Genomic DNA, 216,417 nt, shown 5'->3' with positions numbered 1-216,417 from the left:
TCGCAACTGTCATAACTCCCGACCGAAACGTCCCAGCTTGTTACCATCGCGGCACATGTTGTCGGACCGTCCCAGAGATTCCTTACCATAGCCCCGAACCATATCCTCCCGGGGCGTCGTGGGAAGATTCAATAGGCCACTGGCCCGAAGAGCAATTCTCGTCACCCAGCTGGTCTCATTGAGGGAGGTGGATGCCGTTCCCCGTCGTATTCAGAATCCCGATGAACAAAAGATAGAGCCAATTATGGCATCCAGATCCAATACTTGGTCGCGGACGACTCTCGCTGCCTAATTACAATGTCGGATGCGACATGCGCGGCCACGGATGGACATGCTTCAGTGGGCCAGACCCGAGCTGCTGCTATGGATGAATCCGAAGCGCCGAGAGGTCGAGGGTCCCCATCTAGAAGATCTCTTGGGCGTCATATGCGCGTACGCTCTCCAAATAGGCTTTGACTTGACCGTAATCCTTGCATACTGGATAGATGAGTGTCAGCCTATCGAGGGTGGAGGAGTGGTGAGGAGGGAGAACGGGGTTATAACGAACCATGCTTTGAGTCCCAACCGTCTGAGCCGCCGTTGTGGTCGGGGAACGTCGTCTCGAGACCTTCGATGGCGGTGTCGGCGCAGCACATGATGGTCTGGCGCAGGTAGCTAAAGCAGTGGATCATGTGCCAGTGGTGGTCGTCGGGTAATGTGTGGTTAGACTTCAACCCCGAGTATGTTTGTACGATGGCCCACTGTGTAGCTCAGCCATTAGTTGTTGATGAGAATGGGAGCACCTTGATTCTGACATACCAAGCAATGCAACTGGTGGGTGACCGACGTGGTGAACACGGTCGTACCTTCGTCCCAAATGATCGGAGTGGGCAGGTCGTGGTACTTTTCGGGCTCCTGGACTAGCTGGAATCCCATTCCCTCTGTTGGCCCGTTAGTGGTGCGTTGTTTCGCGAGGGAAAACACGGGATCGTACTAGGGAGGATCTCGTTCCACTTATCCAAAGTCTCATTGGTGAAAAATTCCGAGACGTTCTGCGGTGCGAAGTCGTAGTCAGGCTTGAATGTCTTTATTTGTTGAGAAACTGCAACATGTCAGCATCGTCGCAACCGTATAACCCTACGCAGCAGTAACACCCACATCTCGGCCCGACACCCGTCAGATCGCCGTTGAAGTCAAATGGGCTCAGTGGGGTTTCCCTTAGTTGCCCTCGAACGACGAGGCCGAGGATGAGGAGCAGCAAGAACGTGTCGATCATCCACCGATACGAATTCAGGGTAGCACATATCCGGGTTCTTCTTGAGTTCCCTGCTGACCTTGGAAGCCCCTCGAGTTGCCACTGCTTCTCTCTACCCATTAATGAATCCTCCACCTCTGTGCTGGATCTGTCGTCCGGGTCATCCAGAGCCATGTTTTCGAACTTGTGTTGTTTCGACGTCATCATGGTATACAGATCAATCAATGAATGGTATATAGCGCATGTAATAGATTGGCTTCGCACAGCTCTGCTAACGAATGGAATGGAAGTGGTTGTGCATAGGTCAAGTGTCGAGGACAACCAACATACATTCCTGGCCGTGAATCATGATTTATTCTGACCTTGGGGTTGAGCAGCTAGTCCGACCGTTTCGTCCCATGTTCGCCAGAGTGTGGCCCCTCGACATCTCTAGGAAGACTGGTGATGTTGCAACTGCAGGTGTTTGAGGCGAAACCTGAGACTAAGCGGCTGGGGTACCTGAGCTTTGGGCTGGAACTTGGCGGGGTACTTCCCGGGCATGGGTTTGGAGGCGATTGTCTCAGGAGTTAATCGCGGAGTGCAGATCGATCAGCGATGATCCGGGCGATCAACTCCAGGTCTTATTGACTCCACATGGTAAACTAAATTGATCGTCTGTCAATCTCACCGGTATCGTTCTTGAATATACGTGAACACAATAGGCATATCCCACCTGGGGGTCAATTGGGGAGAAATTAGTATACTTCGGAGTAGGTCCAGTCAGGTCTTGAAACTAGAGGCGTGGGGGGTGATTCAGCGCCAGTGGCCCTACTCGGACGCGGTTTTCAGTAGTGTTTCAAGCCCGCGCTTTAGACTTTCAGACAACAAAGCAGCCTCGCGAATCTTCAGGGCACCCCCTTGAAAGACTCGATTACACAAGCTGCACACTCTATACAGTGTCTGCCTTGCAACCTAGGTTAAGGGGATTGACATGGAGGTCTCAAACCGGCCATTGTTAGCTCACCCGTTAGCGGCATTACATGAACAGGCATGGGTATACACCGGGTTATCGCAGAAGGTCTTCAAATTGCTCTTTCTATAATCTCTAGGAGGTCCCGACGACGTGAAACATGGCCGGCGGCAACCACAAGAAGATCGGACGGTCCAAGACACTTCTACGAGTCTTCCTCGTTAGGAAGGTGGATTCGTCTATACATGCACTTCATGCTGAACCATGACGCATGCCGGAGAGCTGTCAGCTGCCTTGTCTGATCATTCAAAGTAGAGCCATGTGTCCCAATACAGTCAAACTCAGCAGATAATTGTCCATATGCATCCAGTGGACTCGTATACAGTTGCAGACATCTTTCGTTGTTCAAGATTCGGGGAGCACATTTGTAGGCACACAGCTTCAGGCCTAGCCCGGATACGATGCTAATATTTTAGGCTAGGGGATCTAGCGCCGGATGTGCCAAGAGAATTCTGGAAGAGGTGGTTTGAAGGACAACAGAAGGAAGTTCTTGTGGAATTTTCGTTCTCACCACGGACAACCGCGTCGCGTTTTTCTGGCTTCTACGGGTAGTATTCGAAGCCAAAGGTGGGAATACAGTCAAGATGTATGTTTTTCTTGGGTTGGTCAACTGCCTGGCTAAATCGGCGAAGTGCGGGGTTTTGTCGTGCACTCCGTCATACCTTCCACCTCGAAGATGGTATTATAGGAGTTGTCGCCAGTAGTCTCCTGGACGCGCATACTACGATCTGTTTCAGCAGCTGGAGAGTATGCTTCATAGCATCTGCTATTTCCGACCGACCACATGGTGAACAACATGCCCATCCCCCGATGATCCTGTTTGATCTGAACACAGTGCAAACAGCCGTACCACAGTAAACATGTTGCTACATGTCCTATTTACCGACTGTATCGCAGTTTGGCGAAGGATCTCGGAGGTTCTGGCAGCTTGGATCAGGACATGTCGCAATGCCTAATCCATGTGTACATACCACTACAAAAACTCCGCGCGTCACAAAGCATCTGCAACGGGACATCAGTCTTTTATGCTTTCAATTGCTAAACTAGGGCGCCTGTGACTAAACAACCAGGATAAGATTACTCTGCCGTCGTTCCGGTAGTAGCACTCTCAAGCTGGAACATGGTAAGTCGTAGACAGGGATGGAATTACACACAAGCGTAATTGCACTAAATATTCTTACTGGGATAGCCCAAGAAATATCGCAAGTAGCGTTGAAGGAGAATTGTTGGCTTCAGAATTATATCCACCATTGCGGAAAATAACATGGGACTAGTGATGATTTCTTTGATTGGCTGTATTTGATGGTGCTTTTGTCTATAGCTGTATCCCACTAAGCTTTGAAGTACTCATCGTTTTTCAAGTCGCTCTTCTACGCCGGCAAGTCTATGCTTGCAGTGTTGGTAACCTTGTCAGCAGTCACACTCTGGTAGCTCCATGAAATCACGCCGTATCCTCTTTATATTCCATTTCTACCGCGCTTCGAGGCTTTTGCGTCGATGTAGCGTCTGCGAAGTTATTTCCGCCGCGACTCCCAACCCGAGCAACGGCCAAGTCTGAAGTGTAGTTAGCCATGATAAGCCGTCCTGAGCGCAGATGTTTCGGTGGCAATGATGTACATGAGCCAAAGAATTGTAGAAGTCGAGACCTGATGCCTCTGGCGGGCTTATTTCCGCTTTGTTGCACGTGATGACACTACCATGCCGTTGGACACGGGTGGACTGGGGTGGACTGCATGGTTACGTATATAAGCTGTGGGCTGGCTATCTTATCACAGAGATCGACAGGTGGAACGAGCCATTTCCGTCTACATGCATGTGTCAAGTCTGCCACTGCCTCTTCTATCCATTTTCTGTTCCCTTTTCAGATTTCATGCGTGGACGAGCCATGGTGGAATGGGAGGACTTCTGACAAGACGCAGGATGCGCGATTATTGGCCACCCCACTGTCAGACGCTGGTTATAGTCCCCATAGCGGGTAACATCGGGGTCCTGGGTACGCTTGCTCGGGAGAAGATTGTATCAGGTGCCCGAAATGCAGGGTCGAGTAGAATTAAACGGACAAGCAGCGCCCTCTTCTACGTCCATTAATCTACAGACGCATCTGTAGCTCAATGTATGTCTCCTCTCTGAATGTGCGTGTACGAGCACCGTTGGCTTGGCTTTTTATGGGGTCATATCACAGCTTCCATAGTCATAATCCCCACCGGCTGATTGATTTATGGCTCTTATGTATGAGCTTTTCTCGAGGTATAAGTCGGTGCTACGCGTGTAGTAGTAGATAGGCACCGAGTTTACTTTCGTGCCGTATTGGGCTGAAACCACCCGCATCTCGTCCAAGTCCCGGACTTTTGCTCCCGACGAGGAGATTGGGTGTCCAATTGGAGACACCCCTTTATACCAGAAGCGTATAGGTGCAGATTGCCCAGGTATTAAAACAGGCTCTGGGCGCATGGTTGCTTTTGTTTCAGTGCGTAGTATGCAATGCGGCTTGCATACTTTAGATATCTTCCTCGACGACGTGTACGGCCCCTTGGCCAATGACCACGACCTACCAATGGGGAATAATTCACTGCTTGCTTTGTAATTCATATCATAGACTGGGAAAACCCTCATGCATGTATTTTTGCCGTGGGTCATTGGTGGTTGAAAAAGATGGTAGAGCTGCGGTGTTGATGCCGATACAGACAGGTCGTTTCGCATCGCAATATCCCCGTCGTGGAATCCTCACGTTTCTCCCTCCATCTGCCATATAAATACGTTATTTGAGCCTATTATTTACTCCTATCCACATTGGGCAATACCCCTGATAAGCATTCGGGTCCTTACCCTAAAATGCAAGCAGCCGCAAACGTGAAAATTCGAGTGAATGGAAACGCCGTGACGACCCATCACCGCCGTTGACACCATCTGCGGAAACATAGATCTAAAATATGACAGCTTGCCCGACCCGAACCTGCACATCACCAGCTTCTCCGTGCATAAGTACCGGCTGTGCGAATTCTCCACGGATGGTGACGGTTATGGATCATCTGGCTCATCGTGGTGACACGGCCCAATATATCGCCATCGCCGCCGAGCTCAAATTTCTCGTCCCTTTATTGCCACGGAACGCAAGGAGTCTCAAACACCATGCAAGCCCCCCTCTGGAAGTAGTAGACTTCATCAAGGACGCAGAAAGCCTCGATGATCGAGACCGCCTAAAACTCTGGCACCACGTCTGGCGCAAGATCGCCAACCTCATCACCGAAATCCCCGGCCAGAACGCCATCAGCAGCAGCGACGTCAAGAGACTCCGCAGCCAAGAGCGTGAATTCTGGGCCACGCACTGGATCGTCAAGAAAGCCAACTCGGCCGAGCCTGACAACAGCCACCCCCCCAACCTCCTGTGGGTCCCCGTGGAGATCAACTCCCCCAAACTGTCCTGGAAAGACCGCAACACCCTTCCTGCCATACAAGCCGTGCTGGAAGCTTTGCGGAAGCGGTACCACATCGTACTGAACCACACGTGCGAAGTGCACGTCCACGTCGGCCGGTTGGATGGGCAGCCCTTCTCTCTCCCCAGCTTAAAGCGCATAGCTGCTTTGCTCTGGCTCGCTGAGCCGGCACTGCGTCTTGTCAAGGATCCGAGGTCGCCTAATTACGAGCATGTCTATACCTGGAGCTCTCCCGCACGGCAACATAGCAGGCTTGCAAGAGAGCTGGATAACACGAACTGTGCCCCTGTGCCGTGCCTGCGCGATCTTCTCGAGGAAGATGGTCTTGATCCTGCCGTGGCTCGCTACCTGTCTTCGAGCGGAGAAGTCCAATGCTCAAAGCACAAGCAGGCCCTCCGCCTCATCTGGGCATGCCCCTCGCACCTCAAATTGGGTCGACTCATGTCAGGCGAGGGCAAGGCCTACCGCCGGCTGGGGTTCAACTTCAGCGCCTTTGGCGAGGAAGACGAAAGGGCGAGGACGAATCCCAGGACTGTGGAGTGTCGGTTTCTCGAGGGGACCATGGCGGATGATGTCGTGCTGGCTTGGATTCGTATCTTTGGGGCTATGGTGGAGGTTGCGCTGGATGCAAATGGTGGTGGGGATGCCTCGACAGAGCGGCGGTTTGCTAGGACGGTGTTGAGACTTGTTGATGAGAACGAGGCAGCGACGCCCATGGGCGAAGAGTCATTTGGGGAGCTGATGCAGGATTTGGGGGTTGAGGAGCGGGTTTATCGGCCTGTGCAGAAGATGATTCGGAGGATTCATGTGGGTTTGGTGGGTGGCGATGAGCAAGGAGAAAAACCATGAAGGTATCTGTCTCGGGATGATATTTAGTGTCTAGATGGAAGGTAATCAGCAACAATGGAGCGTGACAAGTTCGTTTGACCCGGTGACCAATGAGGGGAGGCAAGTCCCTGGAAAGGATACGGCACCAGGGTACTGTAATAATCATTTAATACAGCAATTCTTGATCCTACGTCCTACCACACAATCCTAATTACAGTCGTGTACTCGGGATCCTAATGTCTTACCAACGTTGCGGAATACAAGAAAAGGGGTATCTCGACAAAAGGGGACCAAGTTGTCAACCGATCGCCAACGCAGACGACCATCACGAACATGCTGGATCCCGTGTACTCCAACAACTGTGCTTCTCTGTACCTTATAGTAGCTATAGCCTTGGCCCTAGATGTCTCACTACCAAGGCACCTTGCCAGTAAGTCATATCCTCAATTCCGTGCACATCGGGAATTCCTAGAGGGGTTGGTCGATGGGTAAGTGCTCTTGAACTCGGGAAGCTCACCCCAAGTGCGTACCATGTCCACAAGTTTCAGGGTCTCGATGCATCTCAAACATGATGTGTCTTCCCTGGTAGAGCCAGGTCTGTAGCAGGTCTGGCTATTCTCGCCCTCGAGTGTTTGCAGCAGCCTCTTAAGCATTGGCCAGAGGGTGGTGGGTGGTCTCTGTTCGTGAGAGCCGTGAATATCAATTGAAAACGGCAACTTCAGCTTTCCTAGCAATTGTCCGATTTCATCGCCGTGCGATCGGAGAGCATTGATAGACTCCTCAGCGATGCCATCGCGCATAGCTCCGCTGCGGGCCTCGTAGTCGATGAGACTGTCAGCCACGATACAGTCCACGAGCATCTGGCGGCCAAGCTCGCTTTCGTGCAGTTTGGCCTTGATGGCCGACTCAAAAAGTTGGTGGATTTTTAAGAAGGCATCATCACCCTTTTCAGAACGCTGTTGCACGAACTCATTAAGCTTCGTCGTTTGCTTCTCGGGTGTTGTGTGAGGGTTGAAGAATGATACATCCACTGGAACGTTCCCAAAAGTCTTCAGGGACTTTTCAACCATGGCGAGAGCAGATGGTTGTCGACTTCCACTGGTCATTGCATCTTGGGCTTCATGTGTCTTGGCCACTTTGCCGCCATTAGTTGATTTGCCCTGCGTTGCGTTCTTGGCGTGTTGGAAAGCAATTAAGAGACTGTGGTGATGATAGACAGCAGTTTCAAGACGTTTCACCAGCATTTCGAGGCGTGCATTCATGTAGTGCAGACATGCACCAATCTAGGGCCGGTCAGCAGGTACAATAAACTCGAAGCCACCAGGATAGGAACCCACGTAGACCGAGACAATTCCCTGGAAGGTTATCGCTCTCTCTGTTGTGACATCTATTCGTCTCAGGATTGGCTCTAACAATTGCTTTTCCACCGCCATATGAGCGACTGGGACGACTTCATCCCACAGCGACTGGATCTCTCCGATGATGGCGATCATCTCAGCTTCTACAGCACGCTTGTACCCAGAAACGGCGGGTGAAGTGTCGGCGTATGTGGTCGTGGCCTCGCGGAATGCAGAATCCAGCGAGGCTCTGCATCCTTGCACAAGCATGTACACCTCCCTGCATGTTGTCAGTTCGTTTTCACAGACACTAAACTACAGACACGTACTCGTTGGCGTAGCGGCGTGCAATTGTAACGATTATATCGTTCTTTTTATGCTGATCGTCGAACGAGAGCTCCCAACCAAGAGCCTGAAGTTTTTCCAGCAGGTGATCATACTCCCAAGGTTCTTCCCGACCTTCAGAGTCACCAGAGTCTTCGAATTTCAAGTCCTTGGGTACTGGGAGCATGTGACCGATATGTTGGATGAACCTTAGAGCATCTTGAGCCTGATCCTTAATCATAGCATCGAGTTGCTGAATCTATTGTTATCTATGTCAGGAAGGGCTTGTGGGTGTTGACTGATTTTGAACGGTTGGGGCGAGTGACGCACCCCTTCATCAAGCTCTGCCTTGGTCTCCAACAAGCCTTGCTCTTTGGCTCGTTGTGCGGTGCCTTGTTCGTCGGTCCAAGCGTCGCGGGCGTGGGTTGAAGCCGAAAGCCGTGCCATATGGGTGCGTAGGGCCTCTGAGTGCTGCTGGATTGCATCCGTGTACGTATCCATGGATTCGATTGCGTCACGAACTTTCTCTGAATGGATGGTGGTACTGCCGTCGGACACCTCATTTGATGCTCGTATCTTGTGAAACTCTCCCTTCTTCTTCAGCTCCTCATAGCTGGACTCGTGTCAGCTACAGCGCATACGGATGGCCATTAACACTCACAATGCTATCTCATCTGCATCTAGCTGCTTGGAGGCAGATTCCCGAGATTTGATCGCAGAACGCATTTTGTAATCAGCGAACTTGTTCAAGATCTCCTCGTCCTTGAGGGCGAGCTGAACCAGTTCAGTCTTCCAGCCTGGATATTCCTTGCCCATCTGCTTCTCACAAAGAGACTCGAAATCACTGCCCGATATCGCGGCAATCAGGTCATCTGGAAGAGCTTCCTCATCTTGCTGAGGACGCTTCTTGTGCTTCGGGTGCAGAGGCATGTTGGCAATAGTCATGCAACTCTCCTTCAAGTGGACAGGATACCCCGGTCAGTAAAGAGTCTGTTGTCATCGGCAAATCACTAGTTGTGATTACCAAGAACAGAGATACTTACAAAAGAAACGAAAACAACAACGACAGCTGAAGAGCTATGAGGTGGTGCAGCAGTGTCGATCAATGACCTTAATCATGGAACAATTCATGCGACGATGGAAACCATGAGTGTCAGTCTGTTGGGATGGCAGCGGGTCTGTCCGAAGCCGCGTGCCAGGGGCGCAAAGTAACCTAGTATATTTGATCAGTTCCACATCTTGCTCCTGATTGAACTGTTGATGGCTTACCAAATCGAAGAAAGCCCGAGCGATTGCTCAAGAGAATGCTAACTGCAAATGGTCCGAAATGTTACTTGAGGGCTGATGAGTACTTGGAAAGCGAAGGGAAAGCGCTAGTGGATAATTATCGGCTGCGCTAACCGTCAGGTACTTCGTCGTATGTACAGCCACAGAGCAGCCACAGTGGCTCCGGGATATTGTTTTGATCGGGGGGGACTGCCCGGACCTTAGAGAGCAGAGCACAGAGTGTATTAGAGAGTTGAGACAACACATTTCTTAACTCGTTCCTTCAGGTGAGTCAAGTCATCTGCGCTGGGAGACACTGGATACCCCTCGGCCGCACTTAATGAAGCTTGGATCGCTGCAATCAAATACTCCCAAGTAGTATTGGATGGTACTGCTTCTTCTTCTTTTCCCAAGCCATGTTACTGGTAGCTGTTTGATCATTTTTCCCAGTCATATATCACACTGAATCGATCGGTCATATTGAAGACGTCTCCGTTGTGTACGCCTTCTTGATTGGTTTACTTTCATGAATTATTTGTCCACTCTGGCCCCGCGCACTCGGGTTTGAGCCGCCGTTTGTTCTCTGGCCGAGACGACAAGAAACGACTGATCAACCATTACCTCTAAATAACGGACGTCCACTTCGACCCTTGATGGGCCGAAAGTGACAAGTTGACCCAGACCGCTACAAGGCAAACGTGGCAGACGCTCTCTCTCTCTCTCTCTCTCTCTCTCTCAGATTGGCACCGCCTTTTCCCTCATGTCCCGGCCAGAGTAGGCGACCGTGTCGGACCAGGAATTTAAGGTTGTTGGTTCCTATAAAGGCAGCCCGTCTCCGCCTCGTGCAACAGAATGCGACTTGCCTCGTAGACCAAAGGAGCTTCCACGGTCGTCTATGGCATCAAAGTGAGACTCGGCCAGTGCAGGTGCACGCGAGCTACACAGCATATCTTCTTGCTGGTTGCGACAAGTAGCATCCAGTCCCATGTCGTGGTTCGCGGGTAACAAGCACAAGCTTGATCCAGGTCGTGTCGGGCCAGGGACGGCATTCCGCGTCAAAGTGGCATCTCGTCTGCCGGACCAACCAAGCCGCTCCCCATGTGCCAGGGCAGCACGGGTCACATGCCATGAAAACCAACGATGCACCCTGCTGTGATTCTTGATAGCCAGGTGCGTTTAAATGCGTCAAGATGATGACAGATTGGTTCTAGTTGGTGTTCCTAAATTGGATGCCCGTGGCTTGGAGCCGCAAGCATCCGTAGGATTGCAGGTGAAAGCCTCGCTCAATCTATGCCGTCGCCGCAATTTGCTCCATTGGTACCATCATCGGGTGGCTGGCGGCAATTGTAGCTGCAGCTGGCAGACAACGCCCCGGACTTGACAAGCCTGCTAGAGTCCCTCCTATTTTGCTATTGGTCTGGTAGCCGAGTTCACGCTAGCTATCGGCCTGTGAATTTTAGACTGTAAAGACGCAAGTGCCTGGAATGCTGTCCCCAACTCCGATCCACCAAGACCACTAACAAGTATCCGTCCCACCTTGCCTCATGTTTGTGGCTCCAAGGCTTTCTGGATTTTCAGCTTTAATTGCCTCGAATCTCTCTCAATTTCAACCCTGGAATCAAAGCCCAACCAGCAGTTCATGTAGGGGGTAGACCCTGTTGGTTCCCACTCTGTCCGCTGTCCCACGTTCTGTTTGCAGCAATCGTCGCTGAATGGCCAGCAGTTTCGAATATGTGCCACTGTAACGTGCAGCGGTCGACGTACTTCCTCTTGTGCCTCGATATTCCTTTTTTCCTTCTTGAAATGGAACACGAAAAGGTCTCGTGCTTCTTGATGGTCCCGATCTTGGACCCTTCTCGCAGATTCGGCGCTGTTTTACTGACGTAGCTTGTGGCCGAGTGGTTCGCACCTGAGTATACATGTTACCAGGGGTCCTTTTGTCGTCCGCAAGTAGCATTGGCAAGGTTAGTGTCTGTCCTGCCCAGTGCGGCATCACTATATACACCCAGCATTCCTGTCATAACAACCCTGTTTGGGGGCAAAGGGCCAAGGGGGGCCGCCGAGCCTCTAGATTTGATGACGGCCGTTAGATTCGGAGTATGCAAGTGCATTACTATGCGCAGACCCGCATCCGCCATGCTCCCCGAAGGCTCTGTCAGAAGTGACCAGTAGCCGAGCACGCCGGGCCTTGACGACTACCTGTGGGGCGAGTATATTGGGATGGCATGTCGTGGCAAGTGCGAGTGTTCCGTTTGTACGCCGAGCCCTATTACCGTCTTTGTTGTGGTTCCACGCCCGACCTGGCACGCCCGGACGCCTACTTCTGCCAGATGCGATGCGTGAGACGCAATGCTTCCGTCCTCTCTCTTGTCGTCCCAACATGATCGATCTTGTATCTCGATTCGTCGAGGCATCGGGTAGGTTTTCGTGCTTTTCAGGGGGCTTGTACATCCATTCATGGGTCCTCATCTGCCTTCATCCGCGGCACTGGCGGGTCAGATGTACCGCAGTTTATCAAAGGCAGATGGCAGGTTATGTTGGGTGAACTTGTGTATATTATTTGGAAACGGTTGGCCGTCCATAAATTCCAACGGCTTTCCGGGAAACTGTCTCAGTCTTCTGATTACTTCAAGACAACACCTTCCGCTTCCAGATAGCCATCCCCATCCACCTCACTCCAGCATACCCGTGCTCCCTCATTGGCTCCTTCTACCACCTCTACCCCTGATAAAACACCATGACTATGACCTGGGTGTCTCAACTATGCCGGAGCCTTAGGGCTCCCGGCACGGGCAAACGATACAGGAATGCCTTGATTGGAATCCTGTTCGTTCCGCTGAACCAACTAATCGTTGTACCTATACAACTCACCTTCGACAACCACCAGATAAACCTTCCCGCTTCCATTATAGTGATGCTGTTGGTATTGACCGTGATGCTCTTTGCCAACTTCATCCACGGAGGCACGGGTGATTGCTACAGCAGACACTTGAAAGGTCCAGTGAGTATACACCTCCACCAAAGCCGGTTATAGCCATCCAAATCTGACGGAGCAATCTATCCAGACCGACTTTCTCGGCCGCCACATGTCTTTTGGCTTCGTTGCATCATTCATCATGCTGAGCAAGGAGCACATCGAGACCGGTACCGATGTCCCAAAGATTGCATGTGCTTTCAGTAAGTTGGCCTGTACTCACATAATAACGAAGCGTGTTGGTTCGGTCGAACTTACGCACATGTGCCAGTCATAACCAGCCTCATCAGCTACATCGGTTGCTTTCTCTTTGCTATTGGGAGTTTCCGAATCGAGGAGTGCCTGAGAAGCCTGCGCAAGCGAGCCAATGACTTCGACACTGAGGAGAACCATAAGCCATCCCCAGGACCAGCGCCGCTCCCTTCTAAATATGCAAGTGGTAGACGCATCTCTCAGGTCTCGCAGCTCACTACGGTCCTCATGAACAATGCGTCGTTGTCCTCGCTCGAGACACTCAGCACAGCCCCCGGGGCGATGGAGTTCCTCGCCAGTACGACACCGCTCTGGATCTCGCTCTTCCTGCTCTGCATTATCGGCCTGCCTGTGTATTGTGCTGCCGAGTACGACATGCCCCTTGAGGTCTTTAGTTTCACCAGCTTCTGGATCATCACCGTCCTGTTCCAACGCTCGCTCAAGACGTGCAAAACCCTGGAGCTGCGTCCCCGACTCCGGTCTACCTTGGTCATCCTCTTCAACCCCGTCCTCCTGACCTCCATGCTCGGTACCGCCTTCTTCTGGATCAAAGCCGCCATAACCCATCGCTCCCTGCGCGAAATCCTCTCTGCCTTCCGCCGCGAGCGCTCCTGGGCCAGCATCGTGTCCAAGATCGCGGCGGACCACAACCCCCAAATTCACATTGGTGCGGGCGACCTGGCCCAAGCCCTCCTGGACGCGGGCATCGTGTCTCTGGGGCTGAAGATGTTCGAGTATCGACGGGAGCTGTGGAACAGCTTCACGACCGTCTTCTCAACGTCCATGGTTTTTGCCACCATTAACTTATTCTTAAACGTCATCTTCGCGCACGCCATGGGCCTCGCCCAGCCCGATGCCCTCGCCTTCGCCGCCCGCAACGTCACCATCGCGCTCGGTGTCCCCGCCGTACAGAACCTGAACGGAAGTACCACGCTCATGAGCGCGCTCGTCGTGTTCAGTGGCATGCTATTCCAGATGACGGGAGACTTCCTCTTCGCTTGGCTCGGCATTCGAGATCGACCCCAACAGCTACAGCAGCCCGCCATGACCGTCTGCGCAAGCGATGAGGAAAAAGGGGCGAACGACGATGCTGCTGCAGCGGGACACGGCAGCAATTGCAAGGTGGTAGCTGCGGGTATCGCGGTGGGCATCAATGCTGCGGCCATGGGCACGGCGCACCTGATTGAGCGGGACTCGAGCGCCACGGCGTACTCAGCGCTGTCCATGACGATCTTTGGGGCAATCACCGTGGCACTTACTGCCGTGCCGGCTATCGCGGATTGTTTGATTTCTTTGGCGTCTCGATGAAACGTCGTTCATGTCATGATTGGTTATCTACTTGGCTTTGCGTTTCTTTTGCATTTCTCTTTGAAAAGCAGGCGAATAGGATGAGATACCGGTGATACCCAAAGCGAATAGCGTGGAGTTCAGTTCTACAGGGTTTTCTGCATACAAGTGCAAAATTATTTGCTTTTGGGACGATAGACATTGGTCGAATGGTTGGTTGGTTGACGGGTTGCCTGTCATGTCACATTTCAGGCATCATATAGAGCAACGAACGAGTACGACTATCACTCTGGCCCGTGGTCGGGAGGTTTTTTCGTGCTCATGTGACTTCGTCTCAGTTTGGTATGATGTCCAAATACAAACGTGAGAACGGAGAAATGGCGATCCCAGAGATGGGCAGTGCGACATGAGAATGCTACGCCAAACCTGGGAGAGTATTGCAAGTCGCCAGCAGTATGTCAGACACAAGATCCGAAATCATTGGTCATCTCTCAAGTTGGAATTTGTTTTTCTCGGCATGGGAAGCAGTACGCTAAGACTTTCCCGCGTGTAGACTTACTCCAGCCTAGAAGTGAAGGTTAGCAAGTCCTTTCAAGCTTGACACAACGTTCGCGTAATTTCCTTTCGCACAAGGCGGTCGGTTCCCGTCTGATTTGCCTGGTTCCAGACCCTCTTGCCACTACCATCCAAGCCGCACCCGTAGAACCCCGGCTAGACTTTCAATATGCGAGAATAGTCAGGCTAAGAAAATACAGACCACTTACCTCTCAATCAGATGCAGACCACTGGCCGTCGAGACGACTCCGCTCATTTGCCCTGGCTGGAGCGCGAACGCGGCGTCCTCAAACTCCTTCTGCATGTCGCCTTTTCCAAAATAGCCCAGGTCCCCCCTCTTCCTCGCACTGCTGCAATCACTCTCGGTGGTAGCCAGCTCGCCCAGCGTCGTCTCGCCCCGCTTGATGCGCGCCTCGTACCCCTTGATGATGTCCTCGGCCTCCTGCTTGCTCCGCGTGATGTCGGCCTGGCGCCACGACGACTTGCGCCGGCTCTCGTTGTGCTTGACCAGCAGGTGCGCGGCCCGGATCTTGTCTGCCGGTTTGCCAGCCGCGGGTGCCGTTGCAGACGAGTGGTGCAGGGCCATGTATCGCTTCAGCTTCTCCGTATCTGTGCCTGGCGGCGGCTCCCAGCGAGAGACTTTATCTGTCGCGTTGAAGTAGTAGGGCAGATTCTTGGAGTTGCTGTGCCGAACTTCCCAGCTTGGGGGTAGACCGGTGTCATCCTAGTTCACATCAAAGCTGGTAAGCGATTGTGCCTCCAGAAAACAAGAGGATGACGATATGCACATGCGAAAAGGGTCGAAACTAGGGCAAAAGCTCGGAGCTGTTGCATGCCCTGCAGACGCAGTTGATTCTGCAACTTACCATATTGGTTGGATGTGGGAGTAATGGTCGATGTAGGTCGTATGATGTCGATGTTGATATCGATGTCGGTCTGCAGACGTCTTGTTGCTTGCAATTGCTCGAGGGTTTACAGCGTTGCTTTACGACGAGAGACAATGATGGTCAGACGCAAGGCCGGATATGCGTTTAGTTATTGGAGACAAACCCGGGCCTTTTTCGGAATTCAGCTTTTGAATCAAATCTCGACCGAGGAGTGGAAGAATCCTGCTTTGCGCTAACTCGGCCTGATGAACCAAATAAGCGGGAAGCGGGGCAACGAGGGGGAAGGGAAGACCTGCACATCAGCAGCCCATCTAAATTCTACCATCTGCTAGCTTGCTTCCTTTGGGTCTATTTGGGGATTTGGGCTAGTTAGCCTATCGGCTCAGATTGGGAGCTGGATATTGTTGCACCGAGCAACGATCACGAGGTTTTCGAGGCGGGGCAAGGATGACGATGAAACGCGGGGCTGTCGAGAGCTCAATCGCCGGGTCGTCTAGGGTGCGTTTTTACTGACACCGTGTGAAGTGCGAGCATAAGGTCTACTCGAGGGAAACAAAGCTTCACTCGTCATGGACGTTATTCAGATAAAATAATTGCTTAATCATAAGGAATGATAAAAGTATTTTTCAATTGGGCTTCTTTCAAATAGAACTAATTAATTATCAAACATCAAATGTTTAGACAAGCTGCATAGATCTATGTCTGCTATACACAGTCTCTATACTGTCCGAAAACGGGGGGAGGCCTTCTTGTTCCCTTGATCATTTCATTGGTTAGAATTTATCCGATTATCCGAAGTTGGTCCGTCTTTGACTTCAACATGGGAACCTTCAAAATCCGGCGCATTCTTGAAGGCACCGCGACGCCAGGAATCTTCATCCCATATCAACAGCTTCGCCGATTATTTTTCTCTTAAATAATTGCCGTGTTTTTGCCTTTTGGTAATTTCAGCGGTCAACAGCAAGCATACTCACACCTCACCTCACAAAGTCACCAACAACTCACCCCAGCAGAAGCGCAAACGGCCCATCATGGCGTCGCCGCAGTCCACCACCTCAAACGACGGGGCCAACAAGAACAAGCTCGAGCAAATCACTTTTAGATTCTGCTCCGAATGTTCCAACATGCTGTATCCCAAGGAGGATGAGGACTCTCACAAGCTGCAGTTTACCTGCCGTACCTGCCAGTACACCGAGGAGGCCACTTCGACGTGTGTTTTCCGCAATGTCATGAATAATGCTGTCGGCGAGACAGCTGGAGTCACTCAGGACGTTGGATCGGATCTTACGGTCAGTAGCGTCTCCATTCTCCTATTGCTCCCAATGCTGCTGCTCCTACTTGTGAGTCTTCGCCATCTGACGGTCCGGATTCCGCTTTCTGCTTTCGATGTGGTTTCACTTTGCTCCAGTGCGATACTTGCGGCAAAGTTGCTATTGATGAGTACAACCATTTCGTCCGTTCGAGCCACGATTGCGCCTGTGACTGAGTTCAGTCACTTGCGCATGCTGCTGGCCTCTACAAACTGCTGGACGCCGAACAGCAGGCGGCTGGCAACGCCAAGTTCACCTCTTACCAGATATCAAGCATGGCTATGTCGCATGTACATGATGCTATCGCGCAGTATCTACCATATAATATTGCGGCAAACCCTGAGGTAGACCCCCCGGAAGCCTTGCGCATTGGCCGTGAGGTTGAGGGCATGGCTTTGCTTTCTTAATCTCACCACATCCCCGACTTGTCGCCTTGTACGATTTATGTGTTCGAAGTATCACCGGCTCAGCGAATTCAAGAAAACGCCACTGCCCCTTTACCTCGCCTTCGGCCCGACTTCACCTTTGATATCAATCACAACCGGTCCATCGGAGATTCAGCAAGGACTCTCGGATACAGGCATAATAAGTACTAGTGCCAACTGTCAAATCCAGGCTAGTCTGCGTTACTTGACGTCACTTCACCTGAAGCCATCAGTGCGCGCAGGGTAGGCCACACCAATTACGGCGTTATTCACCCTCTTCTGGAACTCAGCAACACGTGGCAGACGTGAAGAGGAATATGGCGGCTCGGAATTTTTTTTCCTCTCATCGGTCCTTGGCGTCCTCGGCGAAGCCTGTCGGAACTGAGCATCATTTGAAGTAACGCACGATTGTCTACAGCATCGGAAACTACGCCAAACCCGCCCTCGATATTCCAAAAATCGTGCATCATGGTGCGTCTCCATGTCATTTCAAGTCTTCAAGACATTGCAACAACTCCACGACGTCGCAATTCCGGGACAAAAGAATGCAACGTGTCATTTTTAACCGAGGAGCTTCATACGGGTTCCCTCAAGTAGTCATCTTGCAGATGGATCTCCGACCTAAGTCCAAGTGAACATCGGACCAGCTTTGCACTGTTTTGTAGGAGTCAGCACGGTGTTCACTCTCTCCATTCCCTAGTATCACGGGGACATCGTGATTATGAAACGAGCTAGAGATCATAATGCGGGACTCTGCGGCAGAAACGTTCGGAGCTCTATCTAGCCACTAGGCTGGTGTACCCAAGCTGATTAGCACCTGATAAGCACCTGATTCGCCTGCACCGACGAAGAAATCGCATGCTAGAGCGAGTCATCATTCCACGAGAAGGCCGTCATATCGTTCGTCCATCATGACACGCAATTTCAAGGATGCGACGGCAAAGGACGAACCGCTCTTCATACGGCCGCAGTCGCGGGAAAGGCAAAATCCTGAATCTTCTTGCTGGTCGTTGACTCCATTCTTGGCGAAGACTTCGTTGACATGAACATAAACACCCTCGTGTTTTCTGTGACGCCGAGTCATACGAGCTGCGTTGTAATTGGAGACATCCACCTGGACCACTGGGCACCAAAATGGTCTTGCTGTACAGTCGACTGAGTTGACGAACCATGCCAGCTGGCTCCAGGCTGGTCGAGACCTGTTCAGGAAGTATGTGGAGGGCTCTGGGTTGAATAAACGGATTCCATGTCAAGCAGAGAAGCAGGGGGGGTCACCAAAGTGACCGCACGTGGCACTGCAGTACTTTCTGGCCGTCACCTTCGCAGGTAAGGCGCCATCCAAAGATGTCAGCTTAAGCCTGCTTGAGGATCGTGTCCGGAACTTTGGGATTTCAGTAAAAAGGGAAAACGGCTGCACAGTTCGAGGATGGCATGCATTGGACTCAAAGACTCTTCGCTGCGCCCTTATAGCGATACCCACCCCTAACCGAAGTGCGACAACATTGAGTGCATCACACCTCACTGCCAGTCCCAAGTTATTAGGATGTTTGGCATCCATCAGAGACTCGTCACGGACGAGCCATGTCATATAACCTTGGATTCCTCGCCGGATTGGTGTAGACTACTTGTCAGGCGCTACAAGCCAACTGCTCACCATCGATGGATCGTACAAACGCTGTCGAAGGAAGCAATGTCTCCGAAGTGGGATGCATTGAAAGCACAAGGGTCACACTACTATGTGCCACTACACGAAGACCCGAGGTGACGGTGATGACGTTGAAGTTGGAGATGCCATCTGTAAGAGGCCACACAGAAATATGCCCCAGTCACGCAAAGTGCCTAGCTCTGGCAGTCAATGTTGGTGGTTGATCTGTATCTCAGCCCACAGTAAATCAATCTGTGGATGGACGGCAATCAGCAACGCTAGCAGCTAAAGAGAGGGCTCACGAAAATTCGACCGAGATTCGATTGAGGCGAGCCATCCATTGGTGTACTACCAGTCTATTACTGGATGCCCATATAGTCGTTAGGCAACTCTAGTTACCCTTGCTAGGCACGACGATGGTGAACGAGTCTGATATCCGCATCCTATCAAAGATCACGATCAGACGGGAACCCTATCTGGCCCTCCCCACACCATTACCTCGTGTGATGGCCTGAATGGGGTCAGATCACGATCAAACGCCAGGAACATCATTGGTTGGGAAAATCATCACGTCGGCCACTCTGTTTCTGCACTGTGATGAAATGCTCCACACCACTTCTCTGATGGCTAGCTCTATCAAGTTCTTATCTCTGCATTGTCTCAGAGTTCAACCTCTACCCACACTCTGCACTGCGTGGTCGACGACTGGACATGGCATTCACATTCGCAAGGACACCATGCTGGTTTGGCTCTGGATCCTCCGATCCCGGCCTGGAGTGAGCAACGTTGAAAACCTTTGGCTCCGTTGCCCCATAGTAGTTGAGCACTCTTGCGCATCCTTCATTTTCCAACAGCCCCAGTACAGCTTCCAACTCATTCAGCCTAGCGGAGTTGTCAAAGTGTTGACATCGAGTCTTTGTTCATCAAGTGCTGGTTGTTGAAAATCGGAAGGGCCTGTACTTCCTACTCGGCTCCTCGAGGATTGAGTGGATGCTAAACAAGCTACGTGGTCATTACCAGCAAGCTTTGCTCCTTCAATGGTGACGAATGCTTTAATGAGATGCTGCGTACGGCCGGCTTTATACTAACAACATCCTCAAAGCCCATGGATAAAAGTGCAATACGACGACGCTAGTACCAATGGAGAACTAGTCACTCGTGATATGCAGCTTGGGGAGCATGCTTGATACGTTTTACGATTCTTTGACCTAATGCTAACATCACTTATTCTCCTAGCTTCCGCGCTCGAACAAGACTTGCCCGGTGTGCAAGCACGAGGAAGCTGTCTTCTTCCAGTCCCAACAACGAAGCGCTGAGACCGGCATGGTAAGCTCAAAGTACCTGGAATATCAGGATTGATTGTACTAACTTCCAATGCCTAGAAACTCTTCTACGTATGCTGCGAGTGCGGTAATATCTTCCAGTAGCGACGAGGACGTAGACTTTGGAAAGGGGATGTGGAGTCTTTAATACCAATTTGATAAAGTAATGCATGGGCAGGCGTTAGGAGTCTGCTGGCACGAACGCCACCTTTCAGACACGAAAACTTAGATTTGATTCTTCCAGCGGAGTGGATATTCAACCCAAAGAGTGCCATACTGTTCTCCGAGATGTGATATGAGTGTATTGGGAGTGGGAATATGTCTTCCAAATATAGATCCCCTATAACAGACGTTTTGCCTACAATACCAGTTTCCACTCGAACGCCAGCCAAATGCTTATACATGTATAGTACACATGTCTACTCGAACCGCGCCATCCACTCAGGCGCCTCCTTTTATCTCGATGTAATCCAACAGTGCACCTATGCATGCATGGGGGCCATGCTCAAGATCTTGCTCCACTTCTTGCGTCGCAGCTCGGCACCAACAACACCGTTTACTCGTGTTCCAATGGGGTCGCCAGCTTTGCTGATCAAGACGCAGGCATTGTCATCGAATCGAACGACGCTACCGTCGGGGCGCTGAACCTTCTTCTTGGTACGGACGACGATGGCGTGTCGGATATCGCCTCGCTTGACTTTGTTGGCAGCAGACGCGACACCCATTCCCGCATCGGTGGCACCTCTTTGCTTCTGGACAATGGCGACAAAACGGTCGCCTGATATGTGGAATCAGTCGACAACTTATTCCAGCAGGGCAATTGGAGCGGAGCAAATACCGATTGATGCATGTCTTTTCTGGCCAACGACAAGGGCACACTCGACAATGGCGGCGCCCGAGTTGTCGATGCAATTCAGCATCGTCTGAGGGAAGAAAGAGTCAGCACTCTCGCTGTCCCAAAACTCGACGCAACAACTGCCGCACCTTTAATTGGATCATCTTGGCCGATTCAGCCTGCTGCGGGGGCCGATGAAGCTCTGTAAGACGATTCCACGGTTGTTGGCGGGTCGGCCTCGCGGATGGGGAGGCTCTCGTCAAATTCAAATTTTGGCGTTGGTCGTTGGCCGTTCGAGGCTGAAAGACGGCGCGCCTCTGTCATTGGCCAATCTTCGGGATCGACCCTGTAACCAAGTACATCGTACCAACCCTGGTTCAATATCGGGGGTCAATTAGTACATACATGACATGGTCTAATGCTCTCCACGCACACGAGGGCCGCTATCTGGCATTGGCGCGTTGACCTGCCACCCTCTTTTCCCGTACCTCTGTGTCTGTGTGGACTTGAGGGGCCGCACCAGGTTCGGGTGTCAAGTTGAAGTCTCGTGAATTGCTTGCATAGCATTTCCGAATTTTCGATAAGGAGGGAGATCTGTCCCTCCCTCATGTTCACCTCTCCTTTACTTTGTTAGACCCGCAGCAGAATATACTTTTATATCTTTTCCTCCCGGCAATTGCGTGCATAATACCCATCCATCATCCATGAGAGCTGCCTTCGTGACTAGCGACTGCTGCATCCTGTTTCCTTGTTGGCGCTCTTTGGTTCAAGGTCCTTTCCATCCCAACTTCGTTGCGTTCATACCTTACTTCGCACCCTCTTGCCGCATGGACTTCATGTAACGACGCATTTGCAACAGTTGATATCCAATTGGCCCCGGCTCGCCTTTCCACCACTGCGCCTTGCCAACTGCATTCGTTTCCCCAATATATCAGCACATGAGGACCAATTGCAGCTAGTCACGACCGGTTCACCTCCCTCTCTCTACCTCCAATTCTCATTGGGGCGCACGAAGGGGCCTCCGTCCAACAGTTCCTTCGAGCCATTCTTTGGTCAACCCACCCCAACACTGGAGAATTCACCATACTCCCCACCCCTTCTCAAGCGAAATCTAGGAATCCAGCGAACTCGGAGTATTTGCGCATAGCGATTGCGATAATGCCTTTCCCAGCTTCAGCCAAGAAGCAGCCGCTGACGTTGGCTCAAATATCGGCTTACGACGACATACTCACAGATGCGCTCGTGGATCACGTATGTCGAGTCCCGACAGCTTGATACTGAGATGAACAGAGACTGACGGACTGGGCTTAGGCTTACTACTGGACGACGATCCCCAAGAATCGAACCACGTACCACCCCTCCAGAGGAGTGAAAGAGGAGGAGGTCACCAAGATCATTCAGGCGCATCTCATCGTCGACCCGGACCTGGAAGTGGCCGAGTCCAAGTTGCTTGGTCTGGATGGAATGCGCCGTTTCTACAATGGGCTCAAGACACCCAAGGAGAAGGACGACTTCCGCCGACACCTGCGTCGCTACATGCAGATCTACCTCCCCGACTGCCCCTTCGAAGTGAGCACGACGAACCGGTACACCATCAACACCCACGAAGCTGCCGTGACTGCGCGCCGCTTCGTCAAAAAGGGGGGATCGGTGAAATACCTGTCGGGCATCCAGGTCTTGATAACCCCTAAGGAGGAGAATGAGATCTCGGAGCGCAAGAAAGACTTCAGCATTGTGGTCAGCTCGCGCAACAAGTGTGCAAGCCTGTTCATGGGTCCTGCGCGATTCGCAAATCACGACTGCGGTGCCAATGCCCGGCTCGTTATCACCAGCCAGTCAGGCATCGAGATATTTGCGACACGGGACATCGAAGTCGGAGATGAGATCACTGTCACCTACGGCGAGAACTACTTTGGCGAAGACAATTGTGAGTGTTTGTGCCAAACATGCGAGGTCAATCTGGCCAACGGGTGGGAACAACCCGATGGCACTGTGCCCGTCAAGCAGAGCATTGAGCAGGTGAACGAAGAGGGATATTCGCTCCGTCGCAGACGTCGCGACGACAGCTTGGCCCGTTCCTCGAGGACGCCCTCTGTGACTCCTGATATTCGGCCGCGGGTTCCCAAGTCCAGGTCGAAGACGCTGATGATGAGTTCGGGCCGGGCGTCTATGACCAGTTCTCCTACGCCCGAGACGCTGCTACGTCAGAAGCGGAAACGCGAGTTTGACTTACTGAGTTCACCGCCCGCCACGCCGCACAAGAAGATGAAGACTCTTCATAGCGACGAGTTGGCCGTTTCGACGTCCATGTTGTCTAGACAGAACAGCGATGAAGAATCGAACGGCAGCGCATCGGCTTCTGCTTCCGATTCGGATAGTGCCGAGACCCTTCTCACCGGAGTTACGACCCCCGAGGAAGATGTCAAGGAGGCAGAAGCGACGAAGCCTGTGCTCAAGCTGGAGGACTTGGAGACGTCTTCGCTATCCGACGTCGCAATGGCCCCGTTCCCAGCAATTGCTCCGTCACCAATGGCCCGAGATGTGACCGCGAATGAAACATTGTCCACAATCGAGGCAGTCGCACCTGCGCCTGCGACTGGCATTCCGGTCATTTTCACTTCGACTCCTCCCGACGACAGTGAGAAGGCTGTCGAATCAGCTGACCTCATTGTCATACCTCCTCCGCTGACACCCGCTTCCAAGACGATAGAGCAGAGTCTACCAACCCCAACTACAGACCATGCGCCGCTGGCGGAGGAGGAAGAAGAAGCGCCCAAGCGGGGTCGAGGCCGGCCACGCGGCAGCGGAAAGTCGAAATGCAAGTCGAAAGAAGCGACAGTGACGACTCCCTCGAAAGCGCCAGTCAAGCCCCGAGCTTCTACCCCCACGCGCACCGAAAGCGTCGACGAATCCACGTCGCCCATTACGGCGAAGCCTAGTCGTATCCGCATCCCGGGCGATTACTCGCTGACGCCTGTCCTTCTCTCGGAGCCGGAGGCCGCTTGGGTGCGCTGCACAAACTGCACCGACCCCTTTGTGCAAAGGGATGCATACTACACGCGCAGCTCCTGCCCCCGCTGCGAGCGCCACTCCAAGCTCTACGGATTTCAATGGCCCAAAACAGAACGCGAGGGCAAGCACGACAAAGAAGAGCGGATTTTGGATCACCGCATGGTCCACCGGTTCCTCGATCGGGCGCATGAGGCGAAAATCAGGGGTAAGAAGAGTGGCAGTTCCATGGCGGAAACGCCTGCCGCGGAAGTCACGGGTAATATAAGGAAGCAGGGGGAGATGCGGGGAGCTGACGACGAAGACGAGCTGTCGAAGGTTAGGCGGAGTGGCAGGAGAAGACACCCCAGCCTCAAGGCCGCTGCCCTGTAGGAAGGTATCTGGAGAGGCATTGGGGGAGTGTTACGGAAGGCAGGGGTGTGGAGCCATGGTCGGGCGCTTTGGGCTTCGGAGAGAACGAGGTTTCATCTCTGAAGCTCTGCAAAACATATTCGCTTTCTCCCGAGGATGTGCGTGACCACAATCGGGCTTTTTCGACCTCAGGAGAAGAAATTTTTATCGCTAAGATTCTAGAACTCGCCCCGAGAATCACCCCCCATGTAGCGGCAGAAGACCGTGAAGACATGGCGAGAGATGGGGGGGGGGTATGAGGGACAACTTGCATCTATCATCTTGGTGTCCGGTTTCAACATCATGTAGCGTTTGCATTCTTGGCGTTTCTACCATGTTGTATACTAGCACGATACCGCACTGCGTACATCGCATTGCCTTTACCAACAATTATTTCAATATTTCCCACCTTATCCGAACTATCATGTCCCTTTGTTTTATCCAATCTGGGGATGTCAAGACTGGAATGGTCGAGGGTTGAGGCACTTTTGAGCCTGTCCCGGAGAACTGCATTCCTGCGTCCATAATGAGACCGAGTTTTGACACCTGCATGCGGAAATCGTGACGAGAGACGACACAATATCTCTGGCGGCTTTGTTTCCCAACTCTGGTTGCGAAAAGCATGGCCCATCAAGCTTTGTGGTTCGAGATGCCAAACTGGGCAAGATTCGATGATCCCGGTAACATCAAGCTTCTTTTTTTGGACGTCAAAATGGCCTAGCTCTCATCTTGTGATCTGTTTTAAATTAGAACTAGAGATATTTTGAAAGTTGCGGCTGGAGAATAGTCCCAAAATGAGGTGACTCTGCTGGATTTAGTAACCCTATAATTACTCATATTGAGACTTGGAGAAACCCTGATGCTGATGTTTCCTTCTGGATACTGTGAGATGCCAGCCAGCATTCCAATTTTTTGCACCTGCAGCTCAGGTAATGACTTAGTAGGGGACTATTGAGTATTCCATCATCAAGGGCCTCTGACGATGTTTACTGACCAAATGTGGTCAGTAGCGCGAACACTTGACTATGACATGGCACTGGAACTCTATAGATACTTGTATCCCCTAGTAATAAAGTCAGTTCTGGACCCTCCAGTTCTCAATCCTTTGTTGCTTCATTTGCAAAGCTCTAAATACGGCGCGAGAAAATTTACGCAATACGTTTGGACGACGGTCCAGAGTTCTGAGGACCACATGTGTATAGTTTACCTCGCTGTTGGCTTCTCAGGTACATTCATCTAGCAGCTATCATTTCGAGATCATTTTTGCATGCGGTGCTGTTCAAGAATAGGCTGAGACAGTTCATTGTGTCTATATAATACCCCTACCCCTTCGTTTTGTTTGAGGATTAGCTGGATCAGGGAACCGAGTCGATGGGTTCTGGAACCTAGGATTCCGAAGTAATTAACTATACCTAGTTGGCCTACCACCGCATTCGTTCTTCATACCATGACGCCTTACGTGATGTCACCTAAATTCATAGCCTTTCATATCCTGGCATTTACGGGGCAAATTAAATTACACTGCAGATATGTCCTTCATATGAAATTTTCAAACTGAAATCGTCTAATTCCATCGACCATGGGAAACAACACATCTGGTTCGTGGATAGACAACCTTTCGAAAAGATAATGGAGGTCAGCAAGTGCGATGCCCAACCAACGCTTCCAGACCTGCCCTGGCTAGCATTAACCCACAAGAGCTCCCCAGACGTATCAACTTGCATGCTAGGCTTGGTTTGTTGCGGGTAAAATTTATTGTGTGATGCAAAGAATCTAGTTCCTGAATACTGTTGATTGCGGGTTGAAAAGGGACACGATTTGAGTGCTGAGGCTTCACTACCCTTACTCAACCTGGTATCATCGGATTCTCTTCACATGGCCTGCATTAAACAGTAGCTGATTGGGATTTCACAATTTTCGGATTCGGAAGGGTATGCGAGACATGCCTAAAGTTGCAGATCCTTTGTGTCTTGGTAATATTTCACAAGGGGCACTACACGGAAGCATCACCACATTTCAGTGCTTTATTTCCGATCAATGCATGATTATGAGAATTTCTTTCTCCCTCTCTTTCATCTGTCTTTCTTCACACAATTGTCGTCTATCGCCGTCCCCACGGCTCAAGCCCTCAGGAAGTGATGGGCTACAGGCAGATAAGTAAGCATGATCCTCCTTGAGCAAAAACAGCATGGCATACGGCAACACGATGCGGGAAATCATCAACAAACCCATTGCAAAAACCGGCGCGCAAGTCGAGCAAGACACGGCCGACACGGCAGACGTTATCAACGCTGTCGCATCATGGGCTAACCACATCCACCAGTCGGTCCGTCGGGATCGAAACTCACCCAGAGTATCTTACCGGGTCATCCTGAGAATACTGTAGTCTTCCGACATCCAGAAAAACACCAGCCAATTCTTCTTCTGAACCTCAATCGCAACCGTAACCGTGATGGAACTCTTCCTGCTGCAGACCCTGAACGCCGTATGGATGCCCCTCATCGAACTTAACCAGCCCCAGAAAACGTACCAGCAGATGTGGGTCGCGGGGATGGAACGACAAAGTGAGGAGACGGAAGAACGTACCCTAGCCGACGAGAGACGTAGAATATAAATCGCTCCAGAGTTTCTAGGGCAGCGGAGACACCCTTGACAGGTATACGAAGAAAACCTTGCACCAGCCGAGAACTTCAACGTCCCACTAGGGCTTGAAGACCGAGAACATCCCGGGTAAAGACGCAAACGAAGATGCATACGAGGCCTACGATCAGGCCAAGGCCTTCCTGACGGTGAACAAGAAGAGCAGGCTCCCGAAACGGGATACGGACCGTGAGGCGTGGCAGAGTCTAGAAATAATCGGCCTGTACATGACGACGCGACATGGCGATAGAGGTATCGAGCTTCTGGGTCAACCTTTGCTCATGGCGGATATACCATCGTTCGTAGAGGACTTTGATGAAGCGATGGGTTGACTTGAATGCAATGATTATTCATCAGTCTTTTGATATTCACTTCCGGCGTCGTGGGAGGCGTGCAGCGTGGGGCCCCCGCGGGCGATGGGCTTCGGTGCGGATGACAGCACTAATGGATGCGCTGACGTGGATATCCATGACCGGAAGCGTGTAACGTTGAAGCTTGTGTGGACATCAGTCGAACAGAGGTTGTCAGTTTGGGTTACCTCGATTGTTCAAATAGCAACATGTTTTTACCTGCGGTTAGGAAAGAAGCAGCCGGACTTCTGGCTCTGTAGTGACACTTCCATATACAGTTGACATCATCTCACAACCAATGGTCGCGACACCACGACGCCCAGTAACGATTGAGAGTCTTCGTGGTCGAAGAGTATCAAAATAAAAATTCCCAAGTCAAAGGCTGTCAAGAAAATATTGAAGCAGGTTGGCCTACTGCGTGTCATAGTGCTTGAGTTCTCGAGGACGAATGCGGTCATTTGCTCAATTCATTGAGCCCACCAACTCCAGCCTGACATAAAAGGTAATCAGTCTGTTATCCTGTGCAGTGGCACCAGCACGGTCTAACCGTGTTCGTCTAGTCTGAGAACTATGGTAGTATGGGGAAATTGTGACGCTGATCTCAATGCGGGGGCTCTGTGTCCTTTCATCCTCACCGACTTCAGGTGATTGAGTTTGGGTCTGGACCCCTAAACTGATATGCCATCTGAAGTTTGAAGGCACCGAGGTTTCTAATTCACCTTGCCAACGGCGCTGTTGATTCTTGACAGCAGCCGCAGCTCGCAACCCGAGTTTCAATTTCTATAACGGCAAGCCATGACTCAACTATCTTTTACCAAGCCCGCCAAGTCACATCTCATCTTTTAGGCCGCGCTGCCCAGCGTCTTATCCGAGATGACCCATCTGGCTACACTGTTAACGGCTTCTGGACCCCCTGGATTCTGCTTTTGGGGGATCTATGTAGCGCCACCAAATCTCTTGGAGGCCATCTCCTCGGATTTTTGCCAAAGCGGGCACCGCACACCTGGGAACTTCGTATTTCTGGGCTGGACTGAGGGCCGAAAGGGGCATTAGTGTGCCTGCGAGACTTCGCCCGTGATGCCAGTGATTCGCATGGCGTCCAGCCATGCGACTTCTCGTGGTTGATAAAATCGCTCTCCGTCCCCAGTCTCCTCAGGATGTGGACGAGGAACGATAAAGATCGTGATCTTTTTCATACCCAGGCAATTGGGTCCGCTTCACCCTAATCAAGTCACTCGTTACTTTGGACATACACTGTCCTTTACCATTCGTTTTCGCCATGCGCGTTCATGCATTCGTTTCGCTTTCTTTCTTCGCTTCGGTGACTCTTGCTCATGTCAACCATGTCTTGAGACACCATCATAACTCGACCCTCTCCAATACGACTTCATATGATGCTGGTGATGATGGATATGCCGACCAAGCCCTGACCGCGTCGCCTAGCGTCACGACGAATTGTGAGGGGGAGCCACATTCACCAGTCTCGAAGAATAAGGGAGAGGAACCCCACGGAGATGATTGGTATCCGACCGGAGTATCCACTTGGATGCCCTCGCATACCGACGATGGCGGCTATCCCGCATCTTCGAGTTCCCCCAGTGGGTCGGTGACCTTCTCCGTGGCTGCTACGGGCAATGACTATGTTTCCGACGGCGCCAGTGCCTCCCAGAGTGCCTCTCGGCATGCTTCTTATGGCGTACAAAGTGCTTCTCGGAATGGATCGTACGCCACTGCTTATCCGACTGCGTCCCGGAATGGCACCTATACCACTTCTTCGTCTGCTATCATTTCTTCTGCTCCGTACTCGAGAAACGTGAGCTCGTGGTCCTCCTTCAGCTCCGTCTCCCGCTCGACATCAGTGTCGTTTAGCAGCTCGACCGCAACTAGCTCAACGTCATCAACTCCATCAGCCTGCGCATACTGGCTTGAGGATATGAAAGCAGAAGGGATTGCATCCTTCAACGCGGACCCCAATGGCTACAAGGTTTTCCGAAATGTCAAGGACTTTGGTGCTAAAGGTAACGTCCTGAATACCTCAGCAGCATAGATCTGTCTGAACTGGCCTTCACTGACATACTCAAAAGGAGACGGAATGACAGATGACACAGCGGCTATCAACGCTGCTATTAGCTCCGGTGATCGATGTGGACCGGGTACCTGCGCATCTTCAACCACCACTCCAGCCCTTGTTTATTTCCCCAATGGCACGTATCTTATTTCCGATTCCATTGTCGATTATTACTACACCCAAATCGTCGGTAACCCCAACTGCATGCCTGTCATTAAGGCCAGCTCAGGCTTCTCCGCTCGTTGGGTGATTGATGGAAATAAGGTAGGTCAATTAGAGAGGCTGCCCGCACGAATCGAATGGCTAACAAAGCTGGTAGTATGGGGCGAATGGACTTGGTTGGGGTGCAACTAACGTTAGTGAATACCCCTTCCCGTTTTTTGGTGAATTTCTACTCACTATTGCAGGTATTCTGGCGTCAAATTCGTAACTTGGTCATCGACATGACCTCAGTATCACCATCACTCTTGGTATCAGGAATCCACTGGCCCACTGCTCAAGCAACATCATTGGAAAACATTGTTGTCAAAATGTCAACCGTGAAGGGAACCCAACACGAGGGCTTGTTTGTCGAGGAGGGCTCTGGCGGTTTCATGAACGATCTAGTATTCGATGGTGGTCTGCATGGAATGACCGTGGGCAACCAGCAATTTACCATGCGTAACTTGACGTTCAACAACGCCGTCACCGCTATTCAACAGGTGAGAACCTCTCCCCGTAAAACACGCCGGATTCAAGAATGACACGCACTTAGCTTTGGGACTGGGGTTGGACGTATAAAGGAGTCAAGATTAACAACTGCGAAACCGGCTTGAATATGTCTGGTCTTACCGCAGCAGGGGCTCAGAATGTCGGATCTGTTGTCTTTATTGACAGCGAGATTAGCAACACACCTGTAGGCATCTCCATGTCTCGCAATACCACCTCCACACCGGCATCGGGCGGAAGCCTTATTCTAGAAAACGTTGTTCTCAACAAGGTTCCTGTCGCTGTACAGGGCCCAGGCAACACCATTGTGCTGGCTGGATCGTCTGGAGCGAGCAGGATTGATGGGTGGGGTCAAGGTCGAGGATATACGCCTGAGGGACCGAACGTGTTCCAAGGCCCGATCGTCGGGAACGACAGACCAGCAAGGCTGACGACGGGAAGCGAGTTCTACGAGCGCTCGAAGCCCAGGTACGAGCAGGTGCCATCATCGCAGTTCGTAAGTATTCGCGCAGCTGGTGCAAAGGGTGATGGGAAGACGGATGATACGGATGCTATCAACAGTGCCTTGGCTCTCGCGGCGGCTGCTGGCAAGATCGTCTTCTTCAACGCCGGATATTACAAAGTGACCAAGACTATCGTCGTGCCACCAGGATCCAAGGTAAATTCGTTTGACGCTGGTGGTGATGCACACAATATGCTGACTGCAGATGTCAGGCTGTTGGAGAAGCTTTCCCGGTCATCATGTCTTCGGGACCGTACTTCGCCGACATGGCCCATCCCCAAGTTGTGGTTCAGTTTGGCTTGCCAGGCCAAAGTGGTGTCATCGAATGGTCTGACATGGTGATAAGTTCCCAAGGAGCCCAAGCCGGAGCCATACTCATTGAATGGAACCTGGCGTCACACGGAGGTGCACCTTCGGGCATGTGGGATGTTCATACTCGGGTGGGCGGCTTCACGGGAAGCAAGCTTCAAGTCGCCGAATGCCTCAAGACGCCCAACACCACAATCACCCCTTCCAATATTGCCAAGGATTGTATCGCTGCTTTCATGAGCATGCACATCACCAAGTCAGCGTCGGGTCTCTACATGGAAAACTGCTGGTTGTGGGTTGCGGACCATGACATCGACGATGCGAAGCTCACGCAGATCACCATATATGCTGGGCGCGGTCTGCTCATCGAGAGCATTGCGGGAGGGATCTGGCTGTATGGCACGGGAGTTGAGCACCACGTGTTGTACGAGTACCAGTTGGTGAACACCAAGGACGTGGTGATGGGCCAGATACAGACTGAGACGGCATATTACCAGCCCAATCCTGACGCGACAAATCCCTTCCCGGTCGTCTCCACCCTCCATGATCCAGTCATCGCGAAGGGGGCGAGTGGATGGGGCCTTCGCGTTGTGGACAGCAGCGATGTGCTCGTGTACGGCGCCGGTCTGTACAGCTTCTTCACAAACAACAACGTGGAGTGCTCTAACCAAGGAAACGCATCCAAGTGCCAGTCGCAGATCCTATCGTTCGAGAAGAGTAAGGTATCGGTGTACAATCTAAATACGGTGGGGGCGACGTCAATGGCCACGATCGATGGACATGAGGTGGCAAGTTGGGCCGACAACCAGAATGGGTTTGTCTCGACCGTGGCTCTCTTGAGAATTTGAACCTACGACTCATCAGCACGCCTGGAGAGCTGGTCTGGTTTCACATTTAGGGACACCACGAGTAGCTTTGAAATGCAATTGAGACTCAGCTGCAATTAATTGCGTCCAGCATAACGAGCTTTCCCCAATAGGAATACGAGCTTGCCACTGCTTAAGCTGCATCCTGCGGTTCTCCACTGTTTCTTCGCTTCGATTCTGTGAACGGTCCGAAACTTCGATGCGCCGGAAGTTATGGAAGTAGATGCACACCCTAACCTTGCAATCAGCGTTTGAAATTCGAATCGATCCGTAACTGCAAGTTTGATCCGCCCGAACTGGCCTCGGCCACTCCAGACAGACAGATGCAGGAATGACGACACGGAGGGAAGTTTGGAAGCTTGCGCATGGTTTGCGCATAACCACGAAAGGGCTTTGGTGTATACTCTCCGGCTGTATCTGTGGTTGCATGATCTCCTGCCAAGACGTTTCCCACGTTCCATGATCTGTCGGGAAGTCCAGATGATCTGCCCTTGCATCAAATGCTTGCTGCAGGTCACATTTAGCCTGTGCAATTATTCGCAATGTTCCGAACGAAACAGCGCTGCGGAGGACAGATGAGTTTAATTTGAGGCAGTAGGGTTGGTGGGAAGCAGGACTAGTTGTGTCTTGGAAACGTTGGAAATGGTCGTGCAGTGCAGGGTATTCTGCTAAAATGTGCAAGACCGACCCCCTGAGAGCGCCTTCTTTTTCCTGTTTCAGAAGGTGCGATTGCCGACACTCGCGAGTCTGAAGGGGCCAGGGCTGTGCACACTTACGACGACCTGTAGTTCGTACTCTTTTGGTCAGAAACATCCAATTCCTGCGGATTCGGGCTTGAGGGCAGCGGGCATCGAATAAGGGTGTGGCAGGCGTTCCGAAGATCTTCAAACATTGCCAAGCAAAACGCTGCCAAGATTGATCTTCGACAGCGTTCTTGCGAATCCTCCACAGCGGGCCCCACGCGGCATGACCCCGTCGGTTTGCCATGATGCGATTCGCTGCGCAGCCGTGTCCTAGCCGTTTCCTAGCCGTTTGTGTGTCGTCTCAAGGATTTGAGAAACTTCAGGTGGTGATGGTGGATCGCCAGCGCAAATCGTGTGCCGCATTGTGGGAACTACGGCGCACATCTGATGATAGGCGTCATCCTATGTATGAAGGGCTCTTCATCGCTGGCTCGAGATGGGTATAAGAAGAAGGGTTCGTCGTAGCATGTAACTCTTTTTTTTTACCTATCATCATCATCAGCAGCTTCTTCCAGTCCCTTTCGACTTAGTAGTTTCTTTTCTTTTATTCTTAAATCTTTATTCCTTTCAACAATACAGCCCGGGTGGCTTTTTATATTTTATTACACATCTACGTTCACTTTTCACCACTTGACAATTTCCCCTTCTCTCACCACTCATCTATCCATCTAATCCATCAAGATGCGTTACTCCATGATCCTCGCTGCCAGCGGCCTCCTGGCCACCGTTTCCGGCCACGGCACAGTCACTAAAGTTGTTGGCGCCAACGGCGTCGAGATGCCCGGTCTTTCCATCGCCGATGGTACTCCCCGCGACTGCTCCAGCAACGGCTGCGGCTCGCAAGCAGATACGGCCATTATTCGGGACCGCGAGATCCAGAGCGGCAAGACGGGCCCTCTCGGCCGCACCCAGGGCAACGGCAACATCGACGCCTCGACCATGATCAACTCCTTCATGGGCGCTGGCTCTGCCCCCACCAACAACGGCACTGGTGTCGGTGAAGAGGACAACATCCCCGACAGCGCGAAGGCTCCCGCCAAGCGCTCCAGCAAGTTCTGGCCCCGTCAGTTCAGCCTTGCCGGCCTTCTTGGTGGCGGCGGTGCCGACAATGCCGCCCAGGGCACCAAGTCCACCGCTGCCGCTGAGACCATGGTCAAGGCCACCGCCGGAACAGGCGCTACATCAGGCATGCCAACCTGTGCCGACGATGGCACCATCTCCATGCAATTCCGTCAAATCAACCAGGATGGCGCTGGCCCCCTAGAGGCGGCCGTTGACGGGACCTCGGGCGGCACCGACGCAGCAGCCTTCAAGGAGGCCGAGGTGACACAGGATGTTCCCGGCCTGGGCATTCAGGGGTTGTCGCTCGCCACCAACACCGACTTCGACGTCAAGGTCGCCATGCCTGCGGGTATGACGTGTGATGCCACCGTCGGCCAGGCTCAGAACGTTTGCGTAGCGCGCGTGCGCAACGGGGCGGGAGCCGGACCTTTCGGTGGATCCGTTGCTTTCACACAGACGCCTGCTGCCCGCAAGCGTGCGATTGCGTACCGCATCAAGAAGCGTGCTGAGGACAACCGCCGCAAGGTGAGGTCGTTCAAGGCATAGATTGATCTTGCCTTGAGATATTGCACCGGCATGGGATGGAATACAATACATCCATGAGAGATTACATTTCCTTTTTTGTTTCTCACGTACTTCACCTCTTTAGAACTGGGTTCTGGTGATACACATACCTTACTTGGTTATTTTTGATGGCTGAATGATGCTTGATGATCATTTAAAACGTGGGTTTATCTTATTTAGTTTATTATATAGTCTAAATTGGAGAAGCTTTCGTCAAAATTCCCTTGTCCCTTCTTGATGCTATGTGTTTTCCCGTCAGTGCGTTCTTAGGTAACTTGGCGGATAACTGACTCCTGGGAAACTTGATTGGACAAGTTGCCCATCTTTCAGATGACAGATGACACTAACAATTCATAATGCGCTAATTCATCAATCTCGTCCAAGATTGCGATGCGAATTTATGGTTTTCCGGTATTGAATGTCGACATGCAGCGTCCGTTGTCTGCTTTAGCTACAGTGATATCGAACGTGTGTCAGTGGTGGATCCTATTATTACGGAAATTGTCCATCTGTTAGGGTTTCATGCCTGTCATGTGCGCATACAACATCGTACGTTGCGCGCATTGATTGGTGGCTCGTGGGTACCATATTCCGCAGTCTGTTTCCGAGCGTGTCATTGACCAGTATCTCTATCCGTTGGGTTAATCAGAACCTGAGGTGAAGTATTGCGTGCTCTTGTGTTACTTTTCACATATGTCCCAGGGTCTCTCCCATAACTTAGACCTCAATAATGTGGCAGATGCCCCAAGAAACTACCGCTTCCGTGATGAAGTGCATGATCAAGCCTACCTCTTTTGCCATCACGGCCGGCATACACATATCCCTGGAATCTTGCTGAAGCCATCCCCTTTTCGAACCTAAATCAACCCTTAGCAAACGCCCAAACCTCCCTCTCAATGATCCCCAAACAATCCAAATCTCTGTTCTCCCTCCTGACCCTCTCGGTCCTCTCCTTAAAACCACTGTCCCTCAAAACCCTCCCCACCGCCTCCCCAATCGACGCCTCCGTGGGCCTTTGCGTCCTCAAGTTCACGGCCAACCCGGCCCACTCCGCCCTTGCCGAAACCTCGGCCTTGTCCTCCGTCACTCCGGCCATGACCATTGGCACGCCGTTATTCACGCCGTGCATGAGCGAGCCGTACCCACCATTCGTGACGAATACGTTGGCGTGCTCGAGCGCTGCGTCGTAGGGGAGGTAGTCCACCACGAAAGTGTTTTCCGGGATGACAAAATCGGGGGGTAGACTAGCACCGCGGATGCCGAGCATGGCGATAAGGAGGACGTCCTGCCGGGGGGAAAGGGCGTTGATAGCGGGGATGATGAGCTCTGTGTAGTCCGTTGCTATGGTTCCCTGGGCGATGGGGATGACTTTCTTTCGATCTGCAGAGTTGGGTGGGAGGGCAGAGTTGGAAGTGATTATGGACCACCAGGCTGGATAGGGGTATGTCGGGTCGATGCCCTTCTTGGGCAGGGCGCCGGCGAAGCGGATGGAGGGGTGGAGGTCGGAGCGTGGGTATTCGAGGCTCGGACTGCACAGTTGGAAGGTGGTGTCGTACGATTCGACCCATTTGTCGAACATGTGGCCTGCCGTCAAGTCTTTGCAGCCGAGGGAGTCAAGGACGTGCTTGTGGTGCTCTATGGCACCCTTGAAGGGGCCCTGCTCCATTAACTGGGCAATGAGCTTGTTTCTCGCTCGTCCGCTTTCTGTGGAGTCGGGGGGTAGGCCGGGGCCAAAAGGCCCTGTGTCGATACTGCCGACTGGCAGCGGGATTACGTTGATGTTGATGACCTTAGGAAACTTGGTATATCCCTTCGGTAGAGGAGCACCGTACATGAAAGGGAGCACAGCCATGGAGCACGTCTCGGCCACCATGATTATCTGGCGAGACGGGTCTCTTTGCTTAACCATCTCGAGAAGGGACCGCAGATTGGCCGACCGAGAAGGCAGTCGGTCGGTGAAAATCTTCTCAAGGTCAAACACCAGTCTGGGGAATCCGACTGGAAACTTCTCTCGCTCTTCCAAAGTCCCTTCGGGCCAAAGCGACGACATCTCGTAGAATTCGGCCCCCACCTTGATAATACTGTCTTTGAACTCCAAAGCCGACATAAAAATAACTTCGAATCCGCGTTTCACCATCTCTCGGGCGACGTGGACAGCTGGGGCTGTATGTCCCGTCGCTGGAGCGGCCGTCATGACCAGTAAAGGTGACTTCTTCCGGCCATTGACCAGGCTGGAAACAGTACTCTTTTGACCATTCTGGGTCTCCTGGTCATGGTTTATCGTCATCTTGACAGTTGGTACGGAGCAGAGTGGATGGAAGCTGGGGAGAAACCGTTGGAGTGCCCTTCAAATGCAGATACTGATGGGGCACACAGAGAGATATAAGTGTGATATATTCAGGTAAACTAGGCTAGTGCTGGTGGGCTAGAACCGAGGAGTAGTGGTGGCCACGTAGGAACCAGCGCTGACAGTTCCTGCTCCTATCACATTGTCGTCTATCAACCAGGCCCAACGGATCAAAATGTGGATTACACCGCGTAGAGATTTCCAGCCACTCCAACAGTGCATGGTGCCGCTGGAACCCGCGCTAGCTCTATCACAGCATAATCTGTCAAACGGGTCGGTCAGATAGTGGAGTCTGGCTACTCCACTTGGCGGGTAGCTACTCTCACTGTCAGATGGTTCGTGCAGGGCCGCTACTAACACTTCGTTTCAGCCCATCAGCACTGGCCTAGCCTACCTGAATACAACACAGTTTTAGAATCCCCGACGGTCGAAACTCTATTCAGTGGAACGGCTGCGATGGGTCTCTTATAGACTGATCCTTCTACGCATCGTGTTACTCTGGCGGGTGCAAGTGGAATAGGGGAGCTATGCCATCAGCCGGAGTAAGCTGATCAGCGCAAGGTGCGGTGTGGTAAGCTTTGGGCACCTCAGGATTAGGAAGATGATGAATCGGGTACCGAAAGTCCGTACTACGGCCGAAGTTCGTGTCGTATAAGGTAACGCTGGTTGGCTTATGAGGACTGAAGGCCGAGGATGACCGGGTGCACAATTACATTGCTGGCTGGATAAGACAGCCAACATCTTTTAGGTTAGTAATGACAGGACCAAGACACACAGGAAGAAACCCCCTTTTTGAGCAGCATATTCGTGGAGAAGACCTTGCAAATCGACAGTGGAAGTTTTGTTCCTGATACATCCGAAGACAAGGGAGACCGTCAGATTTTCGAAGACATACCGGTTTTCGTCAGACTCTAGTCCGTCCGCCGATAGATGCTGATACAGTAGACGAATCCATATATCAAAGTTCGCATACTACTAGGAGTATAACGGCGAGGTTTCCTATATGTGTATGAGTAATAAATTAACGGTCGTCGAAATGAATGCTGTTATTTGTAGCAAAATCAGCAATTCGAACTTTTTATACTCATTTACGTACCTTATATTTACATAGCACAACTTCGATGGTACTGAAGACTTGGCGATGATGTCCACGAAACCCTTCGCAATGACTGTGGCCTTTAATCAAGTTGCATTCAGCATATATATTCACATGGTGAAGTAAGGGATCACATAGTTAACTTTCCAGAGCACCCATCGATAGACAGTCGTTCATATTCATTATAACATATTCTAATAAACAACAATCTATCAACGATTAATATGCAACCTGGCTGCTCAAACCATCTAGCTCACGAGCCCAGCATCGATGTTGCGAAATCTGGAACCAGAATTTCTCCAGAAAATTAGCACCCTCCTTAGCGATCTGGACCATCTCCGAAAAGCCACTAGAATCGACCTTATTTTGCGTCACCACACCGTATGACTCGACGGCACTGGTATCCTGGGATATGCTGATTCCCGGAAGGGCGAACGCCAACTTGAAGAGCTCGACAGCTTCACCAGTTCCACCGATGGGTTTGAGATGGCCAAAAGCTTCACGCATCCAGTGAAGGGCACGCCCATTCTTTGAGAGAGTCTCGATGGACTTAGAGCCTCCTGGTACGAAGATCGCGTCAAACATGGTTGATCGCATGCCCTCGAGATGGTGGTCGGCACGAACTCCACTGCCGGGGTTATTGTCACTGCCCGCCGGGAAGATTTCGTGTCGGCGGGGGGCAATGGTGAAAGGTAGAGCACCGGACGCTGTAATGGCGGCCTTGACGCCGTTGTAGGTAACAGAATCGTAGCCATCGGCAATGATGATTGCAATGCGACGAGTGGCAATTGTCGGCTTAGTTGGCGCAAACTCCGTTTGACTCAACTTCGGTGCCTTCTTGCCGTGATTGGGCCTGCTAGCCTTATCAGGAACAGGCCCACCAACCATCGCGGCAACACTTTGTGCAAGCTCAAGATCGATGTCGGCCAGGCGAAGCGACATGCGCTCATACACAATAGGATCATCACAGTGGTCCAGTTCGAATCCAAACGCACTAGTAATGTGAGCTCTCTCCGGCGGGGACAGACTGTTGAGAAATAGCTGGGCTTGGTTGAAGTGTTCCTTGAACTTAGGACTCTTAGCTCGTGCCTTGATGCCAGCAACTTTCTCGGGATAATCAAGATATGCACCCTCGTTGGCCGTTGCTGGAGGCTGGATTCCGTGACGGTTTGGGTAGTAGTTGATCGGGCCCTTAGTTATGCGGTGACGACCTTGGCCGTCTCGATTGAAGTTCATGACAGGGCACACAGGTCGATTGATGGGAAGCTCCTGCCAGTTGATCCCAAGTCGAGACAGCTGGGTGTCGAAATAACTGAAGCTACGACCCTGCAACAAAGGGTCATTGGAGTGGGCGATTCCAGGAACCATGTGAGCAGTGCAAAAAGCTACTTGCTCGGTCTGAGGGAAGTACTCGTCCACCACCTTATTTAATTCCATCTCTCCAATGTTACGCACAGGAATGAGATCCTCGGGCCAGATCTTGGTAGCGTCAAGGATGTCAAAGTCAAAGTCGTGCTCTTGACCTTCTGGAATAACTTGGATGCCCAACGTCCACTTTGGGTACGCCCCATTCTCGATTGCTTCGTTGAGGTCCTTGCGGTGGAAGTCGGGGTCTTGCCCGGCAAGCTTCAAGGCCTCATCCCAGACAAAGGAGTGAACCCCGAGCTCTGGGGTCCAATGGAACTTGCAAAAATGTCGCTCTCCCTTGGCATTGATCAAGACAAAAGTGTTCACACCGAAGCCTTGCATCATACGATATGAGCGCGGAATGGCTCGATCTGACATGGCCCACATATACATATGTGTAGCTTCAGTGTGCAAGTTGACGAAATCCCAGAAGTTGTTGTGAGCCGACTGCGCTTGCGGTACCTCATTATGCGGCTCCGGCTTCACGGCATGAACGAAGTCGGGAAACTTGATAGAATCCTGAATGAAAAAGACGGCTGCTTAAGTGTTAGTGCCCACGTTCATGGAGATAGGAGTCGAGAAGGGTTGAGACATACGAATATTGTTCCCAACAATGTCCCAGTTTCCTTCTTGCGTGTAAAACTTGACTGCGAACCCTCGTACATCGCGAACGGTGTCGGCACTGCCTCGACTGCCCTGGACAGTCGAAAAGCGTACGAAAACGGGCGTCTCTCTCGTAGTGTCATTCAATACAGCAGCACACGTTACATCGGCAGCACTCTCGAGTAATTTGAAGGTACCGAAGGCTCCAGCTCCTCGGGCGTGTACGACACGTTCTGGAATTCGCTCATGGTCGAAACGATGAATCTTTCACTGATAAGCGGGTGCGTTGGATGCTTGCTGGCATGCCACGTACCTTTTCCCTTGCAAAGGAATCTTCGAGAAGCTGAGGGCCGGTGCTCTGGTCATTGACAATCTTTAGAGTGTCATCTGTGTTACTTTGTCTAACACCGTAATCTGTTGTGATGCGGTCATCCTTCCCAGGTTCTTGAATGTCCGGCTGCAACTGAGTAGCTTTTGCGCCCTTTTCGCCAGACATAATGTTCTTTACTGTGCTTGGAATTATATTGGAGGCCATTTGAAGTTGTCGATGGCACTTTGCGGTGGACAGAGTAAAGGTTGGGGGCTCAATGGATCTTTATCAAGTCAAGAAGTGAGGAGTGGCAGTAGCGACAAGAGCAAGGGTTACTGTGGTTTTATCAAATAAATCAAGGAAGGGCAGGCACGAGTAACATCACGGCTACAAGGCCGCTGCTTCCCAATTGTTTGCAGTTGACGTGTCCACGCTGTTGTCAACACCAGTGTACGCATCATTGACGTCAACGTGCTCTCACGATAACAGGGTCGATCCATCTTGCGTTTCCGACGCTGCAATAGGGCAAGACCAAGGAATGTGTTCGGCGGCACAATGGGGGTAGGCAAGCCATGGTATGCGGATTGAGCGGCTCTCGAGCGTGCGTAGGGCCAGATAGATTCGATGTCCTGACCTTTCACCGATCGAATATTGACAAAGTCCATGTCATTGATAGGCAGTCCAAGCAAAGTGTTGATGTAATTATGCGGAGCTTTGCTCCACTGCCAAACCAGGGGCGATGGCGGACTACGACCCCACCAACCCAGCATGATCTAGCGTCGATGTCACGTACGGCTCAATGCCGACAAAGGGAACCCAATCAAAGCCCGTGAATTAGCATTGCGGCTACGAACGCTCTAAGCTCAGAGAGTTCGTGTTAAGTACTTGTCATATACTTGCCAAGCCATCAATCAGCCTACAAGTCTGATTTTTATTGTCAGGTTGCAACACGAGACGGTTTCGAGATTGGCTGCAAAGTTTCATTCTTTGGTGCTGAGTCACTCAGTACCGAGTTGCGGGGACCAATTCCTCGGACCACCACCGATAGGAATGCTTCTCACATTGAATCGTTTGGGAACCCCGCACCAGCGATCGAGACAAAACAACTTTGTTGCATCAATCAGTCAGTCGTGCTGTTCTCTATGTTCTCTAAGTGGGCAACTCGTGCAACTGGGTCGGGCTGGCTGTTAAAGTAAATGTCAGTCTGAGAAAGTAACAACAGGCCTGGTTTTGTGTCTCACGACAATTTTGCCCATCTCAAGGTTGTTCGCTCTATTAGAACCTGTGTCAAAAACGACGGGTCACATGGTATTGGAGCATAGAAGCACCATATCGTTAGTTCTAGCTTTGTCTAGACTGTTGTTTCATATTAAATGTGGGATTGAGCACCACAGTGATTCCTAAGGTTGAAAGGCGCTTTATGTTTAGAATAAAAGCGCTTTGTGCTTCAGGATCAAGGCGGGATAGAGGTAGCCTAGTAAGGCTGGACCCTTCAGATTACTTAAAGACAATGCACACAGCCAACAGAACAGATAGAGGGGATCGAGCATGGAAAAAACGGTGACCTAACCATAACCACCGAATTATTCTTTTCATATAACCGTCATATCACGGTCATACTGCAAGATACGTGAATATCTAACAACCTGTATATCACTAAAACCATGATAGTTCATGATAGAAACATCAAGAGGTACGTATTCAGTGATTACACATAATGCGCCGGAAACTCATCAGAGTATATCTCTAATATAAGCTGCGTTATCTGCCTCTACTTAAGAACACTTCTGGCCCCCGTAATGTATTTCAAACTGGTCGTTACCATGTTTCTGTTGGTTTTCAGCAATGAATTTACACCGACGGGCTATGGTAGCATCTAAACTTGAGTTTCTCGTTTCGGACCGTCCTGGAAACGCATACCTTCCCTTGATATCTGTCTGGTCGTATGATATTTACCTCGAGAATACCATCGGCCTGGCTTATATGGAGAATGGAATCACGATACGTCAAACGAGAAAAAATAACAACGAAGAGGGCTCCATCGCCCTTTCACTGATGGGGCAGTGGGAGCGAAGTTTCGTCAGTTATCCGCTTTCCCCATCTTGGCAACCTACCAGCAGAAACACACCTTGAAATCTGTGAGCATTTTTACGAGCATTTCATCATCGACTCACGCGTGGTCGAACTCGAAATTGTCACAACTCGTTGGAGAACGTACACCTCGCCCAAGTCAGAGCTAGCGCCAGAAACGAGACACAGAAGAGCCATGTTCGGCGCCGGGTCAGTTCGATATAACAGAGAGGAGGATGTGGTTTTCCTATGGTCCACCTCGTCGGCCCAGAATTCAGCTGGGTCAAATCCATCTGGCAATTGGGGTTAAGTGGGATCATTGCAAGTCGGAAGACCGGGGCTCAGATCCTTAATTTTGTTTTGAATAATCTCACTCATGCCTTGAAGGACGACGTAGATTCACGTCTCAGGCTGATATACTGAGATATGCCGATGATGTGATCCGTTCAAGGGGCTAGGAATCCAGCTAGGCAACGAGACTTCGATTGCCTCGCGATTGATCCTGTGCATCTGGATGGCGTCGCCCAGAGTATCCGCTGAGCAGAAGAACTGGGATCCGGGACTGAATGCTGTACCGTAGACGGCGTAGGGAAGTGGGGGCCTACGACCATGGAAATGCTTACTCCGGTCCAATCGGTGGATGTGTCGATGATAAAGGAGGGCGAGATGCTGGTTGTGATACTGTTAGTGTTGACAATGGAGTAGCTGATGAAATTGGCGTCCGTTACTTGTCTTGAGTTATCGAACGCCCAAATTGTGCCGTAAAGGGTGGTCTTGTTGTGCTGTTGGCCATTCGCTCACTACTTGTTTAAACTATCTCGTTTTTCAGCTATTTGCATCGGAGGCTATCCATGAGGGTGCTGCGCCAGGAGTATCTTTTGTGTCTACAAGCTCTAAGGTACGGGATTTTCCATCAAAAGCTACCGTGCATAGCACATACTAAAAGTACCAACGATCAGCTAGTGGGTTGCCGCATTGGCGAGATTAAAGAAACTCGACAGAGCCAACGGAACCAACATGATGGACTAAGCAACCGAGCAGTGTTACATTGATGACCTCTGACGTACAAATGACCTCTTCGTTGGCCTAATATATGTCGTGCCACTCGGATATGACTCGATCAGTCATTGGTCATATCAGCAAGGACCGGTCTGTCCATATCCAGATGACTTGGATCATTTCTTGCCTTCCGGCTGGCATATGCATATTCGATTTTGTTTGGAAAAGATCTGCCCCGATACACATGGTTCCCCACATGTTAACTATCCTAACCACTTACCCGGTGCAACATCCGATGGTGCTGGAAGCATATTTGTGGGTCTCTATGATGGCTGAAGATTGGATAATGAATTGATAATTCAACCCAAACGTAATGAATTTGCCCCTCTCTTACAAAAGTGAAGCACTTATGTTTTCGCATTTCACCTGCATGATGTGGCATAGGAACCTCAGTTTTGGTGTGATAAGTGTAAGGCTTGCATCCGAACAGTTTCCTCCTGCAAGAGAACCTGCCGGTTATTGATCGAAGTTCACACGGGAAGAGCATTTCAACGGGGTTATTCGTTTTCCGTATACGAAAGTGGATCACCATATTTCAAACCGGTCAGGATGTAGTGAGCAGGAATCAGATTCGATGGGTTGGGGGACAAGTTAAGATTGATGTAACAGACGAGGTTGAATGCAGATTCTGAGTCTTGGATATTGACTGGAGTATTGCTACGTCGTCTCGCTGCATTTTGAACTTGCTGAGTGTCGGCCCAAAAGCTTGAAGGCTATACACTACAGGACCCCCTTCCCCTCCCCCTCCCCCCTTTCGCTAAGCTAATTGAATTTTCAACCATGGAAAACAGTACTACTTTAATTACACACTACTTGGTAGCTATTAGGCGTAGAAACAAAATGAATATACTGTTTGGTAGCTAACTAGTAAGAGATCCTGCATAAGCCATGACATTTTGATTGCACACCCCAATTTTGTAGTCTTGCGCCGTGGCTCTAGCTCCAAATCGTGCCCTTCTTCATCGCTGGCCTCACTACCCCTTTCTTCAATAATCGGCACTCCACGGCCCTGTGGGGATATTGAAGCTTGTATAGTGTTGGGAGTTATATTGCCCATAAATCGGCTATTCGGAGTCGGCATTGCCTTGCGCCGTGAAACTGTCGAATTCCTAGTAGTTAGGCAGCCGGATTTTATGGCATCTACATTTATAGCCTTGCGTGCTTCTTAATGAGCTCTGATAAAGGTGTCATTATCAACTTGGCTACAGCATGTACGCTTAATGACATTAAATTGGATACTATCCGCGGTTTGCAAACTGTGGGAGCAGTGTTCTGGTGAATAACCACACTATACGTTGTGTAGAAAGCAGAATAACATCCACTCGTCCTACCAATCAAAATAGTGGGTAAGTAAGAGGTAAGTATTGAAGTTCTACGGCGGGCATGTCCTCTTGAAATTTTCAATAAACCACAGATTTTGCTGCTCTTTACCCTTAAATGTAATTCCAGACTAAAGGAGTCGTCCGTCGGCCGTCATAGCTTCGACAAATGAGGTCCATTGCCGGTCCTAAGAGCTCTCAAAGAAGGACTTCTTCGTCGAAGCGGCAGAGCCGATTACAAGCGAATCAAGCTCTGCATAACGTGTTAGTAAATAAGCAATGACCACTATAATCGAGGATAACTTACCAAAACCCACCACCCTGCCGCCCTTATTGACACCCACAGTTTTCTCTGATTCAATCCACCCGTACTGCTTCTCTCATATATTAAATCAGCAATTGACGGCTTTGGGGGTAACTCCATTGAATCTGACGGCTTCCTAGCGTCTGTCTGCTGGTCCGCTTTTGATTTTGCTGTGCCGTGAGATAAAACTGTTAAGTCAGTTACCCCCTAATAGACTTTGACGCCTTTGCTATTGTGACATGACCGTTGAGTTGACAAGGCGAAATTATGGCGGTATCTGCTCATAGTATGACATACTGATACCGTTGAGACGGTCTGCCAGGGTTCTCTGTGGCACTCAAATTTCTGGACCAATTTGTTCTGTGACATGCCATTCTCAGTGACAACAAGGATGGAATTTACCAACTGTGCCTACTTACAGGCGTACCGATTATTTGGGGCTATAATAACGCTGTTTATGGGTTAGCCTAGTAGAAAGAGGTAGAGGAGCCATCTAAGCAGAGTATCACGGATATCCCCTTGTACCCCAGTTTACTTTGAGAGGCCGGGTAACTTCGAAGCACCAAAGATTGCAAAATAACCTAGATTAACTATGTATTTACCTACTGACCAATTATGGATGTTGTGAAAGCTTGAAAATTAGCTTCAATAACTTATACAAAAGTTGTTGACTTTGGGTGGAAGTTATGTGATTTGGCTTAGCGAAAGGGTAGGGTCCCATGGTATAGTACCAACCTGAATTTAACTGTTGCACTATTGCTAATTTGTGGCAAATTAAGTGCTTAATTGATATATTTGCCACTGCTACACAAGAATCATACCGAATCGTAAACCAATGGAGACAACCTCGTATAATAGGACCAACATCTTATGCCCAAAATGCTAGTTATCTTCAGCTAACATTACGGTGAAGTACCTAGCGCTTCCCAGCGTTCACTGTCACATCCCCTCTCCTTGCCTCCCTCTCCTCAATCACGCCAAGCATCCTCCTTTACCCCTTTCTTCATCCTTAAGACTGCACATGAAGGTTGCTACCACCAACTGAACAACCTTATAGGACTCTGTATTGATATTTCAAATTTACATTTTGAGCAAGATGCATCTTACCACCATCCTCATATTATCCCTCGCCATTCTCGGCATTCTCGGCGCAAATGCCCGCAACCGAATAATTCCCAACCCGAACACAGCACTACCGACCAAGGTGGAACGATATCCCATCTGCCTCGAGGACTACGATACACACTGCTGCATGACGGCCGAACCAATCTCCAACGGCTGCAAACGCGGCAAGTGTACCAACAAGCCCGGCTGGACGTATGCCTCTGGACTGGGCAAGGTCGAGTCAATCAAGTACTGCCTCACAGAAGTCGGAGGAAATGACAGCTCATTCTGCAAGAAGCCTGGGTACAAGTAAGTAGTCCTTGTCGCTTTGTTTGTCGGGTTGCCCCTGGGGAAGACTCATGTATCTTTGGTGCATCTGACTATCGTGATTTGCACGGGCTGATGAAGGGTCAAACAGGAACGTCGGGTCCATTATCCGCTGGACGGGCCAATCCTTCGACCCCATGCTTAGATCGCCGAATTACCGTCGGTATTTGAGGCCGGGTATGTGACAGCCTTGGGTGCATCTCCGGCTTTGATCCGATGGGAAGAGGAAGTCGAGGTCGCCGAATTCCGACAGGTTGGAGGACTGCGGAAGCGGGAGTCAGGTTTTGGGGACTCCGATATGGCTTAGGTGATTGAGCTGGACTGGTAGGGGGATGTGTTTGCTGACCGGGTTGAGATGGGAACTACGAATAATGGTTGTGCGGAGCTTTCGGTCCTGGATAAGCATGATTTTTAGTGATCTACTCGTTTTTAATGTTTTAATAAATGAAAGCTCCTTCTTTGCGTTGAAATATCACTATTTGTGAGCACACGAGATAACTCTATAAACCTGGATGAGATGTAGCTCAATATCTGAACAACACAACACCTGCACGGTCAGCATCGAAAGCGTCAGAAACAGACCCCAGAGTCGAGGGCATGTTCTTGATGCCTTCCAGTATTCGTCTCACCGAATCTGCGAGCTCCATCTGCCATTCATCTACAAGACGCCCGTTGACCAGACTCGTTTCTACAATGGTCTCCAGGTATCGCACAATGTCATTTGCATGCGTGCCTGCATCATAAGCATCCCGCCCAGAAATAATCTGTCCCATTGTCCAAGGGCTCCATGCACAAACCGGAGCTGTCGGTTTCACGGGCAGCACAATTGCTGGTATATAGGTGAGGAGATGAAACCGAAGTCTTGCCTCGCTTGGGATTCTGGCCTGCGACCATGCTGATGCAGTCCTGTAGGGAGAGATGCCGAGGAAAAATAGCGCTGCTCGTTGATAATTGCCATCCTCACTTTGATAGTTGGGGCCATCCAGGTGACACACTGGTGCATCCTCCTGAGTGATACAAGACAGCAGAGTAGGTGCCAAGGCCGCGTCCGCTGTGTAGGTCTTCAGCATACCTCAAATTGTTCATCAAGAAAGAGCGACTCACCCATTAGACCCGGCCCCAAGAATTCCGCAAAAGTAAACTCCTTCATCCTCGACAACATCAATGCCCGGCCACTCGCATACAAGTAAGGACAAAACCACCCCTTGGCACAACTTAACTTACGCTCCGCCTCTCTCTCCTCAAACAACCTAACCTCCGCTTGCTCTCCAATCAACTTATGCTTGATCCTAATCTCGACATTCGTAATCCCGGCTGTCCTCACCACCCTATGCGGCGTCGCCGCTTTTACCTTCTCCAATCCCTGATCAACACCTTGCTCCACCGTCCACGAAGCACCATGCTGCACAATCTTCTCGACGGCCGTGAGGGAGCTCCCGATCAGAGCATCGGCGCCGAAGTGCATGACGCCTGCGAGGGCGAGGTCGCGTTTCCGCAGGTTGGGAAGCGTGAAGGGGTTGTTGTCGCCCCAGGGGGATAAGTATATAGGCAGTTTGACCGTGGAGGCCACGGATTGTACGCCGGCGCGGCCGAGGCGGGTCACGAGCATGTTACCTACGAAGCGTTTGGCAAAGCCGCTTTCTTTTTCGTCTTCCTGAGAGCGGTGGGATGAGGTGGATGCTGAACTTGTTGGTCTGTTTAGAGGCGATAGTTGACTCGGTGGAGTAACTAGATCGTCTTTGTTTTCCGTGGACTGGCGGGGCTTCTGATCTAGCAGGCCAATATGTGGCACGGGTGCTGAAGGGGCTGATAAGGGTCGCGTTAAAGTTTCTGGTGGAGATAGTGTCGTAGGTTCCTCGTGTAAGCCGGATGGGAAATCGTCCAAGTGACCATTGACAAGACCATGTGGTGGTGGCTCCAACGGACTCTTGTTTTGAACATCGACCTGATTGGGTGGATTAATCGACATCTTGAGCGCCGATTTGAACATGGAGCGGAGAGGGCATGGAACCGGAATCTGTCTTGGTCTCAAGCTGATATAGTTCAGGCTGTTGAGGCTATAGGGATGAAGCCAAGAAAAGCCCAGAAGGAGAAGTCACTTCTCAGAAAGGCCTTTGGTAGATTGACATCGATTCGTGTAACTATCACACCGCAAGTTTATCCTTTCAGCCACACTACGCCACAGTTGAAATTCACCGTTATTGTGACTGACTTATATGACTTCCAGCTAGTTCGAAGGTCAATTCGATTCACATTCAGTCCGTCAAACTGGCAAATATTATAAACAGGAGGACACTTGTTAAGTTTTAAAGATATGATCATGAATGTTCTATTTGGATTCATGGAAGATGGGAACTACACAAAACGGCACGTATGCCACAACTCGCCTCGACTAATTCTTTTGGTGAGACTGACTCAGAGGCGGTTAACTTAACTCAACATAACAGATCCAAGGAGAACCTCTATTTGTGTTCATCCCCTTTTCTCCAAGTTGTTATTCTTATTGATACCACGGGCCTTAGATATTTCTGGTTGATAATATCCTTCGTTCCAGCAAATGTAATCCCTGATATCAGCCCTAATAGGATACACCATATTACTCTATCCATGTCTCATACGACAGCCAATTATGTAGATGATGTCACTTCACAACCCCGAATTACTCCTGAGCCTTCACAGTCCTCTGTCCGTTATTCCAAGCCACCTTTCCCTCTTTAAACTCCCTCTCCTCCAGAAAATCCAACGTTTCCCCCCTCTTCACAATAGGCGACATCAGCAACCTCAACGCCATAACATCCCCATTAACATGCGGCAGCACATGCTGATCTGCAAACTTCCAAACCGGGTTGTTCCATGCCACAAGCCTAGTGTATAATCCCGAGCAATACACTATGTCCTTGGTTTCCTTCATCCTGTCCGTCTGGTAGTCCTCAAACACGCGCGTCAGCTCCGCCGCATCCGGTGCTGGCGAGATCTGTAGTAGTGCCCGCAGTCTGTTCACAAGCTGCACGACCCCTTGCATCCCACTATTCATGCCAAATCCCGCATTCGGCGTCATTTTGTGCGCCGCATCCCCAACGAGCACGGCGCGGCCGCCGTGCCACGTCTCCACGACGCCTTCTTCCAGATAGTTCATGGAGCTCCATCGCTTTGCGGCCCAGATATCTCCCATGGTGACAGAGTCGGAGAACCGGACGTCGGCATACTTCTTGGCGAAGGAGTCCTGGTCCTCTGCGGAAAACCGAGCTCGTTCCTTCGTCGGCTTTGCAAGCCGCTCATAAGCGGCGAAGTGGAGACTTTTCTCTCCCACGATGACCTGGATGGTCATTTTATCGCTATGTGTTTCGTAAAGGACCGTGGGGAGGAGGGAGTCCATCTTATCGGCATATCCGTATAGAGCCCGGTATGAGGTCAAGAAGGGGTCTTGCTGCTTTGACGTGAGCTTGGCACCGGTGCTGGTGGCTTGCTCATTGATGAGGCGACGGACAGCGCTGTGCACGCCATCGGCACCCAAGACCATGGAGCCGGAATAAGTGGTCTTGTCGGCGCAGGTCACTGTGACGCCAGTCTCTGTCGTTTCGATGGCAACCACCTCCTTATTCGTGAAAACCTTGGTTTCCTTGTTTGGCATCGTCTCGTATAACATGGTCATCAACTTCGCCCTGTGGAAACACATCCATTTGTGGCCATGACTGTTACATGTCTGAAGTAAGCATATAGAACTCGATCTTGACTGAGAGCTCGGGGCTCTTCTCATGATAGCAAATATGTGTATGTTACACGACGGAAAAGATAAACCCACTTGATCTCAATGGCCTCAAACATATTGCTCCTGGAGATTTCTGAGCCATCTCGTCGAAGATTGTGCTTCTTCAACACCGGCAGGTAAATACTCTCGGCCTCCTGAAGCAAACCCAGTTGATCCAGGATGCGCACATTGTGTGGCCATACTGCAAGTGAAGCTCCTGAAAGGACATCCAAAGCGTTCCGTTTCTCCAGGATAATCGAATCGATGCCCGCCTTGTTGAGTGCATGCATAGCCACGAGGGCGACGGGGCCGCCGCCCGCGATGATAACGCGAAACTCGTTATTATTAGCCATTCTCGCAGTGGGAATCATAAAATCCGGAAAGGGAGCAACTACGTACTATGTAGAACGGGAGAAAGGATTGAAAAAAAACACCGCACTCGTCTAGATCTGGACCCAATTTCATCACGTCGGCTGTGCCATAGTAATCCACCCAGAAGTGGGCCACAGCTCTGGGAGAGCCACTATTTTTGGCACTCTTAGGCGATGATCAGCAACAGCACTATAAGCAAATTTGACGCTATTCATAACATGTCAGATATTCATGTATATTTCTGTGTGACCGCTCTGTGACGACGACGTAACCTCGAGGCGATCGGTCCAATTGGTTGCTGTTGTTGTGTGCTCTGTTGCTAGTAATCTTAACCCCCCGTTACTGATCAGTCACGTGTCCTTTCTCTGACCCAATAAGCAAGTTGAAGCTATCCACAACGCACTTTTGTAAGGCTAGATTATCTACTAAAGCCTTTAGGTAAGTCACTTTAATAAAAATACCTTACGCTATAATAAGCTTTTTTTTGCAACCTTGGTGGGCTTTGCTAAGTCCACAAAAGTTACCAACAAGAAGACTCTCAGTAAGACCCTCAACAAGACCTTACTGTCTGGGAGATGGAAAGAATAACAAGACAGAAGATTTCTTGCTCCGATCAGAACAACAAGTACCTCAACAGGTACTAACAAGTAGAGCCTCAGCAGGCTGGAGGAGATAAGGGCCTCAACAGGTCCTTGAGCGATCACCTCAATAGGTACTTAAAACAAGACAAGACCTTAGCAGGTCATCAAAACAACAAGTGCCTCCATAGGCGAAGAGAATTGAATCCAATTTATATAGAATAGGCCCCTTGATTCTCTCTTTTTCTTTTCAAGAGAGTGACTACATACACAGGTCCTTAAATACAGTCAAGAACACGCTTACATAATTCGTCTGAAAACCGAAAAACAACAACCCAAAACCCTATCCCTAAGTCACTATAAGTCACATTAGCCATGCATGAAGCCAAATTCATAGCGACTAACTCGAGATTTCCCTTTTTCTGTCATCGGTGTAAACGATTGTATGCTCTACTATCTCTGAGATTCTCCTCTTGTTCAACGTTTGCTTGTATCTTATATATCATAAAAAGTCTTTTGGTGAAAATCTTAACATGGTTGGGTTTCACGATCATTGGCGTAACAGCCGCTGTATAAGAACATGATTAGTCTAGAGATTACTAACAGCCAATAATCCATGGCTCCACTCACCCGCTCACACATTAGCCTTGTAATACTGTGATACCAAACTATCTTCAGCACATCTATATTGAGGGGTGCTCAATGCCACCATATACACCCGCCGCAGGGGAAGCGGGCAGCAGGTAGCGGAATAATATTTTCTAGTCCTTCGTAGGGTGAAGCATAATCCATAGGGAACATATATGATGATACGGTTTCCCGGTCCCAGTCTGTAAATTATGAATATTTTATTGATAAATCCTACCTGGTGTAACGTTGCGGTTCAAGAACCATCGGCCGCAGCGGTGCATCACCAACCTCATCTTGCTGATATTGCGCATATAACAGTCGTATCAGAGCATCTCCGGAGGCATTTTTGTCTTTTTTTTATTTTGCAAGTTTCTTTTTCAAATAATCTATGTAAAACACTTGGAACGAACCTCTGCATGACTGACGGGGAATCACCAAGACCCGCCGCCCCTGCTACCTCCAGAGGTCGCTGCCGTCCATCCCAACCAGCTTGAGCCCGGTAGCGATGATGGCGTTCCCAAATTCCTCAGTTACGATCCTATGGACTGAAAGGATCGTTGGTTGTTTCATGCCGGCCAAGTCCAAATGAGGCAGAAGCCGCCTATGCAGCTATCCTAGCCCAGGACTGATCCGTTCTGACCCCGCCAATTTCATGTGCAGTCGCCACGAGCTGTTTCCACTGTCTATTGGCTGAATAATCAATGATATCCGGAGATTGACGTCTCTGAAATGTACATATCGCCTTTCGGCAATATGTGTTCAGGCGCTGCTGGGTGGGCAGGCGGCAAACCGCGCCAATATAGTCCTCGTCATTGAAGCCAATGATAGGGCGACAAAGCGTTAGCGCCAGCGATATAGTGAACAGACCAAGGCCTGTGGATCGGCATGATATTAGATATCGTGATATCGTGTGGCATATCTTTCAGGCTCTTGTGGGAAGGCGCCTGTCACGTTTTCGTATCAGGACGAGTTGGCGACGCTGTCATCGGCGGTGCAGGTGACTTCTCGGACAACTAAAGTGGAGCTGGAGGGTTGATGATAAGCGTAGGCGTAGTAGAAGACTCGTCAGGACCGGATGATACCACAATGGCAGGTGTTCCCGACGTTTCGGGACTGGCAACGAATGATGTGGCGGACGAAGACGTTGGATTGTTCCGTGTAGAACCATGGTAGACTGGCGAAGGTACCTCAAGTGTAGACCTCCGCGGTAGTAAGCCACTTTCGGCCGGATCATCGGACGACGGTGGGTGCGGGTTGTATGTGTCGAAGGAGTTGCGTTCACATGGAAACGTGTTGGAATGTGGCCTTCGGGTTGTAGCGGGCGACGGGAACATTGGATGAGATGGGGACTGAGGGGAATGTGGGTCTGTCGAATCTTCACCATCGACTACCGAGACAAAGCTGCCAGTGAAGCTACCCGCCCTTGAAGGTCGCTTTCGAAGGGCGGGCGTGGCGTGGCCCTCAGCATCCCGGGGCTGATTGTAACGCTCCCTAATCTGACGTAGCGCACGATTGCGCTGTTCCTCCCCCGGAATTTCGGGAAAGTCGTTGGCTTTCCCGAGCTTGAACTCCGAGTCATCAAAACGACCAGGCGCTGCAGTGCCTAGAAAATCGCCAATAGCCGTCAATGTCTCGGCGGCTTTGCGTCTGCCCGCATCGGCTGTCCAGGTTCGTTTGATGTGGTGGCTTTGCCCAGATCGACTCGTTGTGGGCGCCAGTTCGCTTTCGTTTGAAAAGCTACGACGAATGTCGTCATGTTCGGACAAGAATGTAGACAGACCGGCATCGACCTCCTGCATCATCAGCGAATCGGTATGACCTCGGGGTGAGGTTTCGAAGACGCCGCCATGCATACTTCGAGCATATCTGCTACCTGGTCGGTACCCTTCACTCATCTGCCGTTCGTCGCTGTGGTGGTGATGGGAGCAATTGCAGAAATGCGTGGTAGAATCAGGGTTTATATTCCCTTTCCTACCCTTTGGATCCTTCGCTAGGAGAAGGTATAAAGAACCAAATGCAGCAAGCCCAGTTCCAACCATTGGGGCCCATTGGCCTATGAGCAGCACGCGATATGTCAGCTACAGCAATGTGTATCTTCAAGAATAAAGGGGAACACCTACCTATACTGGCCATAGGCTCCGTCTGGAAATAAACTTGGTAACTGAAAAAATTGCGCTCCCCAAACACTACAATTGCAAGTACTGCAGAACCGATGACAGGAATCTCCACGACAGTACTGAGGAACCTCCTGATCTTGGTGTCGAACCTCCTCACCTCTCCCAGAGTGGCTCCGTTAGTGCCCTCAATGGGCTCGTCAATTCGCTCATCTTTGGTTCCATAAGCGAAGCGCGTGGTTCTCCAGTTGATTTCGAGAATCTTGTTCCACATAGATACGAGCGACAAGATAGCAGGTATGCAGCACGCAGCTGAAACGAGCATGCCGGCCCCAAACGTAAGCTTGTCCGGTGCCGGTATCACATAGATGTCGATTGCGGCGCCGCGTCGCATTCGAGAGAACGGACCATCATCTATGGAGCAGATAAGATCACAAGTAGCCTGCTCGTATGGGAAGTGCCTCACATCTCGGGGTATAGGATTGCCATTGTCATCATGCGTGCACTTGGACGTCGTGATCCGGTAGAACTCGACTGTCAAGCTTAGCAGTCCTTTAGGTGTAGGGTTAACATTCATAGTTTATTCCACAGACGACGAAGAATGCTGCTTACCGGCAAGGATAAGTAGGGTCCACAAGAAGATGGCGTTCCGACCGGGATCATAGAAGTACGTCTTGGACCTCCTAACTGTGACTGGACCGGCCAGGATGCCTATTGAGCAGAGCTGAAAGGCTCCGAACACATCCATATCGACAGCACCTAGAGCGATGGAGAAAGTCAACCATGTTGTCCGAGTTGGGAGAGGCTTATGAGGGGCGCACCGTTGACATGAAGTACAGCGAGGACGATGCCGTGGATAGCAGCGACGGCTGGGAACAGCAACGCTGCTGCCAAACAAGCGTTCCTAAGCCATTCTGCTTTTCGAGCGAGCACGCAGGTTGCTACGAGGACATAGTATCTACACTGAAGTGTCAGTTCTGAAGGCCCTGTGGATCTATGATAGGGGGACTTACAAGACCCTCGAGCCCGGACCATACTGGCCAGATACGGGCCAAGCGCACACTACTTGCAATGCATTGCTCGTAACATTCGTGGCAAAAGAAGATGTAGTAGAGTTGGAGATGGCGTTGCGAGCGACAGGATTAGTCAGAAGCGAGGACGAGGAAAGAAGTGCCGGCATGATCACCCGTCTGTCCCTGAAGAGAAGACTGATTTGACACGAAATACAGGACGTGTAGATACCGCGCGCACATGTATTATAAGCAAAATACGACTAATATCGTTAGCTGGTCATTTTTATTCCGTACCCGCAGAATATCGTCTGTAGAGGTTGCGAAGCGACAAACTCCTAGGACACCTCATTGACCGATATATGGCTGGCGGGGAATTAGGCATCGGCATTTGCCCCAGGACATAAGTCAGAACATATTGGACAATGCATTCGGATCCTATTGGTGGTGGCACAGCAGTGACAGCATTTACTCCTTTCACAGTGGCTTGCAGGTTCATGTTCTTGGCTCAAGTGTCAGCCAATACATGAGCTATTTCCGGCCGTTGCGTGATACTCGGTCGAAGCGGCTCTAGGGTTGTGATTTCCCAGGGCCGAGAGAACGTGATCGCAAACCTGCACCTCGGTAGACTCTGATTCACTCCCGTGCCGTGGAGTATGCTTACAGGGGCGAGTTGAATGTCTACCAGCCGCCATTCAATATTTTTGCAGGGATGTGAACTGCGCCCGCGGTGAAGAAAGTGGTTAAGTCCGAATCCATTGCGGAAGGCACTTGGCGTGCCGGGGGACGGACCTCCCGGTCAGTGGCCAGGGCTTATGGAGCTGAAAGATCTTTACTATTTCAAGTCCAACTGCCCATGGTCACATGGCATTCCTTTTGCTGACCGGCCTGCACGCAAAGAAGAAATGGTTAGAATTTCCAGAAGGTTACTATAGTAGACTCATCGTCTCAGATAAGCCATTTCTGCCCAACGACTAGGGTGTGGTAGACTCTTAATACATGCAGCTTACCTAGACCTGTCATTCATTTGGTCAATATTACTGGATCGAGCGAGCAAAATTTGCCAGCAAACCATACATCTACAGGTGTCAGTGGCGCTCATAAGAATTGCATGCGACGTAGCTTGTGCGACATTCAGAAGACTGACAATTGAGGTACTTGAGCCTTATCCGCACGGAAACATGCAACGGTTGCTGGTCCCGGAACGCGCCTGATCGGATCCGGATCCTTGCTCTTCTCCCATCTCCCAAATGAAGCATCCTTGATTTCTATCGCGGGCAAGCAGGATCGTCAGCCTGCCCAGTGCCCAGAGAAGACTTTTTAGGGCTTTCAAGACCGCCTGCCGTTTTAGCGTCGTGAATAACCGTGATGCATCCAGATATCACATAAGCGACGACAGCAGAGCAGTTGACCAAATCTTGTCGCCTAAATGCCGCAAGCACACCACTGTCGATCGCACCGAGATATCCCTCCTCCTGCTTAAGAGCTCATCACCCTCGTTGGAGAGCTGTTCAATCGACAAAGGCCTCAATGGGTAGTCGGTGCTTTGCTATTGGGAAACGTTGTTCATAGATGGGCTTTGTCACCGGCAGAGCGCCTGTCATAATAGGTGAAGTCGTTGTTGATAATAGCGCATTCTCCCCAAGTCGCCCGCTGCGCGAATTTTTCTGCCAAAAGTTGCTTCGGAATCAATCTTGAAGACGACTACGACCAGGAAATACTCGTCAAAATGTCAGCAGGTGATAGAGACACTGACACCAGTCTAATCAACAGCTGGCGATCAATTGTCACACTACTCGTTTTCGTTCTTACAAGTAAGTGCAGCATATCTTAGGCGAATGATGACCCGTGCGATTAGCTACTTCTAATGCAATGTGCAGACGTCGTTGTCCTTTTCCCCTTTCACATATCCATATACATCCCGCGGTTATTTTTGGACGTAGTACTCGTTGCCTTGAGCTACTTGCGAGTTATATTGCCCAGGCATGACCGCACCCATCATGGATCTCAAGGTACAACTCATGGAAATGGTGATAATGGCGAAGTCAAGCGCTTCTGGGTGCCCCTGAGATTACCTATGAACTTTGTGACGGCCCCATTGATAGCAGATCTCTTCCTGCTTGCCATCAGGGCTATCGGTCGAAAGGAAGTCCACGACGGCACCATAGGGACCGAAGGCATCTCCCCGCTCGATATCATGGCATTCTTCATCACTCTGGCATATATCGCTATTTCGATTGATGCATCTGGTCTCATCAGGTACCTAGCATTCAAGGTATTGCAGAAAGGAGGTAAATTTGGGCGTAGACTGTTCTTGTACCTCTGTATCTTCTTCTTCAGCCTGGGCAGTTTCATCGGCAACGACCCCATCATCCTGTCCGGCACAGCATTCCTCGCCTACATGACACGAGTATCGAGCAACATCATCCACCCAAGGGCGTGGATATACTCGCAATTCGCTGTGGCCAATATTGCATCGGCGATCCTCGTCTCCTCCAACCCGACCAACCTCGTCCTCGCTGGTGCCTTCAACATCAAGTTCATCGACTACACCGCAAATATGATTGTACCCGTCATCATCACCGCCATTGTGCTGTTCCCCGTTTTGTTGTTCATTGTCTTTGCAGATGAGTCTCTGATCCCTCGCGTGATCAAGATGCACGAGCTGTCTGATGAAGCGAAGGCTAAGGAGCCCGTAAACCCCAACATCCCCCACGGCCGAGGAAATGACGCAGAACTGGAGAAGGAAATGGCAAACAACGAACAGGGCAAGCTCCTCTCCCTTGAGGAAATCATGAATCCCTTTCTGGACAAAGGAGGTGCTATTTTTGGCGCCGTTATCATGGCTGCGACACTCATCACGCTTCTCGCGCTCAACGCCGCTAGCCAAGCGACCGGGGAGCACCCCGTCTTCTACGTTACCTTGCCAGCCGCCTTCGTTATGTTCTGCTGGGATGTTGCATTCGGATGGCACAATCGGCGTAAGACGCGCGGTATTGCTCGCAAGGGCCGACAGGAGGTTGAAAATGCTCGAGCCGAACGAGCGATGCGAGAGGAGGAGCAAGCAAAGCGCGCGGCCCTAGAGCAAGTGAAAGCATACGATCCCGATCTGATGCGAACGCATTCTCCGAAAATTCCATCGCCAAACCAAGACGGTACCAATGGAGGTCACGACAACAGCCTTGAGCTATTTGTGGTAAACGCCAATGAGGGAATTCCGTCAAGTGGAGAGGTGGAAGAAAAACAGCGAATGTCCTATGGGCAAGAGACAGATGTTGAGAGTCCGCAGGAGCGTCCACGGGCAACGCTTGTATCGCTCTTCGCGGATGCGTACAGATGGTCACAAGAGACGTTCCCAACTGTTACGGCAGTGGTGGCTCATCTACCATTCGCTCTTGTCCCGTTTGCCTTTGCCATGTTCGTCCTGGTGCAAGCCTTAGTGACTAAGGGCTGGGTGCCGGTATTCGCTTACGGCTGGGATCATTGGGTGACCAAGACAGGAACAATCGGGGCTGTTGGTGGTATGGGGTTCCTCTCTGTGGTTCTTTGCAATGTGAGTTCTGCATTTGGGTGCCTTTCTGTGATGCCAACTAATGTTGTACACTTCATGGCTAGTTCGCAGGTACCAACATTGGAACCACCATCCTCCTCTGTCGTGTGATACAAGCATGGACCGATATTCATGCCGAAAACCAGATCCCCATCTCCGATCGGACATTCTGGGCGACAGTGTACGGCATGGCGCTCGGTGTCAACTACGGTGCCTTCAGTGCGGCCTTCTCGGCGTCACTGGCCGGTCTACTATGGCGTGATATCCTGTCCAGGAAGCACATTCACGTCAAGAGACTCGACTTTGTGCGAGTAAACCTTCCTATCATTGCTATTGCCATGACAGTCGGCTGTGCGGCCCTCGTTGGCGAGGTGTATATTATCAGAGACAATAGCCCTTTCCATCTATGACGGCTCCAACCTCACCGAAAGGAAGCAGACCTTGTTACATTAGCACCGGCTAATCAATCATCAGTTATTCAACTTTGATGGCATTAGCTTCGGTGTGCTGCCAAGTTCGACAAGTGACCGCGAGAAGTGGATATCCGCCCCTATTATTCCACCTCACGTGAAGGATCGCGGAAAGTAAACGCTGCTCTTGTATCTTGGGCTTCGTTACTTCCAATTGAATTCTCAACGACCCGGTAGATGAACTTCTCGCCACTCACGCCTACCCTCATTTCGACCAGTGTCTTGGTCGATCTCTCCAGCAACGTGTCACCGGCAACGACTCAATATCTCTGAGGCGTCACGAAACCCTGAGACAACATGGCCGGCATACTCTCGGGCGGGAGCTTCTCTTTGAAGAACTCACTCTGCTGGCAGGATTTCAACATATCATTTCCATCGTTGGCGGGGGGTTGCCTGCCTACCTGGTAGACGAACATCCGAACACCACGAACATCCACCCCGTCGGCCCATGGAACAACAGACAACGCATCCATAAAGTACTCTGGCGCTTCTTCTTTCGAAGCAACCTTCACGATAACGGAAAAAATAGCCGCAACGGTGCTACCGCTCTCGGCAATCCGGGAGAGGGGCTCCAGTGTTCCTGCTTGCGAGCCGATGCAGTCGATGATCATAGGCACGACCGGCTTGGCTGTGCCTTGGTTCTTGGCAGCGCTCTCCAGCACGGCGGTCGTGACGTTGGGTCCTCGGTAGTCGAAACACGACTTGCGCCGAGCTTCATCAGGTACTCATGGTGATGAGGGGAGGCTGTGCCGATGAGGTGGCGGTACCCGTAGAACATGAGGGTTTCCAGCGCGAATTGGCTGACGGAGGAACCTGCACCCCAGATTAGGATGGGTTCGTCAGCTCGGGAAGGGGTGTAGTTGGCAGGTTTGGGCCGGGGGGGGGGGTTGTAGGTTCAGGTCGGCGGCCATGGCGTGAAAGATGGAGATAAAATTCTCTGGGACCTTCTACCAATACATCAATGTCAGCGTTTGAGTCCACCGCGAGTTTTCGAAGGCGATTGTAAAGAGCGAAAGTCAAAAGAGTTGCACCAATGGGATGGAGTTTACGTACCACGGCCTGCTCCATGGAAATCCCTTCAGGTATCTACAAACACAACAGAATTTCTTCAACTCCAAAACCTATCATGCCATCAAGATGACAAACCTTGGAGAACATCTACTCCGCCGCGCCAGAAGACCAACCAAAGATCTCGTCCCCTTTCTTAAACCTGCTGGCTTTCGGCTCAACGGCTTCAACCACTCCAGCGATCGTAGCTCCCATAATCTGGGGATACTGAGCGCCGATTCCACCATCAGCCTGGTGAAGATTGAAAGGCATCGAGGATGTGAATTTGGACTGGATAAGCAGCTCGTTGTCCTTGGACACGGGCGTTGGATATTGCTCTTGAGGCAACTGATACTACGGCGGAATAGGTTTTGGTAGACATGGCGGCTGATGGCGAGGTGGAGTGAAGGGGGGAGCCACTTGGAAAGTAGTTCAAAAAGGTAATCCGATGTGCCAGAAGCGACTCCACTGTATGCACACCGGCAGTATATATACACGAGGCAGCGAGGCCTAGGTAACTATCAAACCCATGACGTATTTCCAATTATGCCAGTGCCCAGACGTGAGGGTTGCGGATTGGTAGCACGCTGGGTTTGTCATATGAGCCTCTACGACTTGCGTTAGCTGATCTGCTGGATACTAAAGAACTAGATCTGCATAGCGAAGCTTGAGAGTTGTTGACACTTTTGAGCGCCGTTGTCGCTCCTGTTCACCATCAATGCTGGGGCACCCAGATTTACATAGCTTCGTATCTTTTCTGCGTACTTTAACGTCTCGGATACTTGATAGAGCGTAGCCTATCCCGGAAGTAGGTGGCCGCGGAAGGAAGAGGATTATATGTAATGATACACGTAGATGGTGTCACTGTCGAATATCACGTGTGTCCAATCGAGTGGTCAGAAGTGCGTAAGATTGTATATGAATGAGGTATATTGTTCTCTGTGTTCTGTTCTCGCGAACTCCCGTTGCTCTCCTTTTATAGATTCTTTAGAAAATGTCGGAGGTGCATTGTTCAGGTGTCTGACCCCTAAGTGGACCGTGACTTTGGAGTTACTTTCGCGAAGAGGGGTTCATTTCGCCGTCTGAACTTTAAGTGACACTAGTCTTCTCTAGTGCCATATTATTTCTGAACCTAGGAACCAGGTGTCCTATCTGACAGTCATAACGTGGTACCAGGGCTGTAACAAACTGTCACACTGGAATATTGAGGTGATTTCAAATTATCCCGCCTGCTACATCGTTGTTTCATCGGCTTGTTAGACTTCTGAAAAGTAAGTGAATACCAATGCGATGCTTGCATAGAGTGAAGCGTGTAGCCAGGCCCCTTGTTGTGTTCAAGATACAATCCATACTGAGACAACCCCACAAACTGACTATTGCGTGGTGGTGAACTCACTCTTTGGGTGACCTACCTAATGCGGCCACTTCACCCGGATGCGGGACCAGCCTCATGACGCTTCCTGTGGTTGGAACACCATGGCGTTGTCTATTGCGAGGAACCGAACGGAAGTGAGAGCTGTCTGGGTAGGAATTGCTTAGCTATGGCTTCTCAACTCTCTGCCCTATCTATCTGTCTTTGGAAATTGCGCGCGGAACTGCAAGGCAACTTTAGTGGACGGGGCAGGGTTCCAGGTTGTAAATGCAAAATAACAGTGTCAGACTCTGGAGATCTTGATGTAATTATCTCATCTCTATTGACCAATTCTATCTGTCTAGTCTATGAGACTACTCTCTACTCGGTTGAGCATTGCTATATTGCTCGGATATCTAACGCGAAAAGTCCAAAAAGTTGAAACCGTCTATCTCGTAAGATGATAAAAAAACATAAAGCCCTTGGGCTTCAGTGCGACCTTCTAATTGAACCAGTCAAGGTCAATAAGCAAAGATACCGAGAAAACGAAGAGTCGACACTGAGCTCTGTTGGCTGGGTACACGCTAGCGGACCTCTAACCCCTTTTTATGTTGCAGCCAGCTTTAGCCCCTCGAGACGCCGTTCCCACGGCCAGACTCCAACATATTCTCGGACACCTCGTCCGCCTTCTCATCGCTGCGCTCGCTCTTCTCACTGTATCCACGGGCGCGAGTGACCGTGGCACCCCGCGCGAAGGCAGCGTCCTGGGTGACGTCGTCAATGAGTCCATAACGGCGGGCCTCCTGCTCAACTTGGGCATCGGTTAGGAAAGGCAGCTCTTGGGCCGCTTTGACGTAGGACATGCGCCCTCCCTTCTCGTGGCCGGCTGCGAAGATGATGTCGATTTCCTCGAGTGAACGGTTGGCCGTCTCGGGGTAGAAGAAGTAGATGACGGGGATAAAGGTGGCGTTCATGACGGCGAAGAAGAGGTAAGTCCCCCAGCCGATGTTGGCCACCATAATCGGTGTCACCATAACGATTAAGAAGTTAAAAAGCCAGTTAGATATGGTGCTCGCCGCGTTGGCCTTCGCGCGTGTTTTGATCGGGTTGATCTCGGCTGGGTAGAGCCAGGGGAGCGGCAGCCAGGTCGCACCGAAGGAGGCAATGTACGTGAACAAGCCCACGGCAGCACCCTTGGCTGCGGCCTTGGTTCCGGGAATGAGACAGGCGAACGTCAAAACCATGGAAAGACACTGGCCGACAGTCCCGTACATGAAGAGCTTGCGCCGGCCCACTCGCTCGATAATGAACCACGACGTGGTCGCGAAGATGCTGTACACGATCATGTTGACTCCTCCCATGAGCAGGGCCATGTGGTGGTCTCCCGGCGTGATGGACGTCTCGAAAAGAATGGGGAAGTAGTAGATGACAGCGTTGCAACCTCCGACCTGCTGCATCAGTTGGCTGCTGGCACCAAGCAGCATGCGGCGGAAATGCTGCGTCTTGCCGCCGGTAAAGAGGGCCTTCATCGGTGTCGACTTCTGGCCCGAGAAGCCGGACGCTCGGATAGAGTCCATGATGACTTCGCGCTCGAGGACGGCCTCCTCGCTTCCCGGCTCGTAGCCACGGAGAGCTGCAATGACCTTGTCGGCATCTTCGTATCGCTCGTGGGTGAGGAGCCAGCGAGGGGACTCGGGCAGGAAGACCATGCAAATGGAAACGACCAATCCGAAGATGCACTGGAGTGCGATGGGAAACCTCCAGACGAGATCATCGGACCCATAGGAAGCGCCGTAGTCGACCCAATATGCGATTAACGTACCGAACGCAATAACGCCGCCTTCGATACAGATGAGGAGACCACGGTTCGAAGTCTTGCTACATTCGGCTTGAGGACTGTTAGGGACCAAATTGACAAATCCGGGGGAGAACGAGCTACCGACCTTGATAAGTGGGGATAGTGGATGTGTTGATTCCGTTGCCAACGCCAGTAATGACCCGGCCAATGATGAATTGTGCCAACTCGTTGTTGTTGTGCACGGCAGAGACCTGGATAATAACACCCAGAATCATGACGATTCCGCCAAGGATCATGGCCTTCCGTCGTCCAAGCAAGTCACCCACGCCCAAAATGAGAACAGCGCCGAAGAGGCAACCAATCTCGTAGATGGCCGTCACCAAACCCTGCATGGTCGAATTGTTTCTGGTGGCCGTGAACATGTCGTTGAAGCCCTTAGCACTGATGATACCGCTCATAACACCCTGATCGTATCCGAAAAGGAGGAAGCCCGTCGTGGCGACCGTCGAGACGGCCAGCGACAGTGGCCGCCCCGTAAGGCCCATGAACTTGGGAGGAGCCATCTTGAGAGGGTTGGCTTAAGCCAGGCGAGCACTGCTTGCCAAAATGGAGGAGGCGGCAGTACTGTTGCAAGGGGAGAGAGAGTAAAAAATAAAAATAAAAGGGGGGGCTCAAGCACGACGGGGTATCAACGATAGCACCGGGCACGGATGGGGAGAGAGGGTTCAAGTTCTTCCCCATCCCGCACACACGCGGGGAGAGACTTTATATCTTTACATACCAATCGTCCCTCCCATCCCGCATAACCGCTTCTTCTGTGCTTTTGCTGCTACAGCTCGTAACTGGGAAGGAGCCGGGGCAAGGTGCTACCACCTCCTTGCTCGTCGTCGCGAGTCATCGCGCAACACCGAAACTGGAGATTCGGGAGTAAGGCAGTTCCCAGGTATATGATTGCGGATCACAGGGCACAAAGGGCTCTGATAGGCCGGCGCGGCAACGCTGAACCCTAGCTTATCCTTGAAGGCAGACATGTGCCTCAGCGGCTGGGTGGAACCAATGAGGTCATCGCCGAACCGTCGGTGCCAAGCTTGCGAGGGGGTGTGTCCACGGCAATCGGCAACGGCGGCCAAGCACGGTGCGGCGGCGCAACGGGAGGGAGGGACGAGAACGAGGCTGGGCGGTGAGGAAAGGCTTTTTGCTCCAGGTTTATTCAACAAGAACTAGCCAATCAGAAGAGGGGAATTCGGGCAGGCTGGGGTCAAATGTGCCAAGGATGAATCTATGGCTCTCTAATCCACTCTTCTGACTCCATCTTAAAGCGGGCGGATGGAAGCCTTTTCATATCAAGCCATACCAAGCAAGTCAAGATGTCTTGATCGTCCTAATCCATACTCAACGGCAGCATAAGTGCCCTGTTTATATGGGGATCCGATGGAGCCGCTAGTCAGAGGCGGGTCCAGAGTTATGGGGTTCTTCCGGGCCTGACTCGGCGCTTTTGCTCTGACGATGACGGAATCGTACTCCATCCATTCGGAGGCCTGCAACTCAAATGTGAAAAAAATGCGGGTGTCGCTTCAGAAACGAGATAAATGAGGAGATCACAACCGCCTGGGGAAATTTCGAGGGGAAGTGCGTGTGGGAGGGACAAACCAAGCAGGGCCGACACGAGTTTTTGCGGACGTTGGGGCGGAGGAAATTTAGCAGCCTGGGGTATGGTCCGCTTTGAGAGAGAGCGTCGATTTCTCTGTGTCGGTGTGGTAGAGGTTCCTGGATAAAAACGACCTGTACGATCTCAACGCAACCGACGCGGGCTGGCGTCGTCACAAAACTGTGGAATCGGTTGGCGTGGCACATCTTGCATAAGTCGTTATCGTTTGATTCTTCGGACGATTTCCGTATCAACTGCATGTCCACTGCACGAAAGGCCCCAAGGGACCTTTCTCCAGTTTCCAATTCTGGCAAAGTTAAGAGGTACATATCAAGGTCCCTAATCAGCGGGAAAATGCAGGTTGTTGGGTGGAGTTTGGATTATTAGTGTTGCAATTTGTGGCCTATAATGGTTGAGAGATTCAGAGGGTCCGTCGTACGATGCATAGCAGTTTCCCCAGCTGGAGACATCCTGCTTTGGTCGCTAGCTCCAAACTTTCATTGCTGGACTTGGGTTGTTGGTCTTTGTCTTTGTCGCATTGACGAGCCAAACCACTTTTACGAAACGGAAAGTCGATTAGAGTTGATTGCTGTACTTACGGTTGACTGCTGTCCTTGCCACGATCGAACCCTTGACAATGATCTCCATCGGGCTTATCCAGGAGCAACTATTGCTGACTGATGCGCAACTGAGGCATATCGGCTGGCCACGCCAGTCTCTACAATCAGCCCATTCCATAGTACAAACAACACAACACCAAATACTGAGCCGACTTCCCTCCTGCCTGTGGGAAAATAAACAGTTGGTCTGAGCCTTGCATCGGCCCACCTTAACTCAATCTTGGCTTGCTTGGAATCGTTTGTAAGTAATTGAACCCACAATGTAGATGGGGCTGCAAACCCTGTGCGTCAAAAGTACACGCACCGTAAGTAAGTAATAAACGAAAACGATGACGTATAAAATACTGGAGGCCGGGTTAATGGGGGCAGTGTCTGTTCTCCTCGGCTCCTAACCCAACCAACCGCCGGTTTCTCGAGGTTGCGCTAGAGTCGGCTGGATGTCGGAAGTTCTCGGCCAGAGACGCGTCCGTGTTGTACGAAGTGCGAACGGTGTATAATAGGACCCACTTGGGAGGATATTGTGCAAGCTTCATGGTTCTACTGAACGGATTGCGATGCCTTGGCTGCATATGGCGGTGATTTCATCATCTTGAAGGAAAGTGGCTGGTAGCGATGCGGGTAAGAGTTACTCCCCTAGGATAGAGTTATTACCAGTTTATTCTAGCGACAGGTATCGGCAATGGTCAATCCGTTCATGACGATCACCACTCGGAAACCCCTCTAATACGCTGGTGACGGTTTTTGCTTTCAAACCTCGGAGTAGTGAGGTTGAGACTATTTAGGTGTGGTTCTCCATGTGCAGACAAGTCACACAGCATCCATGACTCGCAGTAGTCACTGCAGTTAAGAGGATCAGCCTCAAGTGGAGTTCGGATGATTTGGCAGTTATTGCGTATACTGGCGCTTGTAGAGGGGATGCGAGGCACTGGGGATTGTCGATCGGCGACCGCTACTTGATTATTCTCGCTCAGCTGGCCGGCTTATTTTCACAGCTGCTTTCGTCAGCAGAAGTGTTCTTGTAGATCTGCGCCCGGACGAACCCTATCAAAAGCGTATAAGATAGTCAATCTTATGAAAACCGGGATGGGACTCATAGGGGCTTTGTCAGGTTTCCAAGCATAGCTTATGAGAAGGAGACCTACACGAAGCTGGGACACTTAAACGAACAAAATACCAAGGGAAAAAGAAGTAAGGAGAATGAAAACTTATGGAGACAATGTACATGGTTTGATTTCAATAAGGCTCACTGTAACCCGGTCATAATAAAGATCCTTCCCCAGGCATTTCGTTGGGAGGATTTGAATACTAGCAATGTATGTGATGGAGGCAAAGCTAATTCTCCTTTGACCGGAGTCATCACTCTCAAACACGTGTTGAATTTCGCGACCTGCTTTGTGGGATATCAAGTTGTGAGTTTTCTGTGAGGATGGCAACCGTCCTTGATCTGTGATGCAGCAGAAATTAGAGCACTGGAGAGACCTCCACCCCTCCCCTCCCCCCCTAACAGGGAGATACGCACATGAAGCCGGCCCGTCATTGAACTTAACATGGAACAAGTCCTCCAGAGTATCCTGCCCCAAGCAAGTGATCTGCGAGTAAGGTGGAATTCGCAGCGGGTAATTCACGCGACTGTGTTGATCACATTATCAATTGTAGTATGGTCGCACTAGGGCACTTGAACTACATGCATGCACCCCAATGCGGACTTGACTTGATTCCAACATGTTTTAGCAAAAGGAGAAAATTAGAAATAACCTACAATCCTAAGCACTCGGTCATCTGTCAAAACTTTATCCCAGCTCCTCAGCCCAAAACGCCTTCCAGGCATTCGGCCACCTCACATCCTTGAGCTCCTTCAGCCAATCCTTGAAGGAAATCTTCTCCTCCCCCATCGTGATGACACCGTTATTAACTCCGCCCCATCCCTCAATCAGCGCCTTGGTTTGCTTGCGTCCCCTTGGACACACCGTCCTCCAGGCCACTTCCAGCTCGCCCTTCTGCCGCCGGGCCCTCTTGTCAAAGCACTCGCCCCAGAGGTCCGCCTCGATACAGTAGAGGCAGATATACGTGCTATCCTGCTTCCCGCTGGACACAACTTTATCGCACTCAGAGCAGATAATACTCGTGTCAGTATCCTCGTCTCGCTCTTGGTTCAATTCTGCTTGTGAGTCCCTGACAGAGAATGCTACGGACTCAGGCGATGACGCCCGAGTGGATTCTCCTTCAACCTTCCAGATCCGGCTCTGTCACTGTAGCATCGCCGTCATCATATGCTTCGAGTTCAGCGACCTTGTCCCCCCTTCTTTCGCGTCAGGGGCCTGTGTGACAATGGTGCGGTCTGACTCGGTCAGCCCTGTAGCCAACAGTTGGTCAGCTACCCTATTCCCCTTTTGCGGACTCAGAAGTTTTTTATGTCAGTTGCACTCGGCTCGGTATGTGACTGATTAATTTCCTGCGCGGACGGCGCAGACGGCGACTTAGCTTCTCCGTTGTTGGAGGTAGTGTCTTCAGAAAGAGAAGCGCCGGATGTCGTAGTCTTGGTGCTGATGAAGGGGACCGTCTGCTCGCTCTTCGGGATGCAGTGAGGCATTTCATTCGAGTCAACCGTCTCTCCATTCTCCGTAGCACTGTCAAGGTCCGGGGCTAGGGTATTTCCGCGCTTGTAGATTTCTATATCCACAACATTGATCTTTCAAGCGATTGGTCAGCTCCCGATTTGATGACATACGTGTGTACCGGCGCGGCAGAGCGGCATAGCATCAGTTGATCCAATACTACAGGTCCGGAGACTGGGGTACGTGTAGTTCCGCCTACCTTTGATGATGCCCACGGTTTGGCTCCAACACTTGGGTGAAAGGGGCGTGTACTCACCTGCATGCAGGCTGCCATCTGAGCTTCGCTTCCAAGGCTCCCAACGCTAAAAAGCACCTTGGCCAGTGTACGAAAGCTCATGCAGTCATTCCATCCCGTGCTGTCGCTCAAGTTAGCAATACAACCATCAAAGATAGTCGTGAGAATCTCCTGAAACTGGACAATCGGCTCAAGCTTGCGTGTCGTAAGTGCCAAAGGCGTCGCCATCTGCGACCGTGACGTGTTGAAGTCGAGCGCCTGGTACAGGAGCTCCTTGGCGCTAAGCTCACCTCGTACTTTGCTGTGGAAACCAGCCCAACACAGTCGAAGGCTGGGTGCGGCACCACCTTGATTTAGGAACTTAATGGCCTCTGAGTACATAGCAATGAGTTCGTCGCCACGCGGAGCTCAACAGCTGTATTCTGGATCAACATTTGATCATCGTCGAAAGCGATACTTGATAAACCACGCGCGATCCCCTTTCTTGAGTTTTAAGCACTGTAAGCGCGGCCTACCATGCGTTGGCGTCGCCGATGGTAGTCATCAGGGGGCCGATATCCAGAGACGCGTCGGGCACTTTGACGACTTCCGCCACAAGCATTTCCATCTTTCCATGTCATTTCGCATAATCTCAGCCGCGGCATAATTCAAGTTAAGGGTCGTGCACATGTTCTTGGTATCGCGATCATTCTGGATAGGAATCGAGTCCGGCCTACACATCAATGTGGCCTTGGAAAACATATCGCAATCCTGATCTACATGCGAGGCCTTCTCGTCTTCATTCTTGTTTCGGGCTAGTTGCAAAACTATCTCAGCCATGCATGTGTACACGTACAGTCTTTCGCCGTCGTCGGCTAGGTCTAGTCCTATCTTGATCTGCTCCAATGCAGGTTCGAACTGTGAGATAGCCATCAGCGACTGCACATTTTGGAGCCAGTCACAGCTGGCTTACATTGTAATCAAAATTCATCGCCATGGCAATGGCCCAAAACGCCCTCGGCGATTGGGGCACGCCGCAAAGAGCGTTGGCCACCGTCAGAAGGTCTTTTCCGTGAAAAAATGGGACGGCCAGTCGATAGCGGCGACGAACTTCTCAAAGTGCTTGTTAAGCTCCGCGTTTTGTCGTAACTCGGGTGGCCTCTCGGCATGTGCCATCTGCAGTGCTTCATGAGCGTGCCTAAAGGTCTACAAAGCGTTCTGATATGTGCTCTGGCGTTGCCCATGAATATACGAGCGGGATTTCTCACCAGAGGCCTGAACCACTCCTGGATTGCAGAGAACTATTCGCGAGTGGAAGCCAATTGAGCGGTGTGATCAACTCCTCGCTGAATGACTTCCAGTGGCGCTTCAGCCGTCTCTTTGTCTTGCCCAATGATGGAAGGGTCTCCATAACCCAACGACTGGATCTTTTTGAATAGGTTCTTTTTGCTATCTAGGACCCCACTGCTATAAAACAGTCAGTAACTACAACTTGCATAAATTTAAGCGATGAACAAACCAAGCTGTATGTCGAGAGAAACGACTCACAAACGTGGATCCGTTAGGTAGTTATTATTCCTAGGATGGACAGTGAAGGGGAAAGCTATTCTCAAGAGGACCTAACGTACCCCACGGTCCGATTAAACACTTCTCAAGACCTCGTATAATAAGATATAAGTTAGTTCAACTATAAAGTTAAAAATCAATTAAAACTACTCGGAACTATCTTCTTCAGATATTTCTTTACTATTCTGATAAGTACGTGTATTATGACCGGGCTCTCCGTACGTCTTATAGCGTCACTGAAGTATCTCTGGCCTCCTCGTACGATTACGACTCTAGCGCGATTTATTATGTAACTCTCCGTTAACTAGCTTCTAAGACTATAAATCTTCTCAAGCTTATATACGAAGTAATCCTCTATACTGTAAACGTTTTCTTTTCGTATAACGCCGCCGGCTAAGTGTCTTATTTGCCTTTCGAAGCGCGGCGTTCTCACCCTCTAAAAGAGCAAGCCGGTTTATAACCTGCGTCGTACCCTTCGTAACGAGAGGTTGGAGCTTATACGAGGAATATCCAGGTATAAAGAGTTCGATAATAGAGTTCTCTTTATAGTAGAGCTCGAAAGCGGTCGAGTAGTGGCTCTCGTAGCCGTCGAGAATTAAGAGGCGATAAACACCTTTCGTACGAAGCTTTGTATTGACGACAGGCAGTGAAACCACCCGCAGGTTTAAGGTGTGAAGATGATGGCAACGGACAACAAGATCCTCAACAAGCCCTTACTATCCGGGAGGTGGAAAGAATTAACAAGATCAAGAGCTCTTGCCCTGATCAGAACAACAAGTACCTCAACAGGTACGAACAACTGGAGCCTCAGCAGGCTAGAGAAGAAAAGGAGCCTCAACAGGCACAATCAAATCTATAGGGGAACAGAAAGTACCTCAACAGGTACGTCAGACATTGAATGCCTGTCCAAGTAAAGAGAAATTGGTTCAGATTACTGTGGAAAAGGCCGCTTGAATTCCTATCTTTTTCTCAAGAGAGTGACTATGTACATAAGGTCTTAAATACCCTTCAAGAACGCTACATAACTCATCTGAAACCGGAAAAAACGAAAACAAGCACCCAAAAACCCTAACCCCACATCAGTATGTTGATCGAATTGTCGAATCCAGTCCTCGCCTCTTTTATTTATAGTCTAGCTATTTTTTGTAACCGCGATAACCTAATCCTTTGGTAGTAGGCTATTTTCGTACTACGAAGATAGGTGAGTTTTACCGGCAAAGATAATATACGGAGGGATAGTATAGCCGTCCGATCCGACGCCCTGGATAACTATAACCTATTCCCTATTCCCTTGCTGTACTGCTCTAGGTCTTCTACGTCGATCAGAGGTTGTTATAACTATCTCGGATAAGATTTAACCTATAAGAAACCTAGTCTCGTTAAAATTATAGATATCCTCCTCTTGAATTCTATACTTATTAATTATATTCCGTACGAGATAAAACTACGCGCGGTACGCCTCGGAATTTTTGTAGAGGACTCTCTAGTAGTCGATTCTTCGATTAAAACGCGTCCGGAGGTCTAGTTATTGTCGTACGAAGCTCGAAGCCTAGTTAATACCGACGCGTCCTACGTCGCCTTAGTAGAGCAGTCGATTCGCTATATCTTTAACACTACTTATCCGAGGAGGAAATAATCGTGAATCTAGGTCGACTATTGACGTGGGGTTAAGGTTTTTGGGTGCTCGTTTTCGTTTTTTCCGGTTTCAGATGAGTTATGTAAGCGCATTCTTGAAGGGTATTTAAGACCTTATGTACATAGTCACTCTCTTGAGAAAAATATAGGAATTCAAGCGGCCTTTTCCACAGTAATCTGAACCAATTTCTCTTTACTTGGACAGGCATTCAATGTCTGACGTACCTGTTGAGGTACTTTCTGTTCCCCTATAGATCTGATTGTGCCTGTTGAGGCCATTGTTCCCATCTTTCACCTGTTGAGGTGATTGTTCAAGGGCCTGTTGAGGTTACTTTTCTTCCCCAGCCTGCTGAGGCTCCAGTTGTTAGTACCTGTTGAGGTACTTGTCGTTCCGATCAGGGCAAAGAGCTCTTGATCTTGTCATTTCTTTCCACCTCCCTGATAGTAAAGTCTTGTTGAGGATCTTGTTGTCCGTTGCCATCATCATAACACCTTGAACCTGCCGGTGGTTTCACTGCCCGTTGTCACTATATATCGTAAGATCGCGTCTTCTTCGGAATAGGTAAGCTTTTACGTTAGTGATCGTATATCCTGTCGTGAAGTACCGCCGCGATATCGGTGACGTAAGGTTATATAAGGGATATTGTAGATCCGTGCTACGGATTGTACGCTTAATTTAGGGTTATTTTGAAGCGCTTGAAGCGCTAATTGAATATCACTTTCTTCCTAATTACGTGCTATTGTAGAAGGTGGAAAATAAGGGATAAAACCTAGGTTATGTGGAAATGTGCGAAAGTGTTCAATTGGACTGTGGGGTACGTTACTAGATGTTTGCGATCACCGTTTTGACCCAGTCGGTATTCAGGTCGTCCATATTAACAAATGAGATCTCCAGTACTAAGAACCGTGCGTGAGAAGATTCTACTCAGCTTCCAGCCGTGGGTCACAAGGCTATGAAGATCTGGCATATAGTCTCGAGAATCGTTATGTGCATACTTAACAAAGAAGAGCGAAGATCGCTCTTTTTATGATCGGCCCTTTGGAAGTAAGCCTATAGTGACCTTTCCTAGAAGCCTAATAGCACGGAAAGGCCCTCCTGTATCGTAATCTCTTTGGCTTTCTCTTCATCTTCTTTCAACTTTATGTCCAAGTTACTAGATCCGGAATCTTGTTCTCCCAAGGCTTCCGAGTTCGCTAGTCGCAATCGCCTAGAGGATATAAATGAGCAATATAAATTGAGTACGGGCTCAAGTAGGTACCTTGATGACTTTCCGTCGAGCTCTTCGTCGATACTAATACCACTATCCGCGGCGATAATTTACCCCAGCCTGTTTGCCTCACCAAGGCTGATCTATAGCCTTGTCCGGTTCATGCAGCCAGTTATTTTCTATAGCCGGATCAGCCGTTACAGTCCTCAAGCAGAGTATATAACCGCGCACATTCAGCTAACATCGCCTGTATTGTAAGGAAACCCAGTGCTATTAATGGAAGCCGTAGGTACTTTAACCGGCGGTCATGCTAGTAGTCAATAGGGTCACATATATCCGTACTGATATTATGGTTACTAGGCTAGGGGCCCTTAAATTGGTACAGCGTTGATGTACCCACCACCGTCCACCGTTATTCTGCATATCATAGCTATAGACCTAAGCCTAGACAACTCTACAGCGCTTAGTCAAGGTATAGCCTCGAAATCACAGAAAAAGGCACTAGGGTAGCCTTAGGCGAGGTCTAGCAAGATGTCGGTCCCACCGGGGTCAGCGTTATAGGGGCGATTAGACTTTCTATAGTATGAGGGTAGCAAGCGCTACAAGAACCGATTTCTTGTATATATTTTCAGGCTAATAATAACTCCTATAGAGGGTCCCACAGGGCTGTTAGGGACTCTCTATCACTACTAAAATACTTAAAATAGCCACTATGGGCTTAGCAACCCTAAGACAACCAATGCAACCAACCAGGCCTCCATAATGGTTAGCCTTAGCAACTCATATCCGGAGAACGGCTGGGATCGGGTTGTTCGTGCACGACAACCCAACCAACCCGGTTGACTTGGTTTGGTTTATCCGACCCTTGTCCGGCATTCTTCAAGAACTTCATACAGCTTCTGAGTACTTTCTGGGAGGTGCTCCAACTTTCCGAGCATAGGAACCTCTCTTGCACTTAAGGCATTAAGCCTGCTTACCATGTGCTCGATGTATCGAAGGTCTGGCCTATCAGCACTTCCTGTCCTCCGGAATGTTCATGCCCGGATGGACTTACTGTCAGCCTTTTGTCTAGACGCTTGGCGATCGCCTTCCTAACTTTTGGTCGCAGTTTCCTTAAGACGGATAACGTCTTCGTCCGTGTAATAGCAATCTTCCAGATGTATTAATAAATCTTGTCCTGGGACAACTCGATGCGCTTCGGTTGCACGTGAGGATTCTCTGGGCACTTGTGAAGGTTAGCTGAATGTTGGCGTCGGGCTTCGAGACATGCTTTATGATTGCCTTCGCGGCAGTCACGTCGAGCTCGGTCAGTTCATCCATACCATCCAGAATGACGGCCCTCCGCTCCGTGCCTTCGAAGTTTTGGAAGTGAACAAGCGCTCAAACATCTTGAGGCGATCATCATGATCATGCTCGGCACGCTGGAAACCTCCCAGGACGTGATCCCGATACTTGGTAGCCTTCAGAGGCAGACTGATGTCGATGAGTCGTCACGGAACCTCGTTTCCAGTTTTTCGGCGATACTGAGGGAAATGGTGGACTTTCCATGCCCGCCTGACCAGCGATCCATAACACACGTGTTATCTTCGAGAATATCCTGATAGGACTTTTCGTCCTTGATTCACTCGAACGTTACTTTGACCAAAGCCACTCTCAGGTCGATTTCCTGATCGCGCAGGGAGTTTACGTAGGCTTGACAGTCCAATTTGCCCCTAAGACTGGCGAACGCGGCTGCCTTCTTCGTGCCCGAGCCGAGGTGATTAGGCCCAGGGTTCATGGTGGCAGAGCCTGCCCCTGCTGGGCGCTCATCTTTTCGGCTGATGTTTTCCTGCTCAGATCGCTTGGCGAAGATTTTGAAGTAGCCATTTCCCTCTTTAATCGCTAGAAGGACTTCTTCGCTGAGCTACTTCTTGGCCAGAGCGGCTAATAGAGCTTTGTTGGCTTAATTAATAGGGTCCAGACCCACGCTCATGTCAACTTTGGTCCCCAGCTTGTTTACCGCAGTACCCAGAGTTATTACGTTTTTGGTACAGGACCAACGTCTGCTTAAAGGTGGTCGTCAGGGTCATAGACCCTAAGCGTGACAGGTACTTCTGCAGCACATTGTAGGCTCCTTTCAGCTTGGGATCTTGGTGGTCGACTAGACTCTTGGCCCATTTGGAGAACCGTCCAGCCTTCCTACAGCTTCCGGCGATAGCTGAGATATGGAGGATGGCGGAGAAGACTTTCAGAAGCATAAATATGTAGACCTTCTCAGGGGGAACTTGTCTTCCAGCAACGAAAGTCGCTGGACGAAGCCATGCATGACATCGAAGGCGGACTCAATCATATCGTAATTATCTGAGACGTTTTTGAATGCGTTCCGCACTGGCTGCGTCTGCAACATGCTAGCGATGATGGAGATGATGTCGGCATTCCTAACGAACATAGTTCGGATCTTGTCGACTGAGATAGTGTCAGTGGACAGGCACACCTCGAAGCTCGGACGCATTTTACCTCTGCTCTGGTTGTGCCGATACTTTCTAAACGCCGTCACCTCCTTTTCTTGGTCGTTCTTGATAGCGTCAATACTCCACTGAATCTGTGTTGTGTTGCGCATGCCGAGTCCTGATTCTGACTGGTAATTGTCGAGCGCCTGTCTCCACAGCGCGCCAACATCAGAGGTGTCGCCATCGCAGGTTACCTCCATGGCGGATTCAGCAACGTTCGGCTTGCAACTGCAAATGCTCAACTCACGTAAGAGCCAAAAACCGTTAAGCTCAGTGAGGCTTGCCAGGCTCGGGGATTGCCGGTCGTGAGATATGCGTCATCATGCTGATCCAGTTGCGAAAGATGGAGCGTAGGAATGCCCTCCCAGCAACTTCGGCCCAATCTCATCACCTGGCCCTACTTTGGCCCCCAGTTGCCCCATACCCATGGATCATGTCAGCAACACAAAGTGCACTCACTGCATTAGCCGACTGGGGCCTCCATTCACATCTGCCAATCACCATTGAACTGCTGCTGCGCCTTAGTATCCTTCAGTTGCAAACAACCATTGAATTTTGATGCAACTTTGTCGATATCGTATGTTAGAAACGCTCTCCACCCTAATTGCTCCGATTTTACGACAAGACAGGAGGACACACCAATTGGAAAGCTAAGTCAACACGACAACATCGTTGTATCTATTCAGTGTTACTTACGAGCTAGATGACGACGCTTAGACATCCATTTCAAATTTTGCAACGCAAATTTTAGCAGCAAGGTACATGGTGAGTCCATACGCCTCGCACCGAAGGTGTGAAGGTATTCTAAACCGAAATTTCAGAGTAACATGATTGCTAATATAGGGTACAGTCTCAGACTATCCTCTTGTCTCCACCTTGGATCGAGACTGGGAAATAGGCAGCGAAGAAACCTCGAATAAGTACGCGGTAGTTCCGTTGCTGGGGGAGGGATATACACCGTCCGCGTTTATGAATTGGGTTGAGATTAGTAATACAAACACTGAACCGGCGTTAGGACGTAATTTTACTTACTACGCCTCTTATGTCGGCTTTTACTATGCATTTTTTTTCATCTGCATGCCGAGTCATCATGCGAACGCTCTCATGCAGCTCGGGCTATCAGGTTGGGAATCTCGATTATGTCATTGCAAACTTGAAGCAATTTCACGGTTTACTTCATGGGAGCAAGGAAATAATCGCCTAAAATTGTGTGAAATATTGACCCATACGACATGCCACAACCTTCCATCCTTGTCAAAAAGACGGGATTTGAATCTTCTATATAAGAAGATGGAATAACACCGCAACACAAGTGTCTCGAGAATTTCAAGCGCATTAAACATACCCTGTCCCCAATTACTTTGACAGTTGTACACTCTCATTATGTCGCAGCTCGTGTGGGCGCAAAGTGATTGCCACAGGTCACACACTAGAAGACCCAGCACACCTAGAGCGCGCCGGGGCCGCAATCCCGCAGTTCGACACGGCCGACGGGTAAGAAATTATATGAGGAAAAATGGCAAAGGATATGGGTATCTACGAAAGGATAGGTGAAAAATGCGTCGTACATCGCCACCGGCTCTCGGGAAGACTTTATGTATTTTGCCCCTGAACCCTCCGGAAGTCATTCAGAGTACGAATACTCGCATCAAGACAGGATGCAGATTGGCTTGCGCAACTCAACAAGCATTTGGTCGGCACGATGAAAGTGATTCGGACCCTCCTGCCACCTTTCCGACAGCGAAGCCCCGGGAGGATGGTCTTCAGTAGCTCCCGGTCAGGTTGGATCGGACACGCATTTGATAGTGCCTGGCTCAAGTTTGCACTTGAGGGTAAGAATCGCAACGGCGCCCAAATCTACCTCATAATGATCTGCATACTGAAAACCGTGGTGTCAGGAATCATCGGAGGTCGCTGGAGGGAAACCACGGCTTAGGAATCAAGACTTTGTTGATCAAACCGAGCAGATTCCGCACCAAGCTTCTGTCCAGCGGCAACATGAAGGCTGCCGCTTGCGACATTCCAGATAGTGTAGGGTATAGTTGGTTCAACACTCTACCTCCACATTTGGGTTTGCAATCTGGTTGCGTGGCCATCCAGGCAGACACCAGTGGTGACATGCAGGAAAGATCAATTCTGGGTCAGATAGGTGTGGTGTATTCGTCAAGGTTCTGATTAAAAGGCACACTGCTGGTAGATGTGTAAAAATGACTGAAAGCTACCCCATTGTTATGTACACACCCTGCCGATTCCCTATAAATCTACTACCAGAAGCAAGCGCGCCACCCACAGCAGGGAGCTAGCTGGATTGTGATCCTCGGGCATGCTCGGCGTGGGTTAGGTGTTTAAGCATTGACTGTCGCCTAAATCAATCCTTGGCAAGCAAAACGCAAAAGCCGTTGGTTGGCCGGTGCCTCAAGAACTTGTCCGGCCAATTAGTGTGGTGTGTGTCTAGAACTTGCCAATTCATGCCTGTGTGTGTCAAGTTCCGGGTCTAGCAAGACGACTACAACCTTTCCGGGAGTCTTGCCGGGGATAGCAAGGAAATGATTCGACGTGAATACTCGTGAGACAGGCAGCAATTCCGAATTGAGCCGTCTGCCAGGGTCCTTCCGATTAGCCAATCAATGTCCTCGCGCCCCGCGCCCGCGCGAGGTCCTTCTTCGATGAGATGGCATTGATGAGCAAGACTGGACCACATTCTTGGACCTGCATGGAGGGGTAATAAAGAGAAGGTCGAGGGATTGACGACTCGGACGATTTTCGCCACTACCACGGCGCGGAAACTGATGGTCAGATATTCAGAAGGAAATCATTCAGCGCACTCCCGTCAAGACTTGGATCATCCACTTTGCGACTTATGATACGGGAATAAGAGTCATGGACATATTGAATTGAGGTAAAACAGGAACTATCTAGGTAAATTAGCTACGCTGTAAGAGAAAAAGCCCCTGAGAAAAAAACCAGCCCTGCCACTCAAATTGTCCTCGGCGAGTTTCACAACACCTGGCCATCTGTACAAAAGCTTGCGACAACGTAAATTAGTAGCGATAGACTGTGTTGTAAGGCCCAACTGTTGCACTACGCCGCAGCCCGTCTGTAGGCCGCGGTGCCCTGGACATTCTCCTCACCAACCGTCTTCGCTGCGCCTCTTCTTCCTGCTGCTCTTGCAGCTCTCGGTCGTGCTTCAGCTGACGTCTGCGCTCCCTCTCAACCTCCTCTATGGTGTTTTGGCTCACGTGAAGCGTGCGCATCGCATCGACTATATCTGGCTGCTTTATCGATACCGAGGGGCGACGGTATCGTCGTGCATTCAGTGACTGAGGTGAAACTGGGGCAGCTGGTCGACTTGGCCGGCTTGCGATCGCCTCATTTTGGCGTTCAATCTCGGACTGTATTTTTTGGGAGTGCACTGCCTCTGTCTTTCTGATCTCGTATTTTACTTTGCGCGGTCGGCGTTCCTCGTCAGACAAGCTAGATCCACCCTGAGAGGGGGATCGATGATGGGACTCGTAGTGGCGGCTCGTGCGATGCGATCGGTGAGACTCGTTGACCTCGACTCTTACCGCAGGGCGAGCGGTCTGGACGTATTGTCCCGGTTCAGAATTGTAGATGTGCGCATGTCGGGTCGGAAAGACTGGAACTGCATGGTTGCGCAACGGAGAGCGCGGAGGAGTGATGGGTGACGCAGGTCTGCTACCGACAATGAAATGCTCATTTGCACGTTTCTCGCGGTGGGATAGCTTGCGTTTTATGCCAAATCCTTCGTGTCCATTGCCGTATACGGCAGAATGTCTCTTGCGGGACTCGTTGCCTGAGTGGGAGAGGTCGGATGTAGGTGGCGATGGAGGCATGTAAGACGTCTGAGCGCCCAGGTGATGGTTTGTGATGGGAGGACGCTCGCCAAAAGGATGCTGGAATTCTTTTGTCTTTGTGCATACATGATTGTATGTTGACTTGTTGCAGTGTATGATCCGTTCTGTACTTTTCACACTACCGTCACGGCGGTAGTATGAGTAAAGGTGCTGTTCGCACATGGTTGCCGATGGTAACGCAGATGATCGTTGAAAGCGTGGAGGATCTGGTTGAATAACACGAGGCCTGGGGCGCGAAGATCGAGTGTTGCGTGGGCTACACAAGAAAGGGACTTCGAGAAGTTCGGAGTCTTGCTGTTGCTGGTGAACGGTTGAGTATGCTTCGCGCTTCTGTTTTTTGGAGATGGTGTTGTTGATGATGACCTGCGGTGTAGTAGAGGCCACGGTTGCGTCGTCAGTCTGCAGTGTCGAGAATGAAATAATTGGATTCTTGGCTTGGCTTCAGAGATATGAGTATATTGGCGAAGTGAGGTGTGAGGAAAGGTAGTGGCCGAGGGAGCTTTTATAGGCGTGGGTCAGGAGGAGCCTGGCAAAGCCTTTCAAGTACCACTTAGTAATTGTCGAGAGGAAATTAATTGGTCAGCTAGAGAAGTTTCAAAGACTTGACCGAATGTTTGCTGAATAGGACTTGGAATGGAGTGGGAGCTTGGTTGTTTAAGTATCTGACGGTCGGGGAGAGCTTCAAACAAGCGACTTTCAACTTTTGTGTGGAAGTAGCATGCAGGGAAAACGCGATCTTACGGGCATCCTTGTAGACTTGCCCGATTAGACCAAGGAGGGTGCCTTGGGGCTGGTGGTTCACCCCCCTGCCAGACTAAAGCCAATAGAACGAGTTGCAGCCTGAGGCTGAGTTGTCAGTCTGATCAGTAGTTCGGGAGCAATGGCCTGTAACGGACAGCGGTGCATCAAGAGGAAGAGGTAGCCAAGCTGCGAATTGTAAAATCCAAAGCCCTCGTTGATCTTGCCGCAGTTCTTTTGGCGAACAAAAAATATTGCTTGAAACGGCGACCTTCAGAGGCAGCTCGAGCTCTCATCCTGGCAACCCGACTGAATCAATCTCGTTGACTTCAAAAATAGCATGCTCGGAGGACTTTGGCCCTGACTGGAGCGACCCGCTGGGCGCATGATGAGACAAGCGCCAACACTGGGGTTGAACCAAGCAAAGAACGCAAAACGAGGTATACTGTAGTCGTGACAGGCGCAATACAATGCAAAGCAAAAGAGCACGAGTTCTGCCGAGATGCTATGCGCGATGCTCACTTGAGTCATTGACCGCGCCTTTGCATGTGGCTTTTCGTGCTTCAGGTCGAGCAGTAGTTTAACGTGGCCAATGACCATACCCCACAGAAACCATCTCGGCGAAGCAATCAGCTTCCACCAGCTCCTCCTGACTGATGCCTGGAGCTTTGCCCTCGTGATTCGTGCTCTAGGCAGTTATGGATGCACCCAACCCCCGTCTGGAACAAGTCTGTAAGTACGTCGAGGGTTCTGGACACTGGCTGCATGTAGAATCCGATTGCGTGCCACAACCACAGACTGGCAATGCCTACGACGTCAGCGTCATTTGGGTAAAGACAGGGAGCAGGGGATTAGAAAACGAAACGCGAGGTCTGGATTCCAGGAGTCGCATTCAATGATGCAAACGGCAAACATCTCCACTACTAAGGCTGATAGTGATCGATCTTATTAGGGTAACTTAATCTGTCTCTTTTTGCAGCTGCCTGTGCGGAAATGGATTTTCGCGGTGCAATTGATTTTCACGGTAAGCTCCACCCCTACCATTTACGCTGTCTTGGAGGGTCACTGTCCTAGAATTGAAATGCAGCAGAAATAATACTCGCGCATTACACTTATGTTTACACCTTGTTCGAAGATAGGTTTTTTTCCTATAATTATGACGCTTAAATATTATAGTCATAGAAATATAATATTACGGTTCTATCCGCACTGCTATAAGTCTAATATTATTTCTATACTAGACTAGCTATCGTGATTATCGGACGAAATGACTCTTGCCAAGGCTCGGACTACCTAGGCAACCGATTGCACCCGCAATTCTTGTTCCCTAGCTCGGTAGAGCTAGGTACCTTGAGTCACACGGCTACTTGCAATTGGAAATATGTTCGTTAATTAGCAGTTCAGCTAGCCAAGGTGTCCCTTTGGACACGCAGGATTCAATGCCGAAACTGCCCCACGTCATGAGATGGCAAAACTGCCTCTCTCTTCTCTTGCATTGCGCAAGTGCGAATAGCGGAGCAATCTCAAGTCATACAGACAACGACTGCCCGCCACAACTTGCTTGGCAGTGCGCCCTCTGAAGTCCTTGAAAATTCACAAGTCGCATTCGCAACGTCAGCGATTCTCGGCTGGTCGTGATGTGTCTCTTGGCAAGTGAGGGGCTTTATCAGTGCCCTCTCACTGTCCGAAGCAATTTATCTCGATATCACCTCGTGATGGCCTGGGATCGTGGTGGCGTTGGATCATGAACCTCTCTGTCCCCAAACTCATCGTCAGCAGGAGCCCTTGCGCCAGCTGGTTGTCCCTGCTGGTTGCCAATATATTCATTTGCCGCGGCTGCTTATGGAATCTGCCTTGAAGGCAGGTTGATGAAAAATCCATGTTTTGGGGTGTTACGGGGGAATGTGGAGTGACGGCGAATCGAAGCTCATTTCATCGAAACAGCTTTCAAGGCCATAACATGGCGGGAAACCATCCAGATTCAGCCCTACCCCAGGGTAATCGGACCCAAGGCCAAGGCAGATTTCCAGCATTGTGAGAACTGTGGCGCATTGCCTCGATAAACAATAGTTGGTCCGTGGTGGCGGTGGGTACATTGCAGCACCATTCAAACCCTTGCTATGTTAGAACCTTTGCGGTTAAGCGCCCAGATGTCATTCATTCCAACCGGAGTTCGCCGGGGCGCGTAGGCGCCATAGTTCCCGCGCTTGAACTTCAACCTCACAGGACGACCCGGGACTCCACGTCGTCGTGATAGACGCTGGCCATCAGGTCGATTCAGCGGCCGCACCCTTTCTCATGCAAATTGGAGGACGGATCAAACGAATACAGTTTCACGACTTGACGGCTGGGGCACACTTCCTAGATGCATTGGATTATGCAAACTGCCTCGATGAAAAGCCGGCCCACCCCGGTCAGGAACCGCCTCCGCCACCCAACTGCTTATCAAGAGTTAACATGAACGCCGCGGACTCCTTCCAACTTGCCAGCCGTCAGGGGTTCTGGTTTGGAAGAGAAGATCCTTTTTCAGGTCTTCTCGCCTCTAATGTCATAAGGCGAGTTTCCAAGCATAACCCGTTTCCACCACCAACACCTAGGCTTGGACGTACTACCAGTGCCCGGGTTTCTAATTATATCTCCGTAGGTAAATCTGCTTCCAAAACACCCCGTACATAGGTGGAGTAACCTATAGTAACATCTCCGCGAATAGTCTCAAGCAGCTGGACCGCTGTCTGCGTCATTTTTTTCACTTGCCAACCCGGCACTCATTCGCTAAGTCCCCGTCGAGGTCAGCTGCTGCTCCTTCGGTAGCCACCCCTTCGTCTTGCGTGCTGGGTGTAAGCATATCGCCGTCGTTTACTCGCCTTTTCTGCCTTCGGAATCCACTTGTGACGCGGCGCCCAGGCGAACACGGCGAGAAAATCAACCCACAATAAGAACCCGGCAATACTGTCACCCATACGTTCCAGTCTATCTCTCACAGCTCATCAACGGGGTGTTGAAATAACATCGCGAGTCTTTCCCAGGCTATTTAGAGAGGTCACAGACCAACTTTGGTTTCAAGCATGTCCGCCGCGATCAACCACAGAAGGCTAGTTGGGGAGCACTTAGCTGTGATTACCTACCTGACGGCAAGCTACCCGGGAGATCATCTTCTGTGTTACGAGTTGCATACCAGAGCAGTTCTCCCCCCCTGCTACGGGGACGTGGCAACATCTGGCATGGGTCCATCTCATTGCGTCCATTGCCTAAAGCGATGTGAGAGTCATAGTGTGAGGCACTCCAGACTCAAACGCCAAGCAAGCAATTTTCCACTTCGTTTTCGACGAGGGGGGTATCAAAAACGAAGTGGATCACCGCTTCTGGCAGAGTCTCCTGGTTTCTACCCTTTTTCCAGTGGGTAATGTCGCCCTGCAGGAGTGCCTCTCGCCACCAAAGCAGTCATTGATTCCAGCAGGGACTTCTGGTTGCCTACTCAGCGGGTTAGGCCGGTTCATTATGAGTACAGCTGCTTCTGGACCCGCTCGCATTCGCTTGGCGATTCCCACCGCGAAGACGCCGGCCCTGGAGGTTTCTGCCTTGAGCATCACGAAGCCTGACCTGTCTGCGTCGAAGTCACTCCCTTGCGACCGATCGAGCTTCGAAGGTAGACTTTGAGCGTCTGTCCCTTGATCTGCTCGAGTCGGGTGAATGTGTGGACGACTTTCCCCCCAGTTCCCCCTTTCAACTGCTACCTGTCTGACCGTCACGGCTCGTTTGTTCTCCATCAAGTGTCTCTGTGGCTCGAAGTGCTCCAGGGACATATGGAAAACGTGCCACGAGCCATACAGAAGCGTCAAGGCGACGAGGTCATTCCATGCATCGTACCTCTGTTTAGAAGTGAAGAAAAGCGTGCTCATTTCATCCTGCTAAAATCTCCTTCCAGCCCCTTCTCCTCACATCATGGTCCAAAAATGCTCATAACACCCTCCCCAAAGCCTTCCTCCACGGCCTCATACTCCCGTCGTCTTCTTTCCCCCTCAATGGCACAAGTCGCAACGATCTCCTCAAGCTGTTTCTGCATCACGAAGCCCTTGAAGATGGTCAGATATCCATCACCATGGTTATCCCACCTTTGTCGAACCCCTGATATATCGTAATCATCTGATGTGAGTCCCCATTCTCCAGCTTCAGCGCCTTCTTATCTTCCTTCCCCCACATGACTCTCCCCCGCCCTGTGCCGCTTTCAAACTCCTTTTTGAACCGAACTTGCCGGCCGCGGATATTGGTGTCTGTTTTGGATGGCATCCGTTGATGGAACGTTGCGGTGGCCACCTGATTGCCGGTCGCGTTACCTCGAAGCATTACCATGTGGGGAGTGCCTGCTTCTGGGTCGGCTGATGATTGTGTTATGGTAAATAACGTCTGCGCTCGATCCGGCGTCACAACGCAAATGTTATTTCCACTGCCGGCGAAAAGCAGCTCGTTGGAAATTCCAGCTTTTCGGAGCTGGGCATTGGCACGTCAGATGGCGATACGCCGTGTTGCTGATTCGGCATCATGGGATGAACCCGCTGCAGAGGCGGTGATGGGTATTCATGGACTGATGGTGGCTCGGACTTGGATACGACCGTGGGGTGCCGTAGCCTTGTTGATGATTGTGTACATGAGCCGATACTTGGAGCTAGCAGTGGATATTGATTTTCTTGACCCTGTTGCGGGTGGACGGTCTGTGGACAATGCGAATAGACCGTAGGCGCGTCCAGATACTGCCCTGTTAAACTGTTTTCTGTCATCTTTTGGTGTCTCTCGACTGCGAATCTCCGTCCTTATTTATAGACCTAGTCGCTCAGTGAAAAAGAGCGGCGCCTTTATCTGTAGCTAACGTTTATGTGTACCACGGTAAGGCGAGATCAACAGACTAGCGTATTTAACATTCCTAGGCCGCCGATCAGACTAGAGCGTTTACCACTACAAGTCACTGGAGTCTTTTACCCTAGTTCGGAAAGATTGTGCTATGTGATTGAGCACCGGTATATCGAACCCTCTGAACAGGCGTCCATGGGTACCGTTGCTCGCGCATTACATCATACGAGCAAGTACTTCCATTTGTGCTCATGATAACTGACATCAATACCACTAATTCCAATACGATGATTCGTCCTTCATCATCCCGTTGGCGCCCCTTCCCATCTGGCCAGTCAGCAGAGTTGACTTGCCTCTCTTCAAAAACATTCCATCGCCTTTACACCCTGCCACACCACCATTACCCCGGTCCCATACCAACTTGCCCCTGAGAAATACCCAACGCGGCCAATTGCGCACCTCGATTCCCTCAAAAGGCGTGTAGTCAATCCGATGGTGGAGCATACTGTTAGTAATTGTGATCTTCCCCTTCCTCTTGCCCGCATCCTCCTGACTCCCGCTCACCGGCCCATCCGCCTCTGATCGCGAAACCAGCGGTCCATCTTCAGGGTACCAAATCACGATATCCGCGTCGAACCCCGGCAGCAAACTCCCCTTCCTGCCCCCAAGTCCATACAACTTCGCCGGATTCGTCGACGTCAGCTCCACGAACCTGGGGAGCGAGATCCGGATCCGATCATCCTCGAACCCACCACTCGGGCGCCCCGGGTCAAACGTCCGGTCGAACAACAGCGGAAGCCGGGTTTCCATCCCCGGAAGCCCGTTTGGCACATTGCGGAAGTCCTTACAGACCTTCCCGTTCTCATCCGTCGTCATCCCCTTCATCTTCCCACACGCATGATCATGCATCGCAGGCGCATGGTCCGACGAAACAACGGTGAACGTTCCATTTGCGAGCCCCATCCAGATCTGCTCGAGATCCTTCGGGCTGTGTCGTAGGGGAGGGGCGCAGATACTCTTCGCGCCTTCGAAGTCGTCGGGCCCGGAACGCAGGCGGTGGCTCAGGAGGTAGAGATAGTGGGGGCAGGTTTCTGCATGGATGGGGAGGAGGCGCTGCTGAGCCGAGCTGACGTGTTGCACGGCGACAGGAGAGGACATGTGCACGAGGAGGATGGGGGTGTTTGTCACTTCGGCTAGGCTGATGGCGCGGTAGGTGGCTTCGGATTCGGCGATTTGGGGGCGGGCTATGGAGTGGAAGAAGCTGTCGGTGTTGTTGTGCTTGGCGAGACGTCTAAGGGATGAGAAATTGAGTCAGTGTTGATGAAGTTGTGCACGGGGATGAGTTGTGATGGGGACTTACTTGGTGATGGCTTGGATCATGTCGTTGTTTTCGGCGTGGATCATGGTGGTGATACCCAGACTGCGAGCCCGCATCATGATCTCGAAGATGTCTCCGTCTCCTAGTTTCATGGGTTCATCTATGGAATAGTGGTGTTAATCCTCAAAATCAGGCGTGACGTGGATGCATTGGAGTTTATAGGGGACTGACATGTCATGTAAATCTTGACGCTCGAAATCCCTTCTTTACTGACGAGTTGGGGGAGCTCTTCTTGCAAGACCGACTCCGTTGGGTTGGTGAGGATGACATGAAAACCATAGTCGCAGTACGAGTTGCCCGTGGCTTTCTCATGGTAAGCATGCAGAGCCGGCCAGATGCTCGCTTCCTGCCGATTTTGGGTCGCGAAAGCGATGACGGTGGTGTTTCCGCCGGCAATGGCAGAACGGCTGCCAGTTTCCCACGTATCTCCTGTTGGAGAGTTGTCTTGTTGGATATGAACATGCGAGTCAACACCGCTGTCTAATATTCAGCTACTCGTTCAAGTAAGCCAGGGATCATTTTGCTCACCCCGGGGTTATGTACGCCCCTTCGGCGTCAACAACTTGGGTTTCAGGTCCCGCTTGAAGATGTTTACTGAGGCATCGTATTTTGCCATCTTTGACACCTATCTCAACGCCTGCAGGGAGGATCTCAGCTGCCGTGACCTATACTCATTAGTATTGTGTCGGAGGGCAAGATCATCCGCAACGCTTACAATTCGCCCATTTCTGATAATGACGTCAAGGTCGTCCATATCTTGACGTGCTTCCATCATGTTATTGTCCGATGTAATTATTGCTGTACGAAGCCATTAAAAATACCGTGGCGGTAGAAATCAGTCACATCCTTCTTGTGAGGAGGATCGGAGGATGCCGATGTGCTGCGCCATGCTATCTCGAAATTGGCGGGGTTTCCAGACCGGAGGCGTTATCTTTCTCGGAGCCGTAGCCGGCTGAGTGGGGACGAAGCTGGCATCGCAGACATCGTGCGCCGTCGGAGTCTAACAAATGATTTTATGCATGAGCTTGTTGCTTTTTACTGACATATCATAAGGAGCCAGTCGGGTTTTCGGCACATGTCTAAGTTCTACCTCTGATCGCTGAGACTTCAAATAAAAACAATATGCCACCCAAGCCGGAACCTAGACTGCTGACAGTGGCCGCAGCGCAGCTTGGGCCAAACCAGAAAGCCACTCCGAGAGCTGAGATATTGGATCGTATGCTCAAACTCGTGGACGAAGCAGCCGCCGCGGGTGTCAAACTCATCGCATTCCCCGAACTCGCACTCACAACTTTCTTCCCCACTCAGCTGATGTCAAACCCAGATGAGATCGCGAGCTACTTCGAGCCCGCTTCACCCGCAGATCCCTATGGCGTGTTGTCCACACCCCATGCAAAGCCACTGGTTGACAAGGCCAACTCTCTCGGAATAGATTTCTACTTGGGCTATGCAGAGCGGTGGACTGCGGATGGCAAGACGACGGATTACAATGCCACGCTGTACTATTCTTCTAGTGCGAAGAAGGCCATCGCCAAGTACCGAAAAGTGCATCTGCCCGGGACGAAGGAGCCGATTGATGGGCCTGAGGTCTTTCAGCAGCTGGAGAAGAGGTACTTTACCCCTGGTAATCTCGGGTTCGAGGCCTTTCGCGCACCGGGATTAGTAGAAGGTGCACTCAAGGCCGAGGACGTATCTGAGGAGAAACTCACGGCCATCGATGGCAAGGGAGATCCTATTCTGGGCATGCTGATTTGCAACGATCGCCGATGGCCGGAGGCATGGCGTCCGTACGGACTTCAGGTGTGTGATACCAGCACTACCCCCACAATCCTCGTTCGTCAAACTGATAGCATTGCAGGGTGTCGAATTAGTCATCGAAGGCTACAACACCACCGCCTGGGCTCCCCAGCACTCTGGTACCCCGGAGGAGCAACAAGCCCTTGCCGAGTTCCACCACAAGCTCTCGTGCCAGGCGGGGAGCTACCAGAACGCCTGTTGGTCCCTCCACGTCGCCAAATGCGGAGTTGAGGATGGCATCGGGATGATTGCCGGGAGCATGATCGTGGATCCGAATGGGAGAGTTGTGGCAGAGTCCAAGACTATGGGAGATGAGCTTGTCGTGGCGACTATCGACTTGGCTATGTGTCGGTCCCAGAAAGAGAGGGTGTTTAACTTTGAGAGGCATAGACGGGTTGAGAACTATGGCATTATACTGGCGCAGGTGGGGGCGAAGGAGATCCCGTTGTTGAGTCGGGCATGAACGGATTGCCAATACCTTGCGTAGCTAGGGTGGATGTGGCTTCTATGATTTTCGTTGTTTAAGATGCCCATTTCCGGCTGCAACGAAAGTTACGTATGTGCCTTGCCTTATCAAGTGTTTTCAGTTTGATCCAGAACCGCCAGCAATTGTATTTTTCACTGGTTTTCCGTGTCTTTGTTGTTTCTTGAATTTGCATAGGGCAGAGTATTGTTATGTTTCTAAAAGTCTGCTTGATTTTGCCACCTACGTGTTGAACAAAGTCTTCCACAATATTGGGGGCTTTGGGAGCAAAGGCTACATCGGCTTTCTATAATCAAGTTTTCATGAACCAATCTGCATAGTCCGGCGAAATGCTAGAGCCTGTCCTCCAATTGTTTACACTTTGAACTAACGTACCCCACGGTCCAATTGAACACTTCTTAAGACCTCGTACAATAAGATATAAGTTAATTCAACTATAACGTAAAAAAATAATTAAAACTACTCGGAACTATCTTCTTTAGATATCTCTTTACTATTCTGATAAGTACGCATATTATGACCGGGCTCTCCGCACGTCCTACAGCGTTGCTGAAGTATCTCTGGCCTCCTCGTACGACTATGACTCCAGCGCGATTTATTATGTAACTCTCCGTTAACTAGCTTCTGAGACTGTAAATCTTCTCCAGCTTGTATACGAAGTGATCCTCCATACTGTAAACGTTTTTTTCTCGTATAACGCCGCCGGCTAAGTGTCTCATTTGCCTTTCGAAGCGCGGCGTTCTCACCCTCTAAAAGAGCAAGCCGGTGCATAACCTGCGTCGTACCCTTCGCAAACTGGTCAAGTGCAGTAAGTGTAGCTGTCGGAGAGCTACTTTGATGTCGTATAAGTCGGTTTTTCACGTATTCGGTCTGGGATTGTGCCTCAATTGGGTTATTTGGGGTCTTCGACTCTCAGATAATAGGAAGGCCAGACGAGGTACCCGGAGGTGTTGGAGTATGTAACTTCACATCTAACTGCGAAATCACATATTCCGGATCGTACGGTACGAGTTCTGCCCCTCGGAAACCTCCCTGGATATTTGATATCGTAAAAGTTGCCTGGAACGCTTTTAAGAACGCGGGGAGGAAGTCCTCCTTCGAGATATGGGTAATATGTGCCCGCATAAGATCCTCAATTTCTTTACCGTACGCTCTTTTCAGTGCACGAAAACAGCCGATATTGAGAGGTTGGAGCTTATGCGACGAATGAGCAGGCATACGGAGTGTGATAATAGAGTTCTCTTTACAGTAAAGCTCGAAAGCGGTCGAGTGGTAGCTCTCGTGGCCGTCGAGAATTAAGAGGCGATAAAGACCTTTCGTATGAAGCTTTGTATGTTGATCTAAATGTCGAATCCAGTCCTCGCCTCTTTCATTTGTAGTCCAGCCATTTTTCGTAACCGCGATAACCCAATCCTTTGGTAGTAGGCTATTTTCGTACCACGAAGATAGATGAGTTTTACCAGCAAAGATGATATACGGAGGGATAGTATAGCCGTCCGATCCGACGCCCTGGATAACTGTAACCCATTCCCTATTCCCTTGCTGTACTGCTCTAGGTCTTCCACGTCGATCAGAGGTCGTTACAACTATCTCGGATGAGATTTGACCCATAAGAAACCCAGTCTCGTCAAAATTATAGATATCCTCCTCTTGAATTCCATACTTATTAATTGTATTCCGTACGAGATAAAACCACGCGCGGTACGCGTCGGGATCTTCGCAGAGGACTCTCTGGTAGTCGATTCTTCGATTAAAACGCGTCCGAGGTCTGGTTGTCGTCGTACGAAGCTCGAAGCCCAGTTAATACCGACGCGTCCTGCGTCGCGTTGGTGGAGTAGTCGATTCGCCATATCTTCAACACTACTTATTCGAGGAGGAAATGATCGTGAATCTAGGTCTACTATGTAGCGTACGATCGCGTCTTCTTCGGAATAGGTAAGCTTTTGCGTTGGTGATCGTATATCCTGTCGTGAAGTACCGCCGCGATATCGGTGACGTAAGGTTGTATGAGGGATATTATAGATCCGTGCTACGGATCGTACACTTGGTTTGGGGTTATTTTGAAGCGCTTGAAGCGCTAATTGAATATCGTTTTCTTCCCAATTACGTGCCATTGTAGAAGGTGGAAAATAAGGGATAAAACCTAGGTTGTACGGAAATGCGCGAAAGTGTTCAATTGGACCGTGGGGTACGTTATACAGGCATAGAGTAGCTGCAGGACCGCACATGACCGAAACCCCGACGCCTGAATCCAATAATTCAAATATCTCTCATGGTTGGTACAACGTCACTCCACCGTCTAGTGGACGATCATATAAGCCGCCGCACCCGCGTCCTGGAATCATCCACAAATCAATAAACCAGATGGTGTTATTACCATTAGAATGGTATGGAATCTCGGCAAGTTCAATGCAAAGTTCAACATACAGTGGCCCGGCAAATTCTGTTGCACATTCAAGCCTTTAGTCTCTCCTGGGAATATTCGACGCCGCGCAAGCCATGTGCGCCAAGAGTTGAAATTGCTTCGAATTGATGATTTTCCAATTTCGGGAAGTGGAGAGATATTTGCGTGTTGGCAAAATCGACACCATTGTGAACAAACTGAAGGAATCCATAAGATGCAACGATCACTTAAGTGAGAAAGTGAAGGACGGTTCCCCCACATCCGGGAAGTGGTGAGTTTTGCCGTTGTGATTGAGATCGTCGATGTTGCCAATTAATCGCGAACTTTGGGGTTCCCTGTTCTTGAATGAATGAAACTCACAAGTCCAATAGGCCACTTAATTAAGTAAGCAAGTAGGGTTACTCGGGTTAGAATGGCCGGCTACTTGACTATTCTTTGGCGCATCGATAGGCAGGAGTGCAAATGAACAGTGTATGGGTGAGATAGCAGGTCGTGTATATACACTCGCTCCCAATGTTGGACGCCTATAGCGCTAGCTAGTTTGTGTCTCTATTTTGGTCCCATGTGCCGCAAGGCATCAACATGACTAGGGTACCCACGAAAAACTGCTTGCTAACCTTGCGGGAAAAGCACACAGACAGAGATTTAGTTTTAAGCATGGACATAGGGGTGGAGTGTTATGCAGCACACATCTGCATGACTTATAACTGTCGTTCCACCATCAACCGCGTTAAGAATGACACAACGGCCCTCAGGTGGCAGCTAGGGCCCCATCGACAGCCACCTGCCCAACTCTTCATAGAGAGTCAAGCTGTAGTAACATCATAATCACGCCATTAATCTTACTGGGGTTGCAGCAGGGCAAAATGGGTCAAAAGTTAGGGAACCTGCTTGTCCAATACGAAAATCAATAGCGCTCACATGGCTGATATCTATCTATAATTCCACGTTATTCGTGTACCGTCCACCCACCCGTGATGCAGTGTACGAACCCATCCTCATCGAGTCCACATCACACAATTAGGTGCACGAGCCCTTGACGTCATCAACCGAGGCCTATTCCAGATACGTTAGTAATGCTGTCAACAATCAGAATATGGGTGTAAAACACGTACGTAGCAGGTTCCGACTCCGTCGGCGCAGGCGTAGCCCGCCTTGGCTACCTCCTGGCAGGCAGATTGCCATTGGTCTCCGGCAATGTTGGAGCCCGAGTCGGCGACACACTAAAAACATGGTTAGCACCTATGAATGCTTTGCTGGGAAGGGGAAGCATCAAACTTACTTCGCTTGACGCCTCGTCATAGGTGGCAGTGCCCCACTATGGTTGAAGTTCAGTTAGCCTACAAGTTCTCATGTCGAGAAAGAGGGGAGGATCCCCAGTGGTTTGCCATATCTGTGGGGGTTGGGAAGGTGGCCCTGTAGCATTCATCACCAATGTGCGTGCGTACCTGGTAAGCAGCCGCTGTGTAGGCGGTCTGCAATGGACGGATTAGCATTTGCAAGTCTCGGAGAATTCTTGGAATAGCTGCAGAGATGGAAGGATGCAACTAATCGATCAGGGTAAAGACTTACACATGCGTCCGTTGTGATGCGTGCGATGGCACTGTCACCGTTCATGCTATAACGCAGGAATTAACAACTGGCTCTATGGTGCACATAGGCTCCTCAAGGAGCGGTCGGGAACAACGAACCATGTGCATTGGCTGTGAAGGTCACCGAGCACGGAGCCGGCGAAGAGGGCCAAGGCCGAGAGGGTGATGCTGACGGAGAACTGCATTGTGAGGAGATGTGTATATTTTGGGCGGTTGAATTGTGGAGTGAACGACAAGGTCAAATGAATGGACAATTGTATACACAACTTGGTTTTATTTGGAAAGAACGACTAGAAGCTGGATTGGTGGTGATGGTGTAGGAGCCCTTTCTTCCTTCACGCTTCCACGGAGCATTTATATCAGATGGCGGCAGAACGGCAGTCGTGAAAGCCCCTGTCAGGATCGCGGCCGAAAGCGCGAGTCAAGACCCCTGTCAGGCTCCAGGAGCCTCATGGCTGCTCAGCCCAGCAATGGCAATCTAAAGAGGAGCATTCGTCTCAAGGCATAACACGCCAACCCACTTGCCGGGAACGGTGGAACGGTGGGGTAGAGGGGGGTTCCTTCGAACCTAATTAGTACAACGCCTTACGCCCCATTGTTACTGTTCCTGCATTTCCATCATTGGCGCATTTCTCGGCGTGTCCCAGCTGAGCAGGTAGACATTGGACGCAACAAGGAAACCCTTCGTCGTAACGGCCCATCCAGTTTCGCGTATCCCAAAATGGTATGTGACATAGTAGTTCTTCCCCGCAACAATCAAGTTCGATAGCATCTGTCGATGGGGAACGAGTCATGGGGTTCTTTGGACGAAACGAAGCTGCCCGGGGATAGTTTGCATGTCGCACATCATCCCAGCGTCATCGGTCGGAATAGCCGCCGGGAATCGAATACAGCACGCGCTTTTCTTGAACCGCCCATAGAATAGATTAATGCGAAGATGAGAAGGACTGTTGTTTGGCCCTGGTTCAGGTGAAGATGACTCGGCCAAGTGACGGTGATTCATTGCCATTCCATAACTTACGACTTGCCACTCGCGACTCACATCTCGTTGCCCGACTGCTGTTCTATTTTAGTCCTACCTGGGCTCGGTCTCAACTCGCATGAAATCCTTGTTAGACATACTTTGTGGTTCTAAAGTGATCGGCAGTCGGTACCGACTCCACGGAGGGCATTGACAAGCACTGGGACGAATGATCCCAATGGTCAGGAGCAGTTCCATCGAGATATTTCTAAAACCCAACTTTGCATGGCAGCGCCATAAGTTGCGATTAATCCATGAAATAGGGACAATTATAGAATCCGAGTAACCGAAGAGATCCACAAGGCAGGTCCCAAGGGCTGACTATTCCCACTAGAATCAACCGTCCATGGGGCGGATCAGGGGTCACCGATGTTTAGAGGTCAGGCCCCTGAATTTACGCTAATGAAACATGGAGCCCTACCTGACTCGATCCCGCAACGGTCGACGGGGGTACTATTTCCATCTTGGAATCGCGAAGAGCAGAGCAGAGTCTCATCATGAATATATAGAGATGTTGGTTTACTCCAACAAGTGGTTCCAGCTCTTCAGCCAACGCTTCCCAACCACAGTCATTCATTCAATCCAACCAAGGCACAATCATTCACTTCAGTCATTCATTTTTGCCGAAGTACCATCATCACCAACCGCTTCCACCTCAACCCGCCCAAATAAATAATCCACCATGCAACTCACCCATCTCACCGGATTTCTCGCCGCCGTCGGTGTGGCCGTAGCCCTGCCCTCGCCCGCAGCCCCCCTTAGCTTCGACGATGTCGTCCTCATCAACGCCGATGGCTCGTCTAACGTGATCAAGGAGTCCGAGTACAACTCTCTCATCGCTCGTGGTATCCTCGAGAGCCCTGCTGCGGCGGCTGCCGCCCCGGCCCCCGCCAAGAAGGAGCGCCGTGCATGCGCCTCGTCGGCCGAGACCCAAGTCACCTCCGACACCAGCTTCATCAACTGGGACGTCGCCATGAGCCCCGTTGTCTCCGCTGCCGGTGGTGGCGTCTCCGTCGGTGTCACCTCCGGATACAGTATCGCCAACAGTCTGAGTGTCAGTGAGACCGTCGGCGCCAGCATCGAGAGTGTGCTCTCCGTTTCGCTCTCTTTGTCTTACACCGAGACCTGGACCACCAGCGAGTCCACCAGTTTGACGTGAGTTTCCTTCCCTCCCCTGGCTTCGACCTTTGAAAAAGAAAGACGTGTCTGACTCTGGTTACAACAGCTATACCGTTCCCGATGGTCAGTACGGCCTGATTGTCAGCCAGCCTAAAGTGAGACGCATCGAAGGCGTAAGTCAAATGCTCAAACCTTGCAAAGCTTCACAGCGACAATGATTAACACGGATACTACAGAACTACCTTTCCGGTTGCACCGACTCCCCCAGCTCCGAGGCCTTCGTCTCAGACACATACACCAGCCAGGTAAGCATCGTTCACCTCATACTATCGCAGGAGCATACACTAACCAAACGGCGAAATTTAGAGCTACGGCAACCTACAGTGGGTCACTGGTGTCATTCGTCTTTGCAACAGCACCGAGTACCCCGTTCCTTTGTAGGTGCTCCCCGACTTACCATCATCAAGGCATTCAATACTAATATTTACTCGCAGCTGTGTCGGAACTGGTAGCCACTCTTAGAGTCTCCCAGCACGTGTGCAAACAAATCGACCAAACTGCGGTTGGATTGCGCATTATGGGCCTCGAATAGTAATCCCGGGGACGGGTCAAGGAGGCAAACTGTTTACGATATGATATGGTCAAAGACATAGCTCGTCATCGAGTTCAAGGGGCGTTGGAGTATCATGATGTTTATCGAGTTAAAATTGCGAACGAGTTTTTTTTCGTGCCGTTGGCACACTGCATTCTTCGATTTTTTCTGTTTGGCTTCCACATGTGAATGGCAGAGGGATCCTCGCCCTTACGACTTTACCGAAGCTATTTCGGAAATAGGACACCCCACTGAGACTCATGGTTTATATGGGATTGATGTGCTACTAGGGGAAAGAAACCCTGCTGCAGAAGTGGTATGGTCGACTTGAGCCAGGCCAAGTGCCGCAGGGAACTGACAAACTCTGTGGATGAGGATTGATGCAACTTTTCTGAGCTCAAACACGCAATAGTTTCATAGAATTACGTTGAATTTATTATGAAGTGGCGTTTTCAGTGTATAAAGGTATTCGATACAGTCTTCGGTATTTTCCATCATTTGTCATCCACTTCGGCTCCTATTATCGGCTAGAAAACAGCAAACAGCCCGATTCATGAGCTATTAATTGGGCAAAAGTATGTTATCTCAAAGCATTACCTCGGCAGCTATAATACTATTATTTTCAAAGGATAATCCGGCTGTTCGCGGCCCTCTGAATCAAGTAAAAGACTCGAGAATATCAGTCTAAATGCTGTATATCATTGTCCTGCCATACCCCGGTTGACCACCTCTCAGCCGAATGTGGAATATATAAGCTCCGACATCAGCTTCCTCTGTGCATCCATCAAGCACACACTGCCACCAGACACCCGCAGCTTAACGTGCGGTATATTACCCGCCTCCCCATTCCCGATACCGGCAGCCTCCTGCAACCCAATCTTGTGCGTCTTCCCCATGTAATCCACCAAAGTCCATCCTTACATATCCTACTTCAGCTCCGCATCCTGCACCGTGACATGACTCGGTGCACGCACCCCTCCATGCGAAGCCGTCCCCAACGACAGCGGCGACACCACCTTTGCCGCCTCACCATTACTCTTCCACTACCTTATCTGCCGGTCAACAACTGCGCAAACGTATCCGCCCCCTTCTCCGGCTGTCCCTCATCGTCCGTCTCAGTATACTGCGACGCAAACGCAATGAACACCGCCTCCCAATGCCCATCCGGGTACTTCAACATGAACGATCCATCCTGGTAGATACCGTTCTCCTTCGTCCACGACGCTTCTCCATAGTTTCCCTGATTCATGTGAATATCGTGAATCCCATCAGGGGTCGGACTGTACTGCTCGCCCCAAAGGTACACAGTTGCTTTGGCGTCAACGGCTCTAGAGAATATATCCGTCAGTTTGTCGACGATATCGTTGTCTGCGCCGTCAACGTTAGTCGAGAGGACTGTGCCCTGCTTAAGATCGACGAGATTGCCGCGGAGGAGGTCCAAGGCAAATCCGTTAGGACCTTGGTCGGAGCCGGTGATGGCGTGAAAGCCCTTTGCGAGGTCCTGGAGTTTGGCGGTGATGGGGTGCTGGAAGGATATGTTGCTCCAGTAGACGAGTTGTGTGTCCGAGCTGAGAGATTTCACATTGATGGCGGCGGAGAGACGTTTGTACTTGCCCAGCCCGTCATCAAAGATCAGGCTACCGTGGGGGCTTTTGCCGGTGCGTTCGGAGGTGAAGGCGGTTGGGGTGGCTACCCAGATGCCATAGGCGTGTTCGAGAGGCATGGCTAGTATAATACAGCGTAATGTGAGGACAGGTAGATGCAGATTTGTGTGGAATGATTTTGCGGGACTGTGAGAAAGCAAGATAGAATAAAGATCAGCAAGGAAAACATGTCTGCACAGCATACACGGATCCTTTAATATAAGCCATGCTTATACAAGAGAGAAGGGGTACAAACAGGGAAACTAAGAATATGCAAGACGTGACAGAAAGCTTGTTTCAAGTCCTACTACCAGAGTCGAAACATGTGCATTGGTTGCCGTCACTCGGTTACACTGTAGCACATGTGGACCCCCAGTTCTGGATCCCTGACGCAGATTTGTCTGGCTTGTGACCCAATGGAATCAGTAGTTGAATCATCATGTTGATAACAACCCTTCGGCTAGCGACTGCCCTAGACAGGCTCGGGGGTAGGGTGCCACTCTGCCGCGCGTACGACAGTAGTTTGCGGAGCTCTTGAACAAGGCCTCCCGGAATCCCCAAGTCGTCAGCTTTCGACAATACGTCATTTAAATAGCAAACGGATTGTAGCATAGGCAACTCAAACCAGGTGTAATAGTGCGGGAACATCCGATTTCCCATCGTGCAGCCAGGCATAAATGTTGATAACTTGATAGTTGTCTTATAACTGTACTTTCTCTCTGGTCAACTTCTCCCTGGTTTACATGTCATTTGCAAAGTATGGTATTGTCTCCCAGTCCCGAACTACATGAGTACACACAGCATGCAACCTCGTCTTGGCGATGCGGAACCCTGTGTCCCGAGACTCAGGTTCCCTGACTCTCCAGCTTCGACTGGACACACCATCACATGCATCCCTTCCGCTATTCAGCTATCACATAGATTAAGTAGCTGACCAACGGTTTTATTGGCTCACAATTATACCAAGCCGGCCATGAGGGCTACCCAGGTTAAAGGTCTCAATAGCGACAAAGGATGCATCGATACTCAAGAATACCAATCGTGAACCATACACCTCAACAAAACTACATGTATTATGCGTACAGCTTGTATCTAGACCGTTCCACGAATCCATACACCACTTCCAATAAACCCTGGTCGTGGCGCCAACCCACAGCCAGCGTTACCAGGCATCGCTTGATGGCGACCGTAATGGCATACCGAAACCCGGCTTGAATCATAAAACAAGCTCATGCTGTAATTACTTATTTATCCTGTCAACCACTAGGGATCCCAGTTCAAGTTTGCGGCAAGTTCATCTGGTCACATTAGAGTGTCATGCAGCCAAGCATGCCGAGACCACTTGCATCGAGAGGGTAGCATCGAACTTCTATTTCCGATCTGAATGTCATGTAGGGAGATTCAGTGCGTAAAACCTGACATTTCCATTCTTTCCATTGGTATATACTAATCAACCCTACTGTCCATGTGGTTATTGCAACCCTAGCTTTCCCCCAAGCAAATCTATGATCGAATGCCCTGACCCCCCATAACCCATATGCCTTACCTACCTCCAGTCTTTTTTCTCCTGTCCCTTAATTCCCATATCCCTCATCGCACTTTTCACAATTCCCACCGCCTCCGCGACAACATCGTCGCCGCGCCTCCACGTATACAGCGCCACGCCCTCCTTGTCCAGCGTGTCCTGCGCCCTCTCCAGCCTGAGCCGCCACAGGTCCAACTTCTTGTTCACCGGCGCTTGGTTGGGGCTGTTTCTGCCGGATGCCGTATTGGAGTTCCAGGTCGTATTTTGCGATTTGGATGAAGTAGGTGGCAAGGGCTCCCAGTCAACCTCCGAGTTGGCCGTACTCCGCTGCTTGGCCGCCGCCAGGCGCGGACTTAATGACCTGCTACTGGAAGGTGTGCCGCGGCGACGAGGTGGGGGAGGTGGGGGCGCATGTGTCTTTGAGGAAAACGAGTTCGAGGACGAGGAAGTTATCGAGCTGCGTTGGTCGTTGTTTCTTGGTTGATCGAAGCTCTGTTGACTAACATCAAACGTGGACTCCCGAGACAAGGTGTGCGTCTGTGCAAGAGGGTGAGAAGCAGAAGCTCTCGCTGCCTGTCCACTCGATACAAGGGGCTTGCGAGGTTGTGGTGGAGGTGGTGGTTTCTTGAGGTCAGTGGTATTTCCAGATTCCAAAGACTTGCCCGTGGGGATGGCTGGCGAGCTCTTCAAAGATATCGGCTTGGCTGGCCGTGGTGGTGGTGGTTTTCGAATTGGCTGATTATGGTTCGATGCCGACAGAGCCCGAGGATCACCTGGGCTGATCGTCTCGGGCTCCTCAGATAAGTTGATCAGATCTCCCGTCGCAGTGTTGTCTGCTTCGGGAGGTTCCGTCAACATTCGAGCCGGCATTGCCGATCTGCTCGACCCATCATCACCGGAGCCGCCCCTGGACCTCTGATCAATTCGAACGCTCGGGGCCTTCCCCTTATTCCGACCATTGCCAGTGTCAAACGCCGAGTCAAAATAGCCAGTTTGCTCTGGCGTAGTGACGTCGCGTATGAAGATGGCGATGATGCGGCCTGGATTAGAGACGGCAATTTCAGTGTAGACTTCTAGATCCGCTTCGCCGCTATCTCCGACTAAGAGAAACTTCCTGTCTGGGAAATCCATCATGATCTTCTCCAGTGTACCCTTCTTCCTTTCTGCGACAGGCTCGAAGATACCCTGAAGCATACCGCTATACTTCTTGAGATGTATCGATCCTGGGGGCAACCCGGCGAGCTTGAAATAGCTCGCAATGACGGGAAACAGTTGCCAAGGGCTGTTTGAGCAGTAGTGCAAGCACACGCCTAAGTCATGCAATGTACTGTACCATTCTTGCACACCATCTACTGTCAGGTCGCTAAGATCGCGGATGAAGGTGTTGCGAAAAATTTCCTTTGCCCCGAGACTGATATTGGAATGCTTGATTGTATCGTCAATGTCGCTGATCAGACTTACACCCTTAGGCTCGATGATCTGCACAGGTTCCGTCACCGAGAGGTCCTCGTTGGCCAGAACGCGCACATGCGTTGGGACGAAATCTAGAGCTGCTCTCATGATAAAATGGCCAGAATCGTTCGTTTCGATGGTTCGCGACTGGGATTGAGTGTCGTTATAGAAAAAGAAAGTGACAGACCTCTCCACAAGAGGCGTTGTCAAAAATGGTCCTAGCCGAGCCATGAGGTTTGCGTTCGCAACCGCCAACTCGGCGTCGCTGAGCTCCCCTGATACCGTGCTCGTCCTACCTATGCTAGGGGTTGGGGAGCCCGGCGCCGAAGCGAGAGTGGAAGTAACGCTACCGCTTCTGGGATACAGGAAACGGTCGTCTCCCTCCTCTTCGGAATCCAATTGCTTGGGAGCTTCGCTGTATCCTCCGACCTGGGCAGCTTCTTTCTCGGCCTGGCCCCTACGCTCTATTTCTTTCGCCTTCTTCGTAATTCTCATATGCTCTCTTTCCTCTTCGTGTTGCCGATGTATCGCACCCAGAGATGGTTCCGGATCCTGTTGCTGAGCTCGAGGCGCAGGGATCCCGCTAAGTTGTCTCGCCAATCCAATCAGAACTCTATTCCTTCTCGTCATCGGCCCCTTATGTGGATTGTAAATCCAGCCTCGCACATCAACATCGACGATGGCCTTCTCATCCTCGTGCCGCGCCCACTCCTGACTCCAATATTCTTGCTCGTTCATGTCCATACTTGCCGGGTGAGGTGGGCCGCCGGGATTCGCATACTGACGTTGCGAGTTCTTGACATGTCTCTTTGCGTATGACGGGAAAAGCACCATCTGTTCGTTGCCCCGCGTGACAATGGCGACATCAGGGAAGGAGCCGGGTATCGTCATTTTGATTGATTCGGGGGTGTCGATCTGCCCTGACCTGGTTTGGTTATATGACTCCTTGATCTCGCTCATAGCCGATGCTCCGGCACTGTATACCCTGCCCGCCACCGCGGCCAACCTCTTTCTCCGTGCGCCTCGTTCCCTTCCTCCGTCTGAGCCGTAGCCCCCATTCCCACCAACGCCATAGCCGGATCCATTACCTGGTAGGTACGATGCCATACTGTTCTTACTTCCAGCTGTGATGGCCTTGGTCGCATCCCTCTTCCGCTGAGTCTTTGGAAATGCGAGCTTGGGCGGCCCGAGCAGCAGGCGTCGTGCCTGATCGACGAGCCGCGACTGCTCGCGACGTCGGCGCTGACGCTCGAGGATGAAGCGATAGATGCGACTCTGCAGGCTATGCTTGTAATATGGAAGAGTGTCAAGGTGGAAGCCTATGAGGCGCTCACGGTAACGGTCTCGGATCGAGCGCGGGAAGAGAAAGCGCAGAAGCGAAAGCTTGTTGTGGGGGCGTAGATGAGGAGGGAGGATTCGGCGAGGGGGAGCCAGTTTCGCGAGTCGATTCGATGCAACCAACAGGCAGAAGGTTGGTCCTCGTATTTGCGCACAAAGACCGGCTACGTAATGTCGAAATATCGGCGCGGTGTCGGTAACTTAGAGAGGTAGTACTGGACATTTGAGTCTTTCAACTATTTCGAGGCAATGGTGAGGCGGCCGCCGGTTTTGTTCTTGTTGGAAAGGTGATTGTCGGGGCTTGTCCTGTCGTGGACTTGTATTAAAGGAATCTCGATGTTAGTTGCAGACGATGCAGCGCGAACAAAAACTAGTTTGAATGAAATCGGCGTCAGATTTAGGGCAGCAATATCGAATAGCTCGCGTTTACTACGGGTGCTCAATTCCAAGGTTGAAGCTCGTGCTGCCGAGATCAACCCTGCTGTGTGGAGCCAAGCCGAGCTCCGGCGGGAATCATGATGGTGACATCAGGCGGGCAGGCACTAGGCTGGTCAGGGGTTCATTGGCGCTGATCTGCAATGACGCGACGCTTGCGTTCCCACATGTAAACCGTATTTGATATTACACTTTTGGGAGCCAAGGGAACGGTATTTTTATCTGAATGCCTAAATCATGGTACATCCCGCCAGTTTCGCATGCCGAATGAGAATGTTCGTCGGGTATAAGTATTCGTAGATACAATGGTGTGTCAAATTCTATCTTCTCCTAGGTTTTCCTGTCGGTTTGCCAGCTGGCTTCCCAGCTGTTTTCTTCGACTTGGCTTTTTTCAAGTTCAGAACAGCACCTTTTCCGGCTCGTTCCTCCGCGCCCTTCTTCCAGGAGCGACCTTCCGTTCGTACAGTATGAGCATCGAGCTTCTTCTTGTCCTTGTTGGATAACTTGCCGCCGCCCTTCTTCTTCAGGCCGTCCCGGAGCCCATTCAATTCACTGCGGCCAGCGTCGGCCGCCTTCTTCTTGTCATGCTGCGTCTCGAACCACGTTCTCTTGGGACGGCCTTTGATCTCATCCTCGTGCAGCACCAGGTTCTCGCCCTTCCTGATTTGCATCTCCACATTCGCGAGTTGCTTTTCCTCCTTCTCTTCGCGCGTGATATCGTCGATCTCATCTTCCATCTCATCAATCTTCGCCTGCCACATGTCCGCTTCTACGGAGTCAATCACAAGACTGCTGATTTTGGCCCCCTGAGCCTTTGCGGCCTTGACTGCGGCCTTCACGACTTTGCGGTCTGGTTCTGCGGCCAATGTGACTGCCACACCAGATCGACCAGCTCTTGCGGTACGTCCCACACGATGCACATAAATCTCGACGTTCTGTGGGGCTTCGTAGTTGATGACTGTGTCTATTCCTTTGATGTCGAGACCTCTGGAAGCGAGATCAGTCGCTAGCAAGTAGGAGACCTTGCCATCTCGGAATGCTTCGACGCTCGATATGCGCTAAGGCTGTTAGTTAAACTCAGACTTTAAAAGTGGGATTTACTTACCATGGCTTGGTTCATGCTGCCGTGAAGCTCCGCGCATGACATTCCTAGCAAGCCAAAGATAATTCGCGCGCGATGCGCCTCTTTCTTCTGTCGGAAGAAGATAATTACTCTCTCTGTGTGTGTGGTTTTGCAAAGATGTACCAGGTAGCCCATCCTCTTCTCCTCACGTCCTGGCCGTAATCGCACAAACTTCTGCTCCAGCTTTTGAACCGTTCTGTTTTGCGAATCAACCATCATGCGTACAGGCTTGTTTAAGCCAACGCGAATAAGACGGTCAACCGTCGAAGTCATGGTAGCGGAGAACAGCATGGTCTGTCGTGCCTTTGGTAGGGTGGTTAAAACTTCGTTCAGCTCATCGGCGAATCCATCTTCCAACATGCGATCAGCTTCATCCAGAACAAGGATCTCGACCGTTTCCACATTGAAACTAGCAGAGTTGCGCATGTGATCAATGAAACGACCGGGTGTCGCAATCACGACATCTGGCCTGAGGCGCAGCTCTGCTTCTTGCATCTTCAGACTCAAGCCACCAACAGCCAGACAAAACTTGATATCGGTATGGCTGGCCAGTTTTGTCGCAACGGAGTGACACTGCATGGCAAGTTCACGAGTGGGGGTCATGATAACAACTCGCGTTGTCGGTACTTTCTTCGGTCGATACAGGAGTCGCTCCAGAATGGGCACGACGAAAGCTGCTGTCTTTCCGGATCCTGTCACTGCTCCACCGACAACATCTTTTCCTTCAAGGGCAATTGGTATTGCCTTGGCTTGAATGGGCGTGGGCTTGCTGAAGCCGACGGATGTGAGACCGCGAAGAATCGGCCGCGAAAGTGACATTCCGTGGAAGGAAGATTTCACGGTCTGCTTGCCGGGGTTGACCTTTTCCTCTGGCGCGAAGAAAGCTGCTCGTTTTGCAGCTTCCTCCTCATCTTCTTCGACATCAGAGGCGTCCGAATCATTGTCTTCCGGATGATCGACTGGCGTCGCGACCGAATCGTTGTCTGATGCGTCGCCACCGTCCTCGTCATCTCCCTCTTCCTCTTCCTCTTCCTCATTTTCACCCATCTCTGCATCAACTTCATCCCCCGACTCCTCCTCATCAGAGCCTACACCCATTCCAAACCCGTCTTCGGCGAGGACTTCGTCTTCGTCATCGTCGAGGTCGATGTCAGCATCCTCGTCGTCTAAAACTGCGTCTGCCTCAACACACGGTTGCTTGCCTCTCCCCTTCTTTGCTAGACGCTTTCTGATGATCTCGTCAAGGTCAACCGTTTTCTTGTCAGGATTCACGCCCTTGACAGCGCCATCAAAGCCCCAGCCAGCGAATTCGCCGTCGAGATCTGCCGTGCTGTCGACCATGAACTCGAATTCCGAGTCCATTGCGCCGTCGTCTTCATATTTTCGGCCCCAAATGCCACCCTCTTTCTCATTATCTGCCTCATCTTTCTTTGCGCCCTTCTTCTTGCTCGTTTTTGTCTTCTTTTTGGGGGGCGCCTCAACTATGGCTTCTTCCTCGATTGGAACGTCCTCATTGTCGGAGATCGTAAGGATAAAGTCTTCCTCGATTTTGCGTTTCTTAGAGGGCGCCATGTTGGCTCTAAAATGCAAGCGTTGATTGTTGAGGGATGGAAGGACGGTTGACCATCTGTTACCACAAACCAGCCCAAAATTCGGGGTCAACCGCCAGATGGTTGCGACCTTCCTAAACTTTTTTTTATCTGCCAACTTCCACCGCCTTATTAGAATGCCCCACTTGATCCGGGACCCTGGGCTAGTCTCTAACCTTCAACTTCGTCATTTCTATTTCCAATTCCGTTGGGCACCACGGTATTTGTTTGATTGCCTCCATACCACAGGTATACGCTTCAGGTGGAGTTTGTTGTTTGTTCGACTTCAACACCAAAAGAAAGAAATTGTCAACAGATCAATCAGCCTAAGTTGTGTCGGACGCTCGCAGGTGCGCCCACTCAAGCTATCTCGCTGCTGAATCTATCAAAGCTATTCGATAGCCTTATGCTATTAGTACATTTGCAAAGTGTGGGTATCAATCAATTTTCTGGATGCTTTTCGCAAAATCGAAGCTGTAAGTGTTGGCAATACAGGCAAGAGGGTTGTATTGATGATGATGGCACTGCGTCCCAAAGGCGGCAGCTACCGAAGAGCTTTCTATGGGCAATTGGCCCAAGCGTTGCACCCAGCACACAGGAGGTGTGCCTGAGGCATGCAACACGAAGTAATCACTACTTCCGTACCGGGGCATCTTTCAAGTTCTCCAGAGTCTTATCTTCGCCCTGTTAACCGTAATATAGTCTATTTTTGGTCCTTTTTCTGTTTTTCTATTTTTCCTCTTCACTGAATTGTAAGAGCATAATACCATGCGTGTTCAATATCCCTTAGTCTGAGTACAAGATTTTCAGCTTCATTTATCGAGGTTGATCTCAGCAGTGCGCTATAACGCGATTTGCGAGGTCTAACTGTTGCAGAATCACCCGTGCCTTATGGCGAGCAACTTATCGAAAATATTGGCTACCCCTCGGAAGATATCCAGAAAGCATACGCCTGATCATGTAGACGTTTGGATCTGCCCCGGCAGCTAGCGGGGATATTGGACTGGAAGGCAAATGGTCTTGTATTGAAAAGGTTATGATCTCTAGAGAGTCCTCCAAGAATTGAACAGCGGCCATAAGGGCCTTATAAAGATAGAAACGAACAATGCCTGTGCCACAGGCAGGACTTGTGTGGTACAATAGATTGTGGCCATATGTCCTTCCAAGACTGGTAGTTCGGTATAGTGGCCTTGAAGGTCCAACCGGGGGACATTGCGAGCATAACTACAGAGTAAGCAGTCACATCAACCCGTTGTTCTTCTGCGAATCGGAGGATGTCAACACGGTAAATTGATCATATGCATCACGGCGGGGAAAGTCTGCCATCGATAATTGGCATTGATGATATCGCAATAAGTTGGAGCAGGTCGACTTTATTGCCAAGACTGCCAATTTCAGTGAGTTCACCTTTGACGCAAACAACAATCTGACCACAAGGTTGCGCATTCAGTGTGATGCTCTGAGGCAGTACATGTGACTGAGAAAGTAATTATCTTGGCTGGGTTAGGTGTCTTTTCAACTACCTTGGCCTAGACAAATGCAGAACAGAAACCCGACTATATAGACTGGAAACACGAAATATATGAGTCGATCCGGTTGATGTACGAATATGTATCCTTAACTGACCTTGTTCACTACTTTTGAATCATTGACCATCCAAGCATGTGAAACATTTTAGAATCGGCAAGTTTTGCTGTATCGTGAGGTTCCATTCACATACGAGTTTCGTTCAATGAAACTTAGCCAATCATTTTAAACTCTCAAGGTGTTTGGTGTTTGGTTGCAAACGCATCGTCGTTACGAGTTAAGATATATGTTCAGGCACACCACTTCATTGTAATCCATAGCTCTTTAGTATGGGTCTTGATGCCCGTTCTAAAATTGATCCTCCATGGGCTATTCAGCCCCAAAGACGGTGCTATGCTAACCTTGCAGTGATTGCCTTATTTGGACCCATAGATCGTAGTAAGCTCTTCTGGTTCTTTATTCGCTTGTCGGCGCCGCTAGATGTTGCAGGATGACGGGTTGAATGATCACGTGACCTGGGTGCATTAAAGCTATATTTCTGCGAAAGATGCATCGCGATCAACACTTGCTTTTTCAATCTACTTCGATTTAACACCTTTTCTGCAACACTAGATATATTGCTAACATAAATCAGCTACCAATTGAACCGCCAGAAAAGGTGTAGGCAATCCGTAGCCTCTGACGATCGGATATTTAGCGCGCATGACTAAAATGGGCATTCCTTCGTCGGGCAATCTCGCCGGTTTGCACGACGAGCTAACTGACAGTGTAACATAAACTCAGACACTTTATACAATGTGCGCAGCTGCCATGGCCTGTGTGGGAAGCCAAAGTTCGATGCGAAGGAAATTAAGCTAGGTAGAACTGATAGCCCATCACCGACATGCCAAGTCTTATGGACACGAATGGAAACGGAAAAATTTCGTGTGTAGCCCCAAAGCTTAGAAATCACGTATGCAGCATATAATACCTGATTACTCATGCTAAGCCATATCACCGACATATCAAGTCTTATGGACACGAATGGAAACGGAAAAGTTTCGTGTGTAGCCCCAAAGCTTAGAAATCACGTATGCAGCATATAATACCTGATTACTCATGCTAAGTCATACAGATAGAAACCACACGCAGTGTATGTTCAGTTGACTTGAACCTAGGGGTCCACAACGTTATACAAATTCCTACAAGATTTCCATCTACCTCTTCCTGTATCACGAACAATAGCCACCAAACTCCCAATACACTGTTGCTTCTTTGATTTAATAAGGCTCTCAATAAGCAACCATGTCTTCAGGAATCAAGCCAATCAAAGTCTACGGTCAAGGCGGCCCCAACCCACCCAAAGTCGCCATTGTTCTTAAGGAACTTGGTGTCCCCTTCGAAGTGGTACCCATCAGCTTCGCGGACGTCAAGAGTCCCGGATACCTGGCCATAAACCCCAACGGCCGGATGCCATCGATCCAGGATCCTAACACTGACATCACCCTCTGGGAGTCCGGGGCAATCGTTGAGTATCTGATCGAGCGCTACGACACGGCCTACAAATTGAGCTTTGCTCCTGGGACGCCCGAGTCGTACCATGCCAAGCAGTGGCTCTTCTTCCAGACCACGGGACAGGGCCCTTATTATGGTCAGGCTGTTTGGTTCAAGGTGTATCACCCGGAGACGGTTCCCAGTGCTGTTGAGCGATATGCTAAAGAGGTATGTTTTATCACATCTCCGGCTAAATCTCCACAGACTATTAATATATATGTGTAGTAAGTGACCATTCTTGAGCATTTCATGCCCCTGTCTACCTTCGCATGTCGACGTCCGGCAATGAATATTTGGATAGATTCTAGATCCCAACACCAGATACTGACACATACCAGGGTCAACCGCGTCACCGGCGTCGTTGAAGGCCATCTGGCCAAGGAAAAGGAGAAGGCCGGTGGCAAGGGCGACGGCCCATGGCTCGTGGGCAACAAGATGTCCTACGCGGATATCTCCTGGGTCTCATGGCAGGTGATCATCGCCAAGGTCTTGCTTAGCAAGGACGAGTATGACGTAGAAAACTATCCGCACGTGAAGGAGTGGCTGGAGAAGATGGCTTCGCGCGAGTCGGTCGTCGCAGCGCTTGCTGCTGCTGAGCCTAAGGAGACTAATTAATTACTCACCTAAATCATCGGTGGTGGGTTTGCAGGATGGCGGTATGCACACATAGCATGGATTCCGTCGCTTCTAGCAGCGAAGTGATTTCCGGACTGTCAGGGTACGGCTAGGCCGAAGGCAATAGTACAGAGTGATGGGGAGTAACGGGCGTCCCTCCTACGTAGCACCGGGTGGTCACTGGCGGTCTCAGGTAGGGGTGCCCACGGTGATGCATTGATCTCTGCCCTCTCTATCTTCCTCCGTCTCGACTCCTTACTTATAGCCAGCCGAGGTTCTCTCTTGGATTCTGGATGTTTGCTTCCGTATGTCTGTGTTCCTCCGACTTCGGCCAATATCTTGGACAGCGGCTCCTTATCTGCAACCAAGCGATTCCCTATCCGCTGCAAACGGCTTCAACGGCTCTCATTCGCCACAAGCGGCTCTCTAGCCGCCACAAACGGCTTCCTACCTGGTGGAAGCCGGCCCGCCTCGGATGACACTTGTGGCTCTGACAACTCCTTCCCTATCCTACTTCGAGATGGTCCTTATATAGATAGCTAGGCCGCCGCTTGGACCCGGCATAACAGCAGGGTCGGCGATGCCAAGGATCTTGACTCTCGTCATCCCAAAGCTTCACATAGATTGTAATCATGATTCGGGAGTCTTTTGTCCGAAACACCCCTCCGGCGGCCCGCCGGTGTCCTGCGTTCAGTGTCCTGACACCCACTGGTGCCTATGGCATTCTGTTCTCTGACACGGACAGAGTGTAGAAAGAGATTGTGTTTATAGGAGTACCATTGCTATAAAATTGTTTCTTATGTATCTTTATGGATTTGATTGACATCTGATTCTTTTCCCGCTGCTTGCATCTATGAAGAACAGCAGCTAGAATTAACACGCATCAGTGAAGATTGGGAATTAACCTTGTTCGTAATAATCTACACAATTATTCTCACATCTGTTGTATGAAGAGCATAACAATTGCGTAATAAGTGACATTACGAGAATGATCAGCTTACCGCAATAGCTGCATAACAGTCTCGGCAGGCAGTTTATCTTTCAACGAGCTACTCCCTATATGAAAACAAAGACAGCAAGGAGAGAGATAAAGTGCTAAGAACCTGGAAAACTAATAATAATAATTATTATTATTATTATTATTATTAAATACGCCGTAGGCTCGAAGCCCCCGGTACCTCTACTAGTACTCCCGTATGTCAAACCGTGCCCTAATGGCTGGACTAAATACATACGCTGCGTCGTCGGTTCGCCCTATTGGCGACTGCGTTGCGTTCACTACCATACTACGTTGGTTCTCAACCTACCAACAAAGTCCCCCCTGAGAAGATCGATGCTATCTGGGCCTTGAAGCTGTCCGACCCGTCCCTAGCAGCCATCTTACAATAGTCCCACTAACTACTGGTTCTCCTGTTGCCGTTGCGAGGTCTCTGCGAGAGTATAGTGGCCGTGGTGCGATGGCGGCCCGTAATCGTTCCCTCGGTCCTTCCAACAGCTCGCAAAAGAGGATTACGTGCTCTGCCGTCTCAGGGGCATCGCCACAGCGGCATAGCGGCGAGTACACGCCAAAAGCCCCTGTCTTGAATAAGAAGGCTGCTAGTCCTATTTTTTCCGTCCTGATCTGGCACAGCGTAGACGCCTCCAGTCGGTTCAGGCCGAAATACTTGCCCCCTTTCGGTATCTGCATCGAAGGGCCCTCCGGTTCCTCAGCGATAGCGCGTCGCTGGCGATCGTGATGCTCTGCTCCGGTGAGCCATCTCTTCCTCCAGTGGTCGAGGAGGGCAGCCGGGACCTCCTTTTCCTCACTCATCCACTCGGAGCCCCGGGCCTCCTTTAGAAAGGCGGGCAATAATTATTATTATTATTATTATTATTATTATTAAATACGCCGTAGGCTCGAAGCCCCCGGTACCTCTGCTAGTACTCCCGTATGTCAAACCGTGCCCTAATGGCTGGACTAAATACATACGCTGCGTCGTCGGTTCGCCCTATTGGCGACTGCGTTGCGTTCACTACCATACTACGTTGGTTCTCAACCTACCAACAAAGTCCCCCCTGAGAAGATCGATGCTATCTGAGCCTTGAAGCTGTCCGACCCGTCCCTAGCAGCCACCTTACAATAGTCCCACTAACTACTGGTTCTCCTGTTGCCGTTGCGAGGTCTCTGCGAGAGTATAGTGGCCGTGGTGCGATAGCGGCCCGTAATCGTTCCCTCGGTCCTTCCAACAGCCCGCAAAAGAGGATTACGTGCTCTGCCGTCTCAGGGGCGTCGCCACAGCGGCATAGCGGCGAGTACACGCCAAAAGCCCCTGTCTTGAATAAGAAGGCTGCTAGTCCTATTTTTTCCGTCCTGATCTGGCACAGCGTAGACGCTTCCAGTCGGTTCAGGCCGAAATACTTGCCCCCTTTCGGTATCTGCATCGAAGGGCCCTCCGGTTCCTCAGCGATGGCGCGTCGCTGGCGATCGTGATGCTCTGCTCCGGTGAGCCATCTCTTCCTCCAGTGGCCGAGGAGGGCAGCCGGGACCTCCTTTTCCTCACTCATCCACTCGGAGCCCCGGGCCTCCTTCTCCATAGTGTACCCTGCCGGTCGGAGTAGCTGCGACGCCTGCTTCCTCTTCGCCGGCCTATCCTGCCGGAGTATATGTGACGCTTTAGCGCTCGCGCTGCGAAGCAGATTTCTCTTCCCGCTAAGCCGTAGCCGTTCTTCAAACTTAGCAGCCCGTGCCTCACTGCCCACCGCTGACACGTAGCCCATGCGCTCTCCAACCGGCGGCAGGTCGTGTCTGGATCGGTGCCGACGCTTAGCAGGTTCGTGTCGTCCGCGAACCCGACTACTAAAAGTAGTGGATGCCGCTCCGCTAGCTCCTCGTACAGCGTTGAAATGTATAATATAAACAGTATCGGGGATAGCGGTGACCCCTGGGGGACGCCAGCTCGTAGGGGGATTGGCTCTGACTCCTTGCCATCGAACCGGAGGCGTACCGTCCTATCCTCCACGAAGCTGCGTACCCACTCCTGAACCCACTCCGGGTAGCCTTTCCGGGCTAATATGGAAATCAGCCGTCTGTAATTGACCGTATCGAATGCCCCCTTGATGTCTAGCTGTAGCAGCGAGGCGATGCCCCCGCGTCTCCACGCCGTATAGACCACGTCCTCAACTATACGTATTGCCAGTTCGGTGGACCTCCCAGCGCGGTTGCCCATTTGGCCGTTTGGTAGTAGGCCGGCCGCCTCAGCTACTTTGGTGATACGCTGGCTCATCGCCGTCTCTATTACCTTCCCTACCCTGCTAAGCAGGGCAATGGGGCGCCAGCCGCCAGGGGTCTGCTTCTGAGCTGTCGTTTTATTAGGCTTAGGGATAACAACCACCCTCGCTGAGCGGAAGCGCTCCGGGTAGTACCCCAGCCTAAAGCTAGCTGTTGCCAGATCCGCTAGGATCTCCCATAGGGGTTCACCGCAGGCCTTTAGCAGCAGCTATTATATAGTAATAGTCAATTCATACTACGAGTTCTATCAACTTTTTATAAGAATATATATAATATATATGATCGCACTGACACTAGCATTATGACTATTTACGAAAATGAAGAAGGAAATCCCAGATAGGGGAGTCCAAGGGGCACAAGGTCCCTAAAGTATCTCGGTTGTGCCTCACTATGACCTCAGGCTACCAATTCCACACAATACGTATTTCTTCGAGTCAAGTTCAAATTGTACTCGATATCTTAATACTATGGTATGTCGGATGCATCCGGAGTCTTATTTGAGCCCTCCGAATAGCCTTGATATTAGTAAACTTCGAATTTGGGCTCATGTTGACCTTCCTCCGCTTCCTAGCCCTACTAGCCTCAAGCTCTGCCTCTATTGTCTTAATCTTTCGCTGTGCGACAGCTAACTAGTAGTCCTTCTCATCAAAGCCCTTTTGAACTTTCCGAAAGAGTAGCCGCTGGGTATTTGGATCATTATCAAGCTTGCTGAATAAGCTGGGTTGATCTTGGAGCTTATCTTTCCTCTTAGGCGTTGACTAGGCTACTGCCGATGTCTCTAACGCCTAGTCCTGACTACTAGAGTGCCCTTTGCGAGTCTAACTAGGCTGTTTGATTGGTGCTGACGTATTCTTAAAGAGCAGGGGGCTCATAAGGGGTCTAGCTATGCTCGAAGGCTAGAGACCAGTATATTTCCATCCACTGATAATGTTCTTGACGGTCAATGCTGCTAGACGTGCCTTTCTATAGTAGAGGAGAAAGTTTCTCTTCCCTACGACAGTAGTAGTATCCTATTAGTCAAGGTAACCAAGCTCCTTCTTAAATGCTGCCTTGAGGGGTCCAAAGACTGACTGATCGAGAGGCTGGAGAACGTGGGATGTGTGTGGCGGTAAGAAAAGCAAGTGTATCTTGTTTATGAAGCAGAGTGTAACGAAACCTCTAATAGTCTAGCTGCGTAAACCACTAAAGAGTATGTAAGGGTTTGTGCTAGTAAGTAAGTCCTGCTGCGGAGTCCTTTAGCAATAATATCGGAGTCTGACGTATGGAGTATCGGGCTCTGGGTAACTGAAGTATTCGAGTAGGGTAACTGGGAATAGAGTCGTCAAGGCAGTTTGCCTCACCAATGGGTTAGATTGATGCTTAGATTGATCACTGAAGTAGAGACTGTCTATCTATGAAATGCCTGGGAGTCGTGTCCCTTATATGCCCATCTCTCCTTCACTGATCGATTGATTGATTGATTGAAATGTAACGTCTCATCACGTGAGACGTGCCGGGCGCAGTGCCGGCATGGTCTATGCTAGTCGAATCTATGTTACAGGGGACTGTCTTCATCTAACATTCCTGTTCAGTGCGATGGGCAGATCTCAGTAAAGAAATTGGTCTCCTCCGCCCATTGACAAAACAAACGAGCTCCCTTGGCCGTGCCTAGGAGGGAATCTATACTATTCTTGGCCATATGCGCTTTTAGATGACCGGGCGTGGCCTTGCGGCCGCGCTTGCAAAAGTAGAAGTGGACTGGTGTCTTTGTCTTTCCACACCCGCAGTTGAGCAGTGCGTCGCGATGCTGGAGTCTCTCGTGGTAGGTCACGAAATCCCCGTGGTGCGACCTCGCTGCGAGTAATCTGCCTAGGTGTTGCCGGGGCAGGCCAAGTTCGGGGGGTCGCGGGTGGATAGCGATCCCTAGATCTCGATACTGTTGAGGGCAGGTAGTGGCCCATCGATCGTTGAAACTCTTCCAAGTGTAGGATCTCGCGATTCTCTTTATATGTGCGAATGAGGCCGGGTGTTGTGTCTTGGGTGGTTGCTCACAGGCCGCTTTGGCCTGGACATCTGCTTCTTCGTTTCCGGGGATGCCTACGTGTCCTGGGCACCACCAGATATACACTTGTCCCGGGGATGTCCAGGGTTTTCGCTCTCTCTGTGACCAGGTTTTGGACAGCTCTTGGAAGGCGGTGAATTTTGCTTGACTGCTTCCGGGACTTGGACAACCTTCACTGATCCCCACTTAGATATGTTAGTTGTCCAACATATCCACCCCTGTAGATCACGTGACCTATCGGTCCTTTCCTTCCTCCGATGTGGGGTCCCGTGATCCTAGCGTCTGTATCCACCTAGCCTGCCGACGGGCCTGTAATGTTGGTTCAGGGCCAACGGTTCGTAACACAGAGGTACATAAACTCTGTCGTTTCGTGGCTACTATACCCATCTAGGATAAGTAACCTAGTCTCTTCAGGGTCCTCTGGTTGAGTTAAATCAATAGTGTTACGAACCGTTGGCTCTAACCTGGCCAAAACCAACCCGACAGGCCCTACAATAGGCCATGACGGAACCCCGCAGGAACAAAGCCCCATAATGACGGAAAGGAACAACTAGGCCCCCGACTAAAGGAAGAGGTCACGTGATAGGGATCACGCTTGGCAGAGTGATCCAACGAGATCAGTGAAGGATAGATGGATATATGTGAAGGTCAACCCTCGCAGACTCACTACAACCAGGTGACTTACAGCTGGAACACCTGCCATGGCAGTGCCAGATGGGAAGCCAATCATAACCCCTGCAGGAGCCCCGCCAAGCGTGGACGACTTAGTCGCGCTCCCTCAAACCTAAGTTTGTGATTTTCTTTCCTTCGCTCCTTAGAGTAGAATCTTCGTCGATAGCACCTAATCGAGGTCTCTACCAATGCGATGCAACCCAGGTCGTGACAATATATAAGGGACAGGACTCCCAGGCATTTCATAGATAGACAGTCTCTACTTCAGTTGTGACGACTGACACATGGACGATAAGCAGGGACATCCTGACATGGCCTGCCCTGATCTGGACGAGCGCGTTCCCCTTATAATAGGAGAACGGCCAGACATACTTGTAACCCTTTCCTTCTCTTTCTTCCCTAGTTTAGTATTCAACAATAGAGATGCACTGATATGCAACCTTGATTCGTACCTATGTGCCTCTGCCTTGTTACATCAGTGATCAATCTAAGCATCAATCTAACCCATTGGTGAGGCAAACTGCCTTGACGACTCTATTCCCAGTTACCCTACTCGAATATTTCAGTTACCCAGAGCCCTATACTCCATACGTCAGACCCCGATATTATTGCTAAAGGACTCCGCAGCAGGACTTACTTACTAGCACAAACCCTTACAGACTCTTTAGTGGTTTACGCAGCTAGACTATTAGAGGTTTCGTTACAAATAGCCGTAGAGTCTGACGTCCACCTATTCTCTGTTGCTGTAAACCTCCAGGCTTCGTATAGAGTCAAGTCTAGAGGAAACCACTGCTGCTGGACAGACTTCCCCTTTTATATCACAAGTGGGGGTAGTACAGTACCAGTCGCAGAGATACACTCTATAAGAGATGTCCAAGCTCGAGATCTGTCACGACCTGGGTTGCATCGCATTGGTATAGACCTCGATTAGGTGCTATCGACCAAGATTCTACTCTAAGGAGCGAAGGAAAGAAGATGACAACTTAGGTTTGAGGGAGCGCGACTAAGTCATCCACGCTTGGCGGGGCTCCTACAAGGGTTATGATTGGCTTCCCATCTCACACTGCCACGGCAGGTGTTCCAGCTGTAAGTCACCTGGTTGTAGTGAGTCTGCGAGGGTTGACCGTCACAAGATCCAGGATGTTTCTTCCGTATAGAACGAGTCTCAGATGATCCTAGAACAAGACTATTTGATCCTCTACCTTCTAGAATACCTGTCTCATCCATATTGTATCGATTAGAGGCCTTAATAGCTTTGATCTCAGGGATAGCGAGGTATTTAAACCATTGCCTGATTATATTAGCTGAGTGTGACGGGCTGTGCCTGATATGGGATCCGGAGCTGCAAGGACCGTGCGTCCGGATCCACCAAAGGAACCATCGAGGGCACACAAAACATAGTCCGTGTTCCCGGGACAACTCGCATATTTTACTTTCCTCCTCAGTTAGATAATATGTGACGGGCTCACTGCGAAACTATACAGCTCAACATGGCCAAATACTGTTAATTATCTAACTGAGGAGGAAAGTAAAATATGCGAGTTGTCCCGGGAACACGGACTATGTTTTGTGTGCCCTCGATGGTTCCTTTGGTGGATCCGGACGCACGGTCCTTGCAGCTCCGGATCCCATATCAGGCACAGCCTGTCACACTGAGGCTCCATTAATACGCTGGGAATCGATAGCTCTGCTTCTCTGGACCTTGACTGAAGGATTCCTCTTGATAAATGCCTGGACCCAGTTCTTTCCAAGTGGTTCGGTGTCTCCGTGGATCTGTAGGATACGCTCGGCGAAGTCTTTGAGCTGTTGATATGTTGGTAGGAGGCCTAGGGCAGCCTGTATTCGAACCCATTCAGCTGTCACGACCTGGGTTGCATCGCATTGGTAGAGACCTCGATTAGGTGCTATCGACGAAGATTCTACTCTCAGGAGCGAAGGAAAGAAGATGACAACTTAGGTTTGAGGGAGCGCGACTAAGTCATCCACGCTTGGCGGGGCTCCTACAAGGGTTATGACCGGCTTCCCATCTGACACTGCCACGGCAGGTGTTCCAGCTGTAAGTCACCTGGTTGTAGTGAGTCTGCGAGGGTTGACCTTCACATCAGCCAGATGGGATTCCTAGGCTGGAGAGAGCCTCTGGTAGTCAGCTAAGGCTATATCTCTTGACTGGGCTCCCTGAATCTGTCGTGAAAGAGTAGACCTTGGGACACCATGCTCATATGCTGCTTTTCGGAGGCTTTGACCGGTAGCTATTGCTTGAAGAGCTCGATAAATATCATCTTCGGTATATTGACTGATATTAGCGTAAAGAAGACGTACGTAAAATTTCGTAACGATTGAATCGATATTGGTAAAGATAAAAGAGGTTGAAGTTGGAGGCTAGCGGTGTTGATGAGGCATTTTTGGGTGTCGCAGATGTGGGGGTGTCCCGGATGTGGGTGTCGGACGTTAATTCTGTGTGTCCACACTTATAATTGAGGTCTTAATCAGCTAATCCTTCTTAGTGCCTATACTCTGAATCGCTCAAAACGTGCAAATGAGCAGCAGAAGGAAAATATTGCCATTCATGAGCCAAATGGCCAAATCTCGGGGGTTAACTCGATTTGGCGCCTCCGTAGTAGACAATTGTATGCCGTAGGATGCTTCATGCTGATTAGAATTTTGGTCTAACACACGTACTAGACTTAATGGCCTTACTTCAGGTAGATAAAGCAGCTTCAAAACATAAAATACATCTTCCCCGTCTATCGGCGTCGAATAGAGTGCTTATGATACTTCTCCCATGATTTCTAAGCATCCCGGAAGTCATATCACTCCAAATCACACACACGTCCACTGCGCTAGCGTCCAATACATCACCATTAGTGCGAAGGCATGGTGAGTCACTTTCTAGGCTGCGTTAAGGCCCGGCTTTGTAGTAGGCTTGACTCTCCTAAAGTCCATCCGCTCAAGGGCACGATGTACTGGCCTTCTTGACAGCTTGCGGTGAGGATCCTTATCCTTCAGTACTGAAATGGCCATCTCCGTCGAGTGCTCACGCGTAGTACTGTTTTTCATGACGATCCCTTCGATCTCGGCCATCGCCGCCTCCGTCGATACCCGCGGCGCGCCAGTACGCGTCGCATCTTCAATGAAATCGAGCTTGATCGGCCCGCTGGGGACGCATCCCCGTTCTTTAGCTTTCTGCAACAACTTGTAGAAGCCGGCCTTCGAACAGCCAGTTAAGGCCTTGGTCTTTTCGATCGGAACGCCTCGCGAGTGCACAGTAAGGGGGCCTTATCCCTCTGAGCAGCATCTCGCTCTTTTCCACCGGCTGGTGCTATGACTGAGGACCAGACGTTGAAGCTGGGAAGCTCCCTGCAACTTCACGAAATCGCCCGTGCCAAGCATAGTGCTTGCAGGGATACGGAAACAGTGCAGTAATTTGTGCCAGGAGAGAACCATTCGCACTCTTACAGGCCCTCTTGGCATTCTCCTTACTTTGGTCCGAGGCTTCGTACCCAGCCATGGTAACGACATCACCAAGGCGTGGAAGCAATTGGGAAGGGTTGCCTTGGCATTTCCCGCAATTTTGGATACTTTCGTAGATCTGAAGGTTAAAGTTCAGAAAAAAAAATAAGCAAACATCGCATGAACTCCATCCGGCAACAATGGCTCGGAAATGTCGTTGGAGATTTTTGCTGGTTGCCAAGTGCTCGTCTGTGATCGTCAAACGCTACGTTGTGCAGCTCAGCCCACAGAACGCTTAGGGAGGACGTCTGGTTGGCGGGTTGTCAGAATGTTACAGGCTGGCGAACCTCCTTCAATATTGATCAAACCGGTCGCATAAGGGGGAGCACGGCGTATGTACAGATCTAGTAGATCGCCCACCAACGGTCTGGCAAACAGCAAAAACAGGGCAGCAACCACCGTCTGAGGCGATTTGGCTAGCTTGGCCGTCTGAGCTCCGTTTCCGAGATCTTCGGTCGTGGCGGGGCCCGAAAACACAGCCCTGGGAGGTTGGCAAGTTGGGACGTCAAATCATCGTGTAGCCGATTGACGAACTTGACAGAGGGTTGTATTGCGCATTTCATTGAAACGACCGACCCATCAAAACACAAAACTTTTTGCAGAGCAGGATCCAGTATTGACGTCTTTTCAGGAGCCTGCGCAGAATGCCCAGAATGCGCCGAACGTGCTTTGTCTCGCCTTCATCCCATCTTTTCCCAAAATGGATACCAGCCCCACGTCCAGAAGTTCGGACCTGCAAGCGCCCGGTAGTTGGTACCCCACAGCAGAGGTGGACTTTGGGGGAATCTGGTTTGAACGGGGTGGACTGGGCCCTGAGCCCCAACGGCCCTGACTGTTGACCCTGCTTTGCGGCCCATTGTGAGACAGCCTGTTGGTTCGGATGTGATGAGGATGTTCAGGAACCGGTATGGAAAAGAAGCTTAAACCATGGAAGAAGGAATGATCGGCGGTTACTTCTACTAGAATCAGCAGCTTGTCCAGATATGCGCCGGAACAGAGTGCTCCTCCCATGGTCCCCCCATCGCCAATGAAGTCGATCAATAGAAGCCACTCGGCGTAGATGATACAATGAGTGAAGGAACTTTTATGATGCTCCATATATCGTTCGAAGCCTACAGGTAGAAGAAGCAGCGTCGTCCTTGGTCTCTCTGCGTCAAGGTCGAGACTTACTATCCATCTTCTCCGTCCAATACACTCCATCTGCTGTATTTCACTTAGTGGCTGTGCCATTTTCATTATTTCTATTCTAATTTCCAAGCTGTCTTTACCCGCCGTCCACTTCAACTATACCAGGAAACAATCACTACCTCGCTTCGACAACTTCGTCATCATTATCATCGTCCGCTCGCTCATCATGCAGTTCTTCACCTACCTCGTCCTGGCCTTCGCTGCCACTGCCGCTGTTATCGACCCCCAGGTCCACGTCAAGGCCAGAGCGATTGGGGATATGGGCGACGTCAACGTCGCCGAGCCCAGGGCTCTGGAACTGGCCCAGGAGATCCGACACCTCAAGATGAAGAGGGATAGCAATATCACTGCCCGCGCCATCGAGCCCAGAGACAGCAACGTCACTGCCCGTTCCGTCGAGGTCCGCCATTCCAACAACACGGCGAAGGCCAAGGCACGGGATGTGAAGTGGTCTCGCATGGCCAAGCTCTTTTAGGGGATTTGCAATTCCCTCGGTCCCTTATGTCTGACACTGCTTGAAGAGTCGTATGTTGTCGCCTTTCGGTCGTATCTACTTCATAAACAATGGTGCTAACTCATACGCAGCTGTATGCAAGAGGACTTCTCAGACTCTTTATGAAAGCATGGTCAACAAAGACTTTGGCAAACGTGGTATCAAGAGGTGCAGCGCACCCTGCAACTGCGGAGCCAAGCATGTTTGACAGTGTCGACCTCTGCGGTGGTTATCTGGCCAGTCCCAGAAACCGTCGGTTTTCTCTGACGGCTCCGTGCACACTGATTGGGACTCCACAGGTAGACACGTGTAGGACCCTGCGACTACAATAGACTTGTAACGTAACGGGTGGTCAACATTAATACCTGGCTTCACGAAAACTCGGTGGCAGGATGGAGTTTTGGCGCAACATTCACGGACATGTGTGTCACGGAGGATTGGAGGTGTACCAACCTGTTGGTGTAGACTTATAATGATACTGCATCATAATTTCATTTCAGTCTCAACATATTCTGCGCTTGATCTACGACTACAAATATATCAAACTCTCGTAACCATGAGGTTGATGGTGAAGAAATACATAATTTCGTGTGGTTGTGCAGCTCCCGTCTTGGCGGCAGTTCGTAATCAATATGTAGCTAAAACATGTTTTGTTGCACGTGGTTGACACAGATAACTGTCACAGCCAAGCATCTGGGCGTTACGTAGAAGCAACTACGAAGGTTGCAATCGATCGCCGAGACTTTGAGGCTATATACTTTATACAGTGGGACTGTGCTTGAAGTATTTGGCTATGTCGCAAGTAATTAACTGTTACTCTGCTTTAAGCGCTGCCGGCGTTCTGAGGAACCTGTCATGAGCGGAACTCGAGTTCAAGGTCTAGTTATAATATTTGTATAACCCTATTCTTTAGATAATCAAATCGTAGACACTTATCCGACTGTTAAGTGCGAAAGCAACAGTAGGTCTGAGACTTAAGACCCGTCGTATAATCCACCCAAAGTGCAAAAAAACCCCCAAACAGTTCACGTTATGCACCTTCAGGCTTTCGTATGCCGTTATGAGTGCGGTATTCTGAATTGTCTAATTTCCGGGTCCAGACAACTTGATCAGCGCCCAAAGCCGCTGTGTAACAAGATCAGAGCAGAAAGTGAAACTAAACCATATATCTCGGCATGGAAAAGTCTACAGATAATATAGATAATCGTTCTATGGAGGATGCAAGAAGATTGTAGCGGGCCGGATAAAGTTTCCCAGTGCCTTTGAATAATGATTCGGAAGTTGGGCAGTATATGTAATATTAGTTGACACCTGTCAAACTTATTGCTGTTAACGGCTCTCGGTTTGGCCTAGATATGACATATTATATACGGACTTAGATTTCTCATATGGTAGAAACTCAATATATAATGTTTCCCTTACTAAAATGAGCTGTAGTACATTGCCTCTTAGTGATATATCCACGTACCTAAGCCTATAGCGTCTTGAAACCCCGAATTAGACGAAGGATTGCGTAGTCTGAACTATGAGTTGGTACGGGCATACGAGTACAAAATGACAGACAAATCTATACATTCAAGGGTAGTAGGAACTAGGTGCCAGCCTTGTGACCTCCGGACATACGCAGTTTCAAATGCGCCACTAGCACAATTGTCGAACCGAACCGAACCCAAAGGGTCTGGCAACGTGTATTGAGAGAAAGATACTGTCTTCTTAGAACCCAATTACTGCGTCCCTCCTGGGATATCAATTGCGTCGTCCTCTTCAGAGCACATGTAAATAGGGACATGTGTGCAACTTGTGGCGCACGTAAACCTGAGATGAGGAATTGGTTGCAGGGAAAGGCCGAGAGATCGTGACCAACCAATCATTTAGTACACAATGATGCAAGAGAGTAAATCGGTGTTCTTAAGTCAGATTTAACTGATTTAATTAACCTCGAGGTCCAGTGTTTATTTTATTCACCAGATTATTTTAGAACATAGTGGCTTGAAAGGATAAAAAGAGCATGTTCAATGAGCATGCAAATTTGACGAGGCAAATACGTCATACCCGGATGGTTTCTAAAGCTAGGAGAGCTTCCCCGCAAAACCCAGGTTTGCCCGATGTTTGCCAGGGTATGATCGCGTTCCTGCAGCAGTGACGACCGTTCGCATCATTGTGCACGTCACTGTTACATTAAATAAAAGGCTCAGGAAAGCCCACGGGTATGGTGAAGATTTCGTGGCTGCTCAAATCGTCTAGTGGTTTAAAAGCACCATATTTCCAAAAACCTGAAAAATCTGCCAATACAACACATTCTTCTCCCACTTAACCTTGCCAATCAACAGAACAACTCCAAGCCCTCCTGCACTGGACGTTGTCATAGTCAGCACACCTGCCACATTCTACAACTACAATCTCACGACCAAACACGTGCCCAACCACACACTCCGTCTCATGATGCTTCCCGCCAGATCTGCAGTGCGCTCTGCGTTGCCTCGCGCCGCAGCTCGATCTGCGAGAGCCCCCAGAACTCAACAAGTCCGTTTTCAGTCATCCACCGTATCCTCGGCATCGAGCAACAATGGACCCAGCTCCAGCTCCCACTTTGCATCGGGTCTTGCTGGCGGAGCTGCTGCGGCTGTAATCCTTTATGCGACCTACACGATGACGCCATCGGGGAAGATGGCAAGCGGAATCAATAAAACTGCGAAGGAGGCAAACAAGAAGTACACCGAAGCTATTCAGAAACTTCAGCAATCTACCCCGGACGCCGACCAGACTGTGGACTACATCAAGAATTTCTGCTATTCCTACGTTTCGTGGATACCTGGAGGACGTCAATATGTTGACCTTGCGTTCAAGGATGTCGAGAAGGTTCGCGAGAAGCACCGCGATGAGGTGGACAAAATTCTGAACGATGCATACCGACAATTCCAAGACGTTTCGAAGTCTGGTCTCAGCCTCGAGACTGCACAGAAGTCTCTCGAAGTGCTATACGATCTATCCAAGAAGATTGGTGCTCTTGCCGGTGATGCGCTCGGCGACATCATTGACAATCACCCTGAACTGAAGGAGAAGTTCGGCGGTAGCATTGAACAATTGAAGCAAATGGGAGATCAGTACGGACCCGAGGCCAAGAAGCAAGTTGACGAAACTTGGCAACAAGTCCGGGATGTCATGTCCGGGGGTCTCAGCGCTTCCAACCTTGACAAGGCGCGAAAGCTTATTGAGGAGAAGGTGGAGCAGGTCAAGAAACTTGGTGATGAGGCATGGACGAAGGCCATGGAGCAAGCGAAGCCCTACCTTGACAAGAACCCAAAGGTCAAGGAGTTGGTTGAGAATAACGCCGATGTGCTGAAACAGGGGAATGTCAAGGAATTGTTCGAGAAGGCCCAAGCAGCGACCAAATCCGGCGACATGGGTGAGCTTGAGAGCTATGTGAATAAGGCCATCGATAAGACTAAGTCAAAAGGCTCTCAACTGAGTGGTGGTCTTGGTCTTGGCCAATATTTCGACATGTTGCCCCAAGGCGGCGAGATCATGCCCAAGCTCCTGCAATTGAAGGAGGCTGCCGAGAAGCATTCGCAAGAAGGTGAGAAGCTGCTCAAGGAGACTATGGAGGAGTTGAGGAAGGTGCTCGATAACAAATCTGAGAAGGCGCAACAGATTGTCGATAACGCGAAGAAAGAAGCGAAATAGACCGTACGGCTACTTCTGCTGATGAGAGAAGATATGTCAGGTTTTGTTGTGGAGTAAGCATTGCCCCGGCGTTACAAAGTAGGATGCTGTATTCCTTGGAGGCCATGAGACTTGCTCGGTTCAGGCGACGCCATTAGAGTCGTGTAATAGACCCTACTCTCACAACAGTTCAAGGTGGATTAGATTAACTGCCAATTGTTCACTCATGCATCTGCTACGTCGCTTACGAAGGTTTGAACAATTACGCAAAAAAAAAATTCATCATGATCGTGAGACACAGCCGCGACCCTAAATTGTCTTATAGTCAACTTCGCGAACAACAGTTCGGCCTGGGATCGCGTTGATGAAGATGACTTTAAGAATCAGCAATGATTCTACACCAGATGATGCATGCTCATAGGTTTGAGGCAAGTTGTGTAACTGGAAGATCCTGTCGGAATTTCAAGGCCACTACATCAAGACTGCCAGTCTTGGAAGGACATATGGCCACGCACCATACGTTATGGGCCAATATGACCACCACCCATCGAACCACACAAGTCCTGCCTGTGGGACAGGCATCAGTCATTACTGGCTATATAAGGCCCTTATGGCCGCCGTTCACTTCGTTCAGGACTCTCCAGAGATCATGACACTTTCAATACAAAACCATTTGCCCACAATCCAACAGATCCTTCCGCAGGTTGAGAATGATACGTGAACATGCTGGTGTCAGAGAACAGAATGCTACTGGTACCGGTTGGACACCGGTGGGGCTCCGGTGTAGGGACGTGCGAGTCATGACCTAATATGGAAGTCTTGGTATGCGGGACAATCCGAGGAACTAGTGCTCTACGGCTCCGACGCCGGGTTCTAGCTATCTATGTAAGGGGCGGATGCCCGGGAAGAAGGTAGAGAGGGTAGAGATCAATGAACCATTGTGGGCACCCCTACCTGAGACCGCCAGTGACCGCCAGTGACCACCCGGTGCTACGTAGGAGGGACGCCTGTTACTCCCCATCACTCTGTACTATCGCCTTCGGCCTATCCGTACCCTGACAGCTGGTGCACAGCGCTTTCCGTTTGCCGTGCAAATTTTTAGGAAAACTGTCACAGTAATACCAGAGCGGTCGATGTCGCATAATGGCAAGCCGATCCCCAATCTCTGTCGCTGTTCTTCAATAAGCTACCTGCGGAGATTCGCGTTATGATCTGCCATAACTCTGCCCTATTACACGGTACATTGACGTTATTGGCAAGACCATATTGGCCTATGCCTGCCGTGAAAGGGGTCATGAGCCAGTAATTTGATCTGGCAAAAACGCCAAAGAGCGAAGCTGCATATACTGAACACTCGATTCAGCCGGACATAAATGCCTCTATAGACTAGAGAAGTGGGGGGACTGGTTATCAGCGGACTGGAGCCGTCAATCGAATGTCATATTCACCTGCCGTTAAGCAGCCAGGGAAGCAGCACCATGCTTCACTGCACCACGCCGCATCATCGTTCCCAAAGTTTCGGATCTTGCCGAACTCTTGGATATAGCCCCTCAAGAGTTTTTCAGGTCGATTCAACAGATCGACGTCGTAGATTTGTTCCTCTATCGAAGCCACGATTGAGCGGAATAGTCGAACTGTTTGAGTAGGCTCGCCACGTTACCGGCACTACGAAGCCACAGCGGGACATTGTTCGGCCTTGACAGCCAGAAGAACCAAACTGACAGAGGCAGCCAACTGCGTCGTCTCAAATATTAATATTGAAGCCAACATCTTCGACGAAGAATTCCGGAAAGTTCAGGTTCTGATTTGGGACAGATTTGAGTTCAATGGGATGCTTGTGTGGAGGATCAGTTCTGAAGGAACTCTCCCCCGGTGCAACTTCGATGACCAGGACAGTGGACAAGACCGGGACCAAAGCGATGAAGTTGCTCATGAACTCAACGGTGAAAATGACGGAGGCGGTGAGGACGGCGTCGTGGAGTGCGGCAATGAGGGTAGGGAAGGGGATGGCGAGGAGGGTGACGATGGGGATGGTGAATACTGTGAGGTATGAGAAACCAGTGATCGTCCCACAGAGCTATACATCATAGCACAATATCTTCACTTGCGTACAATTTACACTCAGAGAAGAATGCCACCCGGATATTGCTCATTAAGATAAACCCAGGCCGCTGTTGGACCAAATAACCGTCAAAAGACGAGAGACCCACTCGTATTAGAATGAGGTATTTTTGGTAGTTATAAGATCTGATAGCCGCCCCTGGCTGATATATGACCGTAGCTACCAATAATACTTCAGAGAACTAAACACCCGCTGAGATACTTCGAAATATCTTTAACCGTGACGTGTATGTGTCTTGCGTAATGTTGAAAAACATCAATGTGGACAGGCAACAAAAGGAATCGGATGCAGAATTCTTGGACTACTTGCAGGCAATGAACCTAGAAGATTGGTATATTAGCCATACATTCCACCGTAGAAGAACTTTTACTTGGAAATTTTTGGCACGAGCGATCCCTGCACAGAAGGCAGTGTCGTATGGGAGACCGTCTTTCTTCTCGTGTGAATGTGAAATCACTGACTCGGTCAGAGTTGCATCAGCTGTCTTGGACTACAAACGTATCCGCAAATTCTTTGTGATGTTCTCAGAGAAATGGGAAGAAATTGCTGTAGCCCTGCATAGTTGGTTGGCAGGAGATCGCCCGTTTACGAAGTTGAGCTGCATATAATACTTAACCAGTAAGTTTTGGCGTGAGGCGTAAATATCTTTCAATTAACGTCGAGATCCAAGGCTAGACACATTTCCGCAAGTGAAATGTTACATCCAGGTTAACCGCATCGTCAATCGACCTTCGACGATTCCGATTATTTTCATCATTGACTCCCAACTATGCCGAGTGGTTGTGCGACCAATGACACGGTAGCCACTGCACCAAAGGGGTAGCACCAGGCACTGTGGCTCAATCCGTACGACACCCGATCACATCCCGTCAGTTTACGGTCGCAATAACACATCCTCGCTGCTTAGGACATCATTAGAATGTTCTTCTTTGATCGTGTAGTCCAATGAATTTCAAACATAATCCATAAGTCTCCACCACTACCCGCGGCTGAAACGGCTAATTTATCGTACAAGAAGCCACACCTTTTTTCAGTAATGTATCATCCCGGACCATATGTCCTTGCGGTTCCCAACCCCCGAGAAACCTACCGTGCGACGGGCGTCAAATAAACATTCAACGCCGGCTTATCCCAAAGCGTGTACACCTTCTGCCTCTCAAGCCACTTGCGACTATCGTCCGCAATGCGCATGTCGAAGTTGTAAATGATCTTGGCGAGAATGAGACGCATTTCAGCGTACGCAAGACTGTGATCAAGTTAGCCCCCTTTCATCTCTCAATCCCCGTGCAACAAGGAAGGGAACATAGACTTGCTTCTTCCCAATGCAGTTCCTCGGCCCCAAACTAAATGGCTGCATCGCATCCAGCTGATCCCCCGCAAACCGCAACTCCTTCTCCTCGGTCTCCCACCTCCCGGGATGGAAGCCATACGGATCGGCCCAGAAGTTCGGATCGTGGTTGATCGCCCACTGATACACCCTGACCTCCGTCCCCTCAGGCACGAACTTCCCTAATACAGTAGCGCCCCCGCGGGGTGACGCCCTCGGCAATCCGCCAGCGACGGGCGGGTAACAGCGCAATGACTCGTTAAGACACGCAAGCATGTACGACAGGCGGGCGACCGAGCTCAACGTGATCTCGGTATCGTCTTTGAAACTCGAACGTACTTCGTCAGCCAGCTTATAAAGAACATCTGGGTTCATAGTCAGGAAGAAAGTAGCGCCACACAGCAGCGTGGCCGTCGTCTCGGAGCCGGCGATGATGAGCGTCGATGCGTTCGTAACAAGGTTAGGTATGGGCAAGTGGAAATTTTCTTTGTCCCTGATCAACCCTTCAATGAGGTCAGGCCGCTCGGCACCCAGTTCGATGCGCTGCATCAGCTTTTGGAGGACGAGCTCGCGGTGCGCGTCACGGTCTTTCATAGCACCGCTCTTGGATATCCACTGCGTGAGCCGTTTGAAACCGAGAGCGTAGATCACCCCCAGGTAGGCGCTCTCCTTGACGGTGTTCGTGATCATGTGTACCCAGGGGTGATAGTTTCCGTCGTTCAGACAGCCGAAGGAGCTGCCGAAGCCCAGGTCGCCGATGATGTCGAATGTGGCCCAATTGAGCCACTCGCGCATGTTTACCGGCTTGCTACCTCCTTTGGAATTGGTGCGCAGCTGCGAGATGAGCAGATCCACATACGACCCGATGATGGGCTCTTGGCCGCGCATGCTACGCTCGCTGAACCCGTGGGCGAGCTGGCGCCGGACCTGGCCGTGCTCTGACCGGTCTGCGGTAATGATGGATGTAGGAAAACTCTTAACTGGGCGATAGAAACTGTCAAATTTGGGGAACTCTTCCTGGCCTGGCGCTCGGTGGCCATATATGTCCTTCCATGCCTGGGGATCCGAGAAGACGAGCTCATTGGGTGAGAGGCGTACCACGGGGCCGTACTTGGCGTGGAGGTCGGTAACATGGTAGATTAGATCACCTCTGACGGCCCAGTACGCGCGGGGGATGAGCGAGATGCGGCAAGGGAGAGGGCCTGGGAAGGATTTTAGGGGGTGGAAGAAGATGCGGTAGATGGCTAGGCTGAAGTAGTAGCTGATGACCTGGGGAGCGTGTTAGTCAAGCATGGAGCATGGCTGCGCTGCACGAGCTTGACTCACAAGGGAAATGGTGCCGAGCACTATGTTAGCTTTGCTAATATCCCCTATGTGAAGCGCAGACGCCATGCTTTCTCTACTGCAGTTTTCAAGGTGATGTGCTTCTAAGTTTAACTTGAGAAGCTTTGATAGGGCCCACCGAGAACTTGGTGATGAAGTGATTTCCATTTTAATCACAGGCAGTAAAGTAAGGGTTATTAAATAGTTGTCAGACACTCGCTGGTGGATGGTTACTAAGTGCTGCGAGTTACACCTACCGGTATTCGGGAACTTGAGACAGCCAATGCCGTAGTTGGTCATTGCGGTCAACAGTTCCAATACGATGCCATTGTAATGCTGTCCCGTGCAACCTTACTTATTGGTGATGTCACCCCAGACCACGCCTAAGCGTTACACTATCGCAAGCGTGCACAACTAGTGCCGGGAAATTCTGGGACCGATATTGGCGACATAACCTACTAAGGCTGTATGGGATTTGGGCTGGAATCCGCCCGGGCTTCGATCACTAAGCCCCGATGCTTACGGCTAGTCGCAAAATGAATTCCGATACGAAATACGAAAACCTGATTACAGAGCAGGCAAATGCCGTGGTCGCATCCTTTAGGAAAACAGGGTGGTTCGGAATATTGCGCCGTACGGCACTCGCAACGCTTCCTGGCAGATGAGCTGAGGATAACTCGGTCCAATAAGAGAACTAGGCACCTACACCTTCGCAGGGTGTGAACGCACGCCGCTTCAATCCGAGGCACCCGAGGATAGGACAGCTGAACAACATAGCCATCATCGCTGAGGCCATTGCCCGCGGCTTGAAGGCGTTGCTTCATTGTAATCATCTGCCGTAACCATGCCCGACGTCATGAGGCTCCGGGAGCTAGGTGAGCGTCCAAGTCAAACGAGTCTTGACCGTTACAAGACGTCTTGTGAAGAGGAGTGGGGGGCCCATCTCGCACAAGATCCAAGCGAGCGAAGTGGGTGCGGCAGTGCGGGATGACGGAAGCTTATATCTTATGCTGCAACGGCGGTTTGTGATGCCGAGTGCCTGGGATAGTGCCCGAAATATGAAGAGCGGAAAATTCGTGCCGTCCAATCAGTTCCACCTCAATCAAAGGATTCTGGGATCAATAGCCAACAGAGAAACGAACAAGGTCTAATGGTGTAGTATTGACGACCCGAATCCCAGTAGTTCAAAACAGGCGGGTCACTGAACGGGACGAACTTGCGCCGAGTTGCATACACAAATTGCACACTCGAAATGAATATGCTGGCAACATGAAGGCATGAGAAACAATGGATATCTGCAACAACTAGCTACGGGTGAAGCAAAGTACAGCAAGCACATGTGCTGATTACATTGTCGCTTCCCCAAACACCAAACGCCGCCATTCATAGCCTCATGCCAAAAAAGAAATATCCAGACGCCATTACCTTATGCTCCCACAATAACTCCATTTGAGGAAGAAACCTCCTTCGACCCCTGTCCTGAGCCCTGACCCTCAGCCTGTTGAGGCATGAGTGGCTTCGAGGGATCGTAACCAACCGACTTGACAATACCGAGTCCTTTGGTACGTCCCTCGCGGAACAACAATCGATCCCCTGGTACCAAATACTCGGGTCGCTGCACGAAACGGAAGGCGACAGTCGCACGGTCTCCTGTACGAATGAATGGCCGGTCGACATCGATTATCGCACAGGTTTGCGACACCGGTCCGACGTGAAGCATGGCCTGGTATTTCGTTTTGATGGTGGTAGCGTGGGAGAGAATCAACACCTCGGCGATGAATTCACGGTGCACTTTGGGCATCGGCTGGCCTTCAATTTTCGGAAGTACAACCATTCCTTTCCGGACGTCTTTCCTCCGTACTTTCTTTAGAGCAAAACTAGCGGATTGTCCTGCGGAAGCAGCTGGAACCCCAATACGTTTGCGCTCGATCGATCGGATACTGGTCTGGGTGAACTGACCGAGCGAGTCGGGTCCAACCAGGACATTGTCACCAACGTGAACCACTCCTGAATTGATAATGCCGCTGACTACCGTGCCGACGAATGGAACCGAGAAAGTGTCGTTGACGTGAAACTCGAAGGGTGCCTCAGCATCATACCGCCCGTGATGTGGGAGGATGTTCAGGAAGGTTCGTACAAGATCCAAATTCTCGCCGGTCACGTTGGACACCTGGAATATTGGACAAATACGCTGGCTGACAAACTGAGTTGCCGTGTTGACGCACTCCTCACGATCCCGAATGAATATTGGTATTTTCTTGGCTGCCGGTGACTTGAGAATTTTGGTAATCTGCTGGATCGTCTGCTCCAAAATATTGGGCGGGCAAATGTCGACTTTGGTGACTACCACCATGACGGGAACATTGAGGGCGAGGGCGATACCCAAGTGCTCTTTGCTCATACCGATCAGTCCATTGTTGGCTGCTACCATGAGCAAACAGTAGTTCGGGCTGCTCGACAGAAGACCAAAAACTGTTGTCCGCAGGTATTTCTCGTGCCCCGCTAGATCAGTGAAGGTGATAACTTTCGCGCTCCGCTTGCCAATCTCTTCCCACGAAAGTTTCCCTGTCGCCAATTCAGTTTTGAGCAACGCGCAACAGGATGTCTACATTACTTACTTCCAGGGGTATCGGAGGCGATAGCTTGGCCGAGGGTGTCGAAGCCCATGATCTCCATTCCCACAGAGCTGGTTCGACCAGTTTCGATTTCATGCTTGTGCCGAAATAGGTTCACACGAGCTTTACCTCGTCCATCGTCCAGGTCGCCCTTGACGAGGACACCAAGCATAGAACTCTTTCCGGCGTCGACTATGATGAGCTGTTAGTTTCCCTACGTGGACGTTCAAGCGTGTCGACGAACACACCATTCCCGACAACAGCAATGCGCGTCTCAATGACCTCCTCGGGCTTCGAAGGAGCCTGCCGTATCAGGACTTTGCCGCTGCAGTCTGTGTCCTTGTCATTTTCCGGCCCAGCCTCAACGCTGCCGCCAACATTCTTAGTGAGGAGCACATCGCAGTCGGCACGGGACTTCTTCGCGGCATCTTTTAACCGAGTTAGAGCAGTGTCCCACTCAGGCTTGGTCAAGCGCATAGGATTGCCATTGTTTTCGAATCCAATATCGAATACCCCCTCGCCGTGACCCTCCAGGAGACGATCGTGGATAACATGGACCAGCTTCAGCAAGCTGTCCTCGTCATCAGCTAGTAGGAGGTCGCGTAGCGGTATATGAGGGCCGGATTCATCGCCAAGATTAAGCGTATCGAGGATATCGAGCTCTTCGTGGTGTTCGACGGGAGCATTGCCCGAGGGGCCGGCCCTGGAGCTGGGGTATCGGAGAGCTTGCTGCTTCTCGACATAATCGGCAAAGTCACTCAATGCCTTGATATATGAGTGAATGCGTCTTAATTAGAAGCTGCCAGAACTGGGCACTCACTGCTTCACCTTTCCGCCTCTCGTGCGGAAGTTGTTTCGCGTTTCTCGTTGTCATCTTCGTTGTGCCAGGGGTGTTTGCGAGGCGGTAGAGCCAGTCAGTCTATCCGTAATGTCATTAGCATTGCAAATAACCAATGGCAGTACTGTTTCATTGGCGTAGCGGAACGCCAAATCGAGACCGTCGCTTCGAAGATGCAGAAGTTTTGTGAAGAACGTAAGATTCACGCGCTCGCTTATTACGTCGTTGCTCCTGGCAGATCTGCTGTGGATGCTGCGAGAGTACTAAATTACGGATGAATATAGGGGAGCCTAGGTTTGCAATTAATTGCGAGACGCGGTGCGACATATATATATATATATAGATCCAGGAGCACTCGACGTAGAACGAATGCAATCGAACCCAAAAATTGAATCGAGTCATAGAAGTGAGTAACTTGGGGTAGGTGTATGACTGACCACAACCCCCACGGATCCGTTATCGATAACGCGCTTATTGGCCTGTGCGTAACTGGATTTGTCTTGGGCCATGGCCAGCAATTGCACTTAACATCTTGGGTGGGTGGTCTCAGAAAGATTTCAAATCCCCTGTAGTAGACAGACAATACAGAGTATTTGGATGAATCATGGGTCAAAGCACGTATAATTATGCTGGTGTTGAATTGGCCAGTGACACTGAAAATATGTACCCGTTCCATACCTGGCGCTTGGATTATGCGGGAGATACATGTCATAAGTTATCCAGGGGTTGAGGCAAAGGCTCAGGTGACTCTGGTGATTTCCGCGCTTTCATGATGCGCACTGTGAGTATGTTTGAGAAAACCCATGAATAATACCGTAGCAACGTGGTCATTTTGTCTCCTATACATTTGACTTGGTTAACTATACCTGAAATTTTGAGTCCAGAGTTGCTTTTGGTCCTTGAAATCGCTCCAAGCTGCAAATAAACACGACCTTGCTACGTATGATTCGTAGGCACTGACTTCTTGATAATATGCCTAACTGGTGGTTTTGAATACTTATGCAGAACTTATTTATGCGATGATGCGATCTGATATTACACTAAGGTTCCAGTATTGTGTTTTCTAGTTCAACCATTTCCCCTACGAGGCTGGAACAATCGGTCCAAGCTGAAGGCTCGGGGACCAAAAGGTTGTTATATTATGAACCGAGGTATCTATTAAAGCTTATTTAATGACGGAATTCCCTGCGAAGTATGGCAGTGTCTTGTTCGCTATAGTCAGAGTTTTGAGCGCCGGCTGTACTGGTGGGTAATACACTCCTTAACAACTAAATGTCCTCCACTAATACTCAATTGAGTATATAAAATTTGAGGCTGATACCAGTCACTTTACCCTTTGGGCCTGTTTGCACCCAGCCAACTATCTCCATTCCATTAAAGATATACTGCTGCAGAAATCGTACCTGAGACTCAAACTTCCAACATCCTTTGTCTTGTAGCCCACTGATGGCCGAGATTCGAAGGGTGGTATGTAACAACCATATAAAATCCCCTTATTGCTTGTTTCATTGAGATCGGGTTGTCCAATAGGAACTCTTTGCCACTCCGTTAGTAGACAAAGAACCTCCTTTTGAACAAGAAATACCTCACCTCAAGAAAACCCACTTAGCCCCTTATGTTTTACTTCGTTTTACCCTTGACATATTTCAAGCACTACAACCAAGAAAATATCGTGCAATAGTGTCGTCGAAATGACCTGTACATCTAGTTCGAATGAAGGGTGCAGGGGACCAGTAGTATCAACGCCTCCACAACCAAGCCACGGCCACCATAGACCCCTTGAACCGCGACCACCGGAAAAAGACGGGGAAACGTACAAAGACTCTGAATTTGTCTGATACATAGAATAGTAAGACGAGCCTCGAAGGCGCGAGCGCTCTGCGAAGCAGTCTGGCTATCAGCCGAGCACGACAAGACCGTCGTGGGGTTCTTAGCCAAGAACGGCTACAACAAAGGTATCGGCATAACGTATTTCACCCCCATTCCGACACCCCTGTAAACCCCAACAATAACCACACCGCTATTTACATTATCCTTTTATTTCTCAACTACTTTTGCTTCAATTGACTTTATTCCAAGTATTCGATCTGATCTGCTATCAATGCCTTCATATACGGAAGAAGACCTCGCTGCCGCCGTTCTAGACGTCGCAAATGGTAAATCTGTGCGACGCGCTGGCCTGGATTGGGGTATACCAAGGACTACACTTATCGACAGACTTCAAGGCGCTGAATCAAGTCGCGAGGCCTCTGCTAGCCAGCAGAGGTTATCTCCAGTGCAAGAAAAACACTTAGCAGACTGGGTTTTGGTCCAGGAAGCCCTTGGACTAGCCCCAACGCACGCGCAAATCAAGGAGCTCGCGCAGCGCGTCCTAGCCCTCAAAGGTGACCACCAACCACTCGGCAAGAATTGGCTGGAAGCCTTTATAAAGCGTCACCCAGCACTAAAGACTAAAAAGCAACGCCGTATCGACTCTTAGCGTATCAATGGCGCGTCTACCGAGGTAGTCCAAGCCTGGTTTGCTTCAAAATTACGTATTCCTGCAATTCAAGCGATTAAGCCGCAATGCAGGTATAATATGGATGAGCATGGCCTTATGGAGGGTCAAGGGGGCTCTGGGCTAGTTGTCGGGAGCGCTACCTTACGCGCAATACACCAGAAACAGCCTGGTTCGAGGGCGTGGACGTCAATTTTGGAATGTGTGGATGCCCTCGGCAATACCTTACCCCCCCTGGTTATTTTCAAGGGCAAGAACGTCCAAGAGCAGTGGTTCCCTGATAAAAATCTTCAGGACTTCAAGGACTGGCGCTTCAAGGCATCCCCCAAGGGCTGGAAAGACGATACGATAGCTATTAAATGGCTTGAAGACGTTTTTATACCCCTTACGCTTCCTCAGGACCCTTCAGACACTCGTTTACTTATTTTGGATGGTCACGGTAGTCACACAACTGATACTTTTATGTCTCTTTGCTATCAAAACAACATATACTTATTATTTTTACCCCCACACTCATCTCATGTCCTTCAGCCCCTCGATGTTGGGGTGTTCTCAGCTATGAAAACGGCATATCGCAAGGAGGTCGGGTTTTTAACCCTATTAACTGATTCAGCACCTATCTGCAAGCGGAATTTTATGCGCTGTTACGCCAGAGCACGCCAGAGGGCCCTAACGGCTCAAAATATCAAGTCTGGTTGGCGTACAAGTGGTCTATGGCCCCTAAATGTCGCTAGGCCCCTTACTAGCCCTCTTCTGCTTGAAAATAGCAACCGCACACGTCACCAAGGTCCAGACATTCTTATTACAACCCAGCAAGTCCAGAAAAACACTCCAGACGCCTTCAGAGGCCAATGTTGTATGGTCAACGCCAAAGAAGAGCGTAGATATAGAGCGCCAGTTTAGGGAGTTCAATCGACTCCAACAAACTAACATGACTACACAATGCCAGCTATTTAGAAAGATGAAAAAAGGGTTTGATGAGAAGGATTATCTATTAGTAAGCGCATAATTGCAAATTGAGGGCTTGAAACAGCGATTGGAGCTTATGAAGCCACGGAAAAAAAAGAAGGTGCAAATAAGTCCAAACGCGAAATTCGCAAGGATTGAGGACGTACGGCGGATGAGGGAAGTATCTAATGAAGCTCTTGTTGATGATTCGGGTTCAGAAATATCTAATGTATCTACTGTCGAAAGCGATTGTATAGTTGTTCAGAATTGAATTTGTGGTGGTTGTTTGAAATTGCAGTGTTATTCGTGGTGTTTTGTTTTATAGGGTGTCGGAATGGGGGTGAAATACGTTATCCATCGTTGCCAAAGACAACAAATTGTCTGAATTCGTCATCCAGATTGCAGTCGATAAGGGAACGATCCTGCGTTCAATCGGTATCTTGAAACATCTTCGACGAGACGCCAGCGCCAACCTGAGGACGCCCGAAGTTGTGTTTTACGACAATACCAGAGACAACCCGTTGAATCATGGCTACCTCGTTCTTGAACGGGTTCCCGGTACTCATCTTCAGATATGCTGGGAGAGCTTGGCGCAGGAGCAGAAGTTGATTGTGACAAGAGAGATCGGTGAACTATACCTCTGTTTGAGGACCATCACAAACCCGGCAACTAGACAGCTGAAAGTCCTGTCGGACAAGATGGAGAAGAGAATAAACAACCCCGAATCAGCCATCTTCGTGGAATGTTTCGAGTCCAATCACGGACCCTGCCGCTTCTAACATCAACTTCGACATCGAAAGTAATGACATTATGCCTACAGATAGGGTCAAAGAAGATCCCCCACGTTTACAAAAAAGGAGATAATGGCACCTTTTCAACGACAAAATTTCCAACAAGTCTATTCGCGTTTTCTAGATAAACTAGCGGTTCACACCGGCATGGGCTGTGCTCGGATATTGTCAAAGACATGATGCAAATGTAGCTGTTCGATCAGAGCACACTGGATTTGGCTTGTGGCATACAGGCTTGTTCCCAAGACATATTATGATTGACTTCAGCTCGAGTCGCGTCATCCCCGGAATTCTCGACTGGGACTCCCCTGCGTTGACACCGAGTTTCATGGCCGCCACGCTGCCATGATAGCCATGGAAGAAAGATGCTAGAGAAGATTCCGATGGCAGCAAAACGGAGCTTAGCGATACAAATGCTGAGCCGTTGAACAAGGCTTCTATGACACCAGATTCTCCTGAAACTGAGGAGATCAAGAAGGCGTTTTACGAGTTATGGGTTTACAATGGCGCAAGCAAGCATATAAGCTTGAATATTCTTTCGCCCAGGGATAATTTTGCTCAGTCAGCCTTACCCTACATATCAGTACATGCAATTGGAGACTTTGGAGTTGAGAAAGCTCTGAGCGGAGTGCGTGCGACCGCTCTTGCGCCTGTCGAACGTATGGTATCTCGCGGCAGAAAGTTTACGTCAATCTACCAGGGCAGGAACTGCAAATTGGGCGCTATCAAGTCATGTGTGCGATGTCAGTCAACGTTTGTATCTGAAAATGTCGGCAAAAGGGTTCTCAGGGTTGGATGATGGTAAGCCACCATCTGTTCAGGGCCTAGTAAGCAAAATAACGGGACCGTAAATGTTATCATTGTACTTCCACTGTCTACTATGCAGCTGACGGGAATAACGCTCAAGACACTACGCACTGTGATTTACAAAGACTTACCTCTATTGCCCCCATAGTCTGTTTTCCGATAAGCCATTTAAACCGAACCTCAAGACGAAGTTATATATAAAGTAGGGCAATGTTTGGTGAACTTTGGCTATGGCAGTATTAGTCTCTGACATCTACACAGCTACAGTGGTTATACAATACCTATGGACTTCCAATTTCTAACTAGCAGAATATCCAAGGAACCCTGGATATTTCCGGCCTCCTGGAACCAAGATAGCTTATTGCAAATATTTCCACGAGACAGATAATTTCACAAAAGCAAAGGCTTTAACTCGGTAATGACCGAGCATCCTATTCTAGTCCGCATTGCTGATCTAGATAGGCAATTTCATTATCACCCCCGCAACTTCTAGAAAACAAGCATGGTTTGCTCATGGGCTATACGAGGCACGGAACATGTGAGTACATGCCAAGTTGAGCTTTTCCAGACATGGTGGTAGACTGCAGCCCTACCAAGCCAAGATCATGCAAGGCAGCGGCGACGCCTGTGGAAAGCTTTCGGATGCGAACCGAGTGATACGAATCGCACGGCAGACCTCGTCTCGGCTGCTCAGATATTGAATACGTGTACTAGAATATGAAGGTCCGAGATCACCACCCCGAAACCTCCTTATTCTCCTAAAGTCATATGCAATACTCGAAACCCGACGTCGGGCCCCCAGTCGCTCTGCCAAGCGATCTTATCAATCAAGGACCCCTGTCCCCGAGCTCGGTGGCTGCCAACCCCATCGCCACATTTATTATCAGATGGAAATTAAGGGTAAGTCTCCATCTGATAAAAATTGCTAGCAGGTACGAGAGTGACCGCTAGTTTTCGAGAAATTTTATCAGATCTGATCTGTCCCCCTGCCTTCCTCTTCATTCTTGCATGTACCTAAAGTATCCATCATTTGGGATGGTGCTAGGAAGAGAGTAACACCGCATCAGACCTGCCCTTTCGAGGCAATGACGCCGGCACCACTTGCTTAGAAACATTTGGTCGACAAAATGTGTCTGGATGGGTAAGTTGTTGGCGCATTAGCGGCGAAAATTTTCGAACTAGTTCTTAGCCTGCACGAATGGGGAAAGGGGTTCGTCGCTCCCCGGTACTTGTCGATACTTATCGTGATCCAGGATGGAGACAGGAGGGTGCCCACCATGGTGGTGGGAACCGAGCTAGAGCAAAGCAAGCAGCTTCTGACGTTTTGAAGTTTCTCACTCATACAATATAGCCCGCAGGCAGTCTTCCGCTTCTGAAAGATGGCATGATATGGGCAGGTTGGCGGCAAGGCATCGACTGGGTAGTGGGTGTGTGTACGTGTGGGGAAACCGATTTGTATGATGTGCAAGTCCTGTCCGAGGACGCGCGAAATGCGCTCCACAGGAGCTTGCTTCCTTGTGCCTTGCCTTGGAGAGAGCTTGGAAATTCGGCACTCGGGAAAAAGGACGAAATTTTGTGGTTTGGTCGGATTTGCTATTTACTTGCTCTCTCTTGTGTAACAGCTCATCCGTTGAGAATAAACTGGTGTCTTGTTACCATACCTCTACCTCAATCATATTTACTCTTATCTTATTAGCCATGGCGATTCCCAAAGATAACGAGCCGGTGCTCAAGCTCCCTCACCCCTACCTTACACCCTACTTCCTCGTTAAATCCTCGAAGCAATCCGAGAACTCAACACCACTTCTGCAAGTCCAGCCCAAGTCCTCCGGCAATGGAAAGCCACTGCCGGAGCCCCTTCACAGCGCCTCGCTCTTCTTCACCGAGCCCATAGATCTGAAGTCGAGCGAGCGCCCTCCCGAGTCCAACAACACGCCCTGGGGCCGCGCCCGCCGCGCTCCCTCCTCGAGCTTCACTTGGGAAGAGGGCACTCCGACCCCTACGCTAGGTCAGGCATGGCTCCTCGTCTACGTCCTCTTGACCATCCGCCCGCAAATGGAGGTGTTCCGCCTGACCCTCTCGGGTCCGGGCAAGGAGTCCCTCGCGCGCCAATTGAAATCCGTGCTTCTAGCCATCGACCACCCCATAGCCTCTGGCCTGACTGATGAGTTGGTCATCCTCCGCAGCACCTTCTGGCAAGGTGCGGGGTCACCCTTCGGGCCCCGCTCCGCCTGGATCCCCGAGGATTCGGCCTCGGAGCTGCCCAAGCCCCTGTCCGCGTACCCGCTCGCGCCGTACGATAATAACCTCACCAGCGAGCCGGCGTCAAGCATCCTGGCCTTCCACCCGCGCCGTCCGTCTAAGCCGAGGCCGGGAGCCATGATTTACAGTCGGTATATCCCGCACTTGGGCGAGAACTTCAGCATGGTGGCGCTGGACTTCCAGAATGAGGAGCACTTGGGCTTGTTCCACACGTGGCAGAACGACCCGCGCGTGTCACAGGGCTGGAATGAGACGGGGACCCTTGAGCAACACCGCGAGTACCTCCGCAAGATGGACGCGGATCCGCATCAATTCGCTGTGCTAGCTAAGTTTGAGGATACCTTCTTTGCGTATTTTGAGGTGTACTGGGCAAAGGTTAGTTTTGCGTGCTGTTTTACCTCTAAATGTCCGGAACCCGACGTTAACATGTAAACAGGAGGACCGATTGGGTGCGTACTACAGCGCTGGCGACTTCGACCGCGGGCGTCACTCTCTGGTTGGCGACATCCGCTTCCGTGGCCCGCACCGCGTGTCGGCTTGGTGGTCGAGTCTTATGCACTACCTGTACCTGGACGACCCGCGGACTATGTACGTGGTAGGTGAGCCCAAGTTCACCAATAGCTCCGTGCTAGCGTACGACTTCATCCACGGCTTCGGAATTGACAAGTTCGTCGACCTGCCGCACAAGCGATCTGGTTTCATGAGGTGTTCGAGAGAGCGCTTCTTCCAGCTTTCGCCCCTGGCTGAGAACGAGAAGGTGGTTGGTGGCACCTTGGTGGGGTTGCTGCCGAAATTGTAGATTGTAGGGCAGTTAAGAGGAAAATTGAAATTGGACATTGAACATTGATTGGTATTGAATTCATTTGGAGATTCGTCATATTGCGTACGTGATGTCTAGATAGTAACAAATTCGTGAGCGCCAATTGGCAACGACCCTCAATGCGAGACAGATCTTAAAGCGGCACGGATAAAACTCTGCAAATTGCACCGTAGAAGTAGGAGCAAATCTGTAGCGCGTCTATAGCGCGTCTATAGCGAGCCTCCTAACCGGAGATGGTCCCAAACAACTGCAACATGTGAGAAAAAACTCTATAAAAGCGGAGTGAATGGAGTGAGACTTACTTCTGAAACCTAAGTCCCCTCGAAGAAGACCCGCATAACGTCTTTGCCGTGCTTCATACCTTCTGTTGGACCGTACGAGAGAGCAACCTTGCCCACCGCCAGACCGATCATCGGCGGGATCTCTTCCAACTCCTTGAACTCAGGCTGCTTGCCCGAGATGTCTCTCAGCATCAACTGGTGGATGTTAAGGGCGGCTAGCTTGCCCTCGTGCATAGCACCACCGCATCGCTTGATGCCCGACCAGTTCATCAAGTCGCCGATGGCGAAATGGGTCTCGGCGTTGGGGATAGTATCGGACTTGAGCTGCATCGAGGGCTTGATGTTCACCAGTGCCTCCTCGTTCAGAGCTTCCTTTGGTAGGTAATCGGTGGACGGCACACTCTTGGAGATGGCCATGATCACTACGCTGGCCACCATCTTGTGTCCGTTTTGGAAGACGACGTCGAATGCGTCGGCGCCGTGTTCGTTCTTGATGGGGGTGCTGCTGACGAGGCGGTGGCTCATAAGAACTTCGACGCCAGCGTCGCGGACGAGGTTAATTGCGCACTCCTTTACATTGTCCGGTAACGGTTCGGCTGAGAGGAGCTTGTCTCGGGAGTGTGCGAGTGTCACCTTGACTTGAGGTTGGAAAACCTTAAGCTCGGCTGCCATCTCGATACCAACAGCACCTGTTCAGAATTAGAAACCATCTTGGTTCGCGAGACATCGGAATAAAATTACCTCCACCCACGACGAGAACAGGGTCGGTGCTGTTCGTCACCGCGTCGATGTGTTGCCCTGCTTCCTCCAAGTATGCCTTCCGGTTCAGCGACTGCGGCACGACAGGCCACGCTCGTCGCAGACCTGTCGCGGCAATGAAGAAGTCGTAGTTTTCTGTGCTCTCGGTCTGGGTACTTGATTCGACAATGGTGGCCGTCTTCGTCTTGCAATCGACCTTGCTCACGGTGCCGTGGACAATCCTGACATCGGGTCTCTGAAGTATCTTGACATCTTTGAACCCAACCCACGCCTTCTCGGCATAGGCTTTATCGGACAGGGCAAGTGGTGAGCCAATAACGTGGACTAGCATTGAATGTTAGCCGTTGACGTTTTAGTGAAGGGACGGGCAAGGCAGTGGTAGGGTGACGCACAGAAGCCATCGCGCTCGTCCACTATCGTGACTTGGACTGAGATGGGGCCATCAGGTGTACTGTCACACTTCTCCAGTAGGTTAATCGCTGCTGCCAAGCCTGAATAGCAACCTCCGGCGATGAAGACTTTGTACGGGTTGGCCGCACTGCGAGGGGATGCCATCTCGGAGTATTGTGGGACGAAGGTACTAACGTAGGGGGCAAAGGCGATATTGGTAGAATGACTCCCGAGAACAAACACAACGAGGAGACAGAGACTATGGAACAAGAGGGAAAACATGGAAAATAAAACAGCATGCAGGTCCGATTTGAGGCGTTACGAGTAGCTCAACAATCCGTAGGATCGGCCCCTCGGTGCTCGGCTCACTGGGGTAGTATGTATTCTGACTGGACCTACCCCATAAGGATATGGAGCAGGGGATACGAAGACGACTAGACATTAAGTAACCCTGGGAGCACTACTGGGCCGCGTAGCCCCGCTGTTCTGGACTATGCGGGCGACCAAGGACTTTTTGGGCATCTGATAACACACAGGTTGGGGAAACATGAACATGACATCAGCCTGGACAATGACGTCGAATTGGTGGTAGTTGAAAGGTCTTATCAGATCAACCAGATTAACCGTATGAAAGAGGGTTTCCATGGCTAGTCCAGGAAGGCCCAACCGAACCACCCAGACTTCAGATCGTTGGTTTCTTCTTGTTGGTGATGAGCGACTTCGGGCGCATGTGACCGAGGTGTGGATCGTCAGATTTATCAGATCAAAACTGACCCGCGCTTTGCAGGGTTAGCTTGTCTATGCCGCTTTCGGTGCAGATCATCCCTGCACTGGGTTACACTTGCCAGTCTCATCTAGTACCCCTCCATACAGTTACCCCTCCAAACAAGACCGGACTGAAAGATTTTGAAAACGGTTGGGAAGCCCCGAAGCTCGAAAGTGAGTGGCTTTGGAGCGTGTCGTCATATTTGCTGAGCATACAAGCCCTCTGGAGCACTGTCTTTTGGCCAAGAAGGACTCCAACATCAGTGGATTATTCGTTGATGCCGCCGCTTGCGACATTGTGGTCTGGTAAATTTATAGTATCCCACTGGCCCAGTTCTCCTAATACAGCTTGGGGCGGCAGCTTGCCTCATTATCTCTTCTCGTGGATGTCAAGCAGAGGCGGTCTGCAGGACGAAAACGTGTAATGGTCGTTTTCTTCGTAAGCTTCGAAGAGGTCAAGATCCAGCGTAAAAGGATGATGCGGCGGCATCTCTTCGTCTCTATATTATCTGTTCTCACGATTTTCGCGTGAAAGTCATGCGACGAATGTGTTGATAAGGCCGCCCTAGGAGGTGCCGATAGGATTATTTACAGAGAAAGTCGAGGGCGAAAAGTCGAGAAGTTGTCCCCAGCTAGCAAGCAGTTGAGCCGAAATGAGCTCTTGACTTGAGTCATTGGAATTGCGCAGCACCTGAGCTAACGTCCTCAGTAGGCCATGGATAATTGCAGCTAGGCTGGTTGTTCAATAGTGTAAGCACGTGAACACGGCGAATGCGGATTGACTGCATCTCTGACGAACCTGGGGTATGTCCAAGTTGGGACTAAACAACTTGGCAGATTCGAGAGTCAACAGAGTTCACTGATATAGGCGACGGGGCATTTCCATCCGGTATACTTTCCACATATAATTATACGCTTCGTAATAATTCGCCTTAAAGCCGGAGGCCTAATCTCGAATGGTGATGGACAGCTAGGTCCCCTTGGATACAATGCCCTCGACATCTGAAACTTTGTCCCCACAAAGGATGCTGAATACTTTGTCTCGCCTTCGCGTATTATCAAAATCTGCCAAGTAGACCAAGTCACCACCGAACACTTGCGACACGATATCGGCATTCCAACTTTTGTCGACCAGGGTCGGTTTCTGTACGGCAATATCAACGGTCTCCAGCTTAGAAATTAATGAACGTATCCGAAGGGCTCGACCTCACGTCTCCCAGGCTATACTCCAACACCAAGATGGGAAAGACGTGCCGTTTGGAGAGCTCAACGCGACGTTTGGAGCTATTGTCTCGCAAATGCAAGATGACGGCGTCTGGTCAGAAATATTGAAACGGCTGAGGGGGACTCTTGGGCGCTGGTAAGCAATCCCAAATCATCATCATCCTTCTTGCTGCTTTATGCTGATATCCACTTTCGCGGACGACAGAGAAGCTATCGGCACTGATATTTGCCAGTGCCGAATACTTCCACGCCATTGATTTCGCCATGTTTCCCGTGTGCTTTGATGATGAATGCTCTGGCAGATCGAAGCCTTTGGCCTCCATGATACCGTTGTGCTCGCAGAAGAAGGGAGAGGGGGGGGAGTGTGTCCTTCAGGACTCATCCAAGTTTCTCCTTGCGCGTAGATCGTTGGTATTTGTTGGCTCAGGATAAAGACCGAATGCGCGGTCCAGACTGTTTGGTTAACTTAAGTTAAGGCGATGTAGATGTACAGATTGCTAAGACACAAACGAAAGCCTTGATATGGACCTTGTGGACAATCTTTCAGGCATAACCATCTACAAGCCTGTCTGTCGACACGTAAGTCGTCATAAGCCACAGACGTGGTTCATGATGGCTGCGAAGGTACCACTGGACGGCATACAAAAGGCCGCACCTAACCCGATTGAGCAGACAGGACCAAAGAAAGAAAACCACCCAAATCTGCAACATCCGTCTTACTTGAACCTATCAATATATGGTAAACACATGAGTGGATGATGTTAACTATTCATTGAAACTTCTGAGATGATTCAGTATTGGTAGTTGTAATATGCTCGATTGAACGGTTTCCGTCCGTTCTGTCCCTCCGGACCCTCGAGTGGATTCTCCGCCGGTAACTCGACCGGCATGGGAGCCATCGGCACTGTATTATGCACCTCATTTCCATCCAACTCCTGCCCCCGGAGTGGCGCTTCCGCACCGTCCATTTTATTTGTCCACGCATCCTCCACGTACGGTCTCGGTGGCGCCACAAACTCTCCATCCCCGTACACGTTTGATGATGACACATCCTCCCTATATGGTGGCAAGGCGGCCCTTACCGTTCCTGTATCCGTGTCTGTCACCCATGTCGCCTCGCTATACATCGTCCCAGCCCGTGCCGGCGTCCGCTCAACCGGCGACTCCGCATGCCAAGTTGGCGACGATACCATGTTGTGGCTGAGCGGTGATACCGATGCCGGCGGCCCGTTTTCTGAAACCGTCGTCCGCCATGTGAGAGCTGCGCTAGGCGGCCGTACTAAAGTTGTAGGAACACTGCTACCACCCGCACTCGGCACATCTCCTCGCCAGGGCCCTGGGTTGTTCTGAGGTGATACCCGGCCGGACTCGGTATCCGGCTCCGACATCCAGGTCTCGCCGACATTCCGCTTCCAGGGTCCCGGACCAGCTTCGAGCGTGGGCAATTTGGGGGGTTTTTGCTGTTTGCGTCTTCGTTTGAGCCATAGGCAGGTAGTGACGGCTATCAAGACGATAACGACAACGACGGCGACTGTGATTCCGACTATGATTCCGGCGCTGGCTCCGGCTCCAGAAGAAGAGACCCCAGCTTGCGGGTTTGTGGCGGCATTGGTGGCTTGTGATGCTGGCGAAGTAGCGGCGCTGGCCGGATTCGCTGTGGTAGTAGCTTGTGTTGTTGGCGTATCTGAGAAACCCTCGCCGTCGTCTCTGTTGCTCTCATAGCCACCTCCTTCATTACCCTCATACTCTTGTGATGCCATGCTTACGGCAAGTTCAAAACTAATGTGATATTTTGAATAATAGAAGCCTAAAGCCTGCGAATAGTCGGTGGCATCACTTGAAAGGGCAATGGCGACCTCTCAAAGGTTCCAAGATAGAAGCAAAGCAATGCAAAATGAGAGAAGAGTCAGGTATACGACCGACTCGACTTACCATGTTGGAGATGTTATCTTAAGAGACAGCGGATCCCATCCCAGACGTACGGTACTACGAAGCCGCGCAATATGTTTGGGGCAATGCCTAGCTTACGCGAGGCTCATGGCTGAATATAGTATCTGACAGATTACAGCACGTGCGCTCATCAAACTGTTTCCCTGTTAGACAGGCATCATGCATGCTGATTCGTGGTATTTTGCCATACAAACCGCTGCATTGATTCAGGGGGTGGAGCAGCGCCCTACATATCGGCAGAGTCATACGTCGCTATAACCCCACTAACACCTCCAATTTTCTTCCCCAGAGAAGCCGTTGTGCCTTATTCCATATAAACTTCGAAATACTCCTCTACATAGCTGGAATGTCTTCCGCGGGAAATAGTCGACTCCCTAAACTCACAACACGCTGGGGATAAAAACATTATTGAGAATTTGACCTGAGATACGTGACTCATGGCAGTGTGGCGATGAACCCGCTTCAGTCCGGAGCCGAAGCCCTGCGAGGTGGAGTTGTGCACTGCCACGTCTCGCAGACGGAAATTCGCTGCATCTGGTCATAGTACCGGAAAGCTCTGTCATAGTTAATATGGATTGCGTTTCAGCTTTCCACCTGGAGAATTCTTTCGTCTTTCAATATTCGTACAACACCGCTCAAGATAATATGTCACATACAAATGCATTCTCACGTAGAGGCCGTCAGCATCAATGATGAATTTCAAGCTTCAAGCTCCCACCTGATCAGGCAATTGCCCACGTAAGGTTCAACTTGACCGCAAGCTGAACAATATCTAGGTTCTGCGTGGTGCATAGCACAATGATGGCGAAAATAAGAGCCGGAATGGCACATGCCACCCAGTATAGCTGACTAAATACAATCAATAGCACACATCTGTTTGAAGTAGGCTATTCGACTTGTTTGCTTACTTACTGCACTTCGAGATCTACTTTCCACGAAGCTAAGTCGCCGGCTTCGTAATGATGGCTGGGATGTCTGTATATGTGCCCAGATTTCGAGAGTGGATTAGTCGATGGCTCGGGCTCATCACCAACAACATGGGGTTCGGAAAAGGCAGCTGCTAAGGAAAGCCTACTTGTATTTTTAGGGCAAAAGATTTAAATACCCTGCACAACCCCTGTAAAGATCTATTTACCCTGCAATTTCCCAGACCTCCCACCGCCTTCCCAATCCATCAGACCCACGGATCGGGCCTATCAAGCTATCCATGGGGGCGTCGGCACCTTCTCATATTATGTCCAGTCTCACCACAACTAGAGCATCGCGATTGTGAGCTCTGTGGAGGGCGGCGAGAATCCCCCTTTCGAATCCTCTCTTGTACAGGGCGTCCTCGAGGTACTCTAGTAATTGGAGGGTTACAAGGGTCCTCTGGCTTGAGCTTAAGCTCAGAGACGTTGACAGCTGGCATCGGGCTACTATACGTGGCAGCCCAAACTGTCGGAGAAAGAGATTCTGGTAGATAAGGGGTTATACCGTCCCCTCCTGCTAGTATTACGGTAATGGCATGCCCGCAAGGGATTCCATTCCTTTGATACCGACGGCATGAACATGTCCCTGCTGTCAAATTTACAATGCAAATAAGGCCGTCAGGCTGTACTACTCTTGCTTCCGTTGGTGACGAAAACTGAGCACGATTACTAGACGCCCATTGCCTCCCTTCTCGTAATTTCCCTTCAACGAATGGGGTAGCTGTCTTCCCTGCCTTTATCAACCGTAAAGCAGATTGAAGCCGAGCTGCTCTCTTCTCCATAACTCTGTGCCATATTGAGTCGAGGAGAGCAATAATTGGAAGTTCCCGATCAAGCTTTAATACTCCGTTTTGCGACTTGACGATATTACTTGTATCGTGGCCATATCGACGCCCAGAGAATAGCGCCTCGGCCCAAAGCGAAGGGTTTGCCGCCTCTAGATATGCCGCAGCTTCGGTCTTTTGTTGTCGAAGCTTCTCTAAAGCTGCCTCGTATTGGGCTAGAGTTGGTGCTCGGGCGATAGTCCAAAATAAAGAGGCAAGCCCTCTCCCGAACTTTCCCGTGAAATTCTCCGTAATATGATGACAGCACCACGCCCCTGTAGCTAACGGACCGAGGACCTTCTCCGAGTCAAGGAGTCCTTTATCTCGGTCTGATAGAATTGTGCTCTGCTCTGTTGAGACCTCTGGGATAGCCCAACGAAGGTGCTGTAAAAACCATGTCCAAGAAGACTTATTTTCCGACTCGACTACCGCCCAGGCCAAGATAATAGTCTCGCCATTCGCATCGATCGTGACGGCAAGCAATAGAGTAAGGATGAAACGACCCTTTAAGAAGGTTCCGTCGATAATGAGGAGACGTCGGCAAAGGGTATAAGTAGAGCGGCTCTCAGCAGGGCAAATGAAGATTCGTTCAAAACGTTGATGGCGGTCTCGAAGTAAGTCGATATGGATAGCAGGAGAGATGGTCTCTAAGAGCTCCTTATAAGCGGGTAGTAACTGGAAGCTATGTCGTTGCTTGCCAATATCTCCGTCGAGTAGTCGCAACCGGCACTCTTGAGCTCTCTTGTAGTCAAATCTTCAGCGAATTGGATACGGAGGAGGTCGAGTATTTGTTGTGGGGGGGTCTGCTGTGTTACTGCAATATTGGCAGCGACAATACGGTCTAACCAGTCTTTCTTAGACGCAGAGGAGAATTTTTGCCTTGCAGCTCCGCTACAACTATGCTCCGTTTCGAGAATATGAATCTGCCAGATATCCTCACTAGGGGAATAGGTTGCTCGGCAGCGCCATAAACAGCCGCTTAACGCAGAGGCACACACCCAGGAGCCACTGGTCTTATCTCGCCGCTCAACCCGATAAGAGAATTTCTCCTTCACAGCCCAGTTGTCGAGGGCAAGCGATAGAGTATCAAGGTCAAGGAACTCTTGTCCATCAATAGGAATAGATAATAGGGGTAGCGACGTCATGTTGAGCTGAGGAATAGTAGTCGTATGCTAATTCCAGAGGCATGAAGTCAGAAAGCATGGCGGAAATGTGGAGAGAAAAGCGGCAGAGAAATTGCAGGGTAAATAGATCTTTACAGGGGTTGGATAGGGTATTTAAATCTTTTGCCCTTATTTTTATTTTTATCTTACGCTCCGCAGATGTCGTAGACAAGCTTGGTATAGTATATGCTAGACCTATGTTACGAAAGTTACTCATTAGGCGAGCTCATACATAAGCCGCCAATGGTCTCATCCTCGGCAATATCGATGCTTTGCTGCATCAAAGTGTACTAGAGGAACTTCCAGGAGCCCCTATTGAACACAGTAAGGCATCTTCTCTAAAAGGTTGCAACTGCTTTTTCAGTAAGCCTTCACATTGGGCACTGATGTGAGATCTCATCAATATCACTATGATAAATCAAAAATTTTCCTTCAGCTTAATAATGCATGTAAACGTTCAGGAAATCAGTTTAGATAAAGTAAGTATTGTTTGTTGGGACAAAAATGGAAATACCGGGCTTTGTAGCACATGCCATCCAGGGGTGCGAATGTACAAAGTTGACGTACAGAGTCAGTGGACTCAACGCCAACCTACCAACGTCCTTTCGCATATATTCTCAACGAGACTCTTCCTGCCACTTGAAGCTACATTCAAATCACGTAGATCACCCATACGCAATGTCGACGATGTCATCGCCGATCAAGTACGTGAATATGGCCCCGAATCACGTCAATATTCTCCCTTAGTCTTCTCATAACTAAGTTATACGAAAACACCGGAATGCCAATTAAAGTTCCAAGGACGCAAGATGAATCCGTCTTTATGCTAGGCGAGGGAATCATAGCGATGTAGGAGAGGCTGGCTATTACAGCGGAAAAAGATAACTGTGCTAAGGGGGACATTCTTGTCAGAATTCGTACCAAAGGGAACCTCGCGGTAGTTAAGAACCAGGATTGGGGCGATGACTTGCCTTCCAAGGGCGTGGATATACTCGAGCAACAGATCATTCTGCATATGGCGTGTTACCCGATCCAGTGTCCCCAACCTTGAAGGAAGGTTAGGATCATAATGATAAGGAAGGCAGAAAGAAATAAAAAGGAAAGTTTGGATGATGAGTGCGAAATGATTTTAGATTTTCGCACGTTGATAACCTAAGTAGGTTGTAGTATGAGAAAAATAAAACCTCGCAACGGGAGATCACAACGTACAAAAAGGATATGTGACAATCTTATAGAATTCCTCATCAATCATGCATAACCCCCAGCCACCAAACTACAACTTCTCCAACCTCCTCTTCCTCAAAATCTCCTCTCCAAACCTAGCCATCTCATACTTCTTGACCTTACCACTCCCAGTCAGCGGGACATCAGCCGGGACACCATCTTCGCCGAGCCAGAAGATGTGCGTAGGCGCCTTGTGTCGGCCCAGCTTAAGCTGCACCCACTCCCTCATCTGCTGATCGCCCGGCCTCTCACTCTCTCCATCGCCCTGCAAGAACGCGCTGACGACTTCGCCGTAGTGGGCGTCCTTGAGGCCCGTGACGATGGCTTTGGTGATGGCCGAGTGGGCCATCAGACGTTCTTCGATTTCAAGGGGGTAGATGTTCTCACCGCCTATGCACAATATCAGTTTTCTTTCCTACGTGGTCGCGAAAACTTGGATGTGAGATTGGAAACTTACCTCTGATGATGATATCCTTGAATCTTCCAGTAATAGAGCAATACCCCTGATCATCGAACACCGCCTCATCACCGGTATGCAGCCACAGAACACCCGCCTCGTCGCGGATCATCACCTCGGCCGTCTTTTCCGAGTTATTCCAGTATCCAGCTTGCAGTTGGTACCCAGCTATGCAAAGCTCGCCCTTCTGCCCGACCTCAACAATGTTTCCCTGGTGGTCGACGAGCTTGGCGTGGGCGTGCGGCATCAACGTCCCCACCGTGGTAAGACGCTTGTCGATCGAGTCGTCGGTGAAGGCGTTGAAGCAGGTTGGCGAGGCCTCGGTCAAGCCGTAACTGCTGGTGAACTCGGTCATGCCGAATCGTTCCACCATCAGCTCCATTAGGTATCGAGGCACGGGGGCACCGGCTACAATGCCGGTTCTCAGCCGGTCGCAGTTGAAGTTGGGCGGCATGGGGAGACTGAAGAGCGTGTCGAACATGGCCGGTACACCGTGGATAGCCGTGCACCGCTCGTCAGAGATGGCACGCAAGATTGCGTTTGGCTCAAAGGTCTCCTCAGGGTACACGATCTTGCCGCCGTGGGTGATGATGGCCATCAGCCCAAGCACCAGCCCGAAGCAGTGGAATAGCGGTGGTGGACAGCACAGAACGTCTTCGGGGCCTAGACGCATCCGGTCTCCAATAAAGCGCGAGTTGTTGACGATGTTGTGATGTGTGAGCATAGCCGCCTTTGGAAGCCCAGTAGTCCCGCTTGTGAACTGGAGGTTGACGACATTGTGTGCCAGAACCCGCTTGCTCAGGCGGAGAAGATCGCTTTGGTTCACTTTGAGTCCTTGCTTGAGCAGATCTGCGTATGTGGGATACGAGCCCGCCTCTCCGCGGATGATGACCACGTTGGGGCCCTTCTTCCGGGCCTTCAGCTCTGAGAGAAGTTTGGCGTTATCCACACGACCAATTTTCTTGGTTGTGAAGAATACCTTGGAATCTGGAGTTTGAATTAGCCCATAGATCTAACACCTGCTTTCGTGGTGTTTGTGCTTACCTGAGAAAGACAGAGCATACTGCGCCTCCGTCGGGGTGTAAGTGTTGTTGAGAATCACCAGTATGGCACCAATACGTGCTACAGCGAAGAAAATAGACGCATACTCTGCACAGTTGCCTGCCATCACCGCCACTCTATCACCAACACCGATACCAAGGGACATCAATGCCCGGGCAAGCTGGGAACTCTGCTGGTTGAGCTCATTGTACGTCCACCTCGTACCAGTCCAGGGGATAATAATGCACTCCTCAGTGCCATGATGTAGACATTGCAGCTCAAGAAGCTCGCCCAATGTGAGGTCTTCCAGAGGAGGGTCGACGGGACCATGCAGAACAGAGAGGTTGTGCTTCTCGACCTCGGGCACCGAAGGTATTGACTGGGTCATTGGCTGTGTAGCCATTTTGTTTTACGGGGGGGATATTGGAATAGTTGGGATTCAACAGAAGCAAAACAAAAATGAACAATGGACAAAACCATCCAGGGACCTTCAGACACACACCCAAAGAGGCATATAGCTACCATGCCAAAGAAGTACAAGTAGTGAGCGCAAAGTGACCTTGGCCGATGCCTACATTAATCCAACGATCTTTGCAACAGCCCCACGCTAGGCGGGCCACATGAAGTGCCATCCATGAACTAGGCTCACGGCGAAGGAATCGTCAGGCGAGAGCAATATGGGACAAATTTCCTTCAGCGAAGTATCCCAAGTACCTCGCCCATGTCATGGTGTATTTGCCCGGGACGCCTATTACGAGAGATCTATCTATCCGAGCTACCCTTTTCTGCCAACTCCGCGGCAGATCCTAGTCGTAGTGAAGGGGTGTCCCATACCAAGCCTTTGCTTAGCCAACCGGCAACTCTGGCAACCCGGCAGCGACATACTCGGCCACCTCTATTTGAGGAAACGGGGGGATCTAACGGGCAGCCACCGACAACATGGATACAATCGTGTACATCGAATGGATTGGCAGAAAGTGAAAAGGAAAATTTTCTTTGCCCACAAGCAGATCCACGGACGCATGCAAGGGTTCGAAACGCCGCGCTGGCTGGGGTGGAGTTACGAGATGGCAAGTGATTAGATTGATAAGATGACTTGGCATTAGTGACGTACCCGTACCACACCACTTCAGGATTGATCCCCTTTCTGGTGCGATACTCCGCCCCTGCGTTGCGAGATCGGAGGCTTTCCAATGCAACATGACGAAATATGCGGAATGGCGAATATGCAACTCGCAGCTTATTCATCATGACCATACAATGAAGATTAGCGAGACGGATCTTGATGCTACTTGAAGCCAAGAAGCCTTGAGTCATCGAATAAGATATTCAATTCTAGATCTAGAGATCGATCCTATGTCTGCTTGGTATTTATGACTAGTCTCATTTCTAAGCCTATCGACCAATCACTCAAACGCCCCCCCATGCAGTCCAAGTCTATCGAACTACCGCTGGCGCGGTTGAATTGACAGCGTGATAAGATCGCTCTCATCAAGCTTCTGTGGTATATATAACCACAATCTAGCATTATAGAACCTTGCCCTTCACTTGCTTGACCTGACTGACCACCGCATCCTTCCATATCGCTACGGCTACAACTTGAAGCAGCGATACGAGACTGCCGGTGATGCACATTCGTACTTGGGCCCTGTCGTAGGCAGTGATAATAGCGGTGCGCACAGGATCCCCCATCGGGTAGCTGAGCTGCTTCGTCAAGGATGAACCAATTTGGAACAGCTCCTTCTCGGAAAAGTTTGGGAGCAACTCCGCCAATGCTTTGGGGAGGGTGCTGTTCCAGATGGCACCGCTCAAGGTGTTGCCACCGGCCGAACCAACATAGCTTGCGAGTGACAGTACTGCCATGACTGATGCCAGTTCTCCATGGGTGCTGGTCACCATGATTGCAATTTGATGGCAGACCACAAGTGTACTGCCGCCAATGGTCATCAAAATCTGACACAAGACCAAAAATCCGATGTGTGTGTCCGGGCGTCGGAACACTATCATCATGCCACCCCCCAAGAAGTAGACGGGAAGTGCGACCCAGGCGAGCCACTTGTACCGATCACTGACTCGAATCAAGTAGCCAACGACAACGGCCCAGAGGCACGACCCAAATCCGTAGATATGGTCAATGTACCCGGCCTGCGTTATGCTGAGGCCATGCACCACCTGCAAGTACGAGGAATAGTACGAGTCCCACGAGTAGTAGGACACAAAGAGCACAATGGATAAGAGACAGGCTCCGGCGACATTCCGAGAAAAGAGCACCGAGAAGGCCACAACAGGCCGCGTCGCCGTGTACTTCTCGTGGAACCCGAATGCTACCAGCAATACAAGACCGACAACCAAGAACGAGATGTCCCAGCCGTTTTCTGCCTTGGTGCCCAGAGAAATGGGGACTAGAACCATGGTGAGGCCCACAGTGATGAGGACGACCCCAATGGCTGCAAATAGGAGTCAGAAATGCCAAAGGTGGGAATGCGAGATTGAAACCTACCGTCGTATTCATTGAGGTGCCAACGAATGCTTTGGGTGGTCGATTTCCCACTAAGGGGCTCTTTCTTCAATAGTCCCAGGCGCTCCGCCTTGCGCGCATTCATCATCAAGATGACCAAGATGGGTAGAGAAAACAAGAAGAACATGATGGCGGAGCCACCGAATGCCCATCTCCAATTGCTCTTCTCGTAAAACCAACGAGCAATAACAGGGCCGATGAAAGTGGTAATGAGGTTGGGGGACGTTGAGAACCCGAAGGCGATGGCGCGGTTCTTCATCGAAGATGTATCGGAAACGATGATGGTAAGAATGTACGAAAATCCACTAAGTCCAACGGCATAGAACACCTGATGTTGGTACTCAGCATCTTGCAGAAACCATGGCGAGTTTGGATTGGGCATACTTGGGCCGCAGCGTAGGTCTTGACATTTTGACATACGGCCATAAGAATCAATCCTATCGTGGCCAAAACTATCACGGAGGCCAGTCCCTGAGGTCGTCCCCACGCATCAATAATCTTGGAAATGGGCAGCTTCAAAACGCCGCTGAGAATGGACGAAACGATGCCGATGGTTGGGATTAACGAGTGGGAGGAGAATTCGCTGGTGACATAGGGCGTGAGGTTCGAGATGATTTGCCACTGTAATGCCTGCGCAAAAGAGCACAGAAAGATGCTGGCGAGCCAATTAGTGACTGGGTTGCGAGTATTCTGCAAAGACGAACTCAAATCCCGACGAAAGCTGCGTAGATGAGACACTTACAAACAATAGGCTAAAACAAGTGCCGATTTGGACCAGACCATATTGATAGCGTCGGCCTGCTGTACACCTCCTTGCGCGTCGCTGTCGCCGTCATCACTGTCGCCATCGTCAGGGACGACTCTAACGCTGGCGTCGTTTTTGTTGGTGGTCCCATACTGCTGAGGTTGCACAACATCCGCGCCTTCTTCGAGCTGGCGCGATGACGATCCGGCCAGAAGCGGCACTTGAATCTCCGTGTCATCCATCACTATGCAAATATTCCCAGACAAAGCGACCGTGAAGGAGAGGAGGTAAGACGGTGTGCGAGGTTTTCAAAAGATGTAAATAATGCCGCGCCGACCGTGAGACGGATCCGGAAGCACCCGCATCAGCGAGTATCGCACCGATTGAGAGTCATGTGGCAAGCAGCGCGGGCGAGCGGGCAGGCATCTTGGCCATCCCCAGGGGTCCTATGCAGTGGTGCAAGTGGTGTCCTGCGGCACAGCAACCATGTGTCAGACGCGTACAGGGGACGTCAGTTCAGTTGACAGCACACAAACCATGTTTCAGCGCAATCAGCAACAATTACAGGCCTAGTCAGAATTAGATCCTGAGCTTCAACCTGAAATCTGGAATGCTAGTTTGCCATCTATTGGGCGGGAATTCAAGATGGGAGCCAGTAATCCAGCTAGCGTGCGGACTCTAATCAGCCAGGTTCGACTCTGCGATGCCCAAGGCAAGAAAATACGTGGCAGAATACGAAGTACGAAGTACAGACAGAAACACCTGCCGTCATTGGGAAGGAACGTCCGGAAATAGCACCATCTGATAACTTAATATTTCTGAAGGCGCGATTTCCCGCTTTCCCGCAATACCCGCATAATCAGATTGGAAAATAATCTGATCCGGTTGCCAAGCCTTCTTGGCTTCTTGGCTGGGACAGGGCATCGGCGCACCCTTGACAAGTGCAACGCACCATCGGAGGCTGGTGCATGAAAGCCACCTCCATATTTCTTCCCAAGTACAGTCAAGTACCGACGCACACTCTCGGTACAACGCCCCGCTCATATGCGTTACATCATGAAAATCGAAGAGGGAAATGCGACTCCGCGAAGAAGCATGATGAATTCATGATCGCCTTCCAAAGCCCTTGTAGCGGCGGGGCTTGGCCGGTCCAGAGTGGAACAGCATTCTCGACGGAACCACTCAGGCTCCGGTGCCGTCTGCTCACGATGGCCGCTAAAAGCTTTCCTGCGTGAATGGAAATCTGGCTCGAATAATCTTTCCAAAAGAGCTCGCAGTCTCTCTTCGCGACACTCATTTTCAAGTGCAGCAGCAGCAACATGGCTGACACGTCCGCAGCCAGTCAAGCGCCCGCCGGCCCTGTTGCCGTGACGGAGACAGATGAGACGGGCAGTCTGTCCAACCAGAAACAAGGGAAGAAAAAGTCTTCTGTAAGTTCTCAACGACGTTAGCGCTATTCAGAATCCATGGGAGCGAGTGACTGATCCTCACTAAAGGGGCTCCAAAATTGCTTCAGATACTTCCGACTCCTCGTCTACGCAGAACCGACCGCAAACGACATCGGACTGCTCTTGGTTGGGTTGTTCTCGGCCATTGGTTCAGGCATTCCCTTCCCCCTTATCGGTATCCTCTTCGGTGAACTTGTGGACAACCTCAACTCGGCAACATGTGCAGCCCAAACGGAAACCAGCGCACAGCAGTATCAGGATGATGTCAATGACAAGCTCCTCAAGGTCGTATATGTCGCCATCGCCCAGTTCGTTCTGATCTACCTCTATGTCGTCTGCTGGAATCTCTCCGGCGATCGTTTAGCCCATCGCCTGCGTGCCAAGTACTTGAGGTCCATCCTCAAACAGGAGGTTTCTTTCTTTGACAAGCTCCCTGCCGGAGACGTCTCGGCGCGTCTTACCGGTGATATCAACACCATCAAGGATGGCACCTCGCAGAAGGTCGGCGTCGTTCTCGGCGTCGTGTCCTTGTTCGTCACTGCCTACATCATAGCCTTTATCAAGAATGCCAGGCTTGCTGGAATTCTCGTGTCGATTTTACCTGCTTTCCTCTTGCTGGGAGCACTGGGTACTTACTACATCGGGAAGTTCTCGGGGCTGATGTCTGAACACATGGCCAAGGCCTCCGGTGTTGCTCTGGAGAGTTTGTCAAATGTCATGGTCGTGCAAGCTTTCCGCGCCAACGACCGCCTGGAGAAGAAGTTTGTCGAGGAGCTGTGGAATACCCGTAAGAATGGTATCAAGAAAGCCGTCGCCACGGCCATTCAATCGGGTTTCCTCTACTTCCTAGCCTATGCAGCCAGTGGTTTAGCTTACTGGCAAGGAAGTCAGACTATCGCCGACGTGGTTAGTGGCAAGCTTGAAGGCCAAACCGTCGGAACGACATACACCATCATTTTCGTCTTGGTCGATGGTGAGCGCGCCGCAACACTAGAGTGCGGTATGTTTACTAACTTCAGCTACTCAGGTACCCTTATTCTTAGCCAGATGGCTCCTTTCATCCAAATCTTCGCCTCCGCTTCAGCAGCTTTCGAGAAATTGGAGGACGATATCAATCGGCAATCCCAAATCGACGGAACTCTCGACTCATCCGCTGGTACAATTTTGTCTGAGTGTGAGGGAGAAGTCAGACTGGAGAACGTCAACTTCACCTATCCATCGCGGCCAGATGTACCAGTCATCCAAGACGTGTCTCTTCGCTTCCCGGCCAAGAAGTACACAGCAGTCGTTGGCTTGTCCGGAAGCGGAAAGTCTACCATCGCAGGCCTGGTGACAAGACTTTATGATCCCGATCAAGGCTCGCTATTCTTGGACGGCCATAAACTCACCGACCTAAACGTGCGCCATCTTAGGGGCTTCATTGGTCTCGTGCAACAAGATCCCCTTCTACTTGACCGATCCCTCTTGGAAAACATTGCGCTTGGCCTGATCAACTCTTCGAGAGAGGAACACGTTGCACTTCAACCCATCCTCTACGGAGACACTTTGGCCAAGATTGCGGAGGCGGTGCGAAACGGCGAGGATGTGACTGCGGTAGCCGCTTCCCATGGTCCCGAAGCCGTCCGGATCATTGAAATGGTGCAACACGCTGCAACTCTAGCTGACGCCGGCATCTTCCTTGACAAGCTCGAATACGGATTTGGTACAATCGTTGGCCCCAACGGCGACTTGCTCAGTGGAGGCCAGAAGCAGAGGGTGGCTCTCGCCCGAGCCTTGGTCAAAGACCCGAAAATCCTGGTACTCGACGAGGCGACCTCGTCGCTAGACTCGGCGAGCGAGCAGCGCATCCAGAAGGCCATTGAGCAAGCTACCGCTGGACGAACCGTTATTTCCATTGCGCACAGGTTGGCAACGGTCAAGAACGCTGACAGCATCGTCGTTATGCGCAGTGGTCGGGTCATCGAACAGGGCAGCCATCTCGAGCTCATAGCCAAAGATGCCGACTATGCTGCACTGGTTCGCCTTCAGACCATGGGTTCGGAAACGTCAAGTGTCAGCACGTCCAAAGGGTCCGAGTCGGCTGTCGAGCACGACAGGGTTTCCAGGTCAATGAGCGTCACCAACGAGAAAACACCAGCAGCAGGACTCAATATGGCCTCCGAAGAGACATCAACACCACCGGCCGCGGAAACTGAGAAGAAGACTAGAGCGACTAAGGCGACAGTGAAAAGTATCAACTTCTTCGTTCGCCCGTACTGGATCTTTTTGTTTATCGCATTCTTCTTCTCGGTTGTTGTTGGAGGTTCATACTCGAGCTCTGCCGTCCTCGTCGGAAACACCATTGGGGCTTTGAGTCCTTGTGAGCCTCCCAGTGAAATTAAGTCCTCTGGAAGCTTTTTCGCGCTTCTATTCTTTATCCTCGGAATCATCGAGCTCTTTGCCAACACCATCAGCTGGTCTGCCTTTGGATGGGTTGCTGAGAATATCCTCTGCACTATCAGGACTCTGTCCTACCGATCATTGATGGAGCAAGATTTACATTGGCACCAGTCAGAGAATCGTACGCCTTCGACCCTTCTCGCATTCATCACTAACGACACTACTATTATCGGTGGTTTGACGGGCTCTATCATGGGTACCATTTTTTCAATCGTCGTCAACTTCGTAGTAGCGGTTGTCTTGACGCACATCATTGCGTGGAAGATCGCATTGGTTTGCCTCGCAGTTGTCCCCCTGATGTTGGGATCAGGCATCTTGCAGCTCAACATTCTTGCCGCTTTCGCGACTCGCCACGAAAAAGCCTTTGCCAAGTCGGTCAGCATCACCGTCGAGGCGGTGAACTCGATCAAAACGGTGGCGGCACTGTCGCTAGAACAGGAGGTGCTCGGGACCTACCGTCGTTCTCTCAATAGCCCCAGAAAGGAGATGCTTCGAAACTGCCTCTGGGCCAATGTGTTCCTGGCTTTTACCTTCAGTCTTTCCAATCTCCTTTACGCGCTTGCGTACTGGTGGGGCGCGCAGAATATCATCAATGGCACATACACCCAGACGCAGTTCTTCATCGTGCTCATCGCATTGCTCGTAAGTGCACAGCAGTGGGGCGAGTTGTTCACCCTGGCTCCCGAGGTTACCAACGCCGGAAGAGCCGTCGGACGAATCCTCGACCTGATCGATCTTGGATCAACCCGAACAGTGGAAAAGAAGCCATCGGCTATTGACGACCCAGAGGGTGCCATCGAGTCGAAGCCTTCGGGTCCTACGAGCGATCAAGGCCTCCAAGTCAGCTTCAAGCAATTGAAGTTCTCGTACCCCGCGAGGCCGAACCGTCAGGTGCTCAAGGGTCTGGACGTAGACATCAGCCCCGGCCAGTTCTGTGCACTTGTTGGTCCCAGTGGCGCAGGAAAGTCTACCATCGTCTCGCTGTTGGAGCGGATGTACCATCCCGACTCGGGCGTCATCGAGATTGATGGCGTGGACGTTACAGCCAGGAAAGAAGCAGTATTCCGTGATGACATCGGCTTGGTTCCTCAGGATAACATCCTGTTCGAGGGAACCATTCGCTTTAACATCGCGCTCGGAGCCCGACCAGACCATCAGCCAACCGACCTCGAAATCGAGGAAGCTTGCAAATTGGCTAACATGCACGAAACCATCATGGCGCTGCCCGACGGTTACGACACCCAGTGCGGTACCGGCGGTGGGCAGCTCAGTGGTGGCCAGAAGCAACGCCTTGCCATCGCACGAGCGTTGGTCCGAAAGCCGCGATTACTTCTGCTAGATGAGTCGACGAGCGCCCTGGACGCCGAATCGGAGAGGCTGCTCCAGGACGGTCTCGACAGGGCGACCAAGGGCATCACCGTGATCGCCATCGCCCATCGCCTGCACACGATCCGCCGCGCTGACGTCATCTTCATGATTGAGGACGGGCAATGCGTGGACAAGGGTTCACACGAGGAGCTGATGCAGAGGAGTGAGAGTTATCGGGTCAATGTGCTCCACCAAACTCTCAACTAATTGGAATTTACCTTCATTAAGGGCCGAAGGGGAACACAAAAGGAACATGTCGAACCGTGTACATAATAGCAATTTTTATCAATAGACGCCAAAGTAATACCTAGCATTCAAGACAAGAAACCGTGGATACCCCGCCCAGTCCTGCAAATGGTGTTCGAAACGTCGAACCCTGTTATCGAGTCTTCATCATTCCCAAATCATTTCGTGGGGTATCAGGTAGATAAAAAGGAGACCGGGCAGCTGGGAGCACTTCGTCCGGCCGAGCCCATCCCTAGCGCTTTCCGGCGGGTGCCATTCCCAACGGCGCAGGTGCTGCTAACCTGCAGGTACTGATTGGTTGGTGTTTTCCCGCTTTTCATCAAGATGGGATTAGTCAAACTCAATTGTTGACCTCAGCCCACAGTTGCGTGGTGGACTTGGGTCTTTTCTGGGTCTCGACACGGAGGGCAACCATGTCAGTACATGCATTCCAAGTTCAAGCACTGTCTTGTCTTGTCTAGGAGTCCGGGTCAAAGGTTGACCCCACACCCCGCGGGATGCCGTGTGTCCGGAGCTATGGGACACTGGGCCCGCCGGTGTCCACCTGAAATGCATCAAATGCAGCTATTGTGAGGGGTAGATAGACGTGTGGCTCTCTCTCTTTGGGGAAAGGAGAAATGTAGACCCATTCCTCGGTGGCTGATACAACGACTATATGTCGGGGAATTAGAGTTGGTACCCGGCACCCAGCACCCCTCACCCCTCACCCCGGTTTGGGCATGCATTTCTCCAGAAAAGAGTAGCGCGAGGCAAAGTTCATAAGGGACGGATGACGGGGAGTCTCCCTGTTGGTTGACGTACAGTGTAGTACTCGATATCGGACGCGGGGAAAGGGGACAACTAATATATATAGAGCTGCTTTGGAGGATCTGAAGCTGGAATACGTCTGATCTATCTTTCTTCATTATCTCATTGTGGCATTTACAGCATTCGCCCCTGTTGTGCTTATTCCCCTGCATCCTCCGGTCTCCATCCGCACCTCTAGCACCGTCAAACAAACCCACTACCAGGACCTTCGTCCGTGATATTACAATGGCCTCTACTCAAATACCAACCGAGCAGTGGGCGCAGGTAGTAGAGAAGAAGGGCGGCCGTAAGTACATCGCTCCAAGAGCATTCCTCCACAACGTGATGCCCTTAAAAACAACGTCAACTAACCTTCCTCTTCCCCACGACAGCCGTGTCGTACAAGAAAATCCCCGTCCCCACCTGCGGACCAGACGAAGTGCTCGTCAACATCAAATACAGCGGCGTGTGCCACACCGACCTGCACGCCATGATGGGAGACTGGCCCCTACCAACCAAAATGCCCCTCGTCGGCGGCCACGAAGGAGCCGGCATTGTTGTCGCGCGCGGTGAGCTCGTAAAGGACATCGAGATCGGCGACTACGCCGGCATCAAGTGGCTCAACGGCTCCTGCGCCGCGTGCTACTACTGCCGACAGGCCGATGAACCCCTCTGCGGCGAGCCCCAGCTCAGCGGATATACCGTGGATGGGTCGTTCCAGCAGTACTGCATCGGCAAGGCGGCCCAGGTGGCCCATATTCCCAAGGAGTGTAGTCTTGAGGCTATTGCGCCGATTCTGTGTGCGGGTTTGACGGTTTATAAAGCGTTGAAGGAGAGTGGGGCGAGACCGGGGCAGTTTGTTGCGGTTGTGGGGGCGGGCGGCGGGTTGGGGAGTCTCGCGATACAGTACGGTAAGGCCATGGGTTTGCATGTCATTGCTGTTGATGGAGGCCAGGATAAGGGCCAGCATTGTCTTGACTTGGGTGCCACGGCGTATGTGGATTTTACGACTTCGAAGGACTTGGTTTCGGAGGTAAAGCAAGCGAGCGGGGAAGATGGGTTGGGGCCGCATGCGGTGCTAGTCTTGGCTGCGAGCGAGAAGCCGTTCCAGCAGGCAAGCGAGTATGTGAGGAGTCGTGGTACTATTGTGTGCATTGGGTTGCCAGCGAATGCATACTTGAAGGCGCCTGTGTTTGATACTGTTACTCGGTATGTTGACCTAATCCCCAAGCCTAAGCCCAAAAGGGGGGTGGCTTGATTCTTCTTGTGCCTTACTGATAATGTCATAGCATGATCAATATCAAGGGCAGCTATGTTGGGAACCGGCAGGATACCGCCGAAGCAATTGAGTTCTACAGGAGAGGGCTCATTAAGTCTACCCACAAGACTGTAGGGCTGAGTGAGCTGCAGAGTGTCTTCAAATTGATGGAGGAGGGCAAGATTACCGGACGATATGTCGTTGACACGAGCAGATAGGAGATATTGTTAAAAAGGGGTATTGATCGGATTGGTTCGGAAAGCGTGGGTAGTGCGAGTTACGGGGCATGGCGAATTGGAATACGATAGAGGCGTGCGCTGATGGTTCGCAAATAAATTCCGATGGATTCAAAAATTACATTGAAAAACACTAGCCCTAGATATTCTGCGCGTGAAAGGTGAAATTAGTTATTGCTTGTTCAAATCTTCTCTAACTGAGCTATAGCAGGTGACTACTGAAAGGGGTTATGACTCCAACTCAGTAGAGTGCAGGGTTTTTTTTCAATTTATTCACAATAGCCAATGATTGATGGACGCCAAGTTGAGTGAATATTAGGGATCGGTGAATAGCCCATGGAGGATATAATGGACAGGGTGGACAATTACGACGTATGTATCTTATTCCAGTGAACCAACAATACTCGCAGAATTTTCCCATTGAGGATCTAGCACTTCTAATATCGCTTTCTACATTATAATGTCCGATAAACTATATATGTACAGTTCTAAGTGATATTAGTATACCCAAACACTTATGTAAATATGCAGGAAGTAGTGCTCAGGAACGAACTATCAAAATCTCAATGAGGCTATGGCTTTGAGATCACTTAGTGTCTCTTTAGACCCTGCCTCCTCTCATATGAGATATTATAAGTTGCTTACGTTCTCGCGCATTCAAGGCTCTCAAACTATACAGTTGCATATGACATCAGATAATTGTATATTGTGCCGCGTGAAAGGAGTATGTAACCCTCAATTATATTATTTCACCAATGGCCTGTTTAATATGATAGTCATCCCTTCAATAGCCACCAAGTGCATACCATGCTCAAATGACCACAGAAGAACAGAAATCCAGCAAGCAAAACACAAAATCCATATACACTTTCCATCCCATATTACTTATTCACCCTCGGATCCTCAACCAATCCCACTCCTCGTCTCCTGCACAACATACATAGCCGTCTCACACACCGAAACATGCGCACACCCCAAAATCTCACTTTTCTTAAAACTCATCCCAATAACCGCATTTAAACCCCTAGATACACTATCCAGAACCATCCTTTCCGTCGCCTGGTCGTTCGCACCTTAGATCATGTCTGTGATGCTCTTCACCTCGCTGCCGATCCCCACGCTTTTCGGAAAGGATTTGTGTCCTTGCGCGCTACCATGATGCTACCGTGCAAGCTACCGATGACGCGGACGATTCGGTAGCCTGGTAGATGGGGTAGGGTGGAGGTGTCAGAGAACAGAATGCCATAGGCACCAGTGGGTGTCAGGACACTGAACGCAGGACACCGGTGGGCCGCCGGAGGAGTGTTTCGGACAAAAGACTCCCGAGTCATGATTACAATCTATGTGAAGCTTTGGGATGACGAGAGTCAAGATCCTTGGCATCGCCGACCCTGCTGTTATGCCGGGTCCAAGCGGCGGCCTAGCTATCTATATAAGGACCATCTCGAAGTAGGACAGGGAAGGAGTTGTCAGAGCCACAAGTGTCATCCGAGGCGGGCCGGCTTCCACCAGGTAGGAAGCCGTTTGTGGCGGCTAGAGAGCCGCTTGTGGCGAATGAGAGCCGTTGAAGCCGTTTGTAGCGGATAGTGAATCGCTTGGTTGCAGATAAGGAGCCGCTATCCAAGATATTGGCCGAAGTCGGAGGAACACAGACATACGGAAGCAAACATCCAGAATCCAAGAGAGAACCTCGGCTGGCTATAAGTAAGGAGTCGAGACGGAGGAAGATAGAGAGGGCAGAGATCAATGAACTACTGTGGACACCCCTACCTGCCATCACCAAGTGACCACCAGGTGACCACCAGGGGGACACGCCTATTTCTCCCCTTCACTCTGTACTATCGCCTTCGGTCCAGGCCGTAACCTGACACCACCATACTGTCCATAGGCGAAATGTTGCTGCTCTTTCGCGGTACTCATACCGTCTCATGCAGTACGTTCAATAACAGCTACTTTTTAGCCTAGAAGACTGTTTTACTCCCTCAAAGAGAAAAGGTCTCCCGGCTAAACCCTGTTCTAGGGTACCTGAAACTCTACCAAAAGCGTATAGGGCAGAGAGACCGTACAACTACACGCTGTAGGTTTAATTCAAAACAGACTATAGCGTACTTGATTCTCTACTGTAAGCTATAGTAGAGAAAAGAGGTCCTAGAAGATATGAAGGGGTTAAAACCAACCCTAGAAGTCAGTTTTCCTATTAAGCTAGGTAAGAAAGCATAGCTTTCCTCCTAGATGGTACCGGAATTGCTACTAGGTGTCACGACCTGGGTTGCATCGCATTGGTAGAGACCTCGATTAGGTGCTATCGACGAAGATTCTACTCTAAGGAGCGAAGGAAAGAAGATGACAACTTAGGTTTGAGGGAGCGCGACTAAGTCATCCACGCTTGGCGGGGCTCCTACAAGGGTTATGATTGGCTTCCCATCTGACACTGCCACGGCAGGTGTTCCAGCTGTAAGTCACCTGGTTGTAGTGAGTCTGCGAGGGTTGACCTTCACACTAGGGAGTGTTATCTGAAACAGTAGTAACTTGCAATACAGGTAACTCATAACTTGGAAGTATGAAGAACCCTAGAATTTAGGATTACAAAATGATATAAGTGTAAGGCGCTATCTCTGTAAGGTAACTATCGCTCCCTAGATTGGAGTTTATGTGCTAAGGGTTGCATTTAATAGATTAAAGGCTTACTAGGTCATTTTTATAAGCCATGGATTTGCATATGATAGTATGATAAACGGAAATGAAGAAAAAGGCTCAATCCCAGTACCTTCAAGGCGGGTAATCTCGTATTCTTCAAACCTGATAGCAGCAGTTTGAGCGGGGTGGCTCGGCAGTCTTCTTCAAGCGTGATTATGGGCAAGTAATGTGTACCAAAAGCCCTATTTTGCTGCCAAGATCGACGCAATTATGTTACTAGCTATGGGAAGAAGGTCGAAGTACTTCGCCTTGGACGCACCTAACCTTAGTCAAATCTCTACCGCACCAGCATCGTCTGCGTCATCAACAAACCCCTTTTGCGCCATCCTCAGCTTCACCTCTTGCTGAGATTGCATAGCCTAGAGGTTGTTAGCCGCAAATATTTGATGTTTACGTAATTATGCATGATAAATTGAGGTACGAGACTACTGACCTTTTCGACAGTGTTGTTCACAATGTATCGAATCACCGAAACGCGCTGCTTCTGTCCCAACCGGATGGCCCGGGCAATGGCCTGACTTTCTACGCTCGGGTTCCATTGCAGCTCCACGATGAAAACACGGTTGGCGCAAGTAAGGTTCAGCCTGGACGAATCAACTTCAGGGGATAGACTGATTTTAGTTGGAACGGCAACGTACCCAAATGCGCCGGTCCCCGTCGTCATAATGAGCACCGGGTCACCAGTCCTTTTAGCAAAGTCATCCAGGATTTTCTGTCGCTTGGCCAGCGGACACTCCCCATCGATACGAGAGAACCGTATACCATCTTGTTTCAAGTGCCTCGCCACGAGATTAAGCGTCCTAGTCCAGCACGAGAAGATGATGCTCTTTGTCCTGGTCAAGTCCTGCCTCACGTCCGAGATGAGCGCCTGCATCTTGGTGGAATATCCGTCATGGCGGAAATAACGGTCGTCTTCTAGCTCTCCGCCCCGTCTCCCTGACTGGCTTGCATTCGCGCCGGTCATGTCTACACCGGGGGCATCGGTGACGATTCGGACGCACATGGGACAATGTCCCCTCGCATCAACTTGCCCCGCTTGGTCGACTATGTCCTGCAAACACTCAGAACACAAGACATGATTGCATTTTTCGACGAAGTTATTGTAGAGCTCGTTTGATCCCAGAACTGGCATGATTTGCGAGCACCCATTACAGGTGACTTCGGCACTATCCCTCTTTAGCGACAAGGCAGCCTCCTTGATGTCCCTCAGGCTTTTCGCACTCTGCCAGCTAAACTGCTGCTGAAAAGTCCCGTGGTTGCACATGATTCTCAACTGCAACTGCGCCTGGAAGAGGCCAAAATTGCTCGTCTCCTCATGCTCGCCAACTTTCTGTTTGATCTTGCGAAACAGGATATCCTGGGTCTTATTATACTGCTTCATTTCAGGCTCAGTAAGGTCCAGTATGCGCACCGACTCATCGAGGTCGGGCAACTGAAGCAGGTCTTTGGTTCTGCGCAAGCAGAGGGACTCGATGAGGGGTAGAAGCCGTTCTTTGGTCGTCTCGTCGTCGTTTTGCTCGAAGGGGACGGCGATGTAGCGTCGAAAGACGGCCATGCTGTCGAAGGGCCGGGCGCGGATGAAGCAGAATAGCGAGCCGATGTCTTCGAGCTTGTTCTGGATTGGGGTGCCTGTTAGACACCACCGCGAGTGTGCCTTGAGCTCGGCACAGGTCTTATGGAAGCTTGTGGCTTGGCGGCGGATGATATGAGCTGAACGCGTTAATACACATAAGTGTAATGTAGCAAGGGAATAGAGCACGTACCTTCGTCGAGGACCACCCTATACCACTCAATATCGTGCAGCAGACTAGACTTTTTGAAAGCCGAGCTATCGCTAAACTCCTTAGCTAGGGTGTTGTACGTCGTGACTACAATATCTGCGTCCTCCAGCTTCGCGGCACCAGCGCCATTTTTATTCCGGTTTGGTCCGTGGTACCGAATCACATTTAGACTATCCTCTAGATGTCTGAGAAAAAACAGAAGTTAGTAATACTAAATTTTGAGATATTGAAAATACTCACTCCTCAATCTCCTTTTCCCAGTTGTTGATGAGCACTTCACAAAAGTTAGTCTGTCACATAAGACGCGATTCCAGAAACTCACAAGCTGAAGAAACCACAACTAGTGTAGCTCGGGTGTGGCCTTTGACCTTTGTCGCCCCATCTCTAGCAGTCCTGCGCTTACTTGCCCATATCTGTCCCTTTTCCAAAGTCTCTACGATGAGTGACAAAATCGATAAGGATTTCCCCATGCCCATCTCGTCGGCCAAGATACCGCCGCCTTTCTCTTCTGGCCGGGTTCGGGCCTTGCTTTTCGTGATCGAATGTTGGTAACTATGCAAGGTGTGCTCAGTTCTTATTTGGTACCTAGAACGCGATTGCTATGGCGAACCTAGTATGTCCCTCTACCACCTTCTCCTTCCACAGCCGAAATTGGTCGGGGATTTCGCCTGATTCTCGTTGAAGCATAAAGTCGAGCGCCTCCTTTTGATGGCTATATACGGTATCAGTTCATCTTCGGGTATTTTGCTCTCTGTTGGTGGTGCATGGCTTACCCAAGCATTCCCTTCTTGAACCGACGGCTGACTCTAATCTGCTGTAGCCCCTCTTGTCTCTTGGACCTATTGTAGACATCCGAGATGGTCTGGTGTAGGTGTTCCTCCTCAGTTCGAGGTTTTGCTTGTACTTTTACCCTCTGGAGCATCTCGACGGGCGTGTCAAGTATACTCGCATCAAGGCCTTCAAACACCAAGACCTGCGGGTTTTCATATGGCAAATCCCGTCTCGCGTATTCAGGTTTCTGAAGCCACAGCTTGTGTGACGAGAGAAGATCCCCAACATAATTGGCTTGATTCGGCGGCCCGTAGATGTTGATGCTCACTCGTATCAATGCTTCGGACGGCTTCTGAGCTCGGCCTATTGTATCTCTAAGCACTTTCGTCTCGGCAACAGCTTCGAAATCTAACTCGCTAATTCTGAGCATGTCAGATAGGTGTTTCGTCATGCTGGATCGCAGGAGACCGAACTCGGTCCCGTCGTCGAAACTCAGGAGGACGTGTTCGGGCTTCTCGGATAGCCTGAAATGTTGGGTTTGTTTAGGGCCTCTGCCTTCGGTCGGCTTAAGTTTGGTGTCGAGGAAACCCATGTCACCAACTATCTTGACGTCTACGTTGTAGAGCTACATAAATTGTGGTTAGTGTTTCGTTGTCAATACTGGATGCTGGTGCCCCGTAGCTTATCGTTTCAGTGGAATCCCAGGATTCATCCTTAGGATTTGCATTTGATATGATTTAGGGAATTTGGGCTTACCATGCCATAGCATACGGTCTTGGGTTTAACTCCGTTTGACATAACTTCACCATCGGCGACGCCTTGGTACAAATCGCTAGCTTCCGCCGTTACTGGTGGAGAGTCTGAGGCTCGATCTGGTTGTTGATCGAATATAGAAGCATAGCCCCACTGCTGTACGTCGTCAAATTCGTCTTGGCCTAACCCGTACGGACGTTCAAAGTCAGGAAATTTTGAGTTATAATTCAGGTTGAACAATATATCGTCGGAGAATACATCTGCATAATCCTCTTGCCCTGCCCCAGTCCTAGGAGTGCATGAGTATAGCGTGCAGGAGTGTTTTCAGGGTCACTTAACGTGATATAGCCATTTTGCGTATGAAGCCGTTGACTACCGTAGCTAGGCCCTTCATCGTTGAGAATCCGCTTCAAAGACATTTGAACAATGTTCATATAGCTTGAAAGCTATATTTTTGAAAATGAAATACTTTTGGTAGATCCCCGGCAACTATTCCATCAACGCACGAAGGATTAGACACCGCTACAAAACATTCCTCGGGTGAAGAAATTCGCATAACATGACACATGCAACCCAACTGCGGCTTAGACTTATTACACACACGATATGTCTGCACAGAACGCAATAGCGCACACAATAAAATGTTGACTTATCAGCCAAGGCGCACAGCTAGGCACACATGCACATACAGGGGTTGCAGTATCGCAACCTATCACAAGACCTGAATACGATCGCACTGCATGCTGACTTGACCCATAGATGATCGTAACAGCTTGCTATTCGCTGAATGTCAGGCAGAATAGTGCGCCTGGTTTTTGCCTTAATTTTGCAGTGCACCCTTGTCAGATACGCCCGGTTTGTATGACGGGGGCTCGGCGATTACTACCACCACCGCAGGCTCAGCCCCAACGCGTCGGTATGGGGTTATGCAGACTAAGCCAGGAGGCCTGGTGTGAAATTTTATGGGTTGTCTACTATTTTGTGCTTTCCTTTGCACTTTTGTCGTGGTCATTACTCCCAGGTATTATCTTGTTGTGTTGAATGCTATAGCCTGAAACGTGAGATATAGTCCAACTGCTAGAGTGCCATGGCACCAATCAACACGTGGAGAGAGAGAGAACCGGACGAGAAGATGACGGAGTCCTTTAACAAGTCCCTGATTGGGTTCCGTAAAAGCTGCTCAGCATCGGCAGTGCAGGAGTTCGAACATGCAACGAGTTTCGCTGTCAAGCGCGAATTGCTTCGCATACAGAGGGACCAGGAAAGGTTGAGAGCCATGATGAACTTAAGTCGTGTGAAGAAGTTTTTCCAGAGGATGGAAGAATACAGCGAAATCCTCGAGGCGATTGTTGACGTATCTAAATATATGTCATTCGTCTGGGGCGCTATGAAGTTTCTATTGCACGTAAGTCCCTCAGATGATTATTTCTGTGAAAGGAGATAAAGCTGACATCTTTATTTAGATAGCTGCTACAAACTTCACCGTAGACAGCTTCGACAGCCTCCTGGATTCGTACGAGAGGCTAGGGGGAAAAATGCCCGAGCTTAAGGGGAGGCAAGCTCTCTTCTCTGAGTTTACAGGCATGCGAAACTGCCTTGCATTTCTGTACGACGATGTGTTGGAGTTCCATCTTGGGGCTTACAAGTGTTTCACCCAATTCCCTGAGAGAGGTGAGTGAGTATAGCACACATACCTCGATCTACGTGTCAACTCATAACGAGGCAGGCCAGAAAAAGATCATCAAGGCGGCATGGAAAGACTTCGAACTCCAGATATTTAGTATCGAAAATAGGTTGGGAGCGCACAAATCACTCGTCGAGTTAGTTGCCCGGTGCTTGGACTACAACATCTCCATGGGACGCATCTCAGAAAATGACCCCCTTCCCGAAGACGACGTTTCAAGAATAAGCGGGAAAGTATTCGACTACGAGAGAGAGAGGGAAAATAGCATCCAAAGGGGGAAAGAGGACGAATCGAAAAGACGCGCAAAACAGATCGAGGAGACCTTGCAGTGGATATCTCCCAAGGGGAACATTACGCGGGAGATACATGATGCCAGCAGTCAAGTGCGGAAGAGTTTTCCAAATACTTGCGACTGGTTCACGGAGAATGATTCCTTTGAGAACTGGCTCAAAGTGGAAACGCCGACACATTCGATTTTGTGGTTAAGGGGAAACATGGTACGTAATTCGGACAATCTGGCCAGCCCTTCATTTCTTCAAAAGTATAAGATGTGTTGTTTTCATATCCCATATGCATATACGCCGAGTCTATAGAGACGCGCATCTTAGTCCAGTGGGATGCACCATTCATTCAGATAAACAACTACTAACTCGAGTGCTGAACAGGGTGCAGGTAACATCCTTAACCCACAGCATTTTAGTTCCCAACTCTCACGGTATAATTGCAGGAAAAACAACACTCGCCTCACAAATTGTCGACTTATGTGCAGAGAGGGCATCAGACTCCTCTTTCCAAACCATCTACTTCTACTGCAAGGGCAAGGACCCGGAGATATCAAGCTGTTTAGCGATCTTCCAAAGCCTTCTTTGGCAGCAGCTCCAAAACATCCAGCTCAAGAAAGACGGCGTCGAGAAGTACAAGCAGCTTATAGCATACTGCCACGACCGAAAGGTAGCCTCGGGACAACAGCACCTCAGCCGGCAGGAACTGACCAAATCCCTTCTCGACATCTTCTTCGAGCTCATCGACTATCAATACGTTATCATCGACGGGCTGGACGAGTGTGAAAAGACGGAGATCAAGCAGTGCTTGACGGCTCTCACGGCTGCGGTCGCGCAGAAAGACAAGGTCCACCCGGGCAGCTTGAGATTGCTTGTTTCTAGTCGGGATATCATCGAGATCAAGAGGCCGCTGGAGACTGAGAACACGACGGCAAAGGTGGTCAATGATCATAACGAAGAGGCCATAAAATTGTACGTCATGCAGCGGATTGAAAAATTCCCGGACGCTTTAGGGCTGGACAAAGATGAGGCGACGAAGACGAAGATCAGCGAGAAGCTGACAGGCAAGGGAAAGGCGGGGTCCACGCAAGGTATGAATTTCTTGCTGGTTGAAACGACGCACCGTCTGATGACTACCTGTTAGGGATGTTCCTGTTTGCAAAACTAGTTCTTGATAATCTCGAAAATTCATTTGACAGAGACCGGCTGTCGAAGGAGCTGGATAGGGCTCAGTTCCCCAAGGATATTGGAGAAGCGTACGTTATTAGCACCCATGGAAAGTCTGGAGCGGTCCAGGACTACGATACTGACATAACATAGGTATGGAAGAATCATCGGCCACCTCAAAGAGCAACACGCAGAACAATGGGACAAGATCAAAGACATTCTCGGGTGGCTCGTCTGCGCCAAACGTCCACTCCAGTGGCACGAAATCCAAGCCATCGTATCGGTCAAAGAAGATTCTGTAGAAATCGAGCAGTGCAAATTCGTCAAAGACGTTACTGAAATCTGCGGATCGCTCGTTCATAAGCGTGGCACGAAGATCGAGCTCATACATCATACGGCACATGAGTAAGTCCTTCTTTCTCTTTACCCCTCTATGCTGATGTATGTCTGACAGTGGCACTCAGCTACGTGGTAAACAACCACTACGTAAAAGTGACTGAAGTCGAATTCAGCCTGGCGACACTCTGCATGCAGTATCTCACATTACCCTGCTTTGGCCAGCACCTCAGCACAGCAGAACGAACGAAATTCGCGAAAAACGGGTCCTACGCTTTCCAGGACTACGCAGTCTCCCGCTGGTTCCACCACATAGGTAAACTAGTCAAGTTATCCGTTATCCACCGCTCCCGAAACGAGGCCGAAGATAAAGACGAAGGTGAAGGCGGAGAAGCACAGGAAGAACTTCCCACCGTCCTCTCGGGAGAAAAGGCACGAAAACTTGCCCAGGTCCTCGACAAGTTCGTCTTCATGTATCAGGACTCAATCCAAGAATTTCCCACCCCGGACGAGACAGCCCAAAAGGAGTGCAAGGGGCTCGAAAACACCATTTTCTACGAGCACCTGATCCTGCTCTGGAGCCACATCTCCAAGCACGAGAGGGGAAACATTGACAGAAGGAACGAGGTTAGCCTTGCCGTCATGAAAGACGTCCTCAAGAAGAACCGCGAAGTCCTCGAAGACCTAAGCTCTAAACTCCACGGGGACGACGCCGCAAAGTTGCAGGACTACTACGGAACGAATTTCTTCAAGTGTCCACGTACTTTGTGCGCTCACTTCGGGGAAGGGTTCAAAGAGCCCAAGTTGCGTGAAGTGCATATCCAACGGCACACGCGGCCGTTTCAATGTCCCGTGGTAGATTGTCAGTTAGGGACGATCGGCTTCGTGTCGGAAAAGGATACGAATAAGCACGTAAGGAATTATCATGCGGCAGCAGGTGACGGCACTGGCGGTGACGGACAGCAGTCGCCTTTCCCGCACTTGAATAAGAGCAGTAATCATGCGAGGTTTACTTGTGATATTTGCGGGCACAAGTTTACAAGGAAGATCAATTTGACGGGACACACGCGGAGTCATTTTGGGGAGAGGCCTTATGGGTGCCAGACTTGTGGGAAGAAGTTTACAAGAGTGAATGATTTGAGGAGGCATGAGAGGTTGCATTTGCAGATGTAGGTACAATGTGTGGTAATGGTGTATGGATGCAAGGACGGAGTAAGGGGGGAGGGGGAGGGGGAGGGGGAGGGGACACGGAACGAACCGATGGTGGTGTTTACTTAACTACTACTACTAGTTTGAGTGGCCTTGGACTGACTTACCGTGAAGCAACTCATATTCAATTCACATCAGGCTGGACTGGACAACCGCAATGAATGTAATCTTGAGAAGCGGCGCAGCATTCAGACTGTACCAAGACTCAACACCATACTCAAGTAGTAGTCGACCCTCCCCTGGGAACTGAATTGACCAGGTCTTAACACCGCCATAAGTCCAAAAACGGCTTCGAATTGGAAAAGAGCAGTTGGCAAATTTATTTTGGGCTCAAAAGCGATGGGGGAGACCGTTCGCAAGCTATTTTGGGCAGGACGAAAGACACAGAAATCTGGGATGGTTCGCGAACCTAGCTCCCTTTACGCGATGGAACCCGCTGACTCGTGCCCTACGATCGAAACCCATGCTGTCATTCATCCCACCAGCAGCAAGGATGCTAGTCAGTTGGACGGCACACCTCCAGCGGTGCAAATCCGGTGGGGAAAATCCTAGGAACGGGGTGGCAGCCGATGGGATCTGGGTTGAGAATCTCCTTGGATGTTCTCCATTGCTGAGGACGCTGAGGACTGGTATCCGCGTTTCACACTTTGCGGCAAGGGCTTGCAACTGTAAATATCAGTAAGAATGACGTCACCGCTAAGCACTAAAAAGTTTGCCCACTGCGGCGGTCCTGACTTATGCGGGTTCAAACATTTGCACAATGCCAATGGGACGAACCAGGGTCTCTTCCAGCTGAACGACGATCAGCCTCGTGCACTTTGGATGTCACCTAGTCGAGTCAGTAGTGTAGTGCGGACTGCTAAGAGTGGATGACCGATCCAAGCATGGAACAGCTGCCCAAAATGTCAAAAACCTTTCGACTCTTCCGCCTCGCCCGGACCCGTTCTTCCTCTGGGTTCTACTAAGGAGCAGATTGCGAAAATTGCCAGACGGAACCTCCGGCCGATGACGAGACGCCACCATCTTGCGTGACTTAGCGAAGCGACCGCACCGAGTTTGTCCATGTCCAGCAATCCAGCGCCGCCCAGCCTCAATGGCGAGGAGCACAGGTCCAATGAGGAGGATCAAAAACAGCCAGAAGTGATCAATGGCCACCATGGAGGTCGAGACGATGCAGCTGCGGCTTCTGCACCTGCAGCACCAACAAAGCCTGCGAAGCCTGGCATCGTGGCCCGGCTGGGGCTCGATCTTGGAACCGTGTTGATGATGGTCAAGTGCGCATCCCCTCCCTGGCCAGCAGTGCCAGCATGAGTGCACATACAGCAGGCTGATACCGGTGTCAATAGAGGCGCAATCCCCCCCACCATCGCAATCGCCATGTACCAGTCCACAGCCGTAGCCACCCAGTTTACGACTCTCGGCTACCTTGTCGGTATAATAAGCATTCTGTCGCTGTCCATCTTGCCCCGCGGCAAGTTCATCCAGACGCTGCTCCTGAATGTCATATTCGTCTGTTTGGGCGCCGCCATGGCGGTACTCATTCTCTGGTCCTCGCTACAGGCGCGCCTCCATACCCAATCGTCACCCGCCGACCTTGCCGCTGGCTTCCCGGGATACAATTCCAGCCAGGCGGCCGTATCGGGCCTCTGGCTGTTCGCCAATATCTGGTTCGTCAACGTGCTGCGCGCCAAATTCCCCATGTTGAACGTGCCCGTCATCGTCTTCTCCATCCTCACTATGATCAGCTGCACCTTCAGTCCGCTCATGACGAGCAATGCCGCCTTCGAGGCCCTCGTCAAGCGCATCTTGACGGCCATGCTGGCCGCCTTTGGCATCGCGGCTGGTTGTTCGCTGCTGATTTTCCCCATGTCGAGTCGGAAGGTTACGTTTCTTCAGATGAAGGGGGGTCTCATGCTGCTGCGAGGCGCGTTGCAACAGGAGACGGTCTATCTGCAAAGTTTGGAGAGGGAGGACATGTTTGCGGTGCCGGCCGATGTCAGTGGTGCAGTAGACCCCAAGGAAGGAGACAAGAACCACACCAAGGCGGGGCCGATCACAACTCCCGAGGTTAGGGCTCTTCAGCAGACGATTGCTAGCATTCGGGAATTGGCTGGGAAGATCCAGACCGACTTGCCGTTCGCCAAGCGTGACTTTGCGTACGGAAAATTAGATTCACACGACCTGAAGGCCATATTCTGCTGCTTCCGATCATGCTTCATCCCCGTGATTGGCATTAGCACTGTGATCGACATATTTCAGCGCATTGCAGAGCGAAGGGGCTGGACTACGGACGAGCTCACCCCTCCCGAGGTCGTGGCAGAGAAAAACGAGGAAAAGCGAATCTGGAATGAGATTATGAAACAGTTACATGAGCCATGTCAGTTGCTAGCCGAGGCTATGGATCAAGGCCTAGAGCACGCTGGGATACAGCTCGAGATCCTACCGAAACCCCCATCAACGACCAAAGCCAAGAAGGCCGCGGCATTCGAGACAGATGCTGATGTGGAAGCAAAGGGCGACCTAGTCCAACCTGGCGATCCTGCATTTGCCGAAGCTCTGGCCCAGAAAGTCAGGAAGTTTGCGCACATGAAGCATGGGATTCTTCAAAATTGGGCCAAAGAAAGAGGCTTGATGAGAGACGAAGCATTGCTGCAGGATGGCAACAGGATCCCATTGTCCCACGGCGGCGTCAAGCACGAGCACAACCAGTCGCAGCTCTTCGTGTTGCTCTACCTCGAGAAATTGATGCAAGAAGCCGGCCAAGCAGTACTGAACTTTGTCACTTTTGCTGATGAGAAAGTGGCGAGTGGCAGCATGGATAAGAACCGCTTGATTATTCCCAAGTATAAGATCCTCAAGAAGTGGGCTTCGAGCACTTTCAACGACCAGGCCGGATCCGCAGAAAATAACGGTGACTTGTTCGATACGGGAAATATCGTCTACATGGGTGAAGGGTTTGCCGCCAAGAAAGACCCGGAACATCTACCGCCAGCCAACGCATGGCAACGTTTTGGGGACGGGTTGAGAATTGTGTCCAAATTCTTTGGATCCGCCGAGTCGGCCTTCGCTTTCCGCGTTGCGTGTGCTACGATGACAATTGGTATTGCGGCATTCCTGGAGTCGACGTGGCATTTCTTCCAGACTCAGCGTCTGGTATGGGCCATGATCATTATCGCTATTGGGATGACCGAGAGTATGTTGATCCCAATTCTTAAGGGCAAATTTTATGATTAGTATATTTTGCTAACCGAATCCCGCAGCGTCTGGGCAGTCAATATTTGGCTTTCTGTGTCGCATCGGGGGCACTTTTGTGGCCATGGTACTCTCCATCATCAATTGGTATATTGTGGACGAACACACTGCCGGTGTGCTCGTGTTCCTGTTTCTCTTCTTGGTCATTGAGCATTACTTTTTCTTGAAATATCCTCAACTCCTGCCTGCCGTTCTTATGTGCATGATTACACATGTCCTTATCATTGGCTATGAGCTGCAGGTCGTAAAAATTGGTATTGATGCTTCTGAATCATCAAACCAACCCTTCTATCCGTGAGTTTCCCTTCACAGCTCCTCATCCACTTTCATATGCTTACATGATGTCAGGGTCTATGAACTCGCCCCTTACCGTCTAGCAACTGTAGCCGCAGGCTGTCTCGTAGCTTTCATCTGGACCATCTTCCCCACCCCTCTAACAGAACGGGGCTTCCTCCGCCGCGACCTAGCCTCAACCATGTACCTCCTGGCCAGCTACCACAGCGTCGTCAACGAATCGCTCAAAGCTAAGATGCGCAACGACGCTGGCGACCCGGGCCTCAAGACAACGCCAGCCCACCGTCTCGCCAAGCACCGCCATCATATCTTTGGCAAACTGATGCTCATTCTCCCAGCCTTGAAGTCGCATGCTAACTTCCAACGCTGGGAGCCCACCATCGGCGGCCGGTTTCCCCGCGAGCTCTACGAGGACATCATCCTCCGTTCTACCCGCATCACTTCATACCTTACTCTCGTCTCCCACACAGTGACGTGGACCCCGGACCCCTCGGCCAGCGACCGTTCTTGGATCGAAGCCCTCTCCGTTTTGCTACAGGACATCGCGCCCACGCAGCATACTATTGTTTGTACGCTCGCCCTCCTCTCGAACGCCCTCGAGTCGGGACACTCACTCCCGCCGCATATCCCCCTTCCTCGACCGTACGAACTCACGCGCCAGCTTGAGGCACTGGCGTATGGGAAGGATGATAAGCGGCCGCTTGGTCTTCTAGACGCGAGGAATATGGCCGAGAATGGGTATGCCGAGTTTGCGGTGTTGCAGGTGTGCAACACGCTTGTGTGTGACGATTTGCAGGGTCTGGTCAAAAGTGTGGGAAAGTTGGTGGGAGTTGTAGATTTCAGTTTTCGCGTTGAGGGGGCAAATTCGGGTAGCTTGAGTAGTTCGAGTTCGAGTTTAGGGATTGATCGTGTCCCGACGGGAACGAGAAGGGATAGTGATCCATATAAGCAGAAGGTTCATTGATGATAATGGGGCTATTTTGGCAATACTTTGGATTGGGTTGGTTTGGGTTAGACATATAGATTTAGAATTAAGTGTGGTAGATGACTGTGTTAAAATGATACGAATTCTTCTTCAGATAAGAATCATTTCGACGATATAGCAAAATGATGTGCAACCTGAGTAACCTGTCTGCCCTACCATGCCAAGTGTAATCGGGATTGCTCACTTGTCGCTGCCGTTTCATCCAGCTATTGAAAATAAGCCTGCCTTCAACAGTTATCATCTACGCAATCTACATATGCTCTTGACTTAGTTATTCTCAGGATCGCGACGGGGTTTGCCTGACCTACTTCTTTCCTCAGTTATTCACTCAATCAGTGAGTCTCAAGTCAAATCAACTTAGGTCAGCGACTCGGATAAGACATGGCAGGCCATACTTCTCCGTACCTTGAAGCCCACTACCTCATCGGCTTCAAGGCGGTCGGCGCCACTAAGAAGCACTTGCTAGGTGCTCACCACCCTTTCTGGTACGCAGCATCCATCTAGTCGTCTTTCTCATGAGAGGAACAGAAAGAGAAGGCGTCAAATAGATGAGAAACGTAACTTCCGCGGTTCAGGGGATAAAACAGGAGTTTCGGCAACAATTTATTCCAATTGCGACCCTATTTGGCTTTTGACCCAATCCAGACCCCTTCTCTCAGTAGACCCGCGACCAAGATGCCCTAAATACAAAAGCGCCTCACCACGTTGATCCTCTGCCGCGAGTTTTGGCGCCCAAATATAGACACGCGTTACCTGAGCCTCAACTCGAGCTCAGCCTAGCGAGATCCTCGGTTCCCGCACACGTCAAGTGCGACAGCAAGCCTGCCTGCCTACATCCCCTAGAACTCCAGCCTTTCTCTAAATGCCTGTACCGTTTTGCCAGCCCCCGTTCAGCTCGTTTTGCGAAGTAGTGACGTCAAGGGTTGTCTTCATTGAGTGTCATTCCATGATGTCATTCGAGCTCCTCGCAATCGTGAAAGTCGTCCCCGTCGAAGGAACGAAGAAGTCCGCAGTCCAGGAGAAGCCACGATGATAGCGAACGCTTTTGGCGCGGGTGCCCACGTTACCGGGGTTTGACATTTGGTTCTCAAAGACCTTTTGGATAACCAGTTTGAAATACCAAGTGGCTCAACTACCAAGCGGAACCGATCCCGAACTAGCCCCTAATTCACATAGTCTGCTCATGTCTGATCAGAGACGTCGGTTATCCCTCAGCTGGCCATTCCCCATGCAGCTGTATTCCATCAAACCCGTATTCATTCAGATATGACGTGCAACTTTCAAGGATGAGAATCGAAATGAAATTCAGACAGCCCACACTTTGTGAAATACGCGGCCAAATGATGCGAGATGGCCTATTTGTGTAGAAATCAAAAAAGGATCACCAGAAGGTTCGTCGCCGGACGGTCGAGTATTTGCAAATAGCCCTGAAACGCTCATATAAATACATGCGAAACTTGTGGGTCGGGGCGCGTCAATGATCTCGGTGCCAGTAACTAGACAGTGGTGGTTGGAATGGCTTGGTCCTGCTTGCATTTCGGTGGTTCGGCGAATGGAGCCATTGAAGCCAACACGCATCCATTTTGGTTACTTCAGTGTTCGCAGGGTGTATTATTTTTCTTATCATCGTCGCAAGGTGATTTCGTTCCGCTCGTAACGTTCCAAACTTAGGATGAGCAGACAGCCACAAGCTATCGTTCGTGAAACATGTCCAGCTCAATCGCTAGAGACAACTGACTTTTCGGCACGAGCCCTCATGTGACTTGCATGCGTCTCGAGGCAGTTCGCCATCAAATGCGTCACTGCGGGGACTTAGTTAACACAGTCTTAGAGGGCCAGAAAACAAGTACTTACCTGGCCACACGGCAGATTTATTCAGCATGTATGCCGTTGTCCTCAGCACTTTTGCAGCATATCCATTGTGATTGTCCATCTGAAGGCGGGCGTCGATTCCGGTGTTGATGTTACTACTCACAAGGTCCATGTTCATCTTCATCTCGGCGCTCGCAAGTACTTCTTGGACCTTGTCGAGCAGCTTGACATCCTCGTCTTCCAGGAGCATGATGGCGGGCACTTGGGTAGGATCGACCTCATCTTGGCCAAGGATACCGAGATATCTTCCAACACGGTCCTGTAGTGTCGCAATCCATTCAGCGAGAACCTGGGCGCAGTCGAGGGCGCACATGGCAGACTGCATAGGCAGCTCCCTGCTTGTAAAATCGGCGAAGGTAACACCAAGCTTATCTGACATGGAAAGAGAGTCAGCAGCATAGAAGGCGGCTTTACGAAGGTGCTTCTCCCGTCTAGAAATCGTTCGACTTGACACTTGGGGCTGGGATTGCTGTGCCGGGGCTTGTGGGGGGAACTTGGCCGAAGAGAACTCCGGCGACGATGACTGCGTGGGTGGCGAGTCGACAAAGATGGAACTGGCAGCAGAACCATCCGAGAGCTCAGTTGTCGATTCGGCATTCGAAGCGGGCGAATGCTCAGCATGCTGGACAATCTCCGTGCCACGAGATAACTCCTCCGCCAAACCGTCCCAGTCTCGTTGCCAAAACCTCTCCTTCGATCGAGAAAGGTTGACGAAAAGTCTGACATAGGCCAAGTCCAGGAGGGGTATGGCGTCAGCGGAGAGCGGCCCCATCCCAAATGGATTGGGTCGCTCCAAGCTGTGGTGTGGGTTGCTAGCCCATGCGGCTTGCCACGCTTTCAAGGCCGGTTCAATGTGACGATGCATCTTCTCTGTTTCCTCGTTGGTCCAGATCTTGTTGTGGTGACGCTGCCGCGTCTCCCAAATGTAGTTATGCAGTGCATTGATCAGGACCAAACAGCCGAATGTGCTAGGTTTCAGTTCGCCTTTGGGCATCTCACCGAGATTGTTCGCAGAACTGAAGGGCTGCGGGCCATTATTGAAAGCAAGCTTCTGCCGCTTCTCATTGGATCGTAGCAGCTCCCCGAGTGCGTCATGAAAGCTCATCCGGTTGTGGCCAGCAGCACGCATGCCGCCTTTTAGGTGAAATTGGGCGTGGCTCTCGGCCGCAAAGAACTCTTCGTCACAAGGAAGATCAAGCAGAATCTCCGAGTTTGTCAGGGCCGGTGCATGGTTGTATGCGGAGACCAAGAGACTGGAGAGTATAAAGATCACGTAGAGTGTCCGTTTGCGCTCTTCCAAAGTTTTCCACCTGAGCCACTCAGCTTGGTCCTCAGATTCAGCCTTGTTCCCACCCCAATTTCCCTCCGCATCATTGATCTGAAGCTCTTGAGTATTTACGAAATCGGGCTTGATTGGACGTAGTAGCCCGGCTGCTTGAGCCAGACTGACCAGTGCTGCACAATGAGTTGATGCAATATCACTCGCTGTCTTGTCACCACAGTTGTGCCCGTAAATAACGTTTAAGAGCATGGCCTGGACCAACCAAACCGGTGTGTGCACAGGTGATTCTGGACCTTGGGACCCGTGGTCTGACAGTGGAGTTCGACGGAAATCAGCCTTACGTACATCCGCCTTGCGCCGCTCCTCAAGATAGAGCTGTATCATTTTTTTCGCCATCTCAAAAAGCTCCCTGGATTGGGTACGGTCCATTTCATACAGAGCACCAATAGCTGCCATCGACAGGACGAGGCAACCGCTACCACCCACGGTGTTAGTTCTACCGTTCGAAGAGTGAGATGGCATGTCGAAAGACAGAGTTGGAATATGGAGGAATGGAAGATGAGGATGAAAGTATCGAAGGTAAGACCCGACGTATCGCTGTAAGTCATGTGTGCTTGGTAGGTTTTTGGCGGGTTCTGGAAGGTTGTCGGCATGGTACTTGGGGGATAACGGCGCGCCGGGGGTTGAGAACGAGAATTTTCGGCCACCAAAGGGCGAGCATTGAGAGAGAGCGGTCAAGATGGCGGCCCGAGTGGCGTCAGTTATCGTACTTACGGGCGAGGGTCCTTGGTGACCGCCGTTCATGGATGTGGGAGTCTCCGGGGCGACGCCGAAGTTGAGAGCTTGGTTTAGGTTTTGCGTATTAAGACCCGGCATGACAGAAGGACTCAAAGAGCTCATGGATGGGGGCGGTGTCGAGAAATAGACGTCGTTCATATTCTTCTGGGAGGGAGGTTGAGGTGAGACCGGAGCTCCGTTCATGAGATCGGGGAATACGGCACCATTCATATCCATGGCGAATGGATTATTCATTTGGGGTGGACCCATAATGGCAGGTTGCCATATCGAGCTCGTAGACGTAGTCACGGCAGGATGGTTGGACCCATCGAGCATCACGTCGCTTATGCCGCTTTGGCTGGTCGTGCTCATTGCCGATGGCGATGAACCATCGACAGCGTTGTCGTTGGGACCGTGGAAAGTCATACTGTGCTCAAACCCGGTCAACCAGTCGAAATTGTCATCGATATGCTGGTTCGAGGACATGTCAGTCATTCCATTGCCAAAGGGGGAAGTCGGGTCCATTGCCATGGAATGGGGAGATTCGCTGTAATGCAAGGCATTGGGGTTTATGGTGGAGCCGGGCTGTCCAAACAGTAGTCCCTCGTAGTCGAAATCAGCCTGACCAAACGCGAGGGGAGGAGCAGTGCGCAAACCGGCACTGAAGTCCATGCTGTTGATACCATGCGTTTCCAGCTTGGGCAATCCATGGTGCATGCCCCGGTGGCCCATCGCAGAGGACATGCCACCAAAGGCGTGGTCCATGTGGTGGACTGGCAGGCTGACTAGACTTGCGTGCCGGCTGTGGTGAGGCTGGACCGGGTTTCTCACGACGGACGCGTTCGCCGCCGCAATCATCTGCATGGCAGCCCCGTCAACATGGCTGATTGTGTTCGCCCTGGGCCGCATGGCAGCAGCGTTGGCAGCGGCGGAGACATTTGCACTAGCGACGCTATTCTTCCGCACTCGGCTCTGACCCGGAACCGCACTGCTGGCACTCTCACGACGGTTTCTCGGTCGTGAGGAGGGAGTAGTCGTTTGATGGAGCTTCTGCTGGTGGCGCAAAAGCAAATCCCGTCGGGCAAAACATCTTGTACACTCTGGACACTCAAAAGGCTTCTCCTTGGTGTGGGATCTTTCGTGTCGTTTCAGGTGTTCCAATCGGGCAAAAGAGCGCTGGCAAGTCGCGCACACATGAGGTCGCGGCTTATCCGTCTTGGGCGGCGGAAAGTTGGTTGGAGCCTTTACGGTAGTGTTGACCGTTATCGAGGAAGCTTTTTATGTGGCTCGGAGTCAGTCAAGGTAGATGTCATGTCGGCATTGTTGCGGTGCACAGAGCTCTAACGAGCCAAGGAGGAGCAGGGGGACAATAATGATTTTCATACCGGTTTCGTCGGCGGCAGCATTGCCCGTGGCCACAGGGGCAGAAGGCGATGAATTGGACATGGCGACCGGTCTACAAGCTTAAACAAGCGTCAGAGCTCCAAGAGGAGGCGTGGTGTTGTTGTTGTTGCCTCAACGTCGAGGGGTTGCGGCAGCGAGCGTCGAGAGTTTGGAAGTGGGATGGCGGCGGTGGGCTTTGGCGGGGAGGGCAGTTTGTGTGGATTGTTGGAGGGGCGGCGGAAGCGAGAGATGACGAGAGCTGGATGTTTGTGCCGACCGTCGCATGCTATTGTTTGCTGAGGATTCTATAGACAGGAGTAGTAACTGGTCGAGTGACAGAGTGAAGCCTTCAACGGTTTTTTCTGTCGAGGCAATTGCTTGCTGAGACGACGACAGACTGGATTTGGTGCTCTGGGAAAGAGGGAACTCGAGATAACGGGCAGGTTCGATTGGGTGTGCAGCTTCCTTTCCTTGGGAAGCAGAGTGACGGTGGGCGCAGCACAGTGTATTTCCATCGTGTCTTCGAAATGACACTGGCTACTTCCTAGTGGGCTAAGAATAACAGAAACGTCACTTGATCAACTCAAAGTGACTGCACCCGCGAGTATCGGGTACCTGATGCAACACTGTCTGTCGGACTGACGGGCTTTTGGAGGCCTTCTGTAATTGGGTGCGTGACAGGGCAGGTGACAGGGGATCCGTAATGATTTTGGTGACTGCTTGAGCAATGGTCTGGGGTCCAGCTCAACCGTGGGGATTGGCAGGCGCGTGCACTGCACCACGGTAGCCGCGACCTTGGAGTCAAGTTCCCATCTGCACAACGTGATAAGATGGATATTGGTCTTGACCCTGACAAGTTTCATCGTTTCCCACCAGAGTCCATCGTTGCCTCGCTGCCTCGTTGATGTACAACGGATGAGAATCACACAATTTGGCCAGTGTCAATAACTGACTGAGAGAGGCCGAACTGCTTGGACTGTTCAGCATTCATTCTTGTTGTTTTGCTACATCGAGCTTCTAAGTTATGCTGAGCTTGAATTGCGGTCGAATTGCCCTCATATCCACGCGAAATACCCTTTGCAGCATCTTGCTTGAGGCTCACTCTTCGGGTCAATCTTCCGCCTCCTACCAAACGTCCAACTCTTGAGTCACCCATCGATCGACCCATGAGCACCCAGCTCGGCGAATTGCCAGGACTGTGGCTTTACCTCCGACTCATCAGGGCTCTTCTCATCCTACTCAACATCCGTTATGAGCGGGACCCTTGGAGGGGCAGTTAGAGCACGCATCTGAGTGGTCCGTTGGACGTTACTGCGCTGTTTAAGTCTGAGAGAGTCCCACCGGTGCTAGCGGGCTGCGGGCTGCAGGCACCTCCATCGGCACGTCGCAGCGCAACGCAACCCTCTTCCTCTCCCTCTCCGCTGCACTCCGGTCTGGACCTTGTATCTGCACCATGCCCGTTTCTCTAGGATGTACTATGTAACTAAAAAGTTGCCCACAGTGGCAGATGAGTCGATCGGGCTTGCGAGCCCGGCCTCTTTGCATGAGCTTTGCATGGAAGCGAACGCAGATTGAAGCATGTCACTGGTCGAGCCTGTCTTTTGTCCACCAGCCTGCAGCCAGCACTCGCACACTTCTCACCACACCATCTTTCCCATCCAGGGCTCCGTTCGACTTGACCCTAAACGTGCGGTTGTGCAGACCCGTTCCCTATAACACGCATTGGCAGTCTGGGATTTATTTCAGTGTTGAGTTGGAGGATATGGCTACCGTAATTGCCGTTCGTTAGCAGCTGCGTAATATCGACCTCGGAACCCCGACCACGGTCAAATTACACATTTTACGACCGGTGCTATTCCACAAAGACGAGTCCAGCCGCATTTCACAAACATTAATTCGTCTCGGACGCTCGGGACAATAAAAGAGTCATATCACTCCTGCAGGCTGTGATACACCATTTACAGGCCGACTCCACCGTACTGCGGGTCGGCCGCCTGAGGCAATTCTTCGGTTTTGTTAGATAGCCGCCGAATATCGCAGCGTCTATCTGGCACGGCGAGGCACAGCCTGATTTCCAAGCAGCTGCCTTGTTTTTAACACCCGTACCTGATTATCCAAGACCTAGTGCGACGTCTATCTGTTCACGTTCCTGGCATTTGGTTGCCGTACATATGTGGTGGGCTGAAAGGGTTGGGGATTATGTCTGCTGCCACGGTCGCCAGTATAAATTGCATCTTGTCCGACTCCCGACGCCACACATCCAGGTCTTAGGCAGATTACGAAAGGCATTCCCTGCTCGTTCAGGTCCTAGCCGGAGATCAGAAGCTGGGAGGCATCTGTCCCAAAATTGCAGAGACTGAGAGAATTTAAACAGTAGTAGCTGGCCGCGGCATACCTATTATTATTGAATCCAGGCTTACCCATCGGCCGCCGATCATTGCTGCATAGGGCATTGAAATATTCAAAATCCCATAGCCGGTGATGATTGGGCTATTAATACTTTTTTTCGATTAACGTTTAGTCCCCAGTCTCGAAATGCACAACCCAGCGGGAGGCCGATGTACTCATCACACGCTATACACATTGGTACTGTGCGAGCCAAGCAGACAGCCTGTCGGCCGTGGGAGCTAGTCACCAACCTCACATCATATGAAGCGGCTACTCTCGATCGAACCCACAACTCCAAGCATTTGCATAGTACCACTATTGCGCGAGTGGATACCAGATACATAAGACGCAGCACCACCACATACAAGCCAGTGGCCTGGAGCGAATCGTCATTGAGCATTATCCTGACCTCGGGAAGCACAATCATGGCCCAAATTTCGGAGGGTAAGCTAGTCCTGGACACCCCGGATTGGCTGTTTTCATTTCATACAGCGTCGAGAGTTCATACCTTACCATACCTTGCTTCGACACAAGGCCAGTAATGTTCTCACCGACAGAATCAGTCTAACTTTCGGAGTCCGCTCGCAAGGCAATACTCCGCTGTCAATATCAACACCCTAAATTTTGCAAAAGTTTGGATGAGTCGCAAAAGCAACCCGGTCAGCCTTCGGATTGAGCTGGCCGAAGATATCCTCTGTGCTTAGGGCAGCGACATGTTTTTTAACAATTTGGGATACCAACGGCTTAAAGACAACCCTGCACCATGCCTGTCGCCGCAATGCTCACATAGTGCACAAGACGCCACGGACCACTGGCCATGTGCCATGATGCAAGTTGAACTCCCACATCACCACAGCATCGTTGTCACGCTCACTCGTCGTCACGCTCATTCGTCGTTCCGCCGTTACTGCCCAGGTCTTCATCGGTGGCTCGAGTGCTTCTCTAGACGGCCTGGTAGCCCATCGACCGACTAAACATGTACAAGCCACACGATACAAGGGGGTATCATCATGTAGGCTATTTTGTTGTCCACGCTAGAGACGGCTCATACTCTAGCTTAATTGGCCAATTATGTCGCCTTCTATATATGACAACAGCCCCCCTTGTTGCTCAAAATCTCCGACGCTTACAATAGATGAGCTGGCAACGAAGCACAAATACAGGCTCGTCAGGACCATCCGAGCATTGTGCGAATTATGTCGATTACCAGCGACAGCCAACTCGGGTTTGAGCACACAGCTTCCCAAACTCCAGAGGCGGACCCGATGCCCGGCAACTGGCTAGCGCCAAGCAGTTGCCAATACTTACAAGAAGCTTCATCTCTAACTACGGCACTGTATGGAAAATAGACAGCAACTGCCTTCCAAGTTTGCCTCTTTGAGGCTTGCAGCGCACGCTGAAATACGGACCATTCGCTGCGGTCTGGCATCCCATCGGAACCGGGGCTTCCGGAGCTTGTACCCATAAACGGATCACTCGCCAATGCGCAAAAGTTTGACACATACCATACTGCCTAGTTCACCGCGAAACGAGACGCTAGGTGCCGTAATACCAAGGATTCGTTGAAGTTGAGAGGTGTTTCATTTCATCTGACATCGGTCCCATTTATACCTCGGAGCTTACAAGACCTTCATCTTTTATTCCAAACGCTGGAGCTCGGTGGGTTATTCTCGCACCAGATAAGGATGGAGTTTCGTTCATGTTAAAATCCTGCGTCTTGCTACGAAGACGCTATTTCGGAATGAAAGTTGCGCACTCGCTCGTATCGTAGCAAGCTAGCCCGTGCCTGCCATGTTCCGATAGACCAACACGAGCCATCCGTCGGATGAGTCCACAATCTGGGGAAATCCCCAAGATTACCGGTATCTTCATCTTATAGCAACTAGAATATTAATACATGGGCAACCTGGAAGACTCCAGGCCAATCATAGGACTAACAGGTCAGAGATTATTCATTATTGTTCCAGTTCTTAGCCAACCTTGCCGAACCAGCCAACGCTGCCTGACACCACTCGTACCTCGTACTGTGCAGGTCAACATCTCCAAATTTGCCTTTTAGACTTCTCTACTCCACATTGGAGTAAAGCGCATTCTCCAATATTTCCCCAATTTGTATGCTGATCAGAATTGCTGAGTCTAGTAAGATCTATTTATCCTAGGGATAATGGTCTTGGAGTTCGGATGTCTCAAGTGAACAGTTTAGTACTCGTCATCCACGTGGACACCAAATTGGGTTCCCTTGTCGTTGATTGAGTTAACTTAGCAGGCTCTAGCTACTGCGCCAAAAGTCGTCCTAACAGTGTTTCGATATTCGCGATAGATACCCTTCAAACCAGCCCTAAGGGAGAAACGTGAGACGGGCAGGTGGCAGGTCCAAGAACGAGGAGATGCAACAAATACCCTAGACCCGGTGTGGTTACGTCTTTTACCAAGGCGGGCATTATACCGGCCTGCCATTCGTTCAAACGATCAATGCAGTCGATCATATACGGTTTCTAATGTTCATCTGCGGAACATCGGGGACTTTGTGCGCTACTATGTACGGACGCAGACTTCCAAGCAACGAACCTAGCAACCAAGAAACAGATTAAAAACTTATTCCCGAGAGGTGCCAATCATCGTCGTCAACGAAACCCGCGATCCACATGTATGCCAGTGCGGCCAACCCAGTGTTTGTAGGAATCTAGGAATGGATACTTCTGAACGGGATGTGTTGCGACTGGTTATAGTTATCACGAATGTCTGCTGATTTCTCGATGCCGTTCGTCCTTATGCGCATGCGGCTAGAGACTCTATTATGTGGTCAGGAATGTTGTGAGAACCCTTGACCACCCCTTCACAATCCTCGACATCACTTGTGCAGCTTAATGTCTATACACCCTGGATAATTTAACCCATCATACCCCTGCCTACCCCAGACTTTTCCACCCCAACGCACGCACCGTGCCGCGGGAAATGGGAATTCCACTTCGAGGTTGCCGATCTTACAGCAAATTGGCAGGGTGCGATCAACTAACCACTCAAGAATTCTCGGAGTGGCTGGTTTTGGACACAGCAAGTCTTGAGCTTTTTCTCACTGGCCACTACTTGTTTTGATGTATTTGAGTTGCCACTCACCGATGCCCGTCTTCTCACGTCTTTTTGAATGGCATACAGCGATGACGTTGCGGCGCCTGGCACCACGAGCGAAGCGAACACCAAGAGATACGTCGCATGAACCTTAACTATAGATTCAAATGTCTATGTTAGTCAGTGATGATCAGCGCTCTTGTCAGGAATCATTCACCGCTTCCGAGCGAATTGTTTGCGACTCTTTACTATAGCGCCCAGCTTCAAGCCCTCCGTTGTTAGCGGTGCTCGGCCATTTCTTATACTTCACAAGGCAACCCTCGCATCAGCTGTGGCTGGCTTCCATGTTCATGTGGATTGCTAACCACCAAGAAATTTGAGTCAAGATTGCCCGATACGTCGCACCAGAATATCCACACGAAGAGCCGGGGGAGTTGGCCCGCCACGTCTCGTGCAAGCTGGTAGAACCGCCGACGTGGATTGATCTGTCGTGCTGCAGCCATCAGCGGTCCTAGGCGGATTCTTAACCCTGACGTTGTGCGTGCGAGATGTGTCCTGCATTGGGTTGCAATACTGTATTGAACGGTCCAACCACAGGTGGGTAACTTGCGCCACTGCTACGCGGGTTCACAGAGTAAGTTGGTCGTGCCGAACGGGGAAACTAAATAGGAAATGGGATGGCATCGATGGTGGCAACTCCTATTCATGGATTCTGTCGCATTCCTGTAAGAACTATCGATTCCAGAAACAGGAAGTGTCTGACGTTGACTCTCGTGACGGCAAACCCTGAACCTACAACTACTTACCGGCGAATCCCGTCGCGGCTTGACACCCAGATGAGAGCGACAACCAGTCGGGCGGTTGATACGAAGCTCGACATCTGCAGCTGCGCGCATGAAGGCCTGCGAAGTCGCCACACTCGGTGCATCTCCTCCCCCCAGACCGAACAGCACTCATCGTCATTCAACCTCGGATTATACTGCACAACTGCAGTCAGTACTATCTGGATCATGCACTTGGACTGCCACGAGTGCTTCCCTTCGGAACTTGTCACTATCCTCGGACAACTGCGCCGCAAGTTAGCATCATCTGACCCCGGAGGACCCCATAAATATATGCGGTCTTGTCAGCGATACGCGCCCATTCAAGGCAGCGACCGCATTAAATCCATAAATATACCCGGCCGAGTTGCCAGGAGACTGATCACATTACAATAGTCTATCGGTTTTGCTATCAGCACTTCGGCTTTTATTCTCATCCTGGCACAGGAAGTGGGCTGATCAAAAGCTGATCTTCTACCTGGACGGGAATATGCCAGGTGACGACGCCATGCCACGAGCGGAAAACCCTCGTGTACGCAGCTGCAAGTGCTGCAGGCTGGCCCAGCTGCTTATGGGGGTGGTGGGTGATCGTCGGGTAATAAAGACTGCTATCCATTCCGTCGACCGCGGTTTGTCCGGGCTCATTAACTCAACCCCATCCATCGGCAAGCGTGCAAGCGATGGACGCCGCAACGGAAAAGCTAATGAAGTGTCGCTCGAACCATCCTGCTGCATATATTGCCGGGCCCAATAAGCAGCAGCCAAGCCAGAGCCAGTCGGCCTGCAGTGTATTTTTTCCCTGAACGCCTGCCTGGCTGCCATTTTGCCTGGATTGGCCGCAGGTCGCCGCCGCCGATCGCAGCGTTTCGGCCTATGATTTCCGCACTAAGCCGACATCAGCTGTGCTGGGCTGTGGTGCTATGGTGCTGTGGATCTTGGATTGACGATTGACCCCCGTCGGCCCGTGCTCGGATTTGCTCTCCCGGGTTGCAAGGTTCTGACGGCGCCGTATATCTATTGATTACGTTGGTTGCAGTGTGCGGTTTGCAATTGCAATTGCAGTTGCCGATGCGGGTGGCAGAATAACGGCGTGCGATTCGCTGTTAATGATTGCTGTAGAATTATTCCAGAAGCCCGATGGCGTCACCGGCGTGGAAAACTTTTCGCGACGGCCGCGGTTTGGGGAACGAATACGACAACGATCGTCGCCTGCAATAGAAAGAAAGTCGCGGCAGTTGTCAGCGGTTTCGTGTCTAAACTAACTAACGGGACGCTACACCGTCGGGGCGGAGTTCGGGAGGGCACTGGCTCGAACCACGGACGGATTGAGACTTTTTTGTTGAGAGACGCTGTTCTCATCAATTCCATGACATTGTGTTGTGCCACTCTACTAGACCACTACACGTTTCGGAGCCAAGAGGATGAGGCTCTGCTGCTACTGTGGGGACGACCTTCCTTGTCTCACCATTCGGTCGATGTGTCTAGAACCTCAAGCTTGGGGAACACGTTTGATGCGGGGAAGGTAAGCCGTGTCTAGATCTTCTGTCTTGGTGGCCGTAACGTTTCTTGTTTTGGCAATGTGTCGCAGATGGTTGGCGGATGAGGTATCTCGCGGTCGAGTTCGGCCTCGTGCCATTTGTCTAAGACTCCTCGCAGACCGGCTCTGCAACGGCTGATTCCGCCGTCACCTATCGCGACGATCAGGGGAGCTGTACATAGTCAAGATGCGGCACAAATGTGTTGGAGATGATGTCTGTCGCTGACATGGCTTCTCCAAACCCCTCAGATCTGCGGTCGTGCTTGCGTGACTTGATACTCCATTCCGGCCTTGTACCTTCACCGGTTCAGGCCTGAATTTCTGCTCCAAGACTCGACTTTAGCATATACCCGTAGAGTTTCTCGTACCATACAGCGATGCCGTCTCCCAGTAGCTCGTGTTCTCGACGACCCTTAATGATGTCTGGACGCTTAGAACCTTGGCGGGCCCTGAACAGACGAATCGGCAGCGGCAGCGGGCCAGGTCCCACCGCCCTCTATATCAAACAACTTGCAACAGGCGCGTGGCTTCGTTGCCAAAGGTGACCTGCGTGGCTGCGGGCACGCATCCTATTAGCTGGACAAGTGTCCTCGAGATGGATATACCAGACTCCACCTGCATCGAAAACGCTAGCGGGCAAGGGAGAGATACAGAGCGATGATACAAGCTCGGGGTATATAAGTAACCAGTCCACAGAGCACAGATTTGAAACGGTCTAGCCACCACGGAAGTGCTTGCCCACGCTGCAAGGATGTTCGCAACCTGCAATGGGATACCAATATGACACAAGCTTTAGATACGAGCAACCAATCTTCAAATAAGTGTTCAGTATTATTTTCGACTTTGGTGGATTTTCTCCACTCTATTCTATAACTGGTCGTCAAGATAGAAATCGAGGCAGAATGGCGGGTCCCTCGTGGTCTCCAAGTGACTCAGGAGTTAGGGAACGAAAGTTGAGTGAGGGCCTCAGCATTCCAGTCAAGACAACGTTTCAAACAGGATGGACAGCAATGCTTGGCTGAGACTTTGTGCTGGATTGGCAGTGATTGTAATCATCTATTCGGACGAAGTCATTGGTTGCACTTCAACACAGCTACGGACTTTAGTGGAATTGCGGCCATCAAATCTAGAGGTTTGGGAAACTGTGCCACTTGCCATTCCTCAACTTGCGGTACTACGACGGGGTGCCAAAGCAATACAAGCGCTCTTATGGAACGTGGGACACAAAGTCAACGGCACCTCTCTCACCCATTGGGGATTGCTGGCTGCGCCGCCGGGGTTGGTCAATCACGTCTGTTCTTAGACTAATTCAAAATGCATTGTGAGGCACTTTCAATATGGGATTCTTTCGTTGGTGGTTTTCCCTCCTTCCGTGGAGTATCGCTTTCCGTACCTACATGGCTTGATACCACTTTATACTGATATCAAATGACTACGCTTTCGAACGAAGATACGATTAATGCTTGACAACAAGATCTACTGCTCCATTGGTACGGTGTGGCTGTATGCGCAAAGGCCACAGATCAGGTGCTAAACGACATGAAAGCCCACCATTCCACGAAGTACATCTGATTTGTGTCACTGGGGCCCGGTTCCAAGGTCAAATCCGACTGATACCCCATTTCACAGTCATTGGAACTCTGATCGAAGTTGGCATTCCTAGTCATGAGACCAAACATTCAACAACTCAGATAATTATCAATGTGTCTTTTCATACTTTTCCGATCGTTCATATATTCTCAGACGAGTGTATTCTCAGACGAGTCAATTGACTTTCTGGCCTGTCCAAACCCTTGAAATGGGCAGAGCTACCTTACCCCGATAGTCAGGGGGGCCACCCCTGGCAACTTGGAAGCAACATCGAATTAAGTACCTTTCATCTTTAACAGAATTAGGGCCTATAGATGATATGTATCATGGGAACTCCAACTATTGGGTTCTTCAGTGCCAGTTTGTTATATTTGTCCAGTTTCAAGTCCCAAGGCCCACGGGCTCCTAGGAGGGATGTTTACGAATAAAGACTTCGTGGGCGAGAGTCAATGCGAGATCGAGGTAGTAAAGTCTCGTACTAAATATACGTGCATATGAGATACATGTGTCTGTTGGGAATGATTCAACGATTCAGTCTACATGGCACGGAGAAACTGCATTGGGTGTTTCAGGGCTGAGTGGTCTCATGAAGCACATTTCAAGAAGGCTTCGGTTGAGAGCGTAAGTAGATGGACGACGAAATGAAGTCATTCATGAGCTGAAATATGCGCCAAGGGAGTACACGCATTTGGCGTATATTGAAGTAGAGTGTTTTTGGTTGTGCAGCGTCATTATCTTGGTCACTCAGCTGTGTCAGCCTCTTCAACGGTATCATTGTTCTTCACTTTGACGTCAATAAACGAGGGATTTGCTTTATTTAGATCAATAATTTTCTGTTCCACAGTGCTGGAAATGAAATTGGATATGAGGGCATCAAGTTGCACGTTCAGTACTCCCTAGCCGCGGTCAGGGGTGCAACTGTTGGACCTTCAAGGCTACTACATCGAGACAGTCAAGTCAAAGAGAAAAATATATGGCCGCAAACCGTACATTTATGGTCCAATATGATCTCTACCCATCGAACCACCCAAGTCCTGACTGTGGGACAGGCATCAGTCATACCTGTCTATGTAAGGCCCCTATGGCCGCCATTTACTTCTCTCAAGACTCTCCAGAGATCATAATACTTTCAATACAAGACTATTTGCCCCATTTGCCCACAATCCAACAGCAACTTAGCGAAATTGTCAGCTGAATGACTCGGATCAGAGTGCGACGCGGCAATACGCGGCCGTAGGTAAGCAGTAAAAAACTTGCATCTCAACAACTCTCTTTAGTTGTGAAGATTCCGTAGTAATGGAGATGTCTATACACTTCTCCTGGACCTGACTGGATCTTCGGTCAGCGATCCCGAAGGAAATGTGAGGGACGGCAACCAACCGTCGGAGGAGCGGCAGCACGATGCCGGGCGTACTTGAGATACGTGGGTAGCTGATGCGACTAGGTAGACTGGGCTTCGCGTTGAATCTTTTTTTGAAAAAGCTGAGAGATTGACTGTGCATGATCTGAGCGTGCGCGAAACATCACTTTGATTTACAAATTAGAAACATATACCCGTATGTACTCAACCACCAAGCCAACCTCCGCTCAAGCCTGAGCCGCAGCGGCATAGAATCCCTGGTGCTGCTCAGGGTGACTCTTCTCCACATTCCCCTTTATCATCTTCTTCATCAACATATTGCTATCAATCGTCACAACTTCATCAAGCTTGTTGCCCGAGACGACCCATTTTGAGATGATATTGAGGGCCCCCGTGGGGGCCTTGCCGTCGACGTTGGCCTCGATGCCATCATCGCGGTTTGTCAGCGTTAGCTTGAAGGTGGTCTGCCCGATGGGTTTCTTGTCGGTCACCTCGTAGAGGCACGACTCGTTCAACTGATTGGGGGTCCCGGAGATGTGCTTGTACGAGATGAGCTGCGGGCAGGTAATACGGATGTAGCACTCGTGGTCGTGCAGGGCTTTGAGGACAGACTCGGGGCTGGTGCTGGCTGGGATGATGGTCGAGATGGTCGTTTCGGCGGGCATTTTGAGCAGTTGTTTTCTTTTCAAAACTGAGCAGATATATTCAGAAGCTGTGACTCGATTGATCTCGCAGTTATTGGTTTATTCAAGTGTAGTATGTGAATGAGTTGTGTGATGCTGGAATGCACAGTCGGAATAGAGTCGGTTCGATCTCGAAGCTTTATATCCTTTTTTCACGCGGCCTCAACGGACATTGGCCATACAATTTCCACTTGGACGAAGTCTGGGGAAGCACCGGTGCCTTGGAATAGGAACTCTAATGGTAAAGCTTCAGCAGACCCTGATCATCAAGTCCGAGCACTATGGTAAGACGAGCCGCAGTCATTCCGTCTTTACCAGTTGCCAAGGCGCGAGTGCATGAGCGTTTTCGGGCCTTGAAGGCGTTACGCAACGCTCTCGCAGTCCGAGAGTTAGTAAGAAACCCCCTTAGTCACCCCATCGACGACTCATCAGCCACGAGGTCGGGCCAAATCAAAGCTGCCAGCTATGATGATTAATTTAGCCATTTGGTCCAGACTGCTGTCGAGAGCTGACGAGCGTCGCCAGATCAACGTATCTATTCGCATGAGCTGTCTCGTCAGCAATGTCCGTTCGCGCCTGTCAATGCATGGTATTAGGTTTTGATTTTGCATTTCTCGAAGGATAATCATGTAAGAGACGAACACATCGGATTCACAAAATACTAAGTTGGCCAGGATATACTACGAACGATGATTCCAAGAATAGCTTAAGGCTGAAAGCATCCTCTATGCTGCTTCCCTCGAGTAACGTTAAAAGCGAGACATGCATAGCAGCTTGAACTCTGTCTGTATAATATTGCCAGCCATCCCATGTCTTCACATCCATCACGTGGCAGTGTCGGTGTCTACAGATCCTGTCAGAACTCGCACACGTTCGTCAAAGTCTGGCAAAGTCCGCAAGTAGTGCTCAGCCGTACTAAGAATAAGGTTTCTTTCATATATGGTCTCATTACCAGATGTACATGCTGATTCCTGCTATTCGAAGCGACTCAATTCAATTGAATCCAACAATTAGTCGTCAGCTTTTTGGATAAGTTGATGCAACCGCACGCGGTGGATGCAAATGCAAAGCCCAGATAGAAGCTTTCATGCACTTTTGTCGCTTACCGTTTCCATCAATATTGATAATATTGAAATGACTTGCCGAGATGTTTATTGCGTCCGCTAGTTGCTCATTCAATTCAACGATCTCGTCATGTATGTATGTATATCACTGAGACAGCACACGATGTGAGGGAGTTGATATAACGTGTCTACTAGTTGATGACCTTCCCACCCTAAACCATGAGATTTACGAATTCCACTTCCGGAGTGTCGCGTTCGACCCGCAAAAAGAGAAAGCAGAAAAGCTTCCTTAACAACAACTACCTACATACTACTACGTAGCTACTACGAGTAGCAATTGTGTGAGAGGCAAAAAGCAAAAATTAATGTCCTCGGTGAGACTCGAACTCACGACCTTTGGATATCCCAACCTGAGATTGGATCATACTATGAGACCAACGCTCTAACCAACTGAGCCACGAAGACGCTGAAATTCTGGATTTTTTGGACCCGGTTATGCTTTATTGTTTTCAATAGGATATATGAAAGGATAAATAAAGTTTTGCTGTGGATCCTATACTCGAGACCGACCCAAGTTACGGGCAAACCAAGCACAAATGGTTTCAATATACTGGGGTTTCGAGTGACCGATACCGGCATATCCCCATGGTTGGTCACCTTGAGAACAGAATAAGATAAGTCATCTAGCCCTCATTTCTTATCCCTGTTTCTTGTGTTGCGTATAGTGAAATGTTGGAACCTACCAAGGGCAGATGTTAAGGTATCCTGCAAACACGACAAACTGTATCTATATTTCTATCCGTCAGGGGGTTTTACATGGTTGGAGACGTTGACACTAGTCATGAAAAACAGAACCCACATCATGCTTACACTTAGATCCCCGCAGTAGGTTCAGGTAGTGCTCTTAACCCTACAAGAGAGGACTTAGTTGGTAGTTTTGCAGTGTCTTAAAGGCATACGATTGTAATAAGACACGAGAAGCATGGCCAAGATACCGCAGCTGTTCGTACTCACAATACCTATTTTAGCCAGGACAACTGCAAGTAAGTAGACCAGTTAATAGGTCTTGTGTCTGTCTCATGCTTTTATGAAATGTACATAAAGGACAAGTCATCACGTCTTGGTATATCAGGCCTGTGTCATCTGGATTGATAACAACTAAATTAACATGTTGACATGGGGATTCAGTTGCATCAAGTATATTTCCTAGTCAACGAGTTATTGGTCTGACGTTTGTTCGACCAGAATTTCCTTAATCCCATAGTGAACGCTTTGTAGACCTGAGTGTAATAATCCAGTCCCTGAGTTTCCAGCATGATCAAGCAGGCTCCATGGAAAGTTGATGTGATGCTTCCGTATGAAGTTTTCCAGCCTGTACTCCAACTTGATGAGATTTTGATGTTCGCATTTGATGGTTTCCACCACGAACAAGCATTCCATACCCCTGAGAATATAATGCGCAAGCCCGGCTGGTCTCTCACCCCCTCTTACTATTTATTCTGGTACTTTTTCAACGCCTCCAGGAGTATGTTTCCCGTCGCCGGCGCCCCTCCCTTCACAGGACCAGGCGCGCTGTGCCTCTTCTCCTCCTCATACACAGCGTTGACCCTGGCCAGCCATTCGGCACTTCCTCTCGGCACATTGCGTGCAGCCGCAAGGGTGGCCCTGTAATGCGCTGAGATTCCGCTGTTTCCTGAAGGTGGCGACGGTATTGCTGCTATACTCAACGATGCGGATCCTCTGTATCCCGACGGTGGTGGAGCTGCTGATGTGCTCAATGACGAGGGTCCGCCTGATCCTGATCCCATCTGATGTAGGGCAGGCCCTCTTGGAGGCATGACTGGAGGTATGCCTGCGGCAGCGGAACCCTGAGTATTGCGACCGATCGAGGTTGAAGCCACTGACGAAGAACTGCCTGTGAAATATGTTGGACGTATCATGGATCGCTCGTACGCGGCGATGTTCTGAGCCAGAGTGGACATTCCACCAGTAGAAGAGTGGCGACCGGCCAACGACTGGCGACCAGTCACAGGCTTGTTTTCGGTCGGTTGCTTATTTTTAGCGGATGATGAGCCAATTGCGAAAGACTGGCTTCCAGTCACGGGCTTGCTTCCGATCGGTGCCTGTCTCCCAGCGGATGACTGGTCACTCATAAAGGGCTGCTGGTTTCCAGCGACCGGCTTGTTTCCAGAAAGCGGCTGACTCGCCTCCTTATGCGACTTGTCGATAGCCATATCTTCTTCTCCCACTTGCTCCGGTGGCGCCGGGCGAATGGTACCTATAGAACCTTCGGTGATCGTACTTGCACCTGACAATATATTGCCAAAACTCGAATTCGATCTAAGCTTGGGACCTGCGAAGGGAATGATGTGCGGCGTGTTAGCGAGGAACTCCCTGACGCTATTATAATCTGTAGCTGTTGACGTTGCTGTCTGAAAGACTGAAGTTGAGACCGTTGTCTCTGTCTGGATGTTTGAGACGATGTTTTGATGTAGAGTAGTACCGGTCGCTCTTGGAAATCTCAATGGAGCGGCGGGCTGCTGCTTTCCCTTGTCCTTTATCTTGCAGGGCGAGCTGACGAAGGGATCTTCTTCGCCGATCAGCACTCTCGGGGGAGATGAGCTGTCGGTTTGAACGCTGGAGGGAATGCTGTTCTGAGTTGTGAAACTCTTCGCGGGCCGTTTGCCTTTGACTTTGTCTTTGTCTTTCTCGGTGGGGGACAAAGTTAAGAAGGGGTCGTCTTGGTTGAAGCTGGGCACTTTCTTGGAAGGCGAGATATAGGTGAGGTTGCCAAGGGTAGCACTGGTTTGAATTCGTGGACTAGTAACAAGTTGTTTTTCGCTGCCTTTGTCTTTCTTGTAGGGTGTCGAGGCCGGAGAGAGATCTTTGTTGTGGCTCTGCACTTCTTGGGATGGCGTGATGTCCGCGAGGTCGTTAGAAGTAGCTGCCTCTTGAGTTTGCGAACCTTCGGGAAGCTGGTTGCCTTGGCCTTTGTCTTTCTCCTCGGGTATTAAGGCTAGAAAGGGGTCATTTTCGTGTTGACTGGGCAGTTCGTGGATAGAGGAGATGTCCGTTGGGTCGTTCGAAGTAGTTGTGTCTTGTGTTTTCGAACTCTCGGTCAGGTTGGTGCTAGATGCTGGATCAGATAATGAGGTGATCCGGGCTTCTGTGATGCTAGTCTCAGATCTCGACAATGATGTGGGATCGCTTCTTCTTGCTTTCTCTCCTTCTGCCTTGGCTTTTCGAGTGGCTTCCTCCTTTTTCAGCTGGATGTTCTTTCCTCGCTCCTCTGTGATTTCTTCCCACGGTATCTCGGGCGGAAAGAGTATATAGTTCTCTTCATCAGTGAAGGGAGAAGTTGGAGTGCCCTGCTTCTGCTTCCGCAGCTTTTCTTGTGTGCGAGCACTGAGTTGATCCTGTCCTTTCTGGTTCTCAGCCCAAAATTGTTCCACGTTCAGGGGTTTCTCTGTGATTGGCTTTTTTCTGGGTTGAATGACCTCGAAAGGGCCTGTCGATTGGGGGATATCCCTGGGGGGGGTCGAAGTACCCGAAGCCCACGAGGAACCGGACGTGCGACGCGACGAACCAGATATGAGTTGCGGTGAAGGACAAGTGATGGGTTGCGGCGAAGGACTAGCGATGGGTTGCGGCGAAGGACTAGCGATGGGTTGCGACGAAGAACGAGAGATATTCCGCGATGAAGAACCAGAGATGTCCCGTGATGAAGAAGCCGAGGGCAACCTGCTTGTCGGAGCGCTTGTCGGGGTGAAAACCTGACGGACCTTGCTAACCTTGATATTCGAGTCTTGCTCAACGTCCGAGGAACCTTCGGCGACGTGATCAATGCTCCCCGACTCTCTGGCTCGTCGACGAGATTTGACTCGAACAGTCTTAAGAGGAATGGGTACAGGTGCTAGTCGAGGGGGAGGGAGCGGAGGGAAGTTGTCCTCGGGTGGCGAGAAATTATCGTCTGCATAATTGTAATCCTGGGTGGTCTCTATGTCCTGGTCCATCTTTCTAAGTTGGCGACGTCCTTGGTTACAGAAAGCTAATATGAAGTTGGTGGGTTTGGCGTGGTGATGACTATGCCTGGGTGGTTTCCAAAAAGGAAATCAAAGATGAAGCTCTGGTAATGTGGGAACAATGAATTATAGTGATGCTCTGAGGCGGAGATGGGATGTGATGAAGGCCACCACGTCAAATCCGTAGGGGACGACATAAAACGGGAAGGAACAGCCGTAAGACATGTTGCCAATCCGGCTGGACGGGGAGGCACAACCCCAACGCAATGGGAAAGTGCACACACACAAGAGGCGACCGAAATATCTTTGCGGGAAAGCATTTAGATACTTGTTTGCAAGGTAAGTGCATATGAAGGAGACGGCCGAAGTACTTTTGTGGGAAGGTGCTTAAATAGTCGTCTGCGAGACTAGATACACGAAACTGTCGAGTCGGACTGTAACGATATTGGCAACTTAGTGGTCTGAAGGAATGTAGAGTCGGAAACATACTTCAGTAGTTCTGAGCGAGAGGAGCACACAGAAAGGGCTGATCGCTTTTTGTATGCACAAGTGGCCATTCATGACTCGGTTCGACTGCAAGCAATAGGTAAAAGTGAATTCCTGTCAAGTATTTCACTTACTCTGATGCAACTGTCTTTACAGGTAAGCATCTTCAGCAGTTCTCAGCGAAGTAAGACGCATATAGATGTGACTTTTGTCCCCTGCAGAAAATGTCAATCATTGTCGGTAGTACAAAGAAAGGGGGCATTTCAAAACTAATTGCGAAATATGGCAGTGGTGGTTTGAATATTGGAAACTTAGAGACCCGGGAAACAATGGAAGGTCCCTTCCCATATGCCATTTCACTAATGTCAGGTGGATAAAAGTGCACGACGATAAGACACAAAGGATGCTTCGGACAAGGCAGAGTCGGCGGTGAGCGGAAACGCATGGCATCTAATTGAAAAGTCAGCGATGAGAGACGATAAGTGGTACGTGAGAAAGAACCCTCCCTGATAATGCATGAGTGGTACTTGATAAGAAATTGGCGATGATAGGTAGTGGTGCCTCTGTCGAAACGCTGGCTATAAGAAGACTTGAGTAGCACTCGAAGAGAAGTTTCTAATAAGATACAAGTGGCGAGTGAGATAGCCTTGGAAATAGGATGATTTAGGGGACTAGGGACGGGATTAAGAGGCAGTTTAAGATGAGGAAAGATAAGTGTCACTTGGGAGAAAGTCGGGGATAAGAAGCACTATCATAGAAGGAGGAAGGTGGCCTCCAGCACCATTTTTCAAACTAGCTTTAGACAAGAATAAGACCAGAAATGTAAATTCCTAGGCAAACTCCAGTGGTGATCAAAGAGTTGCAACTTGCAAGCTAAGACCGACTCTATAGCTGTGGCATAAGCCAAATGATAACAACCAGAATAACAACTCTTTCACGGGTTATTTAACCCCTATCGTCCCATCAGGGATCCATTCTCCATTCCCTAATATCATATGCCACTCTTATTCCATAAATTGACCTCATGACATGGTAAGGACTTAAGATTATGTCTTGGTCAAATAAGTGAAAATAGTCTTACCTGCAGGCCTGACAATTGGTCAATGTTTCCCAGCCTACCCTTGACGACCTGTCCAAATTAATTCGACGGAGCGGGGTGCCTTATCTATTTAATGTTATCTAATTGCTTATGCAATCACTGCAAGCTGAAGGTAAGCAGTGTATAACTAAAGGAGTAACAGTTCATCGCAGCAATGAACAAGAAGACTTTGGGGAAAGATTACTTTTTACGTGCTACATGATTGATTAATAAGCAAGGAGCTCTGTTCCAAATTTCCTCGCAATATTGAGGTCCTCTCTAATATTGGTGGTAGCTTAATAGGGGGTTGACAATTGGCGTCTTAACACTAACTCATGAGACATATTTATAGGTGGACGATACTGTCCACCTATACGAACTGACGAACAAATTCAACCTCCACGACCCCAATTGTCACAACATCTCTACTCATTAAATTCTAATATGGGGTAAGACCCATTGTTTAAAAGTTACAGATTCATTCATGTGACTTATGAAGTTCGATGGCAAAAGTTTTTCTAATACACAGAAAAGAAGGTCGAGCCAGTCCTTTTGATGAGAACTATGTGCCTTTTACAAAATCAGAGCGACAGGCATCACACAAAATTAGGTGCAGCTTCGTACACATTGTAACACCTGCCACATGGACCTGGACAATAGGCAGGGACACCCCTAGATAGGCTGTCCCAGACCTGAATTACCCATACCCTGTATAATAGGGGAACGGGCACCTGTACTTGTAATTATTTCTCTCTCATCTTCATTTTAGTATTCTTCAATAGATATTATCTGGTGTCGTGACTATGATGATTCGTACTCGCAGAATCTCTGCCTCATTACACACATGGTCCGTTGATCAGATGATAAGACGTGGTGGTTTCCAACAACTTCAAATTATAAAGCTCATATGTTTATTCGGTATTCCCTTGTCCAAATCATCACCCTTGAATTCCAGAACCTCAAAGTTTCCTGTTCAGTATCCATGAATTGAAGCCAGGCTCAAAAAGTCTCGAGCCCATCAACCTCACCTCGAGGCATGCTGACTTTCAACACCATAGTTGCTGGCTCAATTATGATAGCGTTTCTCAAGTAAAGCCAGTAGTAATTAGATACAAAGAAGGAAACTTGCCCCCTTCAAGTTCCCATGGTGCCTCGAGCACTGTTTGAGGGGCCCAGAAGGTTTTCCTGAAACGCCATCTGGTCGTCATGATTTCGCCCGCCTATCCAGGGTGGCCTGATCTCAAACTTCTAGCCCATCCGACTTGCAATTTGTGACGTCGAGCCTACTGTACGGTCGGGACCTTAGCGCGGCTGTTACGGTAGTGTGAGATGAATAACCCGATTATTTATGGGTGCTTGGTGTTAGTGCTAACCACTGAAGGCAAATATTTCGAACCAGCTAGCTAGACCCCTAATATTAACGCGGCTAGCACACTAGGGGCTAAAGTAGCGCGAGCAGTCAGAGAATATCTATACATTTTGATAGCTTGCAATCAAAACACGCGTAAGTCCTTTGCCAAGGATATCCTCTATATTAAGCCATCATAAGTTGGGAATCAGGTATAGGTGAGGGAATCAGCTCTTTGTTGATGATTCTGGATGGACGTTGTGTTGATTGCTATGCCTCTACGCATTGTGCTGCTTAGGTTGTGTTGACAGGACTTGTTTTGGATTACGGATTACAGCCACTCTACAAGACACACAACCAAATCAAAGGAACGATTACCCCTACCTACATAAGGTCACACAAGCAGTCAGTCGACTGCAGCAGAAGACAACCAGATACCCTACAATCAACAATTATACCGCGTTCGGCCAAGGGCATAACTGTGGCGCTCAATCCCACAATAGTTAAGTAAGAATTTAGTTTGACGTGACGCGTTAAGGATTGAGGTCAAGTGTGATTTTCCCCAAATGATCACATCATACCTTAACTGCACGCCATATATTTTCTTCCTATCAATGAGACCTCAAAATCCACATCCCACTTGCGCACAAACTTGATGAACAAGTAATGTTCATATAAAGACTGTAGCATGTACGCTCTGCGATATGCAAATGTATGGATTGCAGTGATGCTGAGCCCAGATGGAATATAAAGATTGTAGAGGGACAATGGTTATTTGTGTAGTTCACCTATTTCATGACATTTATAATAATCATACATGTTTCTTCACTGAAAGACTCGCTTAAGTTTATTACATCCTATATCGCCTTCTTAGAACACTTGACTTGATGTCGACTCCGTTGTCAGTTTGTCAAAGCCTTTGTCAGTCCAATGAGAGCAACTACTCTTAGCTTCCCAACATCTAAGAAGCATCAAAGCTTTGAGTAAGGTAGGTGGAGCTATGCGTCCTGGGCATGATTCCTGGTGCATCAGCCGAAGTAGATAGCCTCTCTTCGCGTATTCCAACCCGCCTGTGTGAGATTGCGGTATGTATGGCGACAGCGAGGCCAATATCTTACATCTACCCGTTTTTCACGGAAAACCCCTCAAGCATAAAGCTCTCCCTCGTCGCCCTGGCCAGCACCAAACCCCTCAACCCAACCCAGGGGTATTAGAGCGGCAGCCACCTCGTCGACTCCCCGCTCTCTCGCTAGCAAATTGAACTGTTCCGCCGCGTGCCTCGTATCCAGTACCTCAACCCGCATACCCAAGTCACTGATGCTTCTCCTCAACTCCTTGCTAATCGGCCGAATCGCCGGTCCCAAGCCCAATACCAACAAGTCCGGCCGCGGCCAGATCAGACTCAGCAGGCCGAGCGACGAGGGCGGCAAGTCCCATTGACCTTTCGAGTTTACAAGCCGGTATTTCGGGTTAGAGGACGATGAATAGGCAAGCCACGGCCGCCAGCGGAACGCCTCCCCACCGACGAGCAGCACGCCCGACCCGTCGTACGTCTTCTGGCCCGAGTTGAGGTGGAAGCCGGTCGGGGTGCAGGCATCGACGGAACTCGAGGGGATCGGGGTGTCGCCCATGACGTCCATGGCGCCGAAGTCAGTTCGTGGTCTTGAGGGTTCATCGGAGTCGCATCTTGGAGGGCTAGCATGGAAGGGCCGTATTGCTGCTGGTAATGTCGATTGCTGTCTGCACTTCCTGATAGTGGTGGCTGTTGGTATGGTGAGGAATGATGATCGTTGTTGGGTCGCTGGGCAGCGCAGGATTGTGGTGAGGCTGCGTGCGCTAGACAGCCTGCTTGGTCGTATTATTGAGGCCATAGAGGCAATTGGAATTGTTATCGTTGGATTGGGCGGGTCATTGGTTGGGTGAAGCTCGAGATGTTGAAGCTTTGGCGCAAATAAATTCGGGCGGCTTAACGTCATCGAATTTGGAGTCGCCGGCATTGGTTCCCAGGAGCTAGCTCCAGGGTAGCTCCCGGCAAGTCTGGGTAACCCCGGACAAGACCAAATGCCCACCATGGGTATAAGTAACTTACTAGCTCAAGCAGGCTAGATTCCGCGCTATTGTAAGTTGAGGATAATTCAAAACGTTATTTTAACATGTTATAATTTGGGAATTGATCAGTCAGCACCAGGACACTTGGATATTTCGAATCATTGCGCTTACAGGCGTAGGTACTAAACGTCAGCCTTGCAACAATCCCGCATCCCTGCTATGATCGTGCTTCTGGTTGGTTACAATGGCTTTAGCCCAATCGCAGCCTCTCCCCCTTGCCACGTTGAGGCGATATGACGATCGGTTGGCCGGCCCAAAGAAGAGCTATGACATCTCTCGCAAACCATAAAAATCGGGTGCTTGTGTGCATTATTATCGCAGCAAACGAATCTTGGATCTACAAGTTTCTAATCGAACGGCAATTATAATTCACTCTTACCTTACTAGCCCCGCTAGTCGCGATTTACCTACAGCGAAGAAATAGTACAGCAATCCAATTTATTCCCAATTTCTCCGCTTTCGTTCTGCTTCCTCAACTGGATTCGCAGTTTGCCAACTTGAACAAGACCCGAGAAGCCGCACACAGGATACCTGTCTGTGGTGAGGCTGTTCGGCTGTGCATTTTCGCTGGGATACCATTATTTCCCGCGTGGCATTTCAGCACGGGACAGCAATTTCATAGATTCGGGGCTGGCAGTTATCGTGGTGTCGCTGGGATACTTTAACAGTCATCCTTCTGTACAAAGTCGTGTCATTGGAAGAAACGTGGGATAGTTGCTTGTCCATCCGGACATTGGAAACGTGAGACGACTTCACTCTTTCACTCAATTTATCAAATCACTATTGTTATTGATCTAGTTTTACTTGCTTTGACACAATATTCGTCAACATCACTGCTGTCAACTGACTAACACTATGATGGGATCAAGATTTCGCCGCCGAATGGCTGGCCCTCACGAGGCTCATGGTTCGTTGTCAAACATCCTGAGAGGTCTGTTCACCTACTAACGTGTTCTGCGTTTAGATGCTGCAGCTACAGATCCGACGCTACTCAAGGATAACTCCGAGCTGAAGAGCTACCTTGTGGGCGGCTTCGACTACAGAATTCGAGTCTTCTATCGGCGTCATCCTAAGGCCGATGAACTGCCAACAGATCCCGCTCCCCTGCCGCTGCTCGTATTCATCCATGGCCTTGGTGGATCAGTTGCTCAGTTCCATCCTCTGCTGTGCAGTCTTTCCAACAATGGATCCTGCCTGGCCATCGACCTTCCAGGCTGTGGCCGCTCCGACTTTGCTCCGACGTTGTGGGACGCATATACGACCGACGCTCTAGTAAAACTCCTAGAGCACGTGATAGAAGACTACCGCGATAAAGAAAACCGTCAAGGTGTCGTTCTCATCGCCCACAGCATGGGAACTGCTTTGGCAGCCCGCCTTGCGAACAAACGAGGCCCACACACCACTCCAATAGCGTCTAATGTGCTTGGCATTGTTGGTATCTGCCCAATGTCTGGGCCGCTAAGTGAGAAGCAGGTTACCATTTACCGCCGACTGCTGTGGGTCCCGAGTTGTCTTTTCAACCTGTGGCGATGGTGGGATCAACGTGGTGGGCCGGAAAGCGCCAGTGTGAGACGGTTTCTTGGTCCGGAAGCGGATCCGTTGTCGCGTGAACTTCAAAATCGATATAACAAGCAAAGTCGAACGCCAGTATTTCGACGTATGGCATGGGGCAGCCTGCCTGTCTACATCAAAGCAAAACCTACCGGTGGGTTGTTCGGAGAAGCAACGTGGGCTGGACTCGATATACCCGTCTTTCTCGTTGGAGGCGAAAAGGATACTATTCTACCGCCACAGGAGGTCGATAAGATTGCCAAGCTCTTGGAATCGGACGATGCCTCCCCTGACACCAACGGAACGAGTTCTACGCGAACCATTGTCGACTCGGCAATGCCTGTTGTAACGTCAGTGGACCCTCGTGACCACCTTCCAAAGTCAATCGACACTATTAGTGACAAGGACTTTGTACGAAAGAACCAGCTGAAGAGTGTCGAGGAGAACTATGAAGATCCATCAACCCCTCGGGATACTTTGACGCCCCACGAAGCATTGCCGATTGTCCCTCCGCAACCTCTACACCCGAGGAAAATGTTGCGGACTTTAATTATGCCAGCTCCTGCGAACCACGCACTGCTATTCGTACCTAAGACGGTTCGAGTACTCTCGGGTCTCATGTGCGATTTCCTCTCGCAGCATATTACTGGCCGGTTCGAGCTGGGCTGGCAACTTCAGCACCTATCGCGGGAGGGAAAGTGGGACGTCAAGAATCTAGGCAAGTGGAAAAAGGTCCAGCCGGTCTCTGAGCCAATTGAAGGCATCTTCCGTGCCATGAAGACTCTGCGAGAAGTTGATGAGGAGCATTCACCTAAGGAGTTATCCCTCAGATGGGGCAGTGTCATCAAGGACGTTCTTGACATCAGTCATGACAATCCGGTGTACGACCCACAAAGGCTCGAGAACAATGGAATCAAGTACCACAAGTACCCGACAGTCTCAAAGCTTGTACCCGCCGATGAAGAGGTGGAGACCTTTATAAAAATTGTGAGTGTCAAATGTAAACTATTGTATCGGGCCCCCCAAACTAACTATTTCTAGATCGATCTAATCCGAGAGGATCAGACCACGAGGGCTAAAGAAAATGACTGGCAGGAGTACTACATCGGTGTTCATTGCCACTACGGATTCAACCGCACTGGGTACTTCATCGTATGCTACCTGGTCGAGCGGTGCGGCCTTACCGTTGAAAAAGCTATTGACGTATTTGCCAAGGCGAGGCCCAATGGAATTCGACACGCACATTTTCTCGACAAGCTCTTTCAGCGATACTCTGGGTTGAAGGAGTAGGCATTGGAGTCTAGTGTTTCGAAAGATAGGGCCTTGGAAGATGGTACCTCGAAAGACGACCCATTGAAGGATGATGCGCCGAAAGATGAACTTCAAGACGGTATCTTGAATGACTAGACACATTATGGCTGGTTGGTCGACACGTGCAAGGCTTTTCAAATGCATGCCGGGAAAGGGGACCGGCGCATGGATACGGTTTATACGTTTTCAACAGCGGATAGAGATCAGGCATATTTACAAAGTGACTATAGCGAATCGCGTTACAGGGCGCATGGTGCGTGCCTATTTGTTCTTGAAAATCACTTTTGGCACATGGTATAGAACACGACTGATATCCTGGTCCTTGAGATCCTTTATTCTACAACGATGCTGTGGATTTGGGGTAGGCCACCCTTGAGGATCATAGAGCATAGACCCCAGTTACTTCCGCCCTCCCTCCCGAGCACATGGTCTTTAGCGATGTGATTCGGGTGACTGATTCGATCAAGTTTGGTAGGACATGATCTAGTGTATAAGGTGGGTTAATCATTCCGCCAGAATCATGGCAAATACTCGTCGGGTCGAGACTGTGAAGACTGCTTCCGGTTGAGTAAGCGGCCTCACTCTGGCATTCGGGATGGATGGAGCATTCTCCGGCGTACAACTGACTGCAATCTTACAATGGCTGGCTATATCGTGTTGGCTTCGAAATACTAGGTGCACATGTTACTTACTCGCGGGTTCAATACGAACGTATGGGCACCTGATCTCTGAATCCTCCTTCGCCTCGCACATCTGATTCTCGGCGGAAGTGTTGAATTTACGAGTTGAACACGAAATTGGAGGCAAAGATCAAGGGATGGCACAGTATCCCTCTGAGTGCAATTATAGGACCGACAGAAATTCAATATAATTGATTCTGGTGATTCGTTGCCGCTTGATCGGCGGGCAAACATAGATTGAGCATCCAACACTTCGTGAATTTTCTTCGTCACTGACGGCCCTGAAAAGTTTAGACCGTTATTTCTTGTAGACCTCATGCAGGACGTGGAGCGAGTATTATGTGGTGCCGATGTCGTTTAAATCATTGCGATCATCTAGACACTGCCAGAAGCCCTAGAAACAGGAACGATCCTTGGGAATAGTCATCTTTTTTGGATGACGAATGCATGCCCTGTCCCCTGATGAACACCCAAAGCAATGTGACAAGTCCGAACCATCTCATCATCAATCAATCCCCATTGGTTGACGGGCGAATTTATTTCTTCTTGCTGCCACCCTCTTGCTCCTTCAGCACCTTCTTCACGATCTTCTGCTCCTCGATCAGGAAGGCACGCACGACACGGTCACGCACGCAGTTGCCACATCGCGAACCACCGTATGCGCGCTGGACAGTCTTCTTGGGCTTGGAGATCTGGGAGTACTCGCGGGGGCGGAGAGCGGGGACCTAGAAATAATCATGTCAGGAAATGGTCTTTTACATGCAGGCATGAGAAAAATGAAGTTTCAGTCCAGTGTCTCGCCATGTCGTAGCCCATGTCCAGGTACGGTCGTTTAGGCACTGCCCTTAGACCATACCCACACAGGGCTGTCGCATCGGCCACAGACGCCATGTTCCATGGCAATTCCCACCCATTGTGACATTCCAAACACCATCACCGTCGTAATTGATTGCTCCGTCATCCACATAACTCCCTAAGATCGAATATCCGAAAAGCACTTACACCAGGAAGCTTGGTGCCGCAGTCACCGCACTTCGGGGCAGTTCCACGCTTCTTGATGTGGAGCGTGCGAAGCTCACCACCAGGAGTCTTGACCACGCGAGTCTTGTTGCTCCTCGTGTTGTACCTGGAATTTCCAATCAGCCAACTGTGTTGTCGTTCAAAGACCTGGATGTGGTTCGAGAAGGTCCAAACGTGCTGCTGATCCTTTCGAAGCCACAACGGGGTTTGGGAAAATCGTAAAACTCGATGGGGGAAGGAGGGAGACCTACGGGTTGCGGCGACGGTAGGTGACTCTGTTGTCCGGCATCTTGGCGGTAGTTGATGGTGGAATTGGGAATGGTTGTCAAGAATCAACTTTTTTGCTCGATCGCGATTATTTTGGGAGGAGGTTGTCAAAAATTGAATCAGTCGAAAGTGTGGGAGGAGCGATCCGAAAAGGCTTAGCTTAGAGTTAGAATTGGGGAGCAGCGCCACACTTCTCGTTTGGTCAAGCCACGGGATCAACCGAACAGCTCAAGGCCGCAACTGCGGCTGCAACTGCGCTTTGGCCAACTATGATAAGCGCTTCACAATTGATTGCTCAACAAGTTAATGGTGCAGTGAAGTCGGCCTGGCAACAACTTCTGTAACTCGTACAATCTCCATTTAATGTAAAATAACACATTATCAACTCGACTAAGAGACGATCTGTGTTTGGTTCCAGACCCTTATCTTTGATCGTAAATCCATTGATACGTTGGATTCAAGGTTTGCAGCATTTTGCCACCAAGTCGACTCATGACAGTCACGTGGTGACCTTCTGAACCTAGCCGTCCTGGGTCTAGTTCCATCTCAGTCGCGGCAGCTTCTCAGAACATTTGCAGAAATCTCTAGGTGGAAGGTTGAAGGTATCATCACTTTGACTTCTCCAACAATCATCCGCAAGGGTCATCGTCGCGTGCCTTTAGCGTGACCATCATTCCATCCCGACTCTAGCTGCATATCTATCCCTAGTAGCAGGCTCCAGGATCTGATTGCGCGCTACACACGGAGCTTCATCGCGACGGATCGCGGCGCGAAAGCGATTGCATCGTTCAAGCGACATCTCACATTATAACTCCTTGACCTGAACATGTCGTCCTTTCACCCGCCTCCGCCTCCTCCAGGCTGGGGGCCGCCAGGACAACCTCCTCCACCGCCTCCACCTCCAGGCCCTCCGTCCGATTATCTCCCTCCACCACCTGGAGTGCCAGCACCTCCCCCGCCGGGCTACCGACCTCCCACAGATCCGCAGATTGCCAAGTTCGCGCAAAAGAAGAAGGAATGGCTTCGGACGCAACGGAACCGTTTCGGCGAGAAGCGCAAGGGGGGGTTCGTCGAGACCCAGAAGGCAGATATGCCTCCCGAGCATCTACGTAAGATCGTTAAAGATATTGGAGACGTGTCGCAGAAGAAGTACACAAGCGACAAGCGAAGCTATTTAGGCGCCTTGAAATACATGCCGCACGCAGTCATGAAGCTTTTAGAGAACATGCCTATGCCATGGGAATCGGCCAGAGAAGTCAAGGTGCTATACCATGTCAACGGCTGCTTGACCTTGGTAAACGAGACGCCTCGAGTCATCGAGCCCGTATTCCATGCGCAATGGGCCACCATGTGGATTACGATGCGGAAAGAGAAGAGTGATCGAAGGCTGTTCAAGCGCATGCGCTTCCCGCCCTTCGACGACGAGGAGCCTCCCTTGTCATGGTCCGAGAACATTGAGGACGTCGAACCATTGGAGCCAATACAGATGGACCTCGACGAGGAGGAAGATGCAGCCGTCTATGAATGGCTGTATGACCACAGGCCATTAATAGATACCTCCCACGTCAATGGGCCGAGCTACAAAACGTGGAACTTGTCCCTGCCGCAGATGGCAGCATTACACCGACTCAGCCGGCCGCTATTGACAGATACCGTCGACCGAAACTACTTCTACTTATTTGAGATGAAGAGTTTCCTTACTGCAAAGGCTCTCAACGTCGCACTGCCCGGTGGACCGCGTTTTGAACCCCTTTACAAGGATATTAATCCGAATGACGAAGACTTTGGCGAGTTCAATGCCATTGACAGGATCATCTTCCGCTCTCCGATCCGCACCGAGTCCAGGGTCGCATATCCTTATCTTTATAATTCCCTCCCGCGAAGTGTTCAACTGAACTGGTACTCTCATCCTCAAATTGTACACACCAAGGCAGATACTAACATGCCCGCTTTTCATTTCGACCCGTCTATCAACCCAATTTCCTCGCGCTCTGTGGCGCCGAAGAACTTGTCTATTAGTCATGAGGATGAGCTGTTCGGAGAAGGCAACAACGAGGAGCCTGAAGAAGATGCCTTTGAACTACCTGCTGGGGTAGAGCCTTTCTTGGCCGACGAAGAACTGTATAATGACGACACAGCTTCCGCCATTGCCCTATGGTGGGCTCCATTCCCATTCGATCGGCGGTCTGGCCGCATGGTTCGCGCCCAAGATGTTCCTTTAGTCAAGCAGTGGTACATGGAGCATTGCCCGCCAAAGCAGCCGGTCAAGGTCCGAGTGTCTTACCAGAAGCTCCTGAAGACCTTCGTTCTCAATGAGGTTCACACGAAGAAGGCCAAGGCGATGAACAAGCAGAATCTATTCAAAACCTTGAAGCACACGAAGTTCTTCCAGCAGACGACGATTGACTGGGTTGAAGCTGGTCTGCAAGTCTGCCGGCAAGGTTTCAACATGCTGAACCTCCTCATTCACCGAAAGAACCTGACATATCTCCACCTTGATTACAATTTCAACTTGAAACCGGTCAAGACCTTAACAACCAAGGAGCGGAAGAAGTCGCGATTTGGAAACGCATTCCACTTGATGCGAGAAATTTTGAGGTTGACAAAGCTTATTGTGGATGCGCAGGTGCAGTATCGACTGGGTAATATCGATGCTTTCCAACTGGCTGATGGTATTCTATATGCCTTCAACCATGTGGGCCAACTCACCGGTATGTACCGATACAAGTACAAGCTGATGCATCAAATCCGATCCTGTAAGGATCTGAAGCATCTAATCTACTACCGCTTCAATAGTGGCCCAGTGGGCAAAGGACCTGGATGTGGCTTCTGGGCGCCGGCTTGGAGAGTATGGCTTTTCTTCATGAGAGGAATTATCCCGTTGCTTGAGCGATGGCTTGGAAACTTGCTATCCCGGCAGTTTGAGGGCCGTCACAGCAAGGGAGTTGCCAAGACAGTAACAAAGCAACGTGTCGAGTCCCACTACGATCTTGAGCTTCGCGCTTCGGTCATGGCCGATCTCATGGACATGATGCCGGAAGGAATCAAGCAGAACAAGGTCAACACAGTACTCCAGCATCTTTCAGAAGCCTGGAGGTGCTGGAAGAGTAACATTCCTTGGAAGGTTCCCGGTCTGCCTGCACCTGTCGAGAACATCATCCTTCGATACGTCAAGTCTAAGGCCGATTGGTGGATCTCAGTTGCCCATTACAATCGTGAGCGAATTCGCAGAGGCGCCACCGTTGACAAGACCGTTGCCAAGAAGAATGTTGGCCGCTTAACCCGACTTTGGCTCAAGGCAGAACAGGAACGCCAGCACAACTACATGAAGGATGGCCCTTACGTATCCTCGGAAGAGGCTGTGGCTATCTACACTACTACTGTTCATTGGCTTGAGTCCCGAAAGTTTACTCCTATCCCTTTCCCAAGTGTATCATACAAGCACGACACCAAGATCTTGATTCTTGCTCTTGAACGATTGAGGGAAGCATACTCCGTCAAGGGCCGGCTCAATCAAAGTCAACGTGAGGAGCTTGCCCTAATCGAGCAGGCGTACGACAGCCCTGGGACTACCTTGGAGCGGATCAAGCGCTTCCTTCTCACCCAGCGTGCCTTCAAGGAGGTTCAAATCGACATGAATGACAACTACAACACGATCAATCCAGTATACGACATCGAGCCTATCGAGAAAATCAGTGACGCGTATCTCGACCAGTATCTATGGTACCAAGCTGACCAGCGACACTTGTTCCCGAATTGGATCAAGCCTTCCGACTCGGAAGTGCCGCCCCTGCTTGTGTACAAATGGGCCCAGGGTATCAACAACCTGGATAGAGTTTGGGAGACCGAGAATGGCGAATGCAACGTTATGATCGAAACCGAACTATCCAAGGTTTACGAGAAGATGGACCTGACACTTTTGAACCGTCTTTTGAGACTGATTATGGACCACAATCTTGCCGACTACATCACAGCCAAGAATAACGTCCAATTGACGTACAAGGACATGAACCATGTCAACAGCTATGGTATGATCCGTGGTCTCCAATTCTCGGGCTTCGTCTTCCAATTCTACGGTTTGGTCCTGGATCTTCTCCTGCTTGGGTTGAACCGAGCCAGCGAGATCGCTGGGCCACCGAACAGCCCCAACGACTTCTTGCAGTTCCGTGATCGTGAGACAGAATCCAAGCACCCGATTCGTTTATACACAAGATACATTGACAAGATCTGGGTTTTCTTGCGCTTCACTGCGGATGAGTCCAGGGATCTTATCCAGCGTTTCTTGACGGAGCAACCTGATCCCAACTTCGAGAACGTCATTGGGTACAAGAGCAAGAAGTGCTGGCCAAGAGACTCGAGAATGCGATTGATGAGACATGATGTCAATCTTGGCAGGGCTGTGTTCTGGGACTTGAAGAACCGCCTTCCTCGGTCTGTGACCACTATTGACTGGGACGACACTTTCGCCAGTGTTTACAGTAGAGATAACCCCAACTTGCTCTTCTCGATGTGCGGCTTTGAAGTTCGCATTTTGCCCAAGATCCGCAACCAGAACGATGAATTCCCCATCAAGGATAGCGTTTGGTCTTTAGTAGACAACACGACTAAGGAGCGCACAGCCCACGCCTTCCTACAAGTCACCGAGGAGGACATCCAGAAGTTTAACAACCGCATTCGCCAGATCCTGATGTCCTCTGGATCCACAACCTTCACCAAAATTGCCAACAAATGGAACACTGCATTGATTGCCTTGTTCACTTACTACCGCGAGGCGGCGGTATCGACCGTCAATCTTCTCGACACCATTGTCAAGTGTGAAACGAAAATCCAGACTCGAGTTAAGATAGGTCTCAACTCAAAGATGCCGTCCCGGTTCCCACCAGCTGTATTCTACACGCCCAAGGAACTCGGTGGTCTGGGTATGATCTCGGGTTCTCACATATTGATCCCAGCAAGCGATAAGCGATGGTCAAAGCAGACCGATCTTGGTGTGACCCATTACCGAGCCGGTATGACGCACGACGAAGAGACGCTTATTCCCAACATCTTCAGATACATTATCCCGTGGGAAGCTGAATTCATCGACTCACAGCGAGTTTGGACTGAATATTCCCAGAAGCGATTGGAAGCCAATCAACAGAACCGACGTCTCACGCTGGAGGATCTTGAGGACAGTTGGGATCGAGGTTTACCTCGAATCAACACTCTTTTCCAGAAGGACCGAAGTACCCTCAGCTTCGACAAGGGCTTCCGCACCAGAAGCGAGTTCAAGGTCTATCAGCTAATGAAGAGCAATCCGTTCTGGTGGACAAGCCAGCGACACGACGGCAAACTCTGGAATTTGAACGCGTACCGAACGGATGTCATTCAAGCCCTTGGCGGTGTTGAGACCATTCTGGAGCACACTTTGTTCAAGGCGACTGGCTTCCCGTCCTGGGAGGGTCTCTTCTGGGAGAAGGCATCCGGTTTCGAAGAGTCAATGAAGTTCAAGAAGCTGACGAATGCCCAAAGATCTGGTCTGAACCAGATACCCAACCGTCGTTTCACTCTCTGGTGGTCGCCAACTATCAACAGAGCCAACGTTTACGTTGGTTTCCAAGTTCAACTTGATCTTACTGGCATTTTCTTGCACGGCAAAATTCCAACTCTGAAGATCTCGCTCATTCAAATCTTCCGTGCTCACTTGTGGCAGAAGATCCACGAGTCCGTAGTCATGGATCTTTGCCAGGTGTTCGACCAAGAACTTGAGTCCCTTGGTATTGAGACCGTTCAAAAGGAGACAATCCATCCTCGCAAGTCCTACAAGATGAACAGCTCCTGCGCCGATATTCTACTATTTGCCAGCAACAAGTGGAATGTTACGCGACCATCGCTCTTGTACGACACCAAAGACACCATCGAGCCAGCCACAACCAACAAATTTTGGCTGGATGTGCAGCTCCGATATGGTGATTATGACTCTCATGACATTGAACGATACACTCGCGCCAAGTACCTCGATTACACCAACGACAGCATGAGTATTTATCCTTCGCCTACTGGTCTCATGGTTGGTATCGACCTTGCCTACAACTTGTATTCGGCCTATGGTCAATACTTCCCTGGTCTGAAGGTTCTTGTCCAACAAGCCATGGCCAAGGTCATGAAAGCCAATCCTGCGCTCTATGTCCTTCGTGAGCGTATTCGCAAGGGTTTGCAGCTGTACGCTTCGGAGAGCAACCAGGAGTTCCTGAACTCGCAAAACTACTCCGAGTTGTTTAGCAACCAGACAAAGCTCTTCATTGATGACACCAACGTGTATCGTGTCACCATCCACAAGACATTCGAGGGCAACTTGACCACCAAACCCATCAACGGTGCAATCTTTATTTTCAACCCGCGAACTGGCCAGTTATTCTTGAAGATCATTCATACCAGTGTCTGGGCTGGGCAAAAGCGTCTTGGACAGTTGGCCAAATGGAAAACGGCTGAAGAAGTTGCTGCCCTCATCAGGTCTTTGCCGGTGGAAGAACAGCCGAAGGAGCTGATCGTCACTCGAAAGGGTCTTCTTGATCCGCTCGAGGTGCATTTGCTCGACTTCCCTAACATATCTATCCGGGCTTCCGAACTGCAGCTTCCATTCCAGGCAGCAATGAAGGTTGAGAAGTTAGGTGACATGATCCTGCGTGCCACTGAACCTCAAATGGTGCTCTTCAATCTGTATGATGAGTGGCTTAAGAGCATCTCTTCGTACACTGCTTTCTCGCGTTTGGTCCTCATCCTGCGTGCTCTTCATGTCAATCCGGACAAGACGAAGCTCGTTCTCCGACCTGACAAGACTGTCATTACCCAGGAGCATCACATCTGGCCCACGTTGTCTGACGAGGATTGGATCAAGGTTGAAACGCAGCTTCGTGATCTCATTCTCCATGACTATGGCAAGAAGAACAATGTCAACGTTTCTAGCTTGACCAGCAGTGAAGTCAGAGACATCATCCTCGGTATGGAGATCTCAGCGCCATCAATGCAACGCCAGCAAGCAGCGGAGATCGAGAAGCAGCAACAAGAGCAACAGCAACTAACGGCCACCACGACTAAGACACAGAACAAGCTTGGCGAGGAGATCATTGTGACTACCACGTCCCAGTTTGAGCAGCAGACATTTGCATCTAAAACAGAATGGCGAACCCGTGCCATTGCGACATCCAACTTGCGCACCCGGTCCAACAATATCTATGTGTCATCCGTGGACAACGAGCTTGATGATATTACCTACGTCATGCCTAACAACGTGCTCAAGAAGTTCATCACTATTGCGGACCTCCGCGTCCAAGTTGCGGGATACCTGTACGGTTCTTCAGCGCCCGATAATGACCAAGTCAAAGAAATCCGCTGCATCGTCATGGTGCCGCAAATCGGCGGTCTACGCAACGTACAACTCCCGCATGAGCTTCCGTCGCATGAGTACCTCAACTCTATGGAGCCTCTAGGTGTCATTCACACCATAGCCGGAAACGAGCTCCCCTACATGTCTGCCGCTGACGTGACTGAACATGCGCGTCTCTTGGACCGGTTTTCGGCGTTGGACAAGGATAAATCCATCACGGTTGACGTGTCTTTCACACCAGGTTCGGTCTCGCTTTCTGCCTGGGGACTCACCCCACAAGGTTACGGCTGGGGTGCAGAGAACAAGGACATCGGCAGCGACCAGCCACAGGGATTTGCGACCAACATGGGTATCAAGCGGAAGCTGTTACTGAGTCCAAGATACAAAGGCTACTTCCTTGTGCCGGTGGACGGCAAATGGAATTACAGCTTCATGGGTAGCGCTTTCACAGGGCTGGAAAAGAAGAAGGTCGAGGTCAAGCTCGATACTCCCACCGGATTCTATGCCGACGCCCATCGTCCGACACATTTCCAGAACTTTGCTGAGCTGGAAGACATTGGTGTTGATCGTGATGATCAATTTGCGTAGAAGCACGACGTTGATGAAGGTCGGCATGAAGGGAGGCAGGGAAGTAAGAGGGAAGACAACGTTGTAATCGATATTCGGACCATTACAGGCGTCGCAGGCGTTTTCATTGGCAGGCCAGAATGAGTGAGGTCAACAAGATTGGTTTACTGGATGATACGACCGCAACATTATTGTATTTGAAAAATGTACCAGTGTAAAACAACAAAAAGCAATCTAATGCCTCAAGATTTTTCATATGACAAGCCTGTACGAACATGCCGTGATTATGTGATAGTGCAATGCATGCGTGAATCGATGCCATTACTACCGCCGCCCTATTGATAGGATGCAAGGCGGATTGGGGATGTTGAACATCTTTTGGCTTGACCTGTATCCAGTAGATGGGGACGGTCTGGCCTCAATGATATCGCATGGTAGCTACCGCTGACGTGATTCAGCTCGACGTCCATATCCACGGAGTAAGCAGGAGAAATGCCTCCTGGTCATATATTACCTGGCAAGAGAGGATAAAGACACTTTGGTGGTAATTCTCTGATGTTGGAGTCTGAGTTGAACTCGAAGATCATAGATTTGACATGCAGGTCCATTTCAAGCCCGTGTGACTGAGATTGCCTCCTTGCTAAGATGGGTAAAGACAGAGAGCGGTACGGTGTTGGGTATGAGTGGTTGCAGTAGGCGATATGAGGGCTCTGCCTGACTGCTCTGCTTGAAACATCGTAAACCTCGGTCAGATCCTGATTATGGGGAATGTGTGTGCATTTTACATGCGTGTGTAATAGTTTATTTGACTTTTGAAACCCCGAATCTCCCCATCTGGAGGTGTGCCAGGGATGGCTCTAGGGTAGGCTTGCCCGATTCTGAATCATCCACGGTCTTGTTTAAGGCCACTTAACCTTGAATAGGGGAACGAG

The 216,417-nt window shown here is 50.4% G+C and overlaps 59 protein-coding genes and 1 non-coding gene across 60 annotated transcripts; 22 read left to right on the top strand and 38 right to left on the bottom strand.

Annotated features, from left to right (window-relative positions):
• Window positions 1-403: 403 nt before the first annotated feature.
• On the bottom strand, window positions 404-1,438 carry BCR38DRAFT_335827 (uncharacterized protein; the record flags this gene model as incomplete). Its single annotated transcript, XM_040855410.1, has 5 exons — window positions 404-477; window positions 548-740; window positions 799-920; window positions 974-1,081; window positions 1,138-1,438. The coding sequence occupies 5 exons, from the start codon at window positions 1,436-1,438 to the stop codon at window positions 404-406; spliced, it is 798 nt and encodes a 265-aa protein (XP_040718770.1).
• A 3,849-nt stretch (window positions 1,439-5,287) lies between these two features.
• Window positions 5,288-6,478, top strand: BCR38DRAFT_304936 (uncharacterized protein; the record flags this gene model as incomplete). Its single annotated transcript, XM_040854601.1, has 1 exon — window positions 5,288-6,478. A coding segment is annotated over one exon (1,191 nt), but the record flags the coding sequence as incomplete, so codon positions are not given.
• Window positions 6,479-6,643: 165 nt separating this feature from the next.
• On the bottom strand, window positions 6,644-9,551 carry BCR38DRAFT_423402 (uncharacterized protein). Its single transcript, XM_040859588.1, has 7 exons — window positions 9,436-9,551; window positions 9,210-9,379; window positions 8,828-9,120; window positions 8,497-8,779; window positions 8,172-8,425; window positions 7,843-8,122; window positions 6,644-7,788 (listed from the first exon to the last, which is right to left on the bottom strand). The coding sequence occupies exons 3-7, from the start codon at window positions 9,109-9,111 to the stop codon at window positions 6,949-6,951; spliced, it is 1,941 nt and encodes a 646-aa protein (XP_040718768.1). The 5' UTR covers window positions 9,112-9,120; window positions 9,210-9,379; window positions 9,436-9,551; the 3' UTR covers window positions 6,644-6,948.
• Window positions 9,552-11,978: 2,427 nt separating this feature from the next.
• BCR38DRAFT_133243 (uncharacterized protein) lies at window positions 11,979-13,980 on the top strand. Its single transcript, XM_040853564.1, has 3 exons — window positions 11,979-12,433; window positions 12,498-12,609; window positions 12,678-13,980. The coding sequence occupies exons 1-3, from the start codon at window positions 12,170-12,172 to the stop codon at window positions 13,964-13,966; spliced, it is 1,665 nt and encodes a 554-aa protein (XP_040718767.1). The 5' UTR covers window positions 11,979-12,169; the 3' UTR covers window positions 13,967-13,980.
• A 520-nt stretch (window positions 13,981-14,500) lies between these two features.
• On the bottom strand, window positions 14,501-15,369 carry BCR38DRAFT_406401 (uncharacterized protein; the record flags this gene model as incomplete). Its single annotated transcript, XM_040858046.1, has 3 exons — window positions 14,501-14,510; window positions 14,710-15,224; window positions 15,367-15,369. The coding sequence occupies 3 exons, from the start codon at window positions 15,367-15,369 to the stop codon at window positions 14,501-14,503; spliced, it is 528 nt and encodes a 175-aa protein (XP_040718766.1).
• Window positions 15,370-16,230: 861 nt separating this feature from the next.
• BCR38DRAFT_133180 (uncharacterized protein) lies at window positions 16,231-17,951 on the top strand. Its single transcript, XM_040853563.1, has 2 exons — window positions 16,231-16,676; window positions 17,823-17,951. Exons 1-2 carry the CDS (start codon window positions 16,419-16,421, stop codon window positions 17,904-17,906), a joined length of 342 nt encoding a protein of 113 aa, XP_040718765.1. The 5' UTR covers window positions 16,231-16,418; the 3' UTR covers window positions 17,907-17,951.
• A 2,417-nt stretch (window positions 17,952-20,368) lies between these two features.
• On the bottom strand, window positions 20,369-21,217 carry BCR38DRAFT_423381 (mitochondrial 54S ribosomal protein YmL38/YmL34). The gene is made up of 3 exons (XM_040859587.1): window positions 21,074-21,217; window positions 20,928-21,012; window positions 20,369-20,867 (listed from the first exon to the last, which is right to left on the bottom strand). Exons 1-3 carry the CDS (start codon window positions 21,086-21,088, stop codon window positions 20,572-20,574), a joined length of 396 nt encoding a protein of 131 aa, XP_040718764.1. The 5' UTR covers window positions 21,089-21,217; the 3' UTR covers window positions 20,369-20,571.
• An 865-nt stretch (window positions 21,218-22,082) lies between these two features.
• On the top strand, window positions 22,083-24,305 carry BCR38DRAFT_455444 (uncharacterized protein; the record flags this gene model as incomplete). Its single annotated transcript, XM_040861792.1, has 3 exons — window positions 22,083-22,175; window positions 22,236-23,227; window positions 23,273-24,305. The coding sequence occupies 3 exons, from the start codon at window positions 22,083-22,085 to the stop codon at window positions 24,303-24,305; spliced, it is 2,118 nt and encodes a 705-aa protein (XP_040718763.1).
• Window positions 24,306-28,859: 4,554 nt separating this feature from the next.
• BCR38DRAFT_335480 (putative Exo-beta-1,3-glucanae) lies at window positions 28,860-31,748 on the top strand (the record flags this gene model as incomplete). The annotated part of the gene is made up of 6 exons (XM_040855389.1): window positions 28,860-29,331; window positions 29,398-29,645; window positions 29,701-29,736; window positions 29,789-30,082; window positions 30,136-30,747; window positions 30,804-31,748. The coding sequence occupies 6 exons, from the start codon at window positions 28,860-28,862 to the stop codon at window positions 31,746-31,748; spliced, it is 2,607 nt and encodes an 868-aa protein (XP_040718762.1).
• Window positions 31,749-33,190: 1,442 nt separating this feature from the next.
• On the top strand, window positions 33,191-34,117 carry BCR38DRAFT_335820 (uncharacterized protein; the record flags this gene model as incomplete). The annotated part of the gene is made up of 1 exon (XM_040855408.1): window positions 33,191-34,117. The coding sequence occupies one exon, from the start codon at window positions 33,191-33,193 to the stop codon at window positions 34,115-34,117; it is 927 nt and encodes a 308-aa protein (XP_040718761.1).
• Window positions 34,118-34,781: 664 nt separating this feature from the next.
• BCR38DRAFT_423372 (uncharacterized protein) lies at window positions 34,782-36,630 on the bottom strand. Its single transcript, XM_040859586.1, has one exon. The coding sequence runs from the start codon at window positions 36,420-36,422 to the stop codon at window positions 34,998-35,000; it is 1,425 nt and encodes a 474-aa protein (XP_040718760.1). The 5' UTR covers window positions 36,423-36,630; the 3' UTR covers window positions 34,782-34,997.
• A 1,161-nt stretch (window positions 36,631-37,791) lies between these two features.
• Window positions 37,792-40,558, bottom strand: BCR38DRAFT_472028 (catalase-like domain-containing protein). The gene is made up of 3 exons (XM_040862894.1): window positions 39,902-40,558; window positions 39,582-39,852; window positions 37,792-39,521 (listed from the first exon to the last, which is right to left on the bottom strand). The coding sequence occupies exons 1-3, from the start codon at window positions 40,121-40,123 to the stop codon at window positions 37,798-37,800; spliced, it is 2,217 nt and encodes a 738-aa protein (XP_040718759.1). The 5' UTR covers window positions 40,124-40,558; the 3' UTR covers window positions 37,792-37,797.
• Window positions 40,559-45,647: 5,089 nt separating this feature from the next.
• On the top strand, window positions 45,648-46,266 carry BCR38DRAFT_507377 (uncharacterized protein; the record flags this gene model as incomplete). The annotated part of the gene is made up of 2 exons (XM_040864952.1): window positions 45,648-46,063; window positions 46,173-46,266. Exons 1-2 carry the CDS (start codon window positions 45,747-45,749, stop codon window positions 46,264-46,266), a joined length of 411 nt encoding a protein of 136 aa, XP_040718758.1. The 5' UTR covers window positions 45,648-45,746.
• Window positions 46,267-46,605: 339 nt separating this feature from the next.
• BCR38DRAFT_507374 (uncharacterized protein) lies at window positions 46,606-48,114 on the bottom strand (the record flags this gene model as incomplete). The annotated part of the gene is made up of 2 exons (XM_040864951.1): window positions 47,186-48,114; window positions 46,606-47,132 (listed from the first exon to the last, which is right to left on the bottom strand). The coding sequence occupies exons 1-2, from the start codon at window positions 48,069-48,071 to the stop codon at window positions 46,606-46,608; spliced, it is 1,413 nt and encodes a 470-aa protein (XP_040718757.1). The 5' UTR covers window positions 48,072-48,114.
• Window positions 48,115-48,740: 626 nt separating this feature from the next.
• On the bottom strand, window positions 48,741-50,182 carry BCR38DRAFT_335567 (FAD binding domain-containing protein; the record flags this gene model as incomplete). Its single annotated transcript, XM_040855395.1, has 2 exons — window positions 48,741-49,773; window positions 49,884-50,182. The coding sequence occupies 2 exons, from the start codon at window positions 50,180-50,182 to the stop codon at window positions 48,741-48,743; spliced, it is 1,332 nt and encodes a 443-aa protein (XP_040718756.1).
• Window positions 50,183-52,422: 2,240 nt separating this feature from the next.
• On the bottom strand, window positions 52,423-54,703 carry BCR38DRAFT_455438 (uncharacterized protein; the record flags this gene model as incomplete). The annotated part of the gene is made up of 5 exons (XM_040861791.1): window positions 52,423-53,462; window positions 53,530-54,075; window positions 54,136-54,282; window positions 54,345-54,481; window positions 54,537-54,703. 5 exons carry the CDS (start codon window positions 54,701-54,703, stop codon window positions 52,423-52,425), a joined length of 2,037 nt encoding a protein of 678 aa, XP_040718755.1.
• A 1,559-nt stretch (window positions 54,704-56,262) lies between these two features.
• BCR38DRAFT_336075 (uncharacterized protein) lies at window positions 56,263-58,493 on the top strand (the record flags this gene model as incomplete). The annotated part of the gene is made up of 3 exons (XM_040855430.1): window positions 56,263-56,347; window positions 56,414-58,086; window positions 58,149-58,493. 3 exons carry the CDS (start codon window positions 56,263-56,265, stop codon window positions 58,491-58,493), a joined length of 2,103 nt encoding a protein of 700 aa, XP_040718754.1.
• A 320-nt stretch (window positions 58,494-58,813) lies between these two features.
• Window positions 58,814-59,873, bottom strand: BCR38DRAFT_406388 (uncharacterized protein; the record flags this gene model as incomplete). The annotated part of the gene is made up of 2 exons (XM_040858045.1): window positions 58,814-59,265; window positions 59,738-59,873. 2 exons carry the CDS (start codon window positions 59,871-59,873, stop codon window positions 58,814-58,816), a joined length of 588 nt encoding a protein of 195 aa, XP_040718753.1.
• Window positions 59,874-61,574: 1,701 nt separating this feature from the next.
• On the bottom strand, window positions 61,575-63,312 carry BCR38DRAFT_336290 (general substrate transporter; the record flags this gene model as incomplete). Its single annotated transcript, XM_040855444.1, has 2 exons — window positions 61,575-62,839; window positions 62,895-63,312. 2 exons carry the CDS (start codon window positions 63,310-63,312, stop codon window positions 61,575-61,577), a joined length of 1,683 nt encoding a protein of 560 aa, XP_040718752.1.
• Window positions 63,313-66,807: 3,495 nt separating this feature from the next.
• On the bottom strand, window positions 66,808-68,248 carry BCR38DRAFT_481950 (uncharacterized protein; the record flags this gene model as incomplete). Its single annotated transcript, XM_040863440.1, has 4 exons — window positions 66,808-67,260; window positions 67,345-67,370; window positions 67,442-67,706; window positions 67,889-68,248. 4 exons carry the CDS (start codon window positions 68,246-68,248, stop codon window positions 66,808-66,810), a joined length of 1,104 nt encoding a protein of 367 aa, XP_040718751.1.
• Window positions 68,249-73,417: 5,169 nt separating this feature from the next.
• On the bottom strand, window positions 73,418-74,944 carry BCR38DRAFT_481948 (uncharacterized protein; the record flags this gene model as incomplete). The annotated part of the gene is made up of 6 exons (XM_040863439.1): window positions 73,418-73,480; window positions 73,578-73,728; window positions 73,887-74,136; window positions 74,255-74,433; window positions 74,505-74,700; window positions 74,752-74,944. 6 exons carry the CDS (start codon window positions 74,942-74,944, stop codon window positions 73,418-73,420), a joined length of 1,032 nt encoding a protein of 343 aa, XP_040718750.1.
• Window positions 74,945-77,785: 2,841 nt separating this feature from the next.
• On the bottom strand, window positions 77,786-78,781 carry BCR38DRAFT_406385 (uncharacterized protein; the record flags this gene model as incomplete). The annotated part of the gene is made up of 1 exon (XM_040858044.1): window positions 77,786-78,781. The coding sequence occupies one exon, from the start codon at window positions 78,779-78,781 to the stop codon at window positions 77,786-77,788; it is 996 nt and encodes a 331-aa protein (XP_040718749.1).
• A 3,732-nt stretch (window positions 78,782-82,513) lies between these two features.
• BCR38DRAFT_132719 (uncharacterized protein) lies at window positions 82,514-83,480 on the bottom strand. Its single transcript, XM_040853562.1, has one exon. The coding sequence runs from the start codon at window positions 83,254-83,256 to the stop codon at window positions 82,711-82,713; it is 546 nt and encodes a 181-aa protein (XP_040718748.1). The 5' UTR covers window positions 83,257-83,480; the 3' UTR covers window positions 82,514-82,710.
• Window positions 83,481-84,466: 986 nt separating this feature from the next.
• Window positions 84,467-86,461, bottom strand: BCR38DRAFT_132705 (uncharacterized protein). Its single transcript, XM_040853561.1, has 5 exons — window positions 86,296-86,461; window positions 86,109-86,245; window positions 85,752-86,056; window positions 85,563-85,680; window positions 84,467-85,493 (listed from the first exon to the last, which is right to left on the bottom strand). The coding sequence occupies exons 1-5, from the start codon at window positions 86,353-86,355 to the stop codon at window positions 84,476-84,478; spliced, it is 1,638 nt and encodes a 545-aa protein (XP_040718747.1). The 5' UTR covers window positions 86,356-86,461; the 3' UTR covers window positions 84,467-84,475.
• A 241-nt stretch (window positions 86,462-86,702) lies between these two features.
• On the top strand, window positions 86,703-87,984 carry BCR38DRAFT_521516 (carbon-nitrogen hydrolase; the record flags this gene model as incomplete). Its single annotated transcript, XM_040865195.1, has 2 exons — window positions 86,703-87,380; window positions 87,439-87,984. 2 exons carry the CDS (start codon window positions 86,703-86,705, stop codon window positions 87,838-87,840), a joined length of 1,080 nt encoding a protein of 359 aa, XP_040718746.1. The 3' UTR covers window positions 87,841-87,984.
• Window positions 87,985-91,035: 3,051 nt separating this feature from the next.
• On the bottom strand, window positions 91,036-92,427 carry BCR38DRAFT_472016 (uncharacterized protein). Its single transcript, XM_040862893.1, has 6 exons — window positions 91,957-92,427; window positions 91,838-91,883; window positions 91,714-91,740; window positions 91,548-91,583; window positions 91,381-91,488; window positions 91,036-91,321 (listed from the first exon to the last, which is right to left on the bottom strand). Exons 1-6 carry the CDS (start codon window positions 92,040-92,042, stop codon window positions 91,286-91,288), a joined length of 339 nt encoding a protein of 112 aa, XP_040718745.1. The 5' UTR covers window positions 92,043-92,427; the 3' UTR covers window positions 91,036-91,285.
• A 928-nt stretch (window positions 92,428-93,355) lies between these two features.
• BCR38DRAFT_423313 (uncharacterized protein) lies at window positions 93,356-94,716 on the top strand. The gene is made up of 5 exons (XM_040859585.1): window positions 93,356-94,033; window positions 94,104-94,170; window positions 94,234-94,302; window positions 94,364-94,434; window positions 94,492-94,716. The coding sequence occupies exons 1-5, from the start codon at window positions 93,561-93,563 to the stop codon at window positions 94,517-94,519; spliced, it is 708 nt and encodes a 235-aa protein (XP_040718744.1). The 5' UTR covers window positions 93,356-93,560; the 3' UTR covers window positions 94,520-94,716.
• Window positions 94,717-95,375: 659 nt separating this feature from the next.
• BCR38DRAFT_423312 (uncharacterized protein) lies at window positions 95,376-96,517 on the bottom strand. The gene is made up of 2 exons (XM_040859584.1): window positions 95,525-96,517; window positions 95,376-95,470 (listed from the first exon to the last, which is right to left on the bottom strand). Exon 1 carries the CDS (start codon window positions 96,433-96,435, stop codon window positions 95,638-95,640), a length of 798 nt encoding a protein of 265 aa, XP_040718743.1. The 5' UTR covers window positions 96,436-96,517; the 3' UTR covers window positions 95,376-95,470; window positions 95,525-95,637.
• A 415-nt stretch (window positions 96,518-96,932) lies between these two features.
• On the bottom strand, window positions 96,933-100,316 carry BCR38DRAFT_455433 (uncharacterized protein; the record flags this gene model as incomplete). Its single annotated transcript, XM_040861790.1, has 3 exons — window positions 96,933-96,966; window positions 97,783-99,039; window positions 99,091-100,316. 3 exons carry the CDS (start codon window positions 100,314-100,316, stop codon window positions 96,933-96,935), a joined length of 2,517 nt encoding a protein of 838 aa, XP_040718742.1.
• Window positions 100,317-101,202: 886 nt separating this feature from the next.
• Window positions 101,203-103,781, bottom strand: BCR38DRAFT_362884 (P-loop containing nucleoside triphosphate hydrolase protein). Its single transcript, XM_040857194.1, has 2 exons — window positions 102,088-103,781; window positions 101,203-102,040 (listed from the first exon to the last, which is right to left on the bottom strand). The coding sequence occupies exons 1-2, from the start codon at window positions 103,675-103,677 to the stop codon at window positions 101,303-101,305; spliced, it is 2,328 nt and encodes a 775-aa protein (XP_040718741.1). The 5' UTR covers window positions 103,678-103,781; the 3' UTR covers window positions 101,203-101,302.
• A 2,724-nt stretch (window positions 103,782-106,505) lies between these two features.
• On the top strand, window positions 106,506-107,369 carry BCR38DRAFT_406377 (glutathione S-transferase; the record flags this gene model as incomplete). Its single annotated transcript, XM_040858043.1, has 2 exons — window positions 106,506-106,922; window positions 107,076-107,369. 2 exons carry the CDS (start codon window positions 106,506-106,508, stop codon window positions 107,367-107,369), a joined length of 711 nt encoding a protein of 236 aa, XP_040718740.1.
• An 8,870-nt stretch (window positions 107,370-116,239) lies between these two features.
• On the bottom strand, window positions 116,240-116,858 carry BCR38DRAFT_481938 (uncharacterized protein; the record flags this gene model as incomplete). Its single annotated transcript, XM_040863438.1, has 2 exons — window positions 116,240-116,625; window positions 116,807-116,858. The coding sequence occupies 2 exons, from the start codon at window positions 116,856-116,858 to the stop codon at window positions 116,240-116,242; spliced, it is 438 nt and encodes a 145-aa protein (XP_040718739.1).
• Window positions 116,859-117,437: 579 nt separating this feature from the next.
• On the bottom strand, window positions 117,438-118,523 carry BCR38DRAFT_507308 (uncharacterized protein). Its single transcript, XM_040864950.1, has one exon. The coding sequence runs from the start codon at window positions 118,094-118,096 to the stop codon at window positions 117,488-117,490; it is 609 nt and encodes a 202-aa protein (XP_040718738.1). The 5' UTR covers window positions 118,097-118,523; the 3' UTR covers window positions 117,438-117,487.
• On the top strand, window positions 118,215-118,523 carry BCR38DRAFT_481937 (uncharacterized protein; the record flags this gene model as incomplete). The annotated part of the gene is made up of 1 exon (XM_040863437.1): window positions 118,215-118,523. The coding sequence occupies one exon, from the start codon at window positions 118,215-118,217 to the stop codon at window positions 118,521-118,523; it is 309 nt and encodes a 102-aa protein (XP_040718737.1).
• Window positions 118,524-120,983: 2,460 nt separating this feature from the next.
• BCR38DRAFT_455430 (uncharacterized protein) lies at window positions 120,984-122,225 on the top strand (the record flags this gene model as incomplete). The annotated part of the gene is made up of 1 exon (XM_040861789.1): window positions 120,984-122,225. The coding sequence occupies one exon, from the start codon at window positions 120,984-120,986 to the stop codon at window positions 122,223-122,225; it is 1,242 nt and encodes a 413-aa protein (XP_040718736.1).
• A 1,723-nt stretch (window positions 122,226-123,948) lies between these two features.
• Window positions 123,949-124,357, bottom strand: BCR38DRAFT_481935 (uncharacterized protein; the record flags this gene model as incomplete). Its single annotated transcript, XM_040863436.1, has 2 exons — window positions 123,949-124,244; window positions 124,324-124,357. The coding sequence occupies 2 exons, from the start codon at window positions 124,355-124,357 to the stop codon at window positions 123,949-123,951; spliced, it is 330 nt and encodes a 109-aa protein (XP_040718735.1).
• An 870-nt stretch (window positions 124,358-125,227) lies between these two features.
• BCR38DRAFT_423276 (cytochrome P450) lies at window positions 125,228-127,480 on the bottom strand. The gene is made up of 3 exons (XM_040859583.1): window positions 126,980-127,480; window positions 125,640-126,922; window positions 125,228-125,572 (listed from the first exon to the last, which is right to left on the bottom strand). The coding sequence occupies exons 1-3, from the start codon at window positions 127,274-127,276 to the stop codon at window positions 125,413-125,415; spliced, it is 1,740 nt and encodes a 579-aa protein (XP_040718734.1). The 5' UTR covers window positions 127,277-127,480; the 3' UTR covers window positions 125,228-125,412.
• Window positions 127,481-127,968: 488 nt separating this feature from the next.
• Window positions 127,969-130,818, bottom strand: BCR38DRAFT_423273 (P-loop containing nucleoside triphosphate hydrolase protein). Its single transcript, XM_040859582.1, has 4 exons — window positions 130,412-130,818; window positions 129,840-130,356; window positions 129,595-129,783; window positions 127,969-129,541 (listed from the first exon to the last, which is right to left on the bottom strand). The coding sequence occupies exons 1-4, from the start codon at window positions 130,463-130,465 to the stop codon at window positions 128,403-128,405; spliced, it is 1,899 nt and encodes a 632-aa protein (XP_040718733.1). The 5' UTR covers window positions 130,466-130,818; the 3' UTR covers window positions 127,969-128,402.
• A 6,352-nt stretch (window positions 130,819-137,170) lies between these two features.
• Window positions 137,171-138,533, top strand: BCR38DRAFT_334914 (acyl-CoA N-acyltransferase; the record flags this gene model as incomplete). The annotated part of the gene is made up of 2 exons (XM_040855356.1): window positions 137,171-138,109; window positions 138,171-138,533. The coding sequence occupies 2 exons, from the start codon at window positions 137,171-137,173 to the stop codon at window positions 138,531-138,533; spliced, it is 1,302 nt and encodes a 433-aa protein (XP_040718732.1).
• A 332-nt stretch (window positions 138,534-138,865) lies between these two features.
• BCR38DRAFT_335089 (uncharacterized protein) lies at window positions 138,866-140,149 on the bottom strand (the record flags this gene model as incomplete). The annotated part of the gene is made up of 3 exons (XM_040855367.1): window positions 138,866-139,524; window positions 139,577-139,918; window positions 139,987-140,149. The coding sequence occupies 3 exons, from the start codon at window positions 140,147-140,149 to the stop codon at window positions 138,866-138,868; spliced, it is 1,164 nt and encodes a 387-aa protein (XP_040718731.1).
• Window positions 140,150-142,914: 2,765 nt separating this feature from the next.
• BCR38DRAFT_423266 (uncharacterized protein) lies at window positions 142,915-143,218 on the top strand. The gene has a single exon (XM_040859581.1). The coding sequence runs from the start codon at window positions 143,013-143,015 to the stop codon at window positions 143,175-143,177; it is 165 nt and encodes a 54-aa protein (XP_040718730.1). The 5' UTR covers window positions 142,915-143,012; the 3' UTR covers window positions 143,178-143,218.
• Window positions 143,219-143,462: 244 nt separating this feature from the next.
• BCR38DRAFT_423265 (uncharacterized protein) lies at window positions 143,463-143,915 on the bottom strand. Its single transcript, XM_040859580.1, has one exon. It carries the CDS (start codon window positions 143,715-143,717, stop codon window positions 143,517-143,519), a length of 201 nt encoding a protein of 66 aa, XP_040718729.1. The 5' UTR covers window positions 143,718-143,915; the 3' UTR covers window positions 143,463-143,516.
• Window positions 143,916-148,016: 4,101 nt separating this feature from the next.
• BCR38DRAFT_362869 (uncharacterized protein) lies at window positions 148,017-150,293 on the bottom strand. The gene is made up of 3 exons (XM_040857193.1): window positions 149,604-150,293; window positions 148,560-149,546; window positions 148,017-148,492 (listed from the first exon to the last, which is right to left on the bottom strand). Exons 1-3 carry the CDS (start codon window positions 150,001-150,003, stop codon window positions 148,152-148,154), a joined length of 1,728 nt encoding a protein of 575 aa, XP_040718728.1. The 5' UTR covers window positions 150,004-150,293; the 3' UTR covers window positions 148,017-148,151.
• A 620-nt stretch (window positions 150,294-150,913) lies between these two features.
• Window positions 150,914-153,244, bottom strand: BCR38DRAFT_423260 (major facilitator superfamily-domain-containing protein). The gene is made up of 4 exons (XM_040859579.1): window positions 152,861-153,244; window positions 152,503-152,773; window positions 152,101-152,446; window positions 150,914-152,047 (listed from the first exon to the last, which is right to left on the bottom strand). Exons 1-4 carry the CDS (start codon window positions 153,103-153,105, stop codon window positions 151,128-151,130), a joined length of 1,782 nt encoding a protein of 593 aa, XP_040718727.1. The 5' UTR covers window positions 153,106-153,244; the 3' UTR covers window positions 150,914-151,127.
• A 583-nt stretch (window positions 153,245-153,827) lies between these two features.
• On the top strand, window positions 153,828-158,533 carry BCR38DRAFT_362862 (multidrug/pheromone exporter, ABC superfamily). Its single transcript, XM_040857192.1, has 3 exons — window positions 153,828-154,293; window positions 154,360-155,284; window positions 155,339-158,533. The coding sequence occupies exons 1-3, from the start codon at window positions 154,183-154,185 to the stop codon at window positions 158,323-158,325; spliced, it is 4,023 nt and encodes a 1,340-aa protein (XP_040718726.1). The 5' UTR covers window positions 153,828-154,182; the 3' UTR covers window positions 158,326-158,533.
• An 863-nt stretch (window positions 158,534-159,396) lies between these two features.
• Window positions 159,397-160,626, top strand: BCR38DRAFT_406365 (chaperonin 10-like protein; the record flags this gene model as incomplete). Its single annotated transcript, XM_040858042.1, has 3 exons — window positions 159,397-159,457; window positions 159,543-160,359; window positions 160,440-160,626. The coding sequence occupies 3 exons, from the start codon at window positions 159,397-159,399 to the stop codon at window positions 160,624-160,626; spliced, it is 1,065 nt and encodes a 354-aa protein (XP_040718725.1).
• Window positions 160,627-161,377: 751 nt separating this feature from the next.
• Window positions 161,378-161,875, top strand: BCR38DRAFT_423256 (uncharacterized protein). The gene has a single exon (XM_040859578.1). It carries the CDS (start codon window positions 161,414-161,416, stop codon window positions 161,720-161,722), a length of 309 nt encoding a protein of 102 aa, XP_040718724.1. The 5' UTR covers window positions 161,378-161,413; the 3' UTR covers window positions 161,723-161,875.
• Window positions 161,876-163,305: 1,430 nt separating this feature from the next.
• BCR38DRAFT_423246 (SNF2 family N-terminal domain-containing protein) lies at window positions 163,306-167,179 on the bottom strand. Its single transcript, XM_040859577.1, has 9 exons — window positions 166,986-167,179; window positions 166,650-166,935; window positions 165,896-166,518; window positions 165,733-165,834; window positions 165,445-165,674; window positions 165,363-165,396; window positions 165,105-165,307; window positions 163,775-165,051; window positions 163,306-163,700 (listed from the first exon to the last, which is right to left on the bottom strand). Exons 1-9 carry the CDS (start codon window positions 167,078-167,080, stop codon window positions 163,611-163,613), a joined length of 2,940 nt encoding a protein of 979 aa, XP_040718723.1. The 5' UTR covers window positions 167,081-167,179; the 3' UTR covers window positions 163,306-163,610.
• Window positions 167,180-167,642: 463 nt separating this feature from the next.
• On the top strand, window positions 167,643-171,327 carry BCR38DRAFT_423243 (uncharacterized protein). The gene is made up of 7 exons (XM_040859576.1): window positions 167,643-168,051; window positions 168,110-168,317; window positions 168,373-168,831; window positions 169,058-169,702; window positions 169,756-169,867; window positions 169,932-170,183; window positions 170,243-171,327. The coding sequence occupies exons 1-7, from the start codon at window positions 167,734-167,736 to the stop codon at window positions 171,285-171,287; spliced, it is 3,039 nt and encodes a 1,012-aa protein (XP_040718722.1). The 5' UTR covers window positions 167,643-167,733; the 3' UTR covers window positions 171,288-171,327.
• A 654-nt stretch (window positions 171,328-171,981) lies between these two features.
• On the top strand, window positions 171,982-175,948 carry BCR38DRAFT_423239 (uncharacterized protein). The gene is made up of 4 exons (XM_040859575.1): window positions 171,982-172,597; window positions 172,670-174,516; window positions 174,584-174,869; window positions 174,924-175,948. The coding sequence occupies exons 1-4, from the start codon at window positions 172,386-172,388 to the stop codon at window positions 175,831-175,833; spliced, it is 3,255 nt and encodes a 1,084-aa protein (XP_040718721.1). The 5' UTR covers window positions 171,982-172,385; the 3' UTR covers window positions 175,834-175,948.
• Window positions 175,949-177,570: 1,622 nt separating this feature from the next.
• BCR38DRAFT_481922 (fungal-specific transcription factor domain-containing protein) lies at window positions 177,571-181,231 on the bottom strand (the record flags this gene model as incomplete). Its single annotated transcript, XM_040863435.1, has 3 exons — window positions 177,571-177,656; window positions 177,709-181,059; window positions 181,120-181,231. The coding sequence occupies 3 exons, from the start codon at window positions 181,229-181,231 to the stop codon at window positions 177,571-177,573; spliced, it is 3,549 nt and encodes a 1,182-aa protein (XP_040718720.1).
• Window positions 181,232-182,316: 1,085 nt separating this feature from the next.
• On the bottom strand, window positions 182,317-182,623 carry BCR38DRAFT_481921 (uncharacterized protein; the record flags this gene model as incomplete). The annotated part of the gene is made up of 2 exons (XM_040863434.1): window positions 182,317-182,403; window positions 182,510-182,623. The coding sequence occupies 2 exons, from the start codon at window positions 182,621-182,623 to the stop codon at window positions 182,317-182,319; spliced, it is 201 nt and encodes a 66-aa protein (XP_040718719.1).
• Window positions 182,624-184,338: 1,715 nt separating this feature from the next.
• Window positions 184,339-185,021, bottom strand: BCR38DRAFT_406360 (uncharacterized protein; the record flags this gene model as incomplete). The annotated part of the gene is made up of 3 exons (XM_040858041.1): window positions 184,339-184,590; window positions 184,687-184,832; window positions 184,865-185,021. 3 exons carry the CDS (start codon window positions 185,019-185,021, stop codon window positions 184,339-184,341), a joined length of 555 nt encoding a protein of 184 aa, XP_040718718.1.
• Window positions 185,022-192,160: 7,139 nt separating this feature from the next.
• On the bottom strand, window positions 192,161-192,819 carry BCR38DRAFT_471995 (uncharacterized protein; the record flags this gene model as incomplete). The annotated part of the gene is made up of 1 exon (XM_040862892.1): window positions 192,161-192,819. Exon 1 carries the CDS (start codon window positions 192,596-192,598, stop codon window positions 192,161-192,163), a length of 438 nt encoding a protein of 145 aa, XP_040718717.1. The 5' UTR covers window positions 192,599-192,819.
• A 1,227-nt stretch (window positions 192,820-194,046) lies between these two features.
• BCR38DRAFT_t80 lies at window positions 194,047-194,145 on the bottom strand. Its single transcript has one exon. It is a non-coding gene; the product is annotated as a tRNA-Met (tRNA).
• A 1,025-nt stretch (window positions 194,146-195,170) lies between these two features.
• BCR38DRAFT_481919 (uncharacterized protein) lies at window positions 195,171-197,693 on the bottom strand (the record flags this gene model as incomplete). The annotated part of the gene is made up of 1 exon (XM_040863433.1): window positions 195,171-197,693. The coding sequence occupies one exon, from the start codon at window positions 197,691-197,693 to the stop codon at window positions 195,171-195,173; it is 2,523 nt and encodes an 840-aa protein (XP_040718716.1).
• Window positions 197,694-201,399: 3,706 nt separating this feature from the next.
• BCR38DRAFT_423223 (uncharacterized protein) lies at window positions 201,400-202,577 on the bottom strand. The gene has a single exon (XM_040859574.1). The coding sequence runs from the start codon at window positions 202,483-202,485 to the stop codon at window positions 201,760-201,762; it is 726 nt and encodes a 241-aa protein (XP_040718715.1). The 5' UTR covers window positions 202,486-202,577; the 3' UTR covers window positions 201,400-201,759.
• Window positions 202,578-203,605: 1,028 nt separating this feature from the next.
• Window positions 203,606-205,564, top strand: BCR38DRAFT_481917 (uncharacterized protein; the record flags this gene model as incomplete). The annotated part of the gene is made up of 3 exons (XM_040863432.1): window positions 203,606-203,630; window positions 203,688-205,261; window positions 205,316-205,564. The coding sequence occupies 3 exons, from the start codon at window positions 203,606-203,608 to the stop codon at window positions 205,562-205,564; spliced, it is 1,848 nt and encodes a 615-aa protein (XP_040718714.1).
• Window positions 205,565-206,801: 1,237 nt separating this feature from the next.
• Window positions 206,802-207,574, bottom strand: BCR38DRAFT_335552 (60S ribosomal protein L34-B-like protein; the record flags this gene model as incomplete). Its single annotated transcript, XM_040855394.1, has 3 exons — window positions 206,802-206,990; window positions 207,268-207,391; window positions 207,537-207,574. The coding sequence occupies 3 exons, from the start codon at window positions 207,572-207,574 to the stop codon at window positions 206,802-206,804; spliced, it is 351 nt and encodes a 116-aa protein (XP_040718713.1).
• An 804-nt stretch (window positions 207,575-208,378) lies between these two features.
• Window positions 208,379-215,506, top strand: BCR38DRAFT_481915 (NUC071 domain-containing protein; the record flags this gene model as incomplete). The annotated part of the gene is made up of 1 exon (XM_040863431.1): window positions 208,379-215,506. One exon carries the CDS (start codon window positions 208,379-208,381, stop codon window positions 215,504-215,506), a length of 7,128 nt encoding a protein of 2,375 aa, XP_040718712.1.
• Between the last annotated feature and the right edge of the window lie 911 nt (window positions 215,507-216,417).

Source organism: Pseudomassariella vexata (genome assembly GCF_002105095.1).
Source record: "Pseudomassariella vexata strain CBS 129021 chromosome Unknown BCR38scaffold_3, whole genome shotgun sequence".
NCBI classification, from domain to species: domain Eukaryota; kingdom Fungi; phylum Ascomycota; class Sordariomycetes; order Amphisphaeriales; family Pseudomassariaceae; genus Pseudomassariella; species Pseudomassariella vexata.
Note: the sequence above shows the minus strand (reverse complement) of the source record. Positions and strands in the feature narration are given on the sequence as shown.

What these genes read in the sequence shown, in the direction of transcription:
- BCR38DRAFT_423402 (XM_040859588.1), bottom strand. Translation starts at nt 9,111, where the DNA reads ATGACTATTGCCAACATGCCTCTGCACCCGAAGCACAAGAAGCGTCCT. An exon ending in GATGCAGATGAGATAGCATT is followed by an intron (nt 8,780 to 8,827) that starts GTGAGTGTTAAT and finishes ACACGAGTCCAG; the next exon opens with CTATGAGGAGCTGAAGAAGA. An exon ending in GCACGCCGCTACGCCAACGA is followed by an intron (nt 8,123 to 8,171) that starts GTACGTGTCTGT and finishes GACAACATGCAG; the next exon opens with GGAGGTGTACATGCTTGTGC.
- BCR38DRAFT_133243 (XM_040853564.1), top strand. Translation starts at nt 12,170, where the DNA reads ATGACTATGACCTGGGTGTCTCAACTATGCCGGAGCCTTAGGGCTCCC. An exon ending in GCAGACACTTGAAAGGTCCA is followed by an intron (nt 12,434 to 12,497) that starts GTGAGTATACAC and finishes CAATCTATCCAG; the next exon opens with ACCGACTTTCTCGGCCGCCA. An exon ending in AAAGATTGCATGTGCTTTCA is followed by an intron (nt 12,610 to 12,677) that starts GTAAGTTGGCCT and finishes CACATGTGCCAG; the next exon opens with TCATAACCAGCCTCATCAGC.
- BCR38DRAFT_133180 (XM_040853563.1), top strand. Translation starts at nt 16,419, where the DNA reads ATGGCGTCGCCGCAGTCCACCACCTCAAACGACGGGGCCAACAAGAAC. An exon ending in ACGTTGGATCGGATCTTACG is followed by an intron (nt 16,677 to 17,822) that starts GTCAGTAGCGTC and finishes TCCATTCCCTAG; the next exon opens with TATCACGGGGACATCGTGAT.
- BCR38DRAFT_423381 (XM_040859587.1), bottom strand. An exon ending in GAAAAGACATGCATCAATCG is followed by an intron (nt 20,868 to 20,927) that starts GTATTTGCTCCG and finishes TCCACATATCAG; the next exon opens with GCGACCGTTTTGTCGCCATT.
- BCR38DRAFT_423372 (XM_040859586.1), bottom strand. Translation starts at nt 36,422, where the DNA reads ATGACGATAAACCATGACCAGGAGACCCAGAATGGTCAAAAGAGTACT.
- BCR38DRAFT_472028 (XM_040862894.1), bottom strand. Translation starts at nt 40,123, where the DNA reads ATGGCCTCCAATATAATTCCAAGCACAGTAAAGAACATTATGTCTGGC. An exon ending in ATTCCTTTGCAAGGGAAAAG is followed by an intron (nt 39,853 to 39,901) that starts GTACGTGGCATG and finishes TATCAGTGAAAG; the next exon opens with ATTCATCGTTTCGACCATGA. An exon ending in CATTGTTGGGAACAATATTC is followed by an intron (nt 39,522 to 39,581) that starts GTATGTCTCAAC and finishes ACACTTAAGCAG; the next exon opens with CCGTCTTTTTCATTCAGGAT.
- BCR38DRAFT_132719 (XM_040853562.1), bottom strand. Translation starts at nt 83,256, where the DNA reads ATGAGCACGCTTTTCTTCACTTCTAAACAGAGGTACGATGCATGGAAT.
- BCR38DRAFT_132705 (XM_040853561.1), bottom strand. Translation starts at nt 86,355, where the DNA reads ATGATGGAAGCACGTCAAGATATGGACGACCTTGACGTCATTATCAGA. An exon ending in GGGGCGTACATAACCCCGGG is followed by an intron (nt 86,057 to 86,108) that starts GTGAGCAAAATG and finishes AATATTAGACAG; the next exon opens with CGGTGTTGACTCGCATGTTC. An exon ending in CGTCAAGATTTACATGACAT is followed by an intron (nt 85,681 to 85,751) that starts GTCAGTCCCCTA and finishes ACTATTCCATAG; the next exon opens with ATGAACCCATGAAACTAGGA.
- BCR38DRAFT_472016 (XM_040862893.1), bottom strand. Translation starts at nt 92,042, where the DNA reads ATGCAGTTCTCCGTCAGCATCACCCTCTCGGCCTTGGCCCTCTTCGCC. An exon ending in GCATCACAACGGACGCATGT is followed by an intron (nt 91,741 to 91,837) that starts GTAAGTCTTTAC and finishes CGTCCATTGCAG; the next exon opens with ACCGCCTACACAGCGGCTGC. An exon ending in ACGGAGTCGGAACCTGCTAC is followed by an intron (nt 91,322 to 91,380) that starts GTACGTGTTTTA and finishes TATCTGGAATAG; the next exon opens with GCCTCGGTTGATGACGTCAA.
- BCR38DRAFT_423313 (XM_040859585.1), top strand. Translation starts at nt 93,561, where the DNA reads ATGCAACTCACCCATCTCACCGGATTTCTCGCCGCCGTCGGTGTGGCC. An exon ending in AGCGAGTCCACCAGTTTGAC is followed by an intron (nt 94,034 to 94,103) that starts GTGAGTTTCCTT and finishes TGGTTACAACAG; the next exon opens with CTATACCGTTCCCGATGGTC. An exon ending in CAGACACATACACCAGCCAG is followed by an intron (nt 94,303 to 94,363) that starts GTAAGCATCGTT and finishes GGCGAAATTTAG; the next exon opens with AGCTACGGCAACCTACAGTG.
- BCR38DRAFT_423312 (XM_040859584.1), bottom strand. Translation starts at nt 96,435, where the DNA reads ATGCTGTGCAGACATGTTTTCCTTGCTGATCTTTATTCTATCTTGCTT.
- BCR38DRAFT_362884 (XM_040857194.1), bottom strand. Translation starts at nt 103,677, where the DNA reads ATGGCGCCCTCTAAGAAACGCAAAATCGAGGAAGACTTTATCCTTACG. An exon ending in GCAGCATGAACCAAGCCATG is followed by an intron (nt 102,041 to 102,087) that starts GTAAGTAAATCC and finishes TAACAGCCTTAG; the next exon opens with CGCATATCGAGCGTCGAAGC.
- BCR38DRAFT_507308 (XM_040864950.1), bottom strand. Translation starts at nt 118,096, where the DNA reads ATGAAAATGGCACAGCCACTAAGTGAAATACAGCAGATGGAGTGTATT.
- BCR38DRAFT_423276 (XM_040859583.1), bottom strand. Translation starts at nt 127,276, where the DNA reads ATGACCAACTACGGCATTGGCTGTCTCAAGTTCCCGAATACCGGTAGG. An exon ending in TGCTCGGCACCATTTCCCTT is followed by an intron (nt 126,923 to 126,979) that starts GTGAGTCAAGCT and finishes CACGCTCCCCAG; the next exon opens with GTCATCAGCTACTACTTCAG. An exon ending in AGGAACTGCATTGGGAAGAA is followed by an intron (nt 125,573 to 125,639) that starts GCAAGTCTATGT and finishes ACTTGATCACAG; the next exon opens with TCTTGCGTACGCTGAAATGC.
- BCR38DRAFT_423273 (XM_040859582.1), bottom strand. Translation starts at nt 130,465, where the DNA reads ATGACAACGAGAAACGCGAAACAACTTCCGCACGAGAGGCGGAAAGGT. An exon ending in CATTGCTGTTGTCGGGAATG is followed by an intron (nt 129,784 to 129,839) that starts GTGTGTTCGTCG and finishes AGCTCATCATAG; the next exon opens with TCGACGCCGGAAAGAGTTCT. An exon ending in CGCCTCCGATACCCCTGGAA is followed by an intron (nt 129,542 to 129,594) that starts GTAAGTAATGTA and finishes AATTGGCGACAG; the next exon opens with GGAAACTTTCGTGGGAAGAG.
- BCR38DRAFT_423266 (XM_040859581.1), top strand. Translation starts at nt 143,013, where the DNA reads ATGATGACACATCCTCCCTATATGGTGGCAAGGCGGCCCTTACCGTTC.
- BCR38DRAFT_423265 (XM_040859580.1), bottom strand. Translation starts at nt 143,717, where the DNA reads ATGAGGGTAATGAAGGAGGTGGCTATGAGAGCAACAGAGACGACGGCG.
- BCR38DRAFT_362869 (XM_040857193.1), bottom strand. Translation starts at nt 150,003, where the DNA reads ATGGCTACACAGCCAATGACCCAGTCAATACCTTCGGTGCCCGAGGTC. An exon ending in GTATGCTCTGTCTTTCTCAG is followed by an intron (nt 149,547 to 149,603) that starts GTAAGCACAAAC and finishes TTCAAACTCCAG; the next exon opens with ATTCCAAGGTATTCTTCACA. An exon ending in CAAGGATATCATCATCAGAG is followed by an intron (nt 148,493 to 148,559) that starts GTAAGTTTCCAA and finishes TATTGTGCATAG; the next exon opens with GCGGTGAGAACATCTACCCC.
- BCR38DRAFT_423260 (XM_040859579.1), bottom strand. Translation starts at nt 153,105, where the DNA reads ATGGATGACACGGAGATTCAAGTGCCGCTTCTGGCCGGATCGTCATCG. An exon ending in AGACCTACGCTGCGGCCCAA is followed by an intron (nt 152,447 to 152,502) that starts GTATGCCCAATC and finishes TACCAACATCAG; the next exon opens with GTGTTCTATGCCGTTGGACT. An exon ending in GCACCTCAATGAATACGACG is followed by an intron (nt 152,048 to 152,100) that starts GTAGGTTTCAAT and finishes TCCTATTTGCAG; the next exon opens with CCATTGGGGTCGTCCTCATC.
- BCR38DRAFT_362862 (XM_040857192.1), top strand. Translation starts at nt 154,183, where the DNA reads ATGGCTGACACGTCCGCAGCCAGTCAAGCGCCCGCCGGCCCTGTTGCC. An exon ending in AAGGGAAGAAAAAGTCTTCT is followed by an intron (nt 154,294 to 154,359) that starts GTAAGTTCTCAA and finishes TCCTCACTAAAG; the next exon opens with GGGCTCCAAAATTGCTTCAG. An exon ending in CATTTTCGTCTTGGTCGATG is followed by an intron (nt 155,285 to 155,338) that starts GTGAGCGCGCCG and finishes TCAGCTACTCAG; the next exon opens with GTACCCTTATTCTTAGCCAG.
- BCR38DRAFT_423256 (XM_040859578.1), top strand. Translation starts at nt 161,414, where the DNA reads ATGATAGTCATCCCTTCAATAGCCACCAAGTGCATACCATGCTCAAAT.
- BCR38DRAFT_423246 (XM_040859577.1), bottom strand. Translation starts at nt 167,080, where the DNA reads ATGAACATTGTTCAAATGTCTTTGAAGCGGATTCTCAACGATGAAGGG. An exon ending in TTCAAGAAGGGAATGCTTGG is followed by an intron (nt 165,835 to 165,895) that starts GTAAGCCATGCA and finishes TACCGTATATAG; the next exon opens with CCATCAAAAGGAGGCGCTCG. An exon ending in GTGGTAGAGGGACATACTAG is followed by an intron (nt 165,675 to 165,732) that starts GTTCGCCATAGC and finishes CACCTTGCATAG; the next exon opens with TTACCAACATTCGATCACGA.
- BCR38DRAFT_423243 (XM_040859576.1), top strand. Translation starts at nt 167,734, where the DNA reads ATGGCACCAATCAACACGTGGAGAGAGAGAGAACCGGACGAGAAGATG. An exon ending in CACCCAATTCCCTGAGAGAG is followed by an intron (nt 168,318 to 168,372) that starts GTGAGTGAGTAT and finishes ATAACGAGGCAG; the next exon opens with GCCAGAAAAAGATCATCAAG. An exon ending in ATACATCATACGGCACATGA is followed by an intron (nt 170,184 to 170,242) that starts GTAAGTCCTTCT and finishes AGTGGCACTCAG; the next exon opens with CTACGTGGTAAACAACCACT.
- BCR38DRAFT_423239 (XM_040859575.1), top strand. Translation starts at nt 172,386, where the DNA reads ATGTCCAGCAATCCAGCGCCGCCCAGCCTCAATGGCGAGGAGCACAGG. An exon ending in ACCGTGTTGATGATGGTCAA is followed by an intron (nt 172,598 to 172,669) that starts GTGCGCATCCCC and finishes CGGTGTCAATAG; the next exon opens with AGGCGCAATCCCCCCCACCA. An exon ending in CGCTATTGGGATGACCGAGA is followed by an intron (nt 174,517 to 174,583) that starts GTATGTTGATCC and finishes CGAATCCCGCAG; the next exon opens with CGTCTGGGCAGTCAATATTT.
- BCR38DRAFT_423223 (XM_040859574.1), bottom strand. Translation starts at nt 202,485, where the DNA reads ATGGCCTCAATAATACGACCAAGCAGGCTGTCTAGCGCACGCAGCCTC.